Raw genomic sequence first — 288,358 nt, 5'->3', positions numbered from 1 at the left:
CAGCTCAATGCCAACTGCACTCCCACTGTCCATCATATAAAAGCAGGTATCCCAGCATGGTCATGGGAGGTATGAAATACAGAAGACAAAGCACTGCTTGTATGAGACAGCTGCAGTAAAAAGAATTAATGCAATAGAAAATAATGTAGATCTATATTTCGATTTTCTCTTCTGTTGCCCTTTCTCTGGATCCCTTTACCTCTTGCCTTTTTGAGGTTAGGGACAGAACAAGCCTCTTCACATTCAGCCTTTTCTCCACTCTCTACATTTCTGTATTAAATCCATGGCCTTCTGTAGATTTTTAACTTCCAATTCCTGAAGCTCAGCCAACATCCCTTATTAAATGAAGTTGCCTCTTCACCTGCTGAACTACGACCAACAAAAAAAATTCAAAAGCAACCTCATGGGAAATACACAGCTCCTGCAAATACTCCTAAGGAGGCTGCTCCTTTTCTCTGTACTCCTAAACTGAAAACCTCTTGGTATAAAGTCAGTTCTGGGCTTTTCTTCAACAAGAATCCTCCAGCTGAAAACCAAGGCAGTGAAGAAAATACTCTTGAGCATGACAGCGCATGTTAGTACTGGACCAATGCACTAAGGTGGCATCTCCAAAACCTGGTGCACATGCACTCTTCTAGGCAAGATGCATTAAAGGTTCCTTGACTCTTTTCTGCAAGAATAAGTCCTGGCCTTGTTGATTGGCATGGATAGTAATTTTGGTAATTATTTTGCTCACGTAGAAGTATGTTCGGAAACATCCCATGCATGAGCAGTGACTTCCCAAAGGAGTAATGGCAGGGAAGAGCTCCAGGCTTTGGGAAAGGGGTTCCTGGATACCCATTTTGAGATTTAAGGTATTATATAAATGTACTTTCTTGTAAGCAGTATCTGATGAGCTCTGTTCAAGATTACATCCAAAGAGTGACAGCCCCCGGTGTATAATAGAGTAGACATGGGCTCTAATAGGGTATTTGGCTGTTATATTGGTATTAATCTGCTTAGTGGCTAAATTGTGGGAGGCTCATGAAAACTCTCTCTTTTCCCCACTGTATCAGTGAAAGGTCTTCAGTAATTTGCATCCAAACAAATGTGCTTTGTGAATAATGGGACCTTGCATGGGAGTATAATTTTATTACCTCATTCGAGCCATTTTAGCCAAATTGTGCTTCCTCTTTGAAGAGCTGCCATTGGTGAGGAGAGATTGTTCGCAACTGCACGTGCAACAAAAATGGACATTTTTGACTTCCACGACCTGTTTTGTTTTGGGTTTTTTTTTGTCATTTATTTCCAAAATACTTGCTGTCTGTCAGAACAATGCTTCTCCTTTGTCAGAGCCTATAACCATCACTTGAAGCCCATGGTATCTCATAAAGGTTCAGTAGAAAATGAGAGTAAAAACTCCCAGGGTAGATATCTGAAGCTTTCCTTTGAGGAGAGGGAGTGGATTAACTGAAAGAAAAATAAATAAGCTCTAAGGTCCCAGCTTACTGCTGGTATGAGTGGGTGCAAATCCCAACATAGAGCCAAGGCCACATCCACATCATCTCTCTGAAGGCAGCAGGATTATCACTGTGGGAAATACTGAGCACACATTAGGACGTAGGGAAGAGTGCTTTAATCACTAGACTGACAAGGGGCAAAATAGTCACTAAAATTAAGGTGGGACAGCCCTAGGGCAGTTTGGTGAAGAGGAAAACCAAGAAACAGTTATCCTGGATCTATGCCCCATTGCTTCCCCAGCTTTTTTCTACATCTGCATCCATTTGCCTGTCTCATCTCACAAGGTGAGCTCTTCAGGATGCTGATTGCATTTTGCTCCTTGCACAGCACCTAGCTCACTGAGCCTGGAGTCCTAGCTACTGCCAGGACGTATCTCCAGCAAAGAGGCTGGCCTCCCATCTTCTATCTCCTTCCCACCCCAAAATTTAACACTGTTTTTTCTCTGCTTCACACCAAGCTCTGTATCTCAAGTCATTCAATGCAATCCCATTCCACTGTTATCAGAAACACCAGCATAACCAAAGCATAAAAAGGAGAGAGAAATAGAGGCAGAGATGGAGAAAGATCCTGAGAGACATCCCCCTCCAGCATATATCTGAGACAAGCACCATTTGTATGCCTCTAGACCAGCAGGAAGATATCTGCCATCTGGCTTTTAAGGGCAAAAAAGAGGGGAAAAAACACGGCCATGATACAAGCAACTACTTTGCAAGCTACTTAAGACAGATTAAAACATAAGGGCAGCTTCTTGGCTGGCCTCTGCCTGCAGTAGACCAGCAATAGACTTGAACAAGACCCTGGCTGCATTTGAAGTCTGACGCATTTAGGGAAGATGTGCATTTAGGGAAGATGCATGTTGTCCCTCAAAGTCCCTGCCACTCCAGGCACAGCACAACACTGCCATGGACACCCTTTGGCTCTCCTGGTTACTAAATTTACTGGAAAGATTAAGCAAAGCTGCACTTCCCAGCAATAAAATGCTCCTTCGATGGCATTACTGGAGATCCCACTCACGCATTAATTCAGAGGCTGCCCATTACCTATTAATTAGAGGACACTATTATGCAAATAATGAAAATTAATTAAGCCCTCACTTATTAATCTAAACCAGTCTCTTCATTGCTGTTCTCAAATACACCCCAGGCAATTGGCTACAATTTTTTTAATCATAAAAGTGACAACCTATGAGCTGACACTTCTTTAAAGGATGTCTTTAATATCAAAATTAAATAAAATACAGTAAAACAGCCTTGTCTCCCAAGCGGGCTAGCAGTAATAAGATGTTAACCCAATCTCCCCCAGCCTGCTGGGTTGAGAGAGATGGGAGGTTTCCTTCCCAGAAATCTCATCCTTCTCCCAAGAGGCTGCTTCTCCCCCTTGGGTATATCTGGGCACCAACAGTCCTGGCTAGATGTTTCTCTGAGCAGCCCATCACCATTGAGCCTGACACTGCAGCAGCTAGCTGGACTGCAGCCCAGAGGGACCTGCTGTGGGGCATCAGGAGGCTCCAGTTATCACTGCAAGTTCACCAAGTGGGGACCAATGTGACCTGGCTCTGTGGACAGCATGCAGGAGGTTTCCTGCCACCAGGAACAATCCTAAGGAGCAGAAGAGGGGTATTTATGCCTCACTTCACTACGTGCATGTTTGTTTGGTTTTCTTCTTTTCTAAACCCATTACAACCTCATGAATGAATTTACTTTCTGAATTTCTTGGTAGTTTCTTAATTAAAGCTGATTGTTGCTAGTCATAACCAACAAATTAATGCTTCAGCATTTTGCTAAAGTGCTACAGGTTCATGCAGGACCCATACCTGCCTAAGCTTGGATCTCACTGGCTGAACATTAGGTCCAGGACTTAAATGTCCAGGCAGATGTTTGCAGATTTGAGACCATTTCTGGGGGCCTTCTGGAGGTGGCAATGTCAGAGGTTGCCACTTGTACTTGCCGGATGAAAAGATGTAGCTTTTCCTGAGCACTTCATGGCAACGATCTCTTCTGGTCAACAGCTAGAGGACAGCAGTCATATGGATATGTTGTACCATCTACAGTGCTCCTCTCTTCCCCACACAAGATCTCCTGCACAGAGAGGATACTGGCAGGGATCTCGTAATGGCTCAGTGACAGCTCTGACAACTACCAGATGCACTTGTCAGTGAACATGAGAAACACCACCTCAGCCATGGGACGAGAATGGCAGGTCGCCCTCAGCCAGGACGAAGAGCATCACCAGACCGAACATCACATTTCTACCTTGGAGGAGCAGATGCAGGGCTGAATCACCAGAAAGCCAGGAGGACTCTGAGCTCATGCAAGAGCCAAGGGTATGGCAAACATCATGACATCTTGCAAAGGAGTGATCATATTTTAAGCACAAGTCCTCCTCTGCATGCCAGTTTTCTATCCCATTTTCACTCCTATCACTCCAAATTTCATGTGGGATTAATGAGCGTGCAGTTCAACGAGGTAAGGCCCCCTCAAGGTACAGTTTAATGAGAGGACTTCACCAGACTTCTCTGATGTCTGAGCTCATCCCAGACAGCCAAGTCTCCAGGACAGGGTCTGGTGCACAGCTTACTCAGGACCACTGGAGGTCCACCCTGCCTAGTTTACAGATGGGAGGCTCCTTCAGAAACCCCTCCTGGGCCAGAAGAAACAGGTCCCTGACCCAAGGACAGCCAGCATGGCTGAGCTCCACGGGGCAGTGAGCCCCCAGGTAAAAGGGCCTCTCTCAGATGGATGGTCTGGTTGAAGGTGCACTGGTTGACCCAACAAGGTCTAAGGATTGACATTTGCCATAAGGAAGACAAGCAAGTGAATATGGAGAAGGGAGAGTGAAGACCTGGGGACCGACTCCATCTCCACACACAACTTAAGCAATGGTTCTGAGTCCCTCGGGGAATGGTCTCAGGGTTGGATGCAGTGTCTTACAAAGTGGTGAACTGAGGAAGGCACCGAACCATCACTTGGGGGTGTACTGCATATTCCACATTAACCCATCCAGGGGACAGTCCTGGAGCAGGATGCCCATGACATGGTCTGCTCCAGTCTGAAGTCCCAGGTTATCCTGGAAGCTATTTCATTTTCTCTTCAGATCCAAAGTATCCACATGGGAAATCAGTGGGCAGTAGCTCACCCGGTGATTACTCCCTGCGGATCAGCCTTTAGATGAACGTGTCATCCACTGTGCCAGATCTCAATGACAGGGACGTGCTCTGAACTTGGAGCTTCTCTCACACCTACTAAGCAATTTAAATCTAATCCCCTTTACCCTCCCCACCACACAATTCCAGCCAAAAGCAAGGAAAACCCTGATTTTAACAGCTCGATGCAAAGTCACTGGGGTCTTGCTGCCCGGTCTGTACCCTTACTCCTCCTCCTGGTTTCACCATCTCATTTCCCACTTGCACAGCTAAAACTTTAAGCAACTACAGCTTAAAGGGTACAATACCCTCACGAGCCTTTCTGCCTCTGTGCACCGATCAGCTTGCGAGGGTGAACAGCTGCGCGAAGGAGAGAGCATAATTGCATCCCTCTTCTTCCTTCTCCTACAGCCATATATCTGCACTCCCTAACAGCAACTCATCTTTGCGGGGAGCAGACAGTACCTCCTAAACCACAGCCTTCAAGGCAACCTCCTAAGACACAGCATCTCCTCTGACTGCCAGGTGGCTTTTCTTGCTTGCGTGTGTTTTACATTATGTCACAGACCTGCAACACAACTCCAAGGCAATTTTTAAGAGCTGTACTTACTGTCATTGCTGCAAATCACCCTTCGGCTCCTGTTTATCCCCTTGCATTTTTTTTTCCCTACCAGACAAGGTGCTGTGCACATCGTTTTTCCCAGGCTATGTGTGCAAAGCCAGGGCGCAGCACGCAGGGCTGGGAGCGCTCTACATCATCGCTCGCCGCGACAATGTCATCGGTCACCAATGTGAAGGACAGAGGCTAGACGCCTTGTTTTGCAGTTCTTGACGTGACTCAGAACAGCCTCGGAATTACGCTTGGAATAAGTGATTAAAAACCATGACTACTCCTCCATTACCGTGCACAAGTGACACTCTCAGCAGCACCAATCACAACTGCACCCTTGTAAATGAGAGCAAAATTAGAGCTGCTGCCTGGTGAGGATGACTTACACCAGCAGTACCGAGCTGGGACTCCCCCAGACTGTTTCCTCTTAACCTGGGATAAACCCCAGGTGTGTGAGATGGGAACAAGGGCTTGGAAAACCCATTGATGGGAGAGGAACCACCCAGCCTGTATTTAATGATGTTCTGAACCCCAGCACGCAGTCACCTCCTGCGAAAAACCTTCTCTGAGATGCCAGTCTCCTCTGGGACAATATTTGCAGGCAGTAGATATTTGGAGAAACCTTCACAGGCACTGCAGGCATTTTGAAATGGAGGTGCCCGGACCCTTGATCATATTTTATATCTATCTCAAGCATTAAAATATGCAGCTTCGATTTCCATGGTAGGGAGGGAATCCTGGTGGGAAGAAGGAAACAGGATTTCAGTGGAGGAAATGGAGAGCAGAGGAAAGTTTTGAAGGGGAAGGGAGGAAGGCTTTTGACTAAAACCAAAAATTATAGCCAAACCAACTTGTTCAGATGCTCTCCTGGGGATTTGGGGCCCTGAAATGCCAATGCAAAACCGGCAGCCACTTTGCTACGTCAGAGCCCAGGCGAGAGCTTTGCATGCCAACCCTCAGAAGACCAGGGCAGAAGCCAACACCGGGGCTTTGGCTTTTCCCAGCGAGTGCTGGGCACAGCTCTGAACCCGAAGGAAGCTGCTGCAGCCCTTCGTTCACAAGCCTAGGGAGAGTTGTAAAGGAAGGAGTGTCCGGCAGCACAGCCTGCCTGCAGGCATCACCTGGCAGGGCAAGGAGAGAGCCAGGGCTGCTCCGGACCCCACTGCCAGAGCACTTACTGGCCGCGCTGTTTGCTCTCTGCAACAGAAAATATGCCCTGATACGAGTTTATTAAATGCATTTAAGTGGCTACGTGCGATGGCAGTGCAGGAACAAGCTCACCTCCTGCTCAGCCACCCATGCTGTGGAGCAGCCACCTCCACCCACAGATGAGCAAAGAGCCAGAGCATCAGAGACACCTGCAGGATACACCCTTTGTGATCACTAGTACATAGAATCATAGAATGTCCCGAGTTGGAAGGGACCCACAAGGATCATCAACTCCTGTCCCTGCATAGGACAACCCCAAAAATCACACCATATGTCTGAGGGCATTGTCCAAATACTTTTGAAAATTGTCAGGCTTGGCACCATGACTACCTCCCAGGGGAGCCTGTTCCAGTGCTCCACCACCCTTTGGGTGAAGAACCTTTTCCTAATGTCCAACCTAAACCTCCCCTGGCATATCTTCCTGACGTTCCCTCCGGTCCTATCATTGGTCGCCAGGGAGAAGAGATCAGCGCTTGCCCCTCCTCCTCCCCTTGTGAGGAAGCTGTAGACCACGATGAGGTCTCCCCTCAGTCTCCTCTTCTCTAGGCTGAACAGACCAAGTGACTTCAGCCGCTCCTCATACAGCTTCCCCTCTAAACCCTTTACCATCTTTGTGGCTCTCCTCTGGACACTCTCTAGTAGCTTTGTATCCTTTTTGTACTGTGGCGCCCAAAACTGCACACAGTACTCAAGATGAGGCCGCACCAGTGCAGAGTAGAGCGGGACAATCACCTCCCTCGACCGGCTAGCAATACAGTGCTTGATGCACCCCAGGACACGGTTGGCCCTCCTGGCTGCCAGGGCACACTGTTGGCTCATGTTCAACTTGCCGTCAACCAGAACCCCCAGATCCCTCTCCGCGGGGCTGCTCTCCAGCCTCTCGTTCCCCGGTCTGTATGTACATCCAGGGTTGCCATGTCCCAGGTGCAAAATCTGGCACTTGCCCTTGTTAAACTTCATACAGTTGGTGATTGCCCAGCTCTCTAATTTGTCCAGATCTCTCTGCGGGGCCTCTCTGCCCTCGAGAGTGTCAACAGCTCCTCCCAATTTTGTGTCATCGGCAAACTTTGATAACAAACCTTCAAGTCCTGCATCCAAGTCATTTATGAAGATATTGAAGAGCACTGGCCCCAAGATGGATCCCTGCGGAACCCCGCTAGTGACTGGTCGCCAGCCCGATGTAACCCCATTTACTATAACCCTTTGAGCCCGACCCGTCAGCCAATTGCTCACCCATTGCATTCTGTGTTTATCCAGCTGTATGCTGGACATTTTGCCCAGGAGGATACTGTGAGAGACAGTATCGAAGGCTTTACTGAAGTCCAAAAAGACTACATCGACTGGCTTCCCTTGGTCAACTAGGTGGGTAACCTTGTCATAGAAGGAAATCAAGTTTGTCAAGCAGGACTTTCCCCTCGTGAATCCGTGCTGGCTGGGACCAATGACTGCGTTGTCTTTCAGGTGTTTTTCAGTAACTCCCAGAATAATCTTCTCCATGATTTTGCCAGGCACAGAGGTGAGACTGACAGGCCTGTAGTTACCAGGGTCACCCCTGTTGCCCTTCTTGAAGATTGGGACAATGTTTGCCAGCTTCCAGTCAACTGGGACCTCCCCAGATTCCCAAGAGCATTGAAAAATCATTGAGAGAGGTCTCGCTATGACATCAGCCAGCTCTTTCAGTACCCTCAGATGAATCCCATTGGGCCCCATTGACTTATAGGGATCCAGCTGGAGCAGCAAATCCCGCACAAGTTCGGGGCTGGTTGGGAGTTTGTCGTTCTCGCAGTCATGGTTCTCTAGCTCTGGGGGTCCCAGAGCCCATCATCGGTGTTGAAGACCGAGGCGAAGAAAGCATTAAACGTCTCTGCTTTGTCTACGTCCCTGTTTGTGAGGTGACCATGCTCGTCAAGTAATGGGCCAATGTTATTTCTCGCCTGCCTTTTGCTATTAACATATTTTAAAAAGCCCTCTTTATTGTCCCTCACAGTAGTGGCCAGCTTCAGCTCTAGTTGAGCTTTGGCCGTGCGTATTTCCTCCCTACAGTGGCGAACAGCATCTCTGTAGTCCTCCCATGTCGCCTGACCTTGCTTCCACTGGTCATACATTTTCTTTTTTTGTCTTAGTTCTAGCATAAGATCCCTACTCCAGGGATCAGCCAGGCCGGCCTTCTGCCTCGCCTGCTTGACTTCTGACAGTTTGGAATTGCCTGCTCCTGTGCTCTTAGGAGGTGGTACTTAAAAAGTGACCAGCACTGATGGACCCCAGCACCTTCAAAAGCTTTTTCCCAGGGGACCTTACTAAGTAGTTCCCTGAGCAGCCTGAAGTCAGCTTTCAGACTTTACAAATCACTATCACAAGGGGTAGATGGCAAATTTACCTATATTTTTCTGGGAAGCTCCATGCTGTCACAGCCCTACTCTTCCAGGTGCCTCATAAACCTCCCAGAGCTTGGGAGAAAAGTATCATCTCTGCTCCCCCAGCTGGGAAAAAGAGCACAGGAATTCAATTAGCAGATAAACATGCTGAAGCCTACGTGCGCAGGTAGTCCCACATAGGATTAACTCATGGGCTTCATATCCGAGAACCAGGTCCACAGGGCTTCCAGCCCTTATTTAGGTACCCATCAAAATCAAGTTCATGTATCTTGGTCTAAAGTGACTCGGCCAAGGTCACACACCAAGTCTGAGCAAAACTCACACCATGGAAGTCACTAAGAAATGAACAGTGAAGATCCCACAGAGGTTTTAAAAGGAAGAATAAAACCTCTCTCCCTCTCATATCTGAACTACTTTGCATTAATCCAAGCCCATTCTGCTCTAAAACATCAACCCACCCACCAAGCAGCTGGATCCCAAGCCTTGCCTTTTTCTCATTAGCAGAAATTAACACCAACACGAAATTCAGCTCAAGCCTCCCAGCAGATGTGGCTGAGCTCTGTGCTCCTCCCTCATGCTCAGTCCATACCCCACATCCTCTCTTTCTGGAACCATTCCCACCTACCACCAGCTGGTTCGTACAGGATGATGCTACCATATCCTGGTGGGACAGACACTCCTTGGCTATAGTTTGGGTTAACTGGATGACCAGCAGTCTAAGGCTCCCCATCTCTTTTTCACTGCCAAAAATCTCTTTCACTGACCTCTTTCCTCCAGCTGACTATCCCACCCATGCAAATTCATCACTGCCTTCTATAAAGTTTGCAAAGGTCAAAATATCAAACTTTGGGGTCCCTTGTATTTGAGAAGAAAGAGGAAAATCCAAGCCATCTGTTATTTTGAACTGCACGTATTTTGTGCAAGTTTTATGAGGCAGCAATCTAAAAGTCTGGATAGTTAGTGCAAATCAAGGTCATTTCACTGCAGACCTTCTGATGTCTCCCTCCTTAAGGAGGTGGAAGATCTTAAGAACCACAACCACTTGCAGCCTACTGGCTTTGGGCATCAGCTGAATGTTGTATCATTACAATTCACTGCCCATATTACAGAGGGGTCTGGAGACCTAGCCAAGATGGCATATTATCATGCTAGGCAAGCTGCTAATGTTTTACTTGCAACATCAAAGACAATCCCTGCCCTGGAAAAGCAAAGAGATGCTCCACAGACAAGGCAATGGAAACACAAAACCTGGAGTGACCTGCCATGGTCACCCAGGAAGGTAGTGGCCAAACCAGAGAAACACCCAGGTGTCCCCCCAGGGGTACCCCACTTCCTGGGATGAATTCCAGTCCTCAACATGAGCTTTTTGCTACCTGTCTTCACTTTACTTCCTCCCCCTACCCCTCTACCTGTGGGTAGATACCTGTTCTGCAGCAAGTGTGGAGATCAGCAGGGTTCCCAGCTGCAGACAAGAGCTGACTGCTGCCAGGACCCAGGAGGAATCATAGAATGGTTTGGGTGGGAAGGGACCTTTAAAGGCCATCTAGTCCAACCCCCCTGCAAGGAGCAGGGACATCTGCAACTAGATCAGGTTGCTCAGAGCCTTGTCCAACCTGACCTTGAATGTTTCCAGGGATGGGGCATCTACCACCTCTCTGGGCAACCTGTTCCAGTGTTTCACCACCCTCATCGTAAAACATTTCTTCCTTATATCTAGTCTGAGGAAGCAATGGAACACATCCCCAGAGCAGCAGCTTCCCTGATGACAGGTCTTGACCAAACCCTGCAGAGCTGCCAGGGCAGCAATGGCCAAAGCCCAATACCCTCTTGCTTTATTTATGTCAAGCACTCTGCCCCTGCCTGCCTACTCCAGCTTGCAGGCAGCTGCCTTCCCTCACCCTTCGCTCACCACCCACCACTTCCTTCTCCCTCCCCAGCTTCCCCTTTTCTTTGCTACCGAAATTCCTCAGCCCTGCGTATCCGCTGACCCCAGGGCCATGCTGCCATCACCTCCAGAAGGAAGTGCAGCCTCAAGCCATCTCTTCAAAGACAACTTCACATCCAGGCCTCCCTTCTGCACCTTTCCTTGTACCCCTCCCTTCCTCAACCCTCCTTAGCTCACGTCCTCAAAGACCACTCCTCTGCCCGAAGAAAACCTGTATGAGGGTTCATCATCATCAGGCACCGCCAAGACCAATGCAAACAAGCACAGAGCTGCCCGACATCCTGTGCAAACCAATCAATGCAAATATTGCACGTGGAGCAACAGGGATCCCGCGGCCAAGTACCGCTGGGCTTCCTGTGCCAGGGATGGGGCAGAGCATCAAAGAGGAGCCCAGTGCCAGCCCCAAGCCCACCACTGGAGTCCTTCTCAGACAGGAAAGACTCATCATTGAGCAGAAGAGATGGGGAACACACCAACACCTTGTCTTCAGTCCCCTACAAGCCAAGCTGATCTCGGCAAGCTCCAGCACGTGCGAGACGGATGCATAATGGTCTTTGCTCTGGGATAATGATCTGGCATAGAGCAAAAAAACATGTGCACGTGTGTGAGTGCACGCGTACTTGTGTGTGCACTCACAGGGAGCTGGAAGGGCAGCCACCTTGCTGCTTCAGGGCAGCCCTGCATCAGATGTCACCGCGCAATCCTGCCTCCAAAGAGCCGTGGTGACATTGTTTTGTCACCGCGTCAGGTTAACGTCAACATCACGTTATTTCCTCCCACAGTGCAGCACTGTCTCTGTAGACCTGAACTAACACCATTTGCCCCTCTGTTGTCATGTTGTACAACCATCTCCTCCCAGATTCGTACTGGCATCATCCCGTCTCCTCAAACACCGAGAACACCCCTGCCTGGATATCAATCCAAACCAACTCCATCATCTTCATCACCCAATTCTTTCTACCTTTCCACTTTGGCACCACAAAATGGGCAATAGCTTTGAAATTATGACTATACAGTTTGGTGGGTCTTAAATGTAGCAAAAAGACAGTCGTCCTCTTCACGACATTCCCAGTACGACATAACAGAACGAATGACCCAAGGGAGGTCTGCAGAGCTGGAGGTCTATGTTTTAATGTGCCCGTGATGGGGCTTCTCAGTGCTTACTGTCTACTGCCAAAAATTGGGCTGCTCACCAAGTTTACATTGCTACCTGGGCACATATCCTCATCTGCTGTACATGACGAGTCCTCCAAAATCCACCTGCTCTTATGAATATTTCTGGCTTTCTACTAAAAAAGGGCTATGTTCCTTTACTATTTAAAAAATAAAAATTTGAGAGTGGACAGACAGTTAGAAATTTCTGAGGTTTGACAGTCCATAATCAGAGACGAACTTGACTGAAATAGAAGCTGTCTTTGCAGGAAACAAACCCCTGAACTGCTCTCCATTCATTTTTAGCAAGCAAACCAGGTGAGCACAGCCAACTGCTAGTTATCTTCTGAGTCATGGGAAACAGCAGCCAAAACACATGCCTTGCCCAAAGCTTTGGAGGACTAAAAAAAAAAAAAAAAAAATTATGCAAACGATTTGAGGGAAGTCTTGGGGCTTGCAAATTCCCTGTGAAATCCAGGCTTTGGATAAACCAGGAGCTCCGGGGCTGAGGTCAGGCTGCTGCCGAGCACCTGCACTTAGTAATGCATCATTGACTGAATTTTGCTCAGGGCATCAAAGCCCCACAGATATCACCGGCTGCACAGTCTGGCCCAGTAACCTGTAATTTCTCTGTAATCAGAAGCAACAGGGTGAGAGTTTTAGCGGCCATACATAATGCATGTCTTCTGGCACCACTAGGGAAGCAGGAGATGAGCACCACAGCTGGCAGGGCCAGCCGCAAGGCCAAAAAATTGGACACCTGAATAACCAAGAGCAGCTCCAAGTGCCCCCTATGATCCTGAAGGCAGTTAGGAGCATATCCTCCCCTCTATCCCTTCTCTCCCACCATATCCCAGCTCTTTTCCACATTCCCCATGCAGCAGCAACACATGGATTGTTTCATCGTGGCTGGTACCTATGTGCTGGTGGACCAACCAACTGCTGCCCCTTGGCAGCTGTAAGCACGATTAAGTACTCTAGGTATGACGTGCCCCACACTCAAAGGTCTGTGCGGTAGTTTGAGACCACCCTATGCAACTGCTCCTTTGCAGCCTGTTGCTGCTACTTTCCTTTCCATTCCCGCTGCTGGTCCACCATTGACCTCCTCTTCATCATCTCTGCTAGTTTCCTGCTATCCAGCCTCCAGTACACCCTCCCCAGACATCAAATCTAGTATTCACCCCAGCTGTGACCCTCCCTCCTTATCCCCACATCCAGGGAAGCTGCTTTTATCCTCTTTTCCCTCTATTTTCCCTTGTGTGTTCTTCCCCAGCCCACTCTGATCCCTCCCTTCCTGCACCCTTGGTCCTTCCCTAAAAATCCCAGTAAGTTTTGCACATCCCTGGAAACCCCTGAGAGCATCTTATACCAAGTTTCATTCAATCCCAAAACACTCTTCTCGCTGAAACACATAATAAACCCACTCCACTGTGGGCAATCATGCCCTTTAGCTCGTGTGGCTTTCGGGAAAGAGATTTTCTCCCCTGGATGCCCATGGGTGGGTTTCATGCCAGGGCCAAGGCTCTAGCCGGTCCCCTCCACATGCATGACCACACCTCCACCAAGCTCCTCCACCAGCACAGGAGCCAGACGGGGAGCACGTACAGGGGAGTCCCCCCACCGTTTTATATCGAAAAGATGCAGGACTTGAACCAGAAACCATTCTCCTGGCCAGGTCCAGCCTCCCCCTGCCTATCCGGGGCACTAACCGTGATGCCACCATGTCACGCTTCACTCTCTTGGCCATACCATGGTGAAGCAGAAGCTGCTGCTCCTTCAAAATGTCCCTGTTGCTGTAAACCAAGGATGCTCATTGTGGCAGCTGCAACCCAAGTGGCAGCAGGAACCATCTGCCAGAAAAGGGCAGGGAAGAAGCCAATAAAACTTCCCAGAAATGGGGGTTAGATCCTGCTGCCACCAAAATATCTGGGTTTCCCTGGGAGGAGAGCTCTCCACCTGGCACGGTGGAGCATGATCACATAAATATCAGCCCTGATTTAACTGCACAGGGCATGACATTTACCACCAGGATGTAACCTTTGAATACATCTCCTGCAAGCGATTAGTGCTGAGCACACTCCATGCCATTTAGCCATCACCACTGAATGATGATCAGATTAAGTCATGACAGAGCTAAGGAAAAATGTGTGAACACAGTATGTGGAGAGCACCAGCCAGTGCTTCCCAGCCTGACCATGAGGGAAGAGCAGTGGTGAGTGCAAGGAGAGCATCAAGATATGAGTTTGCTTAAGTAGAGCAGACCAGGCAATCAACATTGAGCAATGTTTGCTACAGCAAATCCTGCAAACAAACTAAGGGAAAGATCTTCTGACAACCCCCTCTGGCTGTAAGCCTCTGCACATCTGGGAGAAGTTCAGCAGATGGTGAGTCAAGGAGACAAGGGCAGACAGCAGGCAAGCGTCAACAGCAGCACAAATTGGGACCCATCAGAAAATATCCATTAAGAACTGGTTTCCTACAGAAAACTGGATCTCCGATAACAGTTCTCTTTGCATAACTTGCAATGCTGCTCAGGAGATCCATTTTCTAAATTTTTACTAAAAATTTAAGTTTTCTGTTGGAGGGGAAGACTAATGTATCTCAATCCTCACTAAGAATGCATCTATCTGCTCAGAGAATGGAAAACCAGACCCTTCCCAGGCCACAAACCAGGCATCACCTGCATTTTCCACTTCTCTGCTCTGAACCTGAGAAACTTGGCAGACATCAGATACCTCTTCTGCAAATCCCACTCCAGCTTTCCAAAGCTGCAGCAAATGGTGAGCCCCATGCATCGACTGGGGTGCAAGACCCTGGAATGATATCAGTCAGGTCGTGTGCCATTGCTTGTGTTGTTTGCGTAAACGATTGATGGGGGCCCCGGCAGCAGAAGGGGATTTCAGAGAGAAAAACACAGCGACAGACCTTCAGCTTGAACAATCTTCACCAGGCTACCACCGCCACCAGCCAAGGACCTTCTCCTAGGCTACGTGGCTACCACTAGCTCTTCCCTTGCACGTTCTTCACCAGTCTCAAGACTGGAGAGGTTTACAAACACCTCTGGCCCCCCAAACAAAGATGTGAGCTTTGGGATATGCACCCTGCAGCAACATGTCCAGAAGACCCTGAGAACACGTGTCCTTCACCCCACTCCACGTCCTGGGGTACCAGCACCCAATACACACAAAATACAGCCTCAAGTCCAAAAATCATACCATTACCTAAACCCTCCATCTCACACACACAGTAGATCACACAGATCCCTCTCCAGGGCACGTTTGGTACCAGGCTATAGAGGGTTAAACTTTATGGCCTCAAAAATAACATTTTAAACCCAAAAAAGGAGGTGGAGAGGAGGGACAATGTGCCATCCCCCAAGCCATGCACTCCTACATTCGGGGAAATCTCACTCAAATACTTATATAAACCAACCCAAGTCCTCAGGCACACCAAGAAAATTAAAATAAAAACTAAGAAAACAAAAATAAAAACTACCTCCTGCAATTCGACGGTCCCTGGTTCAGTCACTGTACATCCTCGGGAGTTTTTGGGAAGGACACCTCCACATTAGCAAATAATTGACCGTATTGAAACGACTGTGCCCCATCTTCTGCCTACAAATGCTCTGGCTGGTGGGTTTTTTTCCTACAGCGGTTTGACTCAAAGGTCTGGCCAGACTTGCAGCTCTCAAATTCATTTAATAAATCATCTCCTCACCACGCCCAGAAGCAAAAGGCAAATCTGTGTCTCCCAGGCACCTGCTGATTGGACTAACATGCCTCTTGATAATTACCCCGCGAGGAAGAGCATGGCTCAAGTGATGTGTTTATGAAGATAAATATTTTAACTTCACAGTTAGCGCTGTAAACTCATTCCAGCTGGAGAGTCTCTTAAGTTGATTCCAGGAGAAAATGCCTTGATAATTTTTTTTTTAAAGGCTATGAAATATTAATTTTGATGAAATACGTAGCATGTCTTTCAGGTGCAATTAGTAGCTGCTGGTGGAAGGAAAAAAAAGCTCGCTGGTGAAGCCCAAGGAAGGGATAGGAGTGCTTTCTCCCCTCAGCGGAGGGAATGCAGCGCTCTGCCCTGTCTAATCTCATTATAGCAACAGGAAGACCTTGGCAACCCTGATCTTTACAGCTATTAAGATGGGAGTGGGAAGAGTCGGGAGTGCAGCACCAAGGGGTGCTTGGCTGAGAAGCTGACCTGGTTCCTACCGAGGAAATAAAGCACCCTATCTGATGGAGGGTCTGCCAAGCTCTTGGATGGGTGGTAGTCCACAGTTGGCTCCCCAAAACTTTCTTGCGATGCCTTTTTTTGCAGACAGAGATGCCGAAGAGGAGACGTGCATCTCCCCCCCACACCCTGGAGAAGGATCTCCAGGTCCTGCTGCTTGGACCTGTTGGAGCAGGTCTAGAGGAGGGATCAAAAATGATCAGAGGGATGGAACACCTCTCCTATGAGGAAAGGCTGAGAGAGCTGGGGTTGTTCAGCCTGGAGAAGAGAAGGCTCCAGGAAGACCTTATTGCGGCCTTTCAATACTTAAAGGGGGCTTAGAAGAAAGATGGGGACAGACTTTTTAGCAGGGCCTGTAGCAATAGGACAAGGGGTAATGGTTTTAAACTAAAGGAGGGTAGATTCAGACTAGATATAAGGAAGAAATTGTTTACGATGAGGGTGGTGAAACACTGTAATGGGTTGCCCAGAGAGGTGGTAGATGCCCCATCCCTGGAAACATTCAAGTTCAGGTTGGATGGGGCTCTGAGCAACCTGATCTAGTTGCAGATGTCCCTGCTCCTTGCAGGGGGGTTGGACTAGATGACCTTTAAAGGTCCCTTCCAACCCAAACCATTCTGTAACTCTATGATTCCCCAAAGTCCCAAGAAAAAGATGCTACACTTGGGGCCAGGGGCCAAGTCTGCAGCCAGCTGCTCTCCCTCAGCCCCCCCGATCTCAGCCCCAGCTTCAGCCACAAGGACGTGCCCAGACAGAATGGGGACAAGGAGAGTCCCCCGCGACTGCCCTCAGCCTGGGGCTGCCAGCAACCTGCACTGCTGCCATCTCAGCGCCTCCAGAGATCACTCGCTCTCGGCTCTCGCCAGGATGATTCATCCACAAATGCAAAGACACAGAGTGCTCGGATCAGCTCGTTGCAAAATATTACATCTTGGTGACTGCCTGGCCCAGAGTCACTTCAGTCCAGGGCTCCTAGACAGCGGGGACAGCCCCAGGGCTAACCTGGCTGTCACCAACTCCTGGCCATAGCTTGATCCCACCTGGACAGGGCAGTATTTGCTGTAATACTTCTCCCCTGTCAAAAAGGGACAGTTCACCAAGACCTCCTTAACAGCCCTGCACCACCCTATAAAAGAGGACTTCAAGCTGCTAGGTTCTCCAAAACCAGACCCTGCAGGTCACAGACCAGCCCTGAGCATCTCCCACCTGCTCTGCTCCACCATCTCACTGTGACGGCCACCCATCAGAACAGGCTACCGACTCAGGGAAGACTGGCTGGGGATGCTGCAAGGCTAAATTACTACCTACTACTACTACTATTCAGACTGCTAGTATGATAATAATAATAATAATCCATACTAAAATTCCAAGGTAGCATGGAGTCAGCCTTTTTGGTGGCAGAAGATGAATTTGTATCTAGCACCACTCTTCTTGGCACCCTGAAGTCCCAGGACCACGATCCTCCCGCTGCTCACTCCACTATCATGGTTTCCACCCAAACTCAGCTGTTTCTTTCTATTCCAGCATCTGGATTAGCCCAAAGAAGTTTCTCCACCAGCCTCTGAAACACTGTCCCAGAACCCAACCCTAACATAGGTGCACATCTCCAACTTGCAGCAGCCAGGACAGCCCTTGCTGCTCCGCACTACCTTCTGCTCCCCACCAAGACCTTCCCCACCATCAAAGTCCCCAGCTGACTCCCAGCCACACTCCTCATGATCCCAGCTTTAACTCCTCCAGGGCTTTACCAGCATTACAATATAAAGTAGGCAACTGGGCCAATTCCAGATGGGATTAGATGCTGCTGGTCGTTTTTTTCCTCCAAAAAAGAGAGGAAGCCCCCACCACTTCAATTAGCTCTGTTGGGTGGATGTTGTCCAGCCAACACCTTTGCTAGAGAACCTGATGCTGAGCACCAACACAGCCTAGTAGAAACATAGCTCTGTACTCAGGGCATTGCTTGCTCCTGCAGTCCTTGGAGGCAATTAAAAAATAGCACTGGGAACTTCAATCCTTCAGCAGCTGGGAGGAATCAGAATCGTTAAGGTTGGAAAGGACCTCTGAGATCATCGAGTCCAACCTGTTAACCTAACTGCCTGGTCCACCTCTAAACCATGTCCCTAAGCACCACATCCACACGTTTTTTGAATACTTCCAGGGACTGTCATTGCACCACTTCCCTGGGCAGCCTGTTCCAATGCCTAACCACTCTCTCCGTGAAGAAATTTTTCCTAATATCCAATCTAAATCTCCCCAGGCACAACTTGAGCCCATTTCCTCTCATCCTATTGCTTGCTACCAAGGAGAAGAGACCAACCCACACCTCGCTACAACCTCCTTTCAGGTAGTTGTAGAGAGCAATAAGGTCTCCCCTCAGCCTCCTCTTCTCCAGACTAAACAACCCCAGCTCCCTCAGCCACTCCTCAGAAGACATGTGCTCTAGACCCTTCACCAACTTCGTTGCCCTTCTTTGGACATGCTCCAGCACCTCAATGTCCTTCTTGTAGTGAGGGGCCCAAAACTGAACACAGTACTCGAGGTTCGGCCTCACCAGGGCCCAGTACAGGGGCACTATCACCTCCCTGGTCCTGCTGGCCACACTATTCCTGATACAAGCCAGGATGCCATTGGCCCTCTTGGCCACCTGAGCACACTGCTGGCTCATGTTCAGCCGGCTGTCAACCAACACCCCAGGTCCTTTTCTGCTAGACAGCTCTCCAGCCACTCCTCCCCCAGCCTGTAGCGTTGCATGGGGTTGTTGTGACCCAAGGGCAGGACCCGGCACTTAGCCTTGTTGAACCTCATACAGTTTGATCCAGCCTGTCCAGGTCCCTCTGCAGGGCCTTCCTACCCTCCAGCAGATCGACACTTCCACCCAACTTGGTGTCGTCTGCAAACTTCCTGAGGGTGCACTCAATCCCCTCATCCAGATCATCAATGAAGATATTGAACAGAACTGGCCCCAATACTGAGCCCTGGGAAACACCACTCGTGACCGGCTGCCAACTGGATTTGACTCCATTCACCACCACTCTCTGGGCTCAGCCATTCAGCCAGTTTTTTACCCAGCAGGGAGTGCACTTATCCAAGCTGTGAGCAGCCAGCTTCTCCAGGAGAATGCTGTGGGAGAGAGTGTCAAAGGCCTTACTAAAGTCCAGGTAGACAACATCCACAGCCTTCCCCTCATCCACTAAGCGGGTCACCTTGTCATATAAGGAGATCAGGTTGGTCAAGCAGGACCTTCCCTTCATGAACCCATGCTGGCTGGGCCTGATCCCCTGGTTGTCCCACACGTGCTGCGTGATGGCGCTCAAGATGATCTGCTCCATGACCTTCCCCAGCACCGAGGTCAGGCTGACAGGCCTGTAGTTCCCCGGATCCTCCTTCCGGCCCTTCTTGTAGATGGGTGTCACATTTGCTAACTTCCAGTCAGCTGGGACCTCCCCGGTTGACCAGGACTGCTGGTAAATGATGGAGAGTGGCTTGGCAAGCACTTCTACCAGTTCCCTCAGTATACTTGGGTGGATCCCATCTGGCCCCATGGACTTGTGGGCATCCAGGTGGAGGAGCAGGTTGCTGACTGTTACCTCTTCAATTATTGGGGCTTCATTCTGCTTCCTATCTCCATCTCCCAGCTCAGGGGCCTGAATACCCTGAGGATAACTAGTCTAACTATTAAAGACTGATGCAAAGAAGGGCTGGATCCAAGTCTCTAGGATTCTTCGGAGCATTTGTCAGCAGTTTCACTTGCTTTTATTTTTTGGGTTTTTTTTTTTTGACTGGGTAGAAAGTACCTCAATCAAAATGCACCGTGCCCTTTACTGCACATAAAAACCAAGAGCTATCAGAGACAAATGTCAAAATTTTAATAACGAGCTAGATACTCATCTGGTTGAGGACAGCACCCTGCCACCCTCCCTGTATCCCCTCCATCCAGGCAGGGATCACGGCTGCCAGCAAGGTGCCAGCCCCTGTGCCAGCTCTCCCAGCAGTGGGAATGGGGGGGGGGGGGGGGGACACGACTGCTGGGTAAGCAGGCAGGACAGTGGCGGTGAGTAAATCAAAATACAGCGAGATGGTGTGTCATCCTAAGAGCCCATTTCAGCCTCAGACACCCACCAGCATTAGATATCAGGAGGCTCTTTATCTTGTCACCAGTGACTAAGAGCATCCATGGCGTGACAGTTCCACAAAAATACAGGTGATGGAAAATGGCCCTTTTCAAAGGAGGATGGATCTTTTATTATGTTCTGTATATCTCCTATATTACTGAAGAGAAAGCCATGAAGCACACGACCCTTTTAGGTTCTCTGAATCCACTTAGATTTTATCTCCAGAGACAGAGCTTTCCAGGAATGGAATAGCTGCAAGACACAATGTGGGTGAAACAAAATAAAATAGAGAGTCTCCAACATGAAAGGCAAACTAAAAGGATGACAGCACTAGTTATAGAGAGGGAGAAATAAAGAGGAAAGGAAATTAAAAGCAATTAAAGGGAATTAATTAGAAGGTATGATGGAACTATGAAAGAGGAAAAACAGCTATGCAGAGTTCACTAAATACCCCAAACTTTAATTGTTGCACTTGGAACTGCAAGCCCTGGAGGTTCAAAATCCCTCTGACAGTTTCCAGAAAAAAAAAATTCCCATGGCTTAAACAAATTACTTCTTTGCCTCTAAGTCTGCATGGCAAACAAGTTTATGAGCTTCTCCTTCAAACCATGAAGGCAGAAGTGCGTCCTGCTCTCCCCTTCACTCCACCAGCCAAAGCAGACAACCCACGCCAGCATCTGATGCCAGGAGTTGGGGCTTCAAGTAGAGTGCTGATGCTGTTGTCCCAAGCGTTGGACTGAATTATTTGCACCTACCCAATGTTCCTGGTAGGGTTTTCAAAGGGCCCTGGGGGTGGTGGGGGCCACCATCTGTGCTTGAAGTCACCAGGATGAGACCAGCTGCTGGGTTAGTCCTGGGGGAGATCACTATCAGCTGGAGCATCTCACCTTTCATCGAAATGCACTGCCTACATTTCCCACTAAAATCTAACAGTCCTTTTCATAGGATCACAGGCTGGAAGGGACCTTAAAGATCATCTGGTTCCAACCCCCCTGCCATGGGCAGGGATACCTTCTACTAGACCAGGTTGCTCAAAGCCCCATTCAACCTGGCCTTGAACACTTTGAGGGATGGGGCATCCACAATTTCTCTGGGCAACCTGTTCCAGTGTCTTACCACCCTCACAGTAAAGAATTTCTTCCTAATATCTAATCTAAATCTACCCTCTTTCAGTTTAAAACCTGCTCATCAACCCCAGTTCTGAACTGGAATGAGGATCTAAATTAAAATTTGCCATGAAAAGGGCTGCAGAGAGCAGGAGCCCCTGGTCTCTCTAGGTCTTCCCTTTGCCAACCACCTTAGCTTTAACCATGAGAAGTAAGGAAATCCCCTACAGAGATCAAAACATCCTTTATTAAAGGAATAGTATTGATGGCTGGGAAGAACAACAAATGGTCATAAAAAAGCAGGCAGACACTGTCTGTCTTGGCCTCCTGGATACATATTATTTTCCTGGGATGCAAGCACCGTCCCCACACCGAAGGCAAGGACGCACGAAACTGAGACGGGGCCGCCTTGCCAATACAGGGTTTGTTTCGGAAGAAACTCCTCACCTCGCGTTTCCATGCGGGAAGGAGACAGTGGGGCAGCAAAGCTGGAGCTGCCAGATGGTGCTTGGAAAGCAACAGCCAGATACTTCAAGCTTGGGGTGCATGCATGGGGTCCATGCAGCGCTCCTAAAAATCCATATGGGGAGATGGGCAAGGTCTAAAGGTCCTTATGGTCTTCCCATGCTCTCCATCCATACATACCACGCTCACCTCTATCAGCTACAAGGCACGTATAGATATAGGAACTGTGCAAAAGGCTCCATCTCCATCCCCTGCACCAGCAGCAGCCCTGCTGCCCCCTCTGGCCATTACTCGATGCTGCAGTCTTCAGAGACTCACAAAGCCTTGATTGTGTTTAATTAAGTAACCGCATGCTGATTTACACAACCACCACCCTGTTTCCAAACACGCAGGCTTCAAGCAGCTCGCCCCAGTGACAGAACCACACTGTTCCTATGAAAGGAAGAACTTCATTATCAGTTACCTATTACAATTCAGAATTTAAAAAAACTTTTTTTTTTAAAGGCACAGCTAATGTGACATGAAAAACACTTGTTTTCAACCCAAGCCTAGGGAGGAATTTTTTTTTTTTTCTTGAAAGACAGACTGTTTCATGCTTTGAAGTTAATTATAACTATTTTGCTTTATATATCACTTGCTCAGGAAGTTACAAGCCTTCCAGATCTCCCTGGTTTATTTGGTACTGAGACAGACAGAGGTTTGAAAGTCACAGCTGTCACAGGCCCAGCTTCCATTAGGAAGATTAATCTATGCATCTATGGGAAGGTCTGAATCACAGGGTTGGATCCTGCTGTCAGTTACACAGCATCAACAGAATTGCATGAAGGCGAGGAAAAGCAAAGCAGGGCTGGACTGGTGAGCATCAAACCTCCTGCCGTGGGACCGGATGGGAGCAAGGCAGTAGAAAAATCAGCTCTTTGGGACATTCCAGCAGAATATTTATGCCCCATGTAGCAAAGCAGAGCCCTGCTCCAGTGCTGGGTGTGCCAGGCACCGGGGCAAGTCAATAACTGATTAATAGCAATAATCAAACTGTGATTGGAAAAGTCAACAGAGCATCTACCAGCAGTCATGCCTACATGGTGGGATGGGAAAGCTTCAGCTGCTGGTCCCTGGGGATGCTCATGGAGACCCACTGCTGCTCTGGGGTGTGCCATAGCACAGCCTCCATCCCTAAATTAGGGGAACCTTCCAATTCCTCAGTGCTAAACGAACTCAAATAATGAAGTGGTGAGGGAACAGCCCATCCCACAGCAAACACCAGGCACTGCTGGGACAAGCAGCTTGTGAACAAGCCCCTGCAAACAGCCTGCACCTCCTTCCCCCCCCCCCCCCCCCGCCCCCCCACTTGCCCTCCATCCACAAAAGCAAAATAATTTAGAGAAGAGCATCTAACACATTGAATCAGGGTCACGCCATCCTTCCTGAGCACCACATTGAGAACACAGGCAGCACCTACATGAGAGAAATACGTTTAAGCTGCCAGATCACAGGCCAATTCAAAGCAAACCCTGAAGCATCACCAGGTAGTTCTTAGATACTCCTACACACACAGACACCAAAAGGAACAGAAGAAACTGCCTGGCAGGGGAGGAACTGGAACTGCTCTAAGTGAAGGGCTGCACTTGTGGTGGAGTTTGTACTAAGAGGCACCAGCGTGCAAAGCCTCCTGCCTGGCTCTGCTGGCTGCAACTTGCAGGCAAATATAACCGAGAGTGTGTTTTCTGCCAGTACAGTATCTGCTGGTGGGTTTTCTAGGTGCACCTCAAAGGCAGAGGACTTTCAGCGATGGCCAAGCTGAAAACTGGGGAGAGAATTGTGGGTGGTGAGGTTTTGCTCTAGGTTAGTGCAGGAAGAGCATTGCCACTGCAACACCTGGTCTTGAACCGTGCATGGAAAGAGCTGGTGGTCTTCAACCAGCTGCAAGCTGCTGCAACAAGGCTTTGGGGGACATAGCACCTGTTTTGGTTGGGGTTTTCTGCTTGCTAAGTTAGGTTGCTTTGTGAATTAGCCTGTCTCCTCCAGGGACCCAGGTCAGGAGCCCATGAGTTACAGCTCAACTGCATCTACAGCAAACACTGCTGAATTCAGAAGGTGCAGGGAGATGCTGGCCTTTAATTTGGGGAACCTGCAACGGATTGACATTACCTTTTCCCTAGAAAAGCAGCAGAATTCAGCTTACAAATTAAAAGGCAGCAGCCAATAAGCGATTAGCATACACTTCCCACTGCATGAGGCAGTCATCAACAAAATAACTATAAACCTTCTTTTTAAAGCACAGTCTCTACAGAATTATTCTGCCTCTGGGCTCCATTGAGTTTGCAGCACCCTGTATTTGTTTCCCAGCTGAGACAATTGCAAGTTCAACATTCACTGGTGGTGTTGCTGCTACAGGGATTGTGCAGCTAAATAATTCAGTAACCAGTTACTGTTTAACAATATCACTCCCCATCATTTGAGCAGCGATCCGGCATCCAGGCCAAGAGACTCCAGCAAAAAGGAGTCTGCAAGAAGCCTTCGTTTGATGCAAAGACATCGACTTGTGCACTTCTTCTATGTGATATACAGCTTATTGACCAAAAGACAAGGTATACAGTGCATTTTATCACATGCTAAATGAGGGCTGTAATGAATTTCTGCTTGCCTCTAGGTCACTTATTTGATTGCCACCTAAGCAAACTGGTGATGGCAAAAGGTCCTGCCCATGGGATGGTTCCTTGGTGAAATGAGCTGCAAATCAGCTCAAGAAAAACAGAAAGCAGGACACCCTAATGCTGATTCTGTGCCCGGATCAGGAAATCTGGATTTCTCCCTCATCCCCAAAATGTAGGAGACACCACCATATTTGATGCTTTCACCATCAGGGCTACCTCACTGAGCCAGCTCTCCAGCAAGGGCAACCAGTGCTCTCCAGCTCAGATTCATCCCACTCAGGATCCAGTCCTCAGTCTGCCTCTGTGCCTGGACTGGGACCTAAAATTGCAGCTGCTCTCATTTTTAAAGACTCATCAATACACAGCACGCATGAGCAGCTGCCCTCTTGGCTACGAGACAGGAGCTTATTTAAGGGCTGAACCTGATCGCCTTTGTGCAGGGCATCACCAGAGCTCACCCAGCCCATCTCCATCACCATGGCTCAGCAGAGAAACATGCCCAGTTTTTAAAGATATTCCTCCTGCCTACTCGGTTCCTTAGTTGTGTGGCTTTAAAGCTTTCTTCTGCACAGCTATAAAAGGGTGTGAAAAAACTTGAAAAGGAAACCCTGGGTGGTATAGACAACTGGAACAAGGAGCAATCTGTGCCCAGGGCAGGGGAGGGGGTGGCAGAGCCCACACAGTGCCATACTGAATAGCTGCCAGGGATGAAATGACACACTGCACTATCCTGCTTTAGTCCAGGGGCGAGACAGAAATGCTCCAGAAAAAAAACAAAAAAAACCTAAAAAGGGATTATTCTGGCTTGCGCCGGTCCCTCCCCTCCCCACTGCCCCCATGCAGGCTACGGGCGACCGCCTCCACATCCTCGCTCCTATGGACCACGGGGCATCATGGCCTGAGCAGCATCTGGTTTGGTTTAACACCAGGCTTGTACTTTTATGCTCCCCAGGTTTCTCCCTGCTTGTTGCTTTTTAACGACGAATCATGGCCACAAAGCCACCCGGTGCTGGGTTTTGCTGGCTGGCAAAGTCAGGGCACAGGAACGCCCCGCTCTGCTGCTCCGTGCAGCAAGCTGCCAGGGAAATGCTGTGAACAGGGAGAAGCAGGCAGCGTCCTCCAGCCCTGCTCGCGCTGCCCTTGCGCGAGGTGCCACCAAGCACACTGGCCATGGTGCCCATGCCGGTGGTTCTCCCCAAGCCCCATCTCCCAAAGGGCTGTGATTACAGCAGAGGCCCAGCTGTGCTCACCCAAAAAATAAAGTCTTAAAAACTTTTCACCATCGTTATTCCAAAGAAAAGCTCGAAAACATGGTGTTTTCCAATGCCCCACCACTGGCCATGAGGTCCACTCTTACCTCTGCTGCACCCCACACTCAGGGATGTCCTCTCCTGCTCCTCCAGCTCAGGCACCCCTCCATCACATCAACCCCATGCTGTAGGGTTTCCCCAGAGTCCATCACCAGGATGATCCCCTTGCCTCCTGCCCACAGGCTCCTCTCCTCCCTCCCCACAGCTGAGGCTCATCCTCCAGCCATCTCCAAGTCAGATCCTTCACCTGCAGCTCACGAGCCATCTCCCAAATGCCCAACCACCCTTTCAAGCCCCATCCCGTGGTATCACATATTTTTTCCATATCTCTCTTTTTCCTATTGTTTTGGTATCTCACCCATCACATCTTCCTCTGTAACAGAGCTCACGCTTTATTCCTCACCCAAAACTATCTCCATGCCTGGGCCACATTTCACTCCTCTCTTCAGGCATAATGAAAACAAGCAAAGCACAAATGCCATTTTCTTATAAATTAAGGTAAGAACCCCACCCTGAAAGGAACCCAAAATCTCTATTGCTGCTGGATGGTAGATCTTATTAAAAACAAAACCCCAGAGGAACCCCAACTAAACAACTGTCCATAGACACAAGTTCTCCTCCTACATCCCACAGGCAATTCAAAAGGGCTCAGGCAAGATTAAGCCAAAAGATGAATTGGGGAGTGTGGGAGTCAAGGAAGAGTGAATATTGTGGGACAGATCCACTCTGGTGTGACTTCAAGAGGACTTCAAAAAAGCCGATAACCTAAACCCAACTTGCCAGCAGAAGCACCCATATCAGATAGGAAGGCAACCCCAACTGATGTTCCTCTGTACTAATGAAGGAGTTGGAGGGACAGAGAGGACAATTAGGCTGAACAGGGTGAAAAGGTCTCTGCCGAACCTAGGATGACTCCCTGGCTCTCTACTCATCACACTGCGACTCAAAAATCTCCTGCTTAAATTTAATTGCCAGTACATCCAAGGCTTGGTCCAGCCTCAGTCAAGGTACTCAAAGCTTATGGTGGAGAAAAGACACCAGGGTGCAGAAAGAGCTGCACGCAGACATTTGGTTTTGCCTGGAGACACATCCAGGGCACTCTCCCCATGCATGGGACCTCCTGGGTGAGCAGAGCTGCCCAGACCTAGAAGACAGCACCGATCACTGCTTCCCAGGCTTTGCCCAAGACCATGAGCACACCCTGCCAAGTACAGGGCACAGAAGAGAAGCCACCAAGTCATACAATCATAGAATCATTAAGGTTCGAAAAGACCTCTGAGATCAAGTCTAACTGTTAACCTAACTGCCTGGTCCACCTCTAAACCATGTCCCTAAGCACCACATCCACACATTTGTTTGAATACTTCCAGGGACTGTCATTGCACCACTTCCCTGGGCAGTCTGTTCCAATGCCTAACTACTCTCTCCGTGAAGAAATTTTTCCTAATATCCAATCTATATCTCCCCAGGCACAACTTGAGCCCATTTCCTCTCATCCTATTGCTTGCTACCAAGGAGAAGAGACCAACCCCCACCTCCTTTCAGGGAGTTGTAGAGAGCAATAAAGCCTCTGAAACACTGTCCCAGAACCCAACCCTAACATAGGTGCACATCTCCAACTTGCAGCAGCCAGGACAGCCCTTGCTGCTCCGCACTACCTTCTGCTCCCCACCAAGACCTTCCCCACCATCAAAGTCCCCAGCTGACTCCCAGCCACACTCCTCATGATCCCAGCTTTAACTCCTCCAGGGCTTTACCAGCATTACAATATAAAGTAGGCAACTGGGCCAATTCCAGATGGGATTAGATGCTGCTGGTCGTTTTTTTCCTCCAAAAAAGAGAGGAAGCCCCCACCACTTCAATTAGCTCTGTTGGGTGGATGTTGTCCAGCCAACACCTTTGCTAGAGAACCTGATGCTGAGCACCAACACAGCCTAGTAGAAACATAGCTCTGTACTCAGGGCATTGCTTGCTCCTGCAGTCCTTGGAGGCAATTAAAAAATAGCACTGGAAACTTCAATCCTTCAGCAGCTGGGAGGAATCAGAATCGTTAAGGTTGGAAAGGACCTCTGAGATCATCGAGTCCAACCTGTTAACCTAACTGCCTGGTCCACCTCTAAACCATGTCCCTAAGCACCACATCCACACGTTTTTTGAATACTTCCAGGGACTGTCATTGCACCACTTCCCTGGGCAGCCTGTTCCAATGCCTAACCACTCTCTCCGTGAAGAAATTTTTCCTAATATCCAATCTAAATCTCCCCAGGCACAACTTGAGCCCATTTCCTCTCATCCTATTGCTTGCTACCAAGGAGAAGAGACCAACCCACACCTCGCTACAACCTCCTTTCAGGTAGTTGTAGAGAGCAATAAGGTCTCCCCTCAGCCTCCTCTTCTCCAGACTAAACAACCCCAGCTCCCTCAGCCACTCCTCAGAAGACATGTGCTCTAGACCCTTCACCAACTTCGTTGCCCTTCTTTGGACATGCTCCAGCACCTCAATGTCCTTCTTGTAGTGAGGGGCCCAAAACTGAACACAGTACTCGAGGTGCGGCCTCACCAGTGCCCAGTACAGGGGCACTATCACCTCCCTGGTCCTGCTGGCCACACTATTCCTGATACAAGCCAGGATGCCATTGGCCCTCTTGGCCACCTGAGCACACTGCTGGCTCATGTTCAGCCGGCTGTCAACCAACACCCCCAGGTCCTTTTCCACCAGGCAGCTCTCCAGCCACTCTTCCCCAAGCCTGTAGCATTGCATGGGTTTGTTGTGACCCAAGGGCAGGACCCGGCACTTAGCCTTGTTGAATCTCATACAGTTGGCCTCGGCCCATCGATCCAGCCTGTCCAGGTCCCTCTGCAGGGCCTTCCTACCCTCCAGCAGATCGACACTTCCACCCAACTTGGTGTCGTCTGCAAACTTCCTGAGGGTGCACTCAATCCCCTCATCCAGATCATCAATGAAGATATTGAACAGAACTGGCCCCAATACTGAGCCCTGGGAAACACCACTCGTGACCGGCTGCCAACTGGATTTGACTCCATTCACCACCACTCTCTGGGCTCAGCCATTCAGCCAGTTTTTTACCCAGCAGGGAGTGCACTTATCCAAGCTGTGAGCAGCCAGCTTCTCCAGGAGAATGCTGTGGGAGAGAGTGTCAAAGGCCTTACTAAAGTCCAGGTAGACAACATCCACAGCCTTCCCCTCATCCACTAAGCGGGTCACCTTGTCATATAAGGAGATCAGGTTGGTCAAGCAGGACCTTCCCTTCATGAACCCATGCTGGCTGGGCCTGATCCCCTGGTTGTCCCACACGTGCTGCGTGATGGCGCTCAAGATGATCTGCTCCATGACCTTCCCCAGCACCGAGGTCAGGCTGACAGGCCTGTAGTTCCCCGGATCCTCCTTCCGGCCCTTCTTGTAGATGGGTGTCACATTTGCTAACTTCCAGTCAGCTGGGACCTCCCCGGTTGACCAGGACTGCTGGTAAATGATGGAGAGTGGCTTGGCAAGCACTTCTACCAGTTCCCTCAGTATACTTGGGTGGATCCCATCTGGCCCCATAGACTTGTGGGCATCCAGGTGGAGGAGCAGGTTGCTGACTGTTACCTCTTCAATTATTGGGGCTTCATTCTGCTTCCTATCTCCATCTCCCAGCTCAGGGGCCTGAATACCCTGAGGATAACTAGTCTAAAAAGTCCATCTTCAGCTGGTGCCAAACATCACAGCATTAAAGCAGTGCTGAGCCCAGCTCAAGGTCTGCTCTCCCTCTACAGATACCAATGCTCCTCTGCTTTCTCCAGCCATAAAACCCTCTGCCCACCCCTGGACTGGCTGGGGCCCTCAGTGCTAGAAGCTGCAAAGAAAAAATTATCAATTGCAGCAGACACATCTAAATCACATTTTTCTTCTTTCGCGTGTCAGAGCTTGCTCCTCTTTAAGGCATTTTTGTCTCAGCTCCTTGACACAGGATGGGGCTCTCCCTCCATCTTGCAGAAAAGAGAGACCACAGCACCTCCTGCATCCCACTGACCCACATCCCATCCCCAGCTCTCAGAGCCACCCAGCAATCTGGGGATGCATACAGCTATGCACGGCTACCTCGCACGGTGGCAGCTCCCTGTTAACAGGACTCCAGCTAATTCAGCTATGTCCACATGAGCTGCGATAACTACAGCAATGCTATGCCCGAGTGACCTGCCCTGGTCATGGAGGAGCAGCCCCCAAGGTCCATCTCATGAAGGATGCTCATGCAGCAGGACCACCTGTGAAGGTGCCCCTACTCATCCCGCCAAGGAAGGCATCACCACCTCATGCAGGGTGGGGTGAAGGGGAGCATCATATCCCAAAAATTCTGCCACCAGCACCCCAATCCCCCACCCTTGCTCCCCGCACCTCGGTCCCTTTTATCTGGCACCTCTGGGCAGCAACAATGGAAAGTTACAGCAGATTTCCCCTCCGATGCTGCGCCAGCTCTTGCCAAAACAGAGGAAACTTGCTCAAGACTGGAAAGTGACTTTAGTTTCCTCTAATTTTTTTTTGGGGGGTGGGGGTGATTTATTTATTTATTTTTAACGCCTTCGCCTGCCTTTGAGCTATGCCTCCCAGAAGAGGAGCATCCCAATGGCACACTCATCCACAGCTGCTTGAGGAAGGGAGGCTCAGCACTTGGCACAGCAGCATCCTCCCCAATTGCTCCTGTTTCAAAATCATAAGTACCTTTTTCCTCTATTCCCCCCCCCCCCGAAAACCAAGCGATCCTGCAGTTCAGCTTGGCCACAGGACAAATAGCTCCAATATTGCATGGGGTTTTTCCCAGCTCTGCAGCAAGCGCATCCCGGGGAAGCGGCCCAGGTCCAATATGGATCACGGTGTGAAAAGCACCTCGGCATCACCGGCCCCGAGATGCTACCACCCTAAGCTCATCCACAGCCAGGGCTGTGATGTGTCTAAAGAAGCCCCAGGTCTGCAGTTAGCTGTTGGTGTAAATAAAGTGACCTCCGAAGCTACATCAGCAACTGCTGTGAAGACATCATCCTCCTCCTCCCTGCTTCTCCCTAGACCGATGAACGTTTAAAACATGCTGTGTTTTAATGTGATAGTTTTTCTACCTCTTGCTTTCAGCTGGGATTGCATGCTCAAACCAAGAACAAACAGGTATTTTACAAGGATGACCAGGCATTTCTTTACAATTCAAAACCCGATAAAGATAACGGGCTTAAAATAACCCTGCATGCACAGCCCCGGAGAAGGTCTGCTCCTGAAATCAATGGCTTAGCCAGGCAAATAAAATCACTCACACCTGGAAGTGTTGCGAGCTCGGTCCATAATAAAAGACATAAAAAAAGGCATCAAAAAATAACACAGGTGGTGCTGCAGGAGTATGTACGCACATGTACAGACAAAGCTGCTGAAGTGGGATACTCAAGTTGTATCAACGTCACAAAAAAATGAGGTTAACACCCTCTTTTTCATATTTTGAAGGGGAATCACAAAATGGGTTATTTGTAAACTGACACTAAATTAATTTACAAGTTGATGTTTATTTTGTGAAGCCCGTCATTATTACTGGTCACTTTAAATTTACAACCTGAACCCAGTAAATTCCTGCATCGTCATATTAACTGCACATTATCAAAGGGGTCATTTATAGCCTTATCTTTTGAAATGGTGATCGTTAAAGAAACCCTGCTGCTTGTTTCCCGCTTACAATTTCACATGGCATCTTTATGCTTCTCAACAGGCTGGCCAAGAAGTGTTTGTCTTCTTGGGGGAAAAAAAAAAGATGCTAAAACAGAATATCAGGGATTAATTTAATCAATCCAGGGCACCAACCAACACCAGGTCCGCACCAATGCCTGGTGCCTTTGGGCTGAAGAGAAGAACAAGGTCCCCAATATCAAATTCCAGCCCCAAAAAGAAACTCCAAGCTGCAAACATTCAAAAAAGGACAGTTTATAAAGGCAAGGCTGACAAGTGGAGCACTGCCAGCAGGCGGCAATGCAATAACAACGCTGCCTGCAAATCCCTGCTGAGCAACTTCAGCGACTATCATCAGTCATGTTTCTCTTCTCCTCTATTTAATTGACAATCAAGATGCTTAAAAGCGACAATGAATACCTTGAATGTTTTCTCTCACATCCCTCTCCGTGTCACCATGATTGACTTCTGGAACTTAATTCTCAAGCTGCAAACAGTCACCAATTTTGGTGAATCTTCTGGACTTTAACTTCAAGCTCGTTGCTGACCTAGCTGAGGTCGCTGTGCTCCTGCCCACCCTTTTCTGGTTTTACTTTGATCGTGTGTTCATCACAGAGCAAGGCAACCTAAAAATAAATCCCCCAAAGGGATTTATATTTAAAAGTTGCCAATGGCTTCTTACTCGTGTCCCTGTGCCAAGGTACAACATGCTCTACAGAAGGGCTCATCTTCATTACAGTCATGGAGTTTACCACCTGCCAATTAGCTTGAGGTCCATACATTTGCTAATGCTGATTTGGTTACTCCCATCAGATTTGATCAAGCATGCAAATCTTCAGGTCTTACACTAGGCAAAGCCTGGAGAAAGAAGGCCTGAGCCAATAAATAAAAAAATAAATAATTTTTGGATTAAACTGAAAAAAGAGGGCAAGAAGTAAACTTTTCTCCTCCCTCCCAACTTCCTCCTCTGCTGCGTGTTGTTAAACATGATGCAATGAGAAGGTTCAGATAGCATTGGAAAGGCTCCTTCCACCAGGAACAGAGCCCAAGAGGCCCTACAGGGCCAAAGGCCATCTTGCAGACTGGTGAATCTCATCTGCACTAGACCCAAAATCTGCAAGAAGTAACCACAACAGGCTGGGAGACACCACTTTTCTCAGCAAATCAGTACCCCGTGAGGTTACTTTGGTCCCACCAAAACACCTAGACATGATAATAGCAACTAAAGGCCATCAGCTCATGCCTCTGCAAAGCCAGACCCAGATAAAGCTGTCCTAGCTGCGACAGCCTCCCTACCCGCCTCAGAGACCTGCTTCTCTGTAGGAACAACAAGCACACCCAGCACGTGCTCCAGCACTGGTTTGTATAGATGGCAAGATGAGATGCTATCAGCCCATACCACTCCTCTTCTCTATAGAGTGCCCCGAGGCAGCATGCAAGCCCTGCTGCTGGTGAGCAATGCAGAATTGGTGGGTGGATTTGCAATATCCCAACTCTGGTCTGGCAAGGTGTGGACCTGCACCACGCTTGACCTTGACAAAGCCAACATGCTGTCCAAAAGCAGGTTGACGTGGCCCACCGGCACCCATGAGGATGTCGGCTAACTCCACATCTGTGGCCAGGCCCTGTGTCACCTCCTCTACCCGTGCCAGATGTTTGTCCCACTGCATGAAGGACCATGCATGTGGACAACCACCACAGCCATGGGTAACAGCAAGCTGCTGCCACCCTGAGCCACAGCAGCCAAAGTGTCACCAGGATGGGCTGGACCTCCAAGCCATGGGGGTCTGCAAAGAGCCTGGTCCTGCTCCCTAGGACTTGCACCACCATCTGCAACAGAGGCAGAGCTGGCTCCTGGTTCTCCTTGCCACCAGGAACAGGCAGTGTCATCTCACCCTTTGAAGTGTTTCTTCTGAGCCCCGCTCTTATAACAACTCCCTTTGCTCCTGGAGATCCACTGAAGAGGAAACCAGCAGCCTGGCAAGCCCCACCACTCCCCACCCACCTGCTCCTTCCTCCTCCTCCAAAATAAAAAAATGCAAACCCTTTCAGACCAACCAGCTTAGGTAAATAAGCCAATGCACCTCCTCCCAACGACAATGGAGAACTAAGATCTAATTAAATAAATGAAACAGATTCATAAGACCGGGGAGGGTTGTTTCTTCAAGCTGGTCATGGTGAGATTAAAAGCACAGCAAGACTCAGATCCCTTTTCACCAGAGTGCTGTAAAACAAGTGGAACAGACCCAGCAGAGCTTAAAATACACGGCAGAGCACACCCTTCCCTGCAAACGCACCTGCCACTTTCCCCCCCCGCCTTTTTCTCTCCCACATCCTCTCTGGAAAAGTCAAACTTCATTCATTACAGAACCAAACTATTTCCTTTTTTATTCTAATATTTCCTTTTTTTTTTATAGGCTACCATCTGGGAGCGGGGAGGGGAAAGGAAGCCCTGGAGCTTTCCAGACACAATTAAAAAAAAAAAAAAGTATGATTAAAACCAATAAGCATAAACAAACAAAGCATATTACCCAGAATAATGACTTCAGGGAAAAGCACCAAAAAAATTGTATAAGCTTCTGGAGCGTGGCAGAAGAAGAGAACGCAGAGTCCTTGCTGCTGAGGAGAGCATGCCACTACGGTGGGACAGTGGCTGGGACAGCAGGAATGCTCTGGGTGAGCCAGGAAGGAGAAGGGTTTCACATAGATTTAGATGCTTACATATGTCTTCAGGCACCTGGTTCTGGTAATTGCAAAGCCCCGGTCAGGGCAAACTCAGACTCTTTCGATACGGCATAATTGCCCCTCTACTCCACTCTGGTGATACCCCACCTGGAGTACTGCGTCCAGCTCTGGGGTCCCCAGCACAGGACAGACATGGACCTGTTGGAGCGGGTCCAGAGGAGGCCACAAAAATGATCAGAGGGATGGAACACCTCTCCTATGAGGAAAGGCTGAGAGAGTTGGGGTTGTTCAGCCTGGAGAAGAGAAGGCTCCAGGGAGACCTTATCGCAGCCTTTCAGTACTTAAAGGGGGCTTATAAGAAAGTTCACCCCCCCCCCGCAATGAGCAGGGACATCTTCAACTAGATCAGGTTGCTCAGAGCCCCATCCAGCCTGGCCTTGAATGTTTCCAGGGATGGGGCATCTACCACCTCTCTGGGCAATCCATTCCAGTGTTTCACCACCCTCATTGTAAAATATTTCTTCCTTATATCTAGTCTGAATCTACCCTCCTTTAGTTTAAAACCATTACCCCTTGTCCTATTACTACAGGCCCTACTAAAAAGTCTGTCCCCATCTTTCTTCTAAGCCCCCTTTAAGTACTGAAAGGCCGCAATAAGGTCTCCCCGCAGCCTTCTCTTCTCCAGGCTGAACAAGCCCAGCTCTCTCAGCCTTTCCTCATAGGAGAGGTGTTCCATTCCTCTGATCATTTTTGTGGCCTCCTCTGGGCTTGCTCCAAAAGGTCCATGTCCTTCGTGTGCTGAGGACGCCAGAGCTGGATGCAGTACTCCAGGTGGGGTCTCACCAGAGCAGAGTAGAGGGGCAGACTCACCTCCCTCGACCTGCTGGCCACGCTTCTTTTGATGCAGCCCGGGATACAGTTGGCTTTCTGGGCTGTGAGAGCACATTGTCGGCTCATGTCCAGCTTTTCATCTATCAGTACACCCAAGTCCTTCTCTGCAGGGCTGCTCTCAATCCCTTCATCCCCCAGCCTGTACTGATACCAGGGGTTGCCCCGACCCAGGTGCAGGACCTTGCACTTGGCCTTGTTGAACCTCATGAGGTTCACACGGGCCCACTTCTTGAGATTGTCCAGGTCCCTCTGGATGGCATCCTGTCCCTCAGGCAGGTCAACCGCACCACTCAGTTTGGTGTCGTCTGCAAATATAAACCCCTCTGAGCTATTCTTGTTTTATAGCTTCACCATTTTTGGCAGTAGTGTGCAATATTCTGTAGTGATGACAAACGGGGGGCATGCAGGGCGGTCGGCATTACCCAGAACCAAGCTGATGTTCTGAAAAACAGGAAGCACGGAGGGATGCACCTATTGCTCCTGTCCTAGAAAGGAAGCATTTGGGGGGGATGCTTTGAACCCAAGGGTTTCCACCCTGATGCAGCACCCTAAAAATAACGGGGTGCAAGAGCCACATGAAAATTATGGTGAGGAGGAGGGGGATAGCATGCAGCATTGAGACAGGGCTAGCAGAAAACGCAGGCAGCGCAGGCAGCCAGGCTCCTGAGATACCAACACTGCAGCAGAGAAGATAAATGACTGGCCCAAGGCCACGCAGCAAGGCAGTGTCCCCTCTACGTGACTTTCGATCCCTGCTCCGGCACAGGATCACTAAGGGATCCTTCAACAAAATGTTATATTGGCTTCAAAATAGTGTGATGTATTTTATTCCCGTACACACACACACATATATAAATGTACATTTTTTTTGGCTCCTTCTTTCTTATCTTTCCAGACGCACTCAAGCACACTTCAAAACCTCTCTGAATAACCAGAAAAAGTAAAAACTTCATATTTCTCCGCTAAAGGAGAACTCGTAGGGGTTGACTTGACTCCAGGAGCTGGGGCTTTGCATGAAGCAGGATGCTGCCAACAGTCCCCCTGGAAAATCAGCGCCTGCATTTACAACTGCATGCCAGGAGATACTGCAAATATTTCCTAGAAGCTATAAAACCCACCCCAATGGGTGACGATTGCAATGGGAGCGGGGATGAATTAGCTGAAGTCTCATTTGGAGAAGTCACGCTGGAGGAGATCCATCTAGGTAATCCATCTTTCTACTGTGTTATACAATGACACGGTAATGGCCAGCCCAGAGGGATTTCCTTCAGGAAAACTCAACTGTTACTAAAATGGTAAGTTAATACCAAGCAAGAACTCAGTTGCCGTTAGACCAAAGGATGGGCATTACAGGGAATAAAATATTACAGTCCCCATTCAAATATTTTTATTTATAAGAGCAGAAATAAATAGACCTATCTGCAGGCTGCAAAGAGAGGAGGCTGAGGTTAAAAGAAAAAACCTGCACACATCGATTCCTTCTTTGCCTTTTTTCCTATTAAATAGCCCAGCACGGCTGTGCTGATGAGTAACTGGGGTGGAGGAGGGCATGCTGCCCGGCTCTCACGGGGATACAGGACACAAATCTGAGCTCAGGCTCTGCCCTTTTGTGTTGATTAAAAAAAAAAAAAAAAAAAAAAAAAGGAGAAGAAAGAAAGCAAGCCAGAAAAGTTATGTAGCTAATAAAGGGCTCTGTTGTGCCATCAATTTTTTAAGCTTTAATGATTTCAGGAGGAAGTTCATCTCAGCAATCAATAGCACAATATGGGTAGGAGGGCTCAGAGGAAGCTCGCTGTGGTGAGGGCTGGCAGAAAGGGGGGTTCAGAGGAAGGGGGTTCCCCTTGCTCGGGGCTGTCCCCTGTCCTACACAGCTCGCCGTCCTGTTTAGTCAGCACGGTGCGAGCTCCCCCTCCTGCCGCACACCATGTGCGGCCGGGGGACAGCGGGGACCTTTGGGGATGCTAGGACCACTGCCAGCAGCACAGGAGGTGGCAAAGCACCCACGCCACCTGGGATGCTCGCCCCATGCTCCCCACACCCGGGCTGAGTGCATCCCGGGGATGCTCGTTCCACGCTGAGCACGTCCCAGGGATTCTTGCCCCACATTCCCCACACCCGGGCTGAGCCCATCCCAGGGATGCTCACCACTAGGCCCACCGGTCCCCTGGGCACCACAGCCAGGGGCACACAAGCAGACCCTCAGGTCCCCCTCCTCCAGGCAGCCCATTCAGAGGGCAGCCAGCCCCGCTCCTGCCCGCAGTGGGAGAATACGCCAGCAGATGTACCGCATCGCTGAGGCTCGGTGCCGCTGCTGGAGAGGCAGGACACGGGATTATTCAGGGAGGGATCCTGCGCCAGGCAAACCTAAGTGACAGGGTGATACAGCATGAAGCCCTTCAGCATCAGCGGGGACAACACTTCGCCCGAGCTGCCACCCTAACCCCGTGCACAAGCCGCAACCACCTCCGAATTTACATGCGCTCAGGCAGCAGCCGGATAAATAACCGGAATAAAAACCCACCAAAGACTCCCCAGCACCAGGGGGGTCCTGAGCCACCGGGTCCCTGCCTTGGTGCAAGGTGCAGAGGAGAAGGGATGGGCTGTGATGGGGTCACCCCCCGCATCTTATCCTTAATTACAAGTAAAAGCTGATCCTATAAGTCAGCATGCGCTTGGCAGCGCTCAGGATCATGTCGGCTGCAGCACAAGGTACCGCAGGCAGCAGCAACTTCAGCAAAAGTTTTGCCACAATAAAAAAAAAATTTTTTTCAAAAAAATTAATAATAATGATTAATCAACAAAAAAATTAATAATAATTATTATTCAACAAAAAGAAAGGGGGGAAATAGCAGACCTGGAAGCCAGGAGTGACGGTGACAGCGGTTCTGCCTCTGCGTGATGCTGCCGCAGCTCGGGGACCCACCAGTGCCGCGACCCCGCCGGGAGAACCGGGCACCTTCACCCCGGTCCCGGGGAGGGAGGGAGGGGAAGCTGCCGCCACCGCCTCCCCACGCAGGAGGGTCCACGCGGGGCGGGGAGGAGGGCGCTGGGGTGGGGGGCCACGTCCCGCCGGGGCACACCCGTGGTCACCAGACGGGGGACCCCGAGCCCCGTTCCACCCCCCGGTACGGGAATTCCGATAGGGCCGGGCAGGAGGAAATGGGGCGTTCTTTCTCTTAAATAAAATAAGAACAAGAACTTACCGTCTAAAACGAAATTAAAAGGGAGGGAGCCCCGGCGGCGCGGAGCGGGGGGGAGGATCATCGTCCCCGCCAGTGGAACGGGACCGGGCGGGACGGGGCAGTGGCAACGACGCGGGGGAGGCGGCGGCTGTGGAACGGGGTTGTGGCGGGGGGAGAACACGACAGGGACGCGGACCCACCTGCGTACCGGCAGCCCGCCCGCCCCGTCCTGGCGGCGTCTCCCGGCGGCGGCGAGCGAAGGGCCCGGATGTCGGTAGCCCGCTCCCTTCCCTCAGCGCGGCTCCCTTGCTCGCCCGCCCGCCCCGTCGCAAGGGGGGGTGAGGGGGGTCCCGCCGTCGCGCCCGCCCCGTCGGGCGCCGCGCGCTGCCACGTGAGACCGGCAGGGAGGGAGGACGCCCCGCCCCGCCGCGGCGGGCTTGACAGTTCCACGCGACCAAACAAACCGCGGCGGACGGGCGGGCGGCTCAGCCAATCGGGGCGGAGAGGTGGGGCCGGCGGCCGCCTGAGGGGAGCGCCGCCCGCCTTCCCCTCAAGGCCCTCAAGGTCTCTCTGAGGGGGAATAACAGTCACCAACGCGAGTGGGGTCCCGCGGGGCACGGGCGGGACGTGGAGGCAGGATCCCCTCAGCCCCGCCACGGCTGTGCCTGAGGGAGCGGGGGGTAGCTGGACTGCGGGCTGGCATCAGGCCCTGGCACAGCAAACGGGCAGAGTTTGGGGAAGCCGGTGCTGTTGGGAAGCGGGAGCTCCCCGACGTCCACCTTCAGCCCCCCTGCCACCGGTCACCGGCCTTCACGGGCCGCTGAGGAGGTTTGCAGGGCTGACTGTGCAAATGCAATGCCCTCTGGAGAAAAACTGCAGCGAGCTGTCGTGTCCTGGACTATTAGATAATTCCAGCCAAGTAAACCTTTAGATGGGGAAAAAAAAAAACAAAATACAGAGCGGCAGCGCTGCTCCAGCATCATCATCCTGCTGCGAGACCCCCAGGTCCCACTCGCAGGCAAGAGCATGGTGGAGTGGAGTACATCTAATGGCATTACCCCCACTTTCCTGGGGATCTAGCAGGTCTGGATCCTCTCTGCATCCCCTTCCTAATTGTCCCTGTCTGCCTGCGTTCTCCAGTGCGCTGGGAAAGGGGATTTAAGATAAAAGTTTTTCTTCTGAGAAAAAAAAAACTTTCTGAAAGGATCAGTTTCCGTGTTCATGCGTATCACAAGCTTAGGGTGCCACCTGCCCCATGTTTTGTTATACCGACATCATCCCTGAAGCCAACCTGGCAAAACCTGGGGATGATCCCATATCACTCCTCAGCCTCTTAAGGGTTGGGCTATGAGGGAATAAAATGTGACTTGCAGAGAAAGTAGGCAAAGAATGCACCTAAATCCGTCTCACTCCATGAAATTAGGAGAACAAGAAGCCTCCTTTATACATTTAATCAACTTGGTCCCAAAACTGGTATTCCAAAGGGAAAAATATCGAGGTCCTGACAGCAGGTTTTTTTTGATGGTTGTTTTCTTTGGCAGGCTGTTGTTTGGGGGATTTGGGATTTTTTTTTTTTTTTTAAAGTCAGATCTAGCCAAAATCACAATTTGTTTTTATTTCATCTGGCAGCCTACCCCGTCATCAAGCTTCCGTGCTTTCCCACCAGATCCCTGAGTGCAGTCGGCACAATGGTGAGTCATGGAAGAACATTGTCAGCTTAAACTCTTAAGTATTCAAGTCTTCACCCTCAATGTCAGCTATTCAGGGGGGAGTGTCCTCCCCATGTGCATTTAGAACATTTCCAACATATTTGCACACTATTTTCCAGGATTTCTGTGGTGGATGCAGCAAACTTTCATCATTTCAAGCTGTTCCTTTAGGGTACGTTGTTCTGCAGTCCATCTGTTTCAGGTGGAGAACCTTGGAACAGCGATGCTCCGATTCAGCCTGGGACCTCTGCTCTAAGGCCAAGTATAACCATTGCTAACTGCTGATCCAGCCTGGGATCTGACTCTGAATGCGTTACTTAGTCAAAACTCTCCGATTTCAATGGAAATCCTTCATTACTAGTGCATTTTTAGATTTAAAGGAAAGATTTAAATTAGAAAGGTTGGAGCAGCTGCTGTGACTTTTCTCTACTGATGCAGGAATGTGTGTTCCCAACAGAAAGCAGAGGCAGGATTTGGGGATATCACCCAAAGAACCACAGAGAGCTTTCGCATGATAAAACTGTGAGTCCTCTGTATCATCTGGTTTTGGAGAGGAAGGATGCAAGGGGTGGGCAGCCATGAAGGACCAGCAGCCCTTTTCCATCCAGAGGAAGGATACGGTCCAGCTACAGAAGCTCTCCATAGGAGCCCCTGAAGGTACTCGGAAGTCTGGGGTTCCAGTATGTTTTCCAGTTTTCAGCATCTCTTGCATTCACTGTGATCCCCCTCTTGTGGCTAGTCCAGCGCCTAAAAAATTTCCCTGCCTGTGTCTGTCAAGGCTCAGGGGCATTAGGTTCCTGAACCAATACAGCTGAAATATGGTGGCTTCATAGGTTAGCTGAGCTGCTGTGACTGTCCTGGTGTGTACTAGAAGACAACCCAAATTGCGAGATAAAGTGCATCGTCTCAAACCTCTCCTGTTGACTGTTACCCCAGCAGCCTAAGTTACCAACCTGTCTTGGAACTGCTGACCTTGTATAAGCTCTTAACATGCTCTGGTTCTGAAGTAAAACATGTGGTTTAAAACACATTCATGGCAAGTTCAGCTGACGCATCTTCCTTCACCACATGGACAGGTCGTGAGCACACACAGGAACGATTTAGCAGCCCAGCTCATGGGCCATAACTTGTTATGTTACAATAACTTGGTCACATTTGATGGTGTGTTTCAGATTTGGCCTGAGCCCTGAGTGAATAAAACATGCGTGGAACACACAGCAATTGCGGTGTTGCTTGGATACAAATAGGTCCCCTGCACAATCTCCTCTATATCCCCTGTGGAGCAAAAAGTCCATTGCAGTTCTGACCTCATTGAGTTGGTCACTTTGAAAATGAGACTGAACCCAGTGTTCACATAGAGGTACTTAGGTTGGGAACCATGGCGTGGGGGCCCGATTCCCCCGAGCTAGCCCATCGTCTTTCTAGTGTCTTCGGGGAGGCCAGGATCTTTGCAGATTGAATTCTACCGCTGGCTATCAAGTGGCCATTTAAGATCAGGGCCTGCTCTTCCTTCTTCTTTTGGTGCTGCAAGGAGGTGGGACAGATATGCTGTGCTCCATGTCCTCTTTAGGATCCATCCATGTGTTCAGACCCAAGCTCCTGAGATCCAGCACTGAGACCTCTTTGAATCTCCTTGTAACTTTTCACCTACTGTTTTTGGTTTCAGAAACAAAATGCGTGATGTTGAAATAGCCTGGCATTGTGGGTGGGCCGTTTGTTAGATGTGACACAAGCATACTGTAGTGCTTCATCATTTTCTTCATAATTCTTACTGGGAGAGACTCGCCACAGCACAGGGCCTGCACCAGAACCCATCCACAGCTGAAACACAGCTTATAGCCAGAGGGCTGGTGTGGTTAGTGGCAGCGGGGCTGTGCCGCATGGTGAGAATAAGGAATTGCACTCCCTCTCGTGGCTATGCTCCCCCTACCTTTTCCTAGAGCAGAAGACCCTAAAGCTTCATCATGTTTACAGACCATGCCCGTGGCCAGTGCAAATTCCCAGCATATCCAGAGTTATCAGCACAACAGAGCCCAGCACTTAAGGCACTGGTAATTCAGCTTATAGTTTTGTCAAACTGTAATTGTTTGGGCAAAAATTTTTCCATGCCAGACTACCTGAAAGGAGGTTGTAGTGAGGTGGGGGTCGGTCTCTTCTCCCTAGTAACAAGTGATAGGACAAGAGGAAATGGCCTCAAGTTGCACCAGGGGAGATTTAGGTTGGATATTAGGAAGAACAACTTCACCGAAAGGGTAGTCAGGCATTGGAACAGGCTGCCCAGGGAAGTGGTTGAGTCTCCATCCCTGGAGGTATTTAAAAGAAGGGTAGACGTGGTGCTCGAGGACATGGTTTAGTGGTGGACTTGGCAGTGATTGATAGGTTAACAGTTGGACTCGATGATCTTAAGGGTCTTTTCCAACCTTAACGATTCTATGATTCTGTGTCTGCCTTAGGCTGAAGTTCTCTGGAAAGTTTCAGCCAAACTATTTTGACCATTTTCAAGAATGAGGGGAAAGCATGGTGTTTTGCCCAGATTTTGAAAATAAATAATTCCATGAAACTGCTGTAAGAGAGAAAAGCCTCCATGTACTGAAGAAAGAGCATGAAATTTGGTCCTGCTGTCAAAAAGTGCCATTTGCCACTTCCAGGAAAGTTTGTTTAATTTTTAATTAGTTATAAGCTCTGCAAATCATGGTTTGCGTGTGCTCGACAGATCCGGTCACAGATTAACAGCTCTGTTCTCCAAGGACTATCTGCAGCAGGCACGCTCCAGCCCAGGGCTGCAAAGGCTTGAGTATGAAATGGCTGCTTCCAGCACTGGAAATAAGAGCTGGGGAAGTGAGGAAAGCTGGGAAGAGCAGGGAGGTTCAGAGGTGAGTGTGGGAGGTGTTGGGATGGGGTCAGAAATGGGTAGGTGCTGTTGGAGATCTCTTTATGAGAGGGATAACACAAGCTGGCCTAGAAAGAATAATGATGAAGAAGCTCCTGTGAGAGGTACAGGACCAGGCACCCTCTCCCTGCTCCTCCAGAAACACTTCTCCTTGGTGGCAGGGACAGGAAGGGCAGGTGCCCTCAACATTGGGTCACCTCCTGAGCTAAGCAACCTTCCCATGCAGGGAGAGTTTCTTCTCATCGCTGCTACAGGGACAGCAGTAAGAGATTCAGAGTTTGGTTGCCATGCTGTCATCCCAGGGGAAATTTCTGAGGGAAAGCAGGGATGCCTCAGGAGCATGTCTAGGGGACTTTCAGCTGTCATGCGATGGAGATGCGCTGACTGATCTGGGGTGTCCATGGGAACGTTTGCCAGCTGGCAGCACGGCATTGCAGAGACGCAGGGCAAGCTGACTGGAGCTCTGGGCTGCTCCTCCCGGCACCCTGCCTCTGACGTCTAAAGCTTGCACTGGGTGTCTGGACACAGCCCCACAGCGTGCCCCGTGGACTCAAGTGTAGATAGCATCTGACTCTCTTGTCCTGGCAAGAAGATTGTCTTCCTTTATAATGCTGCAAACCAGATGCCAAAAAGGCCCTTTTGCCATCCAGTGGAGGCAAGGTTGTTAAGAGTGGAGGCATTGACACAAACTGCCTTTGGGGGAAATGGCACGGAGCAGCATCCCTAGTTCAAGAGGCTGTCTGAGTTTAGCAATAGTCTCTTGTTCCCAGGCTCTGGGCCAGGGTAAATTGGCTGCAGCTTACGTTGGGAATGAGGATTTTGCCTCCAGGAGAAAAAGAGCTTAGCACAACTCTGCCGAGAGTCCCTCTTAAGCTCATCCACACAAAGGGATGGGTGCCGGTTCCTCAGATGGGCTTGTTACTGGCTTTCCCTGGGTCTAGCAAAAGCTGCCATTAGCAGGTACAATCAAGAAATACAGATGTGGGGGCAGAAGGCGGTAGAGAGGCAGGAGGGGCCCATGGATTTAATTTGCTTATATGAAGTATATAAGGCTGTCCCTCTGTCCAGCTGCAGTTTTTTTCAGCCAGCATGGGTTTATGAAAGGGAGGTCCTGCTTGACTAACCTGGTTTCCTTCTATGACAAGGTGAGCTGCTTAGTGGATGAGGGGAAGGCTGTGGATGTTGTCTACCTGGACTTTAGTAAGGCCTTTGACACTCTCTCCCACAGCATTCTCCTGGAGAAGCTGGCTGCTCACGGCTTGGATAAGGGCACTCTCTGCTGGGTAAAAAACTGGCTGGATGGCCGACCCCAGAGAGTGGTGGTGAATGGAGTCAAATCCAGTTGGCAGCCGGTCACGAGTGGTGTTTCCCAGGGCTCAGTATTGGGGCCAGTTCTGTTCAATATCTTCATTGATGATCTGGATGAGGGGATTGAGTGCACCCTCAGGAAGTTTGCAGACGACACCAAGTTGGGTGGAAGTGTCGATCTGCTGGAGGGTAGGAAGGCCCTGCAGAGGGACCTGGACAGGCTGGATCGATGGGCCGAGGCCAACTGTATGAGATTCAACAAGGCTAAGTGCCGGGTCCTGCCCTTGGGTCACAACAACCCCATGCAACGCTACAGGCTGGGGGAGGAGTGGCTGGAGAGCTGTCTGGCAGAAAAGGACCTGGGGGTGTTGGTTGACGGCCACCTGAACATGAGCCAGCAGTGTGCTCAGGTGGCCAAGAGGGCCAATGGCATCCTGGCTTGTATCAGGAATAGTGTGGCCAGCAGGACCAGGGAGGTGATAGTGCCCCTGTACTCAGCCCTGGTGAGGCCGCACCTCGAGTACTGTGTTCAGTTTTGGGCCCCTCACTACAAGAAGGACATTGAGATGGGGGAGCATGTCCAAAGAAGGGCAACGAAGGCAGTGAAGGGTCTAGAACACAAGTCTTCTGAGGAGCGGCTGAGGGAGCTGGGGTTGTTTAGTCTGGAGAAGAGGAGGCTGAGGGGAGACCTTATTGCTCTCTACAACTCCCTGAAAGGAGGTTGTAGTGAGGTGGGGGTCGGTCTCTTCTCCCTAGTAACAAGTGATAGGACGAGAGGAAACGGCCTCAAGCTGCGCCAGGGGAAGTTTAGGTTGGATATTAGGAAGAACTTCTTCACCGAAAGGGTAGTCAGGCATTGGAACAGGCTGCCCAGGGAAGTGGTTGAGTCTCCATCCCTGGAGGTATTTAAAAGAAGGGTAGACGTGGTGCTCGAGGACATGGTTTAGTGGTGGACTTGGCAGTGCTAGGTTTATGGTTGGACTCGATGATCTTAAGGGTCTTTTCCAACCTTAACGATTCTATGATTCTATGATTCTAAGTAGCCTGAGTTGATTGAATGGCATCTCCCTGATGGGGAGGAGAGGAAGGCAGAGACTAGGATGTCTATTCTCTCCGTGCTCCAAGCTTTGTGAACGCAAGCCCGTGTTCCCCCATAGTGCCAAGTATTTTGAGGCATCACGTGGTATCCGGGAACAAAGAGCCTCAGCCCTATACCCTGCCCAGCCCCTGCTGCCCTGGATGCATCCCTGCCCCTGGGTCTGGGTGGTGGATGAGGCAGGAGCCAGGCGAGCTCTGCTCTAGCTGAGAGGTCTGGGGGATTCTCTGTTGGCTCCATCTAGCTTCTTTGTTTGGATGTCCTTCAGGTTTCAGGACTGTTTGCCCTGCAAGGGGAAGAGTGAATTGGAACGGGCGCAACAACTGAAGTCTCATGACCCGCATGGCTCCCATCCTCACTGGAGAGGAGCGTGGCTGTAGCTCAGGCCCATGGGCCTCTGGGTTGCCTAAATGAGGGTCTCCTGTGTTAGCTGAGATGTTTGAGGCCATCTCTGGCCTTGCCTTCAGCCACCACTCCATGACATGTCTCCTGTGAGCCCTGTGTCATGCCCACCAGGCTCCGTCTCAGTACCTAGAGCATCTCACGTGGCATTGGAGACCTACGTTTAGGCCGCTGAATTGATCCCTTGACGTTTGTGCTGCACGCAGGTTGTCCTGAGACGTGCCATTCCTGCTGCCTGGCTCAGCACTAACTTTCTTGGATTCTCTGTTCAGCCAGGCTGTCTGGATGAGTACACCATGGGAAGGTGGTGGATATGTTCAGCCACCCTTTCCCAGAGGGCTCCAGAGCTTGGCCAGGGACCCAAGATCCGGGTCAGGGAGCAGAACAAGCCTCATTTTTCCCCCTGGACTTCGACCTCCCCTGCACACAGATCAGACATCCCCATTTCCTACTTGAGATGCAGTAAGCCAGCAGGATGGAGACCAAAAAAAAAAATCTTTTAATGGTTTTTACTTAAAGCAGGTTTTTGTATTTATATTACATACACCTTTAAAAATAAAGGATTACAACTTCTTGAAAGTCCTAGGCTTATCACACTCTATTAAATTTCCTTAATTACGAAATTTGCAAATGCTACCAGATCAGTGGAGCAGTCGCAGTCAAGGCAAAGCACGTGAAGCCCTGGTTTCTTGAGGAACTAACACAACTTTTGACAGAAGCCTACTTTTCCACAGATGCAGGGAGACTATTTATTTACTTCATTTCCATTTTCTTGCCTAGCTCAGCTCAATGACTTCTTCATCCAGGACTCAGAAAAGAATTGGCTGTTGAAATAAGCAGCAAAGTGTGTTTTAATCCTCCAGGAATAAAAAAATGAAGTGTGAAAAGCCATTAGTTCTAAAAATCTTGTTTCTGGTCACTACATACATCTGTCAAGTCAGGTCACCAACAACAGGACTTTCTTCATTTGAGTTGGTTTTAAACAAACTGATGTTTCCCTCTTTATCCAACACATTTACGCTTCATCCCTGAGAGCTCTGACTGGGAGCAACCCATGTCCATGCTGTTTGACTCTCTCATCCTTCAAAACAGGGTGGCCCTCTACAAACTGCTTGCTGGGGCACGGGTCTCAGGTCCCAGGTCCATGAGAATAAATTTGAATAAACTCATTAATAATTCATTTGTCCACTGCATTTTAGTTAAATTCCATTAAGTTCTGTGATTTGGTGCAAATGAGTAAATACATGCACAACATCTATAATGTAAAATATCTGTTTTAAAATTTGAAAAATGGGTATTCATTTATATGGTGACCTAAATAGGTGTTTCTGTCCTAGACTCATAGCAAAACAGATCTGGGAGGGACCTCGGCTGTTCATCTCATATGTTCCCTACACCCAAGACAAGGTTAGCTGTGATTTCTGGCCCATTTTTCATCTCTGGTGATGAATATTCCACAGTCTCCACTTTGAGCACATACCCACCTAACAAAATAACAAAAAAAATAGCAAAATATTAAATTTAGTTGGAAATCAGCATATTTTAATAGTTACTAGTAAATGTCCTAGGGAAAACAAAAGAACTCTCATTGCAAAACAAGATTAAAAATAATGTTTTCAAACAAACACAACCACATTTGAAAATTTAGGTAATTTGATTGAAACTGTTCTTGGCACCAGACCCCACCCCAAAACCCCTCACTCTTTATTTTTAACCTAGATCAGTTCGTTGATCTGCTTTAGTGCCAGGACAACGGAAGAGCACAGGGTGATGTAGTGAGCAGTCAGGGTGGGGAGAGCAGAAATTTTTTAAGCTGGCATTGCTGCAAGGGAGAAAGTCCTTGCAAATCATCCAGCTGCTGGTTCAATGCAGCTACTTTGCTCAGCTTTCCCTTAACACCGCAGGTTACTTGGCTTCACCAGCAAGTTAAAGCAGAGACGAGCTGCCAGGGATGAGCTCAGGGTCTCCTGTTGTAAAATCATAACAAAGCATTTTGCTTTTCAAATGCTTGTCTAACCCAACAGGAATAATTTGCAAAGGAATCCTGGCTATACTTGTCATTCAGTTCATTATCTTTATGATCCCGTCCCTAAAAACACTTAATGGTAAATAAACCTTAAGGAAATACAATCTTACAGGCAAATGTTTTGGCTGAGCATCTGCTTCAGTACTGGAAAGGGCTGGTCTTTTATCTCTTTAATTGCCTTTTTGACCTTTTCAGAATACAGACTTTTACATTAGCCATAGAACAGCTGCACAGAATCAGTGACGCTGAACCCCTGGCTATGCTCTGTTCTGTTATTCATCCCAGAAAGGCTCTTTAAAAACCCCAAGGAAGAGTCCTGGCATTTCCAAAATGTCCATAGGGAGGCCCAGTGGCGATTTGGAAGAAATCCTAGTTTTGTGATGCCAACTCTTCAGCCTGTGTCAAGATATGACTGCAGAGCCTCATTTGCATACATGAAAATGTTTTAGAAGAGAACTCGGCATTGCTGCACCACATTTGTAGGAGACCCTCAGTCCTGAGTGAGATAGTCTGCATGAGCAAAGCTGGGCTACATCTGTACCACAAGGGGAAGAGCTTCAGAGATCAGCCTAATGTCATCTTGGGCTGAGCTTGAGCATTTACAGCAAAGACAGTGGGCAAATCTAATCCTGAGACCAGGCCTGGATGTGCGCTTAGCTGATCATGTAGTCATGGCCTGAGTGGCTGCTCGTGTGAGCTGCCTTAGCTGGCTGGGAGAAGATGATGAGACCATGGGGATGATGAGACCATGATGGGGAGCAGGTGACTAACAGGCAGCAAGGAGGTGCAGTCTTCCTCCAAGGGGTCCATGCTGGACCATCTCCTGCAGATTAATGTACAAGCTAATCCTTTCTTGCAAAATAGTGCCATGGAGAAGCTGTGCCTTTGTACTCAATAACCCATGGGTTAGCGCACCCATCTGGACGTGCTTGAGGAGACCTTGAAGACCCTTTCCCAGCTTCGAGGAGATGAGCCACCTGGCAAGTTATTCTGGAGTGGGACTTGTTCAGCTTCTTTCTCTGTTTTGTATAAAATAATTAACTGGTGGAGAGAGAGAGAGACAGAGAGAACATGTGAGTTTACAGCTCATTGCCTAGGCATCTATCTAGAAGGGGTAGACCCAGTCCCTGCTCTTAAGACTGTTTAAGTTAAACATAACTCCACAGACTCTGCCCAAGGACCTTCTTTGTACCCAAAGGAAACCAGAAAGTTAAACCAAGACTAATGAGGAAAGATGAGTGTGGAGTTTCCAGGTCCACAGTGGCCTCCTTAGCATCACTGCCTAGGGATCAGTGAAGTCTGGAGACCACATACCTCAGTTGTGGACCTCGGGCCCTAAGTCTTCTCATGGATTAAACATCATCAACATGGCCAGGCGTTTCAAAAGTACCTGCCACCTTGACATCTAAATACAAGTGATAAAACTAACGTCTGTTGATGGCAGATTCCTTCCTTAGGAATGGAGAGATGCCCTCATTTTTGCCCAGTTCCTGGGTTTTTTAGTGTGAAAGGTCCTGGAGGAAAGGTTTGCCCTTATTATAAACATGATTTAGCTGGAGCTGCCTCCTGGCCTTCCATCAATGATATGTCATTGCAATGCGAGCCCTTAGTGGTGTGTTTAGAGAGCCTTTGTTCTTGTGATCGGTGAATTGATCTCCATCTGAGGAAGTATCACTCACTGTCAGAATTAAAAAACAGCCCGTGAAAAAGAAAAGGAGCAGCCTGACTTCAAAGGGCTGTGGTTCTTGTGGCCTCTCCTAACCTGCATGCAGCTGAAAAACTTGTTTGACCCAATTCATTTAAGGCCTCCTTCTTCCTCTCCAACAGCAAAGACACACAAACAATAAGCACATTAAGGTGCAGAAGAGGGAGGGAAACCCAGAGACCCAGGCGAGGCTCCAGCTGCACACACCCTGTTCCCACAGATAAGCACAAAGACGGAGGAGTGACAGGTTATCTTGGGCAGAACCAGCTACATGCGAGGTCTCCTTGAAGTCAGTGGTGTGTGTGGAGAGATGCTATCTTTTATTAGGCCAACTGGTAGAGTTAGAAAAAACAGATGAGCTCTTGGGCCTTCTTCAGGCCAGGGAAATATCTGGGCCACCTGAAGCCAGGAGGTGCAGGAGATGTCCTAGGAGGAACACAGTGGGGTAGAAGGTGGGGAGAGGTAAGTAGGTGGCTAGGGCAACCCTGAGCTAAGTGTCTGGTGGGTTGGCTTGGCATAAATATTCTAAGGGAGACCTTATAGCAGCCTTCCAGTTCTTAAAGAGGGCCTACAGGAAAGATAGATAGGGAGGGATTCTTTGTCAGGGAGTATAGTGACAGGATGAGGGGTAACGGTTTTAAACTGAAAGAGGGTAGATTTAGATTAGATATTAGGAAGAAATTCTTAGATATTAGGAAGAAATTCTTTACTGTGAGGGTGGTGAGACACTGGAACAGGTTGCCCAGAGAAGTTGTGGATGCTCCCTCCCTGGAAGTGTTCAAGGCCAGGTTGGACGGGGCTTTGAGCAACCTGGTCTAGTGGAAGGTGTCCCTGCCCGTGGCGGGGGGGTTGGAACTAGATGATCTTTAAGGTCCCTTCCAACCCAAACCATTCTATGATTCTATGATGTTTAAGTGATTCTTTTTTTTGGACCAATTTAGCTTCTGACTCACTACATGACATCTCATCTCTGACTGCCGTGTGGCCAAGGGTGGGACCACAGCAGCAACACCTTCCATCAGTTTAAGCTTCCATGAAAAGGTCCTTCAAGGTCATAACCAGGCATTAACAGGGTGCCTGGGCTGGCAGCTGTGACCTTGGAGGTTTCCAATGCCTGATAACATGCTCAGGAGAGTTATCTCTGCAGCAGAGGTACCAAACCACTCCCAAGCAGGGCTGACTGCAGTGGGCAGCCCTTTCTTCCAGCAGGAGCACAACCTCATACAGAGATCATCTCTGGATTTTTTTTTCCTATTTCTTTTTTTACATGTGCTCCAAGCTAAAATCCTCATTTTTTCTTCAGTGATGCATGTGCCTTCATTTCCTCAAGCTGATATTCATTCATTCCTTCCTCCCTTCTCTTTTCCAAGAGAAATGTCTTAACATTTGCAAAAAGGAACTATTGTTTTTGCACTTTAGAAATGTGAACGTGTCACTATAGCAATTATCTCTTAAACTTAACTAAACAGGCCTAATGCTGTTAAGCTTAATAGGAACTTTGTCACCTCTGAGCACTTTTCTCTTTATTAATGACTCATTGTAAAGCACATTATCGCTGGTGTCACTTTCTGAGTCCTGCTTCACTGCAGTTGGATGTAGCATTACCTCAATGCAAGCAGATCTTAGCCAAGGATCTGCTGGGTGCAGTGCAAACAGCTCTGCAAGTTCTTTGTTGGATGTCAATGATAAGATGCAAGTAGAGGACCAGATAAAACCAGCCAGTGGATAGCAGCAATCAGATGAGCATGGGTACCAATTGCCAGGTGCCTGAGGGCTTGGTGGCTGGTTCAACACAGCCAGGAACAGACTAATAACATGCTAAGTGGTTTGGGTTTGGAGATAATACTGCTGGGAAAAAGGCCAAGGGACAAAACCAGCATGGAAACTGAACACCTTGAGCTTTGAGGTGGTTCTTCAAGACTAGTTGAAGCGTGTAAAAGTCTGCATTGCCCCTGAATACCATCACTTTGTGACCAGCACCGAGGAGGTGCTCCGTGCTGTTACACACAGCATGGGTGAACACAGCAAATACAACTCCATATAGCCTGGACCAGGCTGATACCTCTCATCACCAATAAATCACCATGTACAAAAAGCCCTTTGTGAACCTACTTCATATGGGCTAGAAATGAATTTGTCTCAGTGATCCACAATCACCCAGCTAGACCCTATTTATGGAGGAGTCCTCCAAGCTTATCCATAAGTAATCATGCCACCAGTGCCTACAGGTAGAGTTCTTTGCAGGCATCAGTGAGGCTCTACAAGGAGACAGCACCCTGAGTGATTTTAAGCTTGCACATCTCTGATTGATAGTCAAAAGGATTGAACGTTGAGATACACAAGTTACCATTCACCAGCAGAGCTGTGGTTTCTATGTATTTATTCTACACCTATATCCCTCTGGTTAGTGACCACTAGTTAGTAGGCTGAAATACCTGACACTTGTTGTGGGCTTAGATCATGCATGAGGACAGCTACAGCTACTCAGCTGTGGTAGGATATCATTAAGCTTCTCTGTTTAGCTATGCCTGCACTCTCAGCTTCCTTATTTTAAACATAGTTACCCTGCATGTATCAGTATATCACACCTGTATGTTCCTGTTTAAATGGTGGTTGCACCAGAAAGAGCTGGAGAACTAAGTGAGAGAAGCTATTCTCTTTTCAGATGGCATTTCCCTGAGCAAGGGTTAGGAAGGTGATACACAGATTTATCTGTCTTGGCAGGAGGTGGTGACAGTCCTTGTGTCTGTCACCTGAAGGTTTCCCTTGAGTCCTGATAATCTGAAGTGTAATAACTCATAACTATTATCAGGCACTTCCAGAATAGCCAGGGTGGGAAGACCTCCCCCAGCAAGCTCCCTGCTTGCTGTTCCCAGCTCTCACACTCCCAAAAGAGAAATATCCCCTGCCAAGATATTTCACTCTAGTGGCAAAGGGATTTGGGAAGTGCACAAGAGAGGCTAATCCTGGCATTCATCTCAGCAAGGCTTCAAAAACCTGAGCATCAGCATGTACAACTCAGAAAGGTGTCTGAGCAGTTCCCACCAGCAGAGTACATTAGACTCCCTCAAACCCAGCATATGCATTCCTGGCCAGCCTCTGGGATGGGCAGTACATCATTTGTTTCTCAGTGAACTGTTACCCAAGGTCCAGATGATGACTCTTGGATCCTCATGCCCAGTCCAATTCCACACCTGCTGCTCTACTGTAGCCTTGTGATTCCTAAGCTATATATCACAGCACACTTATTCTGACACCCTGTGAGTGCGCAGGTTAGTGTTGCTCTACCAGGCTCAGCAAAGGCTTCTAAATATATTAGTGAAGGAGAAAGATCTGGGATGGCTTCCAGTTTTAACCAAGGTCACATTGGCGAGTGCTGGTGTGCAGCGCGAAGATATTATACACAGCATCTTTCATGCAAGCTGTATTCCATCTGCGTACAGCATTTCTGTACTGCAACAGAAAGAAATGGGAAAGGATGACAGAAACAAGAAGCCTGGGAGATATCTCAAATTTTGCCATGGGTATGTTGTGTAGCTCAGGATCTTTGTAGCTCTGTTTATTTTTCTACCAAAAAAAACCAACCCAAACCGTGTTACTTACCTGCCTCAAATGGTAGACTCGAGCATAATGTTTTTCAAATAGCTCAGAGATCTGAGCCCTTGATTCATCCTAGCAGACAATTTTCCCATTAGGAAGCAGCCAAATGCTCCAGGGAAACATACACTGCAGGGGTGACTCTCTGCGACTCTCTCCATGGGAAACAGAAGAGACCTGGACTTTTAATTGCAGCCCTGGACTGGAGGAGGAGACCCAGGAGGAGCAAAAAGAGAGAGGAATAAAGAAGAGATGCTGTCGTGGTTTAACCCCAGCCAGCAACTATGCACCACACAGCCGCTCGCTCACTCCCCCCCCCCCCCCCCAGTGGGGTAGGGGAGAAAATTGGTAGGGTGAAAGTCAGAAAAACTCGTGGGTTGAGATAAGAACAGTTTAATAATTGAAGTAAAATGAAATAGAATAGTAGTAATAATAATAATAATATAATACAATAATAATAATATAAAGCAAGTGATACACAACAATTGCTCACCACCCACCGACGATGCCCAGCCCGTTCCTGAACAGCAATCGCCTTCCCCCCCGGCCAGCTCTCCTCAGTTTATATACTGAGCATGATGTCATATGGGATGGAATAGCCCTTTGGCCAGTCTGGGTCAGCTGTCCTGGCTGTGCCCCCTCCCAGCTTCTTGTGCACCTGGCAGAGCATGGGAAGCTAAAAAGTCCTTGACTGGTGTGAGCACTACTTAGCAACAACTAAAACATCAGTGTGTTATCAACATTATTCTCATACTAAATCCGAAACACAGCACTATACCAGCTACTAAGAAGAAAATTAACTCTATCCCAGCTGAAACCAGGACAGTATCCACCCCTTATTCCATACCATCTATGTCATGCCCAGGTCTTACACTTTCCAATACATTCCAATTAATCACTACCACTTTTCCAGTCTTTTGATATATTTTTATATATATATATATATATACACACACATATAGTTATAATTTCCCTAGTCTATAGGTTATCCCTCCACAAATGTTTGTTGAGTTCATTTAGTCCATGACTTTGGGCTTCATCTGTCATAACAGCCCCTCAGGGCAGGAGAGATGGTGTCTGGTGTTGGATTGTTGCATGCTGAAGCCAGTTCTGGTTCCATCACCTCTGCACTTTGCTCGGTTTCCTCAAAGTTCATTCTTCATTAATTTGGGTGATTCTTCCTGTATACTGTTGATATGGCATATAGCAACCATAGTAGTGATGACATCCAGTATTATATAGCAACTAACATCATACAATTCAGTTCATTGGCTATTTTCACCCAAAATCAAATCCCCTTGAGGTATACATCGGACTTCCCCATCCTCCCGCATCACCCACCAAGTGCACCCAGGTCCTTGAGCAAAAGCAATTCCACGAATGGGCTTACCTCTGCCTGAGGCAGGAGTAACCCAGACTGTCTTCCCCATCATATTTTTTAGGTGCACTACAGGGACTTTATCCCCCTCTACAGTACGTAAAAGTCTTGATTGGGCAGGGCCAGCTCGATTGGCAGATCCCCTAAGTGTTGACTAACCAAGTGGCCTTTGCTAAATGTGTATCCCAATGTTTGAATGTTCCACCGCCCATTGCTTTTAGTGTAGTCTTTAACAGTCCATTGTATCGTTCGATTTTCCCAGAGGCTGGTACATGATAGGGGATGTGATATACCCACTCAATGCCATGCTCTTTGGCCCAGGTGTCTATGAGGCTGTTTCAGAAATGAGTCCCGTTGTCTGACTCAGTTCTTTCTGGGGTGCCATGTCGCCATAGGACTTGCTTTTCAAGGCCCAGGATAGTGTTCCGGGCGGTGGCATGGGGCACGGGATATGTTTCCAGCCATCCGGTGGTTGCTTCCACCATTGTAAGCACATGGCGCTTGCCTTGGTGGGTTTGTGGGAGTGTGATCTAATCAATCTGCCAGGCCTCCCCATATTTATATTTCAGAGAGGCTTGAACCGCTTGGCTTGCTTGATTGCAGCGCATGTTTCGCATTCATGGATAACCTGTGCAATAGCGTCCATGGTCAAGTCCACCCCTCGATCACGAGCCCATCTATATGTTGCATCTCTTCATCTTTCCAGGTCATTACTGCCAAAGAGTTTGCATACGATGATGGTGCGCCCCGTACAAACTTCCGCCACATGGGTCGTGTGCACTGGACTTCATCTGGATCTTTGGATAACTGCTCATTGTTTAAGTCATTATGCATCACCTCTAGCATGGCTAATTCTCTCAGGTATTGGATACCTCTCTCCATGGTGGTCCACTTGCCTGGCTGACATAAAAAAATCTTCCTTGAAGGGATACCTTTCCTTCACAGCTGCCAGAAGTCGCCTCCAGAGGCTGAGGACTTTTGCCCCTTTTCCAATTGCTTTGTCAATGCCCCCTTCCCTAGAAAGGGATCCCAGCTGCTTGGCTTCCCTACCCTCTAATTCCAGGCTACTGGCCCCATTATCCCAGCATCGGAGCATCCAGGTGACGATGTGCTCGCCTGGACGACAACCGAAATCTTTTCGCATATCTCGCAGCTCACTCAGGGACAGAGATCGGGTTGTTACCATCTCATTTGTGGGTTCTGCCTCTTCCTCCTCCTGTTCTGTTGACGGCCCTGGCTCATCATCAGCCCTTACTAAACGAGCTGATTTTCTCGTCTATTTTTTCTTCTGTATAGGGGCAAGTGATACTGGCACGGGTTGGTTCTCTGGTGTAGCCACAGCGCCTGTTAACGGGACTGGCATAGCCACGAAGCCTGTCATGGGGTCTGGTATAGCCACAGTGCCTGTTGCCGGGGCTGTGGCTACACCAGAGAATCAATCTGTACCAGTATCAGTACAGTGCTGGGCTGGCTGGCATAACCGCAGCGCCCATCACAGGGGCTGGCGTATCGGCAGTGCTCGTCGCTGGGGCTGGCATAACCACAGCACCCGTCGTTTTGTTGTCAGATCCAGAGACCTTCTCTTCCCCTTGAGGGTTCTGAATAGTGTTGAATAGGGCTCGGTAGGCATGGGCCAGGCCCCAGCACATTGCAGTGATTTGTGTCTCCCTAGAATTGCCAGGGTGACAGCATACTTTTCCCAAATGTTCTACTAATTTTTCAGGATTCTGCACTTGTTCAGGGGTGAAGTTCCAAAACACTGGAGGGGCCCACCGTCCTAGGCATTTGCCCATACTCTCCCACACACCCTGCCACCCATAACTATCCAGCCTTGGGGCAGATCTCTGGATGATATTCTTAAAATGCTTATTAACCTTAGACAAAACCGAAACAATATTCCCAAGAACTATCAATAGATATATCTTAACTACCCAAGGATGTTCAAGATACAAAAAAGTTGTTGTAATGAAGGAGGAAACATCATAGAAGAAAGCAACCAAGGTGCCATTCTGTATTTCCTCCATAGAAAACCTCTCAGAGGAAGAGGTATAATTGCTAATTGTCTTCATGAGGTGGTACCCAAAGTACAGTAATGGCTTCACTACAGAACCCAAATACCAGATAGCGCTCAAGGTCAGTGTTTAATAACAAATCTCCCAGGCAAAACATCACTAAAATCACTGCAGAGCACAGCAAACTGCAACACCCAGCACCAATCTTTAACACGTACTGCAAAAACAAGAGCATGGTGCAGATCAGGTAGACTAATACTGAGAACAGATGAATCAATATTATGACCAGCAGCTGTTAACAGATACAAATTCCTTAATACACTCTGATTAATCTGTTATTATCTCAAACCCTTCGAGCCCCACGTTGGGCGCCAAAAAGGACTGTCGTGGTTTAACCCCAGCCAGCAACTATGCACCACACAGCCGCTCGCTCACTCCCCCCCCCCCCCCCAGTGGGGTAGGGGAGAAAATTGGTAGGGTGAAAGTCAGAAAAACTCGTGGGTTGAGATAAGAACAGTTTAATAATTGAAGTAAAATGAAATAGAATAGTAGTAATAATAATAATAATAAAATACAATAATAATATAAAGCAAGTGATACACGACAATTGCTCACCACCCACCGACGATGCCCAGCCCGTTCCTGAACAGCAATCGCCTTCCCCCCCGGCCAGCTCTCCTCAGTTTATATACTGAGCACGATGTCATGTGGTACGGAATAGCCCTTTGGCCAGTCTGGGTCAGCTGTCCTGCCTGTGCCCCCTCCCAGCTTCTTGTGCACCAGGCAGAGCATGGGAAGCTGAAAAGTCCTTGACTGGTGTGAGCACTACTTAGCAACAACTAAAACATCAGTGTGTTATCAACATTATTCTCATACTAAATCCGAAACACAGCACTATACCAGCTACTAAGAAGAAAATTAACTCTATCCCAGCTGAAACCAGGACAGATGCATAATTTGAGACAGCAAGGAAAGAGGCAGGCTGCTCCGGTAGAGGACAAGGCTCGGTAGAGGACAAGGCTCAGCAGAGGCCAGTTTATGAGCCTGGCAAAAAAGCAGAAGGAGGTTTTACTCTTATTGGCTTTCAGTGGGGTTCAGGAGCCCCTTAAGGCTGGGGCAGCTTCCCCATTTCTGCAGTGAGATAGTGGAGAGCCCTGTGCTCCCCTGAGAGCAGGCGAAGGGCAAAGTCTGGGGGAAGAAGGAGCAGGTTGCTATAAATTACCTCTCCATCTTTCAAGGCTCAGTGACCGAGAGCTGTGCTGGGGTCTCACTTAACCCTGATAAATGTGGTGTTTGAAAGGATGCTGGGAGCATCCTGATGCTCTGTAGTGATGTCTTTTCTCATGATTATTCATTTATGGTGAGGCAGAAGGTGGAGTGGGGCTTAAACTTACCTTCTTAAAGAAACTCCATCTTCTGCCTGTCTCCCCCTCTAAAGCTATTAGATATATTTCAAGCTGGCAAAGGGTTAGGACTCCCAAAGATACACTTATGCCTTAGGTGGAAATAAGGCACTAGGTAGAAGAGAAAGACCTTTTCAGTGCCCCAGCAAGGGGAAAGCTGTCAGGGGAGGTCCCTGAAACATTGATAAGGCAGAACAGTGTTATGGAAGTGCTTGGCCGCAGGACGAGCATTGGGCAGGCTGCAGAGAATCCAGCTGTGCCACACTAATCTGGTTCTCTAAGGCCACCCTTAGTTACCAATATGTGCTTTGTCAGTAGAGCAGGTGATGTTTTGTCTACTTGCCTTTATTTTTAGCTGCCTTGGGTCAGCAAAACAATGCAGACAGTAGCATTACAAGACCTGCATCTCCAGATCTAATCGGCTGGCCCTGAGCCATCCCCTATGCAGATAGCTAGCCTGCACTCAGTAGTTTCTCCCTTCTCCCCAGCTCATCTTGCTCCCACTGACTGGTGCCTCCACCTCCTCCTGATGGTCCCAGCTGGTGGCTCTGGTACCCTGCCCCACCCACACAGTGTGGAGATCTCCAAACCTGGCGCTCAGGGGTCCAGTCTTGGCATAATCTTAGCATTGGTCCAAGGCTTTGCAACTGAGCTTAGTGCCTGAGCATCAGGATGGAGGTGCTCATCCCACTGGGGTGTCTGCATCTCATTCCTGCCCTCCTGGACTGCCTGCATTGGGAGATCTAGGCAGAAGAGCATGCCTCTTCCTGCCCTTGTGAAACCCACAGGCTTTCCTCCATCACGTGAAGAAGTTACTTGTTATTAATGTGCCACAAGTGCTGGGAGGGACAGAAGCTTTCTGTGGATTTGTCCCCAAGTCAGCCTGTGCCTGAAATAACTGCGTGGCCTTTGGAGCTGCTGGTGTGCTAGAAAACTGGCTGTTTATGTTCAGTGCCAAAACCGTACTCCAGCACACTGCTCTGGGTCTCCAACGCTGGCTGGAGGACAAGGGTAATGGCAGGGATGTTAGCCTTCAGTTATCCTCCCACTCAGTCCCTGAACAGAGGTCGAAAAATCAATTTCACAAGCCACAGTCGGAGCAGGACTGGGCGGACTCTCCGAACTGAAGCATAGTTTTGGTCTAGAAATCATCTAACAGGATTGTGCAAAACTTCCAGGATTTCATAGGCTGGACTCGAACAGAAATGCCACAGGCAGCGCTGCCAACCCCAAGCATTCAAATACCATGAGTCAGCCCCACCCCCCCAACTCTTCCAAGTCTCCTTTCCTCTCTGGGTTTTTTTTGAACTGTGAGGTTAAAGTTGGTTCATATTTTTCCAGGTTCCTCCACTCCTCCCCCACCTTTTAGGAGGGCTAGAAACTTAACTGATTTTTGGGTGAGGGGGTGTTTCTAAAAGGAAGAGGAGATGCGATGCTTTAAATCCCTGGAGCAGGGCCCTAAGTAATGTCGTTATGTGACTCACGATAAATTTGGGTGATTTGGCAGCGCTTCAGTCTGCCTCCTTATTTAATTGCCTGCAGATCCTGCCTTGTCATTAACACAAGAGGTCAAGGTACTGGCAGGAGTTCTGTGATTTGTAGATGCATACTTAGCTTATAAAAACACCCTTGTCATTGCCTCTCAGCAAGCCCTCCTTGTTCATCCAGCTGTTACAGCTGTTCTCACCTATCCTGAGCTCCTTCAGCTGACTCTGCTTTTCCTTTCCTTTGCGAGGTGCCTTATGCAATGACTCTGCTCAAACATGTGTTTGGCCAGCTACACACTCACTGCAGCACCAACTGGGCATCCCAAATGCTCATTAAAATTGGTATATTTTAATTAATGCAGTCCAGAAAATGTTTCTTCCTCCAAAGCTTTCAGGGGAAAGGAAGCAGAGAGGAAGACAAGCGAGCAGAGCCCAAGGAGCATCCAGCAAGTTCTTTGAGTAAAGACAGAGCATCTGCCAGGATGCAGAACGCATACAACAAGCAGCACATGTGAGTCTACTGAACCCTGCAGCATCTCTCAGCTGCATGAAATGCACCACGCTTGCAGCTGGGGGATCTCCAGCCTACATTTGTAATGCACACTTTAAAACCAGCTTCATCCCAGGGACTGGTTAACTCTTCTTTCATGGGACTTGATGAAAGAGATTTGTAACTCCTCATAGAAGACCAAAAAAAATGTTCTGGTCATCCTCAGGCCTCCCTGAAGATCAGGGTTTGGGGCTGAGGATTTCCTCAAAACCACAGGTTGCGCCTTATGACTTGCTCCAAGCCCTATATAACTCTTTTTACCTGCAAATACTTAATACCTGCTGATAGCACATTAGTGAAATGTTACTCCAAAGGGACAGAACTTGGGTAAACAGCATTCAGCATTATTCTTTCCTTATTCCTGGATTACTGAAGGGCTGACTTGCAACTACCATGGGCTATTGTAGGGGATCCTAGTACTCCCTGTCCTTCTCTGCACTGAAAACGGTGAGACTCGCAGCAGACCTTAACTCTGATGTTATGAGCAGCGTTGCATGCTTGGCTGTTACAGCTTGCAGGATCCAAAGGGTCTGCAGAGTCCAGGATGCTGGACCACGTTCCTGAAAGGACAGTTTGTTGGGCTGCAGCAGCAGGAGAGTGCTGTCTGTGATGGGTTTTGGTGCCTGGCAGAGGGATGGATGGCTGCAGACAGGCAGTCTCTGGCACCCCTGTGTGGCCACCTGCACAATCACAGCACGGGGCGGGGGGCTGCAGCCTTCCCCGGGGAGCAGCTCCCTGGCAAGCAAAGACAGGGAAGCATTTCTGAAGGGTCTAGAGGGGAGGTTAAATCCTGTCTCTCAAGCCAGCAAGTCCCTGAGAAGGATGGGAGCCCTCGTCCTCCGTGCAGGGCCAGGAGGTCCTTATGGATGTGGGCACCTGGAGCAAAGTGTTAAGGAAGGGACGAGGCTTTTGGGTTTCAGTGCCAGGGCACAGTCAGGGTGTGACCCTGGCTGCTGTGCTCCTACAGCTGGGGCAGGGGAGCAAAAAAATGAGCCTTTTTTTTATGCTGAATGACTGCTGAATGACCTCCCTGGGGTTGACTGATGGAGCAAAGTGCTTTCAAGTCAGTCAAGGCCAGGAGAACCTGTCCTCAAGCATCATCAGCAAGGTACCAACTTTTTCTGATGGCAAGAAATCCAAATATAGGGTCCCCTGCCATTAGCAACATATTATCCCCATTTTGCTGTGATAGCTCAGGGGGGTGTCTTTCCTGTTTTTAATTTTTAACGTTGTAATTTGCTCAGACTGAAAGCACTTAGCACCAAAGACAAAGCTGAGAACAGGACAGACAACAAACTTCCACTCTCCTGGATTTCTAAAGAGTCTAACCCAAACTATCCTTGCACTCTCCATCGAGACCCTGAACAGGGCTACGGGAGGTCTGAAATACTAGACTTGAACTGCACACTAAAGAATAACTTACATGTTTATATGCCTTGCTTGCACAGCACGGTGCTTGTAGGCTGGAGACTCAAGTTCCTTCTTTTGATTCACTCCTTGAGTGAGTCAAACTATTTATTTGAACTTGAATCCACATGAGGCTTCAGCTCAATGCCAACTGCACTCCCACTGTCCATCATATAAAAGCAGGTATCCCAGCATGGTCATGGGAGGTATGAAATACAGAAGACAAAGCACTGCTTGTATGAGACAGCTGCAGTAAAAAGAATTAATGCAATAGAAAATAATGTAGATCTATATTTCGATTTTCTCTTCTGTTGCCCTTTCTCTGGATCCCTTTACCTCTTGCCTTTTTGAGGTTAGGGACAGAACAAGCCTCTTCACATTCAGCCTTTTCTCCACTCTCTACATTTCTGTATTAAATCCATGGCCTTCTGTAGATTTTTAACTTCCAATTCCTGAAGCTCAGCCAACATCCCTTATTAAATGAAGTTGCCTCTTCACCTGCTGAACTACGACCAACAAAAAAAATTCAAAAGCAACCTCATGGGAAATACACAGCTCCTGCAAATACTCCTAAGGAGGCTGCTCCTTTTCTCTGTACTCCTAAACTGAAAACCTCTTGGTATAAAGTCAGTTCTGGGCTTTTCTTCAACAAGAATCCTCCAGCTGAAAACCAAGGCAGTGAAGAAAATACTCTTGAGCATGACAGCGCATGTTAGTACTGGACCAATGCACTAAGGTGGCATCTCCAAAACCTGGTGCACATGCACTCTTCTAGGCAAGATGCATTAAAGGTTCCTTGACTCTTTTCTGCAAGAATAAGTCCTGGCCTTGTTGATTGGCATGGATAGTAATTTTGGTAATTATTTTGCTCACGTAGAAGTATGTTCGGAAACATCCCATGCATGAGCAGTGACTTCCCAAAGGAGTAATGGCAGGGAAGAGCTCCAGGCTTTGGGAAAGGGGTTCCTGGATACCCATTTTGAGATTTAAGGTATTATATAAATGTACTTTCTTGTAAGCAGTATCTGATGAGCTCTGTTCAAGATTACATCCAAAGAGTGACAGCCCCCGGTGTATAATAGAGTAGACATGGGCTCTAATAGGGTATTTGGCTGTTATATTGGTATTAATCTGCTTAGTGGCTAAATTGTGGGAGGCTCATGAAAACTCTCTCTTTTCCCCACTGTATCAGTGAAAGGTCTTCAGTAATTTGCATCCAAACAAATGTGCTTTGTGAATAATGGGACCTTGCATGGGAGTATAATTTTATTACCTCATTCGAGCCATTTTAGCCAAATTGTGCTTCCTCTTTGAAGAGCTGCCATTGGTGAGGAGAGATTGTTCGCAACTGCACGTGCAACAAAAATGGACATTTTTGACTTCCACGACCTGTTTTGTTTTGGGTTTTTTTTTGTCATTTATTTCCAAAATACTTGCTGTCTGTCAGAACAATGCTTCTCCTTTGTCAGAGCCTATAACCATCACTTGAAGCCCATGGTATCTCATAAAGGTTCAGTAGAAAATGAGAGTAAAAACTCCCAGGGTAGATATCTGAAGCTTTCCTTTGAGGAGAGGGAGTGGATTAACTGAAAGAAAAATAAATAAGCTCTAAGGTCCCAGCTTACTGCTGGTATGAGTGGGTGCAAATCCCAACATAGAGCCAAGGCCACATCCACATCATCTCTCTGAAGGCAGCAGGATTATCACTGTGGGAAATACTGAGCACACATTAGGACGTAGGGAAGAGTGCTTTAATCACTAGACTGACAAGGGGCAAAATAGTCACTAAAATTAAGGTGGGACAGCCCTAGGGCAGTTTGGTGAAGAGGAAAACCAAGAAACAGTTATCCTGGATCTATGCCCCATTGCTTCCCCAGCTTTTTTCTACATCTGCATCCATTTGCCTGTCTCATCTCACAAGGTGAGCTCTTCAGGATGCTGATTGCATTTTGCTCCTTGCACAGCACCTAGCTCACTGAGCCTGGAGTCCTAGCTACTGCCAGGACGTATCTCCAGCAAAGAGGCTGGCCTCCCATCTTCTATCTCCTTCCCACCCCAAAATTTAACACTGTTTTTTCTCTGCTTCACACCAAGCTCTGTATCTCAAGTCATTCAATGCAATCCCATTCCACTGTTATCAGAAACACCAGCATAACCAAAGCATAAAAAGGAGAGAGAAATAGAGGCAGAGATGGAGAAAGATCCTGAGAGACATCCCCCTCCAGCATATATCTGAGACAAGCACCATTTGTATGCCTCTAGACCAGCAGGAAGATATCTGCCATCTGGCTTTTAAGGGCAAAAAAGAGGGGAAAAAACACGGCCATGATACAAGCAACTACTTTGCAAGCTACTTAAGACAGATTAAAACATAAGGGCAGCTTCTTGGCTGGCCTCTGCCTGCAGTAGACCAGCAATAGACTTGAACAAGACCCTGGCTGCATTTGAAGTCTGACGCATTTAGGGAAGATGTGCATTTAGGGAAGATGCATGTTGTCCCTCAAAGTCCCTGCCACTCCAGGCACAGCACAACACTGCCATGGACACCCTTTGGCTCTCCTGGTTACTAAATTTACTGGAAAGATTAAGCAAAGCTGCACTTCCCAGCAATAAAATGCTCCTTCGATGGCATTACTGGAGATCCCACTCACGCATTAATTCAGAGGCTGCCCATTACCTATTAATTAGAGGACACTATTATGCAAATAATGAAAATTAATTAAGCCCTCACTTATTAATCTAAACCAGTCTCTTCATTGCTGTTCTCAAATACACCCCAGGCAATTGGCTACAATTTTTTTAATCATAAAAGTGACAACCTATGAGCTGACACTTCTTTAAAGGATGTCTTTAATATCAAAATTAAATAAAATACAGTAAAACAGCCTTGTCTCCCAAGCGGGCTAGCAGTAATAAGATGTTAACCCAATCTCCCCCAGCCTGCTGGGTTGAGAGAGATGGGAGGTTTCCTTCCCAGAAATCTCATCCTTCTCCCAAGAGGCTGCTTCTCCCCCTTGGGTATATCTGGGCACCAACAGTCCTGGCTAGATGTTTCTCTGAGCAGCCCATCACCATTGAGCCTGACACTGCAGCAGCTAGCTGGACTGCAGCCCAGAGGGACCTGCTGTGGGGCATCAGGAGGCTCCAGTTATCACTGCAAGTTCACCAAGTGGGGACCAATGTGACCTGGCTCTGTGGACAGCATGCAGGAGGTTTCCTGCCACCAGGAACAATCCTAAGGAGCAGAAGAGGGGTATTTATGCCTCACTTCACTACGTGCATGTTTGTTTGGTTTTCTTCTTTTCTAAACCCATTACAACCTCATGAATGAATTTACTTTCTGAATTTCTTGGTAGTTTCTTAATTAAAGCTGATTGTTGCTAGTCATAACCAACAAATTAATGCTTCAGCATTTTGCTAAAGTGCTACAGGTTCATGCAGGACCCATACCTGCCTAAGCTTGGATCTCACTGGCTGAACATTAGGTCCAGGACTTAAATGTCCAGGCAGATGTTTGCAGATTTGAGACCATTTCTGGGGGCCTTCTGGAGGTGGCAATGTCAGAGGTTGCCACTTGTACTTGCCGGATGAAAAGATGTAGCTTTTCCTGAGCACTTCATGGCAACGATCTCTTCTGGTCAACAGCTAGAGGACAGCAGTCATATGGATATGTTGTACCATCTACAGTGCTCCTCTCTTCCCCACACAAGATCTCCTGCACAGAGAGGATACTGGCAGGGATCTCGTAATGGCTCAGTGACAGCTCTGACAACTACCAGATGCACTTGTCAGTGAACATGAGAAACACCACCTCAGCCATGGGACGAGAATGGCAGGTCGCCCTCAGCCAGGACGAAGAGCATCACCAGACCGAACATCACATTTCTACCTTGGAGGAGCAGATGCAGGGCTGAATCACCAGAAAGCCAGGAGGACTCTGAGCTCATGCAAGAGCCAAGGGTATGGCAAACATCATGACATCTTGCAAAGGAGTGATCATATTTTAAGCACAAGTCCTCCTCTGCATGCCAGTTTTCTATCCCATTTTCACTCCTATCACTCCAAATTTCATGTGGGATTAATGAGCGTGCAGTTCAACGAGGTAAGGCCCCCTCAAGGTACAGTTTAATGAGAGGACTTCACCAGACTTCTCTGATGTCTGAGCTCATCCCAGACAGCCAAGTCTCCAGGACAGGGTCTGGTGCACAGCTTACTCAGGACCACTGGAGGTCCACCCTGCCTAGTTTACAGATGGGAGGCTCCTTCAGAAACCCCTCCTGGGCCAGAAGAAACAGGTCCCTGACCCAAGGACAGCCAGCATGGCTGAGCTCCACGGGGCAGTGAGCCCCCAGGTAAAAGGGCCTCTCTCAGATGGATGGTCTGGTTGAAGGTGCACTGGTTGACCCAACAAGGTCTAAGGATTGACATTTGCCATAAGGAAGACAAGCAAGTGAATATGGAGAAGGGAGAGTGAAGACCTGGGGACCGACTCCATCTCCACACACAACTTAAGCAATGGTTCTGAGTCCCTCGGGGAATGGTCTCAGGGTTGGATGCAGTGTCTTACAAAGTGGTGAACTGAGGAAGGCACCGAACCATCACTTGGGGGTGTACTGCATATTCCACATTAACCCATCCAGGGGACAGTCCTGGAGCAGGATGCCCATGACATGGTCTGCTCCAGTCTGAAGTCCCAGGTTATCCTGGAAGCTATTTCATTTTCTCTTCAGATCCAAAGTATCCACATGGGAAATCAGTGGGCAGTAGCTCACCCGGTGATTACTCCCTGCGGATCAGCCTTTAGATGAACGTGTCATCCACTGTGCCAGATCTCAATGACAGGGACGTGCTCTGAACTTGGAGCTTCTCTCACACCTACTAAGCAATTTAAATCTAATCCCCTTTACCCTCCCCACCACACAATTCCAGCCAAAAGCAAGGAAAACCCTGATTTTAACAGCTCGATGCAAAGTCACTGGGGTCTTGCTGCCCGGTCTGTACCCTTACTCCTCCTCCTGGTTTCACCATCTCATTTCCCACTTGCACAGCTAAAACTTTAAGCAACTACAGCTTAAAGGGTACAATACCCTCACGAGCCTTTCTGCCTCTGTGCACCGATCAGCTTGCGAGGGTGAACAGCTGCGCGAAGGAGAGAGCATAATTGCATCCCTCTTCTTCCTTCTCCTACAGCCATATATCTGCACTCCCTAACAGCAACTCATCTTTGCGGGGAGCAGACAGTACCTCCTAAACCACAGCCTTCAAGGCAACCTCCTAAGACACAGCATCTCCTCTGACTGCCAGGTGGCTTTTCTTGCTTGCGTGTGTTTTACATTATGTCACAGACCTGCAACACAACTCCAAGGCAATTTTTAAGAGCTGTACTTACTGTCATTGCTGCAAATCACCCTTCGGCTCCTGTTTATCCCCTTGCATTTTTTTTTCCCTACCAGACAAGGTGCTGTGCACATCGTTTTTCCCAGGCTATGTGTGCAAAGCCAGGGCGCAGCACGCAGGGCTGGGAGCGCTCTACATCATCGCTCGCCGCGACAATGTCATCGGTCACCAATGTGAAGGACAGAGGCTAGACGCCTTGTTTTGCAGTTCTTGACGTGACTCAGAACAGCCTCGGAATTACGCTTGGAATAAGTGATTAAAAACCATGACTACTCCTCCATTACCGTGCACAAGTGACACTCTCAGCAGCACCAATCACAACTGCACCCTTGTAAATGAGAGCAAAATTAGAGCTGCTGCCTGGTGAGGATGACTTACACCAGCAGTACCGAGCTGGGACTCCCCCAGACTGTTTCCTCTTAACCTGGGATAAACCCCAGGTGTGTGAGATGGGAACAAGGGCTTGGAAAACCCATTGATGGGAGAGGAACCACCCAGCCTGTATTTAATGATGTTCTGAACCCCAGCACGCAGTCACCTCCTGCGAAAAACCTTCTCTGAGATGCCAGTCTCCTCTGGGACAATATTTGCAGGCAGTAGATATTTGGAGAAACCTTCACAGGCACTGCAGGCATTTTGAAATGGAGGTGCCCGGACCCTTGATCATATTTTATATCTATCTCAAGCATTAAAATATGCAGCTTCGATTTCCATGGTAGGGAGGGAATCCTGGTGGGAAGAAGGAAACAGGATTTCAGTGGAGGAAATGGAGAGCAGAGGAAAGTTTTGAAGGGGAAGGGAGGAAGGCTTTTGACTAAAACCAAAAATTATAGCCAAACCAACTTGTTCAGATGCTCTCCTGGGGATTTGGGGCCCTGAAATGCCAATGCAAAACCGGCAGCCACTTTGCTACGTCAGAGCCCAGGCGAGAGCTTTGCATGCCAACCCTCAGAAGACCAGGGCAGAAGCCAACACCGGGGCTTTGGCTTTTCCCAGCGAGTGCTGGGCACAGCTCTGAACCCGAAGGAAGCTGCTGCAGCCCTTCGTTCACAAGCCTAGGGAGAGTTGTAAAGGAAGGAGTGTCCGGCAGCACAGCCTGCCTGCAGGCATCACCTGGCAGGGCAAGGAGAGAGCCAGGGCTGCTCCGGACCCCACTGCCAGAGCACTTACTGGCCGCGCTGTTTGCTCTCTGCAACAGAAAATATGCCCTGATACGAGTTTATTAAATGCATTTAAGTGGCTACGTGCGATGGCAGTGCAGGAACAAGCTCACCTCCTGCTCAGCCACCCATGCTGTGGAGCAGCCACCTCCACCCACAGATGAGCAAAGAGCCAGAGCATCAGAGACACCTGCAGGATACACCCTTTGTGATCACTAGTACATAGAATCATAGAATGTCCCGAGTTGGAAGGGACCCACAAGGATCATCAACTCCTGTCCCTGCATAGGACAACCCCAAAAATCACACCATATGTCTGAGGGCATTGTCCAAATACTTTTGAAAATTGTCAGGCTTGGCACCATGACTACCTCCCAGGGGAGCCTGTTCCAGTGCTCCACCACCCTTTGGGTGAAGAACCTTTTCCTAATGTCCAACCTAAACCTCCCCTGGCATATCTTCCTGACGTTCCCTCCGGTCCTATCATTGGTCGCCAGGGAGAAGAGATCAGCGCTTGCCCCTCCTCCTCCCCTTGTGAGGAAGCTGTAGACCACGATGAGGTCTCCCCTCAGTCTCCTCTTCTCTAGGCTGAACAGACCAAGTGACTTCAGCCGCTCCTCATACAGCTTCCCCTCTAAACCCTTTACCATCTTTGTGGCTCTCCTCTGGACACTCTCTAGTAGCTTTGTATCCTTTTTGTACTGTGGCGCCCAAAACTGCACACAGTACTCAAGATGAGGCCGCACCAGTGCAGAGTAGAGCGGGACAATCACCTCCCTCGACCGGCTAGCAATACAGTGCTTGATGCACCCCAGGACACGGTTGGCCCTCCTGGCTGCCAGGGCACACTGTTGGCTCATGTTCAACTTGCCGTCAACCAGAACCCCCAGATCCCTCTCCGCGGGGCTGCTCTCCAGCCTCTCGTTCCCCGGTCTGTATGTACATCCAGGGTTGCCATGTCCCAGGTGCAAAATCTGGCACTTGCCCTTGTTAAACTTCATACAGTTGGTGATTGCCCAGCTCTCTAATTTGTCCAGATCTCTCTGCGGGGCCTCTCTGCCCTCGAGAGTGTCAACAGCTCCTCCCAATTTTGTGTCATCGGCAAACTTTGATAACAAACCTTCAAGTCCTGCATCCAAGTCATTTATGAAGATATTGAAGAGCACTGGCCCCAAGATGGATCCCTGCGGAACCCCGCTAGTGACTGGTCGCCAGCCCGATGTAACCCCATTTACTATAACCCTTTGAGCCCGACCCGTCAGCCAATTGCTCACCCATTGCATTCTGTGTTTATCCAGCTGTATGCTGGACATTTTGCCCAGGAGGATACTGTGAGAGACAGTATCGAAGGCTTTACTGAAGTCCAAAAAGACTACATCGACTGGCTTCCCTTGGTCAACTAGGTGGGTAACCTTGTCATAGAAGGAAATCAAGTTTGTCAAGCAGGACTTTCCCCTCGTGAATCCGTGCTGGCTGGGACCAATGACTGCGTTGTCTTTCAGGTGTTTTTCAGTAACTCCCAGAATAATCTTCTCCATGATTTTGCCAGGCACAGAGGTGAGACTGACAGGCCTGTAGTTACCAGGGTCACCCCTGTTGCCCTTCTTGAAGATTGGGACAATGTTTGCCAGCTTCCAGTCAACTGGGACCTCCCCAGATTCCCAAGAGCATTGAAAAATCATTGAGAGAGGTCTCGCTATGACATCAGCCAGCTCTTTCAGTACCCTCAGATGAATCCCATTGGGCCCCATTGACTTATAGGGATCCAGCTGGAGCAGCAAATCCCGCACAAGTTCGGGGCTGGTTGGGAGTTTGTCGTTCTCGCAGTCATGGTTCTCTAGCTCTGGGGGTCCCAGAGCCCATCATTGGTGTTGAAGACCGAGGCGAAGAAAGCATTAAACGTCTCTGCTTTGTCTACGTCCCTGTTTGTGAGGTGACCATGCTCGTCAAGTAATGGGCCAATGTTATTTCTCGCCTGCCTTTTGCTATTAACATATTTTAAAAAGCCCTCTTTATTGTCCCTCACAGTAGTGGCCAGCTTCAGCTCTAGTTGAGCTTTGGCCGTGCGTATTTCCTCCCTACAGTGGCAAACAGCATCTCTGTAGTCCTCCCATGTCGCCTGACCTTGCTTCCACTGGTCATACATTTTCTTTTTTTGTCTTAGTTCTAGCATAAGATCCCTACTCCAGGGATCAGCCAGGCCGGCCTTCTGCCTCGCCTGCTTGACTTCTGACAGTTTGGAATTGCCTGCTCCTGTGCTCTTAGGAGGTGGTACTTAAAAAGTGACCAGCACTGATGGACCCCAGCACCTTCAAAAGCTTTTTCCCAGGGGACCTTACTAAGTAGTTCCCTGAGCAGCCTGAAGTCAGCTCTCCTCATATCCAGAGTTGAGGTCCTGCTGGCAGTTTTCCTCCTGTTACCATAGATTTTAAACTTGACTGCTTCGTGGTCGCTGTGGCCAAGGCAGCCACCAATCGCCACGTCACCCACGCGTCCCTCTCTGTTAGTAAGCAGCAAGTCGAGGAAGGCACCTTTCCTGGTCGGTTCTCTTAGTACTTGTACCAAGAAGGTATCATCCAGATGCTTTAAGAATCTTCTGGACCTGCTTGTACCAGCTGTGTGGTATTCCCAGTTGACATCTGGCAAGTTGAAGTCCTCCATAAGGACAAGGGCAGATGACTTGGAAGCATCCCTTAGTTCCTTAAAGAATAACTCATCCGTGTCGTCATCCTGGCTGGGTGGCCTATAGTAGACTCCCACAATGACATCTGCTTTATTTGTTTGTCTTTTAATCCTTACCCAGAGGCTCTCAACTGTGCCATCACCAACTGCTAGTTGTCACTTCAGTGCCACCAAGTGCTACCCTCTGTGTGGCACCATGGCCATTGAAAGGGCATCTGGGCCAAGCAGAGCAGCCTGTGCACCGCCCACCCTGTCAGCACCCAGCAGACCACCAGCCGGTGCTGAGCAAGCTTCATCAGTCACAGGCAGAGGCAAGGTTCCGATCTTAAAATCAAAGGCCCTTGTGCTTTTGGGTTGCTGGGTGGATGCACAGGAACTCAGGAGAGATCTCCCGGGCCAGATCCTTCCCGGTACAGAGCTGCATTACTGGGACATGGCCAGCTTCTCCGGCAGGGAGGCCAGCTCTGCGTAGACACAGCCCTGGATTTTCTCCTGTGTATGGAAGAACTTCCTAGTGTCCCACCAGACCTTCATGCCAGTTCTTAGCTTGCTGGCAGAGTCCTGTACTTTAAAATTGTCATTATTTGAAATAAGCTGCAGCCCCAGTTACCTCTTCCCTGGCTTCAGGAAGGCCCTGAGCTGTATTCCTAGAGGAAGGGGTGGTTAGAAGAAATTGGGTTGGGAGCTGCATCCAATTCACACCTTTAACTCCTGGCTTCTGGAAGCTAGGTCGCTTCTTACCGTGCTGTTCCTGGCAGCATTTCCCCAAGCAGTCTCCATCCCTAAAGGATTAGGGTTAGGAGATGATACCTGTCCCCATGGCGGGGGCAGAGCTTGCTGCAGAGCTTGCAGCCAGGCTGACACCAGGTCTGGAGTGGGTCTGACCACAGTTACACTTGGAGGGATCTCATAAGGATATTTTCAGCCTCAGGATGCCTTTGGGCAGGGGAAACATTCCCCAAACTGCTCTAGGTGGGAGCACTCAGCTCAGGATCCTGCCTGGGCACTGAAATCTCAGTGGTGAACATCTCTGCAGCGACAGGAGCACTCTTAGTAGCTGGCACGTCCAGCCCAGCTGACAAATGGTTTTGCCAGGCAGCCGGTGGTAAATCCAACCTGCCATGTGTGGTAGCTGGGATGGGAGCAGGTACTATGGGCTTTTCTGATGTCCCCATCTCCATCATCAGCCAGTGCTTTTTCCCTGCCGACCGTTTCCTTTCCCAAACTTTTCCCCAAAGTAGAGCTACCTGATAAAGCTCCAAGCAAGAAATCTTAAAACCTTCCTCTGATTGTGTATGAACCCTGCCAGGATGGTCTGACACTGAGGTGGCAAAAGGACCCACTTGCTTGTCACAGCCGTGGGGCCCTGTGGTGGGTCACTGGGGGAAGGGACATCCTTGGGGATGGCCAGGAACATGCCATCCCTCCTCGCTGGTGCAAGGGAAAAACTTCATCTTGTGCAAGACCATGGGCAGGGAGGGACGGGTGGCCTGAAGAAAGGGCTGCAAGAGCAGATTTCATGAATCTGGTTTGAGAGCAGGACAGCTGCTGAGCCCAAGGGGCTGCAGGCAGTCAGGGAACGCGGTAGATGACGAAATGCAATGAGACAGCCTGTCCCAGATGGTCCCTCATGGCAGCTCATGGGGCGGTTGCTGGCCTTCCCACAGCCGTCGAAAGCACAGCATGATGCCTCCCGGGATGTGGCTGTTTGGGCTCCCTCAAGTGCTCTGTGGGGCAGAGATGTGGTGGGTGGGACCTGCAGCGTGCAAGGGCTTACATGCACCTTAGTAGCTCATGGACGTGGTCCTTCCCCACAGACCCACCTGCTGAGCTCCCATCCCCACCACCCTCAGCATCCCTCCTGCTCTCATCCTTTTCCATGGGATGCTCCCTAACACTGCCTGGCCCCTCTGCACCATCCCCCATGACGCTGTAGAAGACGGTTTGGGAGATGCCCCGCGTGGGTTGAGGTGGGAAGGGCCCACCCCGTGTCATCTTGCTGCAAGTGGGAGCCGTGGGTGTGCAGGCAGGGTGGCAGGCGAGGCACCCCCCGGGCCCCACATGCCGTGTGTGAGGCCTGGCTGGAAGGGGAAGCTGGTGGGGCGTGCCGGCAGGGCTGCATCGTGGGGGTGCAGGCAGGGGCTCAGGTGGGTGCAGGCAGGGGATTCGGTAGGGGTGCAGGCAGGGGTTCAGGTGAGTGCAGGCAGAGGCGCTGCCCGCAGCCCGCGCCGGCCGCCACCAGCGGGCGCCGCAGTGTCACAGCCCGCCGCTGCCGGGAGGGGAGGGGCGGGGCGGGGGGCGGAAGCGCCGGGAGGGGGCGGAGGGTGTGGGGGGGTGCCGGGATGGGGGTACTGGGATAAGGGTGCTGGGATGGGGGCACTGGGATGGGAGTGCCGGGCTGAGGAGCAATGGGATGTGGGATATCGGGATGGGGGTACTGGGATGGGGGTGCCGGGATGGGGGTACCGGGATGGGGGTGCTGGGATGGGAGTGCCAGACTGAGGAGCGCCGGGATGTGGGATATCAGGATGGGGGTACTGGGATGGGGGTGCCGGGATGGGGGTGCTGGGATGGGAGTGCCAGACTGAGGAGCACCGGGATGTGGGATATCAGGATGGGGGTACTGGGATGCGGGTACTGGGATGGGAGCACCGGGATAGGAGTGCTGGACTGAGGAGCACCGGGATGGGGATACTGGGATATGGGTACTGGGATGCAGGTACTGGGATGAGAGCACCGGGATGAGGGTACTGGGATGGGGGCACTAGAATGGGAGCACCGGGATGGGAGTGCTGGGCTGAGGAGCACTGGAATGTGGGATATCGAGATGGGGAGGGGGGTACTGGGATGGGGACCAGCATGGGGCGGGTACCAGGATGCGGGAAGGTACCGGGGTGCAACAGCACCAGGATGCAGGAACACTGGGATGGGGTGTACCAGGATGGGGGAGCACCAGGATGGGGGAAAGTACCGGGATGCAAGCACACCGGGATGCAGGAACACTGGGATGGGGGGGGATTACAGAGATGCAGGAGCACCAGGATGTGGAGCATCAGCATGGGGGGCTGCTGGGATGCAGGAGCACAGGGACAGGAGAACACCAGGCTACAGATGCACCAGACACAAGCCACAAGCCCATTTCCAACCCATCTATTACAAAGACTGAGATGGAATAACTGGTGCAGGGCACAGAGATGGGCTTTGTGGTGTGTGATGTGGTGTTGAAGACCTGGTGATGACCGTGAGGTGCACAACTGCACGTGTGTGCTGCAAGGTACCCAAGGGCTCTGCTCAGATGGTATCAAATACCAAATACACTGATGTAACAGCTGTTTTTCTTGTCTTTCGTAGATCCTGTCGCTGCACACATGAGGTAGGCAGCTCTCCTCTGCCCACCCATGCCCAGAGCACATGCTGTGTCTGGGCTGGGTTTGCCCAGGAGGACCTGGAGGACGAAGGCTGTCCTGGCTGGGGCATCATCATGACCATTAGCAGCTCTGAGGCAGGATGAGGGGCACTGTGGCTTGGGGGAGCAGGTAGACCTCATCTTATCTCTGAATGCCACCTCGAACCAGCCTTTCTGAGCTGGCAGATAGCAGCCAGGCTCTTGCCAAGAGGTGACATCCCCATACGCAGGCATGAGCAGCAGTTTATGGCCAGGGTGAACCCCATTCGTCACTAAACCCAGTGCTCGAGAACAATTCCTGCTCTAGCCAGGCTGACTGCAGAGCGTGTTTGCTGCGGAAATTGGTGCAAAAGCCTGGACCTGAGCTGGCTCAGCCCCAGGCCAGGGTTTGAAGCACCCAGGTCTGATGGCAGTGGCTTCCTTAGCAGAAAGAGAGAACATGTTCCTGCCTTCAGTGAGGAAACAATTAGAGAGCTAAAAAAGCAGGAAAACACAGCATTGTTTTTAATTCAAGACTGAGAGGGTTGAGCATGAGATCTGCTTGTTCTGAATTCCCAAAGGATGTGATCATTCAAGATCATTCAAAGAAGAGATCATTCAATTCAGTATAGTAGTTAATGGCAACCTCTCCTGAAGGCATTGGTTTGCTTGGTGATCTTTTTTCTTGTATCTAGCATATGCATTAAATACTATCTCATATATAGATATATTAATTCTACATTTAATTGCATTTTTAATCCCATCTTCTGTTCAAGGACATACTCATGGAGAAGCATGGACTTTTTACTTAAAATAAAATATGCTTCTTCCTACCCTCTTAACTACTCAGTGTTAAGAACCTGAATATTGAAGCTTGTTTTTTCTATTTTTCCCTTTCCTGATTTTCTATCCCCCTAACTTGTAGGTAGGGTAAACAATAAACCTTGGGCTTTGGGCTTGATCTGACTGTAAAGCATTTGGAAACAACTGTGCAATAGTGCTGCTGTTAACATAGTCAGGGGGTCTGGGCATTTGGGATGTAGAATCATAGAATCATTAAGGTTGGAAAAGACCCTTAAGATCATCGAGTCCAACCGTTAACCTAGCACTGCCAAGTCCACCACTAAACCATGTCCTCGAGCACCACGTCTACCCTTCTTTTAAATACCTCCAGGGATGGAGACTCAACCACTTCCCTGGGCAGCCTGTTCCAATGCCTGACTACCCTTTCGGTGAAGAAGTTCTTCCTAATATCCAACCTAAACTTCCCCTGGCGCAGCTTGAGGCCGTTTCCTCTCGTCCTATCACTTGTTACTAGGGAGAAGAGACCGACCCCCACCTCACTACAACCTCCTTTCAGGTAGTTGTAGAGAGCAATAAGGTCTCCCCTCAGCCTCCTCTTCTCCAGACTAAACAACCCCAGCTCCCTCAGCCGCTCCTCAGAAGACTTGTGTTCTAGACCCTTCACTGCCTTCGTTGCCCTTCTTTGGACACACTCCAGCCCCTCGATGTCCTTCTTGCAGTGAGGGGCCCAAAACTGAACACAGTACTCGAGGTGCGGCCTCACCAGGGCCCAGTACAGGGGCACTATCACCTCCCTGGTCCTGCTGGCCACACTATTCCTGATACATGTGAAAGGATTCAGCTGACTTAGTGTGTCTCAAATCCTAAAGCTTGATGAGGTCAAAGAGGCAGGGAGCTTCATGGCAGGCAAACAACAGAGGAGGTTCATAGGCATCTAATTGTGTCCCAGGTCTCTGCAGGGAGAGTCTCATTCCTGCCAAAGGAGGAGCCTGCTGCTCTCCACCGACCCCCGCGTGGACCCGGGATGCCCAAATTAGAGCTTGGGCATCTCCTAAAGAGGGTTTCTTGCCCTGCCCAGGGCTGTGTTGTGCAGGGATGGGTTTGGCACCTACAACACTGAGACCTCTTTCCTCCCTCCATCATTGAGTGCAGAAAGGATGAGCGGTGGAGACAGGAGGAAAAGCAGGGGGGCTGCAATAGATGAAGGTGGAGAGGGAAAGTGCACACCTCAGTGTGGATTGAGCATGATTTTCCAATGTTTCCTCAGTTTATGGTGTGCCCAGACATCTGTTTTGGGCTTGTACAGTTTGGTTTTGTTCTACGGAGCTGGTTCAGCTGCAAGAACACAGATATCCACCTGGGATGCTCTGAAGTCTCCCAGCTCCCCCACCAATGGTCCAGAGGGTACTGGAGGTCCTGTGTCACCCATGTGCCCATGCAGATGTCTTAGGGTGTCTCAGCTGGCATAAGACACCTGTGTTTGGGCACTTAAATAGAGCCTTTTCTATTCATTATGCTGACTTGCCTGCAAAATAATACAAAACAACCCCTCTTTTTTTCCAAAATGAGATTTATCTCCCTGCCCTCCCAAATCCAAAAGAAAAATGTCCTGATGTCCACTCCACACTTCACTGCTGCTGGTGACTTCAGTCAGACAGAGGATGGGTATGGGAGTGATGGGAACAACATCTGTGTGAGAAAAGGGTACCAGGCAGGGATGTGGTACTGTATGTTACTGCATGGCTGGGGATGCTGAGGGTGAGGGTCTCTAAGGGATATGGTCTAATGGTCTAAGAGAAATGGTATAATAGAAATGGTCTAATAAATTGTGTGCTTCAGTATCATTCATGGAGAAATGTGGCTCCAGGTTAGTTTTTTGAACACTCGGGTGAGTGCACCAAGAATTGTATTTCTGCCTGGGTGTCCTCAGGCCACATGGTGAACGGGAATAATCCATGTCAGCAAACACCTCCATCTCACAAGCAGTAAACATCCAAGGCTGGAACAAGCTGTGCACTACAGCCGCAGGGAAACAAGACAACTCCTTTCCTCTCGGTGCTTGTTCAGGACCTGACTCAGGTTGCTCTGGGGCTTGGCTGCTGCTGGCAAATGCTCAGATGTGGGAAAAGGGCTGGGAAGAGGAGGCTACTGGTATATCAGGGTCACGGTAGTGAGAACCTGTTCTCACCGTGGTCACAAGCATTCCTATAATTTGTTCTCTGTGTGACCAACTATTGCATGAAACCTATAGAAAGCCAACAAAATGTCAGCTGCTGCGGTTGATGGCTTAGGGGCAGAAACCCATCTCTGTTTGACTATGTTTTATGTAAACTTTGTCGCCACCTTTTACCTGCCATGAACTGCAACAGGAGCCCAGGGCAGCTGTTTCAAAGGCTGACGCCTGCTTTGTCTGCATCGGCATTCAAAGCTGGAGCTGCCGTTGGATGTGGTGTTGGATGTGGTGCTGCTGGGGCAGGAGAGGCAGCCAAATCCCCACTCTTGTCTCAAATAGGTTCTGATGTTAAAAGGAAGGGGATGGGGAAAGATGGGGCTGTGGCTCTGGAGGACACATACTTGATGTGGAGCTAGTTAAGGAGTGCAGTGGGACCAAGGAGGAGCTCCTCAATCTGGTCCTTGGTGGAGGTATTGTGTCCCCAGTTGCACAAAGGACCTTTGCTGCTCTGAGATATCCTCCCACAATTCCCATATATTATGGGGAATTATATATTCCCATTATTATGGGGAAGACTATATTCCCATATATTATGTTGATGTGGTTTATCAACACCTCTGCCAAACCCTCTGACCCCATGGGAGTCAGGCAGCAGAAGGCAAAGTCATGCATGAACAATAATTTAATGCTGAAGATGGGAAACAGAAACCTCCTTATATATGTTGGAAGTATCTTAGCTACTTGGGATCATCAGATATGTTATCTGATCTTCAGGCTTGCAGCACTGTGAGGGATGTTGGTACTCCCAGTGCCTGAGATCTGGTTGATGGATAAATCCTTTGCAAAGAGCCCGCTTAATTCATGCAAACTCAAATCTATTAAAAACCAAAACTCTTGTCTCTCCAGATAGAGTTATTTCCCTTCATGTGTTTTCTCCCTGGTGCCCTCAGTTGGCCAGTGCCCTTGCAGGGTGGTCACAGCCTCGTCACAGCCAGGGATGCCACAAGGTTTGATGCTTCCTTTTGCATCCCAGCACACCCAAATAATTTATTCAGGATTTCTGAGGCGATGTCTGCATGTGGATATTTCCCAAGGCGAGCAGGAATAGACTTGCTGAGCTCAAGGCCAGGAGGGATGGTCTCCTCTGATGCCCTCTCTTACGCAGCCCAAAGGACGGCACCCAGTAATCCCCATACAATGCCCACTGTTTTGTTTAAGCCCTAGCACACTATTTTAGAAGCTTCTATTAAATACACAAAAAGAAACAACTTTGATTAAAGACTCCAGCTGATGAGGAATCCACCACAGCCCCAGGTCCCACGCCCTTAATTACCTTTGCTGTTAAATGCTTGCAACTAAATTTGTCCATCTTTCATGTCCTGCCATGCATCCCTGTATTTCTTGATCATTTCTCATCAATTATAATCGCTGTGTCCTGGACAGAATGAATAGAAGGAGATTTATTCAGGGCTATCTTTATAGCAAAGTTCAGCCCTTTCTGAAGTCCAATCCCTCCTACGAGAATACATCACTTGGGAGAGGTGACCAGGCTTTTTTTTCTTTAAAACTGGAGAAAATAATTTCCCATCACCTTGCTCTCCTGTGATTTGTAGCACGACTCTGGCAACATCTGATGCCTTTTCCAACAACTTGCTAGAATCCATAAATGGATCAAATATATAATTAAGAAAGGATTTTACCTGGTGCAATTGCCAAGTGCCCCATAAATGCTCAGAACTTGGGCAGGAGAGAAGTTGGACAAGATGATCATTGTAGGTCCCTTCCAAGTGAACTATTCTATTCTAGAACCCAAAATCTCATGGTTTTCCAGAAGATGCTGAGGATTTTGAGGTGCTTGGCAATACTCTGCTTCTCCAAATGGCTAGAAGCGCCTTGCAAACTTCATGGACTTCTAATCAATAAGGTTTTTCTCAGCTCCAGGACCTGAAAGATGCTAACCAAGGTTTGAGTCTACTATTGCTGTAACTGTCTGCACTTCAGCCCGTGTGAACGGAGCCCAGCTGGGGAACAGGGGTTTATTATACAGAAATTAAACATTATCTGCTGGAAATTATATTATCTGGAGTCCAAAAGCAGGTCTTTCATGATTACTTTCCTTTCAAGAAAGCAGTTTCTCTCTGTGGAGTGCACTTAATTGTGTTGCTAGCCCTTTTTAATTAGGATAATTTAGAAATTAAGTTAAATTAAACATTTTATTTCAGCAGTAGAAGAAGAGGGGACACTGGAATAACTGCTGACTGAAGGGCTGAGCCTGTTCATTCTTGGTCTGGCTCCAAAGACCTGCTAATATTTATTCATAGGAGCAAAGCTAAGGTGAGATGAACTCAGCATCTTCCCAGATTTTACTGGCACTTCTGAAACAAAGGGAATTTCCTCACTCAATGTAGGGAGGAAACATAGGAAAACAGCTCCTTGTGTCCCATCCTTGGGTAAAACGGTCCAGTCCTGGTACACAGGGTGCTGTGGGACCATCCCTGCCCAGGGGTCCCCAGCTGGGTTAGAACACTGTCATGCTATAGTGACATAATAGAAAAGCAAGTTTATTTTACAGCCAAAGCTCTGAAAAAGCTTGCCTCTTTTTTATAGCATTTGGATGATTTTTTAGGAAAAAGCATGGGTAATTTGAGAGCCTGTAGCAAACCGGGGTGCAGTGTTCAGTGCTCCCACCCATGCATGCACATCCCCCCCACGAGGGATGTCCTGGAGAAACATGTCCCTTCCCAGCAAGTAGGAGCTGGCTTCTTGTCTAAACTGGGAAACCCAATAAAATATTTAGCAACTGTGTCAGTCCAAACATCCTAAGGGCGGTTGTGGATATGATTTGATTTGCAGCTCTCTTATGGCAATGGTCCTTCAGCTGTCTCTTTCTTACCAGAAACTTAGGAAACAGGCAACTCAGAGATGCTGGTGATGGAGGGAGAGGCAGGAGAGGGGAGAAGGGATGAGTGCATCCTTCTTGGGTATGAATTTCAAGGGTGAGAAAGCCTTGGGGTTGATGGATTTGCTATCAGGCACCTGGAGCTCATCCGTTGTCCTTGGCTGATGGGGGGAGACTGATGAGGAAGGGGTAGCAGGAGATGAAGGCTCCTGGTGATTCTCATGTTCCTGGGAAGTCCCAGCCCAGCATCCTGGAAGCCATCCCTCAGGCACAGGTCTCCTCCAGTCAGCACGATGGGATGGTTTGAGGACATTCAGGTAAAACAACCTGATTTAGCTAAAGCATGATATGTTTATGAACTGCTGAGGCTCTGGGGCAAAAGCTGCCCACCACCCTGCAGATGCATGGAGCCCCAGGTACTGCTTTTTAATGGCTGTTGTAAATGCCTCAGTTTCCTTTCTACGTGTTAGTTGTGGCATGGGGGTCAAATGAGGCTTTTGGGGGAAGAGCTAGGAAAAAAGAAAGGTGACAGGTAAGATATCTCTGGTGAGAGCAGTGAAGGATGGTAAGAGGGGGAAGGAGGCTGTTAGCCAGGAAGTGTTGCTCTGCTTGGAAAACAAATTAATATGCGCCAGACAACCTGATGGCAGGGTGATGATAAGCCACCGGAGGATGGGGTGAGTGGCCAGCAGCACCCAGGGGTGATGGGGAGGCAGGAGGCTCCCCCAGCCCCTCTGGTCCTTCAGTGCCCTGAGCTGCAGGGACACACGCCAGCTCACGGGGGAGAAAAATGTTGGTCGGACCCAGGTGAGAAGATCTTTCATCAAAGTGCACTGTGTATTTTGGGGCAAATAAATAGAACTTTTGCTCTCAAACAGCCACATCTTTAACCAGTGCCTGTCCTAGAGGGGATAACTAACTTCTGTTGAGCAGGTCAGTAGGTACCTTCACGTTGTTGGTTATTTGGCAGCTGCAAGTTTCCATCTCGTGTACGTGCTGTCCTATAGAATCATAGAATCATTAAGGTTGGAAAAGACCCTTAAGATCATCAAGTCCAACCGTTAACCTAGCACTGCCAAGTCCACCACTAAACCATGTCCTCGAGCACCACATCTACCCTTCTTTTAAATACCTCCAGGGATGGAGACTCAACCACTTCCCTGGGCAGCCTGTTCCAGTGCCTGACTACCCTTTCGGTGAAGAAGTTTTTCCTAATATCCAACCTAAACTTCCCCTGGCGCAGCTTGAGGCCGTTTCCTCTCATCCTATCGCTTGTTACTAGGGAGAAGAGACCGACCCCCACCTCGCTACAACCTCCTTTCAGGTAGTTGTAGAGAGCAATAAGGTCTCCCCTCAGCCTCCTCTTCTCCAAACTAAACAACCCCAGCTCCCTCAGCTGCTCCTCATGAGACTTGTGCTCTAGACCCTTCACCAACTTCGTTGCCCTTCTTTGGACATGCTCCAGCACCTCGATGTCCTTCTTATAGTGAGGGTCCCAAAACTGAACACAGTACTCAAGGTGCGGCCTCACCAGTGCCGAGTACAGGGGCACTATCACCTCCCTGGTCCTGCTGGCCACACTATTCCTGATACAAGCCAGGATGCCATTGGCCCTCTTGGCCACCTGAGCACACTGCTGGCTCATGTTCAGGTGGCTGTCAACCAACACCCCCAGGTCCTTTTCATCCAGACAGCTCTCCAGCCACTCTTCCCCCAGCCTGTAGCGTTGCATGGGGTTGTTGTGACCCAAGGGCAGGACCCAGCACTTAGCCTTGTTGAATCTCATACAATTGGCCCCGGCCCATCGATCCAGCCTGTCCAGGTCCCTCTGTAGGACCTTCCTACCCTCCAGCAGATCGACACTTCCACCCAACTTGGTGTCGTCTGCAAACTTCCTGAGGGTGCACTCGATCCCCTCATCCAGATCATCAATGAAGATGTTGAACAGGACCAGCCCCAACACTGAGCCCTGGGGAACACCACTTGTGACCAGCTGCCAACTGGATTTGACTCCATTCACCACCACTCTCTGGGCTCAGCCATCCAGCCAGTTTTTAACCCAGCGCAGAGTGCCCTTATCCAAGCCGTGAGCAGCCAGCTTCTCCAGGAGAATGCTGTGGAAAATGTGTATATATGAAGATATCTATAGCATGTATATATTTCTGTCCCAGCATGGTTAATATAATTCTGCCCTGCTCTGATTCCTGAAGGCCACAGCATGATAAAATACCTGCCATATGCCCTGCATGTTTGTAGTTTGATAGTTATCATCTCTTTTTTTTCCCCTATCAAAAGCAGAAGCGTGTCAAGCCCTTTTCTTCTAACACCTTTTGCAGTAAGCAGGGAATAAAAATGTTTCCCTTTCCTCCCCAGTCACCTTACTGGGAAGGCAAAGGGGTTTAAACTGGGGTACCAGCCCTCGGCAGCTGCTGGAGAAGGGAGGAGAGGACTTCAGCCAAGTGTATTTTTACCAAAGTGATGTGATAAGAAGCAAAGCCTGTGTGAAGATAAGCTTGTTTAGTTTATTAGCAGACCAAGGATAAATCCTGGGCTCTTATCATTGCTCAGCCTGACCTGCTGGCATGTGGAAACCACAAGTTGCCTTGTTCAGAGTAGGGTTTTATTATGTGCTTAAGAACTATAATTTCATAGTGTGGAGATGCCCAGTGGGAAAAAGAGGATGAAAGACTCAGGTGCTCTGAGACATCACATCTCCTTGGTGGAGGTAGGTGCGTAAGTCCTCCCCCTCGAAGAAATGGTTTCTGATGGTTTCTCCGTTGCACATAATATGCAAACTATACTTATTTCACAAAAATATACTTATTTTCCAAGCTCAGCTAAGCATGATCCCATCTTAAATGGTGCTGGAGTGCTGTTTGCTGCCAACCGTCCTTCCTGTTTGTGGTGGCTCTGGTGGTAGGCGGAGATGAGAGAGGATTCTGGGGGAAAGGGAGGATCACCATACCAGCAGGTGAGTCAGGGCCAGGAAAGGCACCATTAGAAGATGCATGGGAGATAATGGAAGGTGACTGCAGAGGATGTGGGCTCCCAGGAGCAGGAGAAGCAAGAAGCTGGGCTGCTGGTGTGAGTAGGCATGTGGTGAAAGTCTCCTTGGTGGGCTCCATGCTCTTCCCCACCAGATCCTGGAGTAACACAAGGTCAGGCAAGGAAACTGCCACCACCCTGAAGGAGATAAGGCACAAGACTGTAACACCCTGAGACACTTCTCATTTTCCCAAAGAGGAAGATTTTCTCCTAGGACTTTGTCCTGAGGACCAGAGACACATGTTCAAAGACTGTCCTTCTCAGTCCTTGCTAACCCAGGGCTGCTGGCAGCTCTACAAATGCTGTTGGTGATTTACACCTGGTGAAAGCTGACTCACAAAGTACTTTACCAACAGGGTAAATAGAGCTGTACCCATTTCAGGGAAAGAAAACTGAAGCCGAGAACTGAAGGCTTTCATCTATCATCACCAGTGGCAGAGCCCAGGTCATCCAAGCCCATTGAGTCATGCTGCCTTCCACCCCTCTCCAGCCAAGGGTTGGGCTACCAGCCCCACGGCGGTACCTGCCCTGTCTCTGGTAGAGCCAGCTCATATGGTGCAGCCATCACATCTTGGTGTGGTGCCCAGCCTTCTCTCTTCAGCCTTGTTTCTAATGAAAAGTATTCCCAGGACCAGAGTGCTAGATCTCCAGCTTGCCTAAAGCATGGCTTTCCTCCAAAACCATCCTTTAGTCTTCCTCTTGCTACTACTTCATTCCAGGTAGTCTTTTGGGGCTATAGTTTGCTTAAAAATCAACGGTGTCGATAAAATTGCCTGTACAAAATATAATACCAAGTGATGAAATGGCCAAGTCATAGAATCATAGAATCACAGAATGGTTTGGGTTGGCAAGGACCTTTAAAGGTCATCTAGTCCAACCCCCCTGCAATGAGCAGGGACATCTTCAACTAGATCAGGTTGCTCAGAGCCCCATCCAGCCTGGCCTTGAATGTTTCCAGGGATGGGGCATCTACCACCTCTCTGGGCAACCTCTTCGGGCAACCTCTTCCAGTGTTTCACCACCCTCATCGTAAACAATTTCTTCCTTATATCTAGCCTGAATCTACCCTCTTTTAGTTTAAAACCATTACCCCTTGTCCTATTGCTACAGGCCCTGATAAAAAGTCTGTCCCCATCTTTCTTCTAAGCCCTCTTTAAGTATTGAAAGGCCACAATAAGGTCTCTCCAGAGAGTCAAACTGGAAGAGTGCTTTGCTGTCATCCTCCATCCACCACCCTGGATTTTCCACATCCCTCAACCTAACACCAGTGAAATTCCCCTCCTTCTTCTCTCACCCCACCAATTAGCCATTCCCTCCCGCTGCACCCCTCTAAGCAGCATCGCAATCCTCTGATGCAATTAATATCCACAATAAGGGATTATGGAAAAAAATCCCATTTGCAACCAGGGGAAGAGAGACATATTTCTGGGTTACTGGAATATTTCCTGGCCAGCCATGTCTCTGCAAAACGTGCTTGTCAATGGTTGATTTGAATTTGTTCTCCAGCAAACCCAGAGTTATTGATGTCCTTGTCAGAGATGCTTTCTGTCACCCTGAGGAGGCATCTGACAAGATCTGCCTTGCCTGGTGTGGAAGGACATCCTTCATCACCCATCCCAAGTCCTTGCGATGCCTCTGCCAGCTCTTGGCTCAGCCTCCTCAGAAGTCTGACCTTTGCAAACGCCTATGTGTTTCCTCGGGGCTAGAATAGTGGCAATCCTTTAAATTGGCAATTTGTTCTTACCTGAGTAATCATATTTTGCATTTCTAAGGCCTCTTTAATCCAAAGATGTAGCTGTGAATCAGGGGAGGAAAGTCATTAATTATGTCCAGGTAGCCCCATTACACAGCTGAGTTATGTGAAATATGGGAAATTAGGGATATTATTTTAAGCAACAGAGGAGGTCAAGGAGAAAATCCAAATCTTCTGAGTTGCATCTTCTCATCTGCAGTATGGAAAGCGGCATCAGAGCTGAATTTCAACCCATCTACAGCAAAACAGTCTTCATAAGCCCAGCTCTCCAGGAGCCTGGATCCATCCTGTTCTAGACCTCTGGCGAATACCAGTGAATTTAGCCTTGACTTGAAAACAGCCTTGGCACTGATCGCTGCGCTGGATACAAATGCCCTTCTAAAAATAACTTAGAAGTGGGGGAAGGAGCCTTTCCCCACACTTGGCATTTCAAAACCAGCTTCTCCTCTTTCCATAGCAAAGCATTGCTTCACCTGTGGGTACCCTGCTCTGAAATTTGATTTATACATATATAGGAGAGAGTCTTGACAGCTTTGTGCTGTCTCTTTTGCCACGAACGTCCTGGCCGGCCACATTCACGTCCTGTCACCGCAGTTTCTCTCTAGCTTTCCAGCCAGGCTATCTCACCCCATAAGATTTGGGTGGAGGAGGTACTGCTGGAGCCCCACGTCCAATGCTGCCAGCCCCCCAGGCACAGACAGGCATCTCCACGCTTGGGAAGGAGGGCAGAGCTGTTGCTCAGGCTCTGTCAGGACAGGAATAAAGACCTTGTCTGTCTCCAGTCCTTGCTTCTACAGTAGGTCTATTATTTGTTTTTTTAAAGGAGGTCTATTTGCTTTCAACTCAACTGCAGCCTGGCCAGAATAATGATCTCTCTGACTCTGGCAGGAAGATCGTTGACCCAACTATTTTAAGGGTTTCTTTTCCTGTAGGAGTCTCTGATGGAGCATCTAAGCACTTAGTGACCACGGTGGCATTTTGATGGTCACTTCCTAGAAACCTGCTGAGGGCATCACTGTCTCTCCATCCTGGGAGACATCCCCATCATCCCACCTATGCCAGAAGTACTTGGGGAGAAGAAAGGAATTCCCTTCTTCTTTAGTTTATTTTTTCAGTACCTATCTGTATGTATAACTGAGCTTTCCACACAGGGGATGTATAATTTGAGCAGAACACAGTACATATTGAATTTTGCCTTCAGCTACACTCTGTGAAGCCAAGATTTGCTCCAAGCTAGCAAGGGAGGGCCAAACTACCAGCACACCACAGCTACGAGCAAGATACTTTGTAAATATTCTATATTTCCCCTTTGAAGCAGCAGGTTCCCATCATTGCTAAGCCATTTTAAAGGGTATTGCCAGGGTAAGGGCAGAGTTTGGCACGGCATCTTTTTGGTTGCAGTTTGTGCTTTCAAATATCTTCGCGTCCCTGGCTGCTCTTTCCGTCTCTTGCTATTTTCCTGGGACAAAAATCTTGAGGCTGGAGCATTTTCCACTGGCAGAGATCCACCAGTTCCCACTGAATTGGGAGAGAGCTGAGGGAGGCTCTTAACATCTTCCCAGAGATGCTCAGCGCTTTCCTGGGAGCAATCCTGGGAGGATGCTGAGGCAGAATACAGGCCTGTCCACATGGTTCCCAGCATCTTGTGGACTTTGTGCTTGGCAGCATAAGGAGCCAGGCAGCCTGCCTCAATTCCCTCTGCTACGGCGATGGAGGAACTCCCCTGATGCCTCACTAACTCCCTAAATACACGCTTTTAATAAAAAGCCAATTTAATTTCCCAAGCACTGAGTCATCTCGTGTTATTACCTGGCATATGGTAACCAGAACAGCAGCCACAGCATCTTTTCCTTGAAAGAAGGATGTTTCCATTTCTTCCTCCATCCCTGGCTTTTCACAACTCCTCTTTTTTTTTTCTTTTAAGTGGAAACCCTCTCGTTTCCCTCCAATGGAATGAAGCCAGAAGCAGGGACAAAAGGAGGAGGCCGAGCCGCTGAGCATGCACATCAGAGGGGCTGAGGCACCAGGCTGGAGGGGAGCAGGGTTGCACCCAGATGGGGATGAGACCAGCAGCTCCACTTTGCTCTTTGGACCTGGAGCCATGCCAGCTCCTGGAGAAAGTCCCCAGCTACTTTAAAGCTGCAATTTCTCTCTTCCTGCTTGGACAGGTTAATAACAAATGCCATGACCAGTGTGGCCGTGGAGCTTCAAACCCATGCGAGGGTGGGAGTGAGATGGCAGAGATGGCACCTTTTCCCGAGTCCTAGGCTGATGCTGCCTGGCACAGGCGGTGTACCCTGCCCCATCCCACATGCCACATTCCCTGGGTTTCCCTTTAGTCACCCTGCTGTCATCCCAGTTCAAATTCCCCCCCCACCTACTAGAGGAATGAATCCAGCTCCCTCCCACGCTCCCGCAGACACCACGCTCTGTGGTCATTCCCCCCAAAAAAATCTCAAGCTGGAAGTTGTGTGACCAGCACCCATCTGGGCTCCTGAACCAGAGCACCCAGTCCTCAGCCCTGCCACCTTCCTCCTTCCAGCAAGGATGGAGGCGAGCACCTGGTGGCATTTTGCAATGTCACAAGGTCAGGGATGCCTTGAGCGGTTTGGGGCAGGAGTGGGATGCTCGGAGAGGTCCCACCACGCAGGGCCAGGACCTGATGTGCCCACCCGGGAGCAGGACTTTACACATGCCAGCATGTTCACATCATTAATATCACTCCTACAGGCCGGCATTCTCCAAAGAGGGAGATTTGCTATTAATAAGTAGCTGAGATGAACTGTTATCAAGTTAAAGTTGACAATCCCAATCACACTGGCATTTAAAAAAATGCTCATTAATGCAAGAGCGGATCCTACCTTTTTTTTCCCTCAACCTTGCTCTCATACACCAGGAGCATCCCTGGGAAATCCTGGTCCTGGGGACTCTCGGCTTAGGGGCTTGGGGGGCTGGAGGGGATGCAGGGGGGCTGCAGGAGGAGATGAGCCAGGGAAACAGGATGCGGGCAGAGCCGTTGTCTGCCCTGGTGAGCTCTGCACGGCAGCTCAGCCTTCGCTGGAGCGATGCTATTGGTGCTCGGATTAATAATTAAACCGTAGTATGATCATAGATCAACATATGAAAATCCAGGCAGTTCCCCTTTGCTTAAAATACAACAAAATTAAAAAAAAAAATCTGGAGCTAAATTAACAATGTGCTCTCCCAATTATAGACACCCTCTGGTGAATATAAGGTTGTCGTGGCAACCTGCCCAGCAAACGATACAGCCAAAAATAAAGCACAGCAGGGAGAGAGATCCTTTGAATCCAATTTTGCTGTCAAAGTAGAATTAAGGTTTCTTCAGAGGCCAGCTCTTCTGGTTAATTTATGGCTGCGGTTCTTCCATTGATGTTCATTAACATGATCCATTTATCTGGATTAATGTTATGGAAGAACTAGATGGAGAGCAACAAAGAATCCATGGCTAGAAAAAAAGTTACCTCTTGAATATAACCCAAACGACAAGAAAAGAGGAATGATTAGTCGGGTTGGTGTTTTTGAGAGCCTGATGGGGCAAGGAGAGGGTGATTTAAATCACTTATAGGAACATTTCCAAGTGGCTTTGAGCAAGTCTGAAGGGGCTAAATGGATCCAGCTGGCTAGAAGGGTGTTTAAAAGGTGTTTAAATTCTGGTTTTTACATTTCTCGACTCAGAGTTTTGTGTATTTATATGGAAATGCTTGATTTATATGGAAACACTTGATTTATATGGAAAAATTTGCAGTTTTCTTCTTTTAAGCTCAGCTTAAAACCCACCTCCTTAAAGCCTGGATGGATGCCACTGACCGTGGAAGAGGAGGGATGGGAGAGGATGAATTCTCGGGCTGAATCCCGAAGGATGCAGCCTGGCTGGCAGTGGAGGTGGGAAAATGAGAATTACAGTGTTCAACCCGGGGGGGGGGGGGGATGACAAAACGAAAGCTGGTCTGAAATCTGGGCGGTTTAATGGCCGGTCCCGGCGGGGTGGGTGGGCCCGGTGGGCCCGGGGAGAGGCTGATCGAGAACCCCTGGGATGTTGGGGGAGCCGCTTTGGGCGGGCGGGCCCGGCGGCGGGGCGCGGACTACATCTCCCGGCAGGGCCGGCGGCGGGGGCTGGGGCGGGGCGGGAGCGTCACTCTCCGGCTGCCCCGGCCCGTCCCTCCGCCGGAGCCGGGTGTCTTCTCCTGGGCGGGCGGTGCCTCTTGTCGTTCCCCTTCCGGTCCCCCCTCACCTCAGCGCGGTGCCCATGAGCCTCTCGGCGGGGCTCTGACACCGCTCGGCACCGCAGCACGGTAAGGCCGGGGAGGGGGGGGGCCATGACACAGCAGCTGGTGCGGCGGCGGGGGGGGGGGGACGACGACGACGACGGGACGGGACGACGACACACGTCCCGCCTTTTGTCTCCCTCAGAAATAATTAAAAAAAAAAAAAACACGCGTGGGTGCGCTCTGGGCTGCAAACAACGTGGCTGACTGGGCCGCCGTGGGGTTGGGGTTTTAATTTTGCAGATGAAGCCGGGATCTGGCCTCCCGGCTGGTTTTGGTAACCACGTTGCATGAGCAGCCTTGTCCCGTGTGATTTTCCCTTCCTTTCCCTGACAATTTGTGTGTGGACATTGAGCATTCCCCCCTCCCCGATATTTCCCTCTCTTTGCAAAGGTGAGCAGTGGGAAGGGTGGTAACGGGGACAACGGAGGTCCAGGGCTGGATTCAGGTATGGCTCTTGGCCTCTGGAAGCTTTCTGGACCGCTGCTTCGTTAGCAGGTGCCTGACGAAGGGCAGGGCTGGCCTCTCCCTCCGTCTCCTCCAGTGAGCCTCCCCCAGACAAAAAGGAGAGGGAAACCTATCGGATGCAAGCGTTTGGCTGGTTCATATCGCAGTTAGCATTGTTCATCGTTATCCCCTTTGCAGCAAAGCTGGTGGTGGTTTATGCACAGCAGAGGGCTGGGGTGGGAGGATGAGAGTGGTGGCAGCGTGCGCAGGGACAAAGGTACCACCTGGTTTAACCCTGAGCATTTTTATGGGGGGGACATCCCCAGGTGGGATGTCTGCTGCTGTGTGGTCCAGAGGTGGGAGCATCTCCCACCTCCTGGGAGGTGCTTTCCCTGTCCTTGATGCAGGGTTGGGTTTGGGTATAGCAAGTGAGGACTCACCAGGGACTAAATTTTGTTGTTATTTTATGATTATCGTTTTCCTGCAGAGTCACTCTGGTTGCATGCGTGTCCTGGTTTCAGCTGGGATAGAGTTAATTTTCTTCCTAGTAGCTGGTATAGTGCTGTGTTTTGGATTTAGGATGAGAAGAATGTTGATAACACACTGATGTTTTAGTTGTTGCTAAGTAGTGCTCACACCAGTCAAGGACTTTTCAGCTTCCCATGCTCTGCCAGGTGCACAAGAAGCTGGGAGGGGGCACAGCCAGGACAGCTGACCCAGACTGGCCAAAGGGCTATTCCATACCATATGATGTCATGCTCAGTATATAAACTGGGGGAGTTGGCCAGGGGGGCAGCGATCGCTGCTCAGGGATGTGCTGGGCATCAGTCGGTGGGTGGTGAGCCAATATAGTATATCACTTGCTTTGTATATTATTATTGTATTATTATATTATTATTACTGCTACTACCATTCTATTTCATTTTACTTCAATTATTAAACTGTTCTTATCTCAACCCACGAGTTTTCTGACTTTCACCCTTCCAATTTTCTCCCCCATCCCACCGGGGGGGAAGTGAGCGAGCGGCTGTGTGGTGCTTAGTTGCTGGCTGGGGTTAAACCACGACAACGTGGTCTCGGGGACTGTGGGTGATAGTAGGGGACAACAGACATTAGTGGCAGTGGAACAGCCAGCAGTCACGAGACATTTCTTGCCACAGCTGCCCCCAGCAATGCTGTATGTCTGGAGGCACAGTTGCTGTGTGTCCCTGGTGTCCCAGTGCCTCAAAACTCGGTCCTTGGAGTTGTTTTTCCATAGAATGAGACTAAAATTCATCTCCTGGGGCTGTTCCCTGTGTCAGGCTCCTCTGGAAGGGGTGAGACCCCCACCAGTAAGACCCCACATTGGATGAGGTAGCAATCCCATTAGATTGGAAAGGTTGGTGCTGTTTCCCAGCATGATGAGGAGGGCTGGAGTGCCCCAGGCCTCTCTGGAGACCTGGTGGCTCCTCTAAAATAGGCAGTTTCCATGTGGTCATCTGTGCCACCTTCACTCCTGCTCCACTAATCCATGCTACTCTTCCTCCACCACTCAGGCAGGTATGGATGAAGCTTGAAGTCACGGCCTTGTTAACAGAAATGAGAGAGATGGGAGGAAGCAGAAGATACACTGAGCTTCCAGGTTGTCTCTCTCAACCCAAAGATACCAAAATAAGACCAGGTGATTTAATAGTCCCTCCTCTCCAAAATCTAGGAAGGCTTTTTGATGGTGGACCATCCTCTGAGCATCCAGATGCTGGCAGGGGGGTGCCACGTGGGATGGAGAGGGAAGCATCCTGCTCTGCTTACAGCTTATGTGACCCTGACAAGCAAATATTCACACTTTCACTCCAGTGAGTGGAAAAAAAAACCAAAAAACATTTTATTGTGTCTATCCACATTATTTTTCCCTGTAAGGACCGTAAAGGCTTTTCTCTACCCTTGCTGATCCTGAGGTCCAAGAGCAGAACTTTGTGCTGGATTTTATTCCCTCGAGCCTTGAGTAAAATTTGTAGGTTGTGGTTTCCCCGCGTTAAGTGTGTTATCTTTGGCAGAGAGATGAGCGGTGTCTGTTTTGGGAAGCTCAGGCTGTGCTTGTATGTAAAGCTCTTTCCCTCTGAGCTCTGTCTGAGCCCTCCTTGCGATGCGGGTACTGCACCGGAGGGCTCTGCGAATTTAAGGTCTCGTGGTTAAAGTGTTGTGAGACTTGTCCAGATCTTAGGAAGTATTTTTTTTTTTATCATTTATAAAATCTCAGGTTGCTTTTAAAGGAAAGCAGAGGAGGAGCGGTTGGATGGTGAAGGTGATGTGGGAATGCGATTTGTGTCAGGTGAGCTGGAGGGTAAAGCCCAGCACCCAGGAGCTCCCCAGCCAATGGGAGATCGGAGAAACCATTTGTGGAGATGAATTGAACACCAGTTCTGCCTTTGCAGGGGGATGTGGGAGAGGAGTAAGCTACCTGAGGGGCTTGGCTGGCTTTGACACCTTTGTTCCCGTAGCTGAGTCAGCCTCATGCACAAATGGGATGGGAACGGTCTATGGAGGGTTCCTGAGCACCGTGAAAAATAATGTGCAAAGCATGAAAAAATCCTTCATAGTTGTTAGTCTTTGATCCAAACTGTGGAAGGGAAGATGATGAGGTGCTGAGCTTTATCTCCAGATGTCCCTCCTTCAGCACTCTGTCTTGGAAGCTTTTTTTGCTCTCTGAGCATCCTCATTTTGAGGTGAAGTGCTCTGTTGTGTTCACTCTACCATGGTCTCCTGGTGAGGACAAATTTTGCTACACTGACTCTCCCCTTCCTTCTCATTTTGGGTGTGTGTCTCCTGTTTCTCCTTACAGCTGTCCTTGCTGCTACTTGGTCTTTTCCCAGCAGGAGTGGTGTGAAATTGCAGTAGCTATTGCCGGTTGAGTTTTTGCCCGCAGGTCTCTGCAGCGTGGCAAGAAAACCCTCCTGAACTTTATTTAGTTTCATGTTCTTGCTGCTCAAGGGAGTCTTTGGGGTCCTGTGTATTTGTGAGGAGCTATATCTAAAAGTACAGCAAGACCCTATGGTTTCTATGGAAGCTGGGTGCAGCAAATGAGCTATTTCAGGAGATGTTTGGGGTACATTTAGCATATTGCCTGACTCTTTCTGCTAAAATATGGAGCAATTAAATATTGTTAATGATTTCATTGTTCTTCAGTTTGGCAGAAGTATTAAGACATTTACGTTACACTTGACATTGTTAAGTTTCAGAGTTAACGGTCTGCTGCTCTGTTTGGGGTAGCTCATGCTCTTCATCAGGCTGGGGAAAGGACAACTGTTCCTGTTTTGAAAATCTGGAAGCGTTGAGGCTTCTGGACAAGTAATCTCCATAAATGCTTTGGGATGTTCTTGTGAAACTCCTTGGAGAAGGTGCATTTCTGCTACCTGAGTGTAATTAGCGCATTACTGAGTCATCCGAAATAAAGGGCTAGTGTAGCTAACCAATCATTTTCTGTTTGTTTGAGAGACTGGTTATTTTATTTTTATTTATTTTTATATATGTGTGTGCATATATATATATATATATATAAGTCATTTACAACATAGATGCCTTGCTGGTGATCCTAAGAAATATGTTTCCTGCTCGGCTCAGACTGAAATGGGGATGACATTGGATGTTCTCAAAACTTTTGTGCATTTAGCCATCAACTTTCCTGCTGAAAAGAGAGGTTTTGTTTCTTCCATGTCTGCCTTGGGCTGTGCCATGGTCGGTCTTGGCTTGCTGGACTCTGCATCGTCATTTGTCAGTCTTCTGCAATGTAGAGGTACCCCAACAGTGGCCAGGAATGGGGATGGTGTCTCTATAACGGATTTGAGATCTTTGCTGTTTCGAGTTAGCTTTTGGAGACTCCTTTGAGGCAGTCTATGGACCTCTGAGGCTTTAGGGACCACAGGCTGACTAGGAGTAGTCTTGTGTTTACTTCAGAAAAGCCATTGCTCCTGTCTCCTCTCCTACCGAGACAACCCTTGGCCTCCCCTGTTCCCCAGGCACGTAGCAGTCGTGGTACAGGAGAAGAAAAACCTGGTTTCTTAGGTGGTAGAAGCTGTGGTGACACAACTAAACTTCTGCCTCTGCTATCTCTGCAGGACCAAATCCTGCCGCACCTGTCGGCCAGGAGCCTGCCACAGGAGTATTTCATAATGTGCAGCAATTTATCAAGGGCGTCTCCTCTGTGGCCACCAGCACTAGCTCAGCTTTGCCTTCTTCCCCAGCATGGTTATGTCCACCATGCCGCTGGGTGGTGGTGGAAGTTATCTGTATCTCTCAGGTGGCAGGATGGAAAGGGTTATGGGTGGGATGATGTGTCCGTGGTGGGGATGTCCCTGGGATGGGGAGCGGAGGTGGGCGGCTGTGTGATGTGCCCCGTCCCTTGGTGTCACGTCATGCCTGGGTGACCTGAGGATGCATGCGGGTGCCCACAAGCTTCTCATTTCTCACCAGTGATTTTAATTGGCCTTAATGCAAAAAAACCCCAACCAACCTTTCCCCTCCCTCTGGAGCTGGCCCAGCTTGCTGGGACTGGTTTGTACAGCCTGCGCCACCCCGGGAAGGCTTCACCACCGCTGGAGCCTGCCCTGTGCTGAAGCAGAAGCTACAGGGAGACACACAGCTGCCACCAGCTTCCCCAGCCACCTGCGACGGGGAACCATTAATGGGGTTTGTAATTAAATCTGAAAAGCGCTTTTGAACTCATGAAATCCTGGAGAAGCCGTGTTGCTTGGCTTGTGTTCACTGGGACCTTGGGAGAAGCTTGGGAGAAGCTGGTGTTCACAACCAACCTTTCGCCATCGCTCTGCCACTGTTTGCATTGGGTGATAGCTGGCATGGGAGGTGAGCGGATGGGTTGGTGTGGGAAGGGTGGCATGGGAGGCTGCAGCACGGCAGTGCAGTGTGCTGCAGCAGTCCAGGTCTCTGCGATCAGCTGTGCCATGTCATGCAGCAGGGATGGCACCCAGCCCGTCCCCAAGCTAGCGTTGAGAAGGTCTTCTGCAAATAAGTAGGTATGATCCCAAGTGTTTTGCGTCATTTGATTAAATCTCACAAGTCTGTCTATGCAAGCACGACGCTTTCGAGCTAGAACAGAAATGCATTGCAGATGTTTCAGGGGTCTTGGCCGTCACAAGCATTGAGCATCTCGTTTGTGAAGCCAGAGTTTTGCCAACCGGCATGGAGCTGGTCACGGGTGGCACAGCCTTGGGCAAGATCAGGGCTGGGGCAGCTGCTTTGCAGAGCTGAGCTCGCCCGTGGCTGTGACTGCAAGCTGCTCCTTCTGCTACGTGGTCCATGGAGACATCGTTTTAGGGCCACCAGCTTCTGCAGATGGCTTTGAAGGGTGTTCAGGTCTGCAAAAACACATCTTAGTGTTTGCTCATGGGGGATCTTGCAGGAATAATCATGGGATGAATTTTAAAGGTTTTTTTGTCCTGCAGAGAAGTGTGCACTCTGGTCACCGGCGGGACTATGGTATAGTGTAGGTCCAACCAAGCCAGCCCGAAGCAGTGGTCTGCAAATGCTGTTTTGCTTTTGGGTGCTGGCATCTCCCTGCGTCACCCGTCCAGAAGCAAACCCCCTGGGCCAGGGGGCTCCTGGGTGCCATGTCTGGCTGCAACAAAGCCAGGGGGGATTTTGATAACGTGCCATCATAAATACCATCTTGAGTGGCTGTGCAATAGAGGAAAAGAAAGCAGGAAGGGTTGTGGTTGTGCTGTGGTTGTCAGCTGGAGTTTAATAACAGAGAAATGTTTAGTGTTTAAGGTGGTGTTTGCTTTGCATGGTTATAAGAGATGGGGGTGGATGCCTGTACCCGTGGGAGCCATATTCCCTTAAATCAGGGCATATCAGTGATCCAAGAAATGCCTTTTCCCAGCCAGGCGATCGGCTTGGAGGCATCTTTGATTACATTTTTCTCCAACTCAGGAAGCTGGGCTGGGATCCTAAAACTTGCAGCAATAATTTTTGCAGCTGGAGGCTTCACAGCAGGACGTGGAGGCTCGGGGTGCTTTTGGAAATGATTTCTTTATTTTTCTTGCTGCGTGCATATTTCATCACTGCAAACTAATAGATGAGTTAGGTGGAGTTTTCAGGGGCCGTGGGGTCTCACCACGATGGCTACAGATGCCTCTGAGGATGCTTAGAGCAGCATCGGTGGTGGGCAGGACGTCATAGCCCTATGGAGCGCTTGGTTGTCGGCAGAGCCTCAGCATCCCTCCCTGCCCAGATGCTTTTAATGCAAAGATTCACCCCAGGGTGCTGGTCCCTCTCCCTCTCTCCTGGGTTTCAGAGCATCTGCGGAGCACACATTGTCTTTCTCGGAATCGGCTCTGAGAAAGGATATTTGCATGACTTTTTTTTTTTTTATATATATATACTTGCATTACATGGGGCGAAAGATTTATTTATTGACTGCAAACAGCCACTTTGAAGCTTCTCTATATTTCTGTGCTTTTTTTTTTTTTTTTTTTTTTTTAATTAACAGAAATGAGTCTTATGCACTAAGACTGGCTGTCACTCGCTATTCCTCCAGAAGCTTTTTTAACCCGGGGACTAATTTCAGCCAAATTTGACAGAGGAGTGCAGGTCTCAAAGATAAGAACTTACAGGCTGTAAGAAAGAAGATGGAAGAGGGAAATGCAAATTTCTTCTTGCCTACAAGGAGAGGCTGCAGCAATCATGGGCTTAAATATTATCTGTCTGGGTGCAAGTGGGTCGGTTAACTCAGAAGTGGCTTTAGTAATTCACTAAATTTTCTTTAAGGAAATAACCCAAATTTTCTTGAATGCGGAGAAGGAGGAGCTGGCTGTAGGGATGCTGCTGGGGAGAGTGTGATGGGATGATGCTAGATGACCTTTAAAGGTCCCTTCCAACCCTAACTATTCTATTCTATGCTGCCATGCTGTTGTCCCAGGACTTTGTGCTTGTGCTTGACCACCAAGCTTGCAGTGAAAAGCTGGTGGCTGATTTCTCTCCAGAGTCTCCTGCCTGTACCGGTATCCTACCATTCAAAAGGGTTTTCCAGCCCTGAGCTTAGCCTCACCACGTACCTGCTGGGATGGATAATCGGGTATTATATTGTTACTGCTCCTAATAGTGGCATTTCGCGTGCTGCCACCTAGAACCTCATGTAGAGCGTTTGCACACTGGGGAGTGGATAAAATCTGTCCCCAAAAGCTTGGCCAGGCTCTGCCCAGGCTCGTTGTGGTTTCCCATCGAGACTGAGGTCACGGCTGGCAGCATCGCCTGGAGGAGACAAGGCAGCAGCCTGGTGGCTTTTCGGCACCATTGATGGTCCGTGAACTTGCCTTGGAGCTGGAGCTGCTGTTAAAAATGATTAGTGAACCCCCAGTTCCCAAAGGAGCCGGGGATGATGCTCTTACCCATTACAGCTGCAGCACAAGGCTGCCTTTTCTGTCCCTTCCCCTTCTGCCGTCACTATATGCACTTTGATTTTTTTTTTTTATTTTATTTTTTTTTTTTTTTTAAACTGGGGATTCTCTTCCTTTTTTGTCAGCTTGGAGAATGATTTTCTTTACGCTCTTCTCTATTTAGGGCTCTGAGGGAGGAAGTGACTCAGCATTTTCCCTGCTCTGGTTTGCACAGTTATCACTTGTTGGCTTTGCCGAGGTTTTCCTTGAGCACCTCCGGTTATGCTGGCTTAATTCAGTGGGAGCCTGTCTGCCTCCTCACCACACGTTTTGGTGGGGAAGGACACGGTGGGGGAGGATGAGCTGCTGGCAGGAGCTTTCCCTGCGCCAGGAGGATAGTAATGCAGCGAGGAGGACATGCTGCCAGACCTGCAGCAGCTCCAGGTCTCCTGCTCTGCTCCGCTCCCCATCCATGAGCATGGATGTCTGCGGAGAGGCAGGCAAGTCCAGCCAAATGAAATTTTGGGGGCTAGCCTAGTCATACTATAAAAAAATTGATGTAATTTGATGGCACGGACTCACCAGGGAGAGGAGAGTGAAGAAGACTCCGGTTGTGTTACTGGCACCGCTGAAGGATGCCGTGCTCACCCGGGCACTGATGGGAGAGGTCAGCATGGATCATAGAATCATAGAATGTCCTGAGTTGGAAGGGACCCACAAGGATCATCGAGTCCAACTCCTGTCCCTGCATAGGACAACCCCAAAAATCACACCATATGTCTGAGGGCATTGTCCAAATACTTTTGAAAATTGTCAGGCTTGGCACCATGACTACCTCCCAGGGGAGCCTGTTCCAGTGCTCCACCACCCTTTGGGTGAAGAACCTTTTCCTAATGTCCAACCTAAACCTCCCCTGGCATATCTTCCTGACGTTCCCTCGGGTTCTATCATTGGTCGCCAGGGAGAAGAGATCAGCGCTTGCCCCTCCTCCTTCCCTTGTGAGGAAGCTGTAGACCACGATGAGGTCTCCCCTCAGTCTCCTCTTCTCTAGGCTGAACAGACCAAGTGACTTCAGCCGCTCCTCATATGGCTTCCCCTCTAAACCCTTTACCATCTTTGTGGCTCTCCTCTGGACACTCTCTAGTAGCTTTGTATCCTTTTTGTACTGTGGCGCCCAAAACTGCACACAGTACTCAAGATGAGGCCGCACCAGTGCAGAGTAGAGCGGGACAATCACCTCCCTCGACCGGCTAGCAATACAGTGCTTGATGCACCCCAGGACACGGTTGGCCCTCCTGGCTGCCAGGGCACACTGTTGGCTCACGTTCAACTTGCCGTCAACCAGAACCCCCAGATCCCTCTCCGCGGGGCTGCTCTCCAGCCTCTCGTTCCCCGGTCTGTATGTACATCCAGGGTTGCCATGTCCCAGGTGCAAAATCTGGCACTTGCCCTTGTTAAACTTCATATGGTTGGTGATTGCCCAGCTCTCTAATTTGTCCAGATCTCTCTGCGGGGCCTCTCTGCCCTCGAGAGTGTCAACGGCTCCTCCCAGTTTTGTGTCATTGGCAAACTTTGATAACAAACCTTCAAGTCCTGCATCCAAGTCATTTATGAAGATATTGAAGAGCACTGGCCCCAAGATGGATCCCTGCGGAACCCCGCTAGTGACTGGTCGCCAGCCTGATGTAACCCCATTTACTATAACCCTTTGAGCCCGACCCGTCAGCCAATTGCTCACCCATTGCATTCTGTGTTTATCCAGCTGTATGCTGGACATTTTGCCCAGGAGGATACTGTGAGAGACAGTATCGAAGGCTTTACTGAAGTCCAAAAAGACTACATCGACTGGCTTCCCTTGGTCAACTAGGTGGGTAACCTTGTCATAGAAGGAAATCAAGTTTGTCAAGCAGGACTTTCCCCTCGTGAATCCGTGCTGGCTGGGACCAATGACTGCGTTGTCTTTCAGGTGTTTTTCAGTAACTCCCAGAATAATCTTCTCCATGATTTTGCCAGGCACAGAGGTGAGACTGACAGGCCTGTAGTTACCAGGGTCACCCCTGTTGCCCTTCTTGAAGATTGGGACAATGTTTGCCAGCTTCCAGTCAACTGGGACCTCCCCAGATTCCCAAGAGCATTGAAAAATCATTGAGAGAGGTCTCGCTATGACATCAGCCAGCTCTTTCAGTACCCTCAGATGAATCCCATTGGGCCCCATTGACTTATAGGGATCCAGCTGGAGCAGCAAATCCCGCACAAGTTCGGGGCTGGTTGGGAGTTTGTCGTTCTCGCAGTCATGGTTCTCTAGCCCAGGGCTCTGGGGGTCCCAGAGCCCATCATCGGTGTTGAAGACCGAGGCGAAGAAAGCATTAAACGTCTCTGCTTTGTCTACGTCCCTGTTTGTGAGGTGACCATGCTCGTCAAGTAATGGGCCAATGTTATTTCTCGCCTGCCTTTTGCTATTAACATATTTTAAAAAGCCCTCTTTATTGTCCCTCACAGTAGTGGCCAGCTTCAGCTCTAGTTGAGCTTTGGCCGTGCGTATTTCCTCCCTACAGTGGCGAACAGCATCTCTGTAGTCCTCCCATGTCGCCTGACCTTGCTTCCACTGGTCATACATTTTCTTTTTTTGTCTTAGTTCTAGCATAAGATCCCTACTCCAGGGATCAGCCAGGCCGGCCTTCTGCCTCGCCTGCTTGACTTCTGACAGTTTGGAATTGCCTGCTCCTGTGCTCTTAGGAGGTGGTACTTAAAAAGTGACCAGCACTGATGGACCCCAGCACCTTCAAAAGCATTTTCAAATCAGGCCTTAAAGCCAATGACTTAATTTGTATATACATCTGTTTGCATTTGCACAGCCTTCTTTCTCCTCTGCTCTGTATTTTGACTTTAACCATTATATGATGTTAAAAACCTACATACAGAGCTTTTAGTGATTCAGGCTCCCATCTCTGAAGGTTTGTGTCTTGGCTGGGCTCTGTGCTGGTTTCCCAGAGTCAGTTTGCATCCTAAGGATGCTTTAACTTACAAGCATCATAAAGCCCCTGTCTTCTGTAGAGCCGTTCTCCTGCAGAGCTCACGCTAGCTAGCTGGTGAGGTGGGCAAGGGTTTTATTCCCCTGGAAGCACTGGCCCCTCAGAGCCAGGAAAGGACCTCTTCATGTTGCTCCAGCCAGCAAAACCATGGATCCACGGCACTTGGTGGTCTGGCAGAGCAGGACTGAGTTTGGGAGAAGAAGCATGTGGGCTTGTGCCTCCATGGAGGTGATACCTTTGCTGTGGCAGGGGCTCGGGGCTGTGCTGGCTTGGAGCTCAGCTGGAGGGATAGCATCATTTCTTCTGTAGTTGCCAGTCGACTGGTTGATGCGGAACATGCTTTGTTGTTTTGCAAGGTTTTTCCATTTTTTGCTCTTTCTAATCCATTTTTAACAAGGAGAGGTTTTAAAAATAGATTCTGGTGTGATCTCTGTTTCACCTCCATGTGCAAACCTCCTTGCTGGACCATTTACAGTCGCACCGTTGACTCGGCATCATTTACCGCTGCTACCCTAGAGAAGCTTTTCAATTATCCTCCTCTTCCTCACACCCCTGTCCATCATCCCCAGCTTATCACCCTTATCCAGCACAGATAATGCCATGGGCTTTTTAAATTAAGCTTTTTAATTTTGTTTTTCTCTTGTGCATGTATCTGGAGGTTTTCAGTAGTTTGGGTTTTAAGGAGGAGGATAAGCAAAATGTCTGTTGTTGTCCTTAGATGTAGGAATATTACAGAAATGTGACTTTTTTTGTTTGTGCATGCATGGAAACTCTAAATGTGACCACCTAGGATTATTATAAATGTTATTGGATGTACAGCAAAAGTATCCTGCCTGTGGTAACTGATAGACTTTGGCTACTGCTTTTATAACCTTTTTATAATTACTGGGAAATCATTTCTTGCCTTTTTTTATTTTACTTTCTCAGGCCCCCTCCGTTCTCAGTGTCTCTCCTGAAGGGATGGAGAACTCGTCGGTGGCATCGGCCTCCTCGGAGGCGGGGAGCAGCCGCTCTCAGGAGATCGAGGAGCTGGAGCGTTTCATTGACAGCTACGTCCTGGAGTACCAGGTCCAGGGGCTGCTGACGGATAAAACAGAGGGGGACGGTGAGAGCGAGAAGACGCAGTCCCATGTCTCGCAGGTGGGTGAAGAGCACAGCGTGGGGTGGGAGAGGGGCTGGGGGACGCTGGTGGCTTGTCGCCTGGGTTGGGGGTATGCATCTAGCCGAAGCAGCTTTTCGAGTGTTGGGGTGTAAAGCAGGACATAATAAAAGACTGGATTTGGGGCAGCTTGCTTGTTCAGCCAGATATGAGGTCTCCAACCAGTTGATAGAGGTCTCCTGCCAACTGGGTTTTGTTTTTCCATGGTCTCAAGGTGCATGCCCTGAAGCTTTTTGACTTCTCCAAGGTTCCCATTTGTAAATGAAGGACATTTTGTTTGTAAATGAAGGGTGCCTCTCTCCATCCCAAACAGCATGCTGCTTCGCCAGGGTGGAAAAATCCTGGAGGGACTGGGAAGAGCTGCGGAGGCTGCAGCGGGGGGATGCTCAGTAGTGAGATGTGAGACGGGAGTCTGTATGCACAGGGGTGTCCATGAAACAACCAAGACCAGAAGGTCAATCAAAAGCCCCAAATGCTCCCCAAAAGTGTAGGTTTTGTGAGCATTTTAATATGTGTAATAACCTGTTTGCTTGCTTCATGGTTGTTATGTCAGAGAAGGAAATTGCTGTATTTCAGAGGATGGGAATACTCAGCAAACAGAGGGATGGTTTTAGTGGGGATGTGGTTTGGTGTTGTCATTAGGAATGACACGGTCCTAGTTTGGTTTGTTCCTAAAATGGACATTTTAGGTCCAACACAAGGAGAAATGAAACCTCCTGAACTACTGTTGTTGTTCGGAGGGAAATCGTTTGTATTCTGGTGCCACAGTGTGCCGGATGCGTGCTGAAGATGTGAACTGTCAAAGGGATAAGGAGCCTGTGGTGCAGGGAGCAGTGAGCTCCAGTCTGTGCCCTTGGGCTTGTAAGGCTGCCATGATCCTCTGTTTGTGATAGAGGTGCTTTCCTACCCCACAGGGCTCCCAGTAGGATAAAATATTGAGGTTAGAGACCACTTTACATACTGGTTATGGGGACAAAATAAGAATAATATGACTGAAGGGGTCATAAGGGTAAGGATATGGCCATCATTAGATAGCTGAGATGTGTTTGAGCTGCTGGAGGGATCTGCTGGTCTGATTTGGGTCTTTGTCTCTTTATATGAGGTGCAAGGGAGACTGATACCGAGTAGAAATCCCTGGACCACTTCGCATTAAGCCTTAACGTTAGCTTAACGGCTACTGAGACTGCGTGGCAAAGTGGGGGTAAGATGATGGGGAGAAGGGCAGAGTCCAGGCTGGGTTTGTCCAGGAACATGACCTCCTCCAGCATGCAGAGAAATTTTGTTGCAGGTTGTTTTGTCTCTCGTTTCACGCTCAAGTCTATTAATTGCTTACAAATGAGGCTCTGCCTCCTTAGGGCTTTGTTTTGCCTTTAAATTGGGAGGAGCAGTTGGGGTAGTGAGGGCAAGGTGCTCTCCTGCCAGCTACCAGAGGTGCCTGCTTCTTCTGTCCCCTGCCCTATGCACCCCATGTGCTGCTGGTGGGGATTGCAAAAGCCAATGTCCCCAAGTCCAGCAGAGAGGAGCTTTCTTTCCACCCCAGGAGTGGCCCCATGTGAACCTCATGAAGTTCAACAAGGCCAAGTGCAAGGTCCTGCACCTGGATCAGGACAGTCCTCAGTATCAGCACAGAATGGGGGATGGATGGGTTGAGAGCAGCCCTGCAAAAAAGGACTTGGGGACACCGGTGGGTGACAAATTGGGTGTGAGCTGGCAGTGTGCGCTTGCAGCCCAGAAAGCCAAGCGTATCCTGGGTCGCATCCAAAGAAGAGTGGCCAGCAGGTCAAGGGAGGTGATTCTCCTCCTCTACTCCCAGAGACCCCACCTGGAGTACTGCGTCCAACTCTGGGGTCCCCCATTCAAGAAAGACATGGACCTGTTGTAGCGGGTCCAGAGGAGGTCATGGAAATAGAGGGATGGAACACCTCTCCTGTGAGGACAGGCTGAGAGAGTTGGGGTTGTTCAGCCTGGAGAAGAGAAGGCTCCAGGGAGACCTTATTGCGGCCTTTCAATACTTAAAGGGGGCTTAGAAGAAAGATGGGGACAGACTTTTTAGTAGGGCCTGTAGTAATAGGACAAAGGGCAATGGTTTTAAACTGAGAAAGAGTAGATTTAGATTGGACATAAGGAAGTAATTCTTTACTGTGAGGGTGGTGAGACACTAGAACAGGTTGCCTAGAGAAGTTGTGGATGCCCCATCATTGGAAGTGTTCAAGGTGAGGTTGGACAGGGCTTTGAGCAACCTGATCTAGTGGAAGCAGTGTTTATCTGATTTATCTGAGCTATGCAGGTTTCCTGGAGCTGAGGATCTGATCCAGAGCTTTGGACCCTTTATATATTAGCTTGGTGTAAGGAAATTAGCAATCAAAGGAACCTTTTTAAAGATAGATTTTGCTGAAGAAGTTTTTTACAATTTGAGGATCAAAGCTGTTAGAAGTGGAAGAAAATAAATTTAAAAGTCAAGTGATCCAAAGTACTTTATAGTGCATTTTTTTAACCTAAGGCTGGAAAATGGCTGTGTTTGAAGTGATGCTTTGGAGGGGCTTCAGGTCAAACAGGTAAGTGCTGCTTTATTTAACATGCCAAATTTAGAAATACTATTGAATTAGAAATAAATTAATAGTCAGAGTTTTACAACCACTTACAGCCTGTCCACACCTCTGCCCGTCTTCAGGACAAAAGCTGCTAATTCTTGTGGCAGCCCATGTACAATTTTTGCATTAAGATCCTTGGTTGCCACAACTAAATCCATCTTCCAGTTGTGGAAATGGGATTTTAACTTCCCTCTGTCACCTGAAAAATAGGAGCTGCTGGTTTTTTTTATGACAGTGCTAGGGATGCTGCCTTTAAAGATGGTCAGGTTTTATTTTAAAAGAAAAAAGAATAATAATGAAAGATCTGAACACTGAACCCTTTAATTAGACCCCTTTTAGTGGCATCTCAAATTAAGCAGCTAATTGCGGTTGTACCACATGTAAAGTCCCAATCCGATTTTGGGCTCAGGGAAGGTTTGTAATGATCCCAAGAGTGAGATTAAGACACAAACGAGGTCAAATGCCGCCTATCAGGCCATTTTTATTGGATAAAAGCAGAAGAATGGAGCGATAGGAAAGGCAGGAAATATTAGGAGGAAACTAAGCAAGCATTCGGAAAGATAAGCAAAGGATAGTCACCACCATGGATCCAGCGGCGTCCCATTGGTCCTCAGTCTTCAGTTCTTTGGTGGTGGGTGCACACCGCCGTTTGTTTCCACAGTCTTTTATATACGGCACGTGTCCACAGTCCGGTATATGCGTATATGCCCCACGCATTGTTCACGTGCTTTAGGTCTCGCCTAGGTCTCGCCTATACGTGACCATCGGCAGGTAACAATGTATATTCTTGGCGGGCAGCTGGCTCAGCCCAGACGATGGTTGGTATCTTGCTTTGATGGTGCCTGATAAGCAAAAGAATGGTCTGCTGCTTCAGTAAGTTTGCATAACTTTCCCCGCAGGCTGCACCGTGTCTTATCAGGCAAGCATACACAAGCAAGCTTTGAGACAATGGTTTGACATTCCAGTCTTTTACACCACAGACCATTGGTTTCTACGTGGAATTAGGATTTTATATGTGAAACTCCAGCAAAATGTAGTATTTTGTATTTTTTGGGCTGTATATGGGACAAGAAGTGAGGTTGGGCTTTTACATAGGTCACCTGCTTTTATTGAGCCATGTCTTAAGGGATGTGTTAGGAAGGAATTATCTGTTGTTTCCCAAAGATATTCATTTTCCCACCTCGTACCCCAAATTTGTATAAGAAATAACCAGGAATTTTTATTTCTGGTTTTCTCTTCCTGATCACTTCTTATCAAAGCAAGCAATAAGCACTCACATATCCTGCAGCTTGCTGGACTAACCCTGGTGGAAGCCAGCCTGGCTGAAGGTGACATGTTCCCTCTTAATGAGAGCTGGAGGAAGAAGGATGGGTTTATAGTGAAGGCACTGGACTGAGACCAAGAAAATTGTTTTTAACTGCAAGGTTCTGCTGGCAACTTAATCTCTGACTTCGGGCAAGTTACTTAATCTCTCTGCGGTTCATTTCCTTGTGGCTGTAATAATGTTTTCCCTGCCTGAGAGAGGATAAATCCACTCACCCATGTGTGCGAGATGCTTGGATGGTACCACATCCCCGAATCGGTGTTCTCCGTGCTGGGGGAAGGAAGGAAAGGCGTGTTGTATGCTCCTCCATCCTCCATGCCACTTGCAGGGGAGCTGAATCCATCTCCAGTCTAGAGAATCCCAGAGCATGGATATTTCCATTATGGGAGTGTCTCCAGCCTTGCTCCCACCAGAAAAAAAAGAGGAAAGTTAGAGGGGAAAATGCAATTTTCTTTCGGCTGTGGACATAATAATGGGTGAGCTGTACTTTGAGAGAACTTTCCAGGCATGTGGTTGCACTCAAAATTGTTAAAGGAGATATGTGTAGGTCTAGCAGAAGGCTCTCAAGCATGATAGCATCATGAGCTTCTCCAGGTAGGTGAGCAGAGGTGGCAGGAGAGCAATGGGCAGCTCGTTAAAGAGCTCATTAAAGGTGAGGCTGATGTTTCCTATCTGGTTGAGCTAGCATGGGCTCTCTGATGAGGGCAGAGCTGTGCAGGGATGGTGAGCAGTTCTAGTGGTGGCTCTTCCTCTTATTTGTGGGTTCATGTGTACTTGTCAAGAAGCTCTCAGGTAGTTGCTGTTCGTATGGAATTGAATTTTCATTTTTCTTGACACATCAGCCTTGGTGATGGCATCCAAGTGGTGTGTCTCTGGAGCAGCCAAATGCTTCCAGCATGAAAGACCTCAGAAATGGAACTGGTCGCCAAGGTTCAGTCTCAACTTTGCGGGGGGGGGGGGGGGCAACAAAATGACTTTAGGATTAAGCAGCATCTTTTATGTTTGTCTGCTTGATTATTTTATTAATTTTAAAATTTTTTTCCCCCAGTATGATGCAACCCTTCATTAAAGAAATGAATTGGGGAACCCCCAAATGACCCCAAATTGAATTATTTTGGTGGAGGCACCTTGCTGTCAAACCTTGGGGGAAACAGCAGGTCATGTTCCAGAGCTGCTCACCTCTGCCATGGGCTGTGCTGTCCTGCTGACCTCCCCCTATGGCCGGGAAGTCCCCTGATGCCCATGTCCTTCACCATGGGGTGAAGCTGGTGTGACAGCAGGGCTGCCGTCCAGGCTGCACATCACAGCTGCGGCATACGGCAATGGCCAAACCTACAGCTTTGAGCTGTTTTCTATTTTGTTTAAAATAAAACAGGTTTTTGGCAACTCAGGACTCATATCTGTCCCTGAAGTGAACAGAGTTGGGAAAAGCAGAAAATTCCCAGCTCTCCATGGAAGACTATGGAAGAGAGTAATCAAGTCAAGCTGTCCTGGTGCATACCACATGCCTGAGATACCAAACACTGTTGGAGTCTGCAAGGAAATACCGGGGATGTTTTTTATTGCAAAGCATCATTTCAGGTGCCTTCCTGCAATTGTTCCTGCATCTTCCCTCTGCTCACTGTCAGCGGGTGGAGCGTTTCCGAGCCAAAGCCTTTGGGATCATCCTCAAAAAGGGGGGGAGCCACACATGTACAGTGATGCCCACAGCTGGATGGTGTTTGCTGTGTGCTATGGACTGACACAGCAGTTTTCCCCAGCACGGCTATTATTTTACACAATCCCTTTTTTTTATCCCTTTTACAGTGGACAGCGGATTGTAGTGAGCAGGTTGATGGCAGCTGTTCCCCATCCCGAGGGAAGGGCTTGTCGTCTCATGAACACAATCAGGTAGGAGTTGTGTTTAGCTCTTCCTCACCAAACCTTTGCTTTTGTTCTTGTACTGCCTCATCTGGCAGCACGGAGCCTGCCTGTGCTGCCAGCTTTCACTCTCCCATGGAATAAGAGACGTGTCCCTCTGCTCGGCATCCAAAAGCTTGCTCCCACTGAAACCATGGGAGATGGGCAACATCCCAATGTGTAGATGGATGCTTTGACCAGGAGCTTATTGCTCTGTGATAAAGGGGAAAAAACATGGAGTGTTCCATTTATTTCTGAAGAGCTTCTTATTGCCACCTGTGTGAGGGACCTATTTGGAGCATCAAAACTGACTTGGAAGTATGGGATGTAGCTGGGATGAAGGATCTTTGTGTAGCTGTGCTTCTTGGTTATGTGCTGCAGCACAAGGATGGTGTTGCAGGGAAGAGGATTAAATAGCTGAGAGGGTGAACTGGGAGAAGAAGCAAAATTGCACGTTCTGAGAGCCTGTGTTGGGTTTACAATGACAGAACCCAGGTGTGAGTTGGTTTTGGTGGTTGTACGTTGTGTGAACATCAGTGAAGAGTATTTACCAAGCGCTGCTGGCATCGCTGGAGGTGGCTTTCCCTCCTCCGTGTGAGCACCGGCGTGGGAGAGGGTTGGGTAGGGTGGAGGCATGGGTTTGACCATTGTCACGTCATTGAGGAGCTGCTGTGCCACCATGAGACCATCAACCCTGTAAGAGCAGCATTTGCCCAAGGAAATATGAGACCAAGCTGGCTGCAGGAAAGGGTGAAGCAGCATTTGCAGTTACTGTGGCTGATGGATGTCCCACCTGGAGAAGGGGCTTCAGGCCGGTGTTTTTGGTGCTCTTGCCCTGCTTGATGTCCTCCAGGCTTCAGTCCCACATGTGGGATCCATGAGAAGAAGCCTGGGAGCCCCTTGTAGGGTGGTACAAGAGGACGTGCTGGTCTAAGCAGTGCGTATTGCAGCTCCCGCATCCTGTTTTGGGCACAGCTTCTTCCCACACAGAGCCATGCTGGAAGCTGCTCGGCTGCGGGATGGGGGCTCACACATCCCCTTCCTACCATGTGCCTGGATTCAAGGATGCTGGGAGTATCTATACAAACACCTACATACAACAAAGACAAGATCTTGTTGTGTAGAAAGGTGTGTGCTGTACAGAGGCGCTGCTTCAGATGAGCCTCTGAAGGTGCCAGATGGAATTGTGGATTTAATTTATTATAGCTTTGATCTGCTCCGAAATATTCAGCAGCAAAACTTCGTCTGGGCTCCCTCCCAGTGTCACAGCCAGCTGCTTGAAATTCAGCTGTGAGGCTGGCCGTTTCTATCGAGCCTCCTTGGGTTTCTTGGGGTGTTAGCAGGACCGGGTGTTTTCCCTGGGGAAGAAGGTCCCTGGCTGACGTACCAGTCTCTGGTGGGTACTACAGAAGGATGCAGGAGTCACGCATGAGTGATGCTTTCCTGACTCCAGTCAACGCAGCCCTGACATCTTCTATCTACCTTGTACCTTGCTCTCTTTTGTTTCAACTTGTGGGGGTTTTTTTTTATTGGTGGTTTGTTTTTTGGTTTTGTGTGTGGTTTTTGTGGGGTTTTTTTTTGTTTGGTTTTTTTTTTTCTTCTTTCCTGGGCATTAAACCTATTTGATCTCCTCCAGCACAGAGCTTGTTTTCTATATACAAATAACATTCACTGATGCCCAAGCTGTTTTCCCTGCATTCGGTCTCTCTCCCAGCCTGCAGTGGAGCTAATAATTATCTCTCTCCATGTTAGGCTTTTTTAAACAGCAAGTAACAAATTTTCCTTGGCACCAAAGAGGAGCTGCAAACTATTGTTCTTCTGTCCAGGCAAGTGTTTCTCTTGCTGTTACTGATATATGAGTAAAATGCTGCTGGTGAGGACTAGGTTCAGTTTATTACTGTTTCTGGCTGTTGATTTTTCACTAGTAGCTTCAAACATTGAAAAAAAACCCCATTAATAAGGTATTTGTCTTGAATGTGAATTATCAATCACTCTTCAAACCTGCTAAGGAAAAAGCTGACTAATTATTTCCCAAGGGATGTTAAGGTTTTTTTTGTTGCAATTTTTTATGGATTTTGAGGGGTTTTATTGGAAAATCGAATTCCTGGTTTTCCTATTTTATTTCCAGCTGAGATTTCTGCATTGCTGGTTGTGCAATGCGTACCAGTCTTAGTTGAAAAATACTTTATATTTTGTATTACTGTTCTACTATTATTACTTCTACTATTATTACTTGTTTTTATTATTATTGTTATTATTACTATTACTACTGTTCTATTCTTATTTTACTTTAGTTATTAAGCTGTTCTTATCTCAGCCCACGAGTTTTCCCCTTTTGCCCTTCCAATTCTCTCCCCCATCCCACCGGTGGGGGAGTGAGCGAGCGGCTGCGTGGTGCTTAGTTGCTGGCTGGGGTTAAACCACGACAATATGGAAATCCAGGTTAGTCCTGGAAATATATTCAGCATCTGGTTCCTTTTCTGTGAAGGCAGAGTAGTCCAGGGCCACATTTTCAAAGTAATTGGCTTCCTAAAGGTTATAGGGGAGCCTAGAATGAAGCTGACTTTCCCATGCCTGAAAATCCCCTTCTGCATCCATAAGTACCTAATGCCTTTGAAATTCTTGTCTCTAGGATCCAGCAAGGTTAAGGCAAATAAAAGAAAGATATTTTTTTTTTTTTGTGTGTGTGTGTGTATAGGTTTATTATGTATTTATATAGACATTGATATATAATATGTGTGTATATAAGCATCCACAGGATGTTGTATAAGTGTGGGGCTGAGAGCAATTTCTGGATAATGTGCAATTTAAGGGTAATAATAAGGTGTCTTGATGCAACCTGCAGTCCAAGATATTCCTAAATTGCTGTTTTTCCGACGTTGTTGGGTATCTCTGGGAAAGACCACCCCATACTTGCCCTGCTCTTGCACTGCTTGGTGAGACATCTGCTATTAGCAGCTGTAGGAGACTATATGGGGGTCAGTACCTGTAGGCTGGCACTCGTGCATCCTGTACAAAGCAGTGGCTTAAAAATGGAGAAAATTCCCCCTGGAAACCTTTTACTCTGGTCTTTCCAGTTCTCTGAGCAGGTGGCTGCGAGAAGGTGGTCTGCTCATGGAGGATCTCATGAGATATATTTTGTGAACTCCTGGTGCGCTGAGAAAATCCTGGCCTTACAATTACATTCGGCTCATCTATAATTCTCCTTGTTTCCTACTGTGAATGCTTTCATTTGCTGCATGGCATTGCCGTGCTCTGCTAAGCCCTGCTGCATTTGAGTGATACCCCCCAGAAGGTCTGCTAGCAGTGTGTGAGCCTCTGGGGTGAAGACCACTCCATCGACGTACGCAAGATATTATCTGAGCACCGTATTGCCTCTATAAATGAGGAAAGTTTAGATAATGGAATCATTTTAAATGTTTTTATGTTTGGATTTTTTTTTTTCTAAAGAGACCTAGTGGGAAGATTTTATATAATACTTTATTTGCATTCCCCTTGTGAAGCTGTTGCAAGTAGGAAACTCTTTGATATATTTCTGAGAGCAATTCATTAAGTAAAAGACTTCTGGTATGGTATGTATTTAGAGAGCCAGCGGAGCTCTTGGTACATGAAAGGCCTGGCAGCAGCTCCATCCCAGGCTCCCCTTATGTAAAGGCATTAACAAAAACCAGAGCAACTCTGTGGGTTTGTCCCATTTCTCCAGGTGGTGGGAGAGGGAGAGCTGAAAATCCTCCTTCCTGGCCAAGTCCATCCCTTCCCCCATGGTGGCTGGCTGTCACCCATCGTCACCAAGCAAAAGCCTGGTTGTTGGCAGTAAATGGGACTGCAATTTATTTTACTGCTTATTTGCATGTGTCCCCATGTCCCACCAGGTGCAGCAGGGACTTGTTGCATGATTGGGGACCTCAGAGGCTTCTCCAGTTGATGGTTGTGTTGCCTATCTATCTACCGAGCAGTGAAGGAACAGGTAGGGTGTGTGGATCACATCTGGATTATCCTACACCCTGTTGGTAGCACCATTTTGCTGTCCTCCCCGAGGAGCTGGTGGTGGAGGAGATTACTTGGTTTGCCTTCCCATTAAGCCAGTAGAAACAGCAGCATGTCTGTGGCAGGCAGAGATGGTGAGTTTCCACTCTTGGGCATTGGTTGGAGATGATTAGCTGGCCGGGGTCAAGAGCATCCCAAGGACTGTGCTATCAAGTTAACAGCATAAGATGTTGAGTGTTCTACGCTGTTCAGTAGCATGGAGATGTAGAGGGCTTTGCAGGGGTTGTGTGCCATTGTCACCGAGCCTGGCACATCCTGCCAAAGGATGTCTGAACCCAAGCCCAAGCCTTGCTGACAAGGAAAGCATGAGAAGTTGCCACAAAATCAAATGTAATATCACGTGAAACATTATCTCCGATGTCTCCATAACTCAAAGAAGCACAGTGCTGTGCTAGTGCCAAAACGTTTCCAGGCAGGAGATGCTTCGCATCATGTGAGCTCGGACTGCAGGCAGAGGACATCTGACCTGTCTGCATCTGGGGAGGTACAGCCAGGGGAGGTGTCTTTGCTGTATGTGGGGTGGGAGCAGGGCAGATCCACTTAAACCTTTCAGGTCCCTCTTTCATGTGTCTCACCTGAACCTCAAAACCCCCTCTGATGATGAGCACTTGGCTTCCAACCATATGAAGTCATGGCTGGAAAAGCTGCTGCATTGCCAAAGCAATAGTAGGGATGGGGCGATGTGTGAAGGTTGTCTTTTGGGAAACAGCAGATTTCAATGCACAGTGGAACTTAATTTTATAGAAAGTGGAAAAAACAAAGTATCAGTGCAGATTTTTCTTGCAATTCCAGAGATTTTTTTTTTTTTGCAGGCATCAGTGCTGCTTGACCGCCTGGGGTCAAACACCAGGAAATCCTCCCCAACGGATGCTGCAGAGGCAGGTGGCAAGGGATCACGGTCTCGGGCAGTGGCCACGTCACTAGGTCCAGAGTTGGACTGAGGCTCCTGTGACCAGCACCGCTGCCATGTAAACTTCTCAAGTTGGCGGTGAAGTCATCTGCTTGCTGGCTTAAATCCGCTGACATCAGCAGGCAGCGTGTAATGCCACAAATCCTTGGCTAACCAGATCAGCATTGGAGAGTGGGTGGGCGCTGCTTGTGAAGAGACTGGCAGGATCTCCTGACCGAAGATGTAATTCATTTCCCCGTGCTGGTAGACAGCCTGTACCTGGCTTTAGTTGCCTTATCCTTGGGTCTGGATCTGAAGCACAGTGATTTTCTTGCTCAGCAAAATGTGAGGGATGATCCTGGGGGCAGTTTGGGGTTCTCTATCTCATCGACCCGCTTGTATCATAGCCCAGGGGCAGTTCATACACTGAATTTGGTTGAGGTTGGCTACCACGCTAAAGACCTGTTGGGACAAGTGGGTCCTGGCAGATGCTGCAGTCACCATTGTCTTGTTTCCAAAAGAAAAAGAGAAAGCAAAAGATAGGGAGTTACTTTGAGGCTTTGCCAGTGAACACAGGTCGGTGTAGCACTGCCTGACAGAGGAAGAAATTAAATCTTTAAGTGGGGTGACCTGCCCATGATCAAAGAGCAGCTCTGAGAAAACCAGTCACTTAATGGTTTTCTGCCTGTAGTTGCTGGGTGACGCTCCCTCCGTATAGTGAATGCAGCCCTGTTCAATTACGGTCAGAGAGGACTGCTGAGAAAGAAATCAAGTCCTTTAGCTAATATATAGGTTTAACTTTCTCTGGGACTTCTGTTTGGGATGCATCTTGTGAAGCAGCACTGCCCCTTGTGAAGGAGACACCTGCTTGAGTGTTTGAAGATCTGGGAGTGAAATGCTTCACTGCTTTGCTGCCTGATTTAGGAGAACTGTTGCTGCTTACAGAGGATGGAGGAAGGTGTCTTCTAGGCCTGGTGTCGCTAGTGACTCACGTGGGAGGATGTCTCGTCACCCTCAGTTTTCATTTGTGTAGAGAGGACAGGATGATGCCTGTCTGCCCATTGAAGGGAGAGCTTCTCACATTCTAGTTTCGTGAAACTTGCAGTAGCTGAGTTACCTTTGAGGTCTCCATTCTTCCAGATTTGGTTGAATAGGTCAACAAGTGCTGAAGCTCTTGTCAGGGAAGGTGTGACATGAGTCATTTCCTCCAAGGCTCGGGCAAAGGCTTGCTGCTGGGTTTCCATGGCATGTCTGAAGTTCTTAGTGCTGTTCTGAGTGCTTTCAGTATCCCTTGTCATCCTCATCCATGCACATAAATGAGCTAGCTAACACATCTTTTCTGATGTTGTCCAGAGGGAACACAACCACACAAGGCTGGGCCTTTTCATGGGGAGTCCAGAAAGATCTTGTAGGCTTAACCTCCTACTTAACCTCCCCATCAGGTCCTTTGGTCCTGTATTGTGGCACAGGTATAGGTAAAACCTTACTTTTCCTGGTGGGAGAAGAGCTCCAAGCGATGTTTGGTGTCCCTTCTGCTGTGCCTTTACCAAAGCAGTGAGCAGGTACTGTACCAGATTGGAGAGGGCTGGGGAAGGTGGACATAGACTTGGGGAGGGAAGGAGCAGAGCCAAAGTGGTTGGTTTTTCTGCATGATATTTTTATAAAGGTAAGTTTTCTGTTTTTCTTATAACTTTATGCAATACATTGAGAAGAAAGAAGATAGAAATTTGTCCCTACTAAAATATTTAGAGTAATCATATTTTTTTGTAAAAGGTGCTTTTAAAATTATTACAATAATTGTTTTCATATAAATCATTATTTTTCCATAGAAAAATTGGAGTGGTTGTTCTAGAATAGGTCCAGAAGAGCAGGGAGATTTTGCATTAAATACTTGGAGTGTCAAAATTCTGCGTAACTGCAAGATTTAGCTGCAGCACATGAAAACCTCTGCTGTGGAAAAATCTCAAAAAGGGCCTTTTACATGATAGCTGTCTTCTCTTCTGACCAGGATTAAGACTCAAAGTTTGGGAGTCATTTCATAGAATCATAGAATGGTTTGGGCTGGAAGGGACCTTTAAAGGCCATCTAGTCCAACCCCCCTGCAAGGAGCAGGGACATCTGCAACTAGATCAGGTTGCTCAGAGCCCCCTCCAACCTGACCCTGAATGACCCCAGGGATGGGGCATCTGCCACCTCTCTGGGCAACCTGTTCCAGTGTTTCACCACCCTCATTGTAAAACATTTCTTCCTTATATCTAGTCTGAATCTACCCTCCTTTAGCTTAAAACCATTACCCCTTGTCCTATTGCTACAGGCCCTGCTAAAAAGTTTGTCCTCATCTTTCTTCTAAGCCCCCTTTAAGTATTGAAAGGCTGCAATCAGGTCTTTCCAGAGCCTTCTCTTCTCCAGGCTGGACAACCCCAACTCTCTCAGCCTTTCCTCATAGGAGAGGTGTTCCATCCCTCTGATCGTTTTTGTGGCCTCCTCTGGATCTGCTCCAACAGGTCCATGTCTTTCCTGTGCCGAGGGCTCCAGAGCTGGATGCAGTACTCAAGGACACCCCACAGCTTGGTCTAGGGAGCTTCTTGTAGGTGCCGTGGTGGAACAGTTGTTAATGTTGGTGGGTATCTCAGAGGCTCTTGTGTCCTGAGAAGTCCTCTAGCTTTCCATTTTCTTTCCTTTTCTTCTGGCCCACCTTAGGCTGTGAATGCTGTACATCATTGAATATTGAGATTTTTACATACAATTGAACATGAATCCCATCAAGAATCCACTGATGTCTTCAGGCTGCTTAAAGCTAGTGGCATTGCCATGCTTGGTCTACACCTCTGCCAACACAGCCAACTTCACCCATACTTACCGTCACTGAGAGCAACCACGTAGATGGTCACTGCGTTTCCGTTTATTGCCTGTGCATTGGGGAAAGTTATCTCCTTTTTCTGCAAATGGGTTTTTCAAACTTGCACTGAAGCAGCAGAAAGTATTAACTCTTGAGCTGGCAAAGGGAGCTGGATTAATTAGTTCATGCCTCAAAGAGCTAGCTGTGAAGGTGAAAATTGCAGTGTAAGTGAAACATATGATTATTGCTAATTAAAATGCAAATGTTAGATTTGACAGCTAGTTTCTGAAGGAGGGTGGCTGGCAGTGTTAATGTGCACAAGCCTCACTTTTCCCAAGAGGGTGCAGAGCTTGGCCAGAAGAATTGGCATGGATGAGAGCAGCTGCTGGGAATCAGTCTCTGGAGGGGGTGACGTTTCCCTCCAAGCCCCAAAGTGTGGCTCAGAGGTCCCATCTCCTGCTGGTGAGTGTAGACCATGAATGGTAGGTGGAGGAGCCCAAATAAGAGCTAGGAACAAGAGTTCAAGGGTTGTTTGGGGTGTTGGGAGAGACTAGGAGAGTCTTGGTCTTTTGAGGGCACAGCTGAGAGTAACGGGGCCAGATGATGGGGGATTGGGTTGGCAGGAAGCAAGGGCATGGGATGGAGAACTGCGTGCCATTACAACTGTTTCTTCAGCTTTTGTCAGAGCTGCGGACAAATCTGTTCCTGCAACATGCTGAATTAATTTAGCAAGAACACTGTGTGGGAGACATGTAGGTGGCCATGCTGCAGAATGGAGGGTGAGCAGTGCCGGGTCTCACTGCTGCAGAGCCTCGGCTTTCTGCTGAAGTACAGCTGCCTGTATGGGTTTGGGATGGGGTTTTTATGGGTTTTTGCAATGATGCTGGTGGAGGGGTTTTGTTGCTCGGTTGTTGTTTTTTAAGGAACGATTGTTACCTGCATACTCTTGCCTGCTCCTCCAGCATCACCTATGAAGTTGGTGTGAGCTTCCCTGCTCCTGCAGAAAGTTGGTCTGCAGAGAGGGTTCATTTTAGCACGAAAGGGCTTTATTAGAGGACAGAAAGCCACCAGAAATATCTGGGAGAGCTTCTGGTGGATGTATTTCTGTTCTGGAGATTTGAACCCCGAACAGTAAGGTAGCAGTAAAAAGTTGTTCATCTTTGGCAATTAGTCAGAAATTTAGGTAAAATATTGAGCTTGGCTGTGCTGGTGAGTTTGAACATGAGTGTATTTAGGCCATACTTGGTTGGACTGTTTCAGCTTCAACAGAAGTTTCAACAATTTTTAGTTCAACAATTTTTATTTTTAAAATAATTTTGTTTTAAATATAAATATGAATAGGGTGTGATAAAGATAAGGAATGTGAACAGGGAAAAGACCCCAGGCCATGAGCTAGAGCCAGGAGACAAGCTGATTTAGTGAAAGGGTACCTGTGATTTTTATCTAAATAACTAACTGGTTCGTGCCACATCCGCTGGCTTGTCTTGGTGAGTTTGAACATTGATGCATGGTGGTACCAATCTCCCTGTTTCTCACAAGGGTTTTATTGTGGCCAGCTGTGTTCCTGGAATTTGCATAACCTCAAGTCGTCTGCAGGCAACCACAACCAAAAGTTGGGTCAATTGAATATAACCGAATGGTGATGTTTATTTTCATTGTGTCTTTTAAAGCAAAGGGTGCATATGCCGACTTGGTCCCATTGTAGCATTTGGCACAGAAATTTTTCATATGTGGATGAACAAGATAGTCAGTGTGTAGGATACAGTAAATTGGTAATTAATCCTTCAAACATCTAGATGGTGAATGTTCATTTCTCCCTGTGGCAATTAATCACGGACTCCGCGTATGAGTTTAGGCAAAGACAAACAAAGACGACACTTTATTTTTACAATCTATCCCTTTTATAATATGATCTAGTGTTCACGAGCAAGCAAAACTTATTTCATTGGTTACTGTCTTGCGTCCACGCGTCTCTTCAGCGTTACTTATTGGTTCTTCAAGCTGGTGCACGCGAATTCCTCCTTCAGGGATGTATCCAATCTCATCCTTATTTTTCTGCCTCTGAGTTTCACAAACTTGTTTGTAACAAGCCTCAAGGCCACAGCTGCATTCCTGCAAACCTGTAACAAGCCTCAAGGGCACAGCTGTATCTCGTCAAAGTAAGACACAATCTCATTTATTCCCACATCTCCCAACCACCTTTTCACTTGGTGCACATCTTTCCTATGTCAAATGAGATATTTCTCACTTCTCAGGATGCCTGCAAGACTGGCTCTTCCCTAAGGCTTCCCAAAGTGGCCATCTGCCCATGTCTCACAAGTGACATCGATCAAGTTTTTTTTCCCTCCATGCCAATTTAACAACTCCTTTAACTTTGTGCCACTTGGTATTTCTCAGCCATCAGGAGATTCAGGTCACAGTGTGGTGAGGAGGGAAGAAGGTGCTTTCTGCTGTTGGTGTAACATCTCATGGGAATAACCACAACCTCTCAAATTTCATCTATATACAACTTGAAAACTAGTTGACCTCCTCTTTTGAAGTCAGTAATGATTTTAGGCTATAGCAACCACAGTGTGTTTGAGCTTGCTTGAGACTTGCTAGGTTTGAGGATGGAGAAGGTGCAGCTGGAGCAATGCAGAAACCAGTACTGATACATTTTGCTTCCGGTCCCTCGCATTGGGTAAATACTTACATGTTTCACATGTGCTAAGGTCTGTGCTGGACCACTGGGTAGCATCACCTTAGGTAGCTTAGGGTCTGCTGTGCAGCTGTCTCCCTGCCCCATCCAACCCAGGTGGCAGTGGTGGAGCTGGGACCTGGTCTGTGCCCCCAAATTAGTGACCTGGACTTGGCTGTAGTGTGCAAAGAGGAGTTCACGCCTTGCTCTACTGGTGAGTCCTTTTGGCTCTTGATGGCCAAGGTGGCTCTGCCCTTGTCTTAGCCCATGGCAGTGTCCACAAAGACTCAGGTAGTCCCACAAGGATGTCTGAGACACGAGAAGCCCTCTTTAAGTGTCAGCTCTCACACCAGTCCTGAAACACATGCTCCCCTTTCTACTTCCCAGATTTTCGGAGTACTTGAAAGAGTTGAATATTCTGCAGTCTGTGATTTCATGGTTTTTTAATCATCTTAGGTCACTTCTGTGGACTGAGCAGAGGGAAAAACTGACTGAGAAGTTGATTTGGGCTTGGGAGGGGAATTAAGGATATATAAGCAGTTTTAGAGGATGTGGGGTTGCTGAATATGCATAATTAATCCTCATGAAGATACAGGAGGTAAGTATTATTTTTCCTCATGCATAGACTAGAGCACTAGAGCCAAATCTTATCTTCATTGAAGCCTCCGACAATGTCATCCCTTTGCAATGTGTAAATAGAACATGTTAAAGGACTCCAAGAAGGTCCCATGCATGGGCATGGTTTTGTAGGTGCTTGCACGTGTGGTCTGGGAGCTGGAGCTCTCCTGGCTCACCGGGTCAGTGGTTTTTGTGGGTGCGGGACGGCGTTGCCCTTGACTAAAGCGAGCTGTTTGTTGTTTCCAGGAAGAGTGGGATCACAGCAGCAGTGGGAGTGCAGAATCCTGGCCGGGGTCAGACTCCAGGCATGGTTCTGGATCCAGGTCTGGCAGCTGCAGGAGAAGCAGCCAGTTCAGGCAATCGACCAAGGTATACCTGGTAGCGACATGCTGAAGTCATGTCCTTTGCTTGCTGTTTATCGGACGCATCCTCCTAACGACATGTTTTGTGTGTCTGTCTACACATAGGGTGTGAGTGCATGTCAATTATGAAGGACACCTCAGAGACCTACTTAATTAATGCATAATGTGTGACCTGGCTGTTGAGGGCTGTAGCTGTTCTTCAGCCTCAAGAAGTCTATTGAGTTGTGCTGAGTGCCTTAATATTGGGAAAGAAGTCCCTAGTCAGCTGGTTTAGTGCAAAGGAAATTCATAGAATCATAGAATGCTTGGGGATGAAAGGGACCTTTAAAGGTCATCTAGTCCATCCCCCCTGCAATTGGCAGGGACATCTTCAACTAGAACAGGTTGCTCGGAGCCCCATCCAACCTGAACTTGAATGTTTCAGGGATGGGGCATCTACCACCTCCCTGGGCAACCTGTTCCAGTGTTTCACCACCCTCATCGTAAACAATTTCTTCCTTATATCTAGTCTGAATCTACCCTCTTTTAGTTTAAAACCATTACCCCTTGTCCTATTACTACAGGCCCTACTAAAAAGTCTGTCCCCATCTTTCTTCTAAGCCCCCTTTAAGTACTGAAAGGCTGCAATAAGGTCTCCCCGCAGCCTTCTCTTCTCCAGGCTGAACAACCCCAACTCTCTCAGCCTTTCCTCATAGCAGAGGTGTTCCATCCCTCTGATCATTTTTGTGGCCTCCTCTGGACCCGCTCCAACAGGTCCATGTCCTTCCTGTACTGGGGACCCCAGAGCTGGATGCAGTGCTCCAGGTGGGGTCTCACCAGAGCAGAGTAGAGGGGCAGAATCACCTCCCTTGACCTGCTGGCCACGCTTCTTTGGATGCGACCCAGGATACGGTTGGCTTTCTGGGCTGCGAGAGCACATTGCTGGCTCATGTCCAGCTTTTCATCTATCAGTACACCCAAGTCCTTCTCTGCAGGGCTGCTCTCAATCCCTTCATCCCCCAGCCTGTATTGATACCAGGGATTGCCCCGACCCAGGTGCAGGACCTTGCACTTGGCCTTGTTGAACCTCATGAGGTTCACACAGGCCCACTTCTCGAGCTTGTCCAGGTCCCTCTGGATGGCATCCCATCCCTCAGGCGTGTCGACTGTACCACTCAGCTTGGTGTCATCTGCAAACTTGCTGAGGGTGCACTCGATCCCGCTGTCTATGTCATTGATGAAGATATTGAACAGCACTGGCCCCAGAACAGACCCCTGAGGGACACCACTCGTCACTGGTCTCCATCTGGACATTGAGCTATTGACCACTACCCTCTGGATGCGACCATCCAGCCAATGCCTTATCCACTGAACAGTCCGCCCATCAAATCCATATCCTTCCAATTTAGAGAGGAGGATATTGTGGGGGACCGTGTCAAAGGCCTTACAGAAGTCCAGATAGATGACATGCGTAGCTCTTCCCTCGTCCACTGATGCAGTCACTCCATCATAGAAGGCCACTAGGTTGGTCAGGCAGGACTTGCCCTTAGTGAAGCTGTGCTGGCTGTCTCGAATCACCTCCCTGTCCTCCATGTGCCTTAGCATAGCTTCTAGGAGGATCTGTTCCATGATCTTCCCAGGCACAGAGGTGAGGCTGACAGGTCGGTAGTTCCCAGGGTCCTCCTTTCTACCCTTTTTAAAAATGGGTGCAATGTTTCTCTTTTTCCAGTCCCCAGGGACTTCACCTGACTGCCATAACTTTTCAAATATCATGGAGAGTGGCTTGGCAACTACATCAGCCCATTCCCTCAGGACTCTGGGATGCATCTCATCGGGACCCAATTATTATTAGGGTTTTTTTCTTTATTTGAAGTCTTGGAGTATTTTAATTTTGGGAAATTAAGAGATGTCTGTAATTATTTTTTGGCAAGTCTTCTTTAGAAGTTGATATATGAGTGGACACCACATAGATGGTGTTAAATGGTGACCTTGAGTCCAGCTGCTTTCCGTGGGAGCAGTCAGCAGGGCTAGATGAGGAGTTACCTTCCTGCCCTGCAAAAGACTTTTAAGAATTTGCTTTTGATTTGGTGTTAGGTCCATTCCTTGAACTCAGACCAGGGACCTCTTCTGCATGTTTTAGTCAGCCTCTGTCCTCCTCTCTCCTCTTGGAGTTGCTTTACTTCTGCACACGTAAGCATTGGTTGTGCCAGAAGTGGAGGATGGACTCTGGGAGATTTGAGACCAGTGGTCAAAGTCCTAGTCCATTCATCCATCTTGTCTATCCTGGAGAGCTTGAGGAAATAGGCTGTCCCCCTGAGCCATACTGTGGTGGGAGAGGACCTGCAGAACCATGTCATTGCTGGAAAGTGATGGTCCTTTCTGGGAGGAGTAAGACTCAACATATACCTTTTTCTTTGGGTGGGGATAATAATGTCTTCCTCAAAATGTCTATATTTTTCTTATGAAAACTTGCAGTTTTCAACAAGAAAACCTTTAATCAGAGCCTTTTCAGACAGTTTGGTATCTATCTTTTTGATTTTCTACCAAAGCGCAGCCAGGGGTTGTAGGGAGCTGAGAAGGAGGAAAGGTGGGGGAATCTTCTCAAAGGCAGAACTGAAAAATGCTTAAGAATTCACACATGATACAAGATAATCCCTGAATTTATACCACGGACTCAGCTGACCGCTTAGCATTGTTCTGCATTAATGCTAAGCACAGCGATGAACTAATGCTGTTGCAATCGTGTGACAAAGAGCATGATTTTGTATTTGTAGTGGTTCGCTGGAGCATGGTAATGAGGAGTGGCGAGAGGAACCAGTGGGACGCTGTATTGGGTTTGCGTGGCAAGGTTTTGGTAGCGGGGGGGCTATAGGGGTGGCTTCTGTGAGAAGCTGCTAGAAGCTTCCCCTGTGTCCGATAGAGCCAATGCCAGCCGGCTCCAAGATGGACCTGCCACTGGCCAAGGCTGAGCCAATCAGCAATGGTGGTAAAGCCTCTGTGATAACATATTTAAGAAGGGGAAAAAGTTTCTGCGCAAGGGCAATTGCAGCCAGAGTGAGAATATGTGAGAGGAACAACTCTGCAGACACCAAGGTCAGTGAAGGTGCTCCAGGTGCTAGAGTAGAGATTCCCCTGCAGCCCATGGTGAAGACCATGGTGAGGCAGGCTGTCCCCCTGCAGCCCAGGGTGGTTAACGGTGGAGCAGACATCCACCTGCAGCCCGTGGAGGACCCCACACTGGAGCAGGTGGATGCCCGAAGGAGGCTGTGACCCCATGGGAAGCCCGCACTGGATCAGGCTTCTGGCAGGACCTGTGGAGCCATGGAGAGAGGAGCCCAGGCTGGAGCAGGTTTGCAGGCAGGACTTGTGACCCCGTGGGTGACCCATGCTGGAGCAGTTCATGAAGAACTGCACCCGTGGGAAGGACCCACATTGGAGAAGTTCATGGAGGACTGTCTCCCATGAGAGGGACCCCACACTGGAGCAGGGGAAGAGTGTGAGAAGTCTTTCCCCTGAGGAGGAAGGAGCAGCAGAAACAACGTGTGATGAACTGACCGCAAACCCCATTCCCTGTCCCCCTGCGCCGCTCAGGGGGAGGAGGTAGAGAACTCGGGAGTGAAGTTAAGCCTGGGAAGAAGGGAGGGGTGGGGGGAAGGTGTTCTAAGATTTGGTTTTATTTTCTTATTACCCTACTCCGATTTGTTTGGTAATAAATTAAACTAATTTCCTCAAGTTGAGTCTGTTTTGCCCGTGACAGTAATTGGTGAATGATCTCTCCCTGTCCTTATCTTGACCCACGAGCTCTTCATTATATTTTCTCTCCCCTGTCTAGCTGAGGAGGGGGAGTGATAGAGCAGCTTTGGTGGGCACCTGGCATCCAGCCAGGGTCAGCCCACCACAGACGCTGAGCTGGGCTTTGAAAAGCTGCTGCATGCATGCAAATGTCGACTTTGTGGGGAATTTGCTGAAGCCGCATGCATGGGTAAAGAGTCAGAGTCCACGTGGCTGGTGGCATGGTCCGTCCCTCTGTTTGTGTGGGCAGCCACAGGGGTTGGGCGACGGTGGATGGAGATGATGTGTGCTCACAGGGACTGGAGGACAGAGGTTATGGATGTGCTTTTAAACCATACTGGGTGTAGGATCGGTTTTACCGGATCTCTGATCATTCTGGGTATTTATGTCATTCTTGTCAGTGTGTCTCTCAATCATCATTTCTGGTGGCTTAATTAATTTTCAGCAGTACTAACCCCTTCGTGGTGAAAATGATTATCTAAAGCTGAGGGTTGGGTCATTGGGAGCTTCAAGTTAAAACTGCTTACAGTTATAATTGCAGTCCTGGGGGAACTGACATCAAGTAACTTCTTAAAGAAGAAATGCAATTTTTTTTTTTGTCCCTGGACTTGCGAATTGGCTTTTTTAAAGTCTTATTATTAAGTCTTGGTACCGTGCTGTGAGCATTTTAGTAAGTGCCCTGCAGTGCAGGTTCACTTGGGCAGCAAGCGTGCTCCCTGCCTTGTGGGTCGAGACAGAAACCCGTTATAAAGACAGGTCATTGAAGACTGAAAGGACGTCTCAAAATGACTGTAGTGACTCATGACATAATGACAAGTTGCATTATCGTTTGGCCCCAGTGCTGTCTTTATGGAGTTTGGCTAATGTTTGGAGTGTCTCCAAGAGGTCATGGGGACATCGTCTAGGAGGACCAGGAGTTGCAGCCTGGTTTGGGTGGGAGCATCCAACCACTGCCTAGAAGCTTGCACTCGTCTGACTTCCTGCACCACCTGAACCATCACTACAATTTCCCTAATTGCTGGGATTAGTGCTGGGGCTGACCTGCCTATGCTCACCAGTAGAGCACTGATGAGCTGATGTGCCGAGATGCAGGGGAGCTGGGTGGGACAGCTCGCGCTGCCTCTGCTTACGCCACGGATTAGGAGGTGTTGGTGCCAAGGCTCTCCCTCCACATCCAATCAGATTTCAAGCTGAGCATTGGATGGTAATTGCTAGACGCTTTATTTCAGGGCTCAAGAAAGGGCTCTTCAGAAGACCTGTACCGAGCTTCAGAAGCCCTGTACCGAGCTGAATTTGGGCAACAATTTTAGGACACAACCTGTTGCATTAGGAACCCACTTTGTCTTAAATTTTTGCTATTTAATATCTTTGTTGCTGATTTGTCTCAGCCTCATTGCAACTGGTTACATGTTCCCAGTCTTTCTCCCTGAACCCAAATACTTTACTCTTAGGAAATCCTATTGTAGCTGGCTCATTGACAGGTACTTAAAATATCCCGTGTCCATAGGAAATGGAAAGAGAAATGTATCTGTCTGCAAGAAGAGGTATTTCTTCTTTGGGTGATAGCTATAAAGACCTTGTCCTGGTTTCAGTTGGGATAGAGTTAATTTTCTTCCTAGTAGCTGGGAGAGTGCTGTGTTTTGGATTTAGGATGAGGATAATGTTGATAACACACTGATGTTTTGGTTGTTGCTAAGTAGTGCTTACACTGGTCAAGGACTTTTCAGCTTCCCATGCTCTGCCAGGTGCACGAGAAGCTGGGAGGGAGCACAGCCAGGACAGCTGACCCAGACCGGCCAAAGGGCTATTCCATCCCATATGATGTCATGCTCAGCATATAAACTGGGCGAGTTGGCCAGGGGGCAGCGATCGCTGCTTAGGGATGTGCTGGGCATCGGTTGGCGGGTGGTGAGCAATTGTATAGTGTATCACTTGCTTTGTATATTATTGTTATATTATTATTATTACTACTACTACTATTCTATTTCATTTTACTTCAATTATTAAACTGTTCTTATCTCAACCCGCAAGTTTTCTGACTTTCACCCTTCCAATACTCTCCCCTATCCCACTGGGGTGGGGGGAGTGAGTGAGCAGCTGTGTGGTGCTTAGTTGCTGGCTGGGGTTAAACCACGACAGACCTGCACATATATTTTCATTGTACTGCATGAGGATGCTTCTAAGTATTTAGAAAACTAATTTTTCTCCTTGGTGGGAGAAAATTTTGCTTACATTTGCCTAAAATAAAAAGCTCTGCTTCCATAACTGATCGTGAGAATTTTACATATTTCTGGTAGTTTGTTTCTGTGCAGACATATGTTGATCTGCAGATCCCCAGAGGTTAAAATCGTAATCCATAGACCCCTTGGAGGAGACAAAAAAAGGAGCAATGTGGCTGTGTTTGGAGTATCTGGTGTCTAAACTGGTTATTGTGCTGGTAATGGCTGCCAAGTGTGACCATCTGTAGTGTGCACCGAGGATGCGTGTCCTGCTCGTTGGGAAAAGATTGCTCACTTTATGGGCAGGTTGAGGTCTGGGACTTCATTAAGAAATGGTCAAATTTTTATGAGTTTTTAGTGTTTCAGTTATTATTAATAATATTTCAAAATGGCAGAAATTATAGGATGAGGAATATATGGAAGCCACCTTCTTCAGCACATGTTTCACCAGACTGGGACCATTTGGGCTGAAATACTTAAATAATCTGAATATGTGTAAAATTATGAATAATCTGAATATGCGTAAGAAATGTTAGGGGAAAATTGGCAATATGAGATTCCCTATTTGTAATGCATTTACATGTCCATCCCATATGAGTCTGAGTTAAGTCTGATTTCTTGAATGGTCCTGCTTTGCTGCTTTACCTGTAAAGATTGGAGAGGGCAGCCCTCTTTCTGTGGGGAGGACATGTATAGGCTGATGACTGTAAAGGGGCCATGAAGGATGGGTGTGAGGTGTTTGCTTTAGATGCTCTTGCTTCGGGTCACCAGTTTTGCCAAAAGCAGCTGCACGGCAAATCTCAAGGTGCTTTGCAGTTTGCTGGAGGTTTCTCATAATTCCCACCTGATTATACCGTGATGCTTTTGCTTCTCAAGAGAAGGAACCATCACCTTAGTGTTGGTGGGACATGTACCAGAATAACCATGTGAACTCATTTGCTGGTGTGCATGGCAGAGGTGGCATGGTGCAGGGTTCTGACATCCCCCGCCTGTCATTAGAGTAAGGAGAAGTCATGCCACCATGACTCCTTGAAGAAGCAGAACGGCTTTCCCCATCCTTATTGGTGACAGCAGGCTCTGGTAGCTGCTGATGAAGAGTATCTCCATTCTTGGAGATAATCAAAAGCCATCTGGATGTGGTCCTGGGCACCTGGTTGTAGGTGGCCCTGCTTGAGGAGGAGAGTTGGACCAGATGAGCTTCAGAGGTCCCTTCCCACCTCAACTGGTCGGTGACTCTGAAGCTGGGTGTCTTCATGGCCGGGATGTCAACCTGCCTGCTGGACCTTGGTGGGTCTTGGAGGTTGTGGACGGTGGGGTGGGAGGACAGGGCTGGAGTCAGAGCTAAACCTACATGTTGTCTGCTCTGTGCTGTCCACAGCTTTGTGTCCCCAAGTCTGAAACTGTGTCACTCCTTGCCTTCACGGTGCATTTTTGCAGTGGGTGAGGGGACTCTGCATTGCAGTGAGCGTGGATTCACACGGGAGAGGAGCTGCTCACGTGCAGAGCTGGGACACCTCTATGGCTGGCAGCGGGAGAGGCTGTGCTGGGCTGTGCCATGGTCTGGATAGTGCCGTGTGCCTTCCAGCGAGTAACCACCTTTCCCTCCCTCCTAGAATGGCAACAAGGAGAGCTCCCTTGACATGCTGGGCACGGACATCTGGGCTGCCAACACCTTTGACTCCTTCAGGTAAGCAGGTTTTAAAATGTTTTAAGAGAGAGATGGACTGTGCCCTCTCTTAGCCTTTGCCCACATGTCCATCCTGCCGGTACTCACATCGCTGCTTCTCCTCCTCCCCATCCCCATTTAGCCCGTGGCACTAAGCACAGTCAATCTACTTAAAGCATCCTACGTGCTGCTGGATGGGTTTGCAGTCCAAACATCTGAAACCGATACTGATATGATTACTTGTAATCATCCAAGAGCTGCACAGGCAAGACTTGAGGCAGCTCTGAGCTACTACTCCAGGATTTTTTTCTTTCATTAATTGGTGGTGCGATCATGTGTTGGCTTCACAGCTGCTGAGAAGAGCTCTTCAGCTGCTGCTTCAACGCGGGGAAAGTGGTGAAATATGCTTTCTGTCCAGTTTTATGCATATCTCTCTCTGTGCCTGCAGTGCTGCAAGTCTGCAGGGGTTGAGTTCCCACCTGGGACTTGCTCCAGGCCGTTGGAGCAAGCAGGTTGTGCAGGACCAGAGGGAACATGTCCATTGCATGGACCAGACCACTACCTGTTGCGATACCCCCTTGATACAGAGAGCAAGTATAGTTAGCAAGGCGTGTGCTGCATCATGCTGCATCATATATCAAAACTAGGGGTTTAGTGCAAGCCACAGGAGCTCAGCATCCAAAAAAACCCAGAAGAAATGAAATGTGATGGAGCAGCATGAAGGTTGGAAGCCTGCATCCATGTGCTCTGCAGCAGGGAGCAGTGCCTCCAGAAGTACAAGCTTTCCTTGTCTGCAGGCTCCGATGTGCCCTCTGCTCTTCAGCTTGGTGATGTTTAATTAGTAGTGGACTTTCTTTCTTTGTCTATCTTTGTTTTTCTCTCCTAGTGGTGCGACATGGGACTTGCAGCCTGAAAAACTAGATTTCACCCAATTTCACAGGAAGCTGCGAAACACCTCCAAGCACCCGCTGCCTCACATAGACAGAGAAGGGTGAGTGCCATGTGTGCAATACCGTGCTCTCCAGCAAGGTCTCTAACTTCTCCCTTGCAGAGGGAACGCTAGCTTGGTGGCATGGCTCATGTGGAGGACACGGGGAAGAGGTGCTGGACCACGTATGGGGTTTGAGGATGCCACAATCAGTTTATCTGGATCCTCTTATCATCTGGTTCTGGGCTGGAGCAGAGCTGCTTGCTGTATTTTGCATTTCTTGGTAGAGTTCAGTCTTTAAACCACATTGGATCCAAGTCTCCTAGATTTAAACATCTCTGAATATTGGAGGAAAGATCCTGGCTTAGTGCTGATCCCAGTTACAGTTCCCACAAGTGACAGGGCTTCTGCTGTTCTTCCCAGCAAGACTTCAGGGAAGGAGAGGGCGTCAGTGTGATGCGTGTAGATCCAAGTGTTCATCCCCTGTCTGCTAGCAGTAAAATATCTGCTAGCTGTGAAAATATTAAACAGCTCCTTTTGGTGGTGACAGCCTCCAGGGGTTTCCACAGTATTGCTGGATTCCTCTTTGGTTGTTGGTTGGTCAAGCTAAATAAATGCATACTGGCACCAAGTGGTTCACCAATGTTGTTTAGATGGACATCACCCACCGTTTCTCTGCAGATTCTCTGCAGACTGAGAAACAATCATAGTATGGTTTTTCCTCTCCTTATCATTCAGTCCTGGTGCTTAATGCGCCGGCAATGCTATTCAGGGCTGCAGGCAGTATCACCTGTCCTGTTATCCCAAGTTATGACAAGGCTTCAACTCATCCCGGACGCAACTCACCACAAATCTCTGCTAAAGAAAAAACAGAGTAAGAACTCCATAACCACATTTTATCCCATCAAATTTTTGTCATTTTTTCCTAGTCATTAATCATTTCCTGCCCTTAGAGGAAGGAAAAAAATCAGAACAGGTCTAAAAGATGGGGTTGAGAAGATTGCAGGTGACTTCTCATTGCCACGTTGTATGTAGGGATGGGAATCCTCTCTCGAGTAAGTTTTTCTGTTGACAAGTTGGTTTTGACAGAGTACAGGCCAATGCCATAGTCTTCACTGGGCATATCTTGTTTAGAAACACCGGGCTAGCAATCCCAGCCCAGCCCAGGTTCAACATCTCCAGGAGGCTACTGTACCATATAGTGACAGGCAGAGACTTACACAACTATATAAGGCTATTTTCTGCGCTGTAAGTATTTACTGCAGGTATATAAACAGCAATTTTCAGAATACGTGGAACAACGCTAAATTTCTAAGTCACTAAGTGCCTTAGTCATGTTTACTCCCATTTCTACAGATGATTATGAAAAATGGGGTGAAGGGCCCTCTGTAAAATAAGATATAATGTGCTTCCTGATTGATGGTGCTTGCCAGATGATCCTACCAGCACCACCTGCTACATATAGGGAGGATGCAGCTGAGTCTGCTTTATGGTCTGCCTCTGGTTCCTGGTGTGCTGTGAATGCCCAGGGTGCAAACAGGTAGAGAAGGCAGTATGGAGATGAGATATTTAATCACTCCTAAATATTACAGCTGTAAAAATGGAATAAGAATGACTGTATATGCAGAAAAGTTAAACAGATGCCATCAGTACAAGCAGTGCATCTCCCAAAATACATGTTATATAAGTAACCTGCACTAGAATAGAGGAAGCACAGACAAAATTGGTTTTATTTTTTAACTTTTAAAGTTGTCTATGTTGTGCATTTATTAGCTCTCCATGCCGAATCTGTGCTGAGCGCGATTCAGCTTGCTGAACCTCCAAGAATCTCCACCTGCTAGCTAGGCATTTTCCCTCTTGCTTGAGTGGAGTTTTTTAACATGCTAGCTGTGCAATGAGAAATTTTATAGAAAAAAAGGGAAAGATACTGTTCAGAATGTGTTTTCTACACTTTAAGTACCAAAGAGACCATTTTGTTCCTGATCAGTTGCCCAAGGTTGGCCATGTAGTTGCATCCAGCTGATTGACCTCAAGTGTCTTTTGCTTGGCTGAAGCGTTTTCCTCCAGAAAGACATCTGATTTTATTTGCAGATACTGAGTTTGGTGGTATGATGAATAATCAAAGTGGAGTGGTTAAGGAAAACCAGGGAACTGTACCTCGTTTCTGACTTGAATTTGTCTGCCTTTAATTTCCAGTGTTAGCTATTGCTGTGCTTTTGCTCTTCCAGTTCAAACCACCTTTTGTAGCTGATATTTTCTCTTTATTCCAGGTATCTCCCAAGCCTATGTATCAGATTAGTTTTTCCCATACTCTAAGAAATTTCTCAACCACCTCTTTGAAACGTGACTGCCCGAGCTGCCTGCGGTCCTGTAGTTCAGGCTCAGGCGTGTTGCCTGTAGAGGAAAGCTGCCTTCATCCCCCTAATCCCTGCCTCCTCATCCCCTGCCTTTATGCCACAGTCCAGCATCAGACATTCACCCTGGGACGGTCCCCATCCTTTTCAGATAATCTTTTCCTACGATACACTTGCCTGTTCTGTACCTACAACTGATATTTTTTGGCCCCAGATGTTTGACTTGATTTTTCTCATATATATATATATATATATAAAAATACATATTTCTTTATATATATATTATATATATATACACACACTATATTTTTGCCTTTGTAAATCAAAGTCACTATTTCATCTATGAGGGAAAGTCAATTGTTGAACACCTCTGATTTCCCATAAATCAATTAGGGTGTTAATTAAATTAAGTGTTTCTATTCAGCTTGCTGTTTTTTGAGCGTGGTGCTTTAACACATACCATTTTTCTGGATTTTTTTCCCCCATTTGCTGTAATTCCACCAAGATCTGTTGTTCTCTGACTTCTAGGCACTGATTACCTGGGTCTGCTGCTATCAAACTTTCTGTTTAATATATGTTATTTAACAATATCTTGTCACTAATTGACCAAAAAATATATTATCATTCTTGCATAATAAAAATAGATCACCTCAATTGTTTATAAATGCAGAAGGATTTTATGTATTGACCATTTTTTCTTCTTCTGTATCATTACAAACTCTGCATCCAGCTAGTAATTATCTTTGGATTGTTTTTTTTTCCTTTCTTGATACAAGAAAGTCCTTCAGCTGCCAGCTATGTGTTTGATCTGTCAGTGCTTGGCTTCTCACCCCACTTTTTTGTGTTTCAAATTGTATGTTTATATTTATATCCATTGCTGTTTGCTGTTTGAGATGTATGTTTGTGCTTGTTCACTGACACCTTTCTCAACAGGGGAACAGGTGCTCCTGTGGAGACCAACAAATGAGCAATGCTTCAAAGGAAACATTTTTCATTACATTTTTGTCTTCATTTTTTTTTTTTCCAGGTAGGCTGTGCTTTTGGTTTTGCTTGGTCTGGGAATTGAATTACCCAACGCTACTGCTCAGGACTGCCTTTGGTTTACTCACTGCTGCTATTACCAAAAGCATTTGAGAGCTGTGGCAGATGGTGCAGGTAGAGAGGACTGGAAAAAGCATTTAATTTTGTATTAATAGCTTTATGCCCACGTGGGAGCATTTTGGAGGCACAGCTTACTCGCTTCAGAGAGCCTCTTTGTTTTCATGAGGGTCCTTTGCAGTAAGAACTAATCTTCCCCATGTGCCATAATAGAAAATTAACTTTGATTCCAGTGAGGTTTCTCTTCGTTTTATTTTTGTTTTCTTCCTGCCACAGGCTTGGAAAAGGGAAATACGAGGATGGTGACAGCATCAACTTGAATGACATAGAGAAAGTCCTTCCAGTGTGGCAGGTAGGTGATGAGGACATCTCCTGCCCATGGCACGGTGGAGACCAGCAGCTCCCTGCCTTACCTTTCCTTAGGAAACCCTCCCCAGAAGTGGGAAAGCCTGGGCTGGATGCGCTGAGCCTTTGGGGTTTGTGATGGAGAATTATGCCTGTGGTTTCAGCAAGCCTTGCTGTGAACCTTAGTGCTGGACAAGGGCAGTTACCGTGGAGACTTCATTGGGAGGTGAAAAATTGAGGTCAGTATATATATGCATACATATATACATATATATATATACACGTACATGGACACAGGGCTCATATATTTTAGGAAAGGAGGTTCTGAAAAGCACCAAGCCTCCTGACAGCTCCAAAATAAATTGCTGCCAGGAAGCCAGCAGTGATGGTGTGCTGACCCAGATGTTTCCCCTATGGGGTGTGTGTATGTTTATATGCAATGGCCATCTACTTGTACGTTTTCTCTAGCCTGTTTCTTCTCCAGATCTATCTCTACATCCCAGTTTTGGTAGTTCTGCTTAAATGACTTCTGATGCTCAGATGTTGGGGAATGGCAGGATGAGGCCCTCAGTTAAAAAACCCCATTGAATAGGTCAATTTGTCAACATCATATAATTTTTCACTTTCCAGGGCCCTAGTCCTCAAAGGAGCTGAGTGTCCTAGGCCGGGCAAGTTTCTGAGGATGCTCAGTGTGTTTTTGCTGAAGTCTCTTCTTTGCCTCCAGAGGGAAGGATGGAGACATCTCATGTGCTGTGGCATCGTTACCTTTTTCAGTGCTGAGCAAAGAGCTTGCCAGGCTTCTTGCTCATGCATCATGTGAGGAAAAGCCTTGCTCATCCTGCAAGCCATGTGATGATCTTACTGTTTCTTTTGGGTGAGCTAGCTGGCACTAAATACGCAAACCAGTGGAAAGAGTGGAGAAGGGCTGCTGACTTTGCCAGGGCGGAACGCTGCCTGCAGCTGCTTTCTGCTCAGTTTCTTCCATGCTCAGTATGTCTCGACTTCAGGTCACAGGGAGAAAACATCAGGTTCAGCTGATACAGACCCCAGTAATTCTGCAAAATAAGGTTATTTTCCCTGGGGAATAAATGGAAATGAGGAATCAAACCATCTTTGGTGCGAGGAGCTGATGTTCTTCTCTAGGGTTTAACTTCTTTTATAATTGACAGCTATTAAATGAGCCAGGTCCTCCTGGTCTGGTTGTCATCTCATCCTGTCGTAACATCAGGTTGAGTCTATTGACTCCAGTGAATTAATACCAATATATACCTTAATATCTAGCTTAATTCTTAGTGTGGCAGCTCTAAGCTGGAAGACCTAGTGGGAATGCTGGATTTGGTGTTTTGTTTGTGCCTCTGGGCAGACTCACGCAATACTACATTATTTTGGAGACTCACTTACCTAGGCATGTACAGTCATATGTGCCTGTGGGAACTAGGAGCCGGGTGGTTCTGGGTGAGGATTTATCTTGTTTGGCATTGACAAGTGAAATACTTGCAGACAGCTGGTTTAATCCTGACATATCATTGTTAACTGGATTTGAATGTGATCGTGCAATGCCGACTGATTTTGCTGGTCATTATCCCTTGCTGTTAATGGCTCTGTAGAGCACAGTGTGTGGGGGCATAAGGGAAAATATTTGTGTGAGCCTATGGAAGAAAAATCTTTCACCTTCCATGGGGCTTTCCCACACTGCGGTTATGTTTGTGTCATATCCTGAAGAGGCTTTTCAGGTTGGAGATACATAAACTCTTGTTCTGTCTGTGTTTAAGATGTCATGGGTTGCTTACGGCAGCCATGCATGGACGGAGGGGCTGGTCTGAGCATCTTCCAGCATGACTGGGCTGGTCCGAGCATCCTCCAGCATGACTCGGATGCAAATGTTTTGCTGCTGAATGTGCTTCAGCAGCTATAGCAGGGTGTCGTGGTTTAACCCCAGCCAGCAACTATGCACCACACAGCTGCTCGCTCACTCCCCCCCGGTGGCGTGGGGGAGAAAATTGGAAGGGTGAAAGTCAGAAAAACTCGTGGGTTGAGATAAGAACAGTTTAATAATTGAAGTAAAATGAAATAGAATAGTAGTAGTAGTAATAATAATAATAATATAATACAATAATAATATACAAAGCAAGTGATACACGACACAGTTGCTCACCACCCACCGACGATGCCCAGCCCGTTCCCGAGCAGCAATCGCTTCCCACCCGGCCAGCTCTCCTCAGTTTATATACTGAGCATGATGTCATATGGGATGGAATAGCCCTTTGGCCAGTCTGGGTCAGCTGTCCTGCCTGTGCCCCCTCCCAGCTTCTTGTGCACCTGGCAGAGCATGGGAAGCTAAAAAGTCCTTGACTGGTGTGAGCACTACTTAGCAACAACTAAAACATCAGTGTGTTATCAACATTATTCTCATACTAAATCCGAAACACAGCACTATACCAGCTACTAAGAAGAAAATTAACTCTATCCCAGCTGAAACCAGGACAGTATCCACCCCTTATTCCATACCATCTATGTCATGCCCAGGTCTTACACTTTCCAATACATTCCAATTAATCACTACCACTTTTCCAGTCTTTTGATATATTTTTATATATATATATATACACACACACACATATAGTTATAATTTCCCTAGTCTATAGGTTATCCCTCCACAAATGTTTGTTGAGTTCATTTAGTCCATGACTTTGGGCTTCATCTGTCATAACAGTCTTTCAGGGCAGGAGAGATGGTGTCTGGTGTTGGATTGTTGCATGCTGAAGCCAGTTCTGGTTCCATCACCTCTGCACTTTGCTCGGTTTCCTCAAAGTTCATTCTTCATTAATTTGGGTGATTCTTCCTGTATACTGTTGATATGGCATATAGCAACCATAGTAGTGATGACATCCAGTATTATATAGCAACTAACATCATACAATTCAGTTCATTGGCTATTTTCACCCAAAATCAAATCCCCTTGAGGTATACATCGGACTTCCCCATCCTCCCGCATCACCCACCAAGTGCACCCAGGTCTTTGAGCAAAAGCAATCCCACGAATGGGCTTACCTCTGCCTGAGGCAGGAGTAACCCAGACTGTCTTCCCCAGCATATTTTTTAGGTGCACTACAGGGACTTTATCCCCCTCTACAGTACGTAAAAGTCTTGATTGGGCAGGGCCAGCTTGATTGGCAGATCCCCTGGTGTTGACTAATCAGGTGGCCTTTGCTGAATGTGTATCCCAATGTTTGAATGTCCCAGCACCCATTGCTCTCAGTGTAGTCTTTAACAGTCCATTGTATCGTTCGATTTTCCCGGAGGCTGGTGCATGATAGGGGATGTGATATACCCACTCAATGCCATGCTCTTTGGCCCAGGTGTCTATGAGGCTGTTTCGGAAATGAGTCCCGTTGTCTGACTCAGTTCTTTCTGGGGTGCCATGTCGCCATAGGACTTGCTTTTCAAGGCCCAGGATAGTGTTCTGGGCGGTGGCATGGGGGGGATATGTTTCCAGCCATCCGGTGGTTGCTTCCACCATTGTAAGCACATGGCGCTTGCCTTGGTGGGTTTGTGGGAGTGTGATATAATCAATCTGCCAGGCCTCCCCATATTGATATTTCAGCCATCGTCCTCCATACCAGAGAGGCTTGAACCGCTTGGCTTGCTTGATTGCAGCGCGTGTTTCGCATTCATGGATAACCTGTGCAATAGCGTCCATGGTCAAGTCCACCCCTCGATCACGAGCCCATCTATATGTTGCATCTCTTCCTTGATGGCCTGAGGTGTCATGGGCCCACTGAGCTAGGAATAATTCACCCTTATGTTGCCAGTCCAGATCCACTTGAGCCACTTCAATCTTAGCAGCCTGATCCACCTGATGATTGTTTTGATGTTCTTCAGCGGCCCGACTCTTGGGTACATGAGCATCTACGTGATGTACTTTTGCAACCAGGTTCTCTATCCGGGCAGCAATATCTTGCCACAATGCGGCAGCCCAGATGGGTTTGCCTCTGCGCTGCCAGTTGCTCTGCTTCCATTGCTGGAACCACCCCCACAGGGCATTTGCCACCATCCATGAGTCAGTATAGAGACAGAGCATTGGCCACTTTTCTCGTTCAGCAATATCTAAAGCCAGCTGGATGGCTTTCACCTCTGCAAACTGACTCGATTCACCTTCTCCTTCAGCAGTTTCTGCAACTTGTCGTGCAGGACTCCATACAGCAGCTTTCCACCTCCGATGCTTCCCCACAAGACGACAGGACCCATCAGTGAACAGGGCATATTGCTTCTCATTTTCTGATAGTTTATTATATGGTGGGGCCTCTTCAGCATGCGTCACCTCCTCCTCTGGCGATATTCCGAAATCTTTGCTTTCTGGCCAGTCCTTGATCACTTCCAAGATTCCTGGGCGATTGGGGTTTCCTATTCGAGCCCGTTGTGTGATCAGTGCGACCCACTTACTCCATGTAGCATCAGTGGCATGATGTGTACGGGGGACCCTCCCTTTGAACATCCAGCCCAGCACCAGCAGTCAGGGTGCTAGGAGGAGCTGTGCTTCAGTACCAACCACTTCTGAAGCAGCTCGAACCCCTTCATATGCTGCCAATATCTCTTTTTCAGTTGGAGTATAGCCAGCCTCGGATCCTCTGTATCCCCGACTCCAAAACCCTAGGGGTCAACCTCGAATCTCCCCTGGTGCTTTCTGCCAGAGGCTCCAGGTAGGGCCATTCTCCCTGACTGCAGTGTAGAGCACATTTTTTACATCTTGTCCTGCCCGGACTGGCCCAAGGGCGACTGCATGAACTATCTCCCGTTTAATTTGTTCAAAGGCTTGTCGTTGCTCAGGGCCCCATTTGAAATCGTTCTTCTTCTGGGTCTCTTGATAGAGAGGGCTTACGATCAGACTGTAATTTGGAATATGCATTCTCCAAAAACCCACAACGCCCAAGAAAGCCTGTGTTTCCTTTTTGCTGGTTGGTGGAGACATGGCTGTTATTTTGTTGATCACATCCATTGGGATCTGACGACGCCCATCTTGCCATTTTATTCCTAAAAACTGGATCTCCTGTGCAGGTCCTTTGTTTTATGGCAAAGCCAGCCTCCAGAAGGATTTGGACTATTTGCTTCCCTTTCTCAAAACCCTCTTCTGCTGTCTTGCCCCGTACGATGATGTCATCAATGTATTGCAGATGTTCCGTAGCCCCACCCTGTTCCAATGCAGTCTGGATCAGTCCATGGTAAGTGGTGGGGCTGTGTTTCCACCCCTGGGGCAGTTGATTCCAGGTGTACTGGACCTCCTCCAAGTGAAAGCAAACTGTGGCCTGCACTCTGCCGCCAAAGGGATTGAGAAAAACGCATTAGCGATGTCAATGGTGGCATACCACTTGGCTGCCTTTGACTCCAGTTCGTATTGAAGTTCTAGCATGTCCGGCACGGCAGCACTCAGTGGTGGCGTGACTTCATTCAGGCCCCGATAGTCTACTGTTAGTCTCCACTCTCCATTAGACTTTCGCACTGGCCATATGGGACTGTTAAAAGGTGAGCGAGTCTTGCTGCTCACTCCTTGGCTCTTCAGTCGACGAATCACCTTCTGGATGGGAATCAGGGAGTCTCTGTTGGTGCGATATTGCTGCCGGTGCACCGTTGTGGTAGTGATTGGCACCTGTTGTTCTTTGACCCTCAGCAACCCCACAACAGAAGGGTCCTTTGAGAGACCAGGCAGGGTAGACAGCTGTTTAATTTCCTCCGTCTCCAAGGCAGCTATACCAAAAGCTCACCGGTACCCTTTTGGGTCCTTGAAATACCCTCTCCTGAGGTAGTCTGTGCCAAGGATGCACAGTGCCTCTGGGCCAGTCACAATGGGGTGCTTCTGCCACTCCTTCCCGGTTAGGCTCACGTCAGCCTCCAATACAGTCAGCTCTTGGGGATCCCCCTGTCACTCCAGAAATACAGATGGGTTCTGCCCCTTCATAGCTTGATGGCATGAGGGTACACTGTGCACCGGTGTCTACTAAAGCCTTATACTCCTGTGGGGCTGATGTGCCAGGCCATCGAATCCACACAGTCCAGTATACCCGATTGTCCCTTTCCTCCACGTGGCTGGAGGCAGGCCCCCTCTAGTCCTGCTCATAGCATTCGTTACTCACTTCTTCTAAATGCGAATAAGAAGTCCCTTTATTGAGATCGGAAGCAAAATCAGCCCTTCTGCTCTGTCTGGGGACCTGCTCACTGGAAACCGGAGCAGCAATTTTCCTGGGAGAACCCCCTTTTGTAGTTGTTTTTCCTTGCAACTCACGTACTCGTGCCTCTAGGGTCGAGGTAGATTTTCCATCCCACTTCCTCATGTCCTCTCCGTGGTCATGCAGATAAAACCACAGGGTGGCCTGTGGTGTGTATCCACTGTATCTTCTCTCTTGAAGAGAGGGATGCTTACTCCTCATAGCTGAGATACTGGTCCGTACAGGTGAGGAGTAGGACATGTCCTCTTTGAATCGCTGGAACTCCTGGGATAATTTCTTAGCTAGCATGTCTGGCAGTTTCTCCACAGCCAAGATGCAGGCCCGTAGGGAGGAAGAGAGACTTTCTTTGTATTGTCGGAGTTGGCCAGCCATTTCATCCACCGTTGGTCCCTCTTCATCTTTCCAGGTCATTATTGCCAAAGAGTTTGCATATGATGATGGTGCGCTCCGCACAAACTTCCGCCACATGGGTCGTGTGCACTGGACTTCATCTGGATCTTTGGATAACTGCTCATTGTCCAGGTCATTATAAATCACCTCCAGCATGGCTAATTCCCTCAGGTACTGGATACCTCTCTCCATGGTGGTCCACTTGCCTGGCTGACATAAAAAAAATCTTCCTTGAAGGGATACCTTTCCTTCACAGCTGCCAGAAGTCGCCTCCAGAGGCTGAGGACTTTTGCCCCTTTTCCAATTGCTTTGTCAATGCCCCCTTCCCTAGAAAGGGATCCCAGCTGCTTGGCTTCCCTACCCTCTAATTCCAGGCTACTGGCCCCGTTATCCCAGCATCAGAGCAGCCAAGTGACGATGTGCTCGCCTGGACGACGACCGAAATCTTTTCGCATATCTCGCAGCTCACTCAGGGACAGAGATCGGGTTGTTACCATCTCATTTGTGGGTTCTGCCTCTTCCTCCTCCTGTTCTGTTGACGGCCCTGGCTCATCATCAGCCCTTACTAAACGAGCTGATTTTCTCGTCTATTTTTTCTTCTGTATAGGGGCAAGTGATACTGGCACAGGTTGGTTCTCTGGTGTAGCCACAGCGCCTGTTACCGGGACTGGCATAGCCACAAAGCCTGCCACGGGGTCCGGCATAGCTGCAGTGCCTGTTACCGGGACCGGTATAGCTGCAGTGCCTGTTGCCGGGGCTGGCATAGCCGCAGCACCAGTCGTTTTGTCGTCAGATCCAGAGACCTTCTCTTCCCCTTGAGGGTTCTGAATAGTGTTGAATAGGGCTCGGTAGGCATGGGCCAGGCCCCAGCACATTGCAGTGATTTGTGTCTCCCTAGAATTGCCAGGGTGACAGCATACTTTTCCCAAATGTTCTACTAATTTTTCAGGATTCTGCACTTGTTCAGGGGTGAAGTTCCAAAACACTGGAGGGGCCCACCGTCCTAGGCATTTGCCCATGCTCTCCCACACACCCTGCCACCCATAACTATCCAGCCTTGGGGCAGATCTCTGGATGATATTCTTAAAATGCTTATTAACCTTAGACAAAACCGAAACAATATTCCCAAGAACTATCAATAGATATATCTTAACTACCCAAGGATGTTCAAGATACAAAAAAGTTGTAATGAAGGAGGAAACATCATCGAAGAAGGCAGCGAAGGTGCCATTCTGTATTTCCTCCATAGAAAACCTCTCAGAGGAAGAGGTATAATTGCTAATTGTCTCCATGAGGTGGTACCCAAAGTACAGTAATGGCTTCACTACAGAACCCAAATACCAGATAGCACTCAAGGTCAGTGTTTAGTAACAAATCTCCCAGGCAAAACATCACTAAAATCACTGCAGAGCACAGCAAACTGCAACACCCAGCACCAATCTTTAACACGTACTGCAAAAACAAGAGCATGGTGCAGATCAGGTAGACTAATACCGAGAACAGATGAATCAATATTATGACCAGCAACTGTTAACAGATACAAATTCCTTAATACACTCTGGTTAATCTGTTATTATCTCAAACCCTTCGTGCCCCACGTTGGGCGCCAAAAAGGACTGTCGTGGTTTAACCCCAGCCAGCAACTATGCACCACACAGCTGCTCGCTCACTCCCCCCCGGTGGGGTGGGGGAGAAAATTGGTAGGGTGAAAGTCAGAAAAACTCGTGGGTTGAGATAAGAACAGTTTAATAATTGAAGTAAAATGAAATAGAATAGTAGTAGTAGTAATAATAATAAAATACAATAATAATATACAAAGCAAATGATACACTATACAATTGCTCACCACCCACCGACGATGCCCAGCCTGTTCCCGAGCAGCGATTGCTTCCCCTCTCTGGCCAACTCCCCCAGTTTATATACTGAGCATGACGTCATATGGTATGGAATAGCCCTTTGGCCAGTCTGGGTCAGCTGTCCTGGCTGTGCCCCCTCCCAGCATCTCGTGCACCGGGCAGAGCATGGGAAGCTGAAAAGTCCTTGACTGGTGTGAGCACTACTTAGCAACAACTAAAACATCAGTGTGTTATCAACATTCTTCTCATCCTAAATCCAAAACACAGCACTATACCAGCTCCTAGGAAGAAAATTAACTCTATCCCAGCTGAAACCAGGACACAGTGTTAAGAGCACCAAGTTTGAGAGAGATAGTGAGTCTTACTTGCAGGCTGCTTTGGAAATTTGGGTTCCTTTGATGGTAAAGTATGATGGACATAAGACATGAATCTAAAACTAATTTCCAGAATACATCCAGGTCTGTATGTGTATTTCTACAGAGAGATACAGTGACCCCCATAATGGGTTAAGCAGAATACTCTGGATATCTGGACATTAATATATATACATGAGTTTTGCTGCTGGAATCTATCAATAGTATTTTAACAAAATATTGCAAGGAAAGCCTGTGACTATTTGGCAATTAAAAGGTGAAAAAATAAAAACCAAAACAGCCTTCTCCAAAACCCTCTTTATTCATAGCTGTCTGAGGGAAAAATGCTTGTCAGCAGCATTTTGTTTTGAAATTGGAGAATGCGTGCATCCCGCTCCTTGGAGATGCTTTTGGCCGGCTCTGTGGCACGGCACGCTCTGCCATCTCGTGGACATGCACAGGCAGGCGAATCCGGCTCTGCTTTGGTGCTGGGCACAATTCCTTCGTGACAGTGTTGACAACTGGTATTTTGAAGCTTCCTCCTGCCTCATCTTTTCAAGGCTCATCTGGGGTGCTTGTTTTTATTGGTAAATAGGCTTTCTTTTGAAAGCTTCATAGCTAGGAGTGCATGAGGTCATTGCTTTGGCTCAGCTCGTGAGCCGTAACCTCTTCATCTCTCCTTACTCACAGGAGTCTGTAGTTGGATTTGGGCACTGATTCATCTAAGTGCTGCCAAAAAGTGACTTTGGAAGAAAATAATCTTTTGAAGATAAGTATTCCCCATTCATAAGATCTGCTTTTTATTACATGCTGGGGAGGATCGGTTGTCCGCTGCATTAGAGGGGCACAGCTCAGATGCAGAGCCAGTCTTCTTCATCCTCTCTGTTTTCACCTCAGCTGGTTTGTTGGAGGAGACCGTGTAACCATCTTGGCGTCATGAAGACGTCATGGAGAGGGCTGAGTCAGTGCATTTTGCTTTCGCTTCCTTTGGCAAATTCTGAGAAAGGCTTTCAGGCTTGGATGTGTCACAGCCAAATGCCCCGGTCCTAGATATGGTCTTCAGACTGCAAGCCCTTGGCAAGCTCTACACTTACCAGAGAAAACAACCCAAGGGGTCACGTCCTACAAGATACCCTCCATCCTCCCTGTGAAGCTCACGAAGGATGCAGGAGGCTGCATGTCACGGGGACATGCTGTGAATGCTGACAGACACGAGCAGAGAGTTTTGGGACACGTCCCAAGTGGTTTCTGGACTGGCATCTTGCAGTTGTTGGCTTTCAGTTTACTGGACTCGTGCCTTCAGGCTGGGCCTGCTCTCTTCCAAACGGTGCGTTTTAGGAGGTAGAAATTATGTGGCACTTTTGAAAGGGGTACTGGGCTTTACTGGTGCTATGGGATAAACTTGGAAGACAGCATTCATGTCATTTGGTTTGGCATCTTATTTGCCTCGCAGCTCATCTCCTTCTGTTTCCTTACTGATTTTTGACCCTTTTTGTCATGTGCTTGGAGTTACAATAAACTGCTTGTTTCTCTTCTGACAACGGTTGTCATCCAGCTTCCTTGTTGGATGAGAAACAAGGGGGCTGCTCCTTAGGAGAAAGGCAGACTCTGTAAGTTGTTCACGTTCCTCTTAGCACCACCGTATTCCTGACTTTATCCAAACAGGCTTAGAAGCGCCAGGATTCCTGACCACTCTGGGATCCCACCTCAATTTAGGCACCTAACAAGCGTCTCTGCACACTCTCCTTGGGACCCCTCCTCATTGACAAGTATTTTCAAGTCAGACCTTACAATTCAGTGCGGAGATCGTGTGAGTAAAGCCCACCTGTTTGTGGGCTGGTCACTTGGGTTTCCTGACGTAGGAGAGGCATGGACACGTTGGGGCATGGTTTGTTGCATCTCAACATAGAGGTCTAGAGAAGGTTGGATGATTCCTGTCTGAGGATATCCATGTCCTTTCCCTTTTGGTTCTGCAAGGAGCCCAGAGGAACAAGCTCACACGTGGACTTATTCAGACATGGTAGGTGCCTTAAGAGAGATGAAGCCAACCCAGGTGTCCGGGAGAGAAGGGTGGATCGTGGGCAAGCATCCCCTCTGCTGTCACTCTCCATGCGAGGTGAGGAGGTCAGTGTCCAGCACTGGTGTGAGGGCTTGCTCCTGGACCCTACAGATTGCTGACCCTTCCAGGGTGGTGGTGGCAGGGGGACAGGTCTCTTTGGAGCTCAGGGACAGCTCTTTGGTGGGGTGGTGTTATTTACTATCACCATAAAGAGTCCTCATCCTCTCCACGTCCCCTCTTGCCTGCTCTTTCTTGCACTACAAGGTTGGGCAGTTCTCGTTTTAGCCAGCTCGTTAGCCAGCCCAGATCCCTTCTCTTTCAGAGCCTTGGTCACAACGTGTCCCTCTCTCAGCAGACTATTCTGCACCGGTAGAGCTGGGGTGGGTTCATCCCTCTGTCTGGCATCCCTCCCACTGGGAGTGACCTGGTCCATGTGGTGTGCCCCATGTGCTGTATGTCCCTCCTGCCACTCACCAGGTGTAACCCTGACATCCTTTACGTGTCCACCAAACACTTATGAACAAGTTGCGGTGGCTCCCTAGGAGCCCCAAACTTAGGGGGATTTATTCTTCCCACCCTCAGATCCTGCTGGACTCCATCCAGGGTGTGTAGGCATGGCATTGCTTTCAGAGAAGGTTTCTAGTCTAACAAGCCAGCTTCCCATATCCCATGGGTCTTTCCAATACTGTAACTGCTAAAACCACTGTGGAAAGTCCCTGTCAAAGAGCCAAGGTTTACTTGAGTATAGGTCACAACGTATTGGGAGTCAGATCTCCACTGCTGAGTAAAAAGCTTTTGTTTTGCCGTGACTTACAGTAAGATATGGTCTTTCTGTGGCCTGGTTTTTGTTGCATTTAACCCAACTGACAATGACCATCTCCTTGGGCTGAGAGGGCAAACTGCCATGGTCACCTGTAACCCCTTCAGCATCACTCCCATGTTAGAATTAAGGCCACTGTTGACCAAGGAGAGCAGATGAGACCATTGCTATCTCCAAAGCACTGGAGAGGAGAGGTCTGGACCAAGGCTGGCTTATCTTCCACGCAGGTCACCAGCTTGCAGGTTCTTGCAAGGTCCAAGCCTGGGCTCTGGCAGTAAGGCACAGTCGCTGTGAGCCCTGAACCAGGTTATAAACCCCATGTTTTTTATCGGACATGCAGAAAAGGGGAGATCTTCCAGTGGGTTTTTCAGATTATGATGGTCTTCCATATCACATGATAGACTTATTCACTGCACAAAGGAAACACCAGGGAAAGGGCCAAGAGCTTTGACATTTCCATTATTATTATGGTTCAGAGCTGGTTTCTGATTGTAACAAATGAGATGGATTCTCCCTTCTCAGGGCTGGTTTTATTTTTCTGGCTGTCACCCAGTTCAAGCAGACTTAGTGATATTGGCTCGTAATTCATGGGGATGTCTTCCCAACCTGGTGGGCACAGAGATGCGTTTTTTATTGTGGTTCCTGGAGCTGGTACTGGTCAGCTGGGCAGGGTTGGGGCCAGGCTGCCCTGTTGTTTGGAGAGTGGTGGACCTGTAACAAGCTCCTGCCAGGATGGGAGGTGTTGGGGTGCTCTCACACCCCAGTTGGGTCAGCTGGGTTCAGAGACACAGGTTTGGGATGTGTAAGGAGGGTCAGTGGAAAGGGCAAGGGTGGCTTACATTGCAGTTCTGAAGGTTGGCTTGGTGTTTGGTGGCCGAGGGGACAGGGCTGGTGGCAGAGGGGAACCCTGCAGCACTAGAGGGCACTGCGGCCTCGCTGCACAGCCCTGAAACACAGCTCTGTGCAGAGGAAACAAGAGGCTTTTTCCAAAGGCTTTTTCCAAGCAGAAACCTTACTCTGCGGTGGCTGCTCGCACCCTCCTGTGCCAGCTCGTGCTGCTCTCCATCCCGCTGTGCCCACCTTGGGCTCGGGGTGCATGTCCAGCATGAGGGACTCTGGGGCTTGTGGAGGGGGAAGGTGTCTCTCTGCACCTGGGACTGAATTTGGTTAGCACTGTGCATCGTCATGAGCCTCAAAGCAGATGGAGGCCCTGAACAGAGTGGGGCTAAAACTGAAGGTGTCTGTAAACCCCCGTCATTGCCTTGTCCAAGCACCACAACCCTGAGGGGAGCTGGTGCCTAGGGGTTAGACATGCCCCACAGCCCAGGTCTCTCTCGCTTGCATCACGACACCTCCCCAACTCCTCTTGGAAATCCCACTTTTGCAAATGTAATCCTCAGCTCTGCATATTTCCTATGGGATGCTCCATCAGGGTTCAGTCCAAAGCGATGCTCCTCGCACCAAGGAGCGGTGCCAGATGTGCTGAAGGGTCCTCCCTTTCTCCAGAAGATGCTGCTGCCCCATCAAATGTAGGATGTTCCTCTGAACACCCACGTTTCCATTTGTCCATCTGTCCCTGTCCCCCATCTATCCTGTTGTCCCCACCCCACTTTGAAGGACATGCCAACCTCAGCAGGAGGGAAATGAAAATCATGGTGGTGTCCACTGCTGGACAATCTCTGTTCCTTAGACCCCAGTTTGCCAGGCACTGGTTTGTGCTACAAAAAAACAAGATTAATAATGGGATTTTGGCTGCTTTGTAGCTTTTCCTTGGGCCAGGCTGATGGAGCAGTAGACATGAAGTGGCTGAGTGGCAGGATTAGGCTGGGCTTACCAATAGGAGGTGGTGGGTTTTGGGTTCACAATCAGGGACCACAAGGAGATGAGAGAAGAGGATGGGAGAGCTGGATGGGTACGTCTGTTCCTGGGAGGATAATGAAGAAAGATTCTCTGTTTTGCTTTTAAGGAGTTCACAAGTAGTTTTAGACCTGAGAACTGCAGTTTTCTGGGGAATTAACTGATTTGGGTATGCGGACTTGTACTGGGCTATAAATAACAACTCAATAGGCATTTGAGGCTCAAAAATGTCACCACATTGAGCTCTGGCTTAAACACACCAGAGAACAACACGGGCTTTTTTCAGCCTTATAGTTGACTTCCCTTTCAAAAAAGTTTGCTTTTGTGCAACTATATAATATCCAAAGCAAGCCTGAAAGGTTTTGTTTTGTTTTTTCCCAGTCCTTTCTATAGACTGTAACGACCCCCCCCCCCAATCCTGCCTGAATTTTAACTTCTGAATAGTGTTACATCTTTTTCTCCCTCGTTTTCCCAGAAGATTCATTAGAAATCTGAGAGGGCTTTTGCTGCACTCCCTTGAATTTGCTGAATATTTTCCTGAAGCTGGTTTGTGGAGTAATGATTAAGTTAAAAAAAGTTATTAAAAGTAGTGGAGAAAAAAAATCCAGATTTTTAAAGATCTTGAATAAAAACTCAATGTCTCTTTGGTCAAGCAGCTATTTCTGCTGGCTTGGCTGTTTCCATATCCTAATTCCCTTCTCTGCTCTCCGTGAAAGACCTGAATTTTTAATAAAATAAAGGGAAGGAAGGAATTTTCTCTCTAAAAAAAGTAGACATACCGCAGGACCAGAGAAGAGAGACATGCATACATCCCTGTTGGTGGAGGGACCTACAGAGCCTAGAAACACATCGCTCTCTAAAAATCCTGCTAATGGGGGATGTCCTCGTCCCTTGTTTGACAAAATATGAGGTTAATGTTTCCTGTTGCATTTAAAAATTTCTTCTTAACCAGAAGATGCTCCTCCCCCCTGCTTTCTGCTGCCTTTCCTCTGATGTTATGGAAATAAATAGCAACTGATAAAATAAATGAGACTAGAAGTTCTTGAAATGCAAATTTCCTGCCTGGAGGCAGCAGGTAAGTGAATCCCGTCCATCTTGGGGAGATGTGTATATATAGCTATGGGTGTAAATATAGGTATTTAGTGGCAGGATAAGTGTTTATTGCAATCCAAGGAGGTTTGGTCAAAGATTGTCCCTTAAGTGGGAAATTTATTGCTGCACACGATGCCTGGATGTCTCTTCCATGGGGAAAATAGAGACTGTTTATGAAGGGAATTAAATGATGTCCTTGCCTGTGGTGGCAGACTGAGCTCTGTAACCCAGAGGTCCTTTCTAGTCCCACGTTCATATTGTCCCTCACTTTATGGTTTTAAAAATACCTTTGGGGTTTGTTTGGAGTTTTTGAAGATACTCCATGAACTTCTCTGCTGGCTCTAAAAATGGCAAGTGCTTGGCTGTACGCGCACTGGCATGGTCAGTGAAAGAAAACTCCGTGCCATCCCCAAAATGCCTTTGCTGGATTGGTGGGGTTGAAGGATTTCATCGGGGCTAATAGAAATAGCGAGATGAACATGGTCTCCACGCCTTTGGCCACACAATGCTGCCCTGGTGTCCATGTCTCCCAGGGTTATTCTGCTCTGCCCTTCACCTGCTGGTACTGCTGTGGAGAAACTCCTCATTGTTGACTTGCTTTCTTTTTAATTCTTTTTTTTTTTTTTTTTTTTAATTCCTGTAATGTATGAGCAGAGAAACCACTGGAGAATGATAAAGCTTCATTTCTTCCTGCTTTTGTGACCCGCTTGATTATTTCGTTTCTCATTGTATATTCTTTTGAGGCACCTTGTCCAAACGGAAAGAAAATATGTATGCTTATAGGAGCTGTTTGTTTCCCCTTGGCTGGGCAAAATAAGCAGGTATCACATAAGATACGGATTGCTTCTGCTCGCTGGTCCTGGGGAGGGAGCCGCCGACACTCACTCCATCACGTGCCTGTGAGTGACATTATTCGATAAAGCTGGTGGGCTGCATATGCCTTCGTTTGGCCAGCCTTCCTCTTAGGGCTATGAATAAATAATACAACATAAAAATGTATTCCTCGAGTTTGGGTTGAGGCATGTTTACTAGGTAAGAATGAAAAGGTTTGGGGTCAGTAGTTGCATGGACATGGTTTGAAGCAACAGTGGGAGAAATGAGATGCCCTGTCCTGTTGTTTGATGGTCACTCTGCAATGATAATCTGGACCAAAGCCAGTTTTTAAGAGTCAAATATGAAGAACAAATTTGCATTTCTTGTAATTTAAAAGAAAACATGAGTCCAGGATGATCTCCAGGTTTCCAGCCTGATGTCAGGTCCTGCAGCTACAGCTGGACTTCCTGGGCATGTGGTGGCCAGTCAGCTCCGTCCGTTCTGCCCATGGTCAATGAAAGCTTGGTTTTCCAAAAGCAGAGGGATAGGGTGGGCTTTTTTAAAGCTTTCTTCTCATTTGGGTTGTTCCCGTCCACACCGCTGGGTCTATGGAGCTTCTTCAGCCCCACTGCTCAGCTCCATGGGACCTCCGATGAAGACAGTGCTGGGACATATTGAGGATGGAGGAGCTTCGGGGTTGCCTGTGGTTGTACAACCAGCTCAACCTAAAGGCTATGGAGAACCAGAGAGGACCTGGGGGCTAGGCAGGTAACCATGGATTATGGTTGGGCTTGTAGATGCAACTGGTGTGCTAAAAAATCATCTCCTTGCATACAAATTTTGATCTGGAAACCCAGCGATGGGTTTCGGTACCTGGATTGCCAGGGCAAAGTTTCCACTAATAGACTTGTGCTTTATTTTGCTTTTGGTGCAAATCAGTCCCGTGTGCCTTAAGGCTTTGGGAGACGGTGCGGTCCCCGTGCTCGCCATGGCATTGCTGCCCGGCAGCAGCAGCATCCCAGCAAAACAGGTCACTGCCCCGATGGGCAGAAAGGCGAGGAGTCAAACTTCTACTAAAATGGTATTTCAGCCAGAAAGAGCAAAGGGGGTAAAAAAATACCCTGACCATTAGTGTGTGAGCAGATACCTTGTACAATCACAATATCAGGTTTTTATTTTATTTTTTTTATGGTTGACTTAACAATTAAAAGGCTACACTGCACTTTGGTTTTTCCAGTCTGCTGCATTGTGTGACCCTGGTGACTCTGAGTTAAGCCTCATTATATAATGGCAGGGTGTTTTTTTGGAAAACCTCCATTTAATCCTTTCGCAGCAGAATTTGCTGTTTTTGTTTTCTTTCATATCGTTGTCTCGCTTCCCCCCCGCCTACCCCTTCCCTGGCGGGTGCATGCTGAAGGTGTCAGTCTGTGAGCAGGGTCCTTTCTTCCTTTCTTTTTTTTTTCTTTTCAAATCTGCAAAGAAAGAAAAAAAATGGTTTACTTTTGTTTGCTTGGGTTACAGCACCTTTCCCTGCCGTCGGGGGGAAGGACTACGTGATGTGCAGCAGGTATTTTGTGAATGGAGCACAACCTTGTGACTCCCTGTCGCTTGACCAAAGGAGGAGGCAGGGGAAGGAGAGAGACAAAAAAAAAAAAAAAAGAAACCACCACCCAGTGACTCCATCTGACTCGTTTTGGCTGGAAAACTTTTTCAGCGCCGTGGTTCTTAAGCCAGGAGGAAGCTTTCTTGTGGCCCAAGAACAATAAAGGGGTCAGCAGCCTGATCCTCCCTCCTACACCCTCTTCCTTCCATTGTGAGGGGTCTGTGCAAATATCCCAGGCTGCTTCTGCTGGGACCTGAGGGACCTGAGCCGCACATGTGACATTAAAGAGAGACTCTGCGAACTCAGTAATCCTGAGCTGCAAAAAGAAAAAAAGAACAAACAAAATGAAGTCTCCAAGGTGCTCTGTTTCTGGTGTAGTGTTGTGCTTGGAGAAGGTACCGATGGGTGTTTCTCATGGTGGGGGGAAATCTGTCCCCTTACCGTGCATGGGTGCTCCTCCATGATACCATAGCAGCATCTTCCCCAGCATCTGCTCAACAAGTGGCCAAATCCCCACAGAGGGTAGGTGAACCCTTGTGTCTCACCAGACCTTGACCTCCTCCATTTCTCTGGTTGTCCAAGATGGGGAATTTCTGCTGCTCTCATAGTGCACGTGCAAAGCCTGTGTGCTGGTGGTGTATGGTCTCCAGCAAGGATGGGGTTGAAGGAGGTACAGCTGCTTGCCATGTTGTGCTTGCTCCAGGGATTGACCACCATCTGGCAGCACCCAGGTTTTCAAGCCGGCACCTTTAATGACGTGCCTGCTACTCCTCGGATGTGTATCACAGACCATGAAGGTCTGAGCTAGCAATCCCTGGAGTAAAAGGTCTTTGGAGAAGTGCTATGGGGCCTGACCCACAGCAGTGTGCTCACCAGTCCTGTCCATCATTAAGGCAGCCTGCATCTTTCTGCTGGGGGAGGTTGTACACTGATCAGAGAGCTGCTGTCTTTTTTCTGTGATATTTCTTGTGAATCCAGAGCAGTCATAAAACTTGCAGACCACGCTAGGTTCTGCTACCATGAATGGTCGTACTTTTTCCAGGTGGCATTTGGCATCTGCCAGGCTAGATACCACCTACCTTCCCAAAGGAGAAGTTGAGACCTGTGGCCTTCTATGAGAAGGCAAGTTCAGTGCAGTAAGCCATATTGTGCACTGAAGACCTGATTCATTTGCCAGAGGGAGAGTGGATGATGCTCATCAAATTGTAGGAACCCACCTCTTTTTTTTTTTTTTTTCCTTTTTTTTTCCACAATAACCAGCTAATAGCATGTGTGACCTCCTCTCGCTGTGTTCCAGCTTATTGGACCTTGGCACCAAGCAGTCACATGAATCATGATGGTGATTTTGCCGTAAGGCAGTTCCTGTCATTATTATCTCCTTACTGTGTTGATAACACTTTGGTGGCGATGGTCAGGATTTCCTCACACTACAGAGCTTTCCCAAAGATCAGCTCTGCGGGCGGTGGAGGAAGTAGCCGTTACGAGATTGCTCCTGGCTGCTGAGAACTGGGTGGCCAACTTCAAACGTACGTGCGACCTGACATGATCCGAGGCGGGTGGGATCTCCTCTTCTTCTGCAAATGCTCCAAGGGCTGAAGCAAGACCAGACCTGACTATGGAAAACTATCAGAGACCAGGACCCTGGCAAGGGTGTTGGGGGGTAATGGTCCCATGTCTTGCTTGAAATCCTGAGGGCATGGTGGGAACACTCATGACCAGGGAGAAATTCAGGGTCTCGCACCCACCCCTCTTTCTTGCGGTGCCACAGTGTGGGGTCTACACACACTGTGAGGGTTCTTTAGATGAAAGGAAAACTATTTTTAGTTCAATTTATAAATGCTTAGGCAAACAGATTTGTTATTTAAATTCTTTCTTTTTTTTTTTGTAAATGCCTGTGTTTGAAGGTAAAAGCAAGCAAGCTGCGAGTTCTTTCAGTCTTGGTATTATGCTGCTTTTCTCCTGGTACTGGAGGAGCTTTCTGATCTTTGCGTACAGCATCTAGCTCCAGGATTTCAGTGATGTTTCCAAGCAGCGTAGCTACGCAGGTAATAAATGATAATTACATGGGCTATGTTGACCTTGGTGGAGGGCAGGTGAAGTGTGACAGACTTCCAAGATACAGCTCCTTTGCTGCTCTTCCTTGTCTAGAAGAGGAAATAGTGCCCAGCTGCCCATGGCCAGCGAGGCCACGAAAATATATCACAAGTAGCTCCAAGGGTTGCAAGTGTACATGAGGCTGGGAACCTGCTGTGTTAGAGGTGGAGCTCCTTGACTACTTGACCATCCTGCCATTCCTGTCTGAAGTGGAAGTAGGTCGCCTTGTTTGGCTTCATACTTGCCACGTCTTTTCATGGTGCAATTTGCATACAAGACAGGACTTGAATTTATTCTGCCAGTCCTCAACTTCTGAGAGTCGCTGGTTCAGGAAGGGCAAGGCTGCAGTGCAGCAGCTGATGGTCCTGCCCTTCTGGGAGGTCTAAGGTAGCTTTCCTGATATGAGGTTGGATCAAAAGAGAAGGTGTTTTGGCAGCACAGAAGTCTTTCTGTATGTGCTGCAGTGAAAATTAGTGATCTAGTGCTCACCTAGAGTGGTTTGCAGTTTGGATGGAGTAATCCAGGCATCTTTCACAGGTGCTTTTCCAAAGGTACTTGATTATTTAGTGCCCTTGCTATGCGTAGCACAGGCAACTCAGATGCTCATGCCCTGGTGGGAAGGACTGACTGTTTGGGAGCAGATGATAATGCAGCAGAGGATGGTTAGAAGCAAGTTGGATGGGGACAGATAAGGGATGGGAGTGGGACTTGGTGACATTCCATAAGTCCACTGTCAAGTCTGGGCAAGCTGCTGCTCCTTGATGAGAGCAGTCCTGTTTCTGGAGGAACCAACAGCAAATGTTCGTCTTCTGTGTCCAGGTTTCCAATCTTCTGCTCATCTGTTTTGTCCATATCTTCTGAGTCTTGCCTGTGCTGCCTGGTTGGAGTGGTTGCCTGTCTGTGCAGGAAGGCTTTCGCTCTGCCAGACCTGCATACATGCCCGCAGCCACCGAGGTCCTAGCATGGGTAGATACAATTGAAATAAAGTAAAAAAGCTCATATGAAAGGGCATGGAAGGAACAAAAAAAGTCATGCAGGTGTTTGGGGGAGACCTCCAGCCCTTCAGAAGCTGTGTGGCCTCTTGGAAGATTCCCTGTTGAGTGCTGCGCTTTCCTATGGGGGAAAGCATGGTGGTTTCATGGATTTTGTGTTGCCACATATCTCTTCTTCCACCGTGTGTCCACCATTAGGCTTTTCAGATCTGAACATGTGCAGAGAGCTGCATCCAGGGGCCAGGTTCAAGGAGGCTCCTGCCTTGGGACATGAGGACTGTGGTAGCTGGGGATTTCTGCTGGAGCTTTAAGGAGTCTCTCTGGGTTGGGAGCTGTGTACAGTAGGAACAGTCATCAGCCTCATCTTACGTGTGCCTCATCTCACTGGTTAGGATCGTTTTCCCCCGTGGAAACCATCAAGAATTTCCGTTATTTCCTTTCCTGAGGATTTGTTTGGGTGGAGATTTCTGGAAGGTATTTCACAGGCAGGTATAATTAAAGACAGACATGCTTTGCCTGGAGGCTAGACAAGGTTTCTTTAAAGCCAAGGCTTTAGTGTGGTGGCAAAACAGAAACTGTTTGTTGCCTGGTCCGATGGAGGGGAGGTCAGGGAAAGGGGGGAGCTAATCAGCTGGGAATCATCTCAGTTAAACGCCGCACACCGGAGTTAAAGCCCTTATCCAGCAAATCCTTGAAATATGTGCTTAATTTTAAGTCCCCCTGACCTCAGTCTGTTTACTCTTGTGCTTAACTTTAAGCATGTGCCTAAGTGCTTGGCTGGCTGAGGGCCAAGGCAAATAGTAGACTTAGGAGCAGATTTGCATAAAGTAAATGCTTTACTGGACTGAAGTCCTATGGGACAGCAGATGCTATAGCAGGTCTGGGATGAGGGAAGGGGACGGTGCTGCATATCCCAGCTCTGTCAAGTTATTCAGTGTTGGGTACCACAGACCTGGGGCTGTGCTCACCTTATGGGGAGTATCCTAAAAGTGTAGTCTCTAAACGGGTACCTTAATTTCAGTGTCTGTATTTCGCTGTTCTGAAGGCATAAGCCTCACCTGTAGCCTTGTGTAGACCACAAACACAGTCTTGGAAAAAAAAAAAAAATTTCCTCTTAATTGAGAGAGAGGAAGGTTTTAGTGGAGGAAAATAGCCTTGATTTTATCATCAGAAGAGGAAGGAAAGCAGATTATATGACCTGACTAGTAAATCTTCATAGGAATTTGCATGGCTGCATTAACACTTACAACAAAAAGGACTCCTGTATTAGCACAAGCTTTTATAATGGCTTTATCTTCTTCTTTCCTGTTCCAAGCTAATTCCTGAAAGCTTTCTTTTAATCCTCCTTTGCTCATCCAGCCTGGACTTCTTAGAATGGCAAAGGGTTTTTTTTCTTTATTTTTAATCTAGGAATGACAGCACTTAAAGCTAGTAACTGTAGCCATGGCATGCATGAAAATGAAAAGCCACCATCAGAAAACAAGATCTGTGTTTTTTCGAAAACACCACTACTAGGGGTTAAGGGAAATCTGCAGCTGGAACAAATACAATGCTCGTCTAACTTCCTCAATAACTCTGCTGGGGGAGCGGGCAGTTGCCAGATGAAGGAAGTGTGGTTAGCCATCGAGTCTTTGAATGCAGCTCCGTTTCCCCCTCAAACCCATGGAATTTATATTAACCTCCAGCTTTTCTTAGCTGGTGGGATTTTTTTTTTTTTTTTTTTTTGCATGAGGAAGAGCCTTGCTTTTGTTGCTTTGGTTTGTCAGAGGAGCGGAGGAGACGGTTCTGCTCCTCATGCGGCGTTCTTGCTGGCAAAAGGCCATGGATGTTAAATGAGTAATTTTTGGCGTTGATAAGGAGAGAAAGACTGAGGCTGCCAAGCACAGAGACGCAGGCGTCTGATGACTTGGTTTCGGGAAGGGCAGGCTTGAGCCATCACGGCTCGCCAGGTTGTCTCCGATCCCAGCAGAGATGCAGGCAGGAGGAAGGACCCGTGTGCCTTTAGCATCTTGTACATGAGTGTAACTATATAAAGTGGGCAAAGAGCAACATGCCAGTGAGGACGTCTAAAACCACTTTTGGTAAGGTGACCTAATTTAAGGCCGTAGGTAGACCCACAGGAGAGCTACCCAGGTGAGCATGGAGTGTAGCGTAGGAGACCTCCTTTTGCATCCCAGGGCTGCCATAGGGTCCCTGCATGACTTCAGAGCCACCGTGAAGGCATAGCATCTGTAGGATGCTTATGGCTGCGGTGCTAACAGTGGTGGGCAGGGATCCTGGACAGAGGAGGGAGCTGGCTGAACGGGCATGGGGAATGTGCTGGTTGCCAAAATTCCCATCTCTCTTTGGTAGCGAGCAGTTTGATGGCCGCTTCAGAGTTGCTTGTAATGCAGTGTATCTGTGGTTTTCCTGTTGCACCCCTTTCTGCTTGTTGGTCATACCACTCTCAGTGACCCTCTATCTCAGACCCTTCCCAGCTTCTGGAGCTGAGCCCATCACACAGGCACAATCCTGCCAGCAAGAAGGGCACCAGGGAAAGGAGAAAGGACCTAAAAAAGCCCTAGTGAGGAGGGGCGACGTGACCCGAGACATCCCAGTAAGCAAGGTCTTTGGTGCTGGTCGCTGGTCACTTGGCACATGAAAATATCCAGGGGTTGAGTTGGGTTGGTTTGTTGAGTTTTGTTGCTGGTTCTTCTTTGTCCCTGCTTGGTTTTGATGAAACACCTGAAGGTGTGTCCTCTTGGCCAATGTGAAATGAATTGAAGGGGCTTCACCCAGCTCCTGGCAGTCATCACAAAAGCAGCCATAAGCATGCTTTTACTGGCAGGAAAGCTGATGTTTGAATGATGCCTGTGTCTTTGGAGTTGTTGTGGTTGAGGTTCAATCTTTGCAAGACATGGGAGAGCAGATACGGCCGTTTTGCTGCCTGTCCTGTAGCAACTTTTGGATAAAAAGCAGTTTTTCGGGATTTATTTTGGTGGAAATGCCAGATCCATTTCCAAATGCCACATTTGGAGACTGCTGTAAAGCAGCTACAAACTTGCTTTTCTTACTCATCCTCATTTTATTGTTCGAAGTAGTCCATGGCTCCCAGAGGTCTGCAAAGCACCAGTGAAAAACCACTGGCATAATTAATATATGATGTGATATGATTGATACTCTGTGGCAAGTGCATAATGTTTTCTGTGCTTATCCCTGCATTAAAAACCATTACAGCAGGAGGAATCTTAGTGCTCGATGCATAAAAGGAAAATCCTGGGAGGGAGCGGACAGACACTCAAGAAGCAGTTTCTTCCACCCAGGTACCAACTGCCAGTAACCTGGCAAGGAGAAAGTCAAGCCCTTGTGTTGCGCAGCCCACACTCATGAAAATGAATGGGACTTTTCAAAGGGAAGAATGAGGCTTTTATAGGATTAAATTGGTGTTCGCACATTGGGGTATTTTCCGAGCTGGGGTGTCTGCGACATGGGATCCTCGCTTGCTCTTTCTGGGCTGAGCTAGACTAAGCAGAGACTTCAGAAAGGAGAAAAACTATTTCTTTGTGGTGTAGTCCCAGGGAAAACGTGTTGGCCATGTCTTCAGCCAACTGCAAACAGGAATCTGTTGTGTGAAAATGTTTCCAGCACAATACGAGGGGCTTGGAAAGGAAAGGACAGTGATATTCTGCACAGCTTGCTTCAGTCATGAAGGTCTACAAGAAAGGTCCACTGGTAGACCAAGAGGGGCTGCCACCACCATGACCTCATTCAAGTTGATGGCAAAATTCCCTTTGACTTCGGTGGCGCAATGTATGGATCACAGTGATATGGATCATGGCAAAAAATGCTTGTTGACTTATTAACTATTGCCTGCGATCTTAGGGTGTTGTGAAACTTCATGCACTTGGAAGGCCTCCAACGGGAAGTGCCAAGGGCTGAGCGGTGAGAAAGTTCTAGCGCCTCTGGATTTACCCATGTTGAAAGAAAAGAGAAGCCACCTCTTGTTTGTAAGGTTATGAAGTTATCACTCTGCAAATAAGGGGTTTCATCGCTGTTGGACTGTACCAACTCCTGGGAGCTTGCATGAGCTGGAGGTCCTATAGGCTGAAACTCTGGTCCACCCAAGAGAATAAGATTTGTGGGGGCTTGGTTCTGGGGGATTGCACAAATGCACATGAAAAACATGCAATCTTTTATTAATAAATGTGAAATGAAAATATACTTGGATACAGCCCTTACCTTGTGCTGAGAGCGATGCTGAGTTTCAAGGTGAGCACACCCAGCCAGAGGAGGCTGTACCGGTGCTGGGGATTGCACAGAGGTTCGACAGACCCTCCAGCTTAGAGGGTGACCTGGGCTCTGGTCCCAAACTCCCTGATGTCCTATGGGGTCTGTTTATAGGTCACCTTAAAAATTCATTGGGGAGGTCCCTATTCTGCCTGCAGGTCGCTTCCTTGTGACACCGTCCACCATGATGGCACGATGGGGAGGTGTTGAGGGTGGATGGTGAACGAAGGGTCCTCCTGCCATCTCACCTACCTGCTTCATCTCGGCTGGAGAGGCATGGTCAGATGGCACATTGAGGTTCATAACTGGGGGGTGGTAGGCTTTGAAGGGGACAAGAGATGGGAAAAAACAGACTGGGGAATGTGAAAAATATAGAGGAAAAGTGTAATTTAAAGAAATGCAAGGTCCCAGAGGGACTGAAATAAGTCAAGTTACAAATATTCCCATAGCAACCTCATAACAAACACTCTAAGTCCCAGCTAAAGCAATTCCTCCCTCACCTCCAAACTAGCACAAGCCAAGCAAAATGTAGGAAAAGCTTTTCAGAGCAGCAAGTGCAGCCCTTTCGCAGGATGAGCTTGGGCTACCTGGACAGACTGCAAACCAAATACCAGGTGTGGTGCCTCCTGGTCGCAAGTGACGTGGGCGGTATTTATTCCCAATATTAGCTGAAAAAGGCTCCCTTTTCCAGGGGAAAGCAAACCAAGGTCACCAACGCTATTTATTTTAATGATTCTTTAAATTTAAGGACTCCAAGCAATGGTGTGGTTATATCTATGTGTACTGGAGAAATGTATTTATTTATGGATGGGACATTTTACTGCTGATAGTAAGGTTTGTTTTTAAGCCTGACCAGGGTAGAGGAAATGCATACAAATAAACAATAAACCTAAACAACACTAAAATAACATCAGTTAAAACAATTAGAGTTACTTCCACTTGTGTTGTTCCCATTTTGCTATAACATGGGAAAAAACTCCGTTTCCTAAGTCAGCTTATAACCGATTTTGGATTTGCGGATTCTTGTAACAAAAGGGGATTTCTTTTGTCTGTTATTTATACTCTTCCTGTGGCACCGCGTGTCCGTGTCGGTGTGTCTGGAGCACCCTGTTTCAATGCAGCAGCGTTTCCAGCCTGTCCCCATCTCGGTGGCTTAGCCAGGGCTTGGTGGCACTGGTTGGGCTTTTCTTCCTGCCCAGCATAGTTGTACTGATGTGCACGTGTGTGTTTGCAGAGGCAGTTCCTCCTAGGAGACTTTGTCCTGGATTTTAAAGTTTTATTATCTCTGAATTATGTATAATTCAGGAGCTTAGGAGCCAAGAGTTAAAAATAGACCCCGGAAAACTCACTGTCAGTAATCAGCAGAAGGCATTGAGGAAGGTTCAGGGTACATTTTGCTTGGGATGCTTTGCCTAATTATTCTAATGCTTTAAATGCATTTGCATCCTTCACCCCACATGGGGAGTTGGACGCTGGGTTGTTCTGCCATTCTCTGTGTCTTTTTTTTCATCCCGGAGCTGGCTGCAGAGGGATGAGGTGGGACAGCTTAGTTGCCACCAAGTATTTAACGCCACCAAGTATTTAATGCCATTTTAAATGCTGTCTTTCCTCTAGCTGGGTGTCTGCTCTCTGCCAGAAGCCGATAGCAAATGCCAAGGAAAGGTGGTGGGAAGATAAGGGTCTACATGATACTTCTTTGGGTCTGGGACTGCATGTGTAGAGTCTGTAATTCATTAAAACGCCCACCATTTCGTGAGAGGAGACGTATAGACCAGCATTAATGCTCAGCAAGTGGGAATCCAGAAGGTTGCGTCCTTGGGGCAACGTGGGAGGGCAGAGCCCTGTAGGGAATAATGCCAGTGTTTATAATAACTAAAGAGTGGCGTTTAGCTGTGACAGTCCTGATCAATGTCACAGCCATTGCTCCTCTGTGCCCCTGCCCTTTTTTTGGGAAAAGAATCTTCTCCGAGGTGCTCATCACCGAGGCACATGTGCTGCAGCTACACGTTCAGCCTTTGCTGGCAATGTAAAATGTATGGTGTGCTCCCCAAAGATGCAGTTAATCATCAGGAAATCCTCCAAACCGAGACATCTCCCAAGAAACAATTTCCTATGCCTTCTGTTTGAGGCATGTTGCGCCACACCATGATTCATTGGGCAAGCATGTCCTACTGTCAAGGTCCCACAGAGCATCCCTCCTCTGCCGTGGGGCTTGTTGGATTGGCGGTGGCAAAGCCAGAGGAGTTTTTCTCCTTTTCCAGCTCCTGGGTGGCTGGAAACTAAGTCCTCTTTCCCAACCCTATAGTTTAATTTAGCCCTGGCTCCAATGATTGAGGTTGAAGAAAGTGTCCTTGGAGGTGGCCAGGAACCATGTGTGCTGTGTTGTGGGTGAGGAGTGATGGGAGAGCCACAACTGTGAAGCGCTATAAGGATTTACCTGCCTTTTATCTTGGGTGAAGAGTATGTTGTAAAATTGTTGCACTTTTATTCCATTGATGTTGAGCACCAATTGAGTCCTTATACAGAAGCAGCTATTATTATAAGCACCTTCCAGGAAAAATTAATAGCTTGCAATTTGAAGGAACAGATTTATCACTTAAATTTTAACGGAGAGGAAATAATTTCTAGGCAGCTTCCTGACATTGTTTGGTATTCTTCCATGGCTTCCAAAGCAGGTCAAGGCTTTGATTTGTGCCCCAGCCCTCTCCTTTCAAGAGGTAAAAAATTCCCCTCATGTAAGAGAGGAGAGTGGGTGGCAGGCCAGTGCCGTGGGAGTTCCTGGAAGGGGAAGAGGCAACAGCAAGTAGCCTCCAAGGAGGTGGCTCTGGTGGAAGTGCCCACAGGACTTACATGCGTTGATAAATGCTGGTGGGTAGAGGTGATGGGGATGATGCTAGCGGGGAGGTAGCAGCACCTTTGCCACATTTTTCACGTGCAATTGGATGGCTGGTATGGTTGTACTGAGCATTGGCACATTCAACTCCATAAGCACCATGAGTATGGGACTGGCACAATAAAAGTTAAATACATCTGCAGCTCTGTGCTGTCCCGGACTTTCCTGCCACAGATAATCCATCCTATAGGCAGATGAAAGCCTTATCACAGGGTGTTGCAAGTCACTGGGTTGGTTTCCATGGATCATTTCTGGAACCACAATATTATTTATTTTTTTACACTCCCTCCAGCCTCGGTATTTCTGTTGTCGCCTTTGTGCAGGCAGATGGGGCGTCTTCGGGGCTGCCGTGAACCCAGACCCACCTCTCCCTTCCCACCTCCCCAGAAAATAAATCCCACCCTGAACTTTGTGTGCAATAAAACTGAGCGAACCTCCCAGCGCCTACCTCAGGCCTAATAACCTGTTTGTTCAGTTCAGGCCTTCTGCAACCATTTGTTTAAGATAAGCAAGGGTGGAGATGTTTCTTGAGGGCACAAAAGGCTCTTGAGATAAAGCTCATGCGGACTGATCCTGCGATATGGCTGGATCATTTCTTTTCCTTCTCTCATCACCCCAGCGTTGGGTTTTTCCATCAGTCCATTTGCTTTTCTCAACCTTTCATTTGCTCTTGGGGTTTCAGTGTTGCTGTTTGGCATTCAGGCATTTTCACCTGCTTGACCATCACAGGCTGGGAGCGTTTCTGCTGCATGGGGAATGTCTATGGGAGAGACTGAATGAGTGGGTATGAGTGAAGACAGTCACTTTCTGGGGTGAGGTTTCACATCTGAAATTCAGGCTGCATTAGACATGAAGACCACGGGGATGAAGCAATGAACCCCAACCTCTCATAGCCCCTAGAGTCTTTGTGAAACACCTATGAATTTGGCCACCCCAGGCAACAGTTGCACTTGAGAAATGCAGAAGTGGAGAAGAAGGAGAGAGGGTGCAGGTTGGTCCCAAATAGGACCATTCCTTTTGTAAGGCAGTTGTTGTCAGATGCTGAAGGAGTCCCTGGGATTTGCTGCCTAAGGGTGGTCACAGAAGGACCAGCAGCAGCAAAAAAATCCTGCCTCCTTTCTGCTTATCTCCTTGTGATTTGCCATGTGATTTACCATCACCAGTAAAAGAGGCAAAGCTGGTGCCTCCCTCCAACATCTTCAGCTGATGCTGCTGCAGAGGAGGCATGAGAAAAATGATAGCAAAGCTCCTGCCTGTAGCAGCGTAGCTCTAAAACCAACCATTTCCCTCCCCTGGTCCTGCCCCTCTTCCTCATGTTCCTCCCAGGCCAGTACCCCCCCAGGTTAGTGGGCTGAGACATGGGGTGGGATGGCTCAGGAGAGGGATGTTGCTGCAGAGGGGCAGGTATTGGTGGGAGGAGAGGTGGAGGCTCTTGGGTTGCTGCAGATGGCCAACAAGATCTTGAAAGCTTTTTATTTGTTCTTTCATTAAACTTTGATGTAAATAAGTCTGGGGCAGCGGAGAGGCAGCTGCCAGCTTTCTGGATTCCCGCAGGCAGGTGGACGGGGTTGAGGGTTGGGCAGACACCTTCATCAGGAAGGTAAAGCACAAAAAGAGTGCATGTGGGCATCAAACCTGCTCCCCTCTGCCGTCTGTTTGCAGCAATTTCGGTAGATGACAGATTTCCCTTGGCGTATGCTAGCTGGCCATATGACAGTCACCTAAGCTTGCCAGACATCACCTTCCCTTCTCCAAGAGCTGCTTTCCCTGAAACATCTAAAATGAATATGCACATCACAACACAGCTGATCTCTAGGGGACTGGCCCAGAGAGCAGACTGGTCCTGAATGCCCCTTCCAGAGCTGTTGGCCTTTCTTGTTACATGTTTATAATTTAAATTTGACATACGCGTACATGCATTAGAAGTCCCATGGGCTTCTCAGGTTCTGCTCCAAGCTTCCCACCATGTAAACTGCGGAGTGTTTTGCTCCAAAATTGAAAATGACCCCTATTAATGGTCCTTCCTAAGATCATGGGCTCCTTGTTCTTTGCTTTTTCCACATCCTCGCTTCCAGAACCAGCAACACTGAAATGTTGGTTTGTTACATTCTCCTTGAGCCACCTGTGAATAAATATCAAAATAAAACCGATGTGGGAGAGAGACCAAATGTGATTTTGCTGCCCGCTGAGAAGTTGCAAACCTCCCTATGAAAACCATGAGCACCTGGGCTTGATAGTGTCTTCTGGCCCAAGCAGGAGCAAAAACCATGCCTCTTGTGTAGGTCTTCTTGTAGACCCATTACAGAGCGGAGGGTGGTCTTCTGCCTTGCAAGACATTTCCCTTTGGCTCTGTTCAGGGATTTCAGCTTCATAAAGAGTGTGTCCACTGAAAAATGGAAGAGCTGCATTTCAGATCCACATTGTCCTCAGCAAGCCAGCTCTATTGAAGGCACTTCCATTGCTGTCCTGCATGACCCATGGCAGGGAGCAGCCTCCAGACAAACCCAAGAGCCATGTCATCAAGGCACTTACCATGCCCTTGGGACTCTGGCCTGTCCCCACCTACCCAGCACTCTTGGTCTTCTCCAGCCACTCCGCCCTTCTTACAAGTTGCTGATATTTCCTTTTACATCAGCTTGCTGCACAAAAAAAGTCGACTTTTCTCCCTTCCAAATTTAGCTCTGTTTAGGCACCAAAATAGACAAGAGTAGGGACCACTGACTGGTTTTTTCCAAAACATTTTCTCATGACTAGGACTAAGGAAGGGAACTGCTTGGCTGGAGAAGGGAGATCCTTGATTTTCCTAATGGGGACATGAAGTTCTCCTCTGTTCAGGCACAGGCATGCTTCTTAGATTAGGAGCTTTATTCCTGTGTAATTAATCCATCTTTCACCCCGATGCTGTCTGCTGCTGGTGGGCAGATGTCTGAGGAAGCACAGGGATGCTCTGCAAGGAGGACATGCAGCAATACACCACCATACGTATGGTTTCTAGTTGGAAAGAGCAGAAAGGCAGCTCCTGAGACTTAATGAAGGCTTCACGTTGAGGAAATCAGTGCTTTAGGTCCTTGTGTTTTGCAGAGATGGTTTCATTTTTCAGGGTAATTGTATTTGCACATGTGTCTGCATTGCAGCTTAAATTCTTAAAAATGCCCCAAGCTTTAGCCTGCTGTGGTAGTACAACACTGGAAACAGTCTCACTGAGTATTGTACTATTTTTAGCCTGATTTCCTAAACTAGCACAGCTGATGTGATTGGGCTGTGCATGTCTGCTCCCTCCCTTCCTTTTCTCATTCACTTTGGTACCCATTGGCCAATTTCAAGCAAATTTTCAGAGGAACAGAGATCTCGGAGATATTAAGCTCCTCCTATGCATTCAGTGAAAATAAGTGATCGGGAAAATAAGTGATGAGGAAGACTCAAATCACATCCCTCAGTAATGGAGAAGGTTCAGTATGATTCTAAGCTATTAGACATCAAAGATGCCACACAATTAACCATGAGGTGTTTGGTTGCAGGAGAAGCACAAGTCAGACCTGGTTAACTAGGTGATAACCCAACCACAGCCTCAGGAGAGCAGGTTGCCAGCTTTCCCTACTCCCAAACTACCTCCTCTTAGTCAAAGATGGGCTATCTTTGAGCAGTGAGATGAATCTAGGGAGCATGAGGAGAGCTCTTCCTGGTGCTGGGTGCAGGGACGTGAGCAGAGGACCACAGAACAACTTGCATCACTGAGCAGATCCTCGCTGGACGAGCAGATCTGCAAGAAAGCTAAGGCAACTTCGTGTAACGATGGCCTCTGTACCATTGCTATGAGGGATCGCATAGGATGCTGCGGCTGGTGTGGCACCTCTGGGTGTTAAGGGTGTTTTAGTGGGAGAGAAGAATAATTTGGTCACTGAGAGTGGGTACTATTGAACATGCTTTCTAATGCCTGTACTAAACCATATGATCATGGCACATCCGATTTTCTCTGGAAGAGTTAATAGTGAAGAAGAAAGTTAAAAGGGAAACTACCTTCTCAGGAAACACACTTGAAGACTGCAGCCAAAGCAAGATTCAGATGAGGATGTGCTAGCCAGCAGCAGGACTTACCCAGGGGCTGGGTGAGTTCTTCATTGCTTGAAGTCTCGAAGAGCGAAGGTCTCCGAAGTGGAAGGCTCCAGCTGCTGTGGGAGCTGTAGGGTTGCTGCAATAGAAGTTTCTCCAGGCTCTTTGTAGATGGCCGGGATGGATGGTCACAATAAACCCTGTTGGTCTTGAACTCGGGGATGCCTTCTCTGGTCTGCAAGCCTAAATTCATTACCATCCCCAGCAACCTTTCTCCTCCGTTACATCTTCCACCAGAGGAACTCAAAATATTATTATCTCAGTAACTGCTACTAAAATTAACTGTCATTTTTAAGGCTTTTCACACAGAGAGAGAGGGACTTACTTATTTTTAAGTCGGTGTGTTATGTTGTCATGCCAATGTGACAAAGCTGCTGCTCAATGAGACGCGTTCCCACCCAGCCCTTGCCCTTGCCCAGGCTGCTCCCTCGTGGCCCCTCGTGCAGGGTGATTTACCAGCAGTGGGTGGAGCTCAGAGGCTAAGATAGATTGCAATGGAAATAAAAGGAATGACTTTTACAGGGCTTTTATTGCCAGCCTGGGGAGTACAATACTGCATAAATAAAAATCGTTATGGTTATGACAGCTCTGTAGTCCCTGGAAAATAAATAATACTTTTCACTTACATAGTGCCTTTCGTCCAGGAACCTCAGAGCTCTTTGCTCACATTAATGAAGCCTCATGATGCCCATAGTAGGATGGTAAATACAGCATCCCCCTTATCAGATGAACATACCAAGTCAGAGTCAGCACCTTCAGTGGAGAGAGGACAAGGCAGCAGCTTGAGTTACACACAGCTCTTCCACTGACATGACCGGGGCAAATTATTAAATGTCCTGGTCATCTCAGTTGTTTCCAGTAGGTGGGTGCCACCTGTCCCTACCCCAGGGGTGGCGTGGGTTGACTAGCTCGCAGTGGGCAAGCACAGCAAGATGCTCAATGACAAAGTCATTGATTTGCTAACGGCATGGGGGCACAGCCCCAACAGACCAGCCAGCTGTGGCTCATGTTTGCTTACTTCAGTATCCTCAAAATGCTGCTGAGCATCGTCCTTGTACAGACATTTTTACAGCTGAGTTTTAGATAAAGAAATAAATCTGAAGGAAACAACCCAGTGAAAGTGGATGGTTTAGGTGTACCAGCATCAGCAGTGTCGTGTGTGAAGTGGGTGAATTCCCTGTAGATGGTGTATATTGGGATCCATCCATACGTGGTCCAGTTATTTGCCCCGTGTGGTTTCTCCCATACAGAAATTGCATATAACTTCATTCTCTGCTCATTGCAATGGCCCTGAGAGGGTACAACAAGTCTGTGGATTTCCAGACCTGCTTCGATAGGGTCTGAGATGTTGTAAGGATGTTTGGATGGGAACTGTTTCTTTTATCATGCTCACATGTTGGGTGTACAGCTCTGTCTCACTCTGATCCCTTCCATATTGATGCCTCCTGTAAAGATACTGATTGGAGCTTGAAGGAGCTGATTGCTGCTTTTCCCTCTGTTTTACAGGGTTACCATCCGTTGCCTCATGAAGCTGAAATCGCACACACCAAAAAACTGTTCAGAAGGAGAAGAAACGACCGGAGGTAGGTGAAACCTACCTATGTTTTTTTAAATTTTCTCTTCTTCATTGCACATCTTCCCCCACTGTCTCATGGGGTGTCTTTGGACAATACTGCTGTTTAGCAGCTGCCAGCGTTGGGTTAATGCATAAACCCTTATTTGAGCACTAACGTCCTGAAAATGCAGAGTCTGTCCATCCCCCTGGTTTGTCTTTTAAATCTGGGGTATGTCCTATATTGCTCCAGGAGTATCTTAAGGACCTCCTCTTCCCCTTATACTTATTCCAGCATAGCCAGATCCCCCCACTTGTATTAGAAGAGGCAGCTGGCAAGGTATTATGTGTAAAAGCTTTGAGTCCTTGCGACTTGATTCCTCTCTTTCTATTGAAACACAAAATTTGCTGACTTTCAGGGTTGCCTGCAAAGTGGGTATGCTTGAGAGGGGTTTGCAGCAAGCATCAGATGCCTGTCTGCGTGAAGGAGGGGATGTGCTAAATAGGCAGCCGAGTTCCTGTGGCATTGGTGATTTCAATCCATTGAGTTAATTTAATTGGATCAATTGGATATTTAATTGTGTAAATTGCATATTTAATTATATGAGGGCATCTAGAGTCCTTGATAGGAATCGTGACTATGGTTAAATGTGAAAATAAGCAGGGAATAAGGGAGTTAGTTGTACATGTAGCTTTATTTCTGCTGGCTGAGACAACACAACCGGGGCAATAAAGCTTTACTAAAACCAGGAATTTGCAAGATTAATATTATTGAACAGGAGAAAAAGTGGCCAATTTTTTCTCCTAGAGTGATCTGAAATCCGTATCTGAGCTGTGATGCCTCACAGGGGGGATTTTTGGGGGAGTCCTACAGACACCCGTAATAGTTGTTGGAGTGTGTCCTCAAATCTCCCCATCACTTCTCGACTTGTGAACAGCCATGATGTAGTTAATTGTGCTTGGTTTGGTTTTCCCAAATTTTACTGAGCGACCAAAAAACAGCTGAAAAGAGTTTGCTCAGGCATCCTAGAAACATTCTTCTGTGGGCAGGGCAGTTTGTCAGCAGCAAACTCCATTTTCTCTCCTCTTTGGGGCTCCATCCTTTTTTCCTGTATGCAATTTAAAAGACAATTTCATCTTGTGATTTAGGAAAAAAAAAGGGCTTGTTTCAGCTGGGTTGCAGCCCTGCAATCACTGAAATGTGGTTAAAACCAAGCTGAAGTCTGCTTGTGTTGCAAGAGAGAGCTGGGTGGGCTTCCTCGCAGAGCTGGGCTGGGCTCCCCGAGAAATCGCAGCGGAGTTTGGAGCATCCTGCTCCCATCCTGGCTCACCGAGCGGGTCTTCCTCCGCCATCTGAAGAGCGCATGATGCTGCAGGAGAGGAGACCTGCAGAGCCAAGGGGTCTCCTGCCTGAAGCCCCATGCCCAAAGCTGCGCTGGACCAGAGCCATGGAACTGCGTGTTGGTTCTTCCCTCCCATCCGAAAAACCAGCCGGTCCGAGGAATCACACCAGACATGTATTTCTATTTCTTTTTCTTTCTGGTCCCTTCAGATAAACCATCAGCAGACAGAAGCATTCAGCCCCCAGGGCATCCCTGCCTCCTGCACAGATGGCAAGGAGAGAAAGCAAAAGAAACTGCCTTGGGCTGGGGTTGGAAGAGCATGGGGTGAGATACAGCCCAGACCAAGTAGCACTGGGATAATATCCCAGGAGGAGAGGCAGAAGCCTTAAAACCCAGTTGATATGGCATCATGCGGGGGGAGACATGGGACCATTTCAGCCCTAAGCGGTCATGAATGAAATAAAATGGAAAGAGCAGAGGGGATGCGGTCCTGTCCGAGTCCTGCATGGACATCCATGGTGGTATCCAAGCTTAGACAGAAAAACATACTTTTTAATTGCAAAAAGCTAAGAAGCCCAGGTTGAGGGAGTGGAGTGAAACAACATTCTCTTAAATAATTATTTAAGCTGAAAAGGCATGGTCCCATCCCCTAGACTTTGGCTGGGGACCTCAGCAGCCCCCCTCTCCCTGCACCACATGGTTTGATGCTGGGGTTTTTCAGGGTCCCCTTGCCTCTGCAGTGCGTTTGGGACTAGGAGGGAAGTTTTAGTCCTTCTAGTGCCGCTGGAGATGATACCCCCAGAGAGCACTCGCTCCTTAAAATTGATTTCTAGCAGTAAGTGAGGTCTCAGAATGGTTATTTTATGAGAGAAATAGGGAAAAAAAGGGAATAGAAAAAGAAAAAAACCAGACTGTATTGGAGCACAAACAGGTTACAAAGCTGTTCACACTTTATTGCAGTGCTATTATCTTAATGTCCCAGGCATCATTCTGGGGGAAAAAAGCTTCATTTTGGAGCTGGTGGAGCCACACAGGTGGTATAAACATCTCTCAGGATGAGATTTTATGGCCAGCAAAACAGTTGGGAGTTACGGACTTTTTGTTTTAAACCTCATCTGGATATGGAGAGACTCAAAATTGCAAGACCATGGATGAGGCATCGGAGGCAGTGAGGCTTGGGAGAGGCTGAGCGGGGCCATTTGGTGGTGCATGGGTTGGGAACGGGGTTAGGAAGCAGGTCTGGATGCCTGGACCCAAGGGAAGAAGAGCTGGTTTCTTAGAAAGGGGTTGGTAGCAGCCAAGGATGGGAGTAGGGTTGACATGCAATGGACTTGCAAGAAGAAAAGAGGTTGTCTTGCTCCGTTGGTTAGAAGCAGGTGTGGCCCCAAAGCCCTGGCACAGTTGGGTCTGGTTTTCATCGGGCAGCTTTTCCCCTTCTCCTGAAGGTGGTGAGCACTTGGCACTAAGCAGCACCCCAGACCCCACAATCAATGCCTGTCTGTGGTGCACCGTCTCTCCCTGCCCAGGACCTGCCTCATCTGAGAAGGATGACACATCCCAGGTGACCATGGCGGGCATCCTTCTGCCGTGTGCAGGAGTCACTGCTCGCAAGTGGACATCCAGCTTGAGTCAAAGAGTCAACGCCCAGGCTGACCTCTGCACGATGCACAGGTCCAGCTGGCCTTGCCTGGTTGTAGCTGACCTTCAGGTTGGCTGGTACTTTATATAACACTATTATAAAAGAGCCGATGAAACACATTGGTACCCAGAAATCTGCCTATTTTTTTCCAGCTGGTCTTATAAATGAGAATGTGTGCGGGCTCCTCTCCCCTCCCTGACGGTGACATTCAGAAGGGGCCATGTCTTGAGCTAGCGAAGCACCTTTTGTTTCTCATGCTAAACAACGCTAATGTCTGTCAGTGCTATAAATAGCGCCCATCCCCGCTTCCTTCCCATCACCTTTCCTCAGGAAATGCTGTCACCACATTGCGGAGGAGCATGGCTCACCTACCCTGAGGTCTCTGCCATGTACCTTTCACTCCCCTGGGGAGAAGCAACCCTATGGACGTGCAACCATAGCTCTCTCCTTGCATATGTGATATGTTTTTACGTTCCACAAGTCATTTTTCCATGGGTTGCATGCTTCATTTGTTGCATAAGATAGATACGAAGAGCGAATTAGCCGTGTCATTAAAACAGGCTTTGACTTTCCCAGTTAAGGACCACCGTGGGTCTGTTGGACACATTTTCAGTAACAGTGATCAACATCAGAGCCACATCTGGTGGAGGGTTTGGTTGCACAAGGTGTTGTAAAAACCTACAGGAGGTGGTGAGGTCCTTGCTGCAAAGAGCTTATAATCAAGGCAGGAGACCAGGGAGAGGTATCGCCCTCCCCACTTCACCCAGCAGAAATCCTGCACCTGATGTTTTCTCTGTTGGTTTAGACACACAAGGTGTAACTGCCACCTCCTGATGGAGGGTGATGGAGGATGATGGAGGGCATCACCGCTTGATGGGATCATTGAAGGAGAGCAGCAGAGGCAAGTTTTTTCATAGATGTCCATGTGAGCAAGTGTTAAACACCAATGAGGATTTTATTGTCCCAAACACTAATCCGCTGTTTGCTGCCGCACAAGACCCACCCTACCTAGACATCACCAAAGGCAACTTGGTCTGACCTCCCATAGGCAACCACCCCTAGGGAAGGAGGGACTTTCCCTGGGCAGTGGCAGAACCTCTCCTGCCCTTCTTTCCTGCAAGCAGTCGAGAGAAAAAAAATACTCTGGGATATGGGGCACAATGGATCCATTTCTCAAGTCCTCTCTTCCAACCCTTCCCAACCCAATGCCTCTCTGCTAGCAGAGCTAGCTATGCTAGGATGTGGTCTCCTTGGGCAGGTGGACTCTGAGTTTGGCTCATTGTTTTTCAAAAAGTTCCCGAAAACACCATTTCTTAAGTATCTATCGAAGCATTGCAAGTCAGCTTGGTGCTGCACAGGGTTTCTCCAGTTCCCATGGCATCCTGGGTATGATATGTTTTGGGATGGAGGGTCCGGCCGGCCAAACCCCATGGCCTGGAGATGCATGCACAGAAGCTTGCACCAGCCTTGTAGGAGTGATAAGAAATGTTGCCCAGTTTAGATAGGATTTACAAGGAATATATGGAGTTGCAATGGGTTAAGACAGGTGAGTTTGTACCTACTTCTTGGTCTTCTGGTTAACAGAGTACTGAAATTGTTCTGCATCACCTAAGGAAGGGGACAGTTTTGCTGAGGATCAGGAAAAGGTTGCTGGGCAAGTCTTAAAAAGTTTGCGCCGTTGTAATCACATTGGTTCAATCACATCCTGTTGGATTCAAAAGTCAAATCAGGCTGAATACCTTACCAAAAGGAAATCCTCATGTGTGCATAGATGCTGGCTGGTATCTCATGGGGCTTTTGGTGGACAGTCTATGGGCAAGGAGAGGAGAGGATGACAGAGGGAAGCACAGCCCCATGTCTTGGAGAGGATGGAATAAAAGCCTAAGAGTTAGTCAATCCCCTCTTTCCAAAAGGCATCTGAATTCCTCTTTTCAATAGAAAAGGTGTGGATCCCTTGTGCTTCCTCCGTGCACAGCTGGTGTGTCTCCAGGCTTTGGGATGACCAGAGCCACAGGGGGCTGCTCTGCCTGTCCCAGCCAGGGCTGTTGGTGACCAGGGCTAGCCTTGGGTGAAGGACTGTCACCCTTAGCTGTGGCTGAGCTTTGTGTCATCTCCTCCTTCTCCTGTTGGATGGGGGTTTAAGAGGGGTGTTTCTGTACCTGGGAAATCCATCCTTCATAAAGCCCTTGTGTGGGGATAAGGAGCTGGAGCAGAAAACTGCCTAGGTCCTCCTGGCTCATACACGGAGAGAAGGGGTGGGAGCAAAGAGGCTCATGTGCTTTCCCCATCTCCCTCCAGCGTACCCCAAATACTTATGACTTTTGACAACAGGATTACAGAAATGTCCCCAAGTTTTCTCTTGCATTGTCCCAATTTGCTTCCTACTGTTAACTTGGCTTTACACTTAAATGATCAGGAAAAACCAGTCTGGATTCTTTTTTTGTGTGTGCGTTGTTTTCTGTTTTTAATTAGATTCAGAGCTGGGGGAGGCATCCTCCTTCCCTGGAGAGCCCCGGGTGGCTGTCAGGGATGGTTTCCTCTTTCTGAAGCAGGAGGGTTGTTTTAAGCACTGCTGACCCCTCCTGCTCACGCCCACACCAAAAATAGGGTTAGCTGGGGTGAGTGCATGGGGGCGGGCACCCCTGTCCTGCCTCCCTGCTCGGAGCCCGGCTCATCCCGACAGGCCACCACATTGCTGAGGGACCTCCCGGGGCTCATCCCAGCTGATCCACGTGGCCCCGGCCGGGGTCTCGTGCGGAGTCAAGCGTGGTCCTGCATAGGGAAGGCCCAAGGGATGGTCATGGCAGGCTCGGGGCCAGGCAGGGAATGTCCCAGATCTGCCGGCAGCTCTGCTGAGGAGCGTAGGCAAGCTGTGATATATTTCTTTTCCCATTATATTTGATTTTACAGACCCTCAGGGACACTCAGCCACCTACAGTGATTAGTTCAACTGATTAAGCTGCTTTTCCTCTTGTGGCAAACTCCTTTTGTGAAGGGTTTTCAATAGCCACGCTGCTTGGGACATTGTTCCTGTACAATTTCCTTTCAAAACACCATAAAGGGCACTCTACCACTGTCATAAAACATCACAGGAATCAGCTTTGCTCAGCTTGCTCCTTCAAGGGCAAGATCTCATTCTGGGAGAAGGTATGGGGTCGGATGGGAGTTGCAGGACCACATGATGCTGGAGTGAGATGGAGCCATTAGCAAGGGGGGATTTGAGATGAGATGAGATGAGAGGTAAAGCAAAAGTTTTCTGCTTTTTTTTTTTTTTTGCTGTTTGTTAATATGAGGATCCAGGGTCACCCAGGGAAGCAAAGAATAAAATAAACTTGAAAGCCCAGAGAAGGAAATGCTGCTTTGCACATGTCAGCTGGTTCAGCCTTGCCCGGCAGAGGCTGGGAGCGGATGTGGATGCTCTCGAGGTACCCGGGGGTAAACAGCGCAGGTGGAGAAGGGCTATTTCTGCTGAAGAAATACGCTGCTGTGAACAGCAAGCAGATAAAACTGCTCATTTAATTAAGACTGGAAATCAGAGGAAGGTCTGCCTTGATTGCCACCAAGGGAGTAACAGATGTAGGGAACTGGAGGGGGTTGCAGTGGCACAAGGTCCTTCCTCCCCGTGTTTGTAGTTACTCCCATACCCTCTCGCAAGGCTATCAGGTAGGTCTGTATGAAGACCTGGTGTCATTGGGACCTGGTTAGTCCATCAGCTGCTTTTTAGGCAAGTCGGTGATGGAGTAGGGCAGAGATGGTATCAGGAGGGGTCAAGCAGAAGCCCCTTCCTACCTGCAGAGCTGCGCTGGCCAGACGCGCTGGCATTGCCTGGCCCCGCTGCCCTTCCTTCCAGGCATCGAGGAGAAGGTTCTGCCAGGGGTCACAGTGCTGGGACCCTGATCCCAGGAAGAGGTTATTGAGAACAAAGCCTGCACCAGGCTCCCCATTGAAGGAGCGGTCCTCGAATGATCAAAAAGCTGCCTCCTGACGACCCACAGGCATCCGGCTGGAGGTGACTCAGCCGCAGGTGGAGCTGCTGGGCATCACTGCAGCTTCTTGTCAAAAGGGACAAAGAGCTGAGATCTGGAGGTGGCTTGGCTCCATCAAGACCCCTCGCTGCCTTTGCACTGTGCTCTGGGCTTAGTGAACAGGACACAGCATGGCATGGGGCTGTAATAGTCCAACACCATCCCTGTGCAGTAATCCCAGTCCCGGTACCTACAGGACACAGATGATCAAATAGCTCTGCAGAAGCCATCTGAAGTTCAGCCAAATTTATATCTAGCATCAGTCCTGGACTAGTTCATCTAAGAGCGGCTTGCCTGCCCCAGCACCGTCCCCAGAGCTGCACGCATAGGGTCTTCCCATTAGCCGAGCAGTCCATGTGAAACACCAGTAGCAGTAAGGTGGAGCAGTTGGTATTTAGCATCCATCGGGGAGTTTGTTTTGCTTGTCACCCGTGTCTCAAGCTGTGGCGGGGTGAGTAGGGGTTTCCCACCCAGCTGCTCTTGTTTCTGCCGTTGTGATCAGTGCTAAGCCCTTACGCACTGAGGGTGTCAATGAAAATATGCCCAGCCGTGAGTCACCCCTGAAGGCAGATGGTGCAGCTGCGATCCTCCCAGCAAAACACACGTGAAAGGCGATGCCATATTTACAGCTCCTTTCCCAATGCTAGCAACAACTAAAAGGATTTTGCATTTCATGTGATGCAGGGAAAACATGCTTCTGTAAATATCAGAGCGCTCTGTGGGCTCAAGATTAATGTAAAGAGAAAAATAAACCTTTGTGAGTTCAACAGGACATGCTCCACATGAACAGGACTTCAGGAGATGCGTATCCATTACCGTTCTCTATATCTGCTCTGTCCTCCTTGTGTGCCTAGCCAAAGGCATGGTGCAGAAGGGTTAAAAGATACTCATTCAAGCAAATTTAATCCTTTCCTTTCATTGTTCCTTTTTTTTAATGCCAGGAGGCAGTGGCAGGAGAGAGCTGGGTGCATTTTCCAGCTGCAGGGTTGCCACCTCTCTATTGAGAGTGGCTTTGTCATTACATAAAAACTCTACAACACAAGACTTTATATTCATGATCTTGGCGACTGAAGCGACCCCTGTCCTGCAGACTAAATTTAACCTAAATTGCCAAGCTGCCAGTAGACTTTATGGCATCAGGATGCTTTTGCAGGTTGTTTTTCTCCTTCTCTGCAGCTGATTGAAAGACTTTATGTACCACCGGCAAAACATTTTACTGTTATGAAACCTCAATAGAAATCTAATGCCCTGCTGGATAAGCTCAGGGTCTTAGGATGTTACTTCACAGAAAGCAAAATAATTGCTCCAGCAAAAAATCCAGGAGAACTTCAGCATGTGCCTGTGGTGGAGGGACACCTGATTTTATCAAAACTTGGTATTTATTAGGTACCTTTCTCCTGTGTGGCAGCAGGGGCTGGACTGGAGGACAATGAGTTGTTGGCACTGACAGTTCTTCACTCCTTTTCTGCTGCTGCCCATTCTTGTGAGTGTTAGAGAACAGGGAGCAGGAGCTGCTGCTGTCTGTACAACTAGGGAGAAGGTTAGCAAAGCAACTGCTCTTGTGTCCAAGGCCATGGGGGGGGACACACGGGAGACCTCATTTCAGTTCTCACCTTTATCAGAGACTGCTGGGATTCACCTCCATGATCACAGCTGCTATTTCAGATGCCCTAGCATATCATGAAATCCATGCAAGGAGCTAGCAGACACCGGACCTTGTGAAACCTGCACCAAAATGGGGTGGGAGCCAGACAAGATGCAACAAGATGCATCTCCAGTGACACCACCATCTGAATCCCACCGCATGTGTCCATAACTATGTTGACCATATATGAGCTGGGTGCCAAAGTTCCCATTATACTCAGAGAGGATGCAGTCAGTGGAGTTTGGAGGATGGTTCACCTCAGCATGAAGTCACTCCCTCCCCAGTCCACCACCTGTACTGGTTGGGCTGCATGGAGTTTAGATCCCCACCTCACATTTGGCCTCTGACATCGCAGACACCTAAAATTAGGCAATTTGAACCCACCCTCTGTGTGATGCTGTGTAACCCCCTCCCCATGCCTATGTTCTCCATGCATTAAATGCATCTTGCTGCTGTAAGCTGTTTGGGAAGCAGTTGTTCTGTACGCTAAGCACTTATGCGCAGGGCCTGATGGTCTCCACCATGGCACTCTGGTAAAAGTCTTGCACAAGACTGAACTTTGTGAGCAACCCTACAATAATCCAGTGCTGCATGGAGAGGAGGGAGGATTCCCCTTCCCCTGGGACAAGGTGGGAATTCCCAAAGGTGGCAATCACAGGTGCTTGGAGAGCCCTGGAAAGCTTCTCACTGAGATCTTCTGGCCCTGTCGTGGTTTAACCCCAGCCAGCAACTATGCACCACACAGCCGCTCGCTCACTCCCCCCCCCCCCCCCAGTGGGGTAGGGGAGAAAATTGGTAGGGTGAAAGTCAGAAAAACTCGTGGGTTGAGATAAGAACAGTTTAATAATTGAAGTAAAATGAAATAGAATAGTAGTAATAATAATAATAATATAATACAATAATAATAATATAAAGCAAGTGATACACGACACAATTGCTCACCACCCACCGACGATGCCCAGCCCGTTCCCGAGCAGCGATCGCCTTCCCCCCCGGCCAGCTCTCCTCAGCTTATATGCTGAGCATGACATCATATGGTATGGAATAGCCCTTTGGCCAGTCTGGGTCAGCTGTCCTGGCTGTGCCCCCTCCCAGCTTCTTGTGCACCGGGCAGAGCATGGGAAGCTGAAAAGTCCTTGACTGGTGTGAGCACTACTTAGCAACAACTAAAACATCAGTGTGTTATCAACATTATTCTCATACTAAATCCAAAACACAGCACTATACCAGCTACTAAGAAGAAAAATAACTCTATCCCAGCTGAAACCAGGACAGGCCCCCACATAAGAAAAATGAGTCTGGCCATCTTATGAGAACAGGTTTCCTTGCTTTATTTTGCCTTCCCATGTTGACCAGAACCAAGGAAGTCTGAAAAACAAAGAGCTGTGGGAGGAGCTGAACCAAAACACCTCATGCTGGAGGAAGCGCTGGGATGGGGATTTGTTTCTGGGCTCTCTTCAGCAAGAACAAAGACTTGAGACTGGGCATCCCATTCTCTCCCATCTCATGGAGGGGGGGAAATCTTTTCTCAGCCAAGGAAAGCAAGGGTTTCCACTGAGACATTTTCATGCTTGCAGGGAGTGCCGCCTTGGTACTTCTTGAGAAGCTTTGGGGGCAGCAGTCTCCACTTCAGACTGTGCTTGCCATAAGTATTTCTGATGTCTGAAGAAAATGGGCTTGTGTCTGTACCTGGAAGATGCACATGGCTGGTGAGATCCTTCACCCACATTTAGCTCGACCCCTTGCTTGAGGCTGCCTGGCTTCACTGGCCAGAGTGAGCCCTCCTTACTCATCGGCTGGGTAGGTAGACCCTACCTGGGTCTACCAGCCAAGCTGGCTTGGCACTGCTAATGAGCAGGAGTTGACACCAGTCACTGGTGTTGCAGCAGCCTGGGTGAAGTCTGTAGTTGGCTTTTTTGCCCTTAGTTTTTCGTAAACAGGTGTCGACAGAGCAAACTGTTGTCATCACAGGTGGAAGGGTTTAGCCCTGAGCCCCTTAAATGCATTGCCAACTCCTACTACAACCCCTAAACTTGTTTTCACTTCAGTTAACAATTTGCACCTTCTTCTAGAAGGTTTATTCTAGAAGGGAGCTGGTGGATGGGTGTCCAGTTTATGGATCTGGTATATCCTAAGGCAAGAGCTGGCTGAACTGGGGGGGGTCTGAGGAGATGGTGGCATCTCAGGATGTGCATGGTAGTGATGCTTTTGGCACTTCCATTTCAGACAAAATGTGAGCTGGCCTAAACCCTTGGGGCCTGGTGGGATTTTGGGAATTGGTTGATAGGAGCTGTAGGGTCCTCAGCTCTGCCTAAGCCGTGTTGTGGATCTATATGTGCTCCCTTGGATTTGGTTCTAAATGTTCTAAATAGAAAAGACATATATATGCTTAGGTGTGTCATGGGCACATGAAATCATGGGAGGGTCAGGAATGGACCCTAAAGCAGTGTGGCTTGTAGTCCTGTGTGTGAATTTTAAAGCTATTGTCTAGCTTGTGTTTGAAGGACAATATTACTTTACTTTACATGACAATCTACTGTTCTGCATTCATATTATCTGATCCTGAGTTCTGAGGCACCATCTTCTTATCCACTGTTTCATCTCTTATAAAAAAAAAAAAAAAAGGTTTTCCCTCGTTTACCTTCCTTATCTTTCACTCTCTGCTTAAAGATATATGTATACACACATATATAACCAAGATATATGCATATATAAACAAATTGTCCCAGCATTTTCTCTCACAAAATGTTTTCTCAGTGAGACTTTGCCAAAAGAAAACTCCACACTTGTTCCTGCAAGCATCGTATGGGCAAGTCAAGGGGTTGGGATCGCAATGGCACGTGTCCTCTTTGGGCCAGGTAGTTTTTGTGCTAGAAAGATTGTTAAGAAAAGCCTGAAAAATCACTCAGTAGTGTGCCATGCAAGGTATTTATTTGAAAACTCTCTACAATAAGCTGGCAGCCCGTGTTCATGCAATTTTCACACTGTCTTGAAGGGTTGCGCTATTTCCAGAGCCACTCCTATGCTGATCTACTCATGGCCAGTGCTAGGGCTCTTTTCACAAATAGTAATAGTCACAGGAATGGCCCTCACCCTGGATTTTAAGATTGAAAATTATTTTGGATGAAGGCGAAGGTGAACTGTTTTATGGCTGATATGAACGTGTTGTTTTTAAGACTGAAATTTTGGAAAAGCCTTAGAAACCTGTTTTCAGAGGTCACCAGGACAAACCTCTCCTGCTGTGCGAGTGAATAGAAATGAGTTCATAATTACAGAGTATAGTAGTGACACATTTGCTTTTTCACTGTTTTAATTGAGGTTTTTCAGAAAGAAAGAGAACTTAAAACAATACAGAAATGTCTTTTGTTCTTTCAGGGCCATTTACTGAGGGCTTTGCAGTGAGAGGAGAGGATGTTTATTAAAGAAAGCAACAATATCAAGACGTTATTTTAGTGCCGAAGTGCTGTTCCTAGCTGGAACAAAACGAAATGTTTTGGATGGAGTAGGTACTAGCTGAAAACGCATTGAGCTAAATGATTTGCAGTGTTTTTAGTGAACTCAACAAATGGTGTTGAAGCAGAAGAAAGAGGAAGGGAAGGAATTGAAGAGGTTGAAACACCCTTTTCCTTCTCAGTAGGATTTCCAAGTCAAATTAATTAGGTTTAACATGGGTCTGAACCTGTGGAGCAGCATCTGGAAATCAGGTTTTCATCTTCCTCCTTATGCTCCTGTCTTCTCCATGCCCTCCTGGGAGCTGATGGGGGTTACTGGAGCCACCATGGAGACTCTCTTTGGGGGTGCAGAAGGAACATCCCAAACCCACCCGGGATGTCACGGCTGTCCACGCTGAGCAGGGTGCAGAGGGGTTGAGCCAGCATAATGGTGGCTATGAAAAGCTGCCATTTGTGGGAGAGCTCTTCTCCTGAGCAAATTCAGGACCAATAATTTTTTTTCTTTTTAAGGACAAAAGTGAGTCTCTGGTGGTGTACTTGCCTGCAATGATGAGTAGCAATGCTAGCATCTAGCTGAATCATAGTGTTTAGAGTGTAACAATGCAAAAAACTCTTCTAGGCAGCTGAAAGCACCTAAGCAGAGATGCTGTTGAAATAATAGTCACTGTCCTGCTTAAGATTTAGAAACTTTGAACCAGTGGTGAAGGACAGGCCACGTTTTCAGGAACAACTGCACTAAAGGAGGTGCATCTCAGATAGGAATCATAGAATATCTTGAGTTGGAAGGATCCCATATGGATCATCGAGTCCAACTCCCTGCTCCTTGCAGGACTACCTAAAACTAAACCATATGACTAAGAAAGCTGCACCAGCTCAGGCTGAGCATCGTGGAGAACAAGGTGAAGAACTCCTTGTTGGAGTGCTGGACCTTCACAATGGGGTTCCTCGAGGATTAAGTGTTCATATGCATGAAAGTCCCAAACAAACAGTCGGCACTTGCCCCTCCTGCCCGAGAAGAGCCAGCAGTCGCCGATGAGCAGGGCATCAGCCGACAGGTTGGTTACAGTCAATTTAGAGACAGATCATCATTTCTTTCGGTTTGATTGTCCACAACTCGCTGGGAGTTATTACACTAAATTAATTCTCTGAACTGTAGGTCCCCAGAGGACAATATTGTCTCGGCAGTTTGTTCCTAAAAGGGCTCAGCTGGGTGATTGCGTTACTGCAGCTTAATGAATTATGGCACATGAGCTGGGCGGCAGTAATTGCCTGCGCGTGCTGCTGGCTGTGTGTGCAGAGTGCCTTACGCTGCAACCCCTCCACCCAGCTGGGAGATAACTCGCCTTATCTTATGGTTGTCATGCCATCTTGCATCAGCAGAGGGGCAGGAGCTTTTCATTTGCGATTAGATGTGCTAGTGGTGTGCTGGAGCTGGTCAGGAGGTCAGTAAGAGCAAGAGGAGAGCTGTGATGGGTCACACCAGACCACCTGGCTTGGTGACCAGCAATGGACACCAGGAGGAGCGTGAGAAGAACAGGGTATGCATGTAATGCTGCTTCCCAGCAGTGCTCTCCTCTTCTTAATGGTTGGACTCTGATCTTAAGGTTCCTTTCCAACCGAAATGATTCTATGATTCTCCAGGAATTTACACTTTGAGGATCTGCAGGACCACATTTGCTCACCTTTATGTCCAGTAGCTCCTGATGGATTTTACTTTCATGACTTTGGCAATGTGCTTTTTGAACCCTTGTAAACTCCTGGTACTCACATCTCCTATAGCATAGCTCCACAGTTTAACTGTGCATTATGTGAAGAAATACCTCCTTTTGCTTATTTTGAACCATCCTTCTTTTCATGTCATGAGAGTTAAAGTGCTCACGTGGCTGTGTCTGCAAAGTAAGTGCCCGTTGAGCACTACCTTAGCTCTTCAGTTGTGCTCAGCAAAGTGTGAGTCAGCATTTAAAACAGGTTTTGCAATTTTGAAAGCAAGACCATCAACAGAAGCGTTCAGCAGTGCCTGCTCTGGGATCATAGAATACTTTGGGATGGAAGGGACCTTTAAAGGTCATCTAGTCCAACCCCCCTGCAATTGGCAGGGACATCTGCAACTAGATCAGGTTGCTCAGAGCCCACTCCAACCTGACCTTGAATGTTTCCAGGGATGGGGCATCTACCACCTCTTTGGGCAACCTGTTCCAGTGTTTCACCACCCTCAGTGTAAACAATTTCTTCCTTATATCTAGTCTGAATCTACCCTCCTTTAGTTTAAAACCGTTACCCCTTGTCCTGTCGCTTTTGGCCCTGCTAAAAAGTTTGTCCCCATCTTTCTTCTAAGCCCCCTTTAAGTACTGAAAGGCCGCAATCAGATCTTTCCAGAGCCTTCTCTTCTCCAGGCTGAACAACCCCAACTCTCTCAGCCTTTCCTCATAGGAGAGGTGTTCCATTCCTCGGATCATCTTCGTGGCCCTCCACCCATCATTGTGATCATCTTGGTTGTATTGGTGTTGCTTTGGTAGCTGATGATGTGACTTATTTATAACCAATGTGGCAGGAAAGTCCTCATTGTGTGGGAAAGTGTAGGGTGCTGTTGGGTCAATCAGCTGTTGGAAGAGTCACGGGGAAGTAGTGCAAGAGCTGTCCCCAGGGAAAACAGCCAGAGATGAAACAACGCTGCGGTGTTTTGTTGTCCATCAACCTCAAAGTGCGTTTTGGCAGAGGGCTGCTCTCATCATCCCCCCTTTCCCTGCGAGGAAACTGAGGCAGAAAGGAGGGAAGGGGCTGTGGTTGGACCTTCCCCCACCGCAGACCTTGCAGTGAACCCATGACCACCAGATCCTCATACGTGTGAACCCCGTCACCCATGAGACTGTCCTTCAAGGCTGCTCTTTTAGTGTCATGTAGTGCAAAACAACCGTCTACGTGATGCTATTTCAGCTGGCCAGAATTGAAGGAAGGAAATATAGTGGCAGGTTCCTCTGCACTAGGAAATCGATCTGTTATTGAAATGGCTTTCTCTTTGGTGGACTGTTTCTGGCAAGGCTCCTCAGTACTGGAAATGGGTTTATCCATCTACACGTTGTTTTCCAGCACGAGTTCATGGAGGTGTTGTCAGCAGCTGGTTGCTAGAGTGAATATAAAGTGAAATAACTTGTCTCTTTCTCCTGCTTTCAATCCTCAAATATAAATGTGCTGTTGCTGGTGATCACTTGGGACGAGCACCGAGGGCTTTCTGCTGCCAGGTTGCTCTCCAAAGTTATCTGGCAACTGAACTGAGAGGTAAGGGCAAGCAGAAGTTGATGCTTTTGATGGGTAAAAAAAGGTTTTATGGCATCCCCTGTGTCACATGATGTCTTTCTATGAGACCTGGCCCATTTGAAGAAGCCCAGCAGCACTTCAACGGTGTGGCTGCACGGTTTGAGTGGTGACTTCCAGTTTTTGTCCACAGCAAGTAGCCACCCTCTCTGCAGGAGAGCATTTACCACCCGCTGCTTCTCCCTGCAAGCCCAAGTTGGGGACATTGGCCCTGGAGACCTGGGAGGGAGCAACATGCTGAAGCTCTGCAGGGCCTCCTGGCATGGTTAGTGCGTGAAGAAGTTGCCAGCTTGAGTTGTTTGGGCTCTTGTTGCAGAAACAATATTTCTGTCTGACTGCAGTTAGCAACTGATGTTTGCAAAATAAAGAAGTCAAGGCACTGGAAATACTTTCCATTCCCACTCTTGTTTCAGCCCAAAATATTAGTATTAAAAATATTGCATCTATTATATGCAGCTAATGTCTCTGCTGGCACGTAAATTATCCAGGGATTTTTCATCTCCATATTAAAAAAAACAAACAGTTAACTATGCTCTATTTTTGGATATTTGTTAACTGTTTTGTTTCCATTTATTCCTACAAAAGCCACAGCAGTCTGTCTCCAAGGGACCATCTGTGGGAAAGAGTCCCTAGATTGATTCGGAAGGTGCTGGGGTCATTAACAGGCATGAAGATGCTGAGTATATGCTCTTTCTCTGATAATGTCTTTATTTAGCGTGACAGCCTCCAGGGCATGAGTGGACAACAGGCTTCTTTATTTCATTTAAACTAACATTGGTCCATCCATTCCCAGTGTTGTGCAGATGCTATGGATCATCCCAATGTCCTGATTAAAGTTGGGGGTGCTGGTACCCAAGCAGTTATGTGGCATTGGAGCTACAGATCCAGCTCTGTGCCTCCCCCTGAGCTGCGTGTTCCCTTCCAAACTGATGAGTGGAAACTCATCCAAGAGAAAGTAAATTTTTGGAGTGGATCAGACCCTGGCACAGTTCAGCACATCCACGTGAGCATTAGGGGTAGCATGAGAGAGGAGGCAGGAATGGGGTCAAGAGGAGACAACTCTTGACAGTGGGACAGACTTGGGTAAACATTTGGGAAACTGTTTAAGATTGTCACTGGGTTGCAGTAAGTCAATGTCCAGATTGATCCTAGTTCCCAAAGCTCTACGCTAAATGCTATAGCATGCTGCATCATTTTTAAAGAAGTTTATTTAATGTGTTTGATAAAGGCTTCTGGCACACAAGTCCAAAGCATCTCTGCTCCTTGAGTTGGTGTTTTACCAGATCCCCGTGTCGGAAGTAATTGCTTGCTGTGTACTTTGGGTCAGCTCATGTGTCTGGACAGCTGTTAGGAGATCCTGTCAAATCTTGCCTTAGCTTCTACAGGAAAGACATTTATTTCTTCACTAGAAAGCACTGGTATAAATAGGAGATGGAAAAAACCTAGGATGTCTCCTTGCTTGCAGGCCAAAGAGTCACAGAAGTCTGAAGGAAGACAGCTGAACAAAAAGGCAGCAGGTGGGGGCTCGTGTGTACTATTTAGGATGTGTCTTGAGGGACAGGACCATGGAGGGATGGTGGTGGGCTATGTCTGCGCATCTTGGCACAGGTTTAAAGTTTATCTCTTGGAGGATTATCAGATCTTGGGATAACTGATCAACCTTGGTGTATTTTTAAAGGAGGCAGCCTGGAGTCTGCAATATAAGCTCTTTTATTGCATAATAGTAAAAGATGAATCTATATTCATTCAAGTCGCATTCTTACCAGTAGTCCAGGATCCATGTGTATTTGCACTCAGCAGATTTTTGGGAAACATTGTGTACCATGGTTGTGTCTTTCAGGTTTAAATTATTTCAGCTAAACTGGATTCAGTTCCTTGTCACTGTATTTTCCTGTGGTTTTCATGTAATTTTTGCATTCATGTTTACAATACACTAAGAATCCAAAAACATAATTCCAAGCAATGAAGAGAACCATTTCCAAGCAATTTCTACATGAAATCACTGCAGCGATTTCTACACCAGTCTGGGCAGTCAGCCTTGAAGTCCAGGGGGTGTCTTCCTAGCTGGTTGCCCGCTCTGTGCAACAAGGGCCTCCATCTGGACATCGATTTGTGGGAGATCCAGCAAAGCATTTAAAGAGCTATTTTGGAGCGCTCTTGCATGCCATCTGTACTTGGGATGTCTTTCCCAAGCTGGTGTTGCAAAACAGCTACTTAAATTCCTCCTGAAGATTCATTTCCATGAAGCTTAGAAGAAAATAGCTGACTCAGGCAGCCTGTGCAGCCAAGCATTGCAGCATGTGAGGACTTTCATTGGACTTCAGCAGTAGACAAGTTTGCTCTTCAAGGCTTTGCTGAGTCTGCTCCAATGGACTTTGTGCAGTGTCCTTTCAGCCCAGCAGTGCTATCTCTGCTCCTGCAGCACAGCTTGCAGACTAGGCGCTCATCTGGTGGTCCTGTGAGTGGGGTGTCCGTCACTGTGGTGAGAGAAGTAGTGGACACTGATGGTGTGAAGTGATGCTGCAGGAAGGCACAGGGAGAAATCAGGTCTGTTACTGTGTTTGGAAAGGCCAAATCAGTCAGCATCCCATAGCAGAAGATAGCGCATCCCATGATGAACCCTGCTTTGTGTCAATCCTACACCCATTTTTTGGATGCGTTACTGCGTGAGCACCTCGGGTGTCTCTGTGTGAAGTCCTTCAATCATAGAATCATAGAATGCTTTGGGTTGGAAGGGACCTTTGAAGGTCATCTAGTCCAGCCCCCCTGCAACGAGCAGGGACATCTTCAACTAGACCAGGTTGCTCAGAGCCCTGTTCAACCTGACCCTGAATGACCCCAGGGATGGGGCATCTGCCACCTCTCTGGGCAACCTCTTCCAGTGTTTCACCACCCTCACTGTAAAAATCAATGTTACCCTGTTGGTTTATAGTGAGTCTAGTTACGTTGTAAAGGCCAAACGCAATCATCTCTAGCAAACAAAGATAGACATGATGTCCAGGCCCAAGGGAGGGTTGTCTGCAGTGGCTGCACCCCAAGACCAAGGCAATGATGAGAGGAGTTGTTCCCAGGTAGGCAGCTCATCTGAAGATTTCATAATGCTTTTCCCAGCAGCCAGATGCTGTGAGCCTCATCAAAAACATATCTATCCTCATAGTGTTGTTTTTGTAGGCTGTGCTTGTCTTCTAGAGTTCATTGTATATTTTCAAGGATGCACACGTGTAAGACCTAAAGCACACATCATGTCTCAGGTGTTCAAAGATGATTTTAGATCCTGATCACCACCACTTTGACAGGTGGATTTTCTATGCTTCCAAAATGCCATGTCCGTCCACGACATGTGGGCTGGGTCTAGTGATTGGGATAGACTTTACCCCTAGTGACAGAAAGGCATAAAAGAAGTGTGAATAATTTCATTTTTGTTTTCAGGAGTGAACATGACATCTTGTTCCCTTCTCATCTGAGAAAAATGCAAACAAAAATTAAACTGGAGCCAAGCAAAACCAGTTTGAGAGAGAAAGCCAAAGGGAAAACACACAGAAATCCTGTGTTCTTCATCCTTGGAGCTGGTGGATGTTTCTTTCTGTGGGGTTTTGAGGTTTTTGATTAAATTGTGTAGAACCATCAAGTTTATTTGAGTGTTTCCCACTCTCAATCATAGCGAGGATAGAAAACAGCTGTAGCTGGGCTGTGGTACTCCCTGCACTGAAGCAATGCTGAGTTATTATACATGCGCGTAAGACATCAGAGTACCTTTGATGGAGGCTTGGTGAAGAACACTTTTGGGGGAAGTCAGGCCTCTAGAATAGAAATTCAGACCTTCCTCTTCATTATATTAATAGCAATATTCCCATTGACCTCCCAGGGCAGAATTAGACCTCCAGGACCAGTTTTAGACACTGTAAAATTCCACCAGCTCCTAACTGGGATCCTTCAGGCTCTCCTGCTCCTGGTACAGGGATGAGATCCTGCCTGGGCAAAAGAAAGGATGAAGAGAAACTTTCTGTCCACAAAATACAGTGAGGAATGTTTTCATTCACCAGAAGGAGGAAGGCGAAGCAGGTTTGACCTTGGCCACAGCACCACTCTTCGTTCTCAACTTCTTGCCTGAGTGGCTGCAAGTCCACATTAGTTGTTAATTGCTGGGTGGCCCTGGCCATGCCCACCAGGTATCAGGCTCTGCATGAAAGCAGGACAAAACCAGCGTCTCTCCTCTGCGAGGAGCTTAGCGTGCCCAGGAGGGTTTGTCCCATGAGAGAGTTGCCTGGGATTGAGGGCAAGGATGGTGTCCAGGCAGGTTCTTCAAAGGCAAGATCCAGGATGTCCAGAGCACCCTGTCCCTGAGCCCACAGATGGGATCTCGGTCTGTTTGGCTGTATGGGATGCTCTGCACTGTGGGGTAAATGCCTCCGAGTGCTGTTAGAGATGTAGCTCCTCACCTTTCCGTATTTGCAGGAATTGCCTAACCAAATCTCCATGCAACCACCAGGAGAATGTAACCCCTCATTGTCCTCCAGCTCTCCACGTGCCAGACAAATGGTTGGGGGCTCTCGGAGGACTTGTCTCACTCGGGGGATATGAGCAGGTCTGACAGGATGGTGCAACTGTGTTTTAGACCACAGCTGTCTGTGTGTCTGGAGTTATTTTCCCCAGCCTTGTGCCTTCCAGCCCCTTTCCTTGGGAGCAAATGATGTAGTAAAAACTTGCAGGAATCCCGTATTTCTGAGCATGTAGGCTGGTAATCACCGAGACAGCTGAAGCCTTAGATTTGTTTGCGTAGGCTCCTCTGACAGAGCAGACATTTGTCAGATCTAAATTCTGTTGAAAGGTATCTTATTTAGTTAATTAAATTTAAAAAATCTGTGGAGAAACAATAGCACAAGCGATACCATCCTATTTCCAGCTTGGCAACCCTGACTGTCTCCCCTTGGTTTTTAGTTCTGCAGTTTCTTTGTAACTCTGAACATCTCTTTAAGTTTCCACATTGACCGATAGCCAAATCCCTGCTCCCACTGAAGTCAGGGGGAGTTTTGAGCTGAATCAGAATTTGGCCTTTGAAGTGAAAATAGTTATTTAACATTAAACAGAGGCAAGAGGTAAGAGACCGGTGTGATCTCTAGGTACTTTTTCTTGTAGCTGAAGCAGGGTCCCCCGCAAGGCACCGTGTCCTTACAGCAAAGGATGAGCAGAGAGGGACAGAAGAAGGATTTCCCAGTAGCTGCAGTGTTTTTCTGGGGTGAATTCTTTCTTTTCTTGGAGATGTTGCTGTGTGATTCAAGCTTCAGCTTTTCCTTCCTTCGGCATCGCAAGCCTGAAACCCTGGGCTGGGAGGTGCCTTTGGGTTCCTACATGGTCTGGTTCCCTAAGCTTGGCAGGTCATCACAGGCCACCATCTTGGCTCTCCTGCCCTCGAGCAAGCATGAGGTTGTTTCCGTCAACTCAACCCACAGCACATGCGTGTGGTGGGGTGCCCTGGTCCCCATCTTGCCCCTTCCTGGGGCTCTCTATGTCCCCAGCACCTTGGTCACACCTGAGAGCAAGGATGGGTCATCCCAACCTCCTGGGCTTTGCAATGCTGTGCAGTCAAAAAAGTTTTAAGATCTGGGCCCCATTCTCCCTGCTTTGGCTCTTCTTCGCTGCAGAGTCCTATTTCTTCTTGGCTTTTCTTCTTCACTGGGGTGTTGGGAAGATAAAAGCACACAACAAGTCTTTGCCTGGATGCTGGATTATCATCTAGACCCCTGCCTGCTGCCAAGTCACGGATGTTGCTTCTTGTTTGCCATTCTTCTTCCTTTGCCTTTTATTTCTTGCAAATTTTTTTTCCTAAGTTGTTTAACTCTGGTGTTTTCCATCCTGTGGTCAGTGACTGCAAAGCTTCGGTTTGTGTTTGCTCTCCCCCTTGCTATGGGGATAATGCCTTTTAGCTGTCCTCTATGGGGAAGGAGCTGCCTGTCCTCTCCCTGTCCTATTGCAAAAGCCCCAAACTGAACAATCTTGCACATTCCACATTGGCTTAAGTGTTTTTTTGTAATCATCTTAAACCTTTTTTTTTTTTTTTTCCCACAGCCCTTAAACAGAAATTGTTTGGTTTATAATATCATTATGTCTTTAGGAAAAAAATGTCCCTGCACGTGTTTCTTGCAGGAATTTACAGCAGAGGTTGGTTCCCAGCTCATTTCCAGGCGTTTTGCCTTACCTCTGCTTAAAGCTGTGTCTGTGTGCAACTTCTGTCATTTCTGTGCAATATTTGAACTTAAATACAGTAGCAGCCTGTCTGGCTAATAACCCAAGAATAAAAGTGCACCCAAACAGTTAAACTCAGATGTTTGAGGCGAGAGAAGAGCAAAACCACAGAAAGCAAATGCTGAATTATATCAGCAAAACTCTTGCATGCTCAAGCATGTGAGGGCTCAGTACTAGATAAGGGGTTTAACTAACTTTTATTTTGACATTCCCCTTTTAATAAGTGTTGCTCTTTACAAAGCGGTTTATGTGATTGCGTTACTGAGAGGAAACAAAGAAATGCCAGGAAAACTTGATGTGGAGAATCCATACTCATGAAATGCTTGTAAGCTCCAGCAAACAGGAAAGCTTCTCCCATCTCCTTTTTTTTTTTTTTTTTTTTTTTTTGAATGGGTCTTTGCCCACATTGAATATCTCAGAAAACTGGATCCGGTGGTCTGAGACTAAACACAAATTCCTTCCACTGCCACCACGAACAAGCCTCTTCGTCCTGTGTTCGCCAAACACGAGCCCTCACTCTTTATGGTTAAGAGCCAGTTGTCATCAGAAAATAGGTTTTAACTCCTGAGGATGCCAAGGAATATGGATTTGATGGGCAGATGGCTTTGGCAGACAGGGCTGGAGACTGTTTAGCCGCTGACCATTGAAATGTATTTGTGAATGGCCCCTTCCTTTGTCCGAGCGCCCTTAGCCAAGCAGTGCAGATGATGAAAATAAAATTAATTGCTATGCGACAGGTTTTAAATAAACACTGCTATTTATCCAAACGGAGGCAGGGGTTTGGGGTAAGGGATGAGGCTGAGCAGGGGGTTTATAACAGCTACACAACCAGTACGGATGCAGACTGGTGTGGTCACTGCAGCACTCACAGTTGTTTCCCTGTTTTGGGGGACGATGCTGGGGAGATGTCCCTTGTGAGCCTCCAGCGCTGCTTCCAGCAGCCTTGCAAGGAGCTGAGTGTTAAAGCATCCTGTGTGCTCTCAGAGCCAATACTGAGTGTTAAAAAGGTAGCAGGCAGGCAGGGAGCTGCCATCGTGCTTAGGACTAACCCTGCAAAGTCCCAGGTGAAGGCAGCCAATGCTGGGACCATCTCCATGTTAATTGCATCCTTGATGATGGCATGCTGGCTCAGCCTTCTCTGCTGGGGAGAGCCATGCTGCAGCCCATGTGGAAATCTGAAATGTATGTCTGAGGCTGCCAAAGCATTTCTTCCATTCAACTACTGTTTTTTTGGGGACCTTCCATCTCGGCTACCGGTTATGGCCAGCACACAGGTGCTTGCTCACCCCTTCTGAGCCACTGTAGTCTCTTGAGCAAACCATTTGCAGGCAATTCCTCCTCTTTGTGCCTGTTGAATTTCCATGTTATCTACTTGGAGCCATATTTACCCAGCCTCCTATCTGGAGGTAATGGTCCTGGCTCCCTGTGCTGCCAGAGCCACGCGTGGTCCTCAGCTTCTTCATCCATGCACATGTCCTTTCCCAATGTAGCAATGATGAAGGACATGCATAAAGAAAGGCCAAACAAAACCATTTGGTGTGGGCACCTCTTTTACTTGGTAATTCGCTTTTTAGCTTTTTTGCTCTCTTAGAAATTCCCGATACGCTTAAAATGATGCACTGCAAACCAATGCCATGTTGATACAGCAGAGGTGACAAGTAAGAGGAGCGAGCGATGCTGTAGGCCAGGCTTATCAGGAGCTCGTTAGGTCTTCAGAAAAAAAAATCTCCTGTTATTTCTTGCCTGCCTGACTTCCTGCTGCTGAGCTGGGGCTAACCAGGTCTTCCCTGGTTTAGTGTGGAAGCAACACAGAAAACAGAAACCTGGGAGAGATTTTCCTGGGAACCAAAGTCATGTTATCTAACTGTTCATGAAAACTTTCAGCTGAAATATGCCTGTTATTGAAAAAGATTGAGAGGCATGAGTTGGTACTAGGTTGTGTTAGATGCCAAGAAATTGGCTCCCCTTTAGTGGCAGGGAGACCCATAGAGCCCACCTGCCAAGGGCCAGGGTGTTTGGTGGGACAGAAGATGTGTTGACCAAAGAGGACCATGCAGGAAAGGATGTACTAATGACTTCCTTTGACTTTTCAGGCGACAGCAGAGACTTCCCGGTGGGAACAAGTCTCAGCAGCACGCAGATCATCAGCAAGGTGGCACCAAACACAACAGGGACCACCAGAAACTCTACCAAGGAGGCCAGGCCCCTCACTCCTCAGGCAGGACGGGCCACCACGGCTACAGCCAGAACCGGAGATGGCACCACAACCAGAAGCACTCGCCCAACGACAAAGAAATGCACAGAAACACCAAAGAGACTGAGAATTTGAAAATCGAGGACACCTCTGTCTCTGTCTGCACAGTGCATATTCCTGTGGAGACACACTGGGGCCCAGAGGCTGTGGAGAAGCAGTCTCAGCAGTACATCCAGGAGTCGGAGACCAAGCGGAAAGACAGTATTCACGAGCGCATTGGGGAAAGACCCAAGATCAATTTGCTTCAGTCTTCCAAAGACAGGCTGCGGAGGAGACTAAAAGAAAAGGTACTATTTCTTAGGGGAACGTCGAGTTTCCCTTTTTCCAAGAGTGTGTCTGTTGGCCATTCTCCATACAAAGGGTGGGTTGGGCTCAAGGGACCTTTCCATGAATGCACCCAACTTATCTTAATCTCCTAGTGTCAACACTTCTCTTGAAGTGTCTTTGTGCTTCTTCAGGAGGCCTTTTATTGATACAATGCTCGCCAACAAACCAACAGTAACAAAACTATTGTATGCAAGTGACAGAGGAGAAATCCTTTTTGGAAACAATATTTGGCGTCAGATTTCTGAGGAATTTGGAGATGATATCTTCATTTGCCCCCTGTGAAACTCAGATTCTTTCTCTTGAGATTCTTTTGTCAGATTGGAAAATGCGTCCATGGGGATATCTCCAATGAGATTTTCAAAATGTGTAACAAAAATAACCTGAACATACACAATTCCATGGGAGTGCATGTTGGAAAGGTATACCTTTGAATACATGTGCATTTACTATTTATGTATGTGGCATGAGGGGGAGGAAGAGATTTTGTTAGTTATTTTTATGTTCTTTAAAGCAATGGGAGTATAGCAGAGACTTTCAGAGTATTCATTTTAATGCTCTCCCTGCAAATTTATAGTCTTATAAGAAACACATCATATAAGCACCCACTCTTGGGTGGGTGTTGTCAACACAACTGGCCTCCTGATGGGCATTTTGGACAACTCCAACTGCTGGTTGGTGTTGGGGTTGTCCAAAAAATTGCTACAGGTTTGTATTGTATAGCACGTTTTAAGATTAAACTAGAGGAGGAGAAGGGAGCAGACCAGAGCAAGCAGGATGCATGTCTTACACTGGGGGAAAGGGGGAAATGCATAATTAAATGTTGAAAAGAAGCAATAAATTCTATGGTAATGATGTGAAGTGAAAAGTGTAACAGCCAAGAGATGGAAAAGTTAAGAGTTTTTTAATGCTGGGATCATGTGACATCTTTGATCTCAATTTAGATCATTAAATATATGTTAAAAAGTAGATATTTTTGTAGGATTGTTATCTGAGCATTTTGCAAACATCAGTGCACTTTCAAAATAGAGGCAAAAAAGTGTCCATTACCACCATGTTGCAGACACCCCCAGAAACCTGTCCAAGATGCTGAAAGCAGTCAGGGGTGGTCAGACCTTGGCATCCTGGCTCAGGACCCTCAAGCACATCTTCTCCCCGAGCCAAGGGGGAGGACTCTGGGATTGAGTATTGCAGGAAATGAGGAAAGAGAACATTTCTGGGTCAGAACTGATTCACTTGTGGTTTTCAATGCTGAGATGAGACCATTGTGCCTCTAAAAGATGCTTTGATTTTTCTGTGTCTGTTTATATGTCTCTCCAGTCCCCTTCCCCCTTTGCTGTTTGTGGAAGGACAAGGGCTGATATGTCTGTTTTTCCCTTGTGTAACAGACGCCTTGTCTTTCCCTTTTCACGGACCAGGACGAAGTCACTGTGGAAACCACCAATCCCGAAAAGAACAAAATGGACAAATTAATTGAAATCCTCAACAGCATGAGGAACAACAGCAGCGATGTTGACTTCAAGCTCACCACCTTCATGGAGGAGGCCCAGAACTCTACCAACTCTGAAGAGATGCTGGGGGAGATAGTCAAGACCATCTACCAGAAAGCGGTGATGGACCGCAGCTTTGCTTCCACAGCAGCCAAGCTCTGTGACAAAATGGCCCTCTTCATGGTGGAAGGAACCAAATTCCGGAGTCTGCTCCTCAACATGTTGCAGGTAATGAGATAAAATTAGTTGGTTAGATGGCTGCAGCTTCACCCTGCCTGATCTTACCATGCATTTGGACAGGAGCTGAGCTGTTACCAAATTCCTTTTGAAGCCAGTTGATGAGAGGAGAACGGAAGCGTACCTGCAATTTTGTCTGTGCACATCTTTAATGGTTACCATAGATAACATGGCACTGAGGACATTGTCAAGTTGCTCTTCATTCCCATTTAATGAGCTGTACGTGGAATTATGGTATCTCACACCAGGGCCCATCTGTGAAATGAGCGGGTTGCTTGTGGCAGTATCCCCATGGCATGAAGAGAAGTGAACTTGGAGGGTCTTACAGTGGAGGGTCTTTGCCGCTCTTTTTGGCTGAAGTCCATCTCAGCACCAGAGATACCAAGTTAAGGCATGGACCCTGAATAGGCTGTTGGTTGCATCACCTCGCTCCTGGTTTCTGATTGCAACCCAGACAGAAATAATTTGTGTATGTGCTAATTATTCTGAGTGACTTGTTTATTGGTATATGAAGTACTGGTTGATTGTTCTGCTCCAAAACCATCAGTGACAGCAAAGTTGGGGGGGGGTGGGGGAAGCAGTGGCTCTCATAACTGGTCCATGATAATGGTGTATGATGGGGAAACAGGACTGTCCTCACCTGCCTGTGATCTGCTGGGGGGAGCGTGTTTTACTGTATCGCCACCATTCAAGGGGGATTGCTGTCTGGGGAGGGTGTCACATGGACCTCCATCTTTCTGCCTCTTTGGAGACAGGATGTGTAGAGCTGAAACGATGAATTTCCATCAATTTAATTTGCATTTCCATTTGGCCATTTCCTTACATGTCATCTGCGGCATGTACAAAGCTCTTGTTTTGTCTCTCTGTTCTCTGCACGTGTTCAGTGCCCAGCATCACTCCAGTTTTTGGCACATCTGCTTGACCTTCTTGCTCTTGCTGGACCTCTCTCTTGGATGCTGTGCCTTGTGTGGGCCAAGTCGCCTTTTGGGCAAGACACATGTGGTCATCACCAATGCTTCTGGTCCTGTGGTGGAGGAAGTCTTGCAATGAGATTGCTGTTTCTTCTTGCTCTCCGGATACCTTCTTATGTCCGTTCAGCAGGCAAAGGGCTGCCACTTGTATTTGCAGGGATGGGAAAGAAGCAGCTGTCTTCTTTTGCCAACTCCAACCACATCGCTGTCTGTGGGCAGCAGCATCCAGAATAGCAGTGCTCACTGGGAATATTGGGAATTGGATGTTTTTTTTCCCCAGAAAGATGGCAATTGATTGAAATGGAAACTTGGCCTAGAAATACATATTTTCAAGAAAATGTTTCTGGCGATGGATTTTCATATGGAAATGAGAGGGAAGGTGATAGCCAGTAGTCTGGTAGGCTTGGGTATCTGCCAGATTCTGGGCTTTTAGGTTTGCTGTGCGAGCAGTCAGCTTTTCACCTTGGGTAAGTCTTTCTATCTCCCTCTGCTTCAGCTCCACATGATGCCATAGCAGGGAGATGTCCATATGCCAGGACTACACGCAGAGGTGTGCAGGCTGATGGAGAAGGAGGCTGGAGAAAACCAGGGTGTAGCTGTAATGTTAGAGCCAGGTTTAGAAAGCCCACTTGGATCTGGCCTAGCCTAGGTCCAAGGAGATATAATCCCAACCAAGATAGAGCTTTGTCTTGGCAGGTTGCGCGCAGGCAGGGCAAAACCCCTGAGGATGACTAGGAGGAGGTACCTGCCCAGAGAGGTGTTGGAAATGGCAGAGCAGACCTGAGAGTCAGTCTGTCCTTGTGTTGTTCTGGCTTTTTTTGCCATTGAAACAGGCAGGAGCTGTTCAGCAAGCAGCTACAGCAGCTGCACCGGGCTGAATCCGCATGGTTTTTCCATCTTGGATAACGATAATATTCAGCAACACGGGAAACAGGGATATAAGGAGCAAAATAAAATAATGAAAATCAGTATTTAGCGGAAACTAAGATAATTCTGCAAAGAAGTCAGTGGTCTGGTTTTGCTTTTCTCATTGCCCTGGGTGCGTATTAAACCCAGCATCTCTCCCTGCACCCACTCCTTCTCCGCTCTCCCCTGCAAAGCCCTTGGGCACAACACATATCTGCCCATCGTGTGTACCAGTCGGTGATTTTTTCCTAATTGATTTATTTCCAAAGCGATTATAAAGCAGGAGGAGACAAATTGTGGTCAACATCAGTCCCAGATTTAGCAGCAAAGGGCTGGAGGGGGCTCTAACTCATCCAAGCATCCCACTCCTCCCATGCCAGGTCACGCTTGTGTCTTCCCCCGTTTGGCTGAGCGATGCTAAGAAATCCAAAATAAAGTCCAGGAGCGATGGCCAGGGAACAGCAGGGTGTTATCCAAAAATTGAGGATGATGGCAGTCCTTCTGGATTAGGGAGGACTCTTCTAACTTGCTTTCTTCTCTTGGCCCAGCACTGCTACCCCTACCAACAGACCCAGTAGACTGATTTATACTGCAATGTCATCCGCAATAATAACTAGCTTCATATTCAGCTCTTCATAGCATGAATGTAGGATAAATAATATATCTTATATCTCCAGAGAGTCCCAAAGTGCTTCCCAGGAACATGTAGCCAGTCTCAATGTGATGGGAGCATGATGTCCATTGTGGAAAGCTGGGAAGAAATGAAATGTAAAGGGTGAGCAGGGTGTGCAGGTGACTGATTTTATGTGCAAGAGCATAGAAAAATATGCAAAAGGGATTTGCTCAGCCCCAAACTGCACATCTTTTAAAAATGTCTTAATGGGGCAAAAGGTGACAGATCACTACAGGTCAAAAGCAAAGTGCTATGTGAAATTAAATAATTTAACATTTCCTTTCTGATAGTAAAGGATTTTGACTTTCTCTAAGCACAGGAGTTTTTTCCAACCAAAATAATCGGATGCATTCACATGATTCATGAAATACTTTGGTCAGCCCGAAACTGGGATTTTTTGCGATGCATTTAGGCTTGATAGCCCTGGCTGGAAACAGACCCAGGTACGAAGCACAAAAGACTTGTTGCAGCTGCCTTGATGTGAAATAAAGGGGTTGATGGTATTGATATATGACATATTATCAATATCAGTATGATATATTGATATATGGTTGATGATATAACATTACCCAGCTCCAGTTCTGGCCCCTCCACCATCAGATATTTTCCACAGCCATTTCTAGATAATTTACCATTAATTAAAAAAAACCCAAAACCTTTAATAAAACGCTTGCTCCAGAGCTGGATTTATGTCTCTCTAGAACCTTTCAGACTAATCTGATCCCTGGACGTAAGGAGCTCAGCTCGCCAGGCACCAGCGAGCTGGGGAATTACTCTGCCGGGGTGTGATAAATCAGGATCAACGTGATCCCCCCCCAGCGCTGCTGGCACCTGGGGCTGGATCGCTTGCCCCCCCATCTGCTCCCAGCAGATGCTCCTGTTTTGTAGGGGCTTGTTTGTCCCTTTCTCTTGGGACTGCAATGGCAACAGCTCAGCCCCACTGGAGGATCTCATAAATGAATGCATTAACCTGTTGAGCCACCCTACCAGCATCCCGGTACCTATAGACAGCATCCCTATACCCCGCTGGACCTTAAAGCAAGCAGCAAGGGGTTTTCCTGCAGAGCAGGCAATAAACTGAATAAACTGTCTTTTTAACCTGTCTCCTCCTATATTTTCAGCTGTTGACAAGGTGCTTGTGGGCTGCACATGTTCGCAGCTTATCTCAAGGGACTTGTTTTGATCCCAAAACAGATGCCAGCGCCGCGGCATGGGAATGCTGTCATGTCACCCCCCTCCCTGCAGGCTGCTCCTCTAAAGAGCATCCCTCCGGCCAGCATTGCACCATTTCAGGCTCTAAGGGGATCTATCGGGAAAACTCTGGTTTGAATTTATCCCTCACTCTGTGTTTTGGTCCCAAATCTTGGCTGAGTCTTGAATTTGAGTGCTGTGAACCTTTCAGGATGCTGAAGGGAGATGCGGAAAGGGGAGTCATGGGGTGGGTAGCTGGTCGAGCTCAGGGAGATGCTGCCATGCGGGGGCTCGGCACTAGGGGGGGTCATTTGGGTTTGATTTTCTCCTCGTTGAGTTTGGTTTGGTGTTTGGTACAAGGAGCGATTTTGGGCTGTGCAAGGCCTTGGGATGGACCTGGCCGAATTGGGCTCAGGGAGCTTGGGCGGATGGGGGCATGCAAGAACATCTTGGTAGGACACATATATGGTTTCTTCACCCCTCTAGGAATACCTTCTTAATTAATAAATTGAAAGTAAGTCTACTGCAAGAGGTTTTTGCTTGTCATAGTTTTACTCACTGGCTTGTACTGGCTGCGGTGCTTTTCTTTTTCAGTGGGGGGATGTTAAGCAGTGTGCCACAAACCCTTCACATGTAACATAAGTTGGAGTATTCCTCTGTTGAAATGGCCGTGCTCTTTATAGCAGAGCTGTGTCTGCATCTGAGCTATGCAGAGCCAAGTGTATTATTAGAGTGGACATCACTGGGGCTGTAATTGTACACTGCTTCCCTTAGCAACCGTGGCCAACAACACATCAAACAGAAGGCTGATACCTTCTTTTAATAAAAAAAAACAAACAAAAAAAAAACACCATGAAATGCACATCTTGACAAAGAGCAGCAGAGCCCGCTGCAGAGCGCACGCCGGCCTCCAGCCAGAGCCAGCGCCTGGGATGTCCCTGCAGTTGGAAATGCCTTGGTGCAAGTGGAGAAGGGCTATTTGTTGCATACCCTATTGTATACCCTATGGCATACTCTAATGCATATCCTATGGTATACCCTGTTGCATACCCTATTGCATACTCTAATGGATACCCTATGGCACACCCTAATGCGTACCCTAGTGCATACCCTATGGTACACCCTGATGCATACCCTAGTGTGTACCCTATAGTATACCCTATGGCATACCTGAATACATATCCTGTTGCATACCCTATTGCACATCCTAATGCGTACCCTATGGCATACCCTATCACATACCCATGCAGGGTTTCTTCATCATCTTAGTTTAATCTCTTGATGCCCCAGAAATGGCCCTTCCTGGTTCGGTGCTGTGCTTCACTCTGGTTGTAGAAACTTGAGTCGAATCACATGGGTTTCGGCAGAGATGCACTTGGGTTTCAGTGGACTCGGCTGGGTTTGAGATGGTCGGTGTGACCACTTCTGGAGGGGTCAACCAAGATGGTGGCCAAGCTCATGAAACAAAACCTGTTGTCAGCCCAGGCGGAGGATGGAAGAGGAAAATTCAGGTTGGAACCCTTCTTGGGCTGTAGATGTTGTGGCATTGGGTACTGGAGAATCAATCGGGGTGCAAGGGGAAGTGTTTACCATGCTGAGCATGATGATTTGGGAGGAATGAACTGAAATCCCTCCTTTCCTGTAGGCTTCCTCATCATCTGAGCAAACGACTTAACCTCCCAGTGATAGCAACCCTCTCTGCATCGTAGGGATTGTGAGGATAGACACTGAGGGGATACTGTGGGAACTGGGACATGAAAGTAATACACATGGTTAATACTGAAAGGCAGATTTTTTTTTCCCCCCCTTAATATGATTAAGGTCTGGGTCTTCGACGGGGAACACTTTGTGGTTTGACAGAGATGGAGGCAGGAGGATCCGAGTGTGGCTGGAGAGCATCTGACCTGTACGCCACATCCAGCATTGACTGCAAAACCCATTGGCCCTCTTTCCGTGGCTGTTTTTAATTTAATTTAATTACAGATGATCCAGTTCATGCACAGAAAACACAGTGGTACCGATTGTCTTGGAAAAGGCGTTGCCCAGGAGACATCAGAGAGGTTGCTTCACCAAAAAATAGGGGTAAAAAGGGTCCCAAGGTCCCTGGAGCAAACTGCAAGGCCAGAAATATGTGTCTTGAGTGCCGCAGCGGTGAGGGTTTGCACGCTCAGCTCCATGGAGCAGCACCACACCCGTCTCTTCGATCTGTGCATGAGCCCAATGTCGCTGCCTTTGGTTTCTCCTCCAGAAGAGTTTGATTAGCTCTTCCCAAGGTGAGGTGGTGATTCAATGGGGAAAGCCTTCTCGGCTCAAGCTGTTCCCCACCGCTCTTCTCGGGGGATGAGGGACATCTCGGTGGGGAACCTCAAAGTTGATGTGTGCATGGGCTCTGCCAGCCCCACAGGAGCCCAGCACAGGCAGAGAAATAGCAAATGATGCTGCCCTTGAATAAACAGCTTCATTTAGGGGTTTGCAGAAACTTGCAGAGCTTGGAAACCTTTTTCCTTCCATTTCTGTGCTGATGTTGACAGTGCTGTCCTGATTTTGTAAACCATGGTGGGACTCACCAGCGAAAGCTGCCTGCTAGATGCAGCTTTGCAGATGGGATTTATTTTCTATACACCCAGGGAATTCAAAGGCAATTCTAAATTCTTCCACACGCATATATACGTAGTATATATATGGGTTTGGAGGGGGACGGGGAGTGCAGCCCCGCGGGTGGCTCTGAGGAGCATCCCCAGCTGCCTGCATCCTCCTGCTCTCAAGCACAGAGAAAAGGAGGAGCGGGAAGGAGACGCATTCCCTCTCGTTTGCCCCAAATTGTGTCTCTGAAGATGCTCTGTAATTCTGTAACAGGGTGTTTATTATTTTATTTTTTTTAATATTTATTTTATTATTTAATTTTAGTATTTTTAATACTTTTATATTTTTTTTATTATTTTATTGTTATTTTGCATAGTCATCCAGGGCCAAATGTAACCCGTGCAAGTGTCAGCAGCGGGCAGGAGAGGGAGCCAGGGGATCGGGCTGGCACCCTGCCTGCGCTGGCAGGTGAAGGGCAAAGCTGGGTATCAATTAGAGCTGGCTCCGCCGTTACCCGTGAGTCTGGCCAAGCCATCGCTGCCTGCCCATAGTAATAATGCTCGCTCGGCTTTGCCATCGAGGTTACAGGAGCTGCTGGCAGACAGGTCCCATGCGGGTCTGTGAGTTATTGGAGAGCCCTGGATTAAATATCGAACTGCGTGCTTTAAACTTGCCGCTTTTCCCAAGCAGAGAGATGGCTGTAGGAGCCGTTCCGGCTCCTTTGCAGCCTTTCCGTGATGTGGGAACGTGGCGGGGGCAAGGGAGCGCTGGGCATCACCTCCTTGGAGGCTGATGATGAGATGAGGGGGGGTTTAATGGAGCGCAAAAAGGGGTTTAACCCAAGATCTGGGGTTTTAATGGAATGCAAAAAAAAGGCAACAATTTCCCACTGATAGGAAGGAAGGGATGGGGACAGGAGCTGTGCCCCACAAGCACTAGGAGCCCTCCAAGCTGGGAATAGCTGAGCCAGACCCCAAATTAAATTGGCTGCAGGGTTGAACTGCACATCAGTCCTCAGCCCGAGCCCAGGGGTGGGTTTTGGGGCTCGCAGCCCCTCGACGAGTTGAGTTGCAGCTGGAGGTGGCCATAGGGCCACCGACGTACCAGTGGGCATCACAGGGGGTGCCAAGGGGGTTGTCCCCACTGCCCTGCTGGGGGCTGGAGTCCATCTGATGCAACCACGCTCGTGGCTCTGCACAGAGAAGGTGTTTAGTTTTGAGTAGCAGAGCATCGTGCAGTTGAGAGATTGATGGGAAGCAGGACTAAGTTGCAAAAAAAAAAAAAAAGCCTTAAAGTTTAGAGAATGGCATATTTGACTGGAATTCAATGTGCTGGTAAGATTTTATATTGCAATGTTCAGGTGTATCATGAAAAAAATAGCCATCACCTTTACTCTGTAAATAAGTTGTATGTGGTTTCTCCTGGCTCCTTTTCATCCTGGAGGGTCCGAGGCTGCAAGGTGGGGACCAGCCCCTGCTCCGGCACGTGGTGTGACCTCAGGGATGGTACTTGGTATCCCATTGTCTCCGCTGGCCAGTGGATGTCCTATCTGGGCATCTTCCAGTGGTGGTGGGACTCAGTGGAGGTTCCTCTTGGTCCTGCAGGCTGGTGGTGAGCAACATCAGGAGCATCCCCGGCTGAGCTGCTGCCTGCTGCTGCTGCCTGCTGCTTGCTGCTGCTACCTGCTAAAAGCACAGCCAAGTTCAGACCAGGGGGCTTTGGGTGGTGGGACCCGTGCACACCCTGTGCATGGGCTGCAGCATGGAGGCAACGCGGAGCAGAAGCTCCGCTGGGCTCTAGGTGGAGACTGCAGACTGCACAGCCTGCCTGCAGCCTGCCTGCAGCTCTGGGCCAGATCCAGGCAGCAGGCTACCATTGGGGTGGGCTCCTAGCTGCTCCCAGCCATTGCTGGTGGGTGAGGATGCTCAGGGCCACGCAGGGTCCCTCTGGGGCTTTGGTAGGAGCGGCAGCAAAAAAAAAAAAAGCCTCAAAATCCATTTATCCGTTGACTGAGAGGTGAGGAAATGCCTGAGGACCCCCCTCCACCCGCTAAGCTGGAGGCGGGGGGGGCACTTCAGCATTGAGATCCCCTCAGACTAGGCTGGACTGGCATCAGCTCCGGCTCTCCGTTTTCTCCTGAAAGGCTCAAATCCAACCCCGGGATGCGGGAGCACGTTCCTGCCAGCCCAGGGACTCAGCTGGCCTAAGGCACCCTCCTGCCAGACCATCTGCTCCTGCCTGCTCTGGCATAAATCCGGCTCAGGCTGCTGCAGCCGCCCTGAGGTGGGGATTTCAGGATGCTGTAGGGTTGGAAGATCCCTGCTGCCAGCACCCACAGCTGCCCTGCCATCCCCAGCCCTGCTCTTAGCTGGTTCCCTTCGCCTTGCCTGGGGACAGGTTTTTCAGAGACTCATTGGGACCCTGCGATGCATCGCCCTGCCTGGGACCCATCCTGCAAACCCTCACGTCCCCCATTCACTTTGCTAGGGGATGAAGCATCCTTCTGGCAGAGGAGCATGCTGGAGAAGCAGGTGCCAGGGACATCACCTCCTGAGCCAAGGCCAGAGCAAACGCAGGTGCCAGCGTCAGCCCAGAGCTGGGATTTGGGTAGAAGGACGTTGGAGAGGGCAGCATCTCTTTTTTTTTTCTGGGAAGGGGGGAAAATGGGATAGCTTGTGCTTTGCCCATCCCTGGCATTGCTTGGCCGCAGGTGCACAGGATACGGGGGATGCTCTTCTGCTTGCCAGCAGGAAATGTTTTTGTGTGTACCTACCTGTCAAAATCTGAATTTGGAGAATCAATGCTGCCATGGAGTCCACATGCCCTTTACCTCCTCCATGAATATCATTTTGCACAGCCTCATCTTTTCCTGCTGCTGACACTTAAACAAGCAAATGCAAAATGATGACATGAAGTGACTTTGGTGGGAAGAGTCCTGGGAGTGGAGGAGCTGGAGGATACACAGCAGGTGAGAAATGAGATGCATGAGGAGTGTTTCAGGTCCCTGTCCCAAGCCTGGCCAGCAAACGGGGCTGATACCAGTGCAAAACACAGCATCCAAGTCTTGAGGACAGGAGCAAATGAAGTGTGGCTGGATGATGCCACCTCATCGTCACACGTCCTCTGGTCTGATCAGTGGTGCTGCCACCCATGGGGTCCCCCCTGTGCTCTCTCTGCTCGCCAAGCATCCAAAACCAGTGCTTCCTTTTCCCTTCCCAGTGATAAATTCTTCCACTTTTCTTTCTTTCTTTTTTTTAATTACTATTGCTCTGCATATTATTTTTTTAATAAAGAGGGGGTGGGAGGTGCATCTCTGGCAGCACTGGGAACCCAAACCCAGCAATATCACCTCCAGTCCAGGAGCAACAGGAACTAAAAGCGAAGACAGCAAGAGCAAAGCGTGCACCGGATAAGGAAACAGTGTCAGGCTGGAAAAACAAAACCCTTCCATTTCTGCTTTGTTAATAAGAATAAGGTGTGTTTCCCTGCATCCCTTTAATATTCCGGCCCATGCCGTCTGGTGGTCTTACACGGTGATGCTTACAGTCAGCTGCTCCACCAATATGCTGCTAAATATGCCATGGTAATCATGAGAATCCCTTTAGAGACAGAAAGTTTGGAGGGATCAAGGGGTTTTGCAGGTTAATGTTGTTTTCTGCAGCTCTTCTGTAATCTCAGCTTTTCCGGCACGGATGGGCGGCTTCGGAGGCATTGTAGGGTGCTCCGTACCTGCATGCTTCAGGGGATAAGCAGAAAAGATTAATGCATCTTTTACATCCATTTAAAAAAAAAAAAATAGCCAAATACATTTGCTATAGCAGAAGCTCCTTGGCTTCATAGGATTTGTAAATATTATCCCCTGAGAAAGATTTTCTGAGCTCTTTTGTGTAAATAACATTTTTTAGCAGACTGGTACTTCACCTCCAGGTCCCAGCTTTCAGTGGTCACTTGTTCCCAATCTCAGGGAGCCCAGAGCTGCGTTTCCAGCAGAGAGCTCCGGCACCGGTACTTGATGCCCATCGGATGCTTGGCCACAGCAGTGGGAGAGACAGGGTGAAAAGCAGGTGGAGGAGATAAGAGGGTTGTCAGCCCCTTTGCTTTCCAGCATGTTTGCTCAGCAATGTTGAGTGCTGGGCCAGAGCCACCACCTCCCTGCAGACTAAACAGTTGCAATGTTTTCTCCCATGACCGAAAGAATTTAGAAAAGGGTCCTGGTATGAAACTTTACACAAACTCTGGGTGCCACGAATATCTCTGGCTGGGAGTCTGTTAACTCCTCCGGTTCCCTCCTTGCCCGTGCAGTTCAATCTCTGGGCAGATCAAGGGAAAACCCATCCCATGATGAATCTGGCTGGCTGCCTGCACGACCCCTGGTGCTCTCCCACCCGCCGCATTTTTGTGCATGTCTTAATTTTTTTTTGCTTTCTTTTGAAGGAGAAAGCCAAGATCTCTGGCCATAATAGAGCTCTGGGGTCCTCAGTACAAGAAAGACATGGACCTGTTGGAGCGAGTTCAGAGGAGGCCACAAAAATGATCAGAGGGATGAAACACCTCTCCTATGAGGAAAGGCTGAGAGAGTTGGGGTTGTTCAGCCTGGAGAAGAGAAGGCTCCAGGGAGACCTTATTGCAGCCTTTCAGTACTTAAAGGGGGCTTAGAAGAAAGATGGGGACAGACTTTTTAGCAGGGCCTGTAGCAATAGGACAAGGGGTAATGGTTTTAAACTAAAAGAGGGTAGATTCAGACTAGATATAAGGAAGAAATTGTTTACGATGAGGGTGGTGAAACACTGGAACAGGTTGCCCAGAGAGGTGGTAGGTGCCCCATCTCTGGAAACATTCAAGTTCAGGTTGGATGGGGCTCCGAGCAACCTGATCTAGTTGCAGATGTCCCTGCTCCTTGCAGGGGGGTTGGACTAGATGACCTTTAAAGGTCCCTTCCATCCCAAACCATTCTATGATTCTATAATGCAAAGAGGCAACACAGCTGTTTGGGTTTGGAAACATCTAATAGCTGCTTGGCATGTGCATAGCCAAGGACACAAGGGGCAAAGCAATGAGGACTGAGGCGGGTGGTGCAGGTGCTTCCCTACCTCCATGGAGCAGCAAAGCACAGCATCTTCCTTCACATCCTGAGATTGCAACAACTGCAAAAGAGAGAAGACAGAGGCGGTGAGAAGTGCATGACCTCCTCCCTTACGACCTTTCTTCCATCTCTTCGTCCAGCTTGGCTTTTGACACTTCCAGGAGGAAAGGGCAGAAAATCAGAAAGAGGGGAAGAAAGAGATTATCAAATCAGACTTTTTAGTAGGGACTGTAGCACTAGGACAAGGGGTAATGGTTTTAAACTAAGAGAGGGTGGATTCAGACTAGATATAAGGAAGAAATGTTTTACGCTGAGGGTGGTGAAACACTGGAATAGGTTGCCCAGAGAGGCTGTAGATGCCTCATCCCCGGAAACATTCAAGGCCAGGCTGGATGGGGCTCTGAGCAACCTGATCTAGTTGCAGATGTCCCTGCTCCTTGCAGGGGGGTTGGACTAGATGACCTTTAAAGGTCCCTTCCAACCCAAACCATTCTGTGATTCTATGATGATTCTATAATGCCCCATGCCTCTTGGACCTGTTTGTGGCCATCTGTGTGTATTGAGGTCCATCTGAAGGTTGTCTGCTTCCCTGTGCCACCCAGCTCAGGGGCTTCCACCACAGGGGCAGGTTTTGGGGATGGGGGAAGCCACCAGGGCTTCATTCATCCATCAGTCCTGGCTTGCAGAGAAGCAGAGGTTGAGCATCAGTGTCTTGCACTCCACAGCCAGCTTAGCAGATTGATGGTCCCAACCCCATGGTGAATCACCACCAAGCACATACTCGCTAGAAAGGTCTTAGCATCCCGCAGAGAAAGCATTCTGCTGCCAGCTCCCAGGCACCCAGGAAAATCCCTCCTAGGACTGAGCTGGTGTAAACCAGGAGCACCTGTACAGAAAAGCTCCTGACGGCAAACGGGATTAGCTGCCTGCTTTTTTCCCTGCCTGGTTTCATTCATCTGTGGGCAGGCTGGCGTTTCAATAGGCACAGCTTCATTTCGAATGCAAGCTGCATTTCTCCAGCCGTGGTGCCTGGATGAAGCAGCACCTGCCTCCACGGCCACTTTTCCTCCTCTTATATCCTTCTTTGCAAACTTGGACCATCCCCATAGACCCCTCGGCACCTCCACCTTATAAAGAGGACACATTGCATGTGTAGAGCTTAAAATAAGAATGCAGCCTGCTGGCAAAATCCCCCCGGGCTGCAAGGCTGGGCATCTCTGGCTGCGGCATTTGCAAGCAGGATCAATCCATCAGCCTCTGTCGAGGTCCCAGTCATCACCCCGAGTTGGCATTGGGCATGGGATGGATGTTTTTTCAGGCACAGAAGTGGCCTCTGAGCAGATGCTTGGGATGGTGTTGGGGCTCAGACCTTGCCCTGATGCAGGGAAGGGCTTGAAAACTGCCCATCAAACCATCCACACACATATAAAACAGCCCCTATAAACTTGCTTGGGGGATTTCTTCAAACTAGCATGGTTTTACACTGAGCTCATGCTTTAGGGAATGCGGCCCATGGGTTGGGAGATTTATATTAATATATTTTTCCATGCAGTGGGGGTGCCAGCGCTGCTGTGGATGCTGGGATGGGCAGGAATCCACTGTGCTTGATCCTCTCTCTTCCTACCACCTCCGTGTAGCAGGGAGGGGATTGCTGGCCTGGGGACGAGATGCTCTTGGAGACATGGATGCTTTGCCCCCGTCTCGGGGAATGGCTGCCTGGGAGAGGATGCACAGTGTCTCCCAACATCCAAAGGTGACCCGAGGTTTTCCCATGCACGCTCGCAAAGGCAAAGGGCACGTCGCTGCCTCAGGGATCCCGCAGCACCGGGACTTAAATGAATATAACAAGGATCTTCTGCAACCCTCCAGAGGAGCAATCCTGCTGAGCGGGAGCTGCCTCCTACAGGCATTACAGCCATGGGGTGTCTGCAGGGCCGGGTTGAATGGGCGTCCTGGCTGCTCTGATGACAACCCAGCAAGGAAATTAATTTGTATTCCTTCGTGGTTCCTTGTCTCCCCACCAGTCCCTCTCCACGGGACTGAGAGGTTGGCTTCTGGCTCTCAAAGGTATCATTAGTTCCCTATATCTGTGTGTCCTGCTGTCTGTCTGTATCCCTCTGCTCGCTTGTAAGGTCTGGCTGGGGCAGGCGATGACGTTTTGTTGTGTGATTGTGTCTGTGTTCATGGGATAACAGGGCTTTAAAGTGGTGATAAACTGCTGTTACCCAGCTGAGCTGACACCCTGGCATGCGTTTGGGAATCTAGAAAGGTGCTAGATAGGAAGGGCGTCAGTAAAAATTAAGTAACGAGGAAGACAACTCTGTCACCTGGGTACCGCTGGAGGAGGTGCTGGCAAACATCCTCTGGTGAAGCAACCGGAGCTCCCAGAGCATCCTGCTCTCTTTTCCAGAGTATTTTTGCTCTGTGCATTATCCCACTTGAAAACCATTTGGAGAAATAGTCCTGCGATAACATGGTATAAGCCTTGGTAACTCAGCAGAGATGCAAATGTGTTCTGGTGGAAATGAGATTTGCTCCAATTCAGCGGTAAGCTCTGCTGACCCCGTGGGAGACGGTGTCTTCCCAGGATGTGGCCACATCTCAACTCTGATGTTTTCCCCTCCACAAGAGAAAAGAAGAAGGAGATAACAGGAGACCAGGGGATTTCCTTTGGGCTGCCCCTTCTCCCTGCTCTGCTTTCTCTGCACTCGAAGGGTCATTAAAGAAGATTTTTACACCAGGACAAAATGGTGTTTGCTGTTCGTGGTGTGCAGACCATGCTACTTCACCCTCCTGGTCATCTCAGGGCATCCACTGAGACAGTGCTCCAAAATCTCTAGCAACTGCTCAATTAACAGCAATGCTTTTCTGTTTGCACATCCATTATTATGTTCCCACCTGGGTGATTTAAACCTCGACTGAATCAATAATTAACTGCTTGCACCTCTGCGGCCACTGAGGACCTCAGAGACATCACTGGCTCAAGCCATGAGACGCCCACGTCGGGTAGGTAATTGCCGTTGATCCCAGATTTGGAGCCAGACAGAGAGGTCATGGCGAGACCAGGGGGCAGGAGGTTCAACCTCGGGGTGTTTGGAGTCATGGGAAGTACCCACAACTCCTGTTGGCTCTGGTTAGCAGCTGCCTCAGTTACCCAAACCCGAGGAATTTAAAATTCATGGGTGTTCCTGATCCTAGGAGTTTGCTCAGCATCTCCTTTAGAAGAACCAGGAGTTTTCTGACCTTACTTGCCCAAATCCTTTTGAGAGGAATAAGCACTATTTGTCCAATGGCTGCAGGATCTTTGGTGATTTTTTCTTGTAGAATTGGTCAGTGGCATTTAATGCAAGTTATATTATATATCATCTGGGGGTCGGCTGATGGGTGGTAGGTGCCCACAGGGTGGTGGTCACAGTCCTGGTAACCTGGACCTTCACCATGTGATGCATTTTGGAGACCTCTGTGATTAGAAACGTTCACAGAGCTGTGGCCATCATGAAACCAGGTCTCTTCCCAAAGTGGCCAAAACACCCCAAGAAGAAGTTGATGCATGCTCATCTGGTGCAGATCCAGCTTGGAGGAAACAGCGTGATGAAAGTCTGTGGGAGTGAAATGCCTCATGGCTGGGTGAAGCCAGGACCTTTGCAAGGCTGGGCACAGTGTGTCATCTGTAATTTAAAAGCTTTATCTGCTTTAAATGTCAATAGCTCCTTTGTTGGAGTAATAATAATTGCTGTGATTTGCATGTCTCAGTCACACGCCCCAAAGCACTTTGCAGAGGAAGATGAGTAAATCGTTCCCATTTGCCAGCTGGGAAATCAGGGTACAGAGGTGATGGGAGCCCATGCAGGACTGGAAATAAATCTCAGTCTCCTGTGCTGTGGTTGCCCAGTCCTGCATGGAAGTTGTTGGCTCAAAGCAGGTTTTCTATCATCATCTTACTCTGCTTTGTCTTATTGTCCCTGGGTTGGCAGTAGCATGGGCAGGGATCATGTGGTGGGATCTCGGTATGGTTTGGTCCTCAGGGAGTGTCAGCAGGGTACAGGCAGAGAGGCCTGGAGCATTGCTGCGGGTGGTTGGATGAAGAGCAGAGCCCATGGAAGATCTGATGGTCCCACCATCTCCGGTGGTTTAGTACAGCAAAGGAGCATGTGGAGTGAGGTGTTCCTGATGAAGCTGTGGGTGATAGCTCTGAGACCCCAAGCATCCATGGGCAGAGGTGTTCAATCACTCCCTGGTGCCGCCACAGGTTTCTCCAGCACCTCCTGATCTTCTTTTGAACACCAGTACTATAAACTACTCATCTCACTGGGTTATACTCCCCAGAAAGCAAAGCTACGCTCCAGAGCCTTCTCCAAGCCAGGACCTAAATACAAGTATTATTTAAATTATAAACAGGGAATAATGCAGCAATGTTAAGTGTGATATTGGAGCCCTTTCTAGGAGGGTTTGGGGAGGGAGCAGGCAGAGGGTGTGCTCCTCCAGGAGACCGACAAGGGACGGATGCTGTCTCAGCCCCTACCTGCCAGCTTCCTCGTCCAACCCATTTTATTTGTCTCAGGCCCTTTCCAAAGAACCATTTAAGGCTCCAACCTTTTGTAGCACATTGCAAGTAAGATCAAGTATTTAGCACAGCCTCTCTCAGCTTTTGATATAGCGCCTAACACTGATATCTAAGCGTTATATATTTCTTTTTGCGCAGTATTTCTGACTCAGTATTTCCGACTCAGTATTTCCTGCCTCTTTGACAATGACTGAGTAAACAGCAGGGCTGCCAGAGGAAGAGCCCTGTGTTTACAGAGCAACAAGTCCAAATGCGTTAGATCCGATGGCAAAATGCTGCTTCTTGTCCCACTTGACTTTGCTGCCCACCAAAAATGGTAGAGGATGGATTTTCCTCCTCTCCCATGGAGTGGCCAGTCCTCTTGGCTCTTCTAGCTTGGTCCTGGTGTTGGAGAGGTCTCATGTTTGGGCCAAGAAAGGATGGCATTGCATGAGCTGCATCTACACTGAGATGAGGAGTGGGCTTTCACTTGGTTGCAAGAGTGGAGAGCCCCAAGATAAAGGCATTTTCTATTTCCATTGCTGGCAGGAGCTTCAGCCAAGCTTGGAAAGGGTCCAACGGGGGATGTCAGAGGGTGGGCTGAGCTGTGGCCCATCTCTATCATGCATGAACACAGGCCACCCCGACCTACCCATCACGCATGGTGAGGCCCAACGTGATGAACATGCTTAGCCTTGAGGTTTATGCCCCAAACTTGTCCTGTCTGAGACCTCTTTAGAGGTCCCCTTGGCATCCCCCGACTTGCTGCATGGTTTCCCAATGAACTCTTATCCCAAACCAGGCAGAGAAGGGAGGTCAACCCTGCTACCTGGTATAAATACATTTTATTTTAAACTATAAGCACTGAAGGAAGGTCATCCAGTAAACACGCCCAGATTATCTACAGGCCAGGACACCCTCAAATTAGTAATACAATTCGTGTTTAAGAATACAGCCAAACTGAAGAAAGATAATTTGCTTACTGCCCTGACATCACCACCTAGGCATGGGGCAAGCCAATCCATGGGTTACTTTTATATAACTCCGTGAGGCATTTCCAGAGCAAATGAAGTTCACTGGGCAGGGCAGAGACCTGGCCATCTGGTTTCAGCACTCTTCAGCCTCCTCAAGGCTTCTCATCGGTGGTGTGGAGGGCTGCAGGTCAGGGCACGGCTCCATCGGATGTGCCCTGGGCACGTGGGACATGGGTTTTGTTCTCCATTGAACCACTCTTCGCTGCTGGGAAGCTCTTCACCTCTCCCATGCTCTTGGTCTGGCTCATCTGTTTTGGTTGCAAACCCTTTGGAGAAGCAATTGAGTTGCTCTCCACATTCTCCATGCCCGGCATGATGGGTCATGGGTCCTGCTGCCAACGTGCAGCCAGGTGAATAGCACCTGTAACTCCGTTGACCAAATTACCTAGATGACAGCAGTGGTCTTCTCAAACATGGACACCCCAAGGGAGGTGGGACACCTCTGCATGGGCGGCGTTCATGTTGGCTTGCCCATCTGTATGTGCCGTGGTACTGGTCAAACCTGCTGTCTGAAGGCCAAATTTAAGGACAAAGCCCCCTGTGCCACCTTCCTCCTGCCCACTGTGACACTGGTGTAGCACCGCCCTGCGGGGACAAAGCAGATGGGTATCTCAGGATGCTTCAGGACAGCCCTGGTGCTGCAAGTCCAGCTACCATGGAGGCTCAGCTCCTGGCAAGCCCAACTCTTGCCTGTAGGCAGGCATGGTCCAAAAAACATAATTCCTACCTCTGGCAAGATGCTTTTTCTACTTTGTCAAAGGAATGGTATCAGCCCCCCTTTTGCAGAGTATATGTAAATGATCTTTTGCTCCTAGGGAGTTGCTCTGTGGGTACCAGCGAAATCTGGCCCAACCTGAGGCTGCAAATGGAGCAAAATTATTCCTACTGCAGTATCATGTTCTGGGTCAAAATGTTCACGGTGACCTCTACGTCCATCCCACGTTCCGTCCCCCATTCCCATCCTTCATGGGGGTCCATCAAAGTCTGCACAAACTTTTTGGTGACTTGGGGGGGGTTGGGAGAGGACCCCAGTCCCTTTTCTTTTGCAAGGGTCATCTTCTTCAGCTGCAAAGTTGGGGGCAGAGTGTTCATTGATGTCTCTGCTGGGTGGCATCACCCGCCAGGTGCCATAGGATGAAAAAAAGAGGGTGCTGGGTGGTGGTATCCCTTCTGGCCCAGCACCATCCCAGGCCTGATGAGTTTGGTTTGGTGGTTGTTTTATGGAAATTTTTTGTTTGGTTGGTTGATTTTTTTACAGAAGTATTTTTTTTAAACAGAAAATATTGAAGTTTCAGTTTTCTCTCTTGTAAGGCTGCAGAGCAGGGCAATGTGTTTGAAGCAGGAATGGGAAAGAAGAGTTTCCTGCGGTGTTTTTTATTCTTTCCCAGTAATCTGGGACCACAGAGCCCATGCGGTTATCCCAAGCTGCTAGGAATTTCCCAGCGTGCCCCAGGGATCCCAAAATATGGCCCAGCTCCCAGGGAGCATCAGTGTGGACCTTCCCAGGCAGGACAGGGGTCTGCTGGGGGGCATCCAACCTGGGAGGAGCAGGATGGCTCAGGGGCTGGAGCCAGGTGGGATGCTGCATAAGATGCGGGAGACAGCTCAGTGCCAGGGGATGGAGAGGTCTCGGGCATCAAGGAAGAGCTCCAGGGTTCAAAGGGTGCTTTTTGACCCAGGGCGGAGGTGGCCAGTGGGTGACCTTATGGGTGGGCAAGGCTGGAGGTCCCTGTTGGTGCAGACAAGGGGCACGGGATGCTCTTGCTTGTTTTTTTAATTTCTCAATAGTCAGGAGGTCATTTCTCTTTGACTTTTTTTTTTATTAAAATTCAAGTGAAAACTCCAGAACAAGTAATTTGGTAACCCTGGGGTGATAACCTGAGCTGGCAAATAACTCTCCTCCATCACTGCCCTGGGACTGGCTGGATAATGAAAGGATGAACTCTGCAAACTCCCTCAGAGAGTCTGAAAAGACCCAACAGGATTTGGCTGCAGGTTGACTTCGGAGTCGCAGACACAGTTGGGCAATTGCCTTATAGAAATGGCTGTGGAGAGGAATTAGTCATCACTGTTTGGTTAATAAGTGCCTTGGTTATTTTACAAGTCTTTTTCCTGCATATACAAATATATTATTTTTTTTTCCTTTTGTAATGAAACATATAAATAGCTCCTGTCTTGGATCTTCTATGCATATGGTTGTGTCATGAAAATAATCATTGCGCTTTTGCCTGGCTTTCTTTAGCAGCTGCTTTACTTACTTACCTTTGTTTCAAAAGAAAGATCTCCCATGTATTGTCCGGGGCATGAGAGCAAACTTTGGTGTGGCGGCTTTTATATCTCCCTGGCTTTGCAGAGTGCAGCTGCAGGTCAGAGCATTCGCAGCAGAAAAGCCCTTTGTCTCAAGCAGTAGGAATAAACTGAGATGAAAAAGATATAAGATAATTTATTTAGTTGCTGGATTTCAAATGTTGTGCAACCTGCATTGGGAACACACGGTGTTGAGAACGAACTTGTCCTGTTCTTTAATTTTCCCCTACTTAGTGTCTACTAATTTTTAATATCGAGGAAAGGTCACTATGGAGACAGACAAGCAAAGTCATGTGGGATATCTTGCAAGAAGCTCTGCAGCATTGCTGAGAGCCCAGGGAAACCCTCTTGGCTCTGAGTGTGATGCACTCTCTTGTGCCATCCTCTAGAAAGGTTTTTATTTGCTTTTCTGTGTTGCCCCTTGCTCTTTGCCACACACTCCCAACACACACATCCCTTTTCATATCCTGTCTTCAGGCAAACCCCTTTTTTTCTCCCCAGCTGGAGGACTGATGGGGAGGCAGCTATCTCCCTGCACGCTTCCTCCTGATGTTGCTCCATAAATCACGTCATTCGGATAATCCTTGGTCATAGCAACCATCAGCTCAGGAGCAGGGTGACCTTTTAATGCCAAGCCCAGGATGCCCTGATCTTCTTCTGGTCGGGCAGGGAGCCAGTCTCTGCCGTAATTTCATGAGACCCCAGGGAGCAACCAGGCCATTAGGATGCCCCTGGCTGGTCACTGAGTCTGCTGAAGATACTGGAATGAATGGACTGGGCAGGACCACTTGGACCACCAAGCCCAGCATGGCCACCAGCATTTATTGCGTTTCCTCTGCATTTCATTTAACCTCTTTGTTGCTGCTTTTATTCAATCTTGATTGTGCATGTGGAAAAGAGTCCCTGTGTCTGTCCGAGGGGGAGGGCATGGCACAGGGGATGCCGTCTCTAGTGCAAGACGTGACAGTTATTACAGGGGTTGGTGATATTTCTACAGTACCTGCTTTCTGGTGGCTTTGCTGTGTTGAAATTCCAGCCACTCCGTGTGCATTAAGTAATCTCCCTGTTGTTACTAAAGAGTCAGTCTGTCTGTCTTCCTCCCCCCACCCTGAGTTTCAATTTCCTCCTAATTCTCTCTCTAGGCAGCCGTTGCTTCTCCCATGGCAATGCAGTTTTGCTGATGCAGCCTGTTGTCTCTGTCCCTCTTGCAGAAGGATTTCACCATGCGGGAGGAGTTGCAGCAGCAGGACGTGGAGCACTGGCTGGGGTTCATCACCTTTCTCTGCGAAGTCTTCGGCACCATGAGGAGCAGCACCGGAGAGCCCTTTCGAGTCCTCGTCTGCCCCATTTATACCTGCCTCAGGGAGGTAAATGCCTTCAGAGTTTGTCCTTCTCCACCTGCAGGCCAAGCCGTTGTGTTGCAGTGCTGAGGTGCCCATGATTCGTAGATGTTTGCTTTATGATTCCTAGAGGTTTGCTTTGCCAGCATCAACGCTTCTCACCCCCAAAGTACCTACATCTGCAGGGATGCTTGGCTTTTCCTGCATATTGTGTTTCTGCTAATTAAAAGCATGTGCTCCAAGAAAGACCCCTTTGTCTAAGGGTTTGCAAAGCCCAACAGTTGGGATTGCAAACCCAACGTTTGAGTTTGCAAATCCCAACGTTGCGAAAATCCCCACTGAAGGGGCCTAAAAAGCTTCTTAAAAACAGGTAAAGCCACCTCAATAGATGAGACAGACTGAGGGGAGGAAAGAGGGAGAGAGATGAGGTCCTGTATGTCCTTACTCCCCACCTAGTGCAGCAGAAACCCAGCCCTGCCACCAGGGCTGGGGACATTTCAGAACCTGAGCTCCTGATGAGTTCATTTCAGAGCCTGAGCTCCCCATGGTTCGGGGTGGTGGCAGAAACCTCTCTGAGGACAAACAGAAAAGGCAACTCAAGTGTTGTTAACGTTCAATAGAGCAGGAGAGAGCTTTCCCCCATCCTGTTTTAAAGATAGTTTTGTCTCCTGTTGCTGTCTGTATAAGACTTTCTCAGAAAAATCTGCCTCGTTTCCCAGGTGTGAGCTGTGAATCTCAAATTGTCAGTAGTGCTTCTGTCAGGCCATAAATAACTCGCTGTAAAATAAGTTCTCCGCTAGACCTTGGGCAAGAGAAGGATAAAGAAACTGCCAGCAATTACTTTTTTACACGCATGGGAAGTTTTCTGTGAATGCAAACACATCACAAACATTTTGTCTTTGCAGTAATATTGTGGGTAGAGTTCACAGATGGTGACTGTAGCAGTGAGAAAGAGTCCAGGCATTGTGATGAGGCATGCATATCCAGAGGAGGAGGTGGGAGAGGGATGCTAAGAATAGCCTAACTTCCCCAAAATCTCTGCCCACAGCGGTATGTGTCACCTTATGGGGAAGATCTTGGTGTCTAGCAAAGTCCCCGTTCCCCTCCACTTCCCATCACAGTCGTGACACAACCCAGCCCTGATTCTGCCAGGATTTTTCCCTGCCCACTTCTGTCTGCCCTCGCCATGCCATCACGGTCCCTCTTGTTGCCTTGCCGGTATGTGGGACACGGTGGAGCTCTAGAGGTGCGCGGAAGGACATGAATTTCACGTATCAGGGATATGTTTTGCTACAGGGCAGCTCCATAAAAAACCTTTGCTAATTATATCAAGACATCATGCATAAATTTGCTTCTTAAAAATGCATCTCTCTGTTCCTTAGCAGGGCAGCTCTGTCCCCATGGTGTCATTTGTCAGAGAAGACGACTCTTAGCTTAGCTGACATGGGTGAGCCTGAGTCTTCCGGCTCTCCTGTCCCAAAATGGTTGATCTGTGACTGCTCACTCTGCAGAGTTGTGACCTTGACTCATGCCATTCCTCTTCCATGGCTCTGGGATGGGTTTTCATCTTGCTGCCTTTTTTTGCCACTGTCAGCTAATCCTGATGCACAGGGTCAACCCAGGAGAACAGGACACCACCTATTTATCAGCAGTGATAGGTGCCAGGCTCTGAGATGGTTGCCAAAGCCAAAGCCAGGCTGTAGATGCAGCCGAGGAGGTAGTGGTGAGCTCTTCCAGCTGCACCCAGGAGAGGACAGGGACATTTGCACAGGCTGGCCCTGCCGGGTGCTCCATGAGATGGTGGAAACTCCCTAATTGTGCAGAGTGCTTATCCCTTGGTGAGCTTCATGAAGCACATGGGCTGGTGTCCCAGGGCAGGAAGGGGTGTCACCATGGCCTATAAGGTTTGGAACCTCCACTTGCCTCGGGACAGGTTCACAAGGTGTAGTAGCGCTCATCGTGGGTTTTTTTCCCCTTCCTGCTGATCAGCACATACATCCCCATGTACAATCTCAGCCCCTCGCTCCTAACTCCTTCCCCCTTGGGCATCCCCCAGCAAAGTCCCTCAGTGCTGCTCACAATCATGCTTAGCTCCCTCTGCCTCCATCCACCCATCCTTTGACAATAAATCATTACCAGAGGTGAGATAACATCTCTCCCTCTGCCTGTCCTTTCAGCTCCTCTTGCTTTTTAGTTTCTCTGTCTCTTTTTTTTTTTCCCCTTTTTCCCTTTTCCTTTATAGCTTTGGCAGACTCAGCCAAAGGTCAGCGAGGGAGTGAGCAAGAGGAAGGGGAAAGTTGCCTGATGACTGAGGCAGGAATGTCTCTCCCCTTCCCCCTGCAAAGCTTCCTCTCTCCAGCTCCTTTCCTTTCCCTCCAAATAAAAGCTTATTAACACCATCATTAGTTGCGGAGCTGGGCCAGGTGGGAGGAAGCCAGGATGGCAGCAAGGACATCGGTGCTGGGTGGCCCTGTGAGGAGAAGCTAGGGACATGGCTGGGGTATGGGGTGGCAATGCCAGTGTTATTTATTGAGCGGTGTGGATGGATTGGTTTTGTGGGCTAAAAAAAAAAAAAATCAAAAGAGAAGTTCATTTCGGGCGAGGCTGGAGTGATAAATGCTGGGGTTTGCTGGTTAATCGAACCAGCGTTCATCACCGTCCTTGGGAAAGCAGGCAGACTGCTGCATTTTGATGTCAGCCACAGGGACAGGTGTTTAATCATGGCAAAGGAAATTTGGGTCAGAGCTGCCGCCTCGCCCGGGCAGCGTTTCGAGAGCCAAGGGAGTGGCTGTGCCCCTTGACACAAACATGGTCCACGCTGAGCCCCTGTCCCAGGGGGCTCTGCCGCATCCTCCTCTGCACCCATCACCTCAGCTGCCTGCTGGAAAACAGAGTGGGGGGAGAAGGAAGGGTCTACCACCATGTCTGACATGGTGACTGCCTCTCCCAGGAACTGGATCCCCAAAGAATCAAAAAGTTTAATTTCCAGAACCATTCTGAGGGTTTGGGGTGAGATTTGTGCAGGTGGAGAGTGTCTTCACAACAAGGTCTGGTGGGGTCAACGTTGGGATTTTAGGCAAAGAGATGGTTTGCCAAGAGAAGTAAAAGGTGGGTCCAGCTCTCGTTAAAATGATTTGATGGAGCACGGTGAGTTTGGGTGGTGCTTTAGATCGAAACATGTTTTTCTGCTTGGAATAGTGCATAGTTTAACTTGGAGAAGAGAAATGGGATGCCCAAGCCCAGCCCAAAGATCAGCATTGAAGATGGTCGGGAGTAAAGAGGGATTTTTACGGTGAGCAGAGGAGAGCCCCTTTGCAGATGAGAACTAGAGGACTATCGCAGCCATCAAATCTGGGGAGCCTGGGAAAAGAATAACAAAGCAGAGAAGTTAAATAGAAATAAAAGAGCTTTCCTCCTATTCTTCTTCTTGGAGCTTCAGGGAATTGAGGAAGATCTGGAAGAGGGCGTTGTTCCTGGGGAAAGGCTTTCCCCAGGGATGGTTGTGCTGCAGCCAGGGCACTGCGGGCTTGGCCCTTGCCTGCTTCCAGCCCTGGCTGTCCTCACATGGGACCAGTGGTGGCATCTTCCAGGACCACGTTCCTCCGCGAGTCTTTTATCTGGCTTTATGAAAACACTTTTAGCAGTTTTAGGAAGTTGTCCTGGCTCCTGCGCTTGATGGTCTAAGCAAGAGGGATTTCCCACTGTCTTCTCCCAGCCCTACAGCCCATGTGCTCTCAACTCTGGCCTCACTTTATTTCACAAAACCATGCCAAATTTGTCCCTGTACTTCTCCTTCTGCCCCTCCAGGATGGTGGGGAGTGAACGTGCTGACATCCTTGCTGCTCCGAAGCCTCTGCCCCATGCCCAAACACCAAGGACCACATTCAGCCCCGCTCTAACAATACTTCACATTGCACATCCCCCAAAATCAACTAAAACCAGGAGAACAACCAAGGGACTTTGGTTCTTGCAGCCTGGCCATATTTCTTCTTTTCTGTGGCCTTCAACAGAGTCAGCAAAATGTAGAAAATGGGTTAAGACCAGGGACCAGCAAATGTCAGTTGAACCATCAGTGGGGCAGGAGCACTCCAGAGCCCTGTGCCTGGTGCAACAAGTGCCCCGTGGCTACTAAAGACGTAGAGATAATAAATAATATTATTTGCCATCTATTGTTCACTGATTATCACCACTTTTGCCTTTCCTAGCTCTTTCCTAAGTGTAGTTGGATCTGGCTGTTCTTCATCCAGCTCTGTGCTGCCCATGGCTGCATGCGTGTCAATGGGGTTGGCATGGGCCAGCCCAGCTTGCTGCCCTCCCTGCTTCATCCCCTGGTGCTGCTGGGGAGGAGAAGCATTAAGACTGGGTCCTGAGGGACCTGGCCCAGCTCTTGGTGATGGCTGAGGTCTGCAGGGAAGGAAGGATTGTAGCCAGCTTGGAGCCACGGTCATGAAGCCGGGACAGATGAGTGGTGTCGGGAGGCTTGGCTCCTCTTGTGTCTCGATCTCATCCTCAGTGGATGTTGTTGGGACGCCAACCCAGGAGGTGCCTCTGGGCCTGGGAGCTGCCGCCTTCCTGCCAGCCCTCTGCCAGGAGGAGCCACTTCCAGCCAAGGTGGTTGGTGTCGAGTGCTGCTTTGGATGCATTTGTTTATATTTATGACGCCATTCAGCAGTCAGACCTGGCTTTACAGCCAGGTAACCTGAGCAGTTGCCTACAGCAGCAGAGCGAGGAGGTGGAAAAACTGGCTTGCGGGACCTAAAGCTTGAGAAGATGCCAGGTGGCGATGTCACTGTGGTCCCCCTCAAGGCACCTTGCCAATTGGGGTCCCACGAGGGCAAGCAACACAGGGTGGGCTCTGCCCCCTCTCACCCCCCATAATAACCCTATCCCACCCCTTACCCATGCCCCTTTGCTCTTCTCCTACACAGGGCTTGTTTCTTGTTGAATGTTTAAGGTTCCTCTTGATTCCTTCCTCCAGCCTGCTGAGGTCCCTCTGGATGGCAGCTCCTTGAGCACATTGAGTGGTCCCCCCAGCTTGGTGTCATCTACAGACTTCATAAGAGCGTGCTCCTCACCTCCTTCAGGTCATGGATAAGGATGCTAAACAGGGCAGGTCCCAGGATAGACGCCTCGGTATTCCTCATCACTGGCCTCCAGGCAGAGTTGGGTTGTAACCCAATAGCTATAACCCTCTGAGCCCAACCATCCAACCAGTTTTTTTACCCATCTGGTTGTCCACCCATGATGTCCTAGCTTGGATACAAGGGGATTGGATTCCAGGGGTGACAGGGAGCAGCCTCGCTGCAGCACTGTTCCACTCTCAGCACCCATGGGTGCATCAGACAGGGCTGTTGGAGCAGGTTCAGAGCAAACCCCGGGAAGCATCTCGTCACAGAGAGACTAATTAAACTGCAAAACTCCTTTGTGCAGGAGGCTGTGGCTGCAGGACCAATTCATGGAGGTCCCCCCCAGCTTGAGGGGCTTATTGCTGCTGGGGCTGGGTGGGTACCCTGGGGGGTATCACCCTGAGCATCACCACCCATAAGGGAGATGTGGGCATTGACCTGACCCAAGACAGATGCTTTTATGTTCTTATTACCAACCCCGGGGACTGAGGGCAGTGCCCGGTAGCGGCGAATCAGCCCCACAGAGGCAGCGGGGAGCAGACCCAGCAGGCTGGCAGCGGGGAGCAGACCTGGCAGGCTGGCAGCAGGCAGGACAGTTGCTCCTCTGCAGGAGTTATCTCCTACCTCCAGTCTGGTTGGCAGAGACAGTCCCATTTCAGCATCGTTTAAAATCTTGGCACGCTCCCATCACTTCCCTGCCTTGGTAGACACTGCTAACTGAAAGCCTCGGGGTGGTAGTGCAGGGAGGATAAATACTCCCCGTCTAATTGCCTTTCCCCCATGTCTGAGTCTGTGGTGCAGCATGCAGATGGGTATCCACTCCCCTCCCTTCTCTTAGTGCCTGTTATCTCCTGGGGCCATGCTGTGTAATTTAGCAAAATATTCTAACATGGTAATTAACGTCTGAACTTCAAGAGGGCACTGCCTTTTCACTGTCTCCTTCAGAGGAAGAGAGACTTCCCGGCTGCAGTCAGATGAGTGAGGAGGGTGGTGCTGTTTGGAAAAGAAAATTGTATCTTTTAACATGTTGGATTTTTTTTAATCAATATCAGTCTCACTTTTTAAAAAGCATCAGCCTTTTGAGTCAAAAAAGGGTCTTTCTTTGACAGTATAATGAGATGCTAAGATTTTTAAGATTATTCTCGTAGTCAGAGAATGAGACAGAATTTTTCCTTTATCGAATGAGCAAAGGCACCAAGGGGGCCGGATCCTGACCCCGCGCCACCCTTCACCCAGGTAGCTCCATGAGGCCAGATCTGACCAGAGAAAATAAGTCCTCTATGAAGAAGGGGACTTATTTCCTCACAGAAGTCCCCTTCTGGTCCCCCCATCTGGTTCTGCAAAAATCAGTGGTTTGGTCTCCAGTCCGGCGGGACTGGGACAAACTGGGAAGTGGTTTGTAGGGGGAAAGGATGGAGGAGGGATGAGGGATGCAGGCATGGGAGGGAAGGGATGCCAGGGAAGGAGGGAGAAAGAGGAGACTGGGGGTCAGGGACACGGGAAGGAAGGAGAAATGGGGAGAGCAAACAAGTGGGGAAATGTTGTGGGAATCCAGAAGAGGAGGACTGAAGACCTGGAAGAGCTGGGAGAAAAGTCTGGGATTTGCAGCAAGCGGAGTACACTGATGCGTGAGGTGATGTGGACTTTCAGAGCCGTGGCAGGAGGTAGCGTGCAGGAGCAGGCATCTGCAAAGAGGAGCATGTCTGTAGGAACACGCTCCCAGCATGGATGGATGTCCCCGTGCCTCTGCGCCTGCTGTTCAATAAATAAATAAATAGCCACGCAAAAAGCTCCCACACATGCAGACCCCCCGTAGCTGCGCTGGCAAAAACCCTCCTGTGAATGCAGCTCGTATAGGAAAAAAAAAATTTCCTTTAATCAGCATCATTTTGGTCAAAGGGCAGAGTTAAGGTGAAGGAGATCAGGTGTTATTTGGGAGCGGATGAGGACAGACCAAAACGAGGAGGGCTGCGTGATGCCTTTAAGCCCAGGTGCTCTGTTGAGTATTTTATGTGCAGGAACATACATTCTTGGAAAGCTACCGGACTCGGACTTGGGACTCATTTAGTCCCAGCATTAAAACCGTAATGGAGTATTTTAAATAGGGGAGGGGAAATGCCACCCTTCTTTCTCTGGGACCGTGGAGAAGGCAGAGGAAGCAATTAGGGCAGATAAAGAAATTAAGCTAGATACCATCTCACAGGATGGTCCCTCCTCCTCGCGTGGCTTTGTTTTTCTCCTTCACCCTCAGTACCAGGCATTGTTAGTTCCCTTCACCCTCAGTACCAGGCATTGTTAGTTCCCAAAAACCCTTTCAATGGGATGTAAACACAACTATTTGCATCTGCCGCCATGTGCTCGCTCTCTCCGCAGAGCCAGGAAAGCAGAGAGAGTCCCGCAAGCCAGGGTGGAGCCCATTGCAATCAAGCACGATGGTCTCGCCACTGTTTCTTTCCATGTTTTGTGTTTCCTCGGAACCCTTGGGATGAGATCACATCCTCTCCCAGGGTTATTATGTCTTTGTCCGGGCAGGATGAAGCCAGCCGTCTGGGTGGCTCCGTCTCCCTGTGCGCGCAGACTGGGAGGCTCTGTCCGTCTGTCTCACCCACCTTCGGGTCCTGAAGGTCCACCTCCAGCCAGGTGATGTGAACCACCAGGCTAATGTTGGATTGCAGTGTCTGAGTTGATGAGTGACCAGTTTTTTCTTCATCATTGTCTCCAGTAATTGCCTCTTAATGGTTTCCATCTTCGCAGGAATCCTTTCTGCTGTTCCAGATCTGGGGAGAGAGAGTCATGTTTTGTGGTTTCCCTTGTCTACAGTGGAAAGGAGTAGGAGGAGTTTCCCATGACTGGGTACAGGGTTTTGTTCCTCTGGCCTTAATTCAATTTGCTGTTAAGTATCTCTGAGTTCCTCAGGAGCCTGACAAGGAGGATAACCAACATTTTGGTTTACTCAATGCAATAAACAAACTAATCTCTTCTTACCATCCTCCCAGGGAGTCCTGTTTGGGTAATAGGAGAACAGAAGTCTCCTCCTCAGCTGAGAGCAGCACGTCACTGTAAAAGCAGTAGGTGCCACCAAACAAACTCCTTCAAGTTGTCCAAAATACATTAGGGAAAGTGCCTCCTATGGACACAGCTCTTGACGCAGCTGTGCTAGCGCAAGCAGCTCCAGCCCAGAGCTCCTTCCCCCCTGTGCCACCTCCTATGGGCAGCTGCTTGTGGGACCAGCAGTAACCCATGCTGGTGGCCTCTTCCTAATGGAGCAGCACGAGTTGCTGTAAGCATGTTCTCACCCGGGCTGAGACCAGGCCACCCCAGTCAGGGAACTGGGAAGAAGGACCCCTCCCTCTTGCATGGGCTGGTGGCACCTTGTGCATCTTCAGTGGGCTTGAAGACTTCACCAGATACCCAGAGAGGTGTGAGCAGAAGGCCGTGCGGAAAGAAGCACCATTGCTAGTGGATGCAGCCTGACGCAACCTACCTCTCCCAGCTCAGCTGGGTTTCCGGAGCCCAACAAATAACATTTTGGAGCATGGCAGAGCCTGTGCCTCATGCAGAGATCAGCACAGGCAGCTCCATAAGGGAAAGGTTTTCCCCAAAACTTTGTGTTTGGTCAACCTCAGCATCAAATGGGTGAGCAGAGAAGATGCCACTTATGCCTGTGGACTTCCAAAGAGCTTCTGTTTCCAAGTGCTCGCTTGTTTCTTCTCTAGGGAAAGGTCTCACCTGACTTCCCTATCTCCCAGGGTATGCCCAGAGAGGGACTCAGTAGCCCTTTAGAGAGGGTGGCACTGGCACAGCTTGTTGGTGGGTGCAGGATCAGCCCAGCTGACCTTCTGAGATCCTGGGTTGAGGAGCTGATACTTCTAATGGGAGCAGATTGTAGAAATCCTGAAACTGGCCTTGCTGGTGGAGTGTTTTGTAATTACTCATTCCCCACACCCTCGTTTGTACTTTGCATTTTCCCCAGTCTTGGCTGTTTTCACCACTCCGTGCCTTGTGACAGTAAGAAAAGTGGAGTTCTAGCAATTGCTTGTAGCTCAGAGAAGTGTGTGACTCTCCCCATGCAGAGCAGCCGAGCAGTCCCATGGACCTTATCTCAGGCATCTTCCTTAAAGACTTGCGACAGTAGGGCGATAAGGGGCTGCTGGAAAAGCAGAAAATTGCAATTGATGTCTTTCTGCAGAGAGCCTGTGAAGCGCACCAGAACTGGATTGTGCTCCCAGGAGGACCCATCTACCAGACCGCAGGGCTTCCAGGAGTTTTTTGGGGCAGGAGTTCCCCAGCTGTGGTCCATTAGACCACCAAGAGTGCCTGCAGAACCGTGTCAGCAGGACAGCACACCCTGCGCCTTAACAGCACTCCCGGTTGTAGGGGATGATCATAGAACCATAGAATCATAGAATGATTTGGGATGGAAGGGACCTTTAAAGGTCATCTAGTCCAACCCCCCTGCAATGAGCAGGGACATCTTCAAATAGACCAGGTTGCTCAGAGCCCCGTCCAACCTGACCTTGAATGTTTCCAGGGATGGGGCATCTACCACCTCTTTGGGCAACCTGTTCCAGTGTTTTACCACCCTCGGTGTAAACAATTTCTTCCTTATATCTAGTCTGAATCTACCCTCTTTTAGTTTAAAACCATTACCCCTTGTCCTATCGCTACAGGCCCTGCTAAAAAGTCTGTCCCCATCTTTCTTATAAGCCCCCTTATAAGTGGGTCTCCATGACGATCCCGACCACAGAGCTGGAACAGATCCATCTTGTTGAGGACGAAGTCCACCACGGCCCTTCCCAAGGGCTCCTTTGGTTAAAAACAGGGCTGGGAAGCACCATCTCTCCTACACCCTTTCAAGTACAGTATTTTCATTCTGCTTAAGCTCCAAGTGGCACAAGTAGCTGTTTTTTTCCTTCTTCCTAATCGAAATGTGTCTCCATTTTCATCCGTTGCCTTGTTTTACACCAGTGAGCTGGTTGCTACACCTGGATAATGCATTTGCAACACGTTGGTTCCTCTGCGGTCGTGGTCCACGCTCCCCAGGGGGAATACTGGCAGGCACCTCCTCATGACCTACACGTTAGATGAAAAGCATACCTGTGGGCAGGGACCGCAGAGCGGTTGCGAGGCTGGAGCTTCATGCCCAAGGCTGTCTGGATGTCCATGCATGTTGCCACCTGGATGGATGAACCTGAGATGCCTGTCGGGTAGCCGGGGCAAGTGATGCGTGGGCTGCGGTTGGTCCAGCTTTCACTGGGTCTCAAAGACATCCCAACCTCTCCATGGCTCTGGGTGGATATTTTCAAGCTTTCTGTGCTTTCACGCTGGAGTCATCACCAAAGCATCAGAAAACACTGCATGCTAAGAGGTACTTTGTGGCAAGCATTGCTTATATGTCATTTTGCAAGCGATATCATACACAATAATTAGTACTGTGCCTTGCAGGAGAAATATCGTTGCAACTGGAAAGGGTAATGTATGTGTTGGGCTGCTCCCATTCCATCTCCCAGAGAGAATTGCTGAAGAACACAATTAAACCTGCGCAGTTTGGTGATAAGGGATGGTGGGGCAGGTTCTCCGGTCCTGCTCATGGCGTGGGCACCCCTGAGAATACCAAGTAAGCACTTTAGCTTCTCAGCAGCCCGGATGATCTCAGAAAGCACATAATAAACCCAAATATTCGTTGGTATGTGAATCCCATCAGCTTAGCTTGCTGGTTTGCTCCTGGTGGTCTGCACCGCATGCATGTGCATCCATTGCTGTTCAGGAGGACCAAGCTGTTTCTCTGCATGATGAAGCACAGCTGCAGTCAACTGCCATTGCATGCCCACCCCGTGGGGCTTATGATGATTACCTCTGCAAAGATGTAAAGAGCAGGTTTTGGGGTCACAGAGGCCAGGGGACACTGGTCCCAGTAGCAAGCCACGGAAACCAGTTGCACTCAAGAGCCACCCTGCAAGGCACTGCAGCCCCCCCCTCCCCCCATGCAGCACTTCCAGGAGCAGACCCTACAATTTATTTTGGGTTGCTTTGGAAAATATTTAGCACCCGGAGCCCACCCGGGCACGCTGACCTCGCAGAGGATCTTGCCCAGTGCTCCATCTGTCAGCAGGACACAGAAATTTGGAAGAGGAGGAGCCTGATATCTTCCACCAGTCTGCGAAGCTGCTAGTCCAGCACCAGAAACAAAAGCGAGGTTGGGTATTATATGACTGGCCAGACAGATTCTGGCATGCAGCCTCCTCTCTTAGGAAATCAAGCAGACTCTTTGCTTTCCAGCAGGAACTGCTGCTTTCATTGCCCGGCTTCGCCCGATACGGGGGAAACCGGCTAGAGAGCAAAGGGAAGTTTTTCTCGCAGACAGCCCCAGCCTCTGGGGGATGATTACAGGTTAAACTGAGAAACATGTGAGTCTCAGCTCATCTGCCCTGTTGTCTGCCTCGTGCTCCTTTTTCAACTCCCTCATCCACGTTCATCAGGCGCTTTGAACCATGTGGGAATCTGGTGGAAAGGGATGGGATGGTGCCCATGGTGGGATTTGGGCAGATGCACGCAGCAGGGAAGAGCAGTTATAACTAGTTAAATAAATAATAATTCCAATGTGGGAGTGCTAATTTAATGGGTATAGCATGTTTACATTAAAATATTTTAAGTAAATATGAATTAGATTGCAAATGATGAATGCAATTGGTTGGGTTCAGGTTTATGGTCATGCAAGTGCTGGTACTTCAGGGTTGTGATTTCCCTGGAGGTCTCGAAGTGTTTGCACTATTTTTTCTTGCAGTGCCATCAGGGCTGACACGGGGGTCAAAGAGCTTTGGGAAACACTGTGCTCTTGCTGAAGCAACCACCCTGCTGCTTTGGGGTGCCTGGTGCTTGCATGGGGCAGCTATGAGTGGGGACGAAGCACCCTTGAGAAATACATGCAAGACATCATCGGTGGGTGAGGACATCGGTGGCAGGACTCCAGGCAGCACGGTCCTTGCAGTGCAACCCTTGCTGTCTGCCTTCAGCAGCGGTTCAGCACCCATGCCAGGCTAGGCAGAGTGAACGGGGCTCCTTGCTCTCCTCCTGTCCCAGCACACAGGGGTCAGCAGCAGATAGCTGGTGCCTACACCCCACAGAAGCTCCAGAGGCCCCCTCCAGCATGCTAGAAACATAGTTATGATCAGGAACATGCAGAGAAACAGTGACATCTTTCTGATCCTCCTGAATTCAGATCGTTGCACTGATGCAGGTGGCCAACAACCATCTGTGGCCATGGACTTGGGACTCTGGTTCCCAGAGCACCAGCAGATCTGCCTGCTGGGCCCTGCTTTGCTGTGCAGGGCTGTGCCTGGGTTTGGTGGGCAGGTGGTGGGCTTCCCCAACCCACATATCACACGCAGAGGTTGAACTGTGGCCCTTGAATCTGGTATCTCTTGGTGCCTTGATGGAGCAGTGGAGCATATGGTGCCTGGATGGATGAGGTGGGGTACATGATGCCCTGATGGACAAGATGGAGCACATGCATTCTCCTTGTTCAGCCAAGTCATGTCAGATGAACTCCAGGAGGGCAGCGTGAAGGTGGAGGGTGCCTGCCCAAGTCTGAGGGTAGGATGTAGTCTCTGTTTCACCATAGGTAAATAAGACTATTCCCCATTAGCCAAATAGCTGAGCAGTCTTTGACAGTCTTTGACATATTCATCCTCACAACTACCTTTTGAGGTAGGGAAGCGTGTCCCAACTCTGCAAGTGGGAAGCTGGGGCAAGGAAAGCCCAAGTGAAGTTGCAGCCTTTCCCTGACCACGTATCCCTGGCAGAGAGCAGGATCATCGAGGAGACCACAGCAGAGGAAGGGCTGGAATTGGGCCACCATATGTCCTTCCTAATCAATCCTAACTCCACTTTTCTTGCTTTAATTTTCACGTTATGTTCTTTACTAAAGAATAGCAAAAATAGGAAAGGTGAATATATATTTAATTTGCAGCCCTGCTTCATGCCATGCTCGCGAGCTAAATACCCCAAGAGTGAATTTCTGGACTGCTGCCTGTTTATATTTGTCCCTAATTGATATTTTTCCCTTGTTGTTGTTGGATTTAAAATAATCTTGTGGTTTTTTTGCGAAGAATCTGTGAACTGTTTGTGAGAACTTATCTCAGAGCTTGGGCTTAACTAACATTTTCCAAACAACTCAGCAGAAAGATGAACTGTTGCATGTCTTCAAAACCCTGGCTGAACCTTTGGCTAATGTGAGATAAAAAACAATGGACCGCATGCTCATCAAGATGCTGTAAACATCATATTCAAAGCAAACAAATTGCTGTCTGCTGAAAACAGAAGAGAGTGAAGACAAAACTTTGAAAGCAATGATAATTCCTTGAATTACCTCTTTTTTTCCTAGCTATTTTCCAGCAGTTGTGGAGCTGGTAAACAAATAGGCGTTTATTTGTAAAGGAAAGAAAACATGAAAAAATGAGAGTGGGAAGGAGAGATGATAAGGCTGAGCGTCAGAATTGTGATTTGAACTAAAGGATGTGACTTCGGAGCACATTTAGTTATGCTGAGCAATTTTTATATGGGCAGTTTTAATTAGTCCATCCACTTTTCCAAAGTTTGCCTTTCCCTGATGAATTTCAGATACTAATAAAGACAGTTTACCCAATTTTTCTCCTTTTTCTCAGTGTTTAGTGCATGCACTCAGCTCCCCACTGCATGCTCAGGGCCAGCAAGGCTCCTTCAACCCAAGGTGATGGAACGAAAGCGGCCATAGCTTCAAGTGTTGCCAGCACTGGTGATTTTATCAGCCGCCTCATGGTACAGTGCTTTTTTTAACACTTGAGCTCACTTTGTTGGCTGATGGAGAATCTCAGTATTTTTTATCTGCTTGAAAACTGTGCTTTCTCTTGTGGTTTTAGCAAAAAGCCTGAAACGGCATCTTTGTGTGCATGACAAAGTCATAAAGATGAAAACAAAGAAAAATGTGTATTTATTTTTGATCTGGTTTCGAGGGTCCTTGCTTGTGGTTTCAAGGTTTGTGTGGTGAGACGTGCTGAGCTCCTACACTTTGCCATTGCCAGGTAGAGCCGTTTACCCTCACTGCACGCCCTGAGTCTGAACCGAGGGGGCGAGCATCTTCCTTCACCATCCCATGCCATGCACAGCAACGTTTTGGGTCTCTCTTGAAAGTTGCTCATGCTTACAAGCTCGTGTTTGTAATACAAAGTTCATGGAGAGCAGAGCAGGGTTGGAGTTGGTGCACCTAAGACACCATAGTTTTGCTGCAACCCATTGCACTTGCACCACTATATAATCAGTCTAGAAAGAGCCGTATTAATTGTAGTGTACTGGAAGTAAGTAATGCGTTCCCATCAGGTAATTTTGTGGCTGTTAGAAGAGTGTCCCCATGGGGACGGAGAGGTTCGGTGGTGGGTGACTGCCTCTCAGGCAGAGCCCTTCCCTTCCAAACAGCTGCTCCCAGGGCTGTGCTGCTTGGATGTTGTCATCTGATAGTTGTATTTAGTCACCATGTATGTGAAACGAGTGCATTTTCTCATTGCCTGCCATGGGATAAAAAAAGCAATGTAACCTAAATAAAATTTATTCTGAAAGCTGTTAATCTAAATTATCTATATTCTGCCCTGCTTGCTGGCTCTCAGCAGCAGATACACTGGTAATACCCTTTACCCTGTGTTTTGTCGCTGTTTATCTTAATTTTTTGTTTTGATAATCTCTTTCTTCCCCTCTTTCTGATTTTCTGCCCTTTCCTCCTGGAAGTGTCAAAAGCCAAGCTGGACGAAGAGATGGAAGAAAGGTCGTAAGGGAGGAGGTCATGCACTTCTCACCGCCTCTGTCTTCTCTCTTTTGCAGTTGTTGCAATCTCAGGATGTGAAGGAAGATGCTGTGCTTTGCTGCTCCATGGAGGTAGGGAAGCACCTGCACCACCCGCCTCAGTCCTCATTGCTTTGCCCCTTGTGTCCTTGGCTATGCACATGCCAAGCAGCTATTAGATGTTTCCAAACCCAAACAGCTGTGTTGCCTCTTTGCATTATAGAATCATAGAATCATAGAATGGTTTGGGATGGAAGGGACCTTTAAAGGTCATCTAGTCCAACCCCCCTGCAATGAGCAGGGACATCTGCAACTAGATCAGGTTGCTCAGAGCCCCATCCAGCCTGACCTTGAATGTTTCCAGGGATGGGGCACCTACCACCTCTCTGGGCAACCTGTTCCAGTGTTTCACCACCCTCATCGTAAACAATTTCTTCCTTATATCTAGTCTGAATCTACCCTCCTTTAGTTTAAAACCATTACCCCTTGTCCTATTGCTACAGGCCCTGCTAAAAAGTCTGTCCCCATCTTTCTTCTAAGCCCCCTTTAAGTACTGAAAGGCTGCAATAAGGTCTCCCTGGAGCCTTCTCTTCTCCAGGCTGAACCACCCCAACTCTCTCAGCCTTTCCTCATAGGAGAGGTGTTTCATCCCTCTGATCATTTTTGTGGCCCTCCTCTGGACCCGCTCCAACAGGTCCATGTCCTTCCTGTGCTGAGGACCCCAGAGCTGGACGCAGTACTCCAGGTGGGGTCTCACCAGAGCAGAGTAGATAAAAGACATCATCGTGAGATAAGAGATGGCCCTTGAGTCTCTTATCACTGGACTTTTGATGCATGTAAATGGATGCAAAAAGTTTGGTAGCTGGGGTCCCATCACAAAATTATATCATCCTGGTTCCTTCAAATCTCACCCTGCATTTATTTTTTAAGTGCAAAAACACTTGTATTGGAGCAAAAGCTGCCCCGTGGCTCACACGGAGACGTTTGCTGTGCTCAGCAGCAGCTTTGCAGAGAAATGCTGGTACAAGTACAGCAGAGTTTCATTAACTTCACTTTTGGAAAGTGATTGGCCTGTGGGGATGGATGCTTTCCTTGCAGAGAGCAGTTGAAATTGCAGCCTGAATGGTTGAAATTCAGCAAAGCGACAGGCAGCCAAGGAGGAGAGCTTGCGTTTTTAAGGTTAGGACTTTGGAGAGCTCTGTGTTCCAGCCCCACGAGCCTTCCATGATGATGGACTCATTGCTGTCCACTCCAAGCTTGGACCTTCTCCTCTGTAAGACCACCTAGGGCTTATGCTGCTCCATGGAGGCTCTCCAAGGAGTAATTGTTTTAAAAAACCCTTGACTGTCCTCAAAGAAGCGGCGCGATGGGTATAAATGCAGATCTCGGCAGGGCAGGATTTGTTATACATACAGGAGGGCTCTACTTATTCCGATTAATGACTGGGAGTCACTGACAGCTGTGAATCAGCGAGTAAATGAAGGGCCAGGTAGAAGGCAGGAATACCACATCACAGCCTGCACTTTGTTTTGACAATAGCATGATTTTTAGGTGGGATTTTTTTTTCAAAAGCAATCTAGCGTTGCCGCCTTTGAAGTCAGTGGGAGCTGAACCATTCGCTCCTCCAGCAGCCTGGTGTGGATGCTTTTGAAAACCTCGGCCTTCGTATTCAGCTCTTGGAGCCTGCTGCTGGGTGGTTTTGGTTTTCAGAAGCCACGACGCCTTTAACCTTGCCTGCCCGCCCCCCTGCATCGAGCAGGGGAGGACTGGAGGGGTGGAGGGTGTCTACAAAAGCCAGCACGGTGTTTTAATATCATAGAATCATAGAATATCTCAAGTTGGAAGGGACCCCTAAGGATCAATATGCCATGGTTGACCTCTTCTTCTCCTGACAGCTGCAGAGCACCGGCCGGCTGCTGGAGGAGCAGCTGCCTGAGATGATGATGGAGCTGTTGGCAATAGCACGCGACAAGATGCTGTGTCCCTCTGAGTCCATGCTGACGCGGTCCCTGCTGCTGGAGGTCATCGAGCTGCACGCCAACAACTGGAACCCCCTGACACCCACCATCACGCAGTACTACAACAAGACCATCCAAAAACTGACAGCTTGAGGGGCAGGGCAAGGTGGGGTGGGAAGGGACGAAAAGAAGACATGCACCTTGATGGGATCTGGCAAGAGCTTTTCCGATTTAAATCCCCCAGCAGACCAAACCCCAGCATGCTCGAGAATATGTTCGTGGGGTGGAGAGGGAGAAGCATGTTTCTTTTTCAGCCGTGTCGCCAAGTGCCACCCCTCTTCCCCGCCGTGGTTTCATTTTAGGGGTTTCTTTTTCTGAACTCATTGCTCAAGCAGCAGTAACACATCCCACCAGGTTATTGTTTGGCTTTTGAAAGAAGATGGAGAATTTGGAAAAAAAAACCAAAAAACTAATCCAAGTGGGGGCTAGTATTGTTTTCATGCCATCCTCCTGCCTTGCCCCAGCCAACTGGCAGGAGACAGCAGGCAGCAGATATCTCGGGAGGACAAAGCCAGACACACACTACACCAGACACTTATAATTGATGGCTTTTGTCGAGCGGGGCTTGCGTTAGGTTTCCCCCCCCCTCCTCTTGTCTTCGACTTTCTGTGTGTGTCCCCCTACTTGCCACCCCTTTGAAAGCAGATCAGAGAGTGGGATGACTTTCTTATTTGCACTGGGTTTTCTTTTTCTCGGGCATTTGTATTTTCTTCTTATTTTATTGTATCGTTGAACGGACAATTGCGAGCAGCTCGGAGAAGGGGAAAGCAATGCCTTCCTGCGAGCTGACTAGTGGTTTACATGAAGATGTTGAAGCAGAAGGAGTATTTTAAAGGAGTCCAAAAGCCACTGCAGAAGTAACGTAGCCACCGTCGTCTTGCCAGTAACCTCCTCGATGGATTGAGAAACGTGTCCTCTGAGCTGGGAGCTCTAAGAAACAGGGGATTCTGCAGCTCTTACTGTTCAAGTCACCATTATCCCTCAGCCACTATAGCCCATTTATTTTTTTTGTAATAATTTTTTTGTTTCCATTGAAGGAGTGCTTTATTGTAATTACTGTCATGGTTGTAATTATACATTTAAATCCAGGCCTGTTATAGTTGGGCCTAATAATGTACAGGGCGAGGGAGAAATGAAGGTTTGATGTTCTTCTTTGGAGACTGGTAAAGAGAAGACAATGTATGGCAAAAAGGAGGAAAAAAGAAGAGGAAAAAATAGGAAAAGCCAAAAATAGAGGTTTTGAGCCTGGCTTCTAACTAGCTAAATTTGCTATCCAGTGTTTCTAGGTGTGCGGTGTACAGGAGCGGCTCTGGCCCGTGGTTGGTGTAAGTGGCACCATGTCTTCAAAGGATGGGTGACATATTCGGAGTGGGAGAGTTTGCTCGGGGATCCCCAGGTTGCTCCAGGATCCCCAGGTTGCTCTGTGCTGGAGCATCCCGAGGGAGAGGGCAGCTGTGGAGGGTGATGGTGAGATGCCGCCTGGGCAAGGAAATGCCCGGAGGGCAAGGAGGCTGGTACGGAGGGACACACCATGCCATTGCATCGCTCCCTAAATCATGAATAAGACTTGGTGGTCTCCTTATTTGCTTGTCTAGTGATGCTTTTACTTACTAAATCACTTCTGGTGCTTATTTTGGTGAAGCCTAATGAGGGTGCGAGCTGCCCTGTCCCATCTGCACAGTGGAAGAGGAGCCAAGGAAGGCATGATGCCAGCAGCCTGTCCCCTTTTCTTGCCATTATTCAATTTACTTTCCTTTCCCAGTGATAAGAAGAGAATTTATGCCACCACACCGGCACACACGGACCCCGAACCAGGCAAGCTGGGTCTGAACTCAGCAGCTCAAACCCCTTTTTCCAAGCAAAATGTTGAATTTCTGGTGGCTTGTAGAGAAGAGAGACTTCACCCCAGCCTCTTTGGATGTGCAGTACGTTCTTGGGTGCCTTATGAATGTGTGGGTCTGTCCGCGATGGGGAGGAAGCTTTCACTGCAAAATTTAAAGGGCAAAAAATTTCAGCAGAAAATGCATCGCAGGAGATGAGAATCCTGATGCTGCAGTTCAATATTATTTGAATTTTCATCCAGTTGTCTGCTGATGCAGTTTCTAATTCACACATGGAGCAAGAGCAGTGAGCTGGAAACAGGAGTTTCAATTTTCCTGACATAGAATCATAGAATCATTTAGGCTGGAAAAGACGTTTAAGAGCATCAAATCAAACCGTTATCATAGCACTGCCAAGTCCACCACTAAACCATGTCCCTAAACATCACATCTACCTGTCTTTTAAATACTTCCAGGGATGGAGACTCAACCACTTCCCTGGGCAGCCTGTTCCAGTGCCTGACTACCCTTTCAGTGAAGAAGTTTTTCCTAATATCCAACCTAAACCTCCCCTGGTGCAACTTGAGGCCGTTTCCTCTTATCCTATCACTCGTTACTTGGGAGAAGAGACTGACCCCCACCTCGCTACAACCTCCTTTCAGGTAGTTGTAGAGAGCAATAAGGTCTCCCCTCAGCCTCCTCTTCTCCAGGCTAAACAACCCCAGCTCCCTCAGCCGCTCCTCATAAGATTTGTTCTCTACACCCTTCATGAACTTTGTTGCCCTTCCCTGGACACGCTCCAGCACCTCGATGTCCTTCTTGTAGTGAGGGGCCCAAAACTGAACACAGTACTCGAGGTGCGGCCTCACCAGGGCCCAGTACAGGGGGACGATCACCTCCCTGGTCCTGCTGGCCACACTATTCCTGATACAAGCCAGGATGCTATTGGCCGTCTTGGCCACCTGAGCACACTGCTGGCTCATGTTCAGGCGGCTGTTGACCAACACCCCCAGGTCCTTTTCCGCCTGGCAGCTCTCCAGCCATTCCTCCCCCAGCCTGTAGCGTTGCATGGGGTTGTTGTGACCCAAGGGCAGGACCCGGCACTTAGTCTTGTTGAACCTCATACAGTTGGCCTCGGCCCATCGATCCAGCCTGTCCAGATCCCTCTGTAGAGCTTTCCTACCCTCCAGCAGATCGACACTTCCACCCAACTTGGTGTCATCTTCAAACTTCCTGAGGGTGCACTCGATTCCCTCATCCAGATCATGGATAAAGATATTAAACAAAACTGGCCCCAATACTAAGCCCTGGGGAACACCACTCGTGACCGGCCGCCAAGTGGATTTGACTCCATTCACCACAACTCTTTGGGCCCGGCCATTCAGCTGGTTTTTTACCCAGCGGAGAGTGCACTTATCCAAGCCGTGAGCAGCCAGCTTCTCCAGGAGAATGCTGTGGGAAATGGTGTCGAAGGCCTTACTAAAGTCCAAGTAGACAACATCCACAGCCTTTCCCTCATCCGCTGAGAAGGTCATCTTGTCATAGAAGGAGATCAGGTTAGTCAAGCAGGAGCTGCCTTTCATAAACCCATGGTGGCTGGGCCTGATCCCCTGGTTGTCCTGTACGTGCCACGTGATGGCACTCAGGATGATCTGCTCCGTAACCTTCCCCAGCACCAAGGTCAGACCTGGCAGGCCTGTAATTCTATAGATCGTCCTTCTGGTCCTTCTTGTAGATGGGAGTCACATTTGCTAACTTCCAGTCAACTGGGACCTCCCCGGTTAGGCAGGACTGCTGATAGATGATGGAAAGTGGCTTGGTGAGCACCTCCGCCAGCTCCCTCAGTACCCTTGGGTGGATCCCATCCAGCCCCATAGACATGTGTGTATCTACATGGTGTAGCAGGTCACTAACCTGTCTACCCAGAAAGCAGCAAAATTATTGTTGGATGTACTGGACTTGTCTGGAAAAATTAATTTCTGCTTCATGGATTCGAGCCCAGGAGCTTCGCTTGGAGGTGGCACATTGTGTTGGGTCAGCTTCGTTAGTAGCAATGGGGTTTGATAGTATTAATGAGCAGCTGAACTTGATTATGGTGGCAAAACCGCTGAACTTGATTAAGGCGGCAAAGCCCATGAGTATTATAAGGCTCAGGGTTGCGCCCGTTGCTCTTGGCTTTTCCTGCTCCCTGATTTCTCGGGGAGCAGAGGAGAAGGGGGATTTAACACCCATCCCAGCATGCCCAGGCACAGCATCAGTCTTCTGGGAGAAGACCTGAAAAGTTTTGTCTTGATTTTTTTTTTTTTTTAAGAACAGAAAAGTCCTATAATGGGGGCACAGCCTGATGGGTCAGGGTGCCAGGGATCCTGCCAGCAGCAATGCAGACCACTGCTCCAGCCCCTGCAGCTTCTCCCTTCCCCCAGAATTTGCTCTCGGGATGTAGTGAAAGTAGAAAAACCCAGAGAATCGGAGATTTTGCTTCTAAAAACCTGAATTTTCACCCATCAGTGCATCAGGAGGCATTCAGAGGCGAAGTGTAAGCCACATAGCAGTATTTCTGCTTAAGCATTTCCCTACCCCTACCAGCCATGAGGGTTTATTCAATTTTCCCATTGGGGTGCAATCCTGCAACCCTTACCGACCAGGCTTGGCCCATGACTTTCCCCTCCAGCACAGGGATTTCTCCCACCGAAGAACTTTTATGTGAAATACATTGGTTTTTAATGTCTTGCCATTTATCTCCACTATTAACGTACGTTCATTCAGCCATTAACCGCTTTGGTACGTCAGTCGCTCCATTGATATGTGAGAATCAAAATGTTGACCAAAAATGGATTTTTCTCCCAAAAATTCCATGCTGCCAATGGTATCTTTCTGAAGTCTATCAGTAGAAAGCCAGCAGGCACATGGCACCATTAACCATGGTACCATGTTGGGAAAAGAGGTACCACAAGATCATTTGATGGGGCAGAATGGGGAGCAGCGCTGGGAAGTTTTTGGGATTCCTGGTGAGAGCACCTAGGGATGACAACGAGTATCTTCTCTTTTTTTTGGCTTTCTTTAGAAACAGTCGCCAAAGAGCGTAATTCTACCATGTGCATTTTTGAAGGTGCGAAGCCACTGGCTACATCTCCCAAATTAGCCAGATTCGATCTTCGCTGCTCAATAAAAGTATCCATGTGGGGTTTTAATACATTTACCCCATATGGCTACATCAGCAAAGGGGAAAATAACCTCGTGGGGCCAAACCTTGGGTTGGTGTAAAGGCAAGTGGCTGAAGCATCTGTGGAAGAGCGATGCTCTGCACCACTGCTGCACTGGTCCCCCTTCAGATGCAGAGCAGGTTTGCCAGCTCCCTGCCAGACTCCCCAGCATCTAATTTACCTCATTCCTGGTGAAATTATTTCCAAACTGAAGATTTTTGCTACCTACCAAGTGATTTGCTCGGTTTCCCTGTGAGGGATTTCACCCCTGTTTGGAGAAGTCTCATGTATATAGAGGTGAAATGAAAATGGGGAAAAAAAAAGGAAAAGTGATTTGCTTGGTTCCCCTCTTCCTCTGAAGGAGATTAATTAGTATCTATTCTTGGCATGACTGATGGCTTTGAAGGAAAACTTGTCAGAATAACTTATGATTTATTTTCATGCTTATTTTTATAACATCCCTCACTTGGAAGTCTCTCAAAATCTTAAATATGATTTTTTTTTTTTTTGTTTCCCTGTTGGGTATTTTATGGCTTTACACTAATTTTTTTCTTCTTGGTGTTAGCTATTAGCCAGTCCCAGAGATACTGTCAGTATTTTTTCAGGAGAAACAACACTAAGGGTTGCAAAGTCCACTGTCAATAGCCAAGGGAGCTGCAGTGTCCTGCAGAACATGGAGTTAATGCTAGCAATTCATTATTTTTTTTAATGTATTTATTTGCATTTGAAAAAGCAACATTTTTAATTTAATTGTATTTGTTGAACTGAGCGCTTTAAAAAAAAATTTAGAAAAATAAAAAAAGGAAAAACATTTTGGGGAGAATAAAGACTAGATATTCATACTAGAGAAAACACAAACTCATCATTTTCAGCATTTAAGAGACTGTTAAAACAAGGGAGCTAATAACTCTTTGAGGCAATTCAGTCTTTGTTTATAGAACATCCAGACCCACTGTATGCTATAAAATGCATCATCTGAGTAATAAATGTTTAAAGCTTGACATTTCCCCATCTCTTTGTGGTGCGCACTATCACTTGTGATGGTCTGGGAGAGACCTTCCTTTTGTTTAGAATGCAAGAAAAGGAAGATATGGGGGGGGGGGGGGGGGACATCCCTAACGGTGTCTGCTTGGAAATGTAGCAGATCCTTCCCTCTGTGGGGATGGCTTAGCCTGTGCTCCTGGCACCGGGTCAGATCCTGTGTGGTGCTGCGGCTCCGGTTGGGGTTGGTCCCTCTCCTCATCACTTCTCGTGGGGATGAGAATGAAGCCCATGGGAGCAAAGGGCTTGGAGGTCCATGGGTGATGGATTGGGCCCCTCTCCTGGCTCTGCCTCCACAGCCACCTGCTCCCCTGCTCCCTAGCCTCTGTCCCAAGGGAATTTCCCATCCATTTATGTCCTACCTCAGCTGGACCTGGGTGTCTGTTGGAGGACCCCCCATTTATCACATCCATTTCACCCAATGCTACAGTACACAGCAGCAACAAGGGCTCACAAACCACTTCTGCCTTTTACCGCATTCAACCCCCTTTTAAAAAAGCAGTTTTTCTAAGAAGTCTTCTCTGGAAAACCCTTCTCTAGCCCAAGAAAATTAATTTTTGGCTAATTGAAATGCATGCATTGGCCCACGGGTCACTGGAGGTGAGCAGTTTGTGCCTGTGTGTCATTGGGCTCCGGCCAGAAAATTGAATGTGAAACAGTTCCTGCTTTTGAAGAAGTGTTCTTGCAAAATGCCATATGTGATTGTGTGTGTGTGCTCAGAGCTCGCTGCAACGCAGCCGAGCTGCAAAATAAATATAAAAAGGAGGTGGAAAAAGGTGGGGCCATGGCAGAGGGATCCCCGCTGCTGGCTGGGGGCTCAGCTCATTGCTGTAAGGCCATGAATAAATAGATGAGATGTTAAAATGAGGTGCAGGCCACTTGCAACCAGTGCAAGTCACCCAGTGCTCCATGCAACGCCATATCTGCTTAGGGAAAGAGCCTTGGGTTTATTAAATGCTTCCTGACTTGGGCTGCTGGCTTTCAGGATCATCTCCTCTTGCATCTTCTAGAAGCTAGGTGTTAACCTTAAAGTCCATGTAAAGCATTTTATATGAGTTTAACTCAATTCGCCAAAAAGCTCACTTTTTCTGCTCTTCTGCCTGCAGTCGAGGTCTCAGCCATCATAAGCAACATCCACGCTGGTAAATTAGACATAGCCAAGGTCAGGTGGTGGAGAGTGACCCATGTCCTTAATGTAACCGAGTTGATCTGTGATGCTTGCTTTCCTTTTTCATAACCTCTTGTGTTTTATTTGCCCCCAAAAGCCCATTTCTGCTGCAGCTCCCCAGTACGGCACACCCAGGCTGGGTCCCCTGCCCAGGGGACAACAGTGTCCCCACACCTGATCTTTTCTGTACTGACACAGAAGGTAGATGACATGACCTACCAGGCAGCATTACTCATGACGTGGGGCATCACCTGATCTATCCTTCTGTCCCAAAGTAGGACCAACCACACCAGCACCCTTCCTGGAAGAGTTTGTCCAACCTGTTCATAAAACCTCTGGTGATGGAGGGCAGATTGCCCATTGCCTCCCCAAAATGTCTTGTGATGGGGGTCATTCCTGGATGTTTGCACAGGGCTATAAATTAGAAATATATAAACCCCCTGTTTAGTCCTTCGGACAATCACCAAACATTGCTTTGGGTTATTTTGATGATAGCACAGGGAAAAACAATAAGCTGGTTCATGCCATCTGCCACTGAAAAGCTGACCCAGCAGGAACTGTTTTTGTCGTGTTACTTCTAATTACTCCTGGGTCCTTCCCGTAATTTCTGTTGCTTCATCAACTGGATGGGAGAAAGTTTTGCAGCAAGTAAGACAAATCACTGCTGGTAAATGAGGGATAAAACCATCCAAATCTCTTCTCCAAAGCCACCCTTTCCAAGGATCCAGCCCTAAACGTCCCAATCAACTACCCCAACCTACAGCCAGACCCTGCAGCTCCAGGGTGTGCTGGAGTTGGAGTTTGGCTTGTTCCACCAAATCAAGGTTGTGAGCATTTGGACCAGCTTTGGAAAGAGCTTATCAACACTGGAGTTGGGCTGGGAGCAGCCAAGCCAAGAGTGGGGACAGTCCCTGGGCCCCTGGGCCCACAGAGATATATTAAATGAGAAAATAACCTGCAGTAAACACAAGATTTTGGAGCAGATGGATGGGCATTGCTGCAGATCTGAAGCTTTCAAGATGCAGGAATATTTCTGTGAATTCCTTGTGGCTGCCAAAAACCCAGACAGCAGCAAATAAAGAAACCCCATGAATCAGAGTAAGTTTGTTTGGCTTTCCTAAAACATGGCAAACCAGCAAATAGCCGGGATGTTCTCCTCTTCCAGCAGCTCCACTTCTAATACTGAATAATAAGCAGAGTTTTTAAATGCTCATGCTGGTGGCAAAATAGATAACAAAGATAAATCCTAAGTGACAAAGCACGTTCACAGTGTAACAGCATTGCTGCCGTGTTTGCAAGTTGAACTGTAGCTTAATTGATTATTGCTTGGGGTGCAACGAGAACAACGATGATATTAAAACAATAATGCACATTACAGGACTATATGGCCTCTTCATTTTGGATCCTACGTTGTGATCACTAATTATAAAGCCAGAGACTTGTGTGGCTACATAAATGTGACTACTGAGCCTAGCTTTATGTCTGTCCCACTCCTCAGGACTTCTCTGAATTAATTCCTAGAGCTGAATTTCTGCAAAAAATATCCCATTCTTGGGCTATAATTTAATGATTTAAACATTTCCAGGGATGCAGACACTGCCTGTAACTCTTGGAGAGTTGCTCTGGTTATCCTTGCTGTTAAAAATGAGCGCAGGGTCTCAAGGATGGATGGTCCCAGGGCAGGCCACCGAAATGGAGCCTTCTTAGGGAGGTTTGGCTTCCTCTGCCCCATGCAAAGGCATCGCTCCCCATTGGAGCTGCAGCCTTCGAGGGGGGTTAGCGGCATTGCAAAGGGCAAAGCCTTGGTGGATTGGATGCTAAGCCAATGCCTCATCCCATGCCGGATCAAAGCTGGCTAACCATTTCCCACCAGTCCTTGCCATGCCGCAGAGTTAATGGGGAAAAAATGCAAAGTCCCTCTCAAGAGAAATGCCAAGATTTCAAAATTCCATTGTCCTAAATCATCTGAGTTTTTCACCAAACAAAGCATTTTGTTTCAATGTATGTTATGTTGCTGTAGCAATAACATTTAAACAAAGCGTTTGGCCTTTATTAGCATAGGCCTTTTCAATAACTTCCCATAGAGCTTTCCCATCAAAAGTTTCAACTTCGGGAAAGCAATGATGGGAGGTGGCAAAGGTCTGATGGGAGCAATCACCTCCACCTTGCGTTACGTGGTCCTGAGCTTACTTCAGCCTCTGCGCCTCTTCTCCCAGCCCTGCCGGAGCGAAATGCATTGGCACTTAATGTCTGTCCCCACGTGTCATTCTTAGATGTCCAAATACATAACATGAACATGTGGCCTCACAGCCAAGACAGGGAGGGAACTGCACAGACCCCCCACTGGTGCTGCTGATGACCCCACAGTGATCATTAATGATGGAGCTGTGAGAAGAAACCAGGTCCTGGAGCAGATCAGTGCCTTTGCAACTGGTAGAGATGTGGTGAATACAGCCAGCTGAAGAACTGGACTGCAATGAGTGTCTGCATCTGTGTGAGAGGTGGAGAAAGCGGTCCATGAGATTCCCCGGCATCTAGGACCTGTGCAAAGACCAAATGGGTTGTTGTGGAGACCATTTCCACACTTCTGCAGGCAGCACTGAGCCTGAGTTTTACTTGGGGGTTGCTCAGAGGTACTGGTGGGGTCCCCAGGCTTCCTGGTCCGAGAGACAAATCCCATCAGCTTTTGCTTTATGCATGCACCAGAGAGGAGTTCCTTCTGCCTGTGGTCCTATGCATGGAGATGGGGAACAAGCAGCTGTCTCTTACCTTTAAAAATAATAATAGTGAGCTCTGCAGGAGCCTGGACTTTCTTGGCACACAGCCCCATGCTCCAGCATCAGGTGTGCAACCCCCTGTGCAGGAGCCGGAGCCAGGGTGCCGTGCACCAGTGGGTCATCAGCAGCATCAGCCTGACATGTCGTGGTCAGGCATCGGCTGAGCTGGGAGTTCCCCAGGTCCCATGTGTCAACCAGAGCCAAATTATCTGTCATTGGCACTTTTTTGTCCATGGGATAAAACCCGAAAGAAATCCTGATCAGCATTTACTACTTCCTGCCTTGAGAACATCTCCTGAATCCTAATGGTTCTCCTATAGGTTGGACCTATCATGGGTAGGGAAAAATCCTCCTGTGTGCTGTCCAGCCGTGCCCCAGAGCTGCATATCTCCCTTACTGCAGGTGAGTGTGTCCCAAACAGGTCCCAGCCCTGGTGCCAAGGGGAATTTTGTGTTTTAATGAATTGCAGAAGGGCCCATAGCAATGGGATGAATCGTCTCCTGGAGGTTCATCCCCTCCAGCAGCCTTGCAGGACCTACCATCTCCTCTCCAAACCCTCCTGGAAAATCAGGGACCATAGCTGGGGCTTGGCCCTCCCAAAAATGCCCAGCCCAACCCTTCATCCTACATAAACCTCCAGGCATTTCTCCTCGCCCATCAGCCCCATGAATAGAGAAGCGACACCACATCTCCCAGTAGTTAATGCCACCAGCATGCTGAGGCAAGAAAAGCACCCTTCAAGCTCAGAGATTTTGAAATTACATTTTTTGATGTTTTTAAATTTTGAGTTCCAAAAGAGCTCAAATTCACCTTTCAAAGCAAGTCTGGAAGAAGCCAGATTCGGTAAATCAGCAGCTACACAGCATGAGGGTGGGAAGAAAAAACTGTATCAGGAGATAGGTTACCAAAAACCTGTCTGGTGGTAATTACACGACTTCTGATGAAAAACTGGTTTGAGGGCAAACGCTGTAAAATATTGCTCTGGGGAGAGAAAGACGACAAAGGTTGTGAAATCCAGTTTGTGGATTGTTTTACAGCTAAGGTAACTTCTATCCCTAGGGCTGTATTTTATAACTCATGCAAGAAATCAAGCCCCAGTTTGCAGGTCTGCTCTGCTCTTCTTTTAAAGCACAAAAATGCGGCGTATTTGTTAGAAAACAAGGTTTTGTGCTGATTTCATAAAGATAAATGCAGTCTTATTTTTTCAGGGCAATGAAGCATTTGGGAGAGGGATTGTGTTGCATGTGGAGACTGCAAGTGGTTTTTACAATCATTGCATGGACACATCCTCCTGTATATATTCTTTATATAAAATTGCATTTCTGTTGCTTCTGTGAGCACTTAAAAGCAGTGCTGCAGGGGCTCACCACTCTCCCAGGGGGACTAAGCCCAAATAACTCAGCTCTGCTGCTTGGGTTCTGTTTTTCAGCCCAATTTACCCATTTTTTTCCCCCATTTGCTCTCTGTCCTGTAACTTAAATTTCCCTTTGCTCCCTCTGTGTTTGCAGACAGGGCTCCTTCCCCTCTCCAGCTCCGTGCTGTCACGTTTGGCCACCTTGGCTCCCTTTCCATGGCTGAGGATGTCTCCTCGGTGATGATGAGTTGTCCTTGTGCCAGTCCCCATCTGCACTCACCATTCTGGGGACAGGTGACCATCCCTGGTCCCTGCAGTTCCCATTTAGATCCTCAGCACCTTGCACAAGGGTTTTCTCCCTTTTTAACACTTTCTGCTGCTGCAAACACTTTGGGGTGTGCTGGGTTTGCATCCCAAAAATCCCACCAGCAATTGCCACCACCCATGTGTATCAATGTCACCCATGGAAATGCTGCGAGGAGGTTGCAGGGAGCTTCATATCCCAAGGTGGCCCTGGCTTGACATGGCAGGGGACAACCAGCCCCATGGGATGGTGATGCACCATGGTCACCTCCAGGAGATGCTCCCATGGGGTGGCTGGGACACGTGGCCTCATGCTCGCTGTCCCACCTGGATGTGGCAGCTGGTGGGCAGGGGGTTTTGGGGACACCCAGGGGGGCTGGCAGAAGGGTGAGGGTCGGGGCTGGCTTACCCCCATGGTGCCTCGCCAGAGCCTATTTTCTGGTGGGAAACATTGGGATAAAATTAGAAGTAGGTTGAACTTTATCTACGACTTGAACTGAGACTGAACTCAGCCCTGTTTTGTTTTGTTTTTTCCAAGTTCAAAAGAGTTCACGGGGAGGGAGGCAAGAGGGGAGGGTACTGGATTGGTTTTTTTAACTTGCTCTTTCTGTGATTTTGCTGGAGTTTGACTGCCTCATCTGCTTGGAAAGGCTCTTCTCACAGTATTTCCAGTTCGAGATGGTGATGTGGTGGCTCAAATACTGCCACAGTCTTTTATTTCATGTCAGATATTTGGGGCTGGGGTAGTGCAGGGCTGACCAAGCCTTCCCTGTGCCGCCCTTAGCTCAGCCCTGGATCTGTCCCAGCCCAGCCCAGAATGGGAAGGCAAAGGGGAAAACCGGGGTGGGTTTGGTGGGTACCACACTGTGCATAAGGACCATAGTACTCCGCACTGGGGATGCTTTGAGGGCTTTTTTGTACAGCTTTTGTGCCAACTAGCTGGGCCTCCAGGCAACCTTCCAGCATCACCGAGGGGCTCATATGGACCTGACACTACTCCTAATCCTCAGTTTTCATGTGGCCACCCCATAGTGGAGATGAATTTCCTTGCCTGGATGCGCTCCAAGGGACCTGGGAGCCAGAGCCATGCTCCACATCCCTGACCCCAGCCCTGTGGGTTGTGCAAGCTGCTGGCATCCATGTGAAGGTGTGTGGATGGTGCAGAGAGCACGTACAGGGCTGTGCACCTCACTTGGGGGGGGGGGGGGTGTGTGACAGTCCCCTCTGGGCCATGGGAGCTGGTGCAAGCAGCAGCACAAGGACATGGACATGAAGGTTTCACATCAGACCCCTAGCAGAGCTGCAAAGGGACATATGGCACTGCATCACTCCCAGGTGAGTTGTGTTTCCCAACGAGCCGATCATGTCTTCCCAGAACAGATGGGAGACTTTTACCACATGGTTATTTCACCTCCTAAATTACTCAGGAGTTAGTAGAAACTTTACCAAAACGGACTTTCTAATTTTAACAAAGATGCTTCCTAGATCACTGACAAATTTAGGGAATGTACAAGGCAGACTCATTTCCTGGAATAGGAGCTACTGGAGAAAAAGTCCCTCCAGGCTGATTCCTAACTATGACACATTTGATTGATAGCCATTCAAGGACTACTGGGAAACGTGTCATTTGTCTCCATGAAGCTTCAGACAGAGTTTCATCATCAAGTCTGACTGCTCTGTGAAATAAAACCGGCTAATATCTACTAGCAGTGATATAACCTCTGGTGTTTACGTAGGATGTGTCATGAGGGTGATTTCCCCCCCCCCCCAAGGTTTTTATATATGGGTGCAAAGTGGCTTTATCCCTATTGCACCTTGTTTTCTTTCCTCCTCGCTGGGTGACCTACATTGTCCCACGAAGGGTGGCACAGGCTGTGGGTGCACCCGAGCCACCAGGACTGTCAATAAACTTTGGCACCTTAAATGTGGAAAACCCGACGTGCTGGAGGGAGGGATAGGTGCCTGGTGTCCTGGAGATCGGATTCCCCCAGGAGATTTGCTGGGAGTCCCATGATGAGCCTGGAAAGGAGCCCAGATGGCAGGGCACCACCGCGCTTTCCACCCAGGGTGCTCAGCCAGGGTCTCCGGAGGACAACCGGTGGCCTCTGTCCCTTACTGTCACCCTTGTGTGTGCAAACCCCAACCCCACATCAGCCCAAGGTCTCACTGCAGGGTGATTTGCACCCTACCATGTGGGACCACCTATGCATGGGATGAGGGCACACGACAGTGGGTTGCCCTGGTGCAAATCCCTCCCATGTTTGCATTGCTGGTCCCAGGAGACCGTACCTGTGCTTGCCTACAAGGGGTATTTACCACGGCTTGACCCACATCACTCACCCCACGGGCAGTTACCTGACCTTGCTGCCTCAGGGTGTTTTTTAGGACAAGTCTTGATCTCCAGCCATGACCCATTTTGTTTCGGGTGCATGAGCTGCCCTGTTCACTCCCAGTTCATGGGAGCTGCAGCTTTGGCCACCAGCATTGTCCATCCTCCCCAGCCTTGCAAGGTCATCCCAGGTCCTCAGGGTCTCTTGCCGCTTTGTTTCACCCCTGAGGTGTCAGATAGATAGGATCTCAGCGCCAGCTGTTTTGCAGGCAGATGAGGAATCCAGAGCTGTAGAGGATTTTTTTAATCTCACCCATCTCAGCTTTGCTGTCCCTGCGAGCTGTTTCTAGGAGTCCTTGCCCAAATGCTCCGTCTCCAGGAAATGCTGTTATCAGCCACCCCCATTGGCCACTCCATTTCGAGCTCCCAGTCTCACTCCCGGGGCACCCGTTCCCAGTCCAATTTCTACTGGAAGCAGATAAGGCAGAGGAAGGGGATAAGGGGTGGCCGGCAGCCTGGTCACCCTGCTGCTGTCCCTCCCCAACTCACAAGGGACAGATGTCAGGATGGGGGGGACATGGGGACACTGTTGGAGCGGTACTTGTAGCCCTGCAGCTGGTGGGTGGGCACGGCATGGACAGCCCGAGCTCCCCAGACCTTTGGGACAGCCAGGTGGCATCGGGACTGAAGTACTTGGGGTAGATTGGGGTGATGCATTCACCCTCCTTCTTGGGTGTGCACACCCAAAACTGGCCATTCACAATAATATACAGGGAGAGGGTTCAAGTTCAGGCTGGACTAAGGGGGCTTTTGCATCGCTCAGTCCTTCATTCCTGTGCACGCTGCAGCGTAAGGGTTTTCCTCCCCAAAAGCTCCAGCACAACCTCACACCTCTTTTCCTAAGCACCCCCGTTACACCCATCTCCTCCCCTCCTCTGCAATACCAAAAATGGCCAGATTAGTGAAAAAACATAGGTGGACATGATGGTTAGGGACCACCCATTTAGTCTTCCAGCTGGTCAGTGACAGCTGACTGGTAAATGCCTTTAATTAAAACTAAATGGTTAATAGGAAGCTGAGCAAAGGTCTCCTGCTTGGCTCCCAACGCAGCTGAGGGCTGAAGTGCTCAGTGTCGTAACAGCCAGCCTCCGCTGTGTCCCTTTGCCAGGCCACTAACATCACTGAAAAATCTTGCTCCCAAATACTGCTGCCCTGCTGCAGATTAACCTACGCCTCTGAGGTGGGACATCCCCATGGGCATCCCTCCATCCATGGACCCCTTTCCAAAGGGGTCTCTTGTCTCCGACCTGCAGTTTTGGTAGGAAATGGTTTTTAAGCGCAGAGTAAGTTATATTTTGACTGTTGTCCATTTGTGAACAAAAATAGGAATTACCCAATACAGAGCAGTTTCCCAAGGTTGGGAAGGAGGAGGATGGAAGTAATAATTAATCAGCGGTGGCTGGCGGGGGCTTTGCTCACCTAAAATGACCTGGTCTAAGGGTCATTTCGCAAAGGTACCTGGAACCTGGAACTTATAAAAGAAAAGATCTTGTCCTGGCCTGAGGGAGGAAGAAAGAGGGGAAAAAAGAGGAGGAAGGTGAAGCAAGGAGTGACAAAGCCACCAGGATCCCCCAGGGAAATTCATGCCTCCTTCCCGGCCCTCTGATTCCCATGCTCCCCCTCTGTTTCCCTAATGCCTGAGCATCTTCTCCCTCTCAAGTAATGGGCTCACAGGACATGACTAAGCATCTCAGAGGCCCAAACTCCCATGGAATCAGCTGCCCCTTCCCAGATCCAACATGTTTGCTCCAGAGAGCAGGGCTTTGGGGGCAATTCACTGCTCTGCCCATTGTTAGCAGATGTGCCTCGACTCCAGAATGATGTCCACTCCATGGACACTTCACCTCCTCCCACCTCTTTAAGCAATGGTGGGTTTGAAACAGCCTCAGAAAGTTTGATTTGGGATCATCACCCTTGATGGAGCTGACGCTATCAAGAATGCTAGTGAAGACACAGTTAGATGTATTTTAGTGTGTATTTTAGTCTCAAATGGCCTGAATTAAAATCTGCAGGAAAATAAATGGAGCTCTTTGATCAAAACCTCTACAATGAATGCATACATCTTGACCAAAAACATACCTTTCAAGCAGAAAAAAAAATATGCACTACATATTGTTTCAAAATCCCTTTTTGCATTCAAAACATCCTTAGCAGACATGCAGTGCACGCACAACAATTTGCTGCTTTATCGTACAGATCCCAGGCCAGGTCTTCAACTGGAAAAAATATTTCTAGCTGCGTGTGTCTTGGTAGAGCTGGATGTTTTTATTCTAGCAGGGGGTCTGACATCCTCCGTCTGAAACGGAAACCCTCTGTGCACTGATGTCTGTTGCTTATCTCACTGGTGATACTGTTTCTGCAGTTCCAGGGTCCTTATTTTCAGCAGAGTCAACTGCATACCCAGAGCTAATTGCAATAAATAACACAAAATACTTTTTCTTATCAAAATGTTTTTGTGGGGAAAAACATCATTTGAAAATGGATAAAAAGTGGTGTTCTTGTCCTCGCTTTCATTTAACACCTGGCCAGGCTGCTGTGCTCCTCCCTGCCCAGCACAAATCTGGGGACTTCACCCTGATTTTCCATGGGACCCTGCAAGGACCAGTCCAGGGGTTCCCCAAACCCACATAGACCTCAGAGGAACCGCAAATTTCTGGTGATGTTTCACATCCCCTTGGGGACAGGGTCCTTGAGCATGTCTGAGCGATGGTTGGGATGTCTGGGAACCACTGAGTGAGAGCATCTTGTTAAAACCCCCCAAGCTCCCTATGGTCCTGTTGCAATTTGGTGCTGAGAATAACACACCCATCCCTCGCCCCTGCAAAGCCATAAAGAGCTGGCAGATGGCTGGACAACAGCTATTATATTCTATAATAATGAGAAGAGTAAAGATATTATAATAAATAGCATTTACCTGAATAAGTAATGTCTAATGAATGCTAGATAATGATTTAGTAATAAAGGTGGTGAAATAGTAATAGAGGGAGTCTGGAGGAGAGTGTGTGAAGTGCTTAGAAAATTAAAAGATATCCCAAAAAGAAAGCTTGAAGGACCTGGGGTTGTTTAGTCTAGAGAAGAAAAAACAGTGAGGGGACATAGTAAATCGTAAAATATAGCTACTGAGGTAAAGGAAATAAACTCTTCATAATCACAGAGGAAGAGCTAAGTCGTCACGGGCTTAACCTGCAGGAAGGAAGATGCAGCCTGGGTGACAGAGGGCAGTTTGCCGGCGGAGGGGATAATTAAGGCCTGGAAAAATTGCCTGAAAAAATAGTAGAGTTGCACTTGAGATTTTGAAGATCAGGTTGGAAAAACACCTATCACAGGTAGTTTAAGGATAGCTGAATTGCCCTTGGGTTTAGGGGTGGATTAGCTGATTTTCAGTGCTCTCTTCCAGCCCCATTTACTATTATTCAATTTATTTTTCTTCCTTGACTGGGTTGCATTTTGAAATGTCTCATTTTAGCATTTTTCTCCCTTGTCTGTAGACCAGTCTTCCTGCAGAAGACATCTTCTCCTCCAGCAAGGCTAACAAATCTCCGAAGGACACACACCCCGCACACATGGGGGCCAAAAAACCTAGAGCAGAGATTACTAACGGCAAACCCCAGGGATTTAGTAGACATTATTCCAGCTATTTAAGGTCCAATTCTGAACAGATGGGAGCTTGGTTCCTAAAATGTCATCTTTCGGAGAGACATGCCAAGTACCAACCCTGAACACGGGAGACAAAGACTTGTTTCCACGAGATGTTATGTATCTGTCAATAGTGCAGGCTCTTGCATTCCTGGCACAAAGACCAGCGTAAGCGCGATAAATCCTTTTGATGTTCTTCAAGCTTAAGCTCCAAGGACAGACAAAGATAGTAAGATGGTGATGAAGAAAAAGCAGACAGTGCTTTACATCTCAGAGCTTTTTACAGAGGAGGCATGTGGCATGGAGAAACACTCTGAATAAAGCTGGGTCTGGAGAGCCTTGGCTTGGGAAGGTCCCAAAAATGAATGAGGGGTTACAAGATGAGGGTGAGCAGGGAGTGGTTAGGAGGAATTTTAATTAAAACATTAGCGTTTGCGATGTTATTTAATAAGGTCCAAAAAACATCTGAGAGCAATGAAAGCTGAAACCAGCATTTTCGGAGCAAACAGAGGCAAGTGTGGGGCTGGGGGAGCAGGGCTGGCTTCCCGGGGGATGAGGGGCACCTGAAGAGGTGGAAGCTCCTGGGAAGAGAAAAGCTCAGAGATATAGTTTTGGGGGATTGCTGGGTCAAGCAGCCCTGGGTGGAGAAAGAGCTGAGCATCCCCAGGATGGGAGATGCCCCATGTGTGCTGGCTCCTGGGACTGTGCGCAGTGTAGGGGCATCACCAGCCACCTGAGGTGGCATTTAGGGAGGTAGGAGACCAGCAGCATCAGAAACTGAGGCCCTTTTGGGACCCAGGCACCCTCCAGCTGAGGTGCCGGGTGCGTTGAAGGTCTGCTGTCTGGATTAAGCACCCTGCAGAAGCAGTTGAGCCCCGCATTTGCAAAGGGATGCCAATTCAGGCATGAAATGGAGGAAGTCGACCTTGGTGAAGGCAGGGTGAAGGCAAGGTGGTGATAGATGGGCACCCAGATTTGTGGCACAAGGGTGGGGACAACCACGAGACTACAGCAGTGGTGCAGGGGGACAACAACCGCATACCATGCGAGTCCATCATACCTCCCATGAGCAGCTTTGCCCCCTCAGGACTCTGGAACGTGTTTTGGCCCCACTGGAGAGGACACCATGGACCACGGTGGGATTTCCCAGCCCAAATAACCCTGTACAGCAAGCAGAGGAGAGAAGGCCAGGCTGCGCTGTGCACAGCGCGCAGCATGCCAGCCTCGACCATTCAGACTCTCCCCGTGCCCTAACTTGTCGATGGGGTTATTCAGAGTGATGACATAATTACAGTTTCAATCTGTATTTCAATTAATAAGAAGTGGGGGTTTTTTTAGAAAATTCTGAGGCATGCCTGAACTGGAAGGGCATTTCACCTCTCCGCTGCCATACCCTCTTTGATGTCTCCTGGCGTGGAGGTTTTACAAACACTGACAGCAGTGGCAGCAGCAGCACTAATGTGCCTGCTGCAACTACCCTTCCCATGGCGTGTTCTCCTTTGGGAAGCCACACAGCTTTCATCTCCAGCACTCAGTTGCGCAATGGGTGTATAAATAGACTGGGGAGAAGCCATAACCAGCCTCTAAAATAAACAACTTCTGCTGGTGGAGGAAAGTCATCCCAGAGGCCGTCAAAGGAGCAGGTGCTGATAACTGGGATGAAGGGGAAACTAAGGCAGAAGCAGCTTGCCCGAGGTCGTTCAGAGCGTTTCTGTGATGTGACAAGCTTAGGGATGCATCCGAAAGGCTGCAGCAGTGGGAGGAACTGGCAGAGCAAGGCTACCATGGACCATGGACCACTGCGTAACCGTGAGGTGTGAGGGAGAGATCACACCCATGGGCCAGATACCAAAAGCCAAGCTTAAAGAAGTCCAGCTTTTAGGGTTCTGGGGCAGACCCTGAGATACAACCGCCTAAAGCAAAACCATAGAGGGGCAGAAATTTGTAGCTTCAGTAGATCCTAGAATCATAGAATCGTTAAGGTTGGAAAAGACCCTTAAGATCATCAAGTCCAACCGTTAACCTAACACTGCCAAGTCCACCACTAAACCATGTCCCTAAGCACCACATCTACACATCTTTTAAATACCTCCAGGGATGGAGACTCAACCACTTCCCTGGGCAGCCTGTTCCAATGCCTGACTACCCTTTCGGTGAAGAAATTTTTCCTAATATCTAACCTAAACCTCCCCTGGCGCAGCTTGAGGCCATTCCCTCTCATCCTATCACTTGTTACTTGGGAGAAGAGACCAACCCCCACCTCGCTACAGCCTCCTTTCAGGTAGTTGTAGAGAGCAATAAGGTCTCCCCTCAGCCTCCTCTTCTCCAGGCTAAACAACCCCAGCTCCCTCAGCCGCTCCTCATAAGACTTGTGCTCTACACCCTTCACCAGCTTCGTTGCCCTTCTCTGGACACGCTCCAGCACCTCGATGTCCTTCTTGTAGTGAGGGGCCCAAAACTGAACACAGTACTCGAGGTGCGGCCTCACCAGGGCCGAGTACAGGGGCACTATCACCTCCCTGGTCCTGCTGGCCACACTGTTCCTGATACAAGCCAGGATGCCATTGGCCCTCTTGGCCACCTGGGCACACTGCTGGCTCATGTTCAGCCAGCTGTCAACCATCACCCCCAGGTCCTTTTCTGCCTGTAGCATTGCATGGGGTTGTTGTGACCCAAGTGCAGGACCCGGCACTTAGTCTTGTTGAACCTCATACAGTTGGCCTCGGCCCATCGATCCAGCCTGTCCAGATCCCTCTGTAGAGCTTTCCCACCCTCCAGCAGATCGACACTTCCACCCAACTTGGTGTCATCTGCAAACTTCCTGAGGGTGCACTCGATTCCCTCATCCAGATCATGGATAAAGATATTAAACAAAACTGGCCCCAATACTGAGCCCTGGGGAACACCACTCGTGACCGGCCGCCAAGTGGATTTGACTCCATTCACCACAACTCTTTGGGCCCGGCCATTCAGCTGGTTTTTTACCCAGTGAAGAGTATACTCGTCCACGCCCTGAGCAGCCAGCTTCTCCAGGAGAATGCTGTGGGAGACAGTGTCAAAGGCCTTACTAAAGTCCAAGTAGACAACATCCACAGCCTTCCCCTCATCCACTAAGAGGGTCATCTTGTCATAGGAGGAGACCAGGTTAGTCAAGCAGGACCTCCCTTTCATAAACCCATGCTGACTGGGCCTGATCCCCTGGTTGTCCCATACTTGCCACGCAATGGCACTCAGGATGATCTGCTCCATGACCTTCCCCGGCACCGAGGTCAGGCTGACAGGCCTGTAGTTCCCCGGATCCTCCTTCCGGCCCTTCTTGTAGATGGGAGTCACATTTGCTAACTTCCAGTCAACTGGGACCTCCCCGGTTAGGCAGGACTGCTGCTAGATGATGGAAAGTGGCTTGGTGAGCACCTCCGCCAGCTCCCTCAGTACCCTTGGGTGGATCCCATCCAGCCCCATAGACCTGTGTGTATCTACATGGTGTAGCACTAACCATTTCCCCTTGGATTATGGGGGCTTCATTTTGCTTCCTGTCCCTGTCTTCCAGCTCAGTGGGCTTGGTAACCCAAGAACAACTGGTCTGACTATTAAAGACTGAGGCAAAGAAGGCATGAAGTACCTCAGCCTTTTCCTTGTCCTCTGTCACTATGTTTCCCCCCGCATCCAGTAAAAGATGGATATTCTCCTTAGCTCTCCTCTTGTTGCTAATGTATTTGTAGAAACATTTTTTGTTGTCTTTTACAGCAGTAGACAGTTTAAGTTCTAGTTGGGCTTTGGCCCTTCTAATCCTCTCCCTGCATAACCTCACGACATCCTTGTAGTCCTTCTGAGTTGCCTGCCCCTTCTTCCAAAGGTCATAAACTCTCCTTTTTTTCCTGAGTCCCAGCCAAAGCTATCTGTTCAGCCAGGCCAGTCTTCTCCCCCTCCGGCTCGTCTTTTGGCACATGGGGATGGCCTGCTCCTGTGCCTGTAAGATTTCCTTCTTGAAGAATGTCCAGCCTTCCTGGACTCCTTTGCCCTTCAGGACTGCTTCCCAAGGGACTCTGTCAATCAGGCTCCTGAACAGGTCAAAGTCTGCCCTCCAAAAGTCCAAGGTGGCAGTTCTGCTGACCTCCACTCCTTACTTCTCCAAGAATCGAAAACTCTATCATGTCTTGATCACTATGCCCAAGACAGCCTCCAACTGTCACATCACCCACCAGGCCTTCTCTGTTCACAAACAAGAGGTCCAGCAGGGCGCCTTCCCTAGTTGGCTCCCTCACCAGCTGTGTCAGGAAGTTATCATCTTCCACACACTCCAGGAACCTCCGAGACTGTTTCCTCTCCACTGTATTGTATTTCCAGCAGGCATCTGGTAAGTTGAAGTCCCCCATGAGGACAAGGGCTAGCAATTGTGAGGCTTCTCCCAGCTGCTTATAGAATACTTCATCCGCCTCTTCATCCTGGTTGGGTGGTCTATAACAGACTCCCACCATGATATCTGCCTTGTTGGCCTTCCCCCTGATTCTTACCCATAAACACTCAACCCTATCGTCGCCATTGTCAAGCTCTAGACAATCAAAACACTCCCTAACGTACAAGGCTACCCCACTGCCTCTCCTTCCTTGCCTATCCCTTCTGAAGAGTTTATAGCCGTCCATCGCAGCACTCTAGTTGTGCGAGTCATCCCACCATGTTTCTGTGATGGCAACTATGTCATAGTTTCCCTGCTGCACAACGGCTTCCATCTCCTCCTGTTTGTTGCCCATGCTGTGTGCATTGGCGTAGATGCACTTCAGTTGGGCTATTGCTCCTGCCACCTTTTTTTGGGGAGAAGCCCTAGTTCCTACGTGACCATTTTCTCAGGCGCTTCCGTGGTTTCTAACGCATCCATGGCCCTTGTGTCTTTGCTGCCGTGTCTTTGCTCCAGAGGCTTGTGAGCCTCTGGTAGATACCCAGGAGCCACCAAGCAGAGCCCATGGATGGGAACCCTGCACAGAGCTTAAAAAAGCAGCTGAGACTTCGGGGCAGAAACATATGACCTAGATCTGCTGTTTCCTGCTCTTCATGTCGACCATCTCCACTTTCAGGCCCATTTTAGACATTCCTTGAATTTTGCCTTATCATGATCCTGTGCCCCTTATTGCTTCAGCTGAGGTTGTTTTACTGGACTGTCCATCTCCACTGGAAGGAGGTGAATGTATTTGAAGCTCCTGAACACCAAAATCACCCTGTCTCCATCTTCCTGGAATTTCCCAAGCTACGAGCAGGTCTGTATCTGGAGATCAGTTTCCTGTAACAAAGCAGGTCCCTGTCTGGAGATCTGTTTTCTTGCAACAAAAATATGCCCCAGGTGAGAAATTTGCCTCCTGAACTCAGCGTGACCTCCAAGAGCTGAAAGGCTTTGGATTAGGAGCATCGGGGTTGACTGTTAAGGCCCCGCTGTCCCTCTCTCCATGGGCAGCAGACAGAGCCGGCAGCGCCTCCAACTAGCAATGCTGCTGCATGGGCTTAGTGCTCCGCCAACTGCAGCCTCATGTCCTAAAAAAACCCTAAAAAAAAAAAAGGGCCTGAAGGGTTAAAGTAACAATGAAAGTTTTACGAGTCCAGGCTCCAGATGTTGCAGGCAGGAAGATGAAAGCAATCCCCTCTGCCTGGTTGTGGAGGCACTAAGTCCTTAATAGCCGGTCCTGCGGAGGCAATGCCCTGCATCCAGGCCCACTCGACTTCGTCTCCCAGCTGGAAGCGGTTCGGCCAGGGAGCCTGCAGGCAGCGAGTCGCTGCATGAGGCCTTTCTGTCCCACTGCTTGTTCTTGATCAATTATTAAAACCAGAGAATTCTTCAACCATGAAATTCACTCCAGCTTCCCCATGGCATGCTGGGCTGGAAAAATCAAACCGCAGGGCCTGTGCTTCCAGGGGAAGGAGTAAATATGACTTCCAGTGGGGTGTTTTGGGGTGCTGGGGCATCTCCAGGGGTTTTGTTTTGTTGGCACTAGTGTTCCCCCTTGGCTCCTGTGGCCACCTCGGCTGAGCACCCTGCCCACCTGCTGCTCTGCAGGGTCTCACCACCCTCCCAGCTGCCCCAGCTCCTGTCAAGATCAAGAAGGTTGGTTGCCCTTCTTTCACCTCCATCGGGCTCTAGCAAATGCCTTGATACCTGGTTTCTGCTTTCTTTCACTGGACCCCTTTTACAACAGCTTTATTTTCTGTTTTCCTCCTCTTGCAAGCTATCAGCCTTAGTTTGCCTTGCTGATGGGAGGCATAACTTGTTTTCTGATCCATTTTCCACTGGAGGTTGGCTCTAAACTGAGCTAACAAGCTTCAGTAGGTGTGATACTGGCAGCCAGTTATGTCCCTTCACTGGCTGAATGATGGGACCCCGAGCTGTCCTACTCCTTTCTTTGCAGGGTGCCTTGTGCAAAACAGATACCTTTGGGGTTAGAATGTGATTTTTTCCTAATTTTAAGCATATTCAGATTGGCATTCTCATCTGGGAAGCTGCAGGGAATAACAGGGGACCCCCTCAGCTCTCACACAACTCCCCAGAGGCCTCTGGTGGCCCAGCTCCAGCTCTGGGTATGCACATGCCTCAGAATAACTTATATATTTTCTACAGGACAGAGGATATAAATACATCTGTAGTAATGCCAGTCCTAAGTATTGCCACTACAGCAAAATTAATAGCTAGTTCCTTGCAATATATGAGGGTTTTTTTCCTTTTTCCCATGTGTGTTGTAATCCTGGTAACCAACAGCACCCATATCGTTGTCTGACTTACGCTGCTTTGTTTGTACGAAGAAAGACTGTGAACACTTCACCACCATTGAAAGCTAATGAAACCAGCCAGATTTTACTCTCAGAGCTGCTCTAACACCCAGAGGGCCTCAACCTCCCTTCCTTTAGCCCTGATCCTGCACAGATGCAAGACTGCAAGTGATGGAGCCAAGAGTTTGAGCATCTGCCCACAACATTGGCTGAAGAAGCTCAGAGCCCCCACCTCCTGACGGTGCCTACAGATTGAGCTGTGGGTGGTTGGGTGGGTGGAGGGTGTAAGGGGATCCCCTCTTGTTTCAGCTCAAATGGGTGTGCATTTACAGGAGAGAGTGCATGGGCTTCCCATCCTCTGCAATAAACATCTCACTATTGCATATGGCACTAAGAACACACCGGGGCTAGGACGGGGACATCAACGTCCCTTTGCACAGGGTGTCTTAACCAGAGGTAGAGTCCTGCTCCTGCTCAGTCCTGCTTTTTATTGCTCACTGATCCAATGGGCATCTCAAAAGCCCGGCCACCAAAGGACCACTGCTCCAGCCTGGACGGCAAAGCACACCCTTGTTCTCACCACAGGGTCCTTCAAGGAGGATGAGTCATGGCACAGCTCGACCTGCCTCTGTTCCAGGACAGCTTCTAATTCAGGTCTTCTCCCTCCACCCAACCTTTTTCGTTTCTGAAAGCGGGAACTGAATTCACCCTCAGATTTCCATCACACTTCCAGACTTGATTGACACTGTCATGAGGTTCAGGAGTTATTTGGTGTGCAACTGACAGCCAGACAGATGTGTGAGCATTGGAGCCTCTTGGCTTTCAGAAACCAGAGTGTTTAAAAAAAAAAAAAGAGGATGGTCAGATTAATCACCAGGATTAATTTGGCAGTTTATGATGCTGGTCCAGTCAGCATGACGAAGAGGAAACATACCGGGTTTTTCCACCAAAGCTGATGACAGGGACCTTGGCTGGTAAATGTGACACAGCAGTGACTTCCTGTTAACCACAAGAGCTACCTGAGCCTCTCAAGTGTTTCAGTTTCTGTTTTGTTTCATCTTTAAGCCACCCAAAAATTTGTACAATGACTCACTGGAGTGCCCAGGGACGTCCCTCTGGCTCCGGTGTGCAAATGTGCAAAGGCTGGGCAGGTACATCCTCCTGTCAAAGCCTGATGACACAGTGGGGTCATGGGGGATAGACCTCTCCAACCATGGGCTGGGGGGTTGTCCTGGTTTCAGCTGGGATAGAGTTAACTTTCGTCTTGGTAGCCGGTATGGGGGCTGTGTTTTGGGTTTAGGATGAGAACAATGTCGATGATACACTGATGCTTTGGTTCTTGCTAAGTAGTGCTAAGCTGTCTCTAAATAGGTGCTAAGTGGTGCTCACAGTGGTAAAGGACTTTTCAACTGCCCATGCTCTGCCGGGTGCACAAGAAGCTGGGAGGGGGCACAGCCAGGACAGCTGGCCCAGACTGGCCCAAGGGCTATTCCATACCATATGACGTCATGCTCAGTATATATAAGCTGGGGGAAGAAGAAGGAAGGAGGGGGACATTGGGCATGATGGCGTTTGTCTTCCCAAGTAACCATTACGCGTGATGGAGCCCTGCTTTCCTGGCGATGGCTGAACACCTGCCTGCCGATGGGAAGTAGTGAATGAATTCCTTGTTCTGTTTTGTTTGCGTGCACGGTTTTTGCTTTGCCTATTTAACTGTTCTAATTTATTTTACTTCAATTATTAAACTGTTCTTATCTCAACCCACGAGTTTTCTCCCTTTTACCCTTCTGATTCTCTCCCCCATCCCACTGGTGGGGAGTGAGCGAGCGGCTGCGTGGTGCTGAGTTGCTGGCTGGGGTTAAACCACGACAGGGGTTCAGGTCCAATCCTGGCCTTGCTGTCATCCTCAGTACAACACCTCTCATCATTGCCACTTGTGCATAGGCTGCTTGGAGCAAGGTCTTTCTCTTTATAATGCCTGGCCCAAAAAGGCTCAGGACCCCATGTGAGTCCATATACTATACAAATAAATGGCACAGGAGAAGCTCCATCAATCACTTCTTGCTGTGAACATTTCTCCCAATTGGTTGTCTCAGCCCATGTTCATCTCCTCCTTTAAACCACCAGAGATGTATCCCCACCTTGACATTTTGTCTCCAGTCATGTGCCCAGTAAACCAGGATGTATTTTTAAACACATGTAGACAACACAAAGCAAATGCTGTTTCCATGTATGGGTGGTTTTTATTAATTCATTTTAAGCCAGTTCTTCACCACTTTGCCTCCAGAAGCCCTTGCAGACCAGGACATGTGTGTGTATATATATACACACATAGACCCAACTGAGCTACCATTTGCAGACTGAGTTAAGCTCCACTGGGGCAACTTTACACCAGTAAACAGTGAGAGCAAAGTACAACCAGCATAAAGCAAATACTTTTCCAAGTGCTTATTCTTTGAATTGTCTGTAGTTGCCAATCCATAACCACCACATCATCCTGAGGGATGCATGGACAGAAGGGTCCATTCACCTAATGGGCTTGCATGCAAACTGCAAGACAAGAGCCCACAGATGCCTTGGAGTAGATGGGGAACGAGTCAGATGCTGAGCATCACCTAAATGAGACCAGGATCATGGCTCTGCACCATGATCCCAGTGGAAATCCATTTGCAAATGGTTTTCCCATGTGGAAAACCACAATCTCAAGATGGTGGAGTTTCACCTCCTTCCTTTGCAGTACATCAGCCATTATAGACACTATCTTTTAGCAGCAGTTGACACTTTGAACATATTTCACATATGATTTAGCAGCAAAAAGTTATATCATTATTTGACCCTTATTTATTGCACTCTTCAATTACCACTCAGCAACATTGGGAAAAAGAGGCCCAACCGTGCTGTAATTTACTCTGTTGCAGTATATCATTAGAAGATTTAGTGCTGATTATGCTGGAGCCGTGGTCCAAAGCAAGCGTACAGTTAACTAGAACAGCCTGATTTCAGACATCCCAAATTTCCAGAGAAATCCTTTTATAAGGAAGAGAGGAGAAAGACACATCCCACCATCCACTGGGAAATCAGGACTTCAGCCTGTCTCAACCAGCTAATGTCTGAGCCTCTTAAGTGAATGAGATTTCTGTAAGGTGATTTCCAAGGAGGGAAGAGCGGAAACCACAGCTAAGTCATACAGAGCATGACAATACATGAGGTCCCAGGGTCACCACTGCTCTGTTGGAAGATGTCCATGGATGTCCATGGAGCTGGAGGTGCTCATAACTTGGGGAGGTGCCTGAATTTAGGTGCTGTGAGCATGGAGCAAGAAGGACATCATGTTGCTGGCCAGGAGTTACCTGGAGGCTGGACATCAGCATTTTCATTTGGGAAGGAGCTGGCTCTGCCCTTGCCCACAGCTCCTCCATACAAGGGCAGGTCGGGCTGTGGTTCTTTTCCTTAATCCGGGTGTTACTGGATCATCCAAATTTGACGAGATCAAGAGCAGCCACATAACTGCATTTCTGACAAATTACCTCCAGCACTTGAGGTTTATGTAAGCATGTGTGTTTAAGCCTGGCTTTGTGCCAGTTGCAGAGGGACTCACGTAAAGTGAGAGTGGTGCAACCAGATGAAGACTCTGGCCAGACAGCACAACACCAGCAGGACCACATCGGACTAGGTTTATACCAGGTTAGCACTTTGCTTTATGTGGCTGCAGCTTTTCTGAGCACTAAAGATGGATTTACAGCATCGGCAAACCCCAGCCAAGGGGAAATTCTTCCTCGCTTTAACCTCCAATCTCTATTTTAACCTTCAGACTACTTCCCACCCTGTATCTACCAGCCCTAGAGCTGAACAAGCTCTGGGTGGAATGGGGACACAGATGAGCTGATGCTCAGCATCCTTCTGTCGTGTTCTTTTTTCTTTTCTTTTTTCTTTTTTTGCATTGAATGAGGGCTAAAATTAGCTCAGCAGGAGGTGAAAACTGGAACATTTTAGCTAAAGCTGCCATAGTATTGAAAAGCCACAGTTTTGCTGATTATTTCCCAGTTTTCTTACTGGGAACAGTGTCACCTGGTCTTTTATTTTGACAGAGGAATGCAAATAAAGATTCCATAAAATAAAGTGCTTCGCGAGGTGTTTCAGATCATTCTCCAGGTGATCACTGTAACATTTGACCTGGAAAGCCATGTCCAGCTGAAGGTCCAGCCAGCTCAACATGTCTCCAGCCATGGCGAGGGGTAGTCATATAGGACAAGGTGTAAAAGGGGTGTGTGGAGGATATCCCAGGCCCAGCAGACCCTTGCTGCACCTTGCAAGTGATAAAACAGCCCACCAGCACTGCGCCCATCATGGGGACACCTCCACAGCCAGCCTCTGGGCTTTGCTGGATCATTTTTCCTCTTTGCATTATCATAGAACCATCGAATGGTTCGGGTTGGAAGGGACCTTTAAAGGTCATCTAGTCCAACCCCCCCAGCAAGGAGCAGGGACATCTGCAACTAGATCAGGTTGCTCAGAGCCCTATCCAACCTGACCTTGAATGTTTCCAGGGATGGGGCATCTACCACCTCCTTGGGCAACCTCTTCGGGCAACCTCTTCCAGTGTTTCACCACCCTCAGTGTAAAACATTTCTTCCTTATATCTAGTCTGAATCTACCCTCCTTTAGTTTAAAACCATTACCCCTTGTCCTATTGCTACAGGCCCTACTAAAAAGTCTGTCCCCATCTTTCTTATAAGCCCCCTTTAAGGGGGGTCTCCCTGGAGCCTTCTCCAGGTTGAACAACCCCAACTCTCTCAGCCTTTCCTCATAGGAGAGGTGTTCCATCCCTCAGATAATTTTTGTGGCCCTTATGTATTTTGTAAAGCTGCTGTGAAGAGTGTTCATTTAGGGGTACAGTATTTCCATCCTCTGCCTTCAGCTCTCAGGAGGAACAACAGTTTGTAGCCTCTGTATCTCACAAGTGGAAATCCTGAGAAACAGCAAGGTTAAATGATTTGGTCACATCTTATGGACCAATGAGCTGGGACAAGAACCCAGACCTTAATTCAAGGGACAACATAATCTACGCTACAATTTGGCTTCAGGGTTCCACCAAGATACGGTACACACCTCATGGAACAAGGTGAAAACATCCGCAAAGCATCTCTTAAACACAGAGTCCTCTGGTGCGCCCACGTGGCTTGTTTCTACTTTGGTGTCATACATCAGGGGCAAAACTATCATCTCATCTCTTCTGGGTAAAGACCCATGCCTAGTTGCCAGCACAACAGCTTGGAGGTGGAAGTACAAGTGAACCCAATATTCCCTATCTTTTGGTTACTCCAGAGTAAAAGCCAACTTCTCAGCCAGCTGTCCACAGTAAAAGCCAACTTCTCAGCCAGCTGACCGTAACCCTAGTGTGGCCATCAACCTGGTGGCTCCTAGACTTGGAGGGATCTTTTTAACCCCAGGTCCCTACTGCCTGCACAGTCCTGCTCCCACAGATAAACACTACAAAAGCTTGGAGGAGTCAACAGTTGGTTTTGCAATAATGTCATCTGCTTCATCCTTCATCTGCAGAGCCTTTGATGGTGTGTTGCCTGGGTGGATGTTGAGGACATGGGCAGGAGCGCTCTTCCTTGAGCTTCTGATGCAAGCCATCAATGCTAGCTTGGCTGCTGGACCACAAAGGTGTGATGTGATTATTGGATATTTCAAGTCTGCTGGCACAGAATGGAAAGGAAATGAGCCAAACTGTAGCGTAGATGACATTGTCCCAACATCTGCCCTTCCAGGTGTCTCTTAGTGCATATCAAGCAAGACAGGGTGGGTGCATCCCATCATGCCCTCAGCCTTTGATGCTGACTCCTACCTGAAGGACAAGAGGCAAGAGCCTGGAAATTGAAATTCCCATGCAAATCTCACACATGATCAAAAGCCATTTTGAAGCTGGCTCATGGGCTCAGTGACATGAATCCAACTGAAGGCACAGTCCATTCAGAGCAAACCAAATACTATATCTCAATAAATCCCTCTGGGTTGGGCACATCTCCGTTGAACAGAAAGGCACAGCATTGAGCAAACCTGGTCCAGATGCTCACCAAGCCTGATCTACTGCTATGGCCATCAACCATGTGAAGGACAGCAGAGGCTGGAAGTCACATTCCTGAGGTCCAGGTGCTTTGGCAGCTTACAAGCCCATCTGGACCTTCTACTTCTCCAAATCCTTCAGTCTCCAGGACTCTGGTAGTTTCCACTCAAGGTCCCTCTCCACAAAAGGCAGGAACCAGCTGTACGGACCCTCTCCCTGGCAGAGGACATGTGCAAGCGGGATGTGACACAGTAGAGCAGTGAACGCCTGAAGGCAGGGTGAGCAGGGCAAAAGGAAAAATAACCTTTATTTCCAGAGGCATGGGAGATGAAGGGGGCAGGAAATAGTCGAGGAAAACCCACTGAGGACTGGCTTTCCTCTCTTCTCCTCAAATTTTCCTCCTCACCTGGTGGCATGGGCCACCCGTGTCCCAGCACAGAGCAGAAGCGTGGCCTCCCCTGGTATTTCGGGGGCTGGGACAGTGTCAAATGGGAGCTGGGTCCCTAGCATGGGAGTTCTTTCAAGTTGAAATTATGAGAAGCAGGAATAATAACAAAAATAACCCTAGCAGATTTTGGGCAGTGAGCCAGGCACCCCTGTGCAACCTGCCCGAATCAGGCCAGCCCCCCTCAACTTGGGCTGATTGGGTGCATCCAAGCCGGGGAGCCCAGAGCCACGTGCACCAAATCAGCCCAACAGAGCTCAAAGCTCAGGAGTGACCCTATCTGGGTGCTACCCACGCTGGAGCAGTCCCACATGGGGCTGGGGTGGGTGCCCCCACTGTCGACCCAACGCAGTACCCACTTAGAGCAGCATCTCTCCTGCCTGCCTCATCCCCGCCACTCAAAAAGCCACTCAGCACAGCCTAGGATCAAGTGTACATTTTTATTTTTTAATGGAACATAAACTCCTTTAGAAAAAACATTCATCTGGATGACAACACCCATAGAAAAAAACACCAATCTTGTGTTCTTTTTTTTTTAATTTGGCATTATTTATATTAAAGCAAAGTGCATCTTTCTTGTTTTTTTCTCATTTATACACATTGCACAATACATAAATAATGATGCTTATAAAACGTCTTTATATTTACAAGTAATAATATATTTATATATAACATAAAATACATTTTTTTCTTTAATAAATCTCAGGATTTTTTTAAGGAGTCCTTTTTTTTGTGTGTTTCCAAAGCACTACAATGCTAAAGTTCCAATGAGAATGCTCTCTTGTTCGTTTAAACCTTTATATTTAGAAAAATAGCTTATGTTAAGGTCTAAACATGCTCATTGAGCTAAGAACAGTGTAAAAGTATCATACTCGTGTATGAAGTCAAGAAGAAATGAAAGCACAACTGCATTTCCAGATGGGATGGTACCGGATAACCTGACCTAAGCAGGTTACAACAGACCAACTATTGTGAACACTTTTTCTTTTGTTTTCCCATTTGTTTTTCATTTGGCTTGTTTTGGTTTGGTTTTTTTTAGGCTTAAGCTTCTGTCACTTCGCATCTCAGCTCAAATTATAAAGCACGGGCCATGCACGAGGTTTCTTCACTGTTGTTTTCTCCCCTTGCATCAATCCATGACCATAAAAAAAAAAAGCAGTGGAAGGATGAACACAGCGACAAGACGTGAACCCAGCAACAAGAAAAATAAAATAAAAATTAAAAGGGTGGGTAAAGACCTGGTTGGGAACATTTTGTGCCATCCTTCGGTGGCAACGTGGGGTTAGCACCACTGGGGAAGGGGTCTCAGTGTCACCATCACCGGGGATGGCTGGCAGCAAGGGGAAGGTCTTGCATAAAAAATGCAGTTATCTTCTTGTTTTATCCAAGAGAAGGAGCTGTAACATATAGCAAGTGGCTTCCGAATCCATCGATCGCATAGGATAATCCTTTCAGAGGCATGAAATAATTATCGCATGCGATCCAGCCCCCCCCCCTTCTCTCTCCCTTCTGAGTTATTGGTCATTCACACTTTTACAAAATAGATATATTTATCAAAATACCCAAGGCAAAAAAAATCTTTCCATAAGCTATTTCTCAAAACAGGGGGAGGGGGGAACAAACAAAACCAAAAAGTTTGCGTGAAAAGCAAGCACTCAGAAGGAAATAATAGCAGCAAAGTAGTATAAATGTCATGAGTCCACTCTGTCTCGAGTCATCGGTTATTAAAAATAACCTCCAACCAGCACGGGCAACTGCTGATAAACTGTCTCGTGTAGCACTGGCCCCAGCCTTTCACAAAGCTGATCTGAACAGTAAATCCGGTCCATGGTTGCTGCATGAACTCATGGTCGTTGGGTCTCTGCAAGCTGTACGCCTTCTCGTAGTCAAAAGCCTTGATGGAAAAACCTGGAAACACTTTGTGAACCAGCAATGTCCTGGAGTCGGGGTTGTCCAGTGTGGCCGACTTGATGAAGATGGGGTAACTGCTGCGGTTGTACACCCACACGCCGTCCACTTCCTTGGTGAGCTGGATGCCATAGCCGATCTTGCTGCGGACCTTCTGCACCAGTTGGTTTTTGTTGTCCGAGTTGAGCTGTCCAAGGCAGAAACCATTCCCCTGAGGTAGATCATAGAAGATATCCAGGGAAGGCTCTTGCACAGAGTACAGCCGACCCACACGCGTCTTCTCTTCCCAGTATGCCACCACGCACCAGTGTGACCGATCCCCTGGCTCCTGAAGAACTTGGAAATCTACAGAACAGGAGAAAAAAAGGAAGAAAAGGAGAAATTGAGCACTGGAGGGGGGTAATATGACCCAAAAGCAGTGCAATGCTGGCAGGTCTTTGCCTGCCCATGTCTTCATGATGCTCTCCATGCACACACCAATGCCCATAGCACATCCACCCTTTCCAAAAGCCATGTGTTAAGGCCACTATTAAGACCATTTAAGTTGACCTAGGTTTGGGGGATTCCCGTGCTGCTTCAGTGCCTAGTTCTGGTTGGAGTTATGGGTCCTAAATCACCAGGTCCACCTTCAGAAGTGGCTTGAGACCCACCAGCAGCATCCACGGCGCAGCCATCCCTCACTCAAACCATCATTAGGATCACCTTCAGTGCCAACAGGAGAGATGAGATGCTCCAGCCAGCTGCATCCAGCAAGACCAAACACCCGAAAACCCCTTATTTGCACCCACCAGACAACGGATCCATTTCCATAAATAACTATCATCTACTGTGCACAGATGCTGAAAAAAAATGAGGTGCTGCTAAGAAAAGCACATTGAAGGTCACCCCATGGGACCGGAGGGGACAAGAACTCGCCTGCTCTAGTTCATGGGGCTTTTCCCTGCCCGTAGGCAGAGCCTGAGTGATGGAGAGGAGGGAGACATTGGATGAAGCCCTGACCTGCAGGAAGCACCATCAGACAGCAGCAGGGTGGGGACCAGAAATCTTGCGCTTGTTAACAAAAATGGCCTAAAAAATCTCCAAAACCCCCAGAAATTCATTCCTGTAGCCCTTTTTCAACTCCCTTGGCCATAGCTACCCTGTGTGAACAGCGAGGATACAATGCAGGAGGAAAATGCAGGGGGGGGAAGGGGGCTAAGAAATGTGAAAAAGCCCCTTTTCCTGACGGAGGATCCCTAGCAGCCTGGCGCTGCTCAGCAAGTAATTCCTTCCAGCCACGGTAGGCATGTTAAGACCTGGGAACTATTAATCTCTATAATTGTATTTTTAAAAAGTAACATATTTAAAAAAAAAAAAAATCAAGCTGGGAATGTGAGTTAGTGAGCACTACCGAAATAATCCCCTGCACCATGGGAGCAGCTATGGGACCAAGGACAGTGGGTGACCCAGCACCCCAAAGCTCTCCCTGCATCATCTTATCAGCCCCCCAAAACTCCCCCAGCATGAGCAATGGCAGCGGCACTCTGGCTGCCCTGTTTTCTATATTTTTTGCTATTAATAAGCCCGTTTCCCCAGCACAGGAGTTTTTCTCCCGTCTCTGAGTTGTGCTTCAAGCCCTACACTGTGCTTTTAAAAAAAAAAAAAGCCCAGTCACACTTTTAATTTCCTCATTTCTATGCCAGCAAGGAAAATATTTCTCCAGTTGCTGGAGGCAGCTACTAAAAATGGGCCTGACTGTGTACACCCCAAAATAGGGACCCTCACTCCTGGGTGAATCCGGGGATGAGGGTTCTGGCGGCAGGGGGGTTGGTCCTCAGGAAAGTGTCCGTCGAGGTATGCCCCAGTTTGTCCTTCCACCTCCCCTTTTTGGTGCCTCCCAAGACTTTGTTGCGGGTAACTTTATATCCTGCTGAAACCTGGCACTGCGCAATGGATCAAGGCAGGACAGGGTGGGCGGCTTGGGTTACCTCCCCCCTAATCCAAATGGGGTGCCCTCCACCCAAAGGTGCACCCAACAGGGCAAGGAACACCCCCAGGATGGTGTTTCCCCCACCTGCCCGGGAGGTAGAGGAATTTGGGGGGGATGCTCCTGGATCCAGAGGGATGATGCTCCTGGATCCAGAGGGATGATGCTCCTGGATCCATCCCCATCTCGACCACCCATCGCCCCCCTCTACCGCACCCTCCTCGCCGACTGTCTGCCAGCGATGCTCAGAGCTTCTTGGTTTTTGTTTTACAGCAGTTGAGGGAATTTTGGAGCAAATGCCATTGAACCCCTCTGAAATTCCTATAGGTTTTTATTTATTTGAACATAAAAGCACCCCTTTCAGGAGGAGGCAGGGAAAAAAAAAGACTTTTTCACCTGATATTTGTGCTTGCATTAGTGAAGACCACTTAACAAGTAGCTCATTGCTGCTTACAAAGAGTTATTTAATTGCCAGTGCATTAAAAAATAAAAAAAAAAAAAGAAAAATGCCTTGGCTATGAATGAACAGACCTTTATGGAGGGCTGGAAGTTCATGAATGAATCCCACTAGATTTTTCAATGACATGGGGTGACCAGACCTCAAGGACGAGTCTTAAGTAATCCAGGATATTTTTTTTTTTAAGAAGCCAATGCCAGCACACAGTATAAATATGCCAGAGCCTCTTCCGTTTGCGGCTGTTGACTGGATGTCTAGTCAAAAAGCCATGAGAATATAAGGGTTGAGCTTGGATAAACAGGATCAGGCCTCCCTGCCAGCCACCACCAAAGCTGCTTTTCACAGTTGTTGGGACCCCAGTGAAGCCTCCCCACTCCCACCTGCCTCCCTGATTCTGGCATCCACTGGGAAAAGGGGTGGGAAAAGCCGGTGGCATCACTCAGGCAGTGGAGGCAGGAGAGGAGGTTACAGGAAAGGAGGAAAAAATGACACAGAGATGCTTCCTACAGGGATGGAGATTTTTTCCCCAAAAGGCTTTTTTGGGGGCAATGACCACGGGTCTGGGCAAATGAAGCAAATATGTGGATTTTTCCCCAAAACGCCCCACCGGGTTCATCTGGACCCACCATCCAACTCTAGTCTCCACCTGCCGCAAACCCCCACAAAACCCCAGATCCCGTGAAATTCGCAGCCACATCACCCTCAACATGTCCTCGTGTGCGACAGCCCAGAAATGGCTGAGAAACACTTTGGGATTCTTGTTTTGAGTTAAAAGCATTGTTTTTACGAGCTCCTTGGAGCAAATACATCGCTTTCTAAATGCCTGGAAAACTCCCAGCAAACTGGGAGTGTTCCCATATTCCAGCAAACAATGATAATGTTTAATGCTATAAACATCTGCGCTATTATTTCATTATTAGGCATCCCTCCATTTGCTGTTATCATTGGTTTATTATTATTTTCCATGGTTTGCATTATAGCCTGCCTAGGAGCTCTGTCAGGCTCCCCCCAGCGCATTGTGCAAGCTTATTGTGAAAAAAAAATTATAAATAACTGAAAATAAAGCAAGTCTTCCCTCAGGAATTTAGAGAATTAGTTGTATTGACCATCTGAAGCAGAGCACATTTCTGCATGAAGGGGAGAAATTAAGGCAATAGTTTGATACCCCAAAGTCTTTGGGGTAACATTTTTTGGAAGTTTGGTGTGGATGGTGATGAAGACGGCAATGCCCCAGCACAATCACGTTATTCAACATCACATTCCCATTGAAAAACTCATTTTTTTCCATATTTTTTACACCCACCTGTGCCCTGACTTTTACCGGCACATCCCTTGGAGAGGCCTCCAAGGTCCTCCACAAAAGCATCATGCCAGCTACTTCCCAACACATCAACCAGCATGAGAGGCCGTGAGGTTTCCCACCACCTGCCTTGACCCTTGCGAACATCAAGTCCTGCCCAAAATTGCTCAATAAAAGGCCACAGCCAGGATTTCTCTAGCACACGCTGCCCATGGGCTCGGGGCATCATCCTGCTCCGGGGAGGGATGCTGCAGATAATGCTACATCCATACAGAAATCCTGGAGGATGGGACACCGGAGCAATAGCTCCAAAAAATTAAAAGCTGCTGAAACCAAGCAGGTCCAGATGAAAGTGGGTATGGGAGATTCACACCATAGAAACACCCAAATTTATCAGTAATGGGCCCATGCTTGGTTCTCCCAAGCTGTGGCAGGAGGACTCACATCGCTTGAAAGTGGCAGAAAATTTCTGGTGTGGCTTTTCTCCTCGACACATGAACATTTTTAAGATGATGAAACCATGTCATCTGTACTTTTTCTTTCCAAGCTCCAGCAGTTTTATTAGGAGTTTGGGAAGAAAAAGTTCTTTTTTCATTCAGGAAGAACCGAAACATTTCAGCAAAATTGAATTTAAAAAAAAAAAACCAAAAAAAACCCACCAACGCAGCTCCTGGTCGGCTTTCAGATCTCAGCCTTGTCCTGGTGCCAAGTTCATGAATGTAGAGGGGAGGTGGGCTGGGGATCTTTTGTTTTGCTTTGTTTTGTTTTGACATAGCTAAAGGTTTTCCTGTAATCAACCGACCTCTAAAGAAAACAGCAAGTTTAGCACACACTGAGCTATCTCACCCACCAGGACTACTCCCATCTGATCAAGTCAAGAGCTATTTAAATTGTCACTGATATCTGTGATAATAACAACTTGTCGCTGAAAATGGGAATACAACTGCGTTCCTGATTAGGTTTTTAAATGCCTGTAATTGGATCTTTCCTCAATGATATTAGGATTAGATGCAAATTCATTATCCAACTGCAGAAGTGTTTCAAACTATGAATTTATACTTTTTTTTAATGTATATTTATAGATTTTTTTTTAAGAGCAGCTTTGACCCAAAGCATCTTCTCATGCTCTTCCTAAACTTCTCACCATCACACCCTCTCCTCTCCCTCATTCCTCTGTGATCCCTGGGGTTGGATTTCCCACCAAACATCAACCCTGACGCAATACTCGCCATGGCATCATCTACCCTGAACTGCTAACAAAAGTCTCCTCATTTTCATAGAGTCATAGAATGGTTTAGGTTGGAAGGGACCTTTAAAGGTCATCTAGTCCAACCCCCCTGCAATGAGCAGGGACATCTTCAACTAGATCAGGTTGCTCAGGTTTTGTGGTACCTTCACCTGGGCCACTTGCAGAGATGACACTGCACACGTGACTGATAACCCAACACGAATGGGTAAAGGCAACAAGATAAATTAATGTAGATGTCCACCAAAAAATCATAGCACCAAAAGGAGTTTGGCCTTATAGACCTTTCCTAGAAGGACCAGGAACCAGACGTGAGCTCCTGGGCCAGCAAGGAGACCTGGAGGGGTGGTGAGATGCCTGCCTGGCTTCCCAGGAGGCAGCTTTCTGCTGGAAAATGAGCAATGTGGGCACCGCCGATGAGCAGATGAACCTATAGTCCTTCCTCCCTTATCCATCAGCACATGCGGAGGGCATCTGCGCTTAAAAAAAATTGGCTGGACTGATGTCAGCGCAACATGTCGTCTGGCCAGGGCCAAGGCTGAGACCAAGCTTAGCACGTCTTGAGCCTGGTAATCTCTCTTGGCTGACCTTAAGCGGCATTTGCAAGCCCGCGCAGAGTCATGCCCTCCATCTTCTCCTGCTTGTCGAGATGGAAGAGATGGAGACACAAACCCTGGAGCTTTTTATGGGTTTTTGCATGCTCTTCTTGAGGGTCCTCAGGGCAGCTCGGGGCACTCCAGTTGCAGTTTTGCTCCTTGTGTTACTGGCAAGTGCTGTTTTTGCAGATCTCAGGAAAAACACACCTCTGAACCCTTACTCAAGAAGCAAACAGGCATTACATCAAGGTGAGGAGAACACCAAGCATGACAGCTCATAGAATCATAGAATCATAGAATCGTTAAGGTTGGAAAAGACCCTTAAGATCATCGAGTCCAACTGTTAACCTATCACTGCCAAGTCCACCACTAAACCATGTCCTCGAGCACCACATCTACCCTTCTTTTAAATACCTCCAGGGATGGAGACTCAACCACTTCCCTGGGCAGCCTGTTCCAATGCCTGACTACCCTTTCGGTGAAGAAGTTTTTCGTAATATCCAACCTAAACTTCCCCTGGCGCAGCTTGAGGCCGTTTCCTCTCATCCTATCGCTTGTTACTAGGGAGAAGAGACTGACCCCCACCTCGCTACAACCTCCTTTCAGGTAGTTGTAGAGAGCAATAAGGTCTCCCCTCAGCCTCCTCTTCTCCAGGCTAAACAACCCCAGCTCCCTCAGCCACTCTTCATAAGACATGTGCTCTAGACCCTTTACCAACTTCGTTGCCCTTCTCTGGACATGCTCCAGCACCTCGATGTCCATCTTGTAGTGAGGGTCCCAAAACTGAACACAGTACTTGAGCTGCGGCCTCACCAGGGCCGAGTACAGGGGCACTATCACCTCCCTGGTCCTGCTGGCCACACTGTTCCTGATACAAGCCAGGATGCCATTGGCCTTCTTGGCCACTTGGGCACACTGCTGGCTCATGTTCAGGCAGCTGTCAACCAACACCCCCAGGTCCTTTTCTGCCAGGCAGCTCTCCAGCCACTTCCCCCCCAGCCTGTAGCGTTGCATGGGGTTGTTGTGACCCAAGGGCAGGACCCAGCACTTAGCCTTGTTGAATCTCATACACAGTTGGCCCCAGACCAACGATCCAGCCTGTCCAGGTCCCTCTGCAGGGCCTTCCTACCCTCCAGCAGATCGACACTTCCACCCAACTTGGTGTCATCTGCAAACTTCCTGAGGGTGCACTCAATCCCCTCGTCCAGATCATCAATGAAGATATTGAACAGGACCAGCCCCAACACTGAGCCCTGGGGAACTCGTGACCGAGTGCTTTGCTCATCAAAGCAAAGAAAAATGGGTACCAAAAAGGGAAATTTTACTTCCTTTCTAGTCTCTCGGGTAATTTACAGGCTACTTGGGCAGGGGAACAAACAAACAAACAAAAACATCAAGAAAAATCCTTCAAAGTCAGATTTCCAGATATGCTTTGCAAAAGCAAAGAAAAAAAATCCAAATTAAAGGATATATCCTGCTGCAGAAAAGGGTCTTTGTGCCTTTAATGGAGTTTGTGGGCAGCCTGGAGACACCACCCACCTTTTATATCTCCCTGCACACAAGGGCTAGACAGCTTCAGCTTCCTCACCCACCCTGCTTTTGATGGCTGAAATGATTTCTGAAAGGCTAATTTAGAGGATGGTCATGTGTTAAACTCCTGTTGTTTGCAGAGAAAATAAACCCTTACCTACTGCAGGGATGCCACTGCCCAAGGTGGCCCGTGGGGTCCCTCCACCACACCAACACAAGAGCCCCCAAAGAGCTGGGACAGTTGGTCACATCAACACATGCTTAGGGAGCCCTTAATCTCTGGATTATTGACACAATAGACCATAACATCTCTTTAGGAGCCATTACAGCCCATTCTGTCGGTAGGTACTTATGGAGTCCTTAATCCACGGATTGACAGGCTAGACCATAAATTTGTGTCTATGTCTAATTAGGCAGCTCTTATTACTCAACATATGCAGTACTCATGCAGGCTAAAGAGCCCTAAGATTATTTTTTTAGCTTATTAACAAGTTGTCCACCCAATCACTTAAATGGCTCCTTGCTCCTAGCAAAATAAGTCAACCTTGCATGAAAATAAACGTCCACCTGAGTTTTCCTCCCAAGACTTCAGTTTGCCGAAGTTTTCTAAGGGCTGTTATCCAAAAGCCGAGATGTTGCCAACAGATTTGAAACCTTGCAAGTCTGATGGGGACACAGAGGATAAAATTTTGCAGAAGCCATCAGGGGAAGGAGTCTGGGATTTCCTGATATTTGTAACTAGGACTTTGGTTCAGACTCATGTTAGCGGTGACCTACAAGCTTGGGAGTGCTCTGCTCAGTCCCCTGATGACCCAACCAAGAACTTCCATCACCTTCACCATGGCTGGGAAACCCTCTTGTGAAATCAGGACAAAAATGAGGTTGGGTTAGATGGTTGGTAGAGATGACTGATCCCTGAGGACATCCCCTAAGGTTCCCACCCCAACTTGGTGGCGCCTTGAGTCAACCTTCTCCCAACCTGGAACCCAGCCCTGACCTTTGAGGGTTAATTCAGGGATGGGACACAAAAGCAAGAAAACAAACCAAGAAAGAGTCCCTGCAAGCATGTTGTTGCAGACCTACAAAGCCTCAAGAGCGGGCACCAGTATGGCAAATGCCAAGGCTGGCCCAGGAGGGAAGTCCAAGCTTGAAAAATATAGGGTGATCAATATATACGTGTGAATGAAGCCCAGCTCCCTGACGCCCCCTGCACGGAAGAATGGCAAAGAACCAAAGTGAAGCTGCTGAGTTCATGGAGTCTGCCAAACCAGAACTTTGATTCATAAATATCCTATTTGTCACTGCTACTGTCTAATTATGGTGATTAATCAATTACCACAGCTAAAAACGACTCAAGAAGAGAAGAACCTTTTTTTGTGCCCATTTTCTTTAAAAGCCAAGCAAGGCTGCAGCTACAAGGGGGGAAAAATACGCAGGCACACACCAAAAATGCCTGTCTGCCTGTCTCCAGTGGTTAGAGAGGAGCCAGCTGACTCCAGTTTCCTCTGTACCAGGCTTCGGGCCTCATCAGCCATGCAAATTATAGAGTACCGTGATGTCTGAAGGCCGAATTTTGACTCAGCTCAGAGAAAAGCCTTAGAGGAAGGGTGGGGATGAAGAAGCCAGCCAAACCCATTCATAATATTTACAGTAAATGGGCCTCTTTGCTGTTGTTTAGTATGCAGTCAGTCTAATTAATTTTGAAGTTTAAATTTAAAGAACCTTCTTTATCTGCCTCTCCTTCTGCACCCCTCAAAGGTGTGGGAAAACTTTTCCCTTGTTTCAAAAAAGCAGTAGGGCGGGAATCCCTTCCCCAAGCTCCAACCCACGGTCGGGTGGGACGAAAGGCTGCTTTAAGAGGGGAGACCCTTCCAGAGGGGTGCTGCCAACATCCATGGCGTTTTTAAGACCCCTGGGCCACCCAGATAGGCACGAGGGCATGCAAGTCCACGTGGAAACCCCCAGAAATCCTATTTTTGCTGCATGCATCCCCATTGCTGTTCTCCTGTGCTGGTGGGGATGCCCTGTGACGACTTGCTGGCTCTGGAGGTGTTGCAGGATGCTCTGCAGCCCCGTGCACCCTCCGACTTCCTCCCCTGCCTTGATAGCAACCCGGAATAATCGCATTTTAATGACAATCAGCCAAGAGGCTCCTCTGGAAAACACAGGAAGCCCAAGCCAGCGTTCATGAGATGCTGCCATGCAACCACCAAGCAACTCGGGGTTGGTACCAGCCCCAGCTCCCGAAGATGAGCAAACACCTTTGTGCTTCATTCTACCAAGACACACCTCTTCTCCACCCATACCCAACCCAGATCTCAACCAGAAACCTTCTGAGAGGGAGAAACCAGCACACAATGGGCTCCTGACTTACAACAACGCAAATCAGACCTGAGGATGAGCTTGCCAAAATCTCTCGCCTGGCTTGGGTTGTGCTGGAGGCTCCTGTGACAGCATCCTGCCCATCACCTTTCCAGTGTGGGGATAAATCACCGATGCAGATGACAAAGCCACCAGAGGCCAGCCCCAGGGTCACAGCCTCCCTCAACGCAGCCACTGAGCTCGGTTTTAGAGGATGAAGACCTTAAAACACTTTTGCAATTAAAAATAAAACTCTGCTGTTGCAAAGGGGGAAGGTTGCCTGGTACCCGGCGATGGCCCGGGGAGGGCAGGGATACAGCCCCCAGGAAAGCCACAGCTCTCCACTGACAACATGTAGCTATGTGGGTTACACGTTAAAAACCTTGTAAAGACCTTAATAAAAACTGAAGCAGAGCAGTCTAGGATTGCCAAACGGATACCTAATACCCAGATGTGTGTTAGGATTATTTTTTTTCCCCTAACTGCATTCCACACACACACACACGGCATTGCTGCCGCTCTCATTTCAATACTAAAAAAAAGCCTCTCCCTGCAGCACACCGACCTAGAATTCTCCCCAAAGACTGAAAACAGACATAAATATGTGTTAACCCCCCCAAAAAAAGACCACCCCCCAGCTCCCTTTCCCAGAGCAGCATCCCTTGCAGGGATGTAAATCCACGGAAAAAGCAGGGTTGGAACAAAAGTCCTTTTCATGTCCGTTGTGCCCCATTCCGTAACAATTATGAAAACTGTTTAGCTGGGCTGGCATTTGGAGCATTTACTGCATTCCTGCCAATAAATTCCAGTCCCGGATCCGATGGAAAAGGTTCCCCTCTCCTTTCCCCTCCCTCCCTTGCCTTCATTCCTCCTGGCTTTCTTTACAACCTAATACCCTGTCGATGTGGGGCCAGGGCCTACTTAGGGGGAAAAAAAAACACCCAGCGCCAGACTGGAGACAGCATGCAGACTGAAAAAGTTAATCATTACTTCTGTCTGCCTTCATAATCTAATCACGCCTATTCCTAAGAGCAGGCGGCGAAGCACGCTTGCATACAGGCAGGGTTGCCGCCCAGGGACAGACAGACAGCATCAGCCCTTACCAGGGTAGGGGGCAAACGAGGGATGGACGGAGGGGCAGCATTTGGATGGAGTTCACAAGCCTGGCCATGCACACACCCCTCCCCTCACCTCTCACTTTACTCTGGATTAATAACGCTTAGCAATTATAGAGAATATTACATTCATTAAGTAATTAACCCTCCCGGCGCTCCAGCGGAGTTGCCACCCCCCTTTTGCAGACGGAGGCCAGCAGAGGTGCGCCCTGGGCTATAAAACGGGGCAGGTCAGCAGCAACCAGATTAAAAAACAAACAAACAAAAAAACCAAAAAGCTCCTTGTGCTCATCCCACCCCACTTTCAGTGGCAGCGGCAGAGCTGTGTCCCAGGCAGAGACTGTGCCACAGCCGGGGTGGCATCACCAAGACCCAGTAGCATCGTCCCGTGATGGGCAAAGCCTGGGGGATTTGGGGCATCACCAAGACCCAGCAGCATCCTCCCACGGGGGCAAAGCCCAGGGGATTTGGGGCTCGGCACCACCGCTTGGCAAACCCAGTACCATACCAGCTGCTCCAGAAAATAACCTCGGTGCAACATCTCAGGTGTGTCAAGGCTTCATGCTCTTGACACCCGGGATACATTTTCCATGCTTGGCTGTGACAAAGAACAGGAAAACTACGGGCCTCTGCATATGAAGATTTATGAGCTTGTTCCTTATTATGAGCTGAAAAGTCTCAGCCTGGCTTCCAAAGAAAATGAATTCATCAGTTCAAACGCAGTGATGTGACTTCAGACTCCTGACTCCTTTTCCAAATAAAACTCCTGTTATTTGATTCCTGCCCGAAGGATGATTTTATGGAGTTATTTACTCCATCTGCTCTGCCCAGGAAGGTGCCGCTGGAGCCCAGCTGCAGGGTCACCAGCAGCCATCCCACATGGGTGAGCAGGACCCTGTCTCACTGTTTAATTTCTTGACTATTTTGCTATTTTCCCTGCTTTTCCACTCAAAACCTCACCTTGCACACCAACGTGCAAACAGACACACAACCCCTCCAGTATTATTTTGCATCACCCACCGTGGAGGGACCTCCCCCTCGGCAGCAATGCCTGGCAATTTTTAGCATCTATAAATTCAACCCATCGGTTTCCATCACCAAAAATCACCAGATCCGGAGCCAACTTCAGCAGTTGTAAAAGTGAAGGATGTTTGAACTTTCACCACCTTCCCAACACCCAAGTTTCTCCAATGCAAAGCCAGCTCTTCTTGATGCAGCGTTGGCAACTCTACAAACAAAATCTATTCAACCTATATATATATGTAATTTTTTTTCAACCTCTATATATAGGTTGAATATATTCAACATATTCATTATATATTCACTATATTTGATATATTCAATATAATGAATATAAATGAATATGTTGAATATATTCAACCTATATATACACTATATATAATAGAGAGAATATATTCACTATATTGAATATATTCAACCTACATATATATAAAACCTATATAACCTACATATATTCAACATATATATATATATAACCATCCATAGCCTCGCTTATTACGGATACATATAGGTACATATTTGTAACGATGCTCCGAAGGCGTAACAGCCTGAGCGGTTCCGAGTTATTCATTTAATGGAGAAATCTGCTTTTTTGCCTGCCCAGGTATTCAGGGAAAAGCCAGGAAAGCCCATGGGAGCCAGGGCTTCACCCCAAAGATGGCTGGCCAAAACCCAGCACCCCACCGGGCATCTTACTTCATCCCCAAGGGTGGATGAGGAAGGACCACAGAGCTGGGCATCTGCCACCGCTCATGGAGAAGCATCACCAGAAGCATCACCAGGACCTCCTGCAACCACCCCATGGTGCTTCAGCGTTGCTGGCACAACCTAACCGGGGAGCTGAAGTCAGGAGGTTTTTTATGCAGCAAGGTTAAAAGGGTAGAGAAGGGCTGAGCCAGTTCTTACAGGGTGTTTTTTTTTCCCCCCTTGCAAGTTAAAACCAAGATAATGACACTGGGTGGGGACCAATTTGAAGGGCTGAGCAGCCAAACCAAAATTAGTCTCCCAGCCAAGAGCTTCCTAGGCCTCACAGTTTGGGGAAGGAAGCCGAGAAAAGGCATGAAAAAAAAAAAAAAAAGATTCCTTGGGAAGCTCGAGCGTCGCGCTCAAGCAAAGGTGACCCTGCTAGTCAAATATTTTTCAACATAATCAAAATAAAATAAAAGTACTGGAGCAGCTTCCCTCGAAAAAGCGGGGCCCATGGAATGGGTTTTTTTCTCGTTTTCTCTCCTTTTCTTTCTCCTCCTCCCCCGGCACTTTCTTTCCTTTCACTAATAACTATGTTTTCTTGTATTTTTTTTCTTGGCTCTTTCCTCATAAAAGACTGATGTAATTTCCTGTCTTGTCCCAATGTTTCCTGTTAATTAACAGGGTGAAAGTTATCATCATGTATTTAAATGGCTACCCAAAAGAGGGGAGGGGAAAAAAAACAAGGGAAAAAGAAAAAAGAAAATAAAAAAGAAAGGGGAGAGAAGGATTGTCTGTTAGCAAATACCACATCACATCCCCAATAGCACAAAACCACCTGGAAAAAGCTTTTTGGACCCGATGGCTTGAACCCATCAGCAAAGACCCCCTCCGCAAGGGTGGCTCCCGTGGCAGGTCCGTGCACGGGGGATGCGAATCCCCACCCTTCCCTGGATGGGGGTGGAAAATCCCTGCAATGCTGGCCCAGAAAAGCTTTTTTCTTGTATTAAAAAAGTAAAATAAAATAAAGAAGGGGCAGGGGCAGAAGGGGCAGGGGAAAGGGAAGGGGAAAGGGAAGGGGAAAGGGAAGGGGAAAGGGAAGGGGAAAGGGAAGGGGAAAGGGAAGGGGAAAGGGAAGGGAAGGGAAGGGAAGGGAAGGGAAGGGAAGGGAAGGGAAGGGAAGAGAAGAGAAGGGAAGAGAAGGGAAGAGAAGAGAAGAGAAGAGAAGAGAAGAGAAGAGAAGAGAAGAGAAGAGAAGAGAAGAGAAGAATAATAATAAACTGCAGAGAAAGAGGCAGCCTGCAACACCCAAGATGCTGCTTTTATCAAAAGAAGTTGTTAAAAAATAAAAAAAAACAAACCCAAGGGGCTAATCCAAAGCCAGCGGGCAGAAATCCTGCGAGACGCCGAGCTCCTTCCCTTCCCCGACCTCAGCCCCACGCATGATCAGGTTGCTTGTGCCCTCCCGTTCCTCAACAGCAGCCGTGATGCAGCCGGTACCTCGGTGGCCCCAGAGCCAAGTCAGCGGCCTCAGCATGCCAACAGGGGGTGAAAACAAAGCAATTTAGGCAAAAAGCAAGGGTGGTTAGAACAGAGACCATGCCTCAGCGGTTAATAATATCTCAGCGCTGAAAATAAACTGGAAAGGAAGCTCCTTTGTGACAGTAGGCAGGAGGCCAGGCTGCAGTGTGGGTCATTCAAGCCGGCTGGGGACAGCAGTGGGGCTGGCACCCACCTGCGCCAGGCCCCAGCCAGCACCTGCTGCCCAGCCCATCACCCTCCTAAAGCACCCGGTTAGAGCTGGGGGGGGGGTCCATACACCCCATTTTTCCCTGTGCACCCTAAAATGGGGTGTACCCCGTTTTAACCCAGCATTGAGGTTTACAGTCTTGGCCGCCGTGGTTAGAAATAGGCATCCCCCCATGCTGGCAGTGGGGAAATGCATGTGGTTAATGTTACTGGTTCCTCTAGTGTAAGTGATACCCACTGGCAGACAGCAGGGATGGAAATGATGCAGCCCGCATCCCTGCCAGCCCAGGGCTGCTCCTCTACGAGTGTTTTTGTCCCATTGAGTTTTAAATGTCCCCAATGATCATGTTGCCAGCACTCATTGGGACATGTTTTGGGAGCAGAGCACCATTTGAATCCCTCCCTGGAACTCTAACTTCCAAAATTCACCTTTTTGTCCTCATTCCTCCCTAAAAAACACCAGGTTGTGGGATAAAACCCAAGTGGTCCCCATCATGGTCCCCACCATGAAGGACTCGCTGGTGCTGGGGTCTTCTTCTGCATTTTATTGTCAACTGCTCTCAAAGCACCGTTTGGTTGGGAAAATCCAGTGGCACCCCGAAAAATTAATTTAATGGAGCTGTACAGGGATGGATTGAAGCATCTGGCATTTAATGGGGGGGGCACCTCTGCCATCATTTTTTTTTTTTTAAAAACCCATCCTAGAAGGGTATCTAGGAAAGGATCAAAAGGCTCTAGAGCACTTAAAAGTAATTATTAAATGGGTCCTATTTGCTTTGGGGGGATTTTAAATAGCTAAGAGCCAGGAGTCGGGAGGAGGATGCCTCCAGCCTCCCTGCAGCAGCACAGGGGCTATCCTAGCCGTGTCCCCGGGGGGTCCTCGCTTGGCGAGATCCCCCTTAAAAAATACCCCCACAGGGCTGAAGGAGCCAGAGCGGACAGCCAAGCCAAGAGCTCTGGGGTTGGTGCCAAGCACCGGCTCCCTCCTCCCCGCCGGCCACGGTCAGATGATGTGCGAGGCTCCTAGTCTGGCAGGCAGCCTGTTTTGCTCCAGAGGCTCCAATGCTGTCGTCTTGGTGTTAACCCCTGATAACCTTATCCTTTCCAGGACGGGACAGTGTTTTTTAGGTAAGCAGGAGGGGGGGTTGTGTCTCCAACGAGGCTGGGAAGGAAAGGGTGCAATGCCCTGAGGTGCTCAAAGCAAATAAAAAAATATTAAAAGGACATATGCTCAAAAATAAACCAAGAATAAGTGACTTTTAAAAAATTCCCAAGCAATTGTTTATCCCTGGGACAAATATACAATCCTAGTTCCACAGGAAGATGCCTCAATTTCAGATTAAAATAGGATGCCAATTTGTAAATAAAGGCAATTCACAGGAGGTTATAAACTCTGTACACGAGGGAGGTGGAAGGAGGGGGGAATGGGAAAACACAGGCAGGACTCTGCTGGAGAAACCGCGCGGGATCCTGTTTACATGGGGCAGGGGGGAGCAATGGGGAGCCGCTTCAAGGGGCGAATAGCTCCGGATTTGGACAAGGTGCTTCTTCCCTGGTGAGCAGATACCAGTGGGGATCAGAGGCATAGTGAAACATTCCCGGCCTGTCCGCGATTTCGGAATGAAATGTCACTCAGCCAAGCGGTCCCTTAAACCAGATGAAATTAAATTGGTCCCACCGATGGGAGACCCAGGGCAGGGAGCGACACTGATGTTTCTGCAGCCTCCAGAGTCTTTTCCTGTCTTTTCAGTGCAGAGGAGTTGGGAGGGAGAAACTGAGGCTGCGCTTGCTCCAGAAGAGCCTTGCTGGTCTCCCAGCCTCAAGCCTTGCAGAGCCTTGGTCCAGCACCTACCAAGCACCATCACTCAACATCCACTGGCTCCAGGAGACCCTGGGGTGGTTCCATAGTCAGGGCAAGTCAACAGGATTGGGCTGAAATCAGGATAAACTCTCAGGTTTGGTATTTTATCAATAGCCCCTATAAATAAAAAAGCAGCAGAGGTGGCAAGGACACAAGCCAGCTTATCTTGCTTTCCTTCTGCTTCTTGGAGAGCTTCACTTTGCCAGCAGATCCAGCACCATTCATCTGTCCTGCAGGAGAGCCACCTTCTTGCCCACCATGGGCACCACAACCTTCCATTGGCCAAGAGCCACAAGCCCCATGCCACACATGGGTCAAGAGAATCATAGAATCATAGAATGCCCTGAGTTGGAAGGGACCCACAAGGATCATCGAGTCCAACTCCTGTCCCTGCATAGGACAACCCCAAAAATCACACCATATGTCTGAGGGCATTGTCCAATTGCTTCTTGAATGTTGTCAGGCTTGGCGCCGTGACTACCTCCCAGGGGAGCCTGTTCCAGTGCTCCACCACCCTTTGGGTGAAGAACCTTTTCCCAATGTCCAACCTAAACCTCCCCTGGCATATCTTCCTGCCATTCCCTCGGGTTCTATCATTGGTCACCAGGAAGAAGAGATCAGTGCCTGCCCCTCCTCTTCCCCTTGTGAGGAAGCTGTAGACCGTGATGAGGTCTCCCCTCAGTCTCCTCTTCTCCAGGCTGAACAGACCAAGTGACTTCAGCTGCTCCTCGTACGGCTTCCCCTCTAAACCCTTCACCAAGAGGGAGATGTCCAGGGCTGGGTGGAGAGCACCCCATGGAGACCCAGCACCAACACCATCAAGCCACCATCAGCTCACTTCTACCCTCGGAGCAGAGCCCCTCCATGGGTTGTATGGGAATTCAGCTCCCACCAATCAGATGCCATCAGACCACAGGCTGGCCACCTCCAGGCTCTCCAAGCATGGCTTTGCTTGTTTGAAAGAAGAGTCATCACAAAACACATCTGCTGGGAACGAGTCAGCTCAAAATATAGGAAAAACACCCTCTGCCTCCTATTTACGGAAATTATTTTTATCTATCTCCAATGGGCTATTTTTGCTTTCTTCTTTAACCATGTTGAGGATATGAAGGATCTGGACTGGTAATACCTGAGCACAACCATCTCAGTGGGAGACACCATGAGCAAAGAGTCCTGACCTCCCACAGAGTGACCACCGAAAAATAGAGATATAAGAAAATAAATAAAGGCAAGAATATGGAAGCAAGAGCCAGCAGCTCAGGGGAGCGAGGGGTGCATCAGCCGGAGAATGGGATGTCTGGGGAAGAGACAGTGGAGGTGGGATGAGGACACCATCACAGCGTGAAGAACTACCCAATATTGCATTCCTGGGCCAGGAAGGAGAACAGAAAGCGGAGGGAGGGAAAGAACGGCTCAGATAAGTTATCCCAAGGAGAAAACACTCCCCGTACATCCCCCCCCAGCCACGCTGCTCCCCCTCCCACATCCTCCAGCGCCTCTGGTATCCATCAATGAAACTGCCTTCAGCCTCCAGGAGGAGATTGTGACCCCTGCGGTGGCCAGACCCGAGACTCGTCCTCATCAAAGGATCCTCATGGAGAGCTGCAGGGCACTCACTTCCATGCCCTTTTAAATGCTCCTCTTGCCATCATCCTCTCAATCCCTCCATGCAGTTTCTCTGCCAGAGTAGCTGTGAACCCCAGGCTGGCCCCATTCCCAAATTCTTGGTGCTGAGAGTGATCTGCCTCACTAAATCCTGCCCTTCCAGCTTCCAGACGTTAGGGCAGGTCTACTGACTTTGAACACCACTACTACACCAGCATCCACTGCCCATCACTGGTGGCCAAAGCCTATGGTGCTATAGGAACCCACCACCACCATCCACCCATGATGTCTTCTTCCTCATCCTCCTGCTCCAGCTTCCAAATCTACCAAAATTAGGGGTTTTTTTTCTTTTCTTAAAGCTGCCCTTTCATCAAGGAACCGCAAATCCAGTGTGTACAGCCCTGGTCTGGAGGGGATGAGGGATGCTGGATTCTCCACCCAGCATCACCAATCCCCATCTGCCCAAACTTAGATAAGACCAAGCTGAAGTGCTCCCCACGTACCCTGCTAATAACTCCTTAAAGCCCTCTTCAAATACACCCTTCTGCTAACTAAAATATGCAGGGGGGGGTAGAAAAAAGGAGAAAGTGAGCTTCGGAGGATTGCTGCAAAGTGCATTTATTTTCCTTTCTTGACTGGGTCTCTCCAGTTGGGAATTTTCAGTGTTGCACTTCTGTGTATGGAAGGGAGATGCCAGTAAATCAGAGCAAATTCAAAACAAATGCTCTTTCATGTGGAGGCATTCGGCTTTGTTTCAGGGCTTGGGTAGCTAACCATATCCCTTCATGAGTCAACTCTCCTATCAGCTCCTCATTAAACTAAATGGTTACAATTACATTTGGGGAGGAAAAAAGAGCAGTTAATAATTGTAAAATGTTCTGTTTCCAGGCTTGGGGGGGGGGGGGGAACCTTTGATAAGGAAGACAAAAAAACCCTCCAATCCAATGAAATAATAAAAATATAATAAAATAAGTAAAAAAATGCATTTTCAGGAGGAAATGTGCTTTCTTTTGGGGAGGAGGCTCTATTAAGGAGCTGGGGCTCCCCTTCCCACAGCCCTTCGGGAGGCACCGGGAACGAGCCGTGTTATTTCCTGCAGCCCAAGCCCCCACCTCCTGCCTTCCCTTCGGGAGCAGAGCAGACAGGCGAGATGTTATCAATAGGCTGAACCTTACAGAAAGCCCCCTTTTAAAAGCGAGTACTTCCTCTGCTTATTTCATGTGGTATCCTGTGGAACTAAACTCTCTCCTCCCCTCTGCAACGGGTGTATTTCAGGAGGAAAAAGGAAAAAAAAATCTAACAACATCCTTATTGTGTTGTTTTGCTTCTTGCCTTTTTTCTTTTTACAGTCTCTTTTTTTTCTTCCCTAAAGCTATAGGTTCCAATAGCAAAAAAAATAAAGACAAACCCAACAGTCTTCTGCATTAAAAAAAAAAAAAAAAGCAGCAAGTTTCTCTGTTCCCTCTCCCCCTCCGTTTGATTAATTCTCATTAGGGCCTTTGAACAAACAATATGCTCCCCTCTCAAATAACAGACGGTATATATTACATCCAAAGAAAAACAAACAAGGCTCACTTAAAGACATCCATACCGAACGCAATTCCTGGAGAGAGGCAGGGGCAGATGCACACGCATGTGCAGCCGCCACTGACTTATTTCTGAAATTCCAGTTTCAAGGCAATGAATAAATCATAAATCATAAATCATTGAGACATCCCCACAAAGGAAAGCACCTTCAAACATCAGCAAGTACATGCAGGTACATGGTTTCAGACACTTTAATCCTGGTAGAGACAGAGCCCAGCCACAGAGTTGGCCGGTCCAGGGTGGGAGATGAGGTGCTGGAGACATCACACCTTGGAAAAGGTGTTGGGAGTTGGACTACATGACGTTTAAAGGTCCCTTTCAACCCAAACCATTCTAGGATTCTATGAAAAGCCCAAGAGGGGTGGGGAAACCACCTTCCAAACCCCCATCCCATAACGGCACCTGGAGGCTGAAGGAGATGGCAAACAGGAAAACAAAGGAAATCATAGAATATCTTGAGTTGGAAGGGACCCATAAGGATCATCGAGCCCAACTCCTTCTGCAACGTCTTCTGCAAAAAATGGGGTCACCTTTCCTCCCCAGGCACCACAAGCCTCACGCATGAGATGTGGGATGCTGGTTACTCTACCAGGAGCAAAGCCCAAGCATGGCTCTCATCCCAGAGACAAGAGGTGCCACCACCAAGTCAAGGAGAGCTTGACGCCGAATCCTTCTGCAAGGCACAACCACACCTGCTCTGATAATCCATGCATCCGAACGAACGGGTGGCCGACATCACTTTGCCTTCCCCAACATGCCTCTTCCTGCCTCGCTCCAAAAATTAATGGAGCGTAAGGCTGGAATTCAAAGGAAACATGGGCTTTTGGGAATGGAGAACCTCGCCTGGGATTTCAACACATCCTCTGCATGAGAGGTACACGGCTGCTACTGAAACAAAACCTAATTCCCCCTTCAAGCATGCCTTTCTCAATGACTCACATCCCCAAAACTCCCCAGCATCACTTTGCTTTCTATCAGGACCCTCGGTCAACACAACCCATGGCCAAAATCAAGGGTAACAAGAGATGTCTTACCTGAAAGCCCCCCAGGGGCTAGACAATTAGTTCCCCCTGTTTCAGTGGAGGAAGGCACAGAGTCTGGACAATCTGCCGGAGCAGAGGAAAAGAAAAAAAAATCAGTATATAGGCGGTTCTTCGCAGGCTCCCAGCATCACTGCAAGCAGAACACACATTCCAAAGGGTTTAGCAGGAAGCAATTACTAATTGTCTGTGCAGAGATGGTAGTTCATCAAGAAGCATCCACCCTAACTCGTCGCCTCAATCAAGGCTGCGCACTGCGCTTCATCACCAGCCAACGCTGATTATAGACCAGCAAAAATTACAGACTGGCTGCCACCTCTCTGGCCAAGTCACCGGGTAATAAGATCAAGGTTGTCATCGTTCCGATGTAAGCAAGCTCCCAAAAATGCTTAAATCATGGCTTTACGCACCCAATTTAGTCAACACCTGTAACTCACCAAAATGGGAACCAAAAGGGAAATGTCTCATCACCGCCCTTTTGTGGCAAACGGTCTATCTTTGCATTCCCCCGCTCAATTTTTGTCACCGCCAGCTGCTGGCAGATCTTACACCCCGCTGTCACCTCCTGGGACAGGTGGGCAACTGGATCTACTCCTCTGTGCACCACCAAAGGGCAAGGACAGGGTAAGATCGGCCACCCCGTTAGAGGTTTCTCCTGATGCATGGAGGCATTTGAGCTCAGGGTTTGGACCGTTCCATCCCAAGCCTGCTCCTCCAGGTGACAACAGCCAAGAGCCAACACCGATCCCCTGGTCGTACAGGCAAACTCCAGCTTTTCGATCACTATCATGGGGGAAACAAGCTCAAGGACACTCCATGCCTGAGAAGATCCATGAAGTTCACATAACCTTCTGGTCCTCAGCAGGTTCTCGGGGACTTTGGGTTTCATCAAATTTGGATTCCCTAATGACATCATTTTGCTCATGGCTGTATCTCAAAGCAAGGGCCGCCACCAGGAGAGCAGAGATAATTTTCTTCCTACTGATAAAGTAATTTTTCCAGATTTCATCTCTGAAATCCCAGTGAAAAAGAAATTCCTGTCTGCATAACCTCATTTTATCAGAGTAAAGTAGAAGCCCTAACAGGAATATACAGTTTAACAGGATATACTTAATCAAACCAAAAACAATAGGGGAGACAGGAAATGGACTTACTTGTGAAATACTGTATACGATACACTCTCTAAATGCCTTGTTGTGCTTTCTATGCTTTAAAGAAATATGCTTTTTCTTTTTTTAACCCTTTCTAATCCAGGCAGAAGATTCCCCATGCCCTTTCCCCGAGATGGCTTCAACTGCTTGGGCTACAGATGCTTTTGGAACGCAGGCTGGACCACCCTGCCCCGTGCTGGGCTCCATCTGCCCCCAGTTACAGCTCCCTGATGAGTCCCTGTGGGATAAAGGACATAATTTGCCCTTTCCGTGTTGTCTTACTCTAGGGATCATATGTGACCAGGTCCTCTGTTAGCACACTGGACAGGATGGCAGAAGAGAATCCTATCCTGACTTAAAATGCATAAGACTAGCAATGGGGTGATGCTGGCATTATGGCAGCACTGTTCCGGTTTGACTCTGAATCCATTTGCCATTTGGCATTTCTGCACTGAGGCTGAAAACAAGGACAGATTCAGAATCTCCCTAAACAGCTGGACCACTCCCTGGTCCACAGTATCCATCAAAGGAAAGCCCAAGTGCGCTTTCATGACTTCTTTACAGCTGTCAGCTCCCTTCCATGTCCCATCATCCAACAGCCAGTTCCCTTCATCAATTAATTACCCTCTGAAATCTCTTTAGAGGACACAGAGCTGATGCACCTCGACTCTAGACCAAGCATGATGGTCAAGTGTGGGATAAGCCCAAAAGTGGGACCCTCCTGGGCTCTCTGCCCTACATGTGACTGGTTTCATCCTTGCACTCTTTCCATCACCCACAGATCTGCCAAGAGCTCTCGCTAGTAGGAGTTACTCAGGTTTGTTTTATTTTCAGCACCAGAGAGGTTGTAGAATCAGAGGTAGGATCAAGCCAACTGCATGTGAATCTCCTCCCAAAACTGCCTTCCCACTATATAAAGCCATCGTGGAGACATACAATTATTCCTGGTGGCCACCAGCCAACCTTGCAAGGTGCCGAATAGTTCCTGGAAGCTGCCAAACCTCCAACTCTCCTGAAAGACGATGCCACAGGAGGACATTTGACTCTGCAGCATCATCTCACTGGGTTTCCTGCACTTTCATACTCCAGCACCACCATGACCAGCCACCCAGGAGCACGATGGACACAGCCACTTGCAGCCCCTTGTCCCACTTAATGATGGGTCAAAGCATCTGCTTGAATTATTTAGGGGCACCACTATCCATCTTGCTTCCAACACAGCTGCAAGTGGCAGTTCCTGCAGGGATATTGGGGATGCTGAGCTCCCACATGCCTCCAGGATCACAGGGTGAGCCCGGTCCTGCACAAGCCACTGTCACCCATCCCTGCAACCGTCCCGTGTAAGGAAGAGAGAAAGTCCTCTCCTTGATGAACAAGCAAACCAGCCTGGACTTACAGCCTTCACACAGGTAACCTGGCTGTCAAGGGCAGATCTTTTCGCTCTACAGCGAGTGCACAAATAACCAGATCTATTCTATCAACATACAGTCTGATGTGGCATTTTACTGCCTGCAGCAGACCCCCAGCTCCCTGTCCATCCCTGCTTTCTTCCAGCAAGCAACACAGCCTGTCTCAGCCTCCATCACCCCCCAAAAAAAATTTTAATCCCCATCATAATGGTTTTAAACTGAGAGAGGGTGGATTTAGACTAGATATAAGGAAGAAATTTTTTATGATGAGGGTGGTGAAACACTGGAACAGATTGCCCAGGGAGGTGGTAGGTGCCTCATCCCTGGAAACATTCAAGGTCAGGTTGAAGGGGGCTCTGAGCAACCTGATCTAGTTGAAGATGTCCCTGCTCATTGCAGGGGGGTTGGACTAGATGACCTTTAAAGGTGCCTTCCAACCCAAATCATTCTATGATTCTATGATCACGGGCACTGGCGACTGCTGCCAGAGCCCGTGCCGGTCCAGGTATTCCTGTCTGTCTATCCATATGAAACACTTACAAGACGTAGCACTAAATACTTAAATATTTTTATTACCACTATCACGTTTGATGGAAAAGCAGAAGTTTCCTGCTGGATGCGCGTTCCCAGCTCCACTGGCAGATGCAGTTGCCCAAGTCTAAATGGAGGGACCGTTCCCATCCAAGGTCCCAGGGGAGAAGATGGCTCATGTGCATCAGCCAGGCAAAAGGCTTCACACCTTCCCATTGTCATCTACTGTCCCTCTTCCATCTAGCTAGCCCATTGTGAGCAATCCTCAACATACGGCTGGGAAAACGCCACAGGAGATGGCACCGATGCTGGGATGGCAAATCCTCGGTCCCTCCACAGAGGAAACGCTGAGAAACCCTGAGCTTGCAAAACCCACCTGCAACAACAGACTTCCAGGCTCTGCTTGTGCCTGTCGTGGCCCCATTATCAAGAGTTCAACTGCCAAATGGATTTTTCTTTTAAAAAGGAAAAAAAGGAGGACTTTTTGGTGAGTAACCCAGTTGTTTCTGCATTTCCAATGGGCAGCGTTAATCACATCCTATTGGCCGATAGGAATAACTTTTCCTTTTGAAATGGCACATTCATGTTCTGTGGCTTTTCTGTTTACACACATTTTGCTACCTTATGTCAATACTTGCTAATGAATAAATATATCACTCGGCTAACTGAAAATGAGGTCCTGGCAGAGGCAGATTGGATGTTTAAACCCTGCTAATAGATTTATCCTAACATCTTTACAGGAAACCAAAGGCAAGTTTTAACCCTTCTCTCCTGCAGCTCCGAACCCCCTTGCATCCCATGCCAGGATCATCGTTGGCTAGAAACAAAGGCAATAAAGGCAGAAATATAAACTTTTGGGGGAGCATTCCCCAGCAGGGACACAGTCAAAATGATGCCAATCTCACCCAAATCCACAAAACTTTGTGATCCAGCAGATCCTCAGAGTCTATTATAGAACAACCCTTCTGCATCCCAGCACGTGCTCCGGATGCTGAGCCTACTCCCAATATCCCTCTTTCATTCATGAGCCTTTATCTCCTGTTTTTTCATGCTGAGGCAAAATATTTCATGCTTTGCAACCCAATTGTTCGTTAAACAGCTTTGCTTATTTCCACAAGGCACAAAAAGAGTTATTAGTGTTTCTTAGAGGGGAAAAATAACAGTCCAGCCTGCGAGGAAGTAGTGGGCAGGATGGGACCCCACAACGGTACCCTCTGTGTCCGAAGCAACCTCAAGTTTGGGGTTTCTTCTAGTCCCGAGAAACTGAAGAGCAGCAATTTTACAGAAACTGCTCTTTTGGCAAAAAAAAAAAAAAAAAAACCTGATATTGGTCTTCAGAAATACATCTATCTTTGCCTCCCTGCATCGCCATGCCCCTCCTGCCTGCTGTGACCGAGGGGCACGACCACAGAGACCACCATGCTCCAGCCAACATTCCAGATCCACTAATCTTTGGGGAGCCAGGAGCTGCTCCTCCCCAAGCAAACCCCCGTTTCCGATTCTCCCCACCTCTCCTCCTTCTTCCAGCCCGATTTATCTCACACCCGGCAAGCTCACTGCCAACCAAGAGTTTATGCAGACAACCGCAAAAGAGCTGGTGCCAGCCTCGAATGGGCTTCTCCCTTGGCACCCTGACATTCAATTACAAGCAACAGGCATGCAGAGCGGTGCTAAAAAAAAAATAAAAATGACAAACAAGTAACTTTTCAAACCCCTTTCCTAATTTTTTCAACCTGACAAGGTGGGATTAGGCTCCCTTAAAACACAGAAAGATTTCTACCAGCTCCATTTGTCAAGTCTCATTGGGATTCCCAGCCATCAAGGAGATGTTAGCCCAAGCTGTGCTGGATCCCCACCTAAATCCCTACAAATTCACCCAGGGGCACGGGAGCAAGCAGCACCACTGCCATTTACAACCGGAGCCCATGGTTTTCTTGGCTTTCCAAGTGACTTGAGCAGTGAAGGCCTGTGCTGCATTGCAATCCCTCCTAAAGTAAGTTTCCTGCCAGAGTTTTAAAATCCTGTTTTGTCCAGAGGGTGTCTTAGAGAAATTATGTTAATTCTTCCAGGGGTATCAGAAGGTACAGAAGCACGCAAGCAGCCCAAAAGCGAAATGCATCGTGGTGCGACAAAGGCAGGAGACGTTTCCCCTGAGAAAGGGGCTGTTTTCCCTTTTTTATCTGCAGTCTGCATTGAAAAAGTCCACTTACCAGTTGGTTTGAGAAAATCCATTGGATATCTGGAGTAGGGTGGAGGGGGAGACTCTGGAATTAGAAAAGTACAGAGAAAATAAAGGCAGAGCCATGAGAAAGAAAAAAAAAAGAAAAAAGATAGGAACTTATGATAACAGTGGCATTCTTTTAGCAAAACTGTTTGTCTTAGCTCTGGGGGTTGGAGGCAGGGCAGCGAGGCGGTGATTGCCTTGATATTTAGCTGTCAGATAAACAAAAGGGGCCGTCTGGCGCCAGCCTCCCTGCTATCTGCCGCTCTGGCTGTCTGATCGGGGCCTCCTTGGCTCGGCGGAGCCGCAGCAGCGCCGGGGTCGAACCGATCGCGCCAGGCAGCCCCTAATCCCCCGGCACCGTACGGGGACGGCGGGGAGGCAGCGCCGCCCGCCGCGCCGGGGCCCCCGGGGAGGGCGGGGGGGTCCTCACCCCCTCCCCAAAATAAAAAAAAAAAAAAAAAATGTATAAAACACTGCACTGCAAAGTTTTTTCTTTTGTTGTGTTTTTTCCCTCTGAAAAAAAAAGTTCAGTGGGCAGGGAGCCGAGCGGGGCTGCATCCCCATCCCTGCTGCCCCCCCGTTCCCCCGCCGCCTACCTAGCTCGCAGAGCCGGCTGAGGTGGTGCGGGTTGCAGCAGACGAGCTCGGGGTGAGCCTTGCCGTAGGATTCACAGCAACATAACCGCTTCACTTCGGAGCAGTGGCGGAGGTCGGGCCAGCGGAACACCTTGCAGAGCAGCACCGGCAACGGGTACCAGTGCTGGCCCAACCGTGAGTCGGCCTTGGCGGGCAGCAGCAGGCAGGGGGTCCGCACCCCGCCGCGGGACTCCACGGCGTGCAGCAACCCCTCCAGCTGCCGTTCCTTCAATCGCTTCAGCACTGCGTGGGTCAGCGCCTTCAGTTCCGCCTCCGCGCCCGCGGGCGCCCGGACACTGCGGCCCGCCTTGCCCGGGCAGCACCCGCGCCCCCCGCCGCAGACATGCGCCCGGGCCTCGGCCGTCGCCGCCGCGCCGGGTTCAGCCGCCGCCGCCTCCTCCTCCTCCTCGCTGCCGGGCGCACGGCTCCTCCAAAGCCGCCGAACGAGCACCGAGCGTTTGGTCCTGAACATGCGGGACGAGAGGAGAGGCCCCCGGCTACAAAACGGGCATGTCGTCCGCCGCGCATGAAGGGGCCGGGAGCCGAGACGCGGCGGCGGGCAGCGGCAGGCGGCGGGCGGCAGGGGGAAGGCGGCGGCGGCGGGGCCGAGGCGGGCTGTGGCATGCGCCAGTCTCCGCGCTGGGGCCAAGGGTCCCGCCGCCTCCCGCGGGGGGCTGCGCCGGCCCGCGCCTCTGCCCGCTGCGAAAAACAAAACCAAATAAACAAACAAAAATAAAATAAAATTAAAGGGGGAGGAAAAAAAAAGGGAGGGGGAGAACCGCTGCTCGCTCTGGCTTTGCCCAAAAAAGAAAAGAAAAATAAAAAGCCCGTCTAGAGTCTGCGGTGCATCGCGCTGGGGGAGGCGGGCTGAGGTCGCCGGCGCCGCGCCGCCCTGCGCGGTTGCGGAGCGCGGCTGGAGCCGCGGGGAATTCTCGGCCTCCCGGGGGCCGCGGCTCCCATCAACCCGCCAGTGCTGGGGAGGGGGGGGCGGAGGGGGGGAGAGACGGGATTGATGCGAGGCAGGGCAGAATCGAAAGATAAAAATAAAAAAGCAAGCCAAAAGGATGTCTATTTTAAAAAAATTAAAAACCCAAAACACCAACCCTAAGATTTGGACGTCGGAATCGGTTTAAGCATCTATCACAAAAGAGAAGAACAAGCACATCCAGAGTGTTGTATCCCTTTTTAAAGCCCAGGTCGTCCTGATGCGGGGTTTGGGTTTGTTTTTTTTTTTTCTCCTTCTTCCCAAAGGTTTTAATCCACACACACACACACGGAGTCTTGATCCGGCTGCTAGGAAAAGAAAGAAAGAAAAAAAATAAAAAAAAGGCAAGTGGGGCTGTGTCCCCTCCTTCCCCAGAAGCGTGCTGCCGGCGGGGGAGAGCCGGGCTTCCCGCTCCGCGCCTGGGCCGCTGTCAGCCGCTCCCGCCGCTGCTTACATGGGTGCGGGGGCAGCCCGCCGGCGACCTTCTCCGCGCTGCCGGCGCGTCTGGCTCGGTGGTTTTTTTTTTTTTCCTCCTCCTCTCTCCTCCTTCCTGCCTGCCTTCCTTCCCCTCCTCCTCCTCCCCCCTCCTCCTCCTTTCTTGGTTGTTTTTTTTTTTCTTTTTTTTTTTTTCTTCCCTCCGCTCGCTGCAATGAGGCTCCCTCCCCGCACCAGCGCCTCCGTCTTTTCCCTTGCAGCGGGGGAGCCTCGGCGGCGGAGCCGGGCGCGGCGGGAGCGGAGCCGATAGCGGCGCGGTGCCTGCGCGCTCGGCCGCGCCCGCCCCTCTCCTCGTTCCCCCTCCCCGCCCCGGCGGCGGCGGCGGCGGCTCGCAGTGCGCAGCGGCGCGGCCCCGGCCCGGCCCGGCCCGGCCCCGGCCCTGGCCCCGGCCCCGTCACGTGGGCGTCTAGACACCGTGTCGCTCCGGGGGAAAAAAAAAAAAAAAAAAAAAAAATTATATTTATCTCTAACCGCCTTGCGCAAGCGACGGCTCGGGTTGCTGAAAGGTTGTGGGTCCCCCCCTTCCGCGGGGATGCGCCGGTAGCGCCCGGGGCTGCTGCCCCCCCCACCCCTGCCCCGGGAAGGGGGGACCCCCGCCGAGGGTGCGGAGCGGGTGCGGAGCGGTTCCCCCGTCCCCCAGCACCGCCCCTCGGCGCCCAGCGGGGGCAAAGCGGGGGGGAGCCCCCGAAGCCAGGGTGTGCCGGAGATGCTGTAAATATTGAAGTATTAAACGCGATCCAGCCATTAAAAAAATTAATAAAAAAAAATATATATGCTTCTGGGCATCGAAAGAGGGCATGGCACGAAAAGCAATAATGCTAATAATACTTTGCACTTTTACAGCACCTGTCGCCAAAGGAAGGGAAAGTATTTCATCGAGGGTAAATATACTTCAATTCTCACAAAATGAGAAGCAGAAATGATTAGCACGTAGCACTATGACTATTCTTGTTATGGGTA

General features: G+C 48.5%; 2 protein-coding genes across 2 annotated transcripts; one reads left to right on the top strand and one right to left on the bottom strand.

Annotated features, from left to right (window-relative positions):
• Positions 1-88,721: 88,721 nt before the first annotated feature.
• LOC309602006 (CBP80/20-dependent translation initiation factor-like) lies at positions 88,722-227,077 on the top strand (the record flags this gene model as incomplete). Its single annotated transcript, XM_082335282.1, has 13 exons — positions 88,722-88,859; positions 100,606-100,818; positions 106,559-106,642; positions 117,968-118,090; positions 125,687-125,760; positions 126,626-126,730; positions 130,396-130,471; positions 163,390-163,466; positions 187,188-187,635; positions 189,061-189,390; positions 209,902-210,057; positions 225,006-225,059; positions 226,862-227,077. The coding sequence occupies exons 2-13, from the start codon at positions 100,639-100,641 to the stop codon at positions 227,075-227,077; spliced, it is 1,923 nt and encodes a 640-aa protein (XP_082191408.1). The 5' UTR covers positions 88,722-88,859; positions 100,606-100,638.
• Positions 227,078-258,516: 31,439 nt separating this feature from the next.
• Positions 258,517-286,542, bottom strand: LOC309601586 (mothers against decapentaplegic homolog 7-like; the record flags this gene model as incomplete). Its single annotated transcript, XM_082334687.1, is given in 5 exon segments — positions 258,517-260,193; positions 279,963-280,034; positions 285,270-285,323; positions 285,880-286,507; positions 286,510-286,542. Coding segments are annotated over 5 exon segments (1,326 nt in total). The 3' UTR covers positions 258,517-259,654.
• Between the last annotated feature and the right edge of the window lie 1,816 nt (positions 286,543-288,358).

The sequence above is a fragment of the Platalea leucorodia genome (genome assembly GCF_965183815.1).
Source record: "Platalea leucorodia genome assembly, chromosome: W".
Classification (NCBI taxonomy): Eukaryota; Metazoa; Chordata; class Aves; order Pelecaniformes; family Threskiornithidae; genus Platalea; species Platalea leucorodia.
This window is presented reverse-complemented; position numbering and strand designations above follow the sequence as displayed.